Consider the following 243,793-nt stretch of genomic DNA (forward strand, 5'->3'; position numbering starts at 1 on the left):
CTAGGGTTGATTCCATGATTGGAGTTTCAGTGGTTTAGTGATATGTTCAAAGACCCAGGTTCTTTCCATCTCATGCCTCTGCCTTCCAGAGCGCTTTCGCTTTGCCTTCAAGTAACTCCCTCTATGACCACAAGATGGCTACTACAGTCCCAGGCCTCATGTCCAAACCCAACAATCTTCAGAAGAAGAAACAGATCATCTCTTCCTCTGTCTGTTTCTTAGGAGTGAAGAAATCTTTCCCAGAAGCCCTTCCCCACCAACATCTTTCCCTTTCATCTCCCATTGGTCAGAATTTGATCATATGCCAACTCTTAAACTAATCATTGGCAAGGGGTTTGGAATTTTCAAGATTAGTTGAAACTAATCAGGAATCGCCTCCTGATCTGGGCTATGTAGAGAATGTAGAGAACAATGCAAAGGATGTATGAATACCTGAATGAAGTCAGGGTTTTAGGAAGGAAGTATGCGGGCCAGGAATGGATATTGGATAAGAAACCACAAATGATATTATTAGGTGATATTCTTTTCCATGTTTTACACATGAGAAAATAAAATTCAGAGACAGGAAAGTGACTTGCCCAAGGTCATACAGCTAACAAGTGAAAGAGACTGGACTCAGACCCAGGTCTGCAACTACAGTGCCCAAGACCTTAACCACCACACTGAAGTGCTATGATAGAGCTGAAGTTGTTAGGGAAGAGCAGGATAGCTCCAAATCAAGTAAAACTGAGCCAGTTAGCAAACTTGTGATGTGACTAGACCTCACTAGCAGGGTGTACCATTTAGCTTTTGCTATGTAACAAACAACCTCATAATTCAGTGTGTAAAACCACAATAATTTATTTAGCTCACAATTATATGGGTCAGCAATTTGGGCTGGGCTTCTGGTCTTAGATGGACTTACTCATGCATCTTTGGTCAGCTGCCAGTTAGCTAGCAGATCAACTGGGGACCGGCTGACTGGTCTAAGATGGCCTCAGGTGGTATGGCTTGCCTTTACACTATGTGGTCTCTCATCCTCCAGCAGGCTAGCTTGGGCTTGTTCACATGGAGGCTCGGCAGAGTGCCAAGAGGGAGAGTGGAAGTATGTAAGGCCTCTTGAGTCCTAGCTCAGCTCTAGGAAGAGTTACTTTTTGATTAGGGACTGAGCTGAAAAAGGATTTTCTTTTCTCATTCCACAGAAAGATTAATGCTATAACACTTTCATGTAACAACATTATGCCTCATTTCCATGTTTGTAGCTCAGGAAGTGTTTAACAGGTTGGCCTATCTCATGGCCAACATCATCTAGGCTCCCAGAGGACAAGGACTGTTAACCAGAGCTGGCAGATGATGCCCAGAGGTGGGACATAGATTTAGTACAGAGAGTTGGAAAAGCAGCACCATAGTCAATGGATTGAGGCTGGGATAAGGGAACATGAGGAGAGCATCTGAAAACCAATATTTAAACCCAGAGACAAAATTACACCCAGTCAATTTGTGTCCCCCCCCAAAATATTTTCCATATGGCAATCAAGAGACCAGAGCCATATTTTTTGCTATCCTGGTAAAGTAAACATAAGCTATACATTCATTCAACAAATATTTATTGTGTCAAACTTGAAATGAATGGAATTCTTAATTTTCAAGTTGCTGTCTTAAAGATGTTGTCTAAATATTCTTCAGAATGACTTGTGTTATCTTTATAGGAGTCAAGCGGGATTCCCCTCAATATCAGAATTTCTTTTTTTGCCAAATTATTAAAACATGAGGTCTAATCCATCTGAAAATATTGGTAAGTCTTTTTTCTGGATTCATTCACTGCTATCATTAACAGTTTAAATCTATGACTGAATGTAGGCATTTAAACATTCTGGAATTAATTTCTAAGGAAAGGCAGTGAGCACAAGCAGGCTGTAGTTCATCTTATGAACCCATTCAGAAATTTACAGTCTTTAGGTATGAACTTACACAGCATGAAGTTTGGCCCACAGCATTTCTGCAAGTGGAATTTGGCTCATGTGAATTCTCGTAACAAAAGAAGGATTGCCAAAACAAGCAACTTTCTCTAAATACAGGTGAAATAATATTCTTACAGAGTAAATCCTCACAATATGAAAACATATAGAGTAATTTCACTAAACATTCTCTAAAATACTTTTCCATAGAATCAAAGCTATGGAAAGAGATTCAGCCGGTCAAGACCGTGGAGGGAATTCCTCTCCTGCATCGTTGTGGGGGAGACACGAGAGAACTCTGAGTGAGCCAAGATGAAGTCTGCCTACCCCGTGATGGAGGAGCCCAAAATGAGAGGTTCTGTTGGTTTGAGTTATCTCAGCTTTTACAGGCTTGAGAAGAGGCATGGATATAGAAAAAATCAGAAAATCTTCATGAATATGAATATAGAAAACATATAGAATATATAAATATAGGAAATAAAAACAAGAGCTGTCTGCTGTATTGTTTAATGTTTATTGTGAATTTTCTTGTTGAAAATAGCAATTTCTAACGTGCCATTGGTGATTATGTTATAATAAGCAATCTATGATATATTCAAATAATAGAATGGCATGTGAGCCATTAAAAACACGGAGTAGATAAACTATGTCAATACATTGAAATGTACATTTGTAATAAAGTTAAGTTTAAAAAATGTTTAAGAACATTGAGGTAGGCATCATCAAGTAGCACATATTAACAAAGAGGTTAAGAACACATGACCTAGTGGAGTGATTCTGTTTAAATAAAAAGTTTGTACTCCAGCAATAAATTTTAAACTATCTTAATATCTAACCATAGAGGATCAGTTAAATAAATTATGGTATACATACTATGGAATACATGCAGCCATTAAAATAATGTTGTAGAAATATATTTATTAAATATAAGACACATAGCATATATATAATATACAAATATTGTTAATATGTATATTTTTTGACATGGGAAAATGCTTCCAACATATTGTCAAATGAAAAAGAGACTTTGTAATAATAATATTACTGTATAAATTCATTTCTTAACAAAAAATTATAATATATATGCAGATTTAAACATCTTAAAAGAAACGTCAAAATGTAAGCAGAATTTATTCCTAGATAATGGGGATTTCTATTTCTTCTTCTTTTGCATATTTGTATTTTCCACTTTTTCTATAATGAACATATTGTTTTTGTGTGTGCATGAGGAAGATCAGCCCTGAGCTAACATCCATGCCAATCCTCCTCTTTTTTTGCTGAGGAAGATAGGCCCTGAGCTGACATCTATTGCCAATCCTCCTCCTTTTTTTTTTCCCTTTTTCTCCCCAAAGCCCCAGTAGATAGTTGTATTTCATAGTTGCACATCCTTCTAGTTGCTGTACGTGGGACGTGGCCTCAGCATGGCCAGAGAAGCGGTGTGTCTGTGTGAGCCTGGGATCCGAACCCAGGCCCCCAGTAGCGGAGTGCACACACTTAACCGCTAAGCCCTGTAATGAACGTCTATTACTCATGCAATAAAACAGTTAAAGTACTGGGTTTTAGCAAGATAAAAATATGCAAATAAAAAAGAATGAAAAATGCACCAAATGTCAACATGCTTGCCCCTAGATGATGGCATCATATGGGATTTTCATTTTCCTCTTTAACTTTGATGTTTTCTGAATTTTCCACAAAGAGCATATGTTAAAATTATATTGCATATATTAGTAATATTACATATTACCAGCACATATTATTTCACCCCGTGTTGGATGAATGGGCAGGGGAAAGGAAATTGTTACGCGGTTAGAACAAAGATCACTTCAATAAACTAAAAATAAAACTTTTGCATTATCAACCACATAGATTCTTCAGAAATGTCTGATTGTCAATAGCAAGATTTCTAAATGAAGCCAATAAAGGTGTAATTCGCAAATGCCAGTGACATCTTTATATTGGTCCAAATGGGGGTGGGATTCCCTGACTCAACACCGCCCCTTCCTGTGGTCATAGCATCTTTCTCTGAGAAAAGGACAGCCCTATGCCAAATTCAGAGAGAAAACTGGAGTTTAACAGGGGTCCCTTGGGTTACTTGGGTTCAAAGAGTCCATCGCCTAAGTAGAAGTTGAGAGAGGTGTGAATCAACAACAGTTTCTGTGGAAACAACTTCAGGCTCTTAGCTGACAATGGACTCAGCATGAGTCATTCCAGTGACATGGCCTCTTAGCTGAATTCATAGCAGGATTCTATTAGGGATGAGGGTCATGATGGTCCCCCTCTACTTGCAGCCCATCAGCCTACACTACAAGTGATACTTTCAGTTCTGTGCTATATTGTAAAAGGGAGAAACAAGAAAGGAATCAAGATGCTGAGGGGCTTCAAGTCATATTCGACGCAGAATGTTTGGAAAAGCTGAGAAAGAAAGCTCAGAGGAAGACACCAGCTGCCTTAAAATAACTGATGAGCTATCACGCTCAGGTAAATTAAACTCGTTCTACGTCGTTTTGCAGGAAGGAGTTATGATCAGTGAGGTGGAGCTGGGATTGGAATTCTATTGAGATAGACCCTGAGACAGGAGGAAGGCTTTTTGAGTAGTTTGAATTGGCAGAAGATACACTGGCCTTGAATCTGCTCCTCCAAGTATGGTCCACAGACCCATAGCCTAGACTTCAGGGGAAACCCATTAGAAAAGTGTTGGGTCTCAGGGCCAGCCCAGACCTACTGAATCAGAACCTGCAGTTCAAAAAGATGCCCAGGTGACTCAAATGCACCTTCAAGCTGGAGGGGTACTGGCCTAGACTGCCCACCTGGTGGGGAATACGTGCCCTATTGCTCTGCAGAGAAATCCAATGCTGGACTACCCTCGTTCAAGAGACTGCAGAGAACTCGAAAACTGGAGGACTGGGCCGGCCCCGTGGCTTAGCGGTTAAGTGCGCGCACTCCACTACCGGCGGCCTGGGTTCGGATCCCGGGCGCACACCAACGCACCGCTTGCCCGGCCACGCTGAGGCCGTGTCCCACATACAGCAACTAGAAGGATGTGCAGCTGTGATATACAACTATCTACTGGGGCTTTGGGGGGAAAATAAATAAATAAAATTATTAAAAAAAAAAAAGACTGGAGGACTATCTGAGAAAGATTTATGAGTAAGAGTGTTCACTGAAGCAGTTTGAATTAGAAAAAGAAAAAGAAAATCTAAATCTGGTAAAAAGTATATTAAGAAAATATTATGCAGCCACTAAAAGTGATATTTTAGATGAATGTTTAAGGACATTAAAATGTTCATAATACATTAAGGAAAAATGAATTACAAAATGATATGCACAATGTGATATTTGTCATATATACTTAACATTCACTTAAAAATAATTATGAGGGCCGGCCCTGTGGCTTGGTGGTTAAGTGCGCGCGCTGCGATGCTGGTGGCCCGGGTTCGGATCCCGGGTGCGCATCGAGGCACCACTTCTCCGTTCATCCTGAGGCCGAGTCCCACATACAGCAACTAGAAGGATGTGCAGCTACGACACACAACTATCCAATGGGGCTTTGGGGGGAAAAAAATAAATAAATAAAATCTTTAAAAAAAATAATAATAATTATGAAAAACTTGAAAATATAATTAAAATGTTATCTAGCTTATGGAAACTCTTTTTCAAATGTTTATTATAAAAGTAATAATTGCTCATTATAAAATTTGGAAAATGGTAAACATTATAAAGGAGAAACTAAAAATAATTTATTATCTGCCACTCAAAGATAACTATTGTTATCATTTTGGTATATTTCCTTTTATTCTTTATTCTATGCAAATTTATGTATTTTAAATAATATTTTTTCTGATTATAAAAGTAATACATAGTGAATGTAGAAAATTTGGAAAATCAGAAAAGTACAAAGGAGAAAATTTTAAATATTCAGATATAATCACTATTGAGATTTCTATCCAGCTTGTGTCTTTATGCATAAATGTAAAATATATATATTTTTTTTGGTAAGGAAGATTAGCCCTGAGCTAACATCTGTTGCCAATCCTCTTCTTTTTGCTGAGGAAGACTGGCCTTGGGCTAACATCCATGCTCAGCTTCCTCTCCTTTATACGTGGGACACCTGCCACAGCATGGCTTGATAAGCAGTGTGTAGGTCCATACCCGGGATCCGAACCTGCGAACCCTGGGCCACCAAAGCAGAGTGCAAGAACTTAACCACTACGCCACCGGGCCGACCCCTAAAAAATATTTTTAAACAAATATTGTAAAATCAATTTTATATCCAGATTTTTCACTTATCCTGAGACTATTTCTATATCATTAAATATTATTTGAACACACATTAGGTGGCTGTCCAGTATTTTATCCTGTAAATATACTTGATTTATTGCCCATTCCCACATTGATAAATATTTAGGTTGTTTCCAATTTTTCACTAGTTTAGATTTATGATGAATACTCTTGCTCATAAGTCTCTGGTCGTTTTATTAGAATGAGTCTAGAATTGAGATTACTTTGAGGTCACACGTCATGAACTCTTTCTAGGTATAACCTTTTTTCAGAAAATTGAGACTCTACCTTACTGCACGCCCACCGGCGTTTCTTTTCCTGAAAGCTGACAGTATAGACTGGCAAATTCTCTGGACTCAGAGATTTTCTTGGAATTGATTGTTTCTTTAATGACATACATTTTCAGTTTCTTCCACATCTGTTTACTTATTCTGATACACTACTTTTTCATGGATCAATTTTGATAATTTATACGTCCCCAGAAAAATTTTCCACTTCATCAGGAATCGCAGACTTACTAGAATTGAGTTGAACTTAATGTTTTAATTTCTAAGGGATTTCTTCCCATCTGATTTTATGTTCTCTTTCTCATTTCTCATTCTAGTTATTGTGGGAGTTCCCCCCCTTTTTTGCTTAATTAGATCACCAGATTATTTTAGTATTTCGAAGAATCAGCCTTTCAATTTATTTGTCAATTCAACCTTATTTCTGACTCATATTTATTTTTCTTTATTTTTCCTTCAGACAATTACTTCCCAAGCCTAGAAACAATAAAATCAATTACAAAAGAAAAAACTATAGATTTAACTCTATAAAATTTTTTTAACTTATGCATACCCAAGAAAAATTAACACAAAAGTAACAAGAAACAGACTGCACTCTAGTCCCAGAAGTGATTATGAAAGTTTTAATATTTTTATCATGTAGGTAACTTAAATTTGCAAGAAAAAAACCCAATAACCTAAAAGATTAATGGGCAAAGTACCTGTACCTACAGTTCATTAAAGAAAAATTTTTAAATATTCCAAAAAATAAAAAAATCATTTAAATATTAAAATATTTCTTGGGGCCGGCCCTGTGGCCTAGTGGTTAAGTTTGGCGTGTTCTGCTTCAGCAGCCTGGGGTTTGAATCCCAGGCACTGATGTACATCACTAATTGGTGACCATGCTGTGGCAGCAACCTACATACAAAACAGAGGAAGATTGGCACAGATGTTGGCTCAGGGCAAATCTTCCTCAAGCAAAAAGAGAAAGATTGGCAACAGAGGTTAGCTCAGGATGAATCTTCTTCAGCAAAAAAACTCCAAATTTCTCATTAATTGAATCAGAAAAATAGAGCAATAAAGAAATAACCTCATATTAGTCAGGATTTCATAGAACTCATTGCCCTTTTTTCATAATAGTTTCATTGAGGTATAATTCACATATCATACAATTCGTCCTCTTAAAATGTACAATTAAGTGGTTTTTAGTATATTCACAGAGTTGTATAACCATATCACTAATTTTAGAATATTTTCATTACCCCAGAAAGAAACAATGTACCCATTAGCAGTCACTCCCCACCCCTCTCTCTCCCAGCCATATACAACCACTAATCTACTTTCTACCTCTGTAGATTTTGTGGACATTTCAAATAAACGGACATACAATATGTGGTGGTCTTTTGTGACTGGTTTTTTTCACTTAGAATAACGTTTTCAAGGTTCATCCATGTTGTAGCATGTACCAGTATTTCAATCCTTTTCATTGTCAAATAATATTCCATTGTATGGATATACCACATTTTTGTCTATCCATTCATCATTTGATGCGCATTTGAGATGTTTCCACTCTTTGGCGATTATGAATATTCATGTATAGGTTTTCATGTGGAAGAACTCACTGTCTTTTACATGGCTGAAAATATACAAACTGGATGTAACCCTTTGACAAAGTCATATATAAAATGTTCATACCTTTTAACTCCATAATTCTGTTTCTCAGAATCTGATTCAAATAAACAAGTAATATACAATGTGGGAAGCACTAAGTAGAAAGTTGCTAATCATGACATTATTTAAGCATAACCAATTTGTCCTGCTTCTCCAGCATAAGGTACAAAAATAAGGACAAATTGCCATCTTTCTCTTATCACAAGACGCTTTTCCAAAGAGAAAATCGGTCAGTCTCCAAAGGGGCCCATCTCTGCCATAGTTGCTGGGATGGCTCTCCCGCAGGGTCACTGTTGGAAGGAAACTGTTGGGCACTTAGGCACAGGCTGGCCACCCCTGCTCATTTCTCCAGGAGGGCAGAGTCTGAGTTCCAGCCCCAGCCCCTCCCGCGCCCCCCTAGTGAGTTCCTCCTCTAGTCTCCCATATCCTCCAGATGACCTCCATGAGGATCAGCTCAGTCCCTCAGAGAGACTCTAATACCATTAAGCCTCATTAAGATCAGATTTTCCCACCTTTCTCCAACAAGTTTTGAGCTCTGCCCTCCAAGGAGTTTGGGTGGAGTGGCCTCACACTCCACACTCTGGAAGCCTCCAGATTATGGAGCGCTCTTTGCCTTACATCTACTTACCCACAAGGAGCTACTTAAGAGGGTCTTTCTAAAGATCAGCCCCACTGCTGGCAGCTTCTATTTTTTGTTGTTGTTGTTGTTGCTGAGGAAGGTTTGCCCCGAGCTAACATCTGTTGCCAATCTTCCTCTTTTTTCTTGAGGAAGATTGTCCCTGAGCTAATATCTGTGCCAATCTTCCTCTATTTTTTGTATGTGGGATGCCACCACAGCATGGCTCGATGAGCAGTGTGTAGATCTGCTCCTAGGATCTGAACCCACGAATCCCAGGGGGCTGAGGAAGAGTATGAGAACTTAACCATTATGCCACCGGGCTGGCCCCTATTTTTAATTTATAAAATGTAAATGTTATTTATTTTTCTGTGACTAGGCAATAAATTTTACTCGAAAATCAAAAAATACAAAGGGGTACACAATGAAAAGGCATCCTCCAATCCTGTCCCAGCCCCGTTTATGGGCAGAATTAGAGACTAGCCAATATTACAGTACGGAAAATGATAATACATAATCTTTTTTCACACCATGTTTTCTCTCATTATCATTCCACATCAGTGCACAATTTGGAGATATCGTAATTTATTTCACCAATCCCTTAGTAGGTTGTTTCTAACCTTTTTCGGTAATCAATCAGCAGTACAACAAATACCTTCATAAGGGTAAAAGGGTTCTGCACCCAGATTTCAATGTGTAGAGGGGGGTTTTCCCCCACACCACCAAGCAGTGCTCAGACACCAGCTGGGTATCCTACAATTCAGTTTGATTCTGACACTATCTACCTGGAGATAGTGTCAGATTCCACAGGTTAAGGGCTCAGTCCTAGAAGACTACCCCACCTTCAGAAGCCAGTTACAAGTCCAGGCGATCACCTGGACCTCTGCCTGACTGGCTATAGATCAGAGGTTCCAACCACTCCCTCCTTAGGTTCGGTTAATTTGCTAGAGCGGCTCACAGAACTCAGAGAAACATTTTACTTACTAGACTACAGGTTTATTATAAAAGGATATAACTCAGGAACAGCCAGATGGAAGAGATGCATGGGGCAAGGCACAGGGAAAGGACACAGAGCTTCCGTGCCCTCTCTAGGCATGCCGCTCTCCCCGTTTTCAACAACCTGGAAGCTCTCGGAACCCGGTAATTTTGGGTTTTTATGGAGGCTTCATTACACAGGCACAATAGATTAAATCATTGGCCATTGGTAATTGAACTCAATCTCCAGCCCTTCCCACCTCCCCAGAGGGCAGGGGGGTGGGGTGGGGGGGTGGGACTGAAAGTTCCAACCCTCCAATCACATGGTTGAGTCTCTCTATCCTTAGGTGGGTCCAAAAGTCACTGTATTAACATAACAAAAGAGACCTTTACCACTCTCACCACTTAGAGAATTCCTAGGGTTTTAGGGGGTCTGTGTCAGAAATAGGACCAGGACCAAATGTATATTTCTTATTATAAACCACAATATCACAAAGGGACATCATTGCTCATGATAAATTAATAGATTAAATGGTAAACATGTTTTAAATTTGAGTAGATATCACTAGTTCACTCTCCATGTAAACTTAGTAACTCACCTAACTCATAGGTAGTAGAGTGGGAATTCAGACCCAGGTCCTCTAGGCCAAGGGTCGGGCTCTTAACCTCTAAGCTAATCTACATTTTTGGTTTCTTCCACTCTGAAAAATAAAAACTGTTACTGTCTGGGTAGCTTTACTTTGAATTGCTCTACTATGAAAGAAAGTGAACATTTTTTCATATATTGAAGAATGATTTGTGTTTCCTTTTCTATTAACTGTCTGTGCATAGTCTTTGCCCATTTTTCCACTAGGTTATTGGCTTATTTCCTTACCAATTTGTAGGAACTCTTTATGTATTAGGGAAATTAGTCCTTTCTGTATTCAGAATTGAAAATGTGTTCTCAGTTTATCATTTGTCTTTTGACTGCACGTCTAGTGGTTTCTGCCATGAAGAAATTAGATTTTTATACCATATTTGCCTATTTTCTATTTTATGGATTCTGGACTTTGTTTCATACTTGGACAAAATTTCCATTTATGAAACAATAAAAAATTCTCCAATGGATTTTTCCAGTACTTTTATAGTTTCTTCCTTTCTTTTTTTTTTTTGACATCTAAATATCTGGTGAATTTGGAATTTATCCAGTTAAAGATATGGATCCAAGATCCCCCCCGCCCAGGTGGCTACTATTTTTTAAAATTATTTATATTTTCCTATTAATTTATACACCCTTATAATATATTAAATTTCATTGGCAACATTCAAATGATAGCTTCTTCTAGTTAAAAAAACTACATTTATGAATCAATTAGGGGAACATCTTAAATATTTGGTAACAACAATAGGATTCTGGTTAAAGTATATTTGTGTAAATCTCCCTGATGGAATATTGTACAATCTTTAAAGCAATGATTATAAAGATTATATCAAAACATGGGGGAAACGCTTCTGATGCAAATGTCAAGTAAAAAAGGAAGGATATAAACTTTATACAAACCAAGAATATGACCACATTCTGAAAACATGCGTAGCAAAGAATCACATGAGCAATACGCCAGAAGGATAATAGTAGTTTTGTTGGAATGAGAGAGAAGAGATCCCCCCCGCCACCTTTTTTTTCCCTGAATTTTCTGTAAAGTGGTGATATCAGTATAATTTTCAAATTGACTTTTTAATAATGGCACATTGCCCATATGAGTTTTTCTCCTCTGGAGACATCACTAAAATGATAGTAAAGAAATAAAAAGATTACAAACCTACAAAGCCAAAAAAAAGGAAGAGAAAGATCTCATGGTTGAAAAATTCCAACACGTTTTTGGGAGAGGGCAAGCTGATGGAGGAGTGGTAACAGACACCACAGAGCCATGAAGGGAGCGACCAGAAGGCGCTGGGTGGGGTGGTGATTAAAGTAAAACATGTCACTTGTGGACAGGACTCCAGACTCCCCTCCTGGGAGACATTGCTGACTCACTGTGTGTGCCCTCGAGCCAAGACACAGAAGTGTTCTTGCCTCTTTTCTCCCAGCTGAACAAGGAACACTGTGTTTAACATCTCTAGCCTCCACTTGGGGCTGCAGGGAGGTTAATTACTGTTTGAGAAGGTATGTGAGGTGGTGGCATAAAAAATCCAACAGGTAGGAGGATTATTACCAGTCATATAACCCTTTAAATCCTGGGATCCTGTCACGCACCTAGGAGCCCAGCACTCTGGGTTGGTAGCTGGGCAGCTGCAGGTGCAGCCTAACGCAGGCTTTGGCCAGATGCTACTATAAGAACAGGGCAAGGATGGCCAACTGTGAAGATATGAATGGGTGTGAGGCTTCCAGCCGAGACATCAGCCCAGGCAAATCCTTGGGCAGCTACTTCCTATAGAGCTAGTGACATGTTCCCCTTGGTTCCCCTCCCCCGCCCCCCAATACCCCTGTTCCTCCCCAGATCTGGAGCCCTGTCTTAAACTCTCATCTAGAGCCTCTCACTGCCCTGTCTTGCTCCTACTTATCAAGACACATCCAGTCTCTGCGTAATGGGGGCTCCAAAGCCCTAGAGTTGCTGCTCAGAATGCGATGGTCTTGTGAATATGTAAAAATGTGGTACAATTTGGTGATCTCCAACAAACTGATGATGTTGGCAGTTACATCTACTCATGAGGGACACACCCACACCTGATTTCAAAAACTTGCTGGTGGTCCCAGATCCAGTCTTTTTTCTATGGCTTGGAAACCAGATGGAGCTAAAAATAGTCATTCATTCATTCGATTGTCTTCATTCTTTCTTTGAGAGAATGAATTTCTAAGCCCAGAAATGTAGCTTTGAAGACCACAATAATCATTTATTGAAAATCTGCTCTATAGGTCATCCCTCTCAACCCAAGGAAAATACAAAGAACTACAGCTCCTACCTCAGAGCTAGCTAGACTGTTTGTACTCCTTTTAAAGATCTAAGCATTCTTTTCTCCAGGAGAGCAGGGACCGTGTCTGTCTTATTTGCTGCGGTTACTGCATTCATCATCCAGTAAATATTTACAGAGGACCTACTATGTGCCAGGCCCCAACTCAGGCACTGGATATACAGCAGTGAACGAAAACAAAGTATCTATTCTCGGGGAGCTAAGACCCTAGTAAGAGAGACAGACAATAAATAAATGAATAAATAAACCCATAATAAACCCGTAATAGCAGTGATAAATGCTTAGGAAAAATAAAGAAGGATAAGCGGACAAGAGTGGTGGAGGATGTTATTGAGGTTTGTCAGGAGAGATCTCTCTGACAAGAAGAGTTCAAGCAGAGGCCTGAATTAGGTGAGGGAGCGGGCAGTGTGCATATCGGGGAGCAGACGGAGCTGCAAGTACAGAATCCTCAGGGGAGGAACAACCAATACGTTGAACAGTAATGAGAAAAACGTCGTAAGAGCGGAATGAGCAAAGTTGGGGTGCAGCCAGAAATGGGGGTTGGGGAGAGGGAGTGGCATTATTATGCAAGACCTTTTACGGGACTTTGTGTAAGCTTTTTATGGAAATATAACACACGTAGAGAAAAGTACACAAATCATAAATGTACAACTCAATGAATTTTCACCAACTGGACCCGCCCATTTTAACCACCATCCTGACTGAGCTATAGAGCATTGCCAGCAGCCCCGAAGCCTCTCTCACGCCTCCTCTGTCAAATGCCCCCAAGGACAACCACTATTTCAACTTCTATTACTATAGATTAATTTTGCTTGTTTTTGAACTTCATGCAAATGGACTCTACCAGTATTACTCTTTGGTATCTGGCTTTACTCACTCAATGTCATATTTGTGTGGTTTGTTCACGTTTTTGTGTATAGTCATGGTTCATTTTTTTATTACTGTGTAGTACTGCACTGTACAAATATACCACAATTTATCTCTCCATTCTACCGTTGATCAACATTTGGATTGTTTCCAGTTTGGGGGCTATTGCGAATAACACTGCTGTGAGCATTCTCGTTTGTGTCTTTTGGAACACCTGAGTATGCATTTCAGTTGAGTAGATACTCAGGCCTGGGGCTACTGGCCATAGGTTTTGCTTCAGTAGACACTACCAAACTGTCTTCAGACTTCACTTTTTAACCTGAGTGAAAAGGGAAATTGTTTGAAGGTTTAAAGTAGAGAAACCACACAATCTGACCTACATCTTTAACGGATCACATACTAGACATTTTTAAAGATTATATTTTGAAAGTGTTCACCATATGAAACAAAACTCCAGATGACAAGTGCCAGCACTAAAAGCATGACTCCAGATTTATATCTCTAGCCACGACCTCTACTCTGAACCACAGACCCACGTCTCCAAAGCCTACATGACAGCTCCACGTGGATGTCTAACGGGCATCGCAAACTTTCTACGGCCAAAACCAAGCTCCTGATATTCTGCCCTGGGCCGAGTACAGGGTTCCTCATCTTAATTAATAGCAGTTCCATTCTTCTATTTACTTGGGCTGAAAATGTTGGTGTTATTTTTGTCTCCTTGTATTTTTTTCACACCCCCTATCCTGTCTATCAGTAGATCCTATGAGCTCTGTCTTCAGAATATTCTGGAACACTGGTCCCCACATTCCCTGCCACTACCTGTCTAGGCCACCATTTTCTCTCTTCTTAACTATTGCGGTCCCCTCCTAAGTGGTCTCCTGGCTTCCACGTCCTGTCCTCATCCTCTTCAGGTTACTATTCATGCAGCTTCCCAAGACATCCTGGTTGAAACATAAATTAGATCCTGTCACTTCTTTATTAAAACTCTCCTGTGGTTTCCCATATCACAGGGTGACAATCAAAGTCCATACTACCATTCACAAGTTGCAGTGTGGTATGGCTCCTTTTAACCTCATTGACTTTAACTCCTATGCCTCTCCCCTCCTCATTCTACTCCAGCCACACTGGCCTTTCTCCTGTTCACCAAACAGTCCAAGCACACTCCCACCTCAGGGCCTTTGCACTTGCTGTTCCCTCTGCCTAGAATGCTTTTGCCCCCACTGCTCGCTCCCTTAGCCTCCTTCAAGTCTTTACTTAAAATTCCCTTTCCCAGCAAGAACTTCTCTAGCCACCTTGTTTAACATTTCACGCTTCCCTCCATACCCAACATTTCATATTTGCTTTCCCAGCTTTGTTTTCTCCGCTTAGCATTTATCACTATCTTACATGCCATAATTTTTTATATTTTTTATCTTGTTTATCAGCTGTCCCTCCCAATGGAACATAATTGCTACAAGGACATTGACTTTTATGTTTTATTTACCTCCGTAGCCCAGCATCTAGAATAGGGCTTGCCACATAGTAGGTACTCAATAAATACTTATTGAATGAATGGATGGGTGGATGGATCCTTTCCCGATTACCTGTGCCTGAGAAGCTGATGACAAATCAGCGGTGGTTTCTAAGCACCTCCAGTAAGTTGGAGTTGCCAATAGAAACATGTTCCTTCTATCCTCTCCCTTCCTGGCGTGCAGGGACCTGGGAAAAGCGGAGATGCTGATCAATATCTCTGGCTGGGAAGGAAGATGGGATTAGGTACTAGAAATCAGAGGAAGGATGTCTCCGCCCGTCTGCTCCCAGCAGCAGAGGCTGCGATCTGCCTGGCAAGTCGCCTGCTCCCAGAAACAGGATGTGTCCAGAGAGGAAGTGACTGCAGACATGGTTCAGGGGGAAAATGCCCTGTGCCTGAGACAGAACACTTGAGCCTAGTCATTCTGGAGCCTTCCAAGGGTCCATTCTTAGGGGATGAGTAAATTCCGCTCCATGGTCCCACAGTGACTCACTCTATATCTTGGGGAATTTGCAGCCCGTCCCTAAGACAGAGCGAACAGGTGTTTCCTCCTTTGGGGTTCCCAGGCTTGGGTGACTGAATGCTGAAGGGGAAAGGATGCCCATGCCAAGCCCACAGCCAGCTCGAGTGGGCTGTGAGATTAACCTGCTTCTGTACCATAGTCTTCTTGGGGACGATGTGGGTGAGGAAGTGAGCACTTGGCAAGGCCAGTGGGTCTTGGCGCTGTGTCTGCCACCGCAGGGAGGAATAACTCAGTGCCAGAGAGAGAAAAGAGCACCCGTGTTTAAGGCTCTGCAGGAACTGTCAAAGGGAGCAGCTTTCTAGAAAGTCCTTTTACCACTCTTGTCTTCCTTGATTTGAGGTCAGAGCTTAGATGATCCAGAAGGCCATTGCCTGGGGTCTATAGGAAACCTGCTTCTACACCTTCCCCTGGACTGGACAATGAAGCAAGCTTGGCCTGACCGAGCCCTGGGACCTCTGCTCAGGCGTCCTGGCAGAGGGACCTCCCAGCTTTATTGAGTTGGTCCAAGCTCAAGACCACAGAGACTGTGGCCCGAAGTCTTATTTTGCATCCAGAAGAAAGAGAAACGGTTCCTACAGACTCTTCACAGTAGCTCTGCCTTGGTGGACTACTAAAATTTGGACTCTGCTTTTTGGCCAAAGGGCGTTAATGTCATAAAACCCACACCAGGAAACTTTTGATGAAAAACAACTTGGCTGTTTAAGAACCACAAACACAGTGCTCAGCACAGAAATGGGCAGATGCATCAATTCAAGTTCCCAGAAGAACAGAAAAAGCAAGAAAATTCTCCCAACACTCTGAGTGACCACAGCAAATCTCCAGACAAGTTCTGGGCCTTGTGTTTATGGTGAAAGGCAGTGAGCAGCTCAAAGCTTGAAATCTTATTATGAGCATTACGATTATTGTAATAAATGCTGCAGTATTTTTTTCCCTCTCTGAAAATCAAAATAAGCATCTTTAAGCTTGTCTTTGATAAGAAGTTAAAGATAGCAGGAGGTGTCATCCTGGCAGGCTGCTTCTAACTTATTTATTTACAGAAAAGATCTCATATGGTGCAAAGCATTCTGCAACTTGCTTTTTTTTTGCTTAAGGAATTGATCATGAGCATCTTTTCATGTCAATATGTATCCATCTACATCCTTCGACGTGCTTCCTGTAAACTAAGAAACTAGGGGGTCTTTCTCGATGGAAGAGATGGAGTAATCTTGGGAACGGCCTGGAAGTGGGCTCCAAAGCAAGCATCCATTCTGCTAAATGCTCTGTTAAACCTTCCCACACAAGGAGCTCACCACTTCTGCCCTTTGTCGTGTTAAGCAGAAACTGGTCCATCTTTTGTCGGAGCTCCCTCTTCTGTGTGACAGTCAGAAAGGTGAGGAGGTGCCACCTCTTCGTTGTCTTCAGCTCCCCTCTCCTGCAATTTCCCCACACCTTGCTCCAACCTCACTTCTTCCTTTCTAGAAGCTGGAGATGGAAGGCAAAACAACCAGTCTCCCTGGTAGAGTGAATAATCCTGATCTGCCTGAGAGTGAGGGTTTTCCTGCCACATGGGACTTTGAGTTTTAAAACCAAGACAATCCCAGGAAAACCAGAAGGGTTGGTCACCCTATTCACAGAATCATGGGGGGTGGAGGGACACAGTCAATCCTGACAGAGTTGCTGGAGATCTCCTTTTCACAGTTCCACCAAGGTCAGGTCAGAAGTTTCTGGAAGGCACACTTACAGAGATTCTGATTGGCTGAGCCTGCTTAGGTCCCATGCCCATCCTGGAAACAATCGCCAGGACAAGAGATGGACGCCTGGGAGGCAGAGGAGAACTATCCACCGGGAAAAGGGCCAGCTAAGGATGCTGACCGCTTCCCAGTCTGCAAAGCCTTCACACGTCTGAAGCCAGCCACGACCTCGCCCCAGATTCTCCAATATGTCATCAAATGAAGTGGCTCCCAGTCCCTTTTCCATCCCAGTCTGTGGGATCAGGAAGAGGATCAGCCTGGGAGGAGGCCTGAGGCTTCTACTCCCACCTGAGTGTTAGTATCCTCAAAGAAGTGGAGATGGGAATAAGATGGACCCCCAAAAGAAGGAGCTGCTCACAGGCAGGATGAACTCGACTCCATGACTGTGAGAGACCCACTCAGGGCCAGCAAAGTCAGGAGGCCAGGATAAATTCATGTTTAAGCAATATGTCAGGAACATTTTGAAATAACATGCTCCGTATGTTTCAATTCAGTCTCCCAACACCTTTCCAGGTGAAATGCCTCTACGTTTAAATCAATGGGTCTAATTACTAATCTGGAAAATACACAATACGTGCTTGACTTTCCTGTGTTTCCAGACCTTCTGGACATTCCAAGGTGCATTCGTTGTACTTTTTTTCAGCTTAACAATCGGACTCAATAATTTCAATTTAAAGGTACTTCCCCTGAAAACATAGTAAGCTTATTAATTGAACACATAAGTAGCATATACTTTAAAAAATAAATGATTGAATAAATAAATGAATGGAGGAGAAAAGATAAATCTCCCAAGTAGAAGAATGCCAAATAATTTATGTAGATACCCCGCCCTCAAGGAGGGAGAACAGAACTCCCTGGTCCTTAAGCCTGGGCTGTGCATAGTCACTTCCTTCCAAAGAGCACAGTCTGGAAAGAGGGAAAAAAGAGGAACTTCACAGTGGAGAAAGCTGACAAACACCACCTCAGCCAGGTGGTTTTAAAAGAAAAGAGTTTGCCCTATGTTTCTCGACTTTGCCAACACCCTGTAGAACTATGGGGAGACAGTCTGGCTCTGGAGTCAACCAGCTCTGAGTTCCAATCCTACCTCTGTGCGCCTTTGGGGCAGTCACTTAACCTCACTGAGACTCAGTTTCCTCAGCTCTAAGTAGGAAGAGGATTAGAATGTGGTGACGTCTGTCTGGCCCTTAGCAATCTCTAGTGCTGGAGAAATCTCTGATTAAAGGCAGCAAGGTCAAGGGCCTTTCAGACCCTCTTGGTCAGTTTGGTTAGGGGGTGGTTTGCATGAAGCTTCGCTTGTCAACTTTAGGGGAAGCAGAAGTCACACTTTATAGAACACAATGTTCGTGCCAGCGTCTCAGACGACAAACCCCAAGAGTCTGAATGTGGAGACACTCAGGAAGTCTAAAGGGTCCTCTCATCTTCAAAGCCCCAGCCCAGCTCACAGGAATGGCATGCATCAAAGGGCAGGAAGTCCCTACAGTCTGTCCCATCAAGCCACCAGACTCTGGTTACCTTTATGTGGCTGTGCAAGAGGTCAACTTCTCAGGGAGGGTGAGGTAATCTGGGACCTTCGGAGCCAGGGTGGAACCCGTGCCTGAGAAGCGAGGCCACCACAGGAAGCGGAGCTCCCCTCTGCCAAAGGAGGGACTCAGAGTCAGGGCCTCAGCTCCCTCAAGGGATTAGTGGCATTTTGGTTTCTGTTTCCTTCCCTCTCTGTTTTTCTTTTTTCCCCAAACATTCTCCAAGGAAGTATTAAACATGTACTGCAAACCCCAGGAACAAGTCCCCAGAGAAACACAGAGACGAGTGGGTGGCCTTCCTTCACGATCTGACGTATGACAGGCCCGGGACAGTCCTGGCCCATCGCTGTCCCCCTCCTGGCCGTGCATCACCACCGGCTTGGTGGCCCAGGGTGCCAGCTCCCTGTCCTGGTCTTCCCCAAGGGAAAGAGAGAAGGTAGAGGAAGAGAAAGGGATGGCTACATGGAAGTGATGGCCTGGCAGGTCCCTAAGTCAGGCTTAGTCACAATTGCCTGTGGGGATTTCTCTGCAGCTGATGGCCCCACGATAAGTAAAGGAAAGAGAAAGAATCTCTTAGTGGGCTGAAGAAGCTTCTTTGTAGAAGGAGGGAGAATAAATAAGGGGTTGGCCAGGGAGACCTGCTGGCCTCCTGAAGGCAGCTCTAGGTAAAACATGCTGGTGTCACAGGAGTCCTGCTTAGGGCAGAAGCAACCAGAAAGTGAAAGTAAAGAAAGAACAGGAGAGCGAGAACAGGAGGGGAGCAAAGAGACAGAGATCAAGCAAAAGGCAACCCCAGGGACAGAGGGCAGTGACACGCAGCTCCTGTTGGTTAAAGCCCTGTTCTGGGCCACTGGACACTGTTAGAAGGTTTAGTCACCCCAGCTCCTTGCATCCTCGCAGCATTTTACAGATAAGAAAACCGAGAGCCATGAGGTGAAATTCTTCACCGTAGGACCACAGGCAGGGATTAGCTGAATCAGATTTAAACCTAAGACCGTCTGACTCCAATGTCCAGGCTTTAAATACAACTCTATCAGTAATGCCTCAGAGCTGCAGGCTGCCTGCTTCGGGACCATATCTGACCCATGGCTGCTTTTCATGGCTTGTAATTTTAAAAATAATCATCATTATGATTATTTTTAGAGCTTCTGAAATAATCAACTTGATATATACTGACATGGTGTATTAAATAGGAAATGGATTTGGCTGCTTTGACAGAATTAAAACAACAATGGCTTAAACAAGCTAAGTCTCTCTCTCTCTGTGAGCAGTCCTTAGTTGTCGGGGACCCGGGTTCTTTCTATCTTGTTGCCCCTCCACCCCAAGGGTATGGTTCAAGCTGGCTCCAACTCGCCATATTCACATTCCAGCAGCAGAAAGGGCCTAAGGGGGAGGAGAAGGCACACCTTTCCTTTAAGGGCACAGCCTGGAAGTTGAACACATTATTTCTCCTCACATTTTACAGACTAGCATAGTCATAACAGCCACATCCAGGGGCAAATGGCTCACAGGTGAGCCTGTGAGAGTGACCCCTCAGCCCTTTGGGCAGCCAGGGGAGGCCTGGCATGGTGGGCATCTCCTGCCACAAACAGCCTGGTTCATTACCCGGGCATATCATGCAAAAGTATGACTTTCTATGTGTATCATGATGTGCAAATTTGGGTTCTGCTGACTTATAAGAACATAACTAGGTGGCATAGAGGTCTGGAAAAAGAATAGGAAGACATTCTCATGGTATTGTATGGGGAAGAAAATGGATATTAAAGGCAAGAACATTAGCACAAACTCCATCAACTCTCACAAAAAGAAGAATCATCAGTACAAGGCCAAAATGAACTGCAATGGCGGAAACCTTTCCTTTAGTTGGTTAGAAAATAACAACGGAGATTTAAAAATCTAAAAGATTTTTAAATTTAAAACATTTAAATAATATATTTGCCAGATGAATTTATTGGGAATAAAAAATAAATTAAGATGATCAAGTAAGATTTATCTCCAGAATTCAAAGATAGTTAAACAATAAAATTATAATGATAATAATAACAATAGCCTCGCTGGACATTTGTCCCTCCAAAGCCACTCTTCCCCATCCTGCTCTATGTCCCTGGAGATCAACATGTAAGGAGCACATCAATGGGCCTCCTTGCCCTGGCTTCCGATAGGCTCAGCCAATGGGGGTGCCAAGAGAAGACAGGAGGTAGGGAGAAGGTATGGTTGGGGTGCTGATTCCTCTAGCTGCCTGTCTGAGAACTTGCCACTGGGCTGCTGCATCCCTTGACTGAAGGTCACAGCTCCTGTCAGGCAGCCCTCTCCATCTCTGGATTTCAGTAACCACTTCCACCCTTGCCCTTTTGGGCCCAGGCATGGCAAAGTATTCCACTCTTACTAACCATGCTATTCCTTGCTGTTTTCCTCACCTTCCTTTCATTAAACTGTCCTCAAATTACCCAGTTTGAGTGTGTCACCTGTTTCCTGATAGTCCTTGGTACTAGGGATGGCGCAGTACCAAGGGTAGCCCCTCAAAATAGAATCCTTTGATTAGATTGCTCACATATTTAAGGAGAGCAGGAATGGGCATGGAATGGGTCATGTGTAATCAATGACATTTAGTGGCATTATAATCACTCAACTTATTGGGGGTGGCATGGGATGAAGGGCAGTTGGAGGATAAGGCACTAGGATTTGGACTGCCTTGGGCACTTAGATACTATGGCAATAATGGTTGTTATAAAGATTGTAGAGTCTCTTGGCTTCTATTGTCATCATTGGAGAAGATATACAGGAAAAAGGAAAATTTGACAGCTATGAATGTCGACTGAGAATACAGAGGACAGTGAGACAGGCTTGGTGGCAATTTTGAAAGAGCCCTCACCCCCTGTCCTTGCAGAGTGTATATGGCTGAAGACTGAGCCCGGGGCCTCGCTGTACATGTAGCAGAAATGCAGAGGGGAAGTAGTAGGACCCTGAGACTCAGAATGGGAGCACCTGGATAGTAGCAGACAAGGCTGAGAATTTTGAACTCTCAAATCCCTCTGAACCTCCCTTGTCATCCCAGGTAGTCCCTCCCCTTATCCCTGCCTAGGAGCCCTTCAGTGACCACACCTAGGACAGTTGCTTCACAAAAGGGATGCCAAATCTCCTCATTCCTCCAGGCCCAAGAGGACTGTTGGATCCCAACAGAGCCCAGTTGGCCTGCTCTAGAAGAAGATGGCCTGTATATGGAAAGAGGTGCAGGACCTTGCAATTCAAATGAAGAGTCTTGGGAGCATGTATGGGAATGGATTCTAAGCACGATAGCCCAAAGAGGGTAGATAAAGCCTTGATTGGGCTAAATTCACTGACATGAATATACCCAGGTTTGGGAATTGGAGGTTGGCAAGAATAATCTCCTACAACAGCTAATTCAGACTAAATTTAACAGTGACCTAAAGTTAATGAGGTTGAGATGACAAAAAATCCCTGGCATGCTGAGTGTAGAGGAAGGAGTCTGAAAGCTCCAAGAAATAGGAATGTTTAAATGAATCAATTATATGTGACCTCTCAGCCACCCCCAATCATATTTCCCTTCCTCCATCCCACGGCCTGGAGGATATTCCCTTTACCAAGACTTTAAGAAATGCATTGTGATGAGGGAACAAATATCCTTCAGGAGCTCTGTGGTGACTGCCGCTGTAGGCTGGAGTTGAGGTCGGGGGTGCTGTACAATTTCTTTGTAAAGAAATTGAAGTCCTTGATCTCAATGAGACTAGCCAAATTCAAGAAGGGTAGAGGCCAGGTGGGTGTTTGTCAGATACCACATGGTGTAATTACTTAATAAACAACAGAGAGGAATGGTAAGCAGACTGTACTGACTTGTGGGGATCTGTAGCAATGGTCAATTGATCACAGGGTTCCTGGAAATTAAGTAGATGAGCAACCTGGTAAGATGCTACTTGACATATAAGGAGGAAAAATTCCAGGTCTGGTGGGTAGAAATCTAACTCAAGTTGCCATAATAGAGATTCATAGCCTCCCATGCAGTTCCCAGACCTAGCAGTTCATAGACCCAGGTCCCGTTGCCTGAAGGAGAGCCCAAGACCTTTTGAGGAGAGATCTGCAATGCAGTCACAAGAATATACTGTGACTCTTTCCCAAAACTCTCCATAGAAGGTCTCAGGGCTATTTATCAGGTGTGCACTGGGGAAAAAGAAATACCCTGACTTTCTAGGGGTTCTTAGATATTGGCTCTGAATTGATGTCTCTGGAGACACAAAACACCACTGTAGACTACTGGTCAGAATAAGACCAAATGGAGCAAATGGAGTTCTGACCCAAATCCAGTGTCCTGTGGTTAGTTCCCTAGTCCCTGAATGAAAACAAGGAAGACATGTACTTAGTGTGGTAGGCACAATAACGGTCCCCCTAAAGATGTCTACATCCTAATTTCCAGAACCTGTGAATATGTTACTTTACACAGCAAAGAAAAATTAAGGTAGCAGATGGAATTAAGTTTGCTAATCATATTACCTTAAAAAAGGGAGATTATCCTAGATAATGTGGTCCAATGTAATCACAGGAGTCCTTAAATGTGGAAGAGCGAGGCAGAAGAGTCAGTGTCAGAGTGACACGATGTGAGAAAGACTCGACAAGACATTGCTGGCATTAAAGATGAAGAGGCCACAAGCCAAGGAATGTACACAGCCTCTAGGAGCTGGAAAAAGCAAGAAAATGGCTTCTCCCTTAGATCCTCCAGAAAGTAAGGCAGCCCTGTTGACATCTTGATTTTAGCTCAGTGGAGACCCATTTCAGACTTCTGACCTCCAAAATCAGAAAATAATAGGGGCTGGCCTGGTGGCGCATGCGGTTAAGCACGTGCGTGCTCCGTTGTGGCAGCCCAGGGTTCACCGGTTCGGATCCCGGGCGCCACCAACGCACCGCTTGTCAAGCCATGCTGTGGCGGCGTCCCATATAAAGTGGAGGAAGACGGGCATGGATGTTAGCCCAGGATCAGTCTCCTTCAGCAAAAAGAGGAGGATTGGCAGATGTTAGCTCAGGGCTGATGTTCCTTACCAAAAAAAAAAAAAAAAAAAAGAAAATAATAAATATGTGTTGTTTTAAGCCACAAAGTTTGTAGCAATTTATTTTAGCAGCCATAGAATATTAATATTAATACACTTAGTAAAGGGCAGAATTTCCACACTGGTGCGCTAACCCAGGCAGTGAGGATACTACGGTCCAAATGGCCAAGCAGAAGCTGTGGAACATCCCCCATCGCCAAGGCCCCACCAAGATAGCAAACCGAAAACAGCACCAAACCCCTAGGGAAACTGCAGTAATTAGTGCCACCATCAAAGACCTGAAAGATGCAGGGACAGCCGTTCCCACCTCATGCCCATATAATACAAATTTTGAATGTGTAAGCCCCAAGTGGTTATGGAGCATGTCAGGAGATTTATCCAGACTTAACCAAGTGCCAGCTGTGCCAATTGTAGCTGCAATTCTGGGCACCTAATACACAGCCACTCACCAGAAAAACACTTTTTTCCCTATGCCCCTCAGTAAAGAAGATCAGAAGCAGGGGCCAATACAGATGATCTTCACGGTTTTGCCTTAGGGCTCCGTTAGCTCTCCTTTCTCCCTCATATTCTAGTCCAGAAGGCTTGGATCACCCTGATAACCCACCGAACATCACCCTGGTACATTACATTGATGAGCTATAAGTAGTAATCACATTAGATATCTTAGTAAGCCACATGAATCCTAGAGGGTGGGAGATAAACCCCACAGACTTCCAAAGCCTGCCATATTGTGAAGTTTTTACAGTCCAGCAGTCTGGGGCATGTGAGAACATCCCTTCTAAAGTAAGAGACAAGTTGTTGCACTTTGCATTGCCCATCATGAAGAAAAAGGTGCTGGTGGACCTCTGAGATGGAGATGGCATACATCACATTTGAGCCTGCTACTCTGGGTACTTGAAGGCTGCCAGTGTTGATTGGTCCCGGAGTAAGACAGGGCTCTGTAGCAGTCGGCTACAGTGCATGATGGCCCGTCTTTGGGCCTTATGACTCAGCACACCTAATGGAACTAGAAGTGTCTCTGGCCAACAGAGATACCCTATGGAGCACTGACAAGTCCCACCAGGAGAGTGACAGATTGGAAAAACGTCATGCCCTCTTCTACCAATAACTGTTGTCCATTTGAAAAGCAGCTCTTGGTTTGCTACTGAGCCCAGACAGAGTGCAAACACGTGATCAGAGGACACCAAGTGACATGCACAGTAGCATTCTAGTATTCTATTGTCAAATGCAGTTGGTATATCTGGATCTAAGCCTGAAAGGATCCAGAAGGCACAAGTAAACTGTATGGGCAGATGACAAGGAGCTCCTGCTGCTTTGCCATCTCTCCCTCAACCCATACCTATAGACTCATGGCAATTTCCTTATGACAAGTTAACAGAGGAGGAGGAAGAACCAGTAGACCTGGTTTCTGGCTGAGTCAGTACTGTATGCTGGTATCAGCTGAAATAGGTGAATACTGCACTACAGCCCACTCAGGCACGGCCCTGAACAACAGAGGAGAAGGAAAATCTTCCCAGTGGGCAGAACTTCAGACCAAACATCTGGTCATCCACTTTGTGTGAAATGAAAGATGGCCTGTGGTATGGATTCACACTGATTCATTGGCAGTGGCTAATGCGTTGGCTGACTGGTCAGGGGCTTGGAAAGAACAAGACTGGAAAATTGGTGACAAGGAGATTCTGGGAGAGATATACATGGATGGACCCTTTGGAATGGGCCCAGGATGTGAAGACATTCATGTCCCACATATATGCCTAATGATGGCCACATATATGCCCATAAATGAGGTGGACAGGATGAGTCATCCTGTGGATGTCACTTGGGCTCTTTCTCCAGGCACCCCAGTGCTTCCTCAATAGCCCATAGCCAAAGTGGCTGATCTGTCAACTGAGGCTCATCTGGCTACTGTTACTACTAAGGGCCTTTCTGCAAACAGAGGTCAACACTGATCTCTCAATATGGCATCATTCCCAGGGTGGGGAGACCAGCCAGCCACCTAGTAACATGTTAATCACATGGGACTCCTTCCATCATGACAGGGCTGTACTTTGTCCTCACAGGAACAGATGCATATTCCAGGTTCAGATTATCTTCCCTGCTTGCAGTGCTTCTGCCAATACTGTCATTTGTGGATTCACAGAATAGCTTATCCATCACTGTGTATTCCACACAATGTCATCTCCAACCAAAGAACACTTTTAATGCAAAAGAAGTACAGCAATGTTCTCACAATCTCAGAAGTCATGGTTTTAACACATATCCCACCACCCAGAAGCAGCTGGCTTGGAGGAGGGTGGAACAGCCTACTGAAGACTCAGTTACCGGGTCAGCTAGGAGACCACATCCTGTGGGGTTGGCATGTGGGCCTACAGGATGCAATTTGTGTCTTTAAAAAGTTGCTAGTATTAGGAGTTGTCGCCTTCAAAACTAGAAAGCACAGGTCTAGGAAACAGAGCGTGGAGGTAGGAGTAGCCACTCTCACTCATCTACCTAATAACTCACTTGAAGAATTCTTGCTTTCCATCCTTTGACCTTGGATTTGGGGGTTCGAAAGTTCTAATGCCTAAGGTGGGGATCCACCAAAGAATTATTCTACCATAGTCATAGTTCTGATGAATTGGAAGCTGAGACTTCCCTCTGGCCTTTTGGGGATCCTCATGACGCTAAGCCAGCAGACAGAGGAGATCCCTGTACTGGCTGGGGTGATCAACTCTGATTTCAAGGGAAAATTGGGTTTCTGCTACATAATGGAGGAAAAGTAGGACCATGTCTGGAACCCAGGAGATTCACTAAGGCGGATCCTAGTTCTTCTTTTCTCAGGGGTACTGATCAATGAAAACATGTGGTACCCAATAAAGACAGAACTACCAAGGACTCTGATCTCATCAAGTAAAGACCCTGTCCAGCTGAGCTGGTAGACGGTAAGGAGAACATGAAATGAGTGGTGGAAGAAGGCAGCTCTGATAGCAACTTGGGCCTCACAACCTGTTACAGAGACTGGGGCTGTCACATCTTTTTCTCTCCTTTAACTTATATGAAGAAACTAGTGATGGCTAACAGCTTAGGTTTCAGGTAAGAGTGGTAACACGACCAAATTCACATCACTATGCAATGACACAATATTAATGAGACTCAGTGTGCCCCTTTTACTGAAGCCACTCATTCTTCGATGAAGGAAGAGTGTCTGCTGAAAGGCAGAAGTCTGTTTGCCCCTCCTCTGGATTCACTTTCCACCCTTCTCTATTCCCTGCTCTGTGCCATAGGAGGCTGCTTAGTGTGAACTACAGCAATGAGGCCCCTCATTTCTGGTGTCCAGTTGTATTTGGCCAAAGAGAGTCCTTCTAAGAGATAGGAGAGTGAGTTTAGAAGACCAATTCCCTTTCCTCCCTCCTTGCAGGGTCACCATAGATTGGCTGTATTTCTTAACGAAATGCCCTGTCAAATGCTCTGTCAAGGGGCCCAATCCACACAGACTTCTCTACATCTAAATTCCAGTAACTGCCTCTCTTCTTACCCTTTAGTGTCTACAGATGGTAAAGCCTACCCATTGTTACTAACCTTGGGGCACTCTACAACTGACTCACACCATGATGGTTAATTTTATGTGTCAATTTGACTGGGCTTAGGGATGCCCAGAGAGCTGGTAAAACATTATTTCTGGGTATATCTGTGAGGGTGTTTCTGGAAGAGATTAGCATTTGACTCAGTAGACTGAGTAAAGATGATTAGCCTTCACCAGTGTGGGTGGGCATCATTCAATCCATTGAGGGCCTGAATAAAACAAAAGGCAGAGGAAAGGTGAATTTGCTCTCTCTGTTGAGCTGGGACATCCATCTTCTCCCGTCCACAGCTATCAGTGCTCCTGGTTCTCGGGCCTTTGGACTCGGACTGGGACTTACACCATTGGCTCCCCTGGTTCTCAGGCTTTGGGTTTGGACTGGAACTACACCACCAGCTTTTCTGGGCTTCCAGCTCGCAGATGGCAGATCATGTGACTTCTCAGTCTCCATAACTACAGGAGCCGATCCCTTATAATAAATCTCTTTCTATATATCTACACATATCCTATTGGTTCTGTTTCTCTGGAGAACCCTAATACACACACTTTTGTAAATAATCTCTTTATTAAACTCTCCTCAAATTCCCCAGCTTGAGTATGCTATCTGTATCCAGGTGGGACCCTAACCAATACAAGAGGTAGCACTTATATAGCACATTTTATATGCTGGGCATTGGTATAAGAACTGTGCACATAACTCATTTAATCCTCCCAAGAACCGCATGAGGTAGCTACTCATACCCATAATTTACAGATGGGGACTTGGGCCAGCCCTGTGGCTTAGCAGTTAAGTGCACATGCTCCAATGCTGGCGGCCTGGGTTCGGATCCTGGGCGCACACCGACTCGCTGCTTCTCCGGCCATGCTGAGGCTGCGTCCCACATACAGCAACTAGAAAGTTGTGCAGCTATGACATACAACTATCTACTGGGGCTTTGGGGGGAAAAATAAATAAATAAAATTATACAGATGGGGACTGAAATACAGAAAAGTTAATTAACTGACTCAAGATCACACAGCTACTGACCTATGAAAGCTGGTCCCAGAATCTATGCTCGTAACCACTGCACCAAACTGCCTCCCTTAATGATCAAGCTAGCTAGTGGGTACGTGAGTGTTTATGATTGTAGTGGACATTTCTCACTCTTTTTGGCCTCCCAACATCTGAACCCTCTTCCTACGTATCTAGGGTACAAGCATATGACCTGGGCTCAGTCACTCAAAAACATTCAACCCAGAATTGCGTGGGTCATGAGTCACTCCATCTCTAGTGGCACAGGATAGAGTTCCCGGGAGAGCTGTGGCAGTGCTGCTGATGGAGTCACCAGCATTTAGTGCTCGAAGTGTCAGAAATGCCAGCTGCAGCCTCTAGAGCTCAAAGGACCAGTCCTCCTGCAGTTCTGAGAGACGCCACTCTCCTCCTCATGAATTGTTTTTCTACCTAAATCAGATAGAGTTGATTCCTGTGTCCTGCAACCAGGAACGCTGACTGGTACTATTGTTTGTTCCCTATTTCTCTATGTTTGAAGTATTTCATAATAAAGAAAATGAAGGTAATCCACTACATGAATGAATTAAGGAAGAAGGACATATGATCATCTCAAGAAAGCAGAAAAAGAATTCAACAACATTCAACATTTGTAAATAACAGTAATATTAAACTCACAGGAAACTAGACTAGCTGCCAACTTCCTTAACCTGGTGAAAATTTTCTTTCAATACACTTAGGAAAAATAATGAAAATGCAGACTCTTTGAGACCAGAACATGAAAGCCCATTGTCACTACTTCTTTTCAACATTGTATTGGAGGGCTCAGGCAATGTCATAAAGATAGGAAAAAGAAATTAAGATGCATAAGAATTAAGAAGAAAGATACAAACAGCATTGATTTGCAGAAGATATAATATCTACACAGAAAACTCCAAATGATCTTTGGACAAAATAGTAGATTTAAAAGAGTTAAGAATGGTGTCTGGATATAATATCAGAATACAAAAACCTGATAACATTCCTAAACAATAGAATAATCAATTAGAAAAAACAAATCCGTTCTACAATACCAACATACGCTATAAGATGCTTAAGAATAAATCTAACAAAATATGTCCAAAACCTCTATGGAGAAAATCACCAACCATTATTGAAGGACATAAGAAGAAGACCTATATCCAGAAACAGAGAAATACAACAAGAGAAATACAATGTTTGGAGATGGGAAGGCTCAATACTGTAAAGATGTCATTTTCCCCCTATATTAACCTATAATTTATAATCTATAATGCAAGTTCAATAAAAATCCAAACAGTTTTTCTTATCGAACTTGATAAGTAAGAACAAAGGCTAAGAAATATCTGAAGAAGAACAACACAGTGAGATTTGCTCTTCCAAGGGCCTTAATAATATTATAGTTAAGGCAGCGTGGAATTTGTGCAGGGAGAAACAAAGAGACCAATGGAACAGGAGAGGCCAGAAACTGACCCACGCAATATGAAAACAATATATGGCAGAGGGGACATTACAAATCAGTGAAGAGGGGATGGCTAGACGATTTAAAAGTGGTGCTGGAAGAATTAGTTATCCAAATAGGGAAAAATAGATCCTTACGTTATAGCCTACACAAAAATAAATTCTAGGTAGATTGAAGACCTAAATGTGGAAGCAAAACTTTAAAACTTTTAGGGAAAAAATATAGAGGATTATCTTAGTAGCATTGGGTAGAAAAAGAGTTCTCAAATAAGAAACAAATAGGATAAATTATTTAAAAAAAAAATTTTAAAAACTCCTTCTGTACCAAAAGAAAGAAAGTAGAAAGAAAGGAAAATAAAAGACCATAATCACAGTGAAAATAAAGCCACAGACTTTAGGGTTAGTGTTCAGAAGATATAGAGAACTCTTATAAAAGCAAGAAGAAAATGACAAACAACCCGAATGGAAAAATGGACAAAGGACTTTAACAGAAAACTCAGAGAATGCTCAAGAGCATGTGGAAAGAATCCCTGAACTCATTAACACGGAAATGCAAATTAAAACAACCCTGAGAGAGGTTTTACACTGGCAAGAATTTAAAAGACTGACAATGTCAAGTGTTGGCAAAGACGTGCACAAATAGGAACTCACACACACTGCTGGCAAGAGTGTAAATTGCTATAACCACTTTGAATAACAAGTTGGCCATAGCTAGTAAAATCAATGGTGAACAAATCTTCCAATCTAGCAATTCCACTTCCGGGTATACACCATAAGCAAGCTGTCACTTGCTTGCCCAAAGAGGGATAAAGAAGAATGCCCAAAAAACTGCCAACGACTCAAATATCCATCAATAGAGGATTAGATAAATAAATTGCAGTAGACTTATACAATGGAATACCACATGAGACTTAAAAAAAATGAACTAGAGCTACATATACCACCATGGATACATTTCAAAAACATAAATTTGAAAGCATGTTGAAGTTTAGTATATACATGATGTAATTTAAATAGAGTTAATAAATAGCCCAGACAACAATTCCATATCTTATTTGTGGATGCTATATACGTTGTAAAATTATGAAGGCATCATAGAAATTCAGGAGAGTGGTTACCTCTGGAGAAGGGAGGAAAGGGAACAAGATTGGTGAGCATTACACAGCAGGAGCAATGGTAGTGAACTCTATCTATAATGCTTCATTTTCTTAAAAATAAGCAAAAAATCAGAAGCAAATATGGCAAAATGTCAAAAGTTACACAAATAGATGGTAGGTGCAGAGGATACTATAATAAACTCTGAGCTTTTGCTTGAAATATTTTACAATGTAAAAAAATAGAAGCCTTTTTGCGGAAATTGACAAGCTGACCCTAAGATTCATATAGAAGTGGAAAGGACACAGAATAGCCACAATAATCTCTTTAAAAAAAGGACAAAGTTGGAGGACTCACACTTCCCAATGTCAAAACTTACTGCAAAGCTACAGTAATCAAGGCAGGGTACGACTGCCATAAGGATAGACATATAGATCAAAAGGAATAGAACTGACAGTTCAGAAACAAGCTCTTACATTTATGGTCAATTGACTTTCGATAAGGGTGCCAAGACAATTCAATGAGGAAAGATTAATCTATTCAATAAATGATGTTGGGACAACTGGATATCCACATGCAAAAGAATGAAGTTGGACCCCCTACCTCAATACAATACAAAAATTAACTCAAAATGGATCAAAAATCTAAAACTATAAAACTCTTAAGAGAAAATATAGACATAAATCTTTGTGACTTTGGCTTAGACAATGATTTCTGAGATATGACACCAAAAGAACAAATGATAAAAAATAGATAAATTGGAGCCAGCCCTGACAGTCAAGTGGTTAAAGTTGAGCACTGTCACCAATTTGGCGGCCTGAGTTTGTTTCCTGGTCACGGAACCACGCCACCTGTCTGTCAGTTGGCATGCTGTGGCGATGGCTCACATAGAAGAACTAGAAGGACTTACAACTAGGATATACAATCATGCACTGGGGCTTTGGGGAGGGAAAAAAAAAACAGGAAGATTGGCAACAGATGTTAGCTCAGGGAGAATCTTTCCCTGCAAAAAAAAAAAGATAACTTGGACTTCATCATAATTTAAAACTTTTGCACTTCAAAGGATACTATCAAGAAAGTAAAAAGACAACCCACAGAATGGGAGAAAATATTTGCAAATCATATATCTGATAAGGGCCTAGTATCCAGAATATATAAAGAACTCTTAAAATTCAACAATAAAATGACAATCCAATTAGAAAATAGGCAAAGGATCTGAATAGACATTTCTCCAAAGAAGATATACCAGTGGCCAATAAGCACATGAAAATACATTCAACATCCACAGTCATTAGGGAAATGCAAATCAAAACCACACTGAGGTACCACTTCACACTCTCTAGATGGCTACAGTCAAATAGATGGATAATAAGAAGTGTTGGTGAGGATACGGAAAAATTGCAGCCCTCATATGTTGCTCCTAGGAATGCAAAGTAGTGCAGCCATTTTGGAAAACATTTGACAGTTTCCCAAAATCGTAAACAGAGAGTTGCCCTATGACTCAGCAATTCTACTTCCAGCTATATACCCAAGAGAATTGAAAACATATGTCCACATAAGAACTTGTACACAAATGTTCATAGCAGCATTATTCATAATAGCCAAAAAGTGGAAACAACCCAAATGTCCATCAACTGATGAATGGATAAAGAAAATGTGATATATCCATATAACAGAAGATTATTTGGCAATAAAAATGAATGAAGAACTGATACATGCCACAACATGGATGAACCTAGAAAGCATGCTAAGTGAAAGAAGCTAGACACAAATCCACATATTGTATGATTCCCGTTTTATGAAATATGCGGAATAGGCAAATCCATAGAAACAGCAGATGAGCAGTTGCCCGTGGCTGGGGACGGGGAGAAAAGGGTAGCGACTGCTAATGGGTACGGAGTTTCTTTTTGGAGTGAGGAAACGTTCTGAAATTAGGTAGTGGTGATGGTTGCATAACTCTGTGAATATACTAAAAGTATGGAATCATACACTTTAAAAGGGTCAATTTTATGGTACTTTAAAAAAACTTATACTTCAATTAAAAAAACACATAGAAGACCCTACGTTGGAGGTGGTGGCCTGCTCCATCCCTCCCCGTTCTCTCCCTGGAGGAGATTGAGGACAGTATGGGGGAGGGACTCAGAGGGTGCTCAGATGCTTGTCCTCCCACAAAGACCATGAGGGAATGAAGCTGGAGCTCTGTGTCAGAGAGCCGGTTTTACAGGCTGCACTGTGGCATCAGGAGTGTTCGCCACTTTATTCTATAGCCAAGCAAAACACGTTTGCTTGCAGGAAACAAACGAGCTCTGGAGTGAATGTAATGGTTTAAAGAGTTACTCCACATTTTAGACCAGCATAATCACTTTGAATTGACTTCTAAGACTGCTCTAGTCATGTCACAATGATCAGCGGTAGTCTCTCAACGCGCATTTTCTTTTGTTTTGCAAGCAGATATGAATACAGTTGTATTTCAAATATCTAAAATATTTGTAAGTAAAAATATGTGTATTTTATACATGTGTGTATTCATTTGTTTATCTATCCATCTGACAAATAGATGCACTTAACAAATAAGCACCTACTTACTTGCCAGGCACTGTTCTAGGCACTGGGGAGACAAAATGAACAAAATAGAAAAAGCCCTCACTCTAATGGAAATTACACTCTCTTCAGGGAGACCAAAAAGCACATATATCATGAGAGGCAGGTGATGATAAATACTATATTGACAAAGAGAGCAGGTTGAGGGGATCAAGCATCTGGATAGCAGGTACGACATTCTACCTGCTACCAGGTAGAATCCTGCTGGCTTCTCTGAGAGGATGACACTGAGCAGAGATCTGAATGAGAGGAGTGGGAGCTATCACAAGCTTTGCATACACCAAACAAGCACAAACATCCAGAGGTGGGAACAAGCTTGGGGGGTTTGAACCACAGCAAGGAGTTTAGTGTGGCTGGAATGGAGTGAATGAGGGAGGAGGGGTAGAAGGTGCAGCTGGGGAGGATGCTAGGTGCCAGCCATGCCTAGATGTCACTGTCTGGACTTGGTATAAGTACAAGGTGAGACGGGAGGTCCACGGAGAAGTCCAAGAAGGGAAGCCATACATTCTGCTTTGTCTTAAGACGCCCACCGTGCCTCTGTGCAGAGGATGGAGTGTAAGGGGGCAAGAATGGAGGTAGGGAGACACAGCCTTCTAAGTACAAGCACAGATATAGGTCAGCTGGATACGTAGCCAACTCGCAGTGCAGTTACCTCCAAGTAACATTTAACTTTCTATTCTTCCGTACAGTTGGGATTTGTTATAACGGATATGCATTAATTTGGAACTTAGAATAAAGATGTTTTAAAAGATAATCACTCATTTGGAGCCCTTGTGCGTTGCTGGTAGGAATATAAAATGATGCAGCCACTGTGGAAAACAGTACGGTAATTCCTCGAAAGGTTAAGCATAGAATTACCACATGATCCAGTAATTCCGCTGCTAGTTATATACCCCAAAGAATTGAAAGCAGGGACTCTAACAGCTATTTGTACACCAATGTTCACAGGAGCACTATTCACAACAGCTCCAAGGGGAAAACTACCCAAATGTCCATCAACAGATGAATGAGAAACAAAATGTGGTGTATATATCCAATGGAATATTACTCAGCCTTAAAAAGGAATGAAATTCTGATACATGCTACAATATGGATAAAACTAGAAAGCATTATGCTAAGTGAAATAAGCCAGATAACAAAAGGACAAATATTATATGATTTCACTTTTATGAGGTACCTAGAATAGGCAAATTCATAGAGACAAAAAAATATAATAGAAATTAATAGGGGCTTGAGGCGGGGGAATAAGGAGTTATTATCTAATGGGTACAGACTTTCTGTTTGGGAAGATGAAAAAGTTCTGGAAATAGATAGTGGTGATGGTTGCATAATGTTGTGAATGCACTTAATGCCAATAAATTGTACACTTAAAAAAGGTTAAAATGGGGGGACAAGCCTGGTGGCGTAGTGGTTAAGTTCACATCCTCTGCTTCAGCCACCCAGAGTTCACAGGTTCGAATCCCGGGCACGGACCAATGCACTGCTCATCAAACCATGCTGTGGCAGCATCCTACATATAAAATAGAGGAAGATGGGCATGGATGTTAGCTCAGGGCCAATACTCCTCAGTGAAAGGAGGAAGATTGGCAATAGATGTTAGCTCAGGGTTAGTCTTCCTCACCAAAAAAAAAAAAAAAAGGTTAAAATTGTAAATTGTATGCTGTTTATATTTTACTACAATAAAAAAAATCCCCCCTCCCAAAAAAGAAGAAGATAACCACTCAGGAACAGTCAAGAAACAAACCCCTTTCCCTGTATTTATCAGAGAAGGTGACATTTAAAGAACGGTGGGGAGGGGCCAGCCCCGTGGCTTAGCGGTTGGGAGCGCGCGCTCCGCTGCTGGCGGCCCGGGTTCAGATCCCGGGCGCGCACCAACACACCGCTTCTTCTGCCATGCTGAGGCCGCGTCCCACATACAGCAACTAGAAGGATGTGCAGCTATGACATACGACTATCTACTGGGACTTTGGGGGGGAAAAAAATCTTTAAAGAACGGCGAGGAGAAACCTGCATAAATGCTATTCAGAAAGCAGACACTTGGGATGAATATGCTTTTACACGATAATGACATCATATGTCTAAGACTCTTCTCCATTAAAAAAAAAATGCCTGTGATGTGGTCTAGAGCAGCACCGTCCAGTAGAAATGCAATGTGGGACACGTGTGTAATTTTACATTTCTATAGTCACATTAAAAAAAAAACAGATGGGATTCATTTTTACAAAATATTTTTTAAACCAACATACCTAAAACACCACCTCAGCTTGTCAACAATGTAAAAACATCAGTGATGAGATATTCTACATTCGTTACTTTTTTTCATACTAAGACTTCAAAAGCCGACGTGTATTTTGCGCTTACGGCACATCCCAGTTTGGACTGGCCACGTTTCAAGGCTCGGGAGCCGCTGGCGGCTCATGGTTTCTGTCCTGGACAGCTCCGGGCTAGAGTGAGGGGCAAGGCCCTGAACCGCACTCGGTCCCCTGGCTTCCAGCCCCAGCACCATCACTTATAGCTATGGGACCCAACGAAACTGCATCAATAGTTGTGAACCTTGGTCCTAGGCCTGGGAAATTCCTAATAAAATGGGGTTAACAGTTCACCTGCCTATACCATAGGGAGACTCTGGTGAGATAACATTAAACTATAAAGTTGCATACAGTTATGATGTCTGATTGAATCTATTTATCAATCCCAACATGCAATATGCTAAAATTATAGTGTTAGGTAATAATAACCATAGGCGAGATAAATGCTTCTGCACATGTGAACTCAGGGAGAGTGATGCAGGGAGGGTGGAAGGGAGAAGGTCGAGGTATTAAGCATCAGTAAACAACTCCATAGTAGTCTTCTCCAGGAAAAGAAGCCCCAAAGCCACGGTCACTGACTTATGGGTGTGTGGAGCCCGAGGACACGTGATCATAATTGCTCTGCAAGTAGATTTTCTTCCAGGCTATAAGATGCTGTTTCCCAAAGGAAGGATCTCAGAGCTTCCCTGTTTATGAATTTATTTTTCAGGGCGGGGTGATTTAAAGAGCCCGGGGCCGTTTCCTGACGGTGCACACGAAGGCGGCCTGGAAGCCTCAGGCCCCAGCCAGGTTGACCACGAGCCAGGCCCAGAGTAAGCTTCATCCCACGCTTCCCGTCGGGTCCGGCAGCCTGAGTTTCCTGATGACCCTTCCCTGCACCCAGCTGATTCGAAGGCCTGGCACGACCTGGTGCCAGCCAAGAAAATCTGCGGCAGCCAGGTTTGTTATTTCAAATCTCTAACCCTGCAGATCTCTGTGCTTGGCTAATAAATATGAAAGTTAAAACAAGGATGCATATGACAGCCACGATTATAACACAAGTGGGCAAAAATCCCTGCGTGACTAGCCTTCAAAATGTCAGCCCATTTCAAAGTTAACTAATTTAACTAGCACAGTAAAATCATAAAAAAGATGAGCAGTGGGAATGTAAAATGGTGCAGCCATTCTACAAAACAGCTTGGCAGTTTCTTACAAAGTTAAATATACACTTACTTTAAGACCCAGCAATTGCACTCCTGGGCATTTATCCCAGAGAAAGGAAAACTTGTGTTCACACAAAATCCTGAACACAAATGTTTATAGCAGCTTTATTTGTAACAGTCACGTATATATATGCAAAGAGATTGATCATAAAGAATTGGCTAACGTGATTATGGAGGCTGACAAGTCCCAAGATCTGCAGTCAGCAAGCTGCAGACAAAAGAGAGCCAGTGGGGGAGTTCCAGTCTGAGTTCAAAAGCCTGACACCCAGAAAGAGCTGATGTTTCAGTTTGAGGCTGAAGGCAGGAAAAAAATGACGTCCCAGCTCAAGGCAGTCAGGTAGGAGGAACTCCCTCTTATTTGGGGGAAACGTCAGTCTTTTTGTTCTATTCAGGCCTTCAACTAATTGGATGAGGCCCACCCACATTAGGGACGGCAATCTGCTTTACTCAGTCTATTGATTTAAATGTTAAACTCGGGGCTGGCCCCACGGCTTGGCGGTTAAGTGTGCGTGCTCTGCTACTGGCAGCCTGGGTTCAGATCCTGGCGCGCACCAACACACCGTGCGTCGGGCCATGCTGAGGCTGCGTCCCACATACAGCAACTAGAAGGATGTGCAACTATGACATATAAGTATCTACTAGGGCTTTGGGGAGGAAAAGGGGGGGAAAAAAAGGAGGAGGATTGGCAATAGATGTTAGTTCAGGGCCAGTCTTCCTCAGCAAAAAAAAAAAGAGGAGGATTGGCATGGATGTTAGCTCAGGGCTGATCTTACTCACACACACGAAAATAACAAATGTTAAACTCATCCAAAAATACTCTCACAGAAAACCCAGACCAGTGTTTGACCAAGTGTCTGGGCTCCTCAGGGCCCAGCCGAGTTGACACATAAAATTAACTGACTAAAGTCAAAACTGGAAACAAATCAAATGTCCTTCAACAGATGAACGGATAAACAAATTGTGGTACTTCCATACAATGGAATACTACTCAGCAATAAAAAGGAATGAGCTACTGGTACTTGGAACAACTTGGGTGGATCTCAGGGGTTTACGTTGAGTGAAAAAAGCCAATCTCAAAAGATTGTATACTGGAGGGGATAGATATGTTAATTAGTTTGATTAGGGTAATCATTTTGCAATGTATACATATATCAAATCATCATATTGTACACCTTAAATATATATTATTTTTATTTGTCAATCATACTTCAATAAAGCTGGGGGGAGAAAAAAAGACTAAACCCTACCCTTGAGGCTGTTTTTGCTCCTTTTTGCCTGGTATAGATACACATTTTAAAAATAGCTTCTTTTTTTTTTTGAGATCATAAAAGTAATATATGGTCACTGCAAAATACAGTTCCATACTGTGATTCTTGAAGTGACAAAATTACAGAGATGGAGAATAGATCGGTGGTTACCAGGGTGAGGTTGGGGGAGAGTCTGACTACGAAGCAGTGACATGCAGGAGTTTCTCAGTGGCGATGGAATAGTTCTGTATCCAGATTGTGGTGACAATAACTTGAATCTGCACATGTGATAAAAGTTCATAGAACTATATACCACACATAAAAAATGAGTGCATGTTTTTTTAAAAAAATGATGGTATGTGTCTATTCAGCGAGTACCATGTTCCCAACACTGCCCGTGGAACTTCACATACGTTACACATAATATTGACAGTAACCTCGTGAATAAACGCTATTGTCCACATTTTAAAGAGGAGGAAACAGACGCTCGGAGAGTGTAAGTAACCACACACACTCACACAGCAGGAAAGTGGCAAAACCAGGACTTAAACCAAATCTGTCTGACTCCAAGCCTTTTGCCCTTTCCCCTGCCTCACGTCGCCTCCTGTTAAATAAACTCCAAAGAACGGAGCCTCCATCACTCACACGATAGATCATTCCAGCCCTGATGTCATCTCACACGACAGCTGAGCATCCTGCACTTGTCCTTCTCACTCTCCCCAGAACCTCTCACAGCTGCGGCGGGGTCTTGAGATAACACAGAAAGTCCTGTTCCGTGAAGAGGCCGTAAGAAGTAGCAGAGAGAGGAGAGAGAGTGGCCACTGAAGAGCAAACTAGAGGACGAGTCTAGACAGGCAGATGGCTCAGCCTGGGTTCAGGGGTCCCAGAGTAGAGGGAGCAGCTTTCCCCTATAAATCTCACTTGAATGTAGATGGTGACCGACTTTTCAAGAGTGTGTGTCTCCTGCGGGATGCCTCCCCCAACTCCCTCCAGGCTGAGCTAGGGGCCCCCCTTCAGTGCTCCCACGTCAACAGAGTTTATCTTTATCAGAGATTTACCATACAGTTCTAGAGTCACCGGTGTACATGCTGTTGATCTTGGAGCCTAGCAGAGAATTTGACCTGCATAGGGGCTCAGTAAGTGTTTGGTGAGTGAATGAATGAACCGCAAGAATCTAACACAGGGTCTGTGGACTCAAATGCCTTCAGAGGCCAGGCAGACAATACAAATGATTAAGGTTGGGGGTGGTCACTAGTAGGGAAAGATGAGGACTAGAGTGAAATGGAGTACTTGTGCCACATCTAATGGGGCAGCCGCTACTGGGCTCTAGCCATTTGCTGCCACGAGGGAATGTGGACCATCTATTGCCACATCTGATTTGTCAGGAGAAGCCAAAAATTCAGACTTTTATGATGAGCTCCTGATTTTTTCATGTTGTGAACTAATTTTAAACTTTCTTAATTAAGTGAGGGCCAAACAAAACACATATGCTGGTTGACCACTGCCCAGAAGACATGTTTGGAACTTCTGCTCTGAGACTTCAGGATGTTCTGGAGTTTCTGATGCAGTGACAGTGATTTTGCTGATAACTGCTAGGCAGAGAGGTCAACAGCAGGCACAGGAAAGCCAGTATCACCAGCATCCACAAGCAAGTCCATTTGGATGGCCTCTTCTGAAGGCATCTCCTTGGCAGAGGCCCAAAGAGCAGGCAGGAGCTCAGAAGGCTGGGGTGGGGGTGGGGGGAACAGATGGCCTTATAGCTGGTTTGGTTGTAGGATTCTTGTATAACTTGAACCCTCATGAAAAATGCATCTTTTTTCAATTAGATTATTTTCATCCCTGTGCTAGAGGCACAAAGACCAGACAATCTCATCTAACGGACAAAAGATGGTCTTGGCAGATCTGTTTAAAGAGGAACCCTCATTGCCGTTTGCACCAGACAGGGAATTTAAGACAAGACTGGACAGGGCGTTGGGGAAGAGGCCACAGGTGGTGAATCAGCCCTGGCTAAAGGACCTAATATGGATGTAAAGTCTCCCCACTTCCCATCTTTCACTGCAAGACCAGGTGCCTTTTGTCATCTCCTTCACTGTTGGTTCTTCCTCTCAAACTCAGCAAATGGGCACAAAGCTCAGAACGGCCCAGTTTCAAATCCTCCCCCTACCATCTGCTGGTTGTGTGACTTTTAGGCAAGTGACAGCTTTGGAATCCCAGTTTCTCCATCTTTATTTATTTATTTTGTTGTGAGGAAGATCAGCCCTGAGCTAACATCCGTGCTAATCCTCCTCTTTTTGCTGAGGAAGACCGGCTCTGAGCTAACATCTATTGCCAGTCCTCCTCCTTCCCCCACCGCCCAAAGCCCCAGCAGATAGTTGTATGTCATAGTTGCACACCCTTCTAGTTGCTGTATGTGGGACGCGGCCTGAGCATGGCCAGAGAAGAGGTGCATTGGTGCGTGCCTGGGATCCGAACTGGGGCCGCCAGCAGTGGAGCACGCGCACTTAACTGCCAAGCCACGGGGCCAGCCTCCAGGTTCTCTGTCTTTAAAATGTAACTAACACACGTTGATATCACACATTCCTTGATATGATATAACGAGAAGGGCACTTCACCTCTTTGGTATTCTTCCCCAAAATCTACATCCTCAGTCTAATCGTGAGAAAATATCAGATGAGCTCAAATTGAGGAATATTATACAAAATATCTGAGTCTACTCGTTAAAAGTGTCAAGATAAGGGAAAACAAGGATAGACTGAGAAACTGTCACAAATTGGATGCGACTAAGGAGACATGACAACTCAACGCAACATGGTATCCTGGATTAGATCCTGGAATGGAAAAAAGCCATAAGAAGAAGAACTGGTGAGATCTGAATAGAGTCTGTGTAGTTTAGTCTAAAAATCCTGGGACTAACAGCTCTTCTTCACATCCCTTTCGCCTTCCTCTTTCTTTCCTGAGCAATCCAGTCCTAAAACTTAGGTGGGACAGAGCAAGGTAGACATCCACAGTGGAAGGAGGCGGGGAGCCGTGGTGGCCCAGAGTGGGTGCCCACACAGGGGGAAGCGTGACATAAGTAGTCAGAGCCCTAGCAGGGGGGAAGAGTGTCCACACAGGATGTGGCCTGAAATGCAGAGTTGGAGCCCGTGCAGGGAGGGGAAAGCCTCGCCGTGGGAGAAGCGAGTTACAAGTTCTGGCAGGGAGAAGGCTGGAATGAACCCTGTGGTGTGGGACAGGAATTGGATGTATCAGCGTGAAGTCACGGTTTTCAGAATAGATAGGTAGGTATAAAAATAATTATAGAGATGAGTGTTTAATAGGTAGAGTTTCAGTTTTACAACACGAGAAGAGTTCTGTGGATGGATGGTGGAGACGGTTGTACAACGTACAGCATCACAATGGGACAACTATGTTGTGTATATTTTACAACAATTTTTAAAAATAATAAGTAAACAAATGTAAATGATTGTGTTGTGTGTATGTGTCACGTTGTGCGTGTGTTGTGTTGTGTGTGCGTGTATGTACACACATACATTCCCTAGCTCTGTCCACCAAGAGGGCCTGGGAGGCCTTGCCCTAGTAGCAATGAGCACACCCAGCATCCAGATCTTGACTTCTAAATACCATTTTCATGAACGTGAACCAAGATCCTTGGAGAAATGACTGATTCCAGGGCTGGCACAGGAAAAGTACAAGACGAGCCTAGAACACCTTGTGCTAGAAAGCTCAAAGAATGACAGGCCACGGCAAAAGGACACAGCAATTAGCTTGAATGGGTTCCAGGAAAATTGGGAATAATTATCAAAATAAGTAATGAGAGTAATGGGTGATGACCTGCTGAATCCACAAGTCTGTGTGGACATAAATAAATTACTTGCCCAAGATCACGAGGAGGTAAGGTAGCACCAGGGAAGCAGGACGCTCACTCTCATTTTCCTTTTTCCTATTTTTAAAAAAAATGCTGTGAGTGGAAAGGACGTGACACACAGAGCAAACTAGTCGCCCAGAAAATTCCTAGAGAGACTGTCCAGGACATATGGACTTTTGAGATCTGTCCAGTATCACTTCCTGTTGGTGGGGAGGGAAGATGCAGGGGTGCCAGTGAGGAAAGGGATGTGGGGGTGAGGGGAGCAGGAGAGAGGGAAGGGGGCTGGGCCCTCAGCTGCTGCTTCTCATGAACCCCCTGCCCAGGCACCGAGGGGCTGGGGGTAGGGGGCGAGGGGCCTCCTGGAGTGGCCTCTGCCCTGCAGAGTGAGGTGCCCCACATCTGGTTCACATCGCAGGGTAAAAGCAAACGAGTTTCTGAGCTGGAAGGAGCCCAGTGGACTTGGCCAGGCCGTGCTGCTTGGACACCGGGGCACAGCATAACCTTCTCCGCGGGTCACCGGGCCTGGCCAGCCCCCAAAGGCCTGCAGAGGGGACGTGGTTGGAACGAGGCCATCTTCTCTGCTTAGAACCACATTATCTGGGCCCAGCTCTGCCGAATGCACAAAACAGCCTCATCATGTGTCCAGAGGGGCTGGTTCTGGGACTGGCGGATGACTCACTTCAGGCCCGAATGAGGCTGGAGCTGCACATACACCAAATGGAACCATCTCCACCCACTGGGCTTCTTTGTGCTTCTCCTGGCACCTCCCTTGACTGGGAAGGGACAACTGCTTGCAGTGGCATCTTGAGCAACTCTTTAAGCTTCTCTGAGCCCCGGTTTCTCCATCTGTAAAATGGGAACAACAATTCCTTCTTCCATGGTTAGCCTATTAGAGTTACTGAACACAACCACAGTCACAGCTCCGGAAAGCTCTCGAACAATGTCCGCCATTCCTATCGGTCATTTGGATAGCAGTCCTCTCTCTTCTATTGGATAGTAAAAATCTTAGGGAAAAAAAGGACTTTTTCTTCCAGACTTTGTACCCCAGCAGTTAGTACCATCCCTGACAGTGGGAGGCAGGGGACAGACAGATGACAGCTCACTTTCTGGTTTTTCTATTTGGTGGCTGTGTGACTCTAAGAAGCTTCCTTAACCTCTCTGAACCTCAGTTTCCTTCCCTGTAGAGGTGGAGTCCTTGCCCCTGCATCCCAGATGTTTTCGAGAACTCAGAGGTAACGCATGTCAGAGTATGGTTTGTGGTAAATACTATTTTCCTTCCCTGACTGATATTAAAGGCTCAAAGAACATTTGATGGGTTGAAGGGACACATGTCAGGGAAGTGTCTCTTAAAACCATCCAGCTTTGTCCTTTCTCTGCCCAGCGTTAGTTCCTTCCTCTTCAAAAATCAGCGGCAGCTGGGGGCCAGCCCGGTGGCGTAGCGGTTAAGTGCACGCGAAGTGGCCCGGGGTTTGCAGGTTCAGATCCTTGGTGTGCACCGATGCTACTCCTTGTCAGGCCATGCTGTGGTGGCGTCTCATATAAAGTGGAGGAAGATGGGCACAGATATTAGCCCAGGGCCAATCTTCCTCAGCATAAAAGAGGATGATTGGCATCAGATGTTAGCTCAGGGCTAGTCTTCCTCACCAAAAAAAAAAAAAAAAAATCAGCAGCAGCCGGAAGATTGCTGATTCATTCTGAGGAGGGCTCTGAGGCCCAGCGTCCCAGGCAGTGCCCCTTGGAGGCCTCAGCTTCCCACCCTGGGCTCGCCTGTTGTTGTCCTCAAACTTACAGAAAGGACATTGCCTTTTTGCCAGATGCAACCAGCTTAGTCTTCTCCAGTGCCCTCCTAGATGTTCACGGGAGCCACGCAGCCTCCGTGGGCACGCTTGTCCATTGCAAGGAGCCCTGGCCAGGAGCCAGGTATGCAGAGCAAGAGTCTGGGTTCTGGGACACCACGTCCCCCAGTCCTTTGGAGAGCAAGGTGAAACCAGAGAAGCTGGCTCCACATTGGCAAATCATTTGGCCTCATTATGCCTCAGTTTCCTCATCTGTAAAAAGGGCTCATAGACACTACCCACCTTATAGAGTGGGAAGAGGCTTTCTTGAGAGGTCCGAACATGTAAGGGGTGTACTTAGTGCAGTACCTGGTACACAGTAAGTGCTCTGTAATTGTTCACTGTAGGAATATTAGGTCTCATCTGGAATCTCTCCAACCCTAAATAATTCCTGCTCAGTAGCTCAGAAGTTGCCAGAGTTGAAGCTCAACTCTGATTTATCAGTGCGACTGGTGGGGGGGGGGAGAAAGAACTCTCACTTGGTTTCTCTCCTTCTTTCCACAAGTGAGGAATCTGATACCCCACCACCATCTAATCCCCAACTCTAACCAGCCCGACCATCTACAGATGGAGCCATAATCTGATCAGGTGATCCAATCCAAATTCCTCTCATTTGACCACCCGGATCCCAGCACATCAATTAACCCCTCTCCTCCTCCAAAAGTGTTGTCAGTCTCCAAACAATCACCCATTTAACTACCAGCCATGATCTAACCTCCCTCCCCCCAAACCTGGACACTGCTCGGTGTCATCAACACAAAATTGAAAGCTTTCACTTTAAGCTCTTTCTCTGCAAGCTTGAACAAGATAAAGAGCAGAAAAAAGCAGCCTTCCCTGCCTCTGTGAAACCCTAAATAAAAAACTCAAAATAGAAAACTAAAGATGAATATTATACATAATTATAACATACTATACTACATAATATAATGATATTACATATAACAAAATAATTATATAACATATATCATTTCCGTGTGTGTGTGTGTGTGTGTGCGCGCGTACACTCAACCAAAGGCTAAGAGAAAGCTTGTCACACTCAAGAATGAAATGGAACAAATTACATATCCCTTGCATGACAAGAAAGAGCTAGAAGAATAACATTGTGGAGAGTCGCGGTTTCTCTGAAGCAGCTGTTGAAATCTGCTTCGTGACCAGAATGGGATGTGGCTGTAGGTGAGGATTAGGGACGGGCTTTCTTTTTTTTTTTAATTAATTTTTACCCCAAAGCCCCAGTAGATAGTTGTATGTCATAGCTGCACGTCCTTCTAGTTGCTGTATGTGGGACGCGGCCTCAGCATGGCCGGAGAAGCGGTGCATCGGTGCGCGCCCGGGATCCGAACCCAGGCCGCCAGTAGCAGAGCACACACACTTAACCGCTAAGCCACCGGGCCAGCCCAGGGACGGGCGTTCTGAGTAACTGTTTAGAGATTTTGGGGTTAAACCATTTTTCACAGCCTTAAAAATATCATGCTCTCAAAAAAATCTATCCATCTATTTATTTCAATTTGTTGCCTCCTCCCTTAAACTCCTGCTTTTTAAACTAACACTAATTGAGAGCTTACTTGTTGAGCTGTTTATCTCATTCACCCTTAACACATCCCTAGGAGTTAGATATTAGTTTTATCCCCATTTTGCTGAGTTGGAAAGTGAGGCACAGAACAGTTAAGTAACTTTCTGCAAGTCACACAGCTATTAGGGGCCAAAGTCAGAATTCAAACTCAAATCTGTCTGATTTCGGAGCCCATGCTATTAACCACTAAGCTCTACTGCCTCCCTGTGGCGGTTTTTCCAGTTGGGAGGAAGCCACCGACTATTATTTCATAAATAACCTCCCTGCCCCACAACAGGCAGAACTCAGTATCCCTCATGTTGCTTTTTATAGCAAACCCCACACCCTGTGTTCACATTTTCAACATACATAAAATATTAACGCACTGTGAGAAAAAAAATACATTTTTTTAAACCAATAACTTTTACTTTCTCTGATTCTAGACCATTATAAGGAAAGCATTTTTTTCTCACTTTCCTGTGTAAAACCAAAAGAATTCACTCACTGTCAACTCACGGTGCCTTTTGGAAGCTGGTTAAAGGTGCTGGGGGTTGAGCCTGGTGAGGGATCTGACGATGCACAGCCCAGTTTGGGGGAATTCGTTTTGACACCTAGATCTAGAATGCTGGGGCAGGTAACACCTCTGAAGTTCCAGAAACATCTTTGTTCTTCATACCGGTGTTTCAGATACCTCAGGGGGCAGGGAAGCAGGTTTATTTTTTCCTTTAAAACTTTCAAAGTTCTAAGCTAACATTTTTGGCCTCGGAGGCTGGTTCCGTTGAGTGGTGGGTGAGGCATGGGGTGGCGGGGCCGAGGGTCCTGGTGGGTGGGGTAGGTTTGAGCTATCCGGTGGGATTAGGAGCAAATGTGGCCCCTTTAATTAGAAGATCTGAACAGAGCTGCTGGGGTCTGGGTGGGATGGATTGAATTAAGGTTCTGTTGGGTGTTTGGTTCCTTACTATTTACCGAGTAATGTGGAGGGCGACAAAAACAGCCCAAGAAGAGGGCGAAGGAGAGAGTGCGGGAAATGGTGGGGTTCTGAGGCCAGGATAAGTGTTAGGACAAGAGGGAAGGGAACTTGCAAACAAGTAAAATAAAATAATTAAAAGGGTAGAGATACTGTGTTTCCTTTATCTTTTCCAAACGCCTCTCCGAATCAGAGCTTTCCGTGTGAAATTCGCTGAGAACCTACAGCAGTCCAGGAAGGCAAAGACCACCGGGCCCCACACTCTTCTCGTCTTTTTACTGGCATTCAGCCATTCGACCCTCGTAAGAACCCCATGAGGTGGGGACTATTTTCCATGTTAACAGACGAGGAAACTGAGTTACAAAGAGGTTAAGTAACTTTCTCAAGTTCACAGCAAGTAACTGGCCGGCTGGGGCCCCAAGCTGACACTCCCAGCCCCCACACCAGACGCCAGTGTTGGCAATTTCTCCCTCAAGGACAAAGAAAGCAGACTAAAACCAGGGTCCAGCCCCAGTTGTGGCTCCTGTTAGCTGTGCAACCTTGGACACCTCACTCCCCGTCTCTGTGCCTCAGTTTCCCCATTTGAGAAGGAAGATGTGGAATTAGATGGTCTCTTCTGCCCCTTGAAGATCTGATTCCATGACTAATATGTGCCTTCTTTTCATTACTCTCAAAATTTTGACAAATATGGCTGTCCCAGGGTTTTGAGTTTTTGTTGGTACCATCATGAAAGCCATTTGTGCCCATCTATTGGGGCAGTGAGTATGTGTGTGTGTGTGTGTGTATGTGTTCAGCACACAAGAATGATTATTTTGTGCATATCATGTGCTTGGCACTGTTCTGGGTACTGTGGTGAGTACAAAGAGACAAGGTAAAACCCTATAAAGGCAGACATCTGTATTCTCCTCCTCTCCCTGGACACACCACTAAACTACATTTCCCAATCTCCTGGGAAGTTAGATGGGACCATGCAATTGAGTTCTGGCCAGTGAGATGTGGGCAGAAGTGATGTATGTGACTTCCAGGCCTGGCCCATAAGAACATACCTGTGGTTGTTCAGGCTCTCTCTTTCTTCCCTGTGTGCTTGATCAGATGCAGAAACCGCTAGAAAATGATGGAGCCAATGGATGGAAGAAGGTTGAGTCCCTGAACGAGCATGTGGAGCAGAGCCCCCCAACACACACACACACACACACACACCTGCATCAGAATATGATGTGAGCAAGAACTAATCTTTGTTGTGCTAAGCCACTGAGATTTTAAAGTTGTTTGGCCTATAAAGACTTTTTCCAAACAGAGAAGGAGTAAAAGCATTGCAAAATGAAACAAAGCAAAGGGATAGAGAGTGATTAGGGAAAGGGATAATGTCAAGGAACGCCTTCAGAGGAGGTAACATTTGAGGCAAGATGTGAATCATGAGAAGGAATGAGTCACATGAAGATATGTGAGGAACTCCTGCAGGAATCTGGAACAGCACAAGCAAAGGCCCTGTGGCAGCAACAAGGTTGGAGAGCTTGAGGAACAGAGGGAAGACTAGTATAGCTGGAGCACGGGGAACTTCGGAAAGCGTGAGAGGAGATGAGGTCAGAGAGGTGGGCGCCAGACAGGAGCCAGTTCATGGAAGACCTTGCAGGCTACAGTGAGTTTTATTCTATGTGTGATGTGAAGCCATTGGAAAGTATTAAACAGAGGAGTGACAGGATGCGGCTTTTGCTTTAAAAAGATCCCTCTGTGGTTGAAGTCAGATTAGTGGTTACCTCTGGCAGTACGGGGGTGGGGAGTGAGTGATATGGTTGTGGAGGGGAGGGATGGGGGGTAGATTAGTAGGTAATTGACTGGAGAGGGGCCTGAAGGAATCTTCTGGGGTCCGGGGAATGTTCCATGTCTTGATCTGGATGGTGGTCACCTGGGTCGGTACGTAGGTAAAAATGAGCTGCACGCTTAAGATTAGAGCACTTTACACACACGAGTGTATGTGTATTTACCGCAGTAAAGACAAATGACAGGGAGGAGTCGAGGAGAAGTTGTTGTAAGGATGAGCAAGATTGACCCAGGACCAAGCTCCGGTGGCTGCCGTGTGGATTGGAGAGGACAGGAGAGGAAGCAGTAAGACCAGAGCTGGGGGCCACTGCTGCGCCAGCCCTTTTGTTCTCCATTAGGCAGAGAGGGAGAGGACAGGGAGGCCTGCTCTTTCCGTTGTCCCCAGCTTTACTTTTCCACTTGTTTTTTGTTTTTGTTTTTGTTTTTTGGTGAGGAAGATTAGCCCTGAGCTAACATCTGTGCCAATTTTCCTCTATTCGTATATGGGAGGCTGCCTTATTGGTGCATATATCCGCCTCCTGCGATCCGAACTCAGAAGCCCGGGTCGTGGAAGCGGAGCGTGGGAACTTAACCACTACGCCACTGGGCCAGCCCTACTTTTCCCTTTTAAAGGTAAGTTGGTTTCACAGTCTACTTTCTCTCAGATCCATCTAGAGAGACAGAGTCACTGCCTTACTTTCAGAATCCTGGTCCATCTCTGCACCCCCTGCCACCTGCTGCCCCGCCTCTATGCCATGTCCTGGACTGTAGCGTCATTGATCCAGGAGGCCAGGCCAGGAGAGGTGACCGGAGTGACCTGGGCTCGACCTCAGTCCTGTGCCCCTGACGGGAGTGTGCCAGGACGGCTGAGCCCCAGAAGCTGCTCTGCAGGTTAGGGGGTGGGGGAGGGGAGGCGAGGGAACCACACGGGCCCTTACAGCTTCCGGCGGCTTTCTCATAGGAGGAGAAACCATGTGTGACGCTTGGGTCACCCCAATCCTACGACAAAGAAATGCTCCTGAATTGACTGGTGTGTCCACCCACTGAGAGTGCCTCCTGTCGACTTCCTGGACAGTTGGCTCAGATTACAGAATGAATGAAACTGCCAGGGACTACCCTAGGAGAACCATCACCACTTGAAGGGTCACCCAAGGAATTAAGGGCACTCAGCCACTCTCCCCACTGCCCGTATGAAGAGGCCTGCCCCAAGTCGCGCTGTGCAGGTCACTGTCACCTGGAGGTAGGCAGAGGGGTGTCACCCTGACCCAGTGGATGCTTATTAGGCCACAGCATAGGAAGTTGGTCCTACTGATCAGGAGCCCAGGACCCCAGGCAACCATCCTCCTCATGGATCTGCTGGGTGCACACCCCTCCACCTCCCAGCAAGGGGTCTGCCTGTGTGGCAGGCGCTCCATCAATGCCTTACAAGGAAACAGTAAAACCAGAGGGCCAAGAAGTCTTCATTTTCAGAAGCAAAAATACAAGCTTCCTGGTTGAGAATTGATGATGTTCTCTTCCTAAAATTCTACCTGCAAAGAGCTGGGAATAAATTGGAGAGAAGAAAGGACCCATCTCCCATAAAAATGTCAAGTATACGATTATTGTTGCTTTTTTTTTTAATTTTTATTCTTTTTTTTTTTTTTTTTTGAGGAAGATCAGCCCTGAGCTAACATCCATGCTAATCCTCCTCTTTTTGCTGAGGAAGACCGGCTCTGAGCTAACATCTATTGCCAGTCATCCTCCTTTTTCTCCCCAAAGCCCCGGTAGATAGTTGTATGTCATAGCTGCACATCCTTCTAGTTGCTGTATGTGGGACGCGGCCTCAGCATGGCCGGAGAAGCGGTGCGTCGGTGCGCGCCCGGGATCCGAACCCCGGGCTGCCAGCAGCGGAGCACACACACTTAACCACTAAGCCACGGGGCCAGCCCTAATTTTTAATCTTGAATTAATTTTAAACTTAAAAGAATAATACAAAGAATATTTTGCCATTGATGCTCCCCTTGTATATATATTTAAAATTTTTCTTTTTTTTTTTCTGAGGAAGATTAGCCCTGAGCTAACATTCATTGCCAATCCTCCTTCTTTTTGCTGAAGAAGACTGGCCCTGGGCTAACATCCATGCCCATCTTTCTCCACTTTATATGGGACGCCACCACAGCATGGCTTGACAAGTGGTGTGTCAGTCCGAGCCCGGGATCTGAACGCGTGAACCCCAGGCCGCCGAAGCAGAGGGTGCAAACTGAACCGCTATGCCACCGGGCTGGCCCCTAAAGTTTTTCTTGAATTATTTGTGTATAACGTCCATACCCTTTTATGCCTAAACGCTTCCATGTTATCTTCTAAGGGCAAGGAGATTTTTCTATATATATAGAACCTATATAACCACAGTACAATTTTCTATATATCCACAGTACAATTTCCAAACAAGAACTTTAACATTGATATAATAATATTATCTAATATAGAGTCCATATTCAAATTTTGCAAATTGCCTCAATAATCTCTTTAATGTAATTTTTTTTCCCAGTCAAGGATCCAATCCCAGATCATGGATTGCATTTAATTGTTGTTATGGGTTGAATTCTTCCCCCCTAAAAAAGATATGCTGAAGTCATAACCCCTAGTACCTCAGAATGTGACTTTATTTGGAAAAAAGGTCTTTCCAGAGGTAATCAAGTTAAAATAAGGTCATTAGAATGGGCACTAATCCAATATGAATGGTGTCCTTATAAAAAGGGAAATTTAGACACAGAGAGAGACGCGCACTGGGGGAGATGATGTGAAGAGGCGCCAGGAGAAGACTGCTGTCTACAAGCCAAGGCAAAGAGCCCGGAGCAGACCCTCCTCACAGACTTCAGAAGGAACCAATCCTGCCCACACCTTGGTCTCAGACTCGCAGCCTCCAGAACTGTGAGACATAAATTTCTGTTGTTTAAGACGCTCAGTTTGTGTACTTTGTTATGGCAGCTCCAGGAAACTAACCCAGGTGTCAGAGCCCCTCTGACTTGATGAACAAATAGTAGATGACCCACCATTGGCGCTGAAGCAGCAGGACCGTCACCCAGGGAAAGAGCCCCTTCTCCCAGAACCACAGGCTGCCTGGCATGTGGAGCAAGTTTTCAGGCATCCACAGCACCGATTAGGTGAGATCTGGGTGGACTTTCTCCCTTTAAATGTTCACCGGAGCCAGTGCCCAGTGCCAGGCCCTGGGGGAACCCAGAGGGCACCAAGACTTGGACGTGCCCTCAGGCGGCCCATGGTCAGCAGGGTGGAGGGGACACCCTCCTCCCAAGGAATGAAGTGGACACAGCTTGGTGAGGGTGGCAGAAGGAGGAGGCCAAGGGGGTGGCAGAGAGGAGGGAAGGACTGCATGGGGGTGTCCGGGGGGCTCCCTGGTGAGGTGAGGTTTCCCAGGTTTTCTCTAGAAAGGACAGTTTTCCAGTTTGCAAAAGGAAAGGTTGAAATTAAATTCCCTGGTATCTTTCTATTGGCTGAACATCCCTGTGGCTGCTTCTTGCTGAAGGCCGGAGAAGCAGCGATAGCCTGGGGTCTCCCTGGCGTTTGGGCCTTGAGGAGGGAGGAAATAGCTGCTCGCTGAATAGGCCCTGTCAGAGACATGGAATGCCTCACTCTAGTCTCTGCAGGAAAAACAGGATGTCAGAGCTCTGGGGCCCAACCGGAAACTACGCAAGAAGTGGCTCCTTTTCCAGAAAGATCACTCACAAGATGCACAATGCATCTGATTCCCAGAGAACACATGGTGCAGTGAGAGGCATGTCTTCTACGCCCATGGCTTAGAAGATTGGCATCACCCGCAGATGCATCTACAGCAGGCCTGAGCCCAGAAACCCTGGGTGCTCCCAGGAGCTGAGATCCTAGATCTGAATGGCCTAAGAGGTCACCAATATAAGATTTGGGGCTAAGAGAGAGGACACCAGCCAACACTCACTCACTTTGAACCTTTAGACCAGGGTTTTTCAATCTCAGCACTATTGACATTTTGGACCAGAGAATTCTTCATTGTGGGGGGCTGCTCTGTGCATTATAGAATGTTAGCAGCATTCCTGACCTCTATCCACTTAGATGCCAGTAGCATCCCTCTCCCCAAGATGTGACAACCAAAAATGTCTCCAGACTGTCAAATGTCCCCTTGGGGGGCAAAATCTCCCTCAATCGAGAACCACTCCTTTAGATAAAAATTAATCTTGGACTTGTCAATTTTTTTTTGAAAAAACCTGAAATCTTGCTCACAAGTCTAAATGATCCAATTTAAACACCAGTATCTGAACCCCCCTGAATGCAGCAAAAAGCAAATCAAGGAGGCCATTAATTATACAGTGCTTAACTTGCTGCTTCTTTGCAGTTTCAATTGCATTAGCAGTCAGCTTCCCTTCCTCTCCACTGTTTGAATTGTTGCCGTGCAGGGCAAAAACAGCGGCTGGTCCACCTCAGAGCTGGCTGCCTTTCAATAATGGCTGGGAGGACTCTCATGGGGCTTTCCAAGCTTAATTAGTTCATATTTGTAAAGTTCCTTAGGAAGCTCAGGCCAGGATGCTATGGGAAGTCCAAGTTACTAGGATTCTCGCCATACTCTTAAAAAGAACATTCTCACATGAAAAGGCTGGGAGAGCCAGAAAAGAGCTCATAGGAGCATGTGTGTGAATAGGGAAGGAGTCCTTGTGAAGTGCATTTGAGACCGTAAAGAAAGAGAGTAATACTTTCCAACTTTCTGGCCCTCCTCCTATTCTCTAGAGCAGGAAATTATTTAAAGTATTTCCTGAACAGCTGAAGTATGTTAGAAACCTGCTAGCATTCTCTACATTATCTCCAGGAAATAGACGCTGAAGAATTTCTTTGCAACAAGAAACTATTTGAGCTCTGCTGCCCATTTCCACCTGAACGGGATGGATACTCTGACTCTGGCAACTGGAGACTACAATCTTCTTAGATCATTTTGATGTCACACTCAATGTCCTAAAGAAACATACCCTGGAAGAGAACTCTTTTAGCATTTGTATGTGTGCGTGTGTGTGTGTGTGTGTGTGTGTGTGTGTGTATATATATATATGCGTATACGTAAAGAGATAGAGGTAGATAAACAGAGAAAGAATGAAGAACTTTGCCAGGTAGTTAGCAATGTCAATCATAGCTGGTTAGTTATCTAGTTATCTTAATCTTCGGGTGGGGTAAGAATGAGGTCAACCTCTTCTGTTTTAGGCAGAACTTTAGAACGTGTCACAAAAGGTAACTGACCAGCCCCATCCCATCTCTAGAGGTTTGCTCTCTCCAAGGTCTGAGCCCATAAATCTCCAAGGGTGGGGGCCACAGGCACCCTGCCCCAGCAAGGCAGGTTTAAACCTCCCAAGCAAATCAATGTTGGGATACTGGTGGGGTCACAGGAGGGAGAGCCATCTGGGAGCCAGCTGTGACTTTGGCTAGCAAATTCCCCTGGTCTCCTACGAGAAGGGCAAGCATGATTACCACGGCAGAAATACCAGAGGAAAATGGCAGTTGTTACCTCCAAAGCAAAGAACAAGGCCTAGAAAGAAAGCCAATTCCTGAAGAGAATGACAGATCTGATTATGCTGGTGAAGGCCAGGCGAGTTCCCGGCTTCCTAATAACACTCAGGGATCGTTCCCCTGCGCTGGAGGGCTGAGGATCCAACACTTGAGAAGTGTGTGATTTGCCTCTCGGAGACTGACTGTCAGTGGAGGGTGAAGAGCCAAACAACGGACTTCGTTACCGCCCACCCCCTGGGGCCTGAGGGGAAGCCGAACTGGAGGCCAAAGAGAGGAAAACAACCCCCTGCCATCTTCTCTCTCCGGGGACAAAGGCACCACATCCTTGGGGTGCTTCATCACGCTTTTGGAATGAATGTCAACCAAATGCCGTCTTCAACTCGAGTTCTTGAGTCAAATTACAGCTGAATTCGTTGGTCCTAGGTCTTCAACTACCGCATGAAGCAAGCTCAGGTGGTGACATTAAAAAAGAAGCCCACTGCAAATGTGTACAAAGTACATTGGAAAGATCTGTACCTGAAGTTTGTGTGATATTTTGAAGATGGCTACACCTTTGAGAAGCTCATTTTCATTAGGCTATGAGCCCTTCTCAGAAAAGCTCACATGCACGTATTTAAAAGTAAACTTTGCATACAATTTCAGGGGCTCATGGGTCCCTTTAAGGCCCATCCTGGATCTCAAGCTACTCAGATTAATAATCCCTATCTATGAAAAAATGTACAATCCAATGGTGGGATTTTAGGTTATTATTTTAATCCTGGTGGTATTCTGTGTTTTTTAAATTTTCTAAAATTAATATTACTTTTGTAACTAGAAAAAGGTTACCAGAAAGAAAGAAAAGGAATAAGCTCCGTGTTCACTAAGTTAATGTTTCCTCCGAGTGATGGAGACTTTGGTTGAGAGGATTGTGCAGAGACAATCATCGGTCACCTAAAACCTTGCTCTAAGCCAAAGTTTTAAAAAGTCTTCTCATTTTTAAGTTTCCCCACATTTCTCCTGTATTCTAACAATTTTACTAAAACACGATATGTATTTTTTGTAGCTACAATCAGGAACTGGCTTCTGTATATCATACCTTGACTCTTCATTCATTTTAAATTAACTCAGTTTTCTGATTCATGCCATCCTTCCTCAAATTCCCTTCTTTTTATGGATAAGCTTCCAATATTTCTGCCTGAATCTGTTCAAGTTCTAAACATTGAACGCTTTTCAGAGTAGAAAATACAGCTTTGTTTGCTTGTTCGAGGAGCTTTGCATCACGAGTAAGTAAAGACCAACCTGCTGTTTGCAGACAAGCTTCTAAGCAAACTCTCACTGAGTTGGACTTGCGTGGCTCAGGTGGCATTCTCATGGCCAGTGAGAAGTGAGATGAGGAGGTGCTCCAAATAATCTATTGAATAGAATTAAGAGAAAAGGAAACAGTGGGCACAGGAAGAGAGCCCAGAGTTTCACTGGGATAAGCTGCAAAGGCTAGAAGCTGGTGGGCCTCGGGCCAGTTCTGCTGTTCAGAAAGCTATGGCAAGCCTTTAAAAGGCCTAAAGGCTGACAAAACATCCAACTTTTGGATACAGTCCTATCATTGAGTATAGAAACAATCCTTGTGGTGTCTCATGTTGATGTATATCTGTGATTGACAAGAAAAAAAAGGAAACATAATAATGAGCTTAGCCTAGGAGGTAAAATATATCAAAATAGGGGTCTGTGAAGAACTAAAAGAAATCTTTGCTGTTAAAAGTTTGGGAATAGCTGTCTATGGCTATAACACTTACCTAGGATATTAATATTATACAGTAATTAATATCTGTAGAGTACTTATTTGTACCAGGGATTCAGCCCAAAGGTCACTCACTAAAATACAGTAGAGGCAGGATTTGAACTCAGGCAGATCTGGCTCCTAACTACTAGTCCGTTCCACTGCACCACCTCGCAGAAGTATGACAGGGAAAGACATTTATGATTGTGAAAAGCCTGGGAGGAATGCATGAACTGATCAATTTAAGAGGGTTTGGTGCATACAACTCCCACACAGTGTTATGAAACTGTCCCAAATATTTAGGAGGAACTGGACGTTTTTAGACACCAGAATTATGCTTTCAAACTGTGCCAACAAAATGCCACTTACCATACAAATGCTCACAATTACATTGCTCTTATGCCCTCAAAAAACCCTACTTCATAGCCTGAGGGTTTATCATCTTTATTAGCTGGGGTTATGAAACTTAAATCGGTGATGTTGCTAAAACACTTTTCACTAATCCTTTCCCTTGGGGGAGGGGAGCATTGCACGATTTGGCCAGGTTTTGTTCTTCGCAAATGAGGTCAACAGCCCAATCTCAGAATAAAGCACCATTAATGACATATTTCAAGGGCTTTCCAAAATCAGCCAGCTGGGTTTTGGCAAGCCTCAGCAAGGGTGGAGGGAGGAAAAGAGTAGCCAGCTACACTTCCCTTGATGGCCATCTGCACTCGGGGTCCTGTATCTCACAACGTTTCCAACTGCTCATACAAACAAAACTGAAGAGTTTGCTCTTACCACTATTTAAGGATGGAAAGGAACAAAGGAACATACCACTTTGGTGAACATAATTTTGGTTTTAATTGACCTGGTTCTGGGAAGCTCAAAAAAAAAACCAATTTAAGAGGCCAAATGCTGAAGCACAAATCCTGTTTAACAATGACTTACTAAAACACGAAATTACCCTGAGTTTTTATCCTTTCAGTGATGATGCAGCCACAGAAAGGTTAAGGATGAGGGGAAAACCAAACAGCCTTAAGAAATGGAATGTTGGGGCCAGCCCGGTGGCATAGCAGTTAAGGTCACGCGCTGCGCTTCGGCGGCAGACCTACGCACTGCTCGTCAACCCATGCTGAGGCGGCGTCCCACGCAGAGCAACTAGGAGAATGTACAACTATGACATACAACTGTCTACTGGGGCTTTGGGGAGAAAAAAGAAAAAAAGGAGGAAGATTGGCAACAGATGTTAGTTCAGGGCCAATCTTCCTCAAAAAAAAAAAGAAAGAAAGAAAAAGAAAAGAAATGGAATGTTTATTTCCTACTTTGTTCCCAAAATAGTCAAGTAGTTTGATAAGATTTAAAGCTAAGATACAATGTAGCAATTTAAAGAATCAATACTTTGTGAAATATTTAACACTGATGTTCAATCTTTTGATGTTAGTGTTACTTTTTAAAGATCTTTGCAACAAGCAAAATCAGTGTTAGCAGTTTTTACTTTGATATTTGCCCCATGAAAATTTGTGTTACCTTCCCACTCTTACTTATCTACTACAACTTATACAAAAATGAAAGTTATGGGCAAAAATATATAATTTATTAAAGTCTTAAATGGGATTTACAACCACTAGGAGCTAAAATATTTAGTGCATTAATAAAAGCAATTTAGGCATTAACATTTCATGAAAGAGGGAAAAGGTGGTGGCTATAGGGTGTTTTACCATGACTTTTTAAAATCAAACTGAATATGCAAACATTCTGAAAGATATAAAATTTTATCCAGTTAAGTTCAATAAAAACACGCAGTTGCCTGTGGATTTTAACAACTCCAAGGAAACTAGCATGTTAAGAATTTTATCTAAAATATGAAAATGTATTTTTGGAAATCAGCTGTCTCCGGACCATTACTTCACTATTGAGTCATGCTTCTACTCTAATAAATCCAGACCTTATACTTTTTATCCAAGTGTATATTACACTAGTCCCTCTAAAGCCATTAAGCTCCATTTATCTTAAAGCAAAAACCTAGGGTGTCCAGGTTTACTCCCACATTATCTTTTCTCAAAGCCTTTTGGATTCAGCATCCAAGAGACTTATGTTGGGAAAAGGATAAGAAAAGAGAGCAGTGGATTGAGAAGCAGGTGGGAAAGGGAAGGCAGCCTGCAGAGCCACGATTTTCTTACTTCTCTTCCCCCCACCCCATCCTTCTATGGAAGCCTTTGTACAGAGAAAGCTGAGAAAATGACCAGGGCTCCTAATAAGATGACCTAAGCTTAGGGGGGACCACACCTAACATGGTTTAGCGTTCCAAGTTAGGAACTAGACTGCAGGAGGTGCTTTAAATAAGCATTAGCCAAAGGGTTCTTTATTTCTGCACCCAAACAAGATAAGCACTAATAGACATTCTATTTCATGGAGGGAACTTTAAAACTCTGTTATCTGCAAAAGGCAAAATGTACTTATGTGTATGTAGATAAACCAGGGGAAGAATATCCTCACGTTGGTACCCATTGAGAGAAGGTAAATGGAAACGTGTTGCATTACACAGCTGACCTGAGACACTAGCTTATTTTACTGAATACAGTATCCTCTAAAGGTCATGAATCACTTTTAACTTCAGTCTTTCACCAAATGCTCACCTCCACCACCATACCTTTTTATCTTCAATGGGAAAAAAGGCAGGCAAATCTGTCAGATTTCAGCAGTGGAGGCTTGGCTCATCACTTTTCCACTACCGAAAAAAGCAAAAATCGTATTTTTAAGATGCCATTTCATTTTTCCTAAGACTTATGGGGTACTGTAGTTAACACTCCCCCCACACTCTGTGCAGAAGTCATTTTCTATTCTGCTAACAGCACAGCCATTCTTGAGAGTATGGCTTCCACAACCCAGACTGCACAGAAAGAGCACCTGGGGATTAAATTTAAGAAAGATACAATTCTTGGACCCCACCCCTTACCAATTAAACAGAACTTCTGGGTAAACTTTCCCAGGTGATGCCAAGGAGCAGCTTTGAAACCACTTTTAGCCTTGAAGTTTGGGAAAAATGAATGCATGATTAAATTTAAGATTTTTATCCCATCTCCCTGGCCAGTGAGTTTTAGGAGACACTGGCTGAGGATTTCTGGGAAATTTTATTCATTCTTCTGTGAAAACTCCTGAAAATTTTTTTTCTGGCTGGTGTGGAGTGGATGTGAAGTCTGGAAGTGCCAACAGCCATTATTACCAAGAGGGGAAGCAGCCTAGAGCAAAGCCAGAACTTAGAAGCAGGCAGGATAAAAATTATCACCCTGTATCCTTGATGACATCACAAACCTTACATCAAATGACATATGCAACCAAACTACACTTCTGGTTAGTCACATGGGTTTGGTTTGGTTATCCTTCATTTGCGACCTTTAAGAGCTCCAAATTAGGGAGCAACACGTAGGCATGATGAAGTAAAGAAAAGGGTGGAATTTAATCTTTATTTACAGGACACTGCAAGATATGAAATTCCACATAGAAATAAGAAACCCATTGAGAGGAGAAGCTTCATACAGTATGTACACAGTTTGGAACTGTTCAAGTATAGTTTCATTGTAAAAAGTGCTACAATAACAAACCACATTTAAAAAGAGTTCTTAGTAGAGAAACAGTTAAGACAAACTTACACCAAACATAGCACACAACAAACAACTTTATGCGTCAGCTGTACAATCTAAAAGTTAAAGGTCCCAGGAGTGCCATCCTGAACTTGGAATGTATAGCCTTCAGAGGTAGTTTCTGGCACAACATTTTGATCTTCCTCTTCCTGGAAGTGTTAAAAAAAAAAAACAATATAATCCCATAAATATGGCACATTTCTAAGCAGTAGCCTGCCTAGAAGTCTGTATTTACTTTTTTCCCTCAATTTATTTAAGCTAAACAAACAAATTTAAGTTAAAGAACAGTTCTCTCATTTCTCCCACCCCTGGCAACCACCAATCTGTTCTCTGTATCTATGAGCTTGTTTTTTTTTTTAGATTCCACATATAAGAGAGATTTATCTTTCTCTGACTTATTTCATTAGCATAATGCCCATAATGTATTTACTCTTAAGGTCTTCATCTGCATATTGCAACTTTAACCCTGTATCATATTTCAGTATTTGAAATAGTGGAGGGAGGGCTACTGAAACTTGCGAATTCATGAGTGCTTGAGAGGGAAGGTTCTGAATGGGTTAAGGAATGCTACTACAATAACAGACAAATAGTGATTTTCTTCTCCATCTGTCACTTTTCAGTAGGAAAGGGGGAAACTGCTTATTAGGCCCAGTGTATGGTTGTGGGGATGGCCCACTTTATTAACTCCTACACACACTTACTCTTAAGAAACTCTGAGATTCCTAAGGCTATTAAGCTACTCATTTGAAAATAAATTGGTGATTTTTAAAAATCTCAAATTAACAAGACTCTATTATCATCAAGCCAAACATTAGAGGAGCAAATATGTACATTATATCCTATTCACACTGATATTTTGTTATATTTAACAAGAGTACAGGACTCATTAAAAAAGTATGAGGGGAAAAAAAAATCTTATGGGCTTGACCTTAAATGTGTATCTTCCAAGTTCTTGCTAACATTACCATGTTACTCACCTCTACAGAAAAATACTTCTCAATCAAGTTTAATGAAGCTTTGTACACAGACTCATTTTCATGGTTTTGTAGAGCTTCAATTTTGTCCAAACCTCCACATTCTTCAATCATTATACTAAGTTTCTCAGTTTCACCCAGTTTCTCAGCAGCCTAAGAAAAATTACAAGTTTACTGGTCTATACTCTGCATGTTCTTTAATGAAGAAAATAATGTCTATGTTTGAGTATCAATTTCAGACAGAAATAAACAGCTGACAGTTCCTTCAAAAACCCTACAAGAGAGTTTTATCTCCATTTTACATTTTTTAAAAATTCAAGGTGATCAGATCTATATGTGCTCTTAGCAATTACTTCTGTAGCTTTTGGCCACAGAGATCTTAGAACAGTTCTCAACCTTTTCTGTGCATCAAAATCACCTGGGCAACTTTAATGACACTATATCTAGGTTCAACTTGTCTGTGATGGGAACAGGAAATTACTGTTTTGTAAAAGCACCCCAGAAAATCTAAAGGTCTACATAGTCAAGGTGGAGAACCACTGTCTAAGGGCAAAGATGGCCTATGGTGTGTAAAAACAAATTCCCCTGACTGGAGTATTTGTTGATATCAAGAATTTATTAGATTTAAGAATGAATTGTGGTCAGATTTTTTAAATTCCTTAACTTTTAGGAGATACATAAATATTTTTAGGAGATAGATAAATATTAACAAATAACTTACATGCTTCAAAAAAAAGATTTTAGGTAAGGTGGATGGAATAGGAAAACAGGCCAAATGTTGACAAGTTATTTATGCTGGGTGATGGATACACCAGGGATTATTATTCTAGACTCAGCTTTTGTATTAAAAATTTCCATAATTAGAGGTTTAAAACTTGAGTAGGACCTACCTACCAACGATCACTGTGACAAAGTGCCATACACTAGCATGCTTGGATCAATTAGGAATGGAACCAAAAGAAAAAAAATTAGATAACTTAAGTCATTCAAATTTAATTTCACTAAAATCCAGCATGAAATTGGGGAATTAAAGATTCTTGACAAAATAAATAGGTATGAATAGTGTCCACATACAGACTTGACTTCAATTCAGGTCACATCCTGCACTTGTCATCTTTATCTCTCTTAAAAATCCCTCATCACGTCTTTTATCAAGAATGTGGTCCAAGGGCTGGCCAGTGGCTTAGCGGTTAAGTGCGTGCACTCCGCTACTGGCGGCCCAGGTTCGGATCCCGGGCGCGCACTGATGCACCACTTCTCCGGCCATGCTGAGGCCGCGTCCCACATACAGCAACTAGAAGGATGTGCAGCTATGACATACAACTATCCACTGGGGCTTTGGCAAAGAAAAGGAGAATTGGCAATAGATGTTAGCTCAGAGCCAGTCTTCCTCAGCAAAAAGAGGAGGATTGGCATGGATGTTAGCTCAGGGCTGATCTTCCTCACCAAAAAAAAAAAAAAAAAAAAAAAAAGCACGTGGTCCACATAAACAGGCTTTCTGATTCTGTGGCCTACTGAGTAAACTTAGCTACCCTCCCCCTAGTCTAAATAGTAAACCAATTGTCATCAAGCCCAAATCCAAACAAATGCCACCTTGTTAAGCCTTACCTGAAAGATATTTGAAATGGCATCCAGAATAACCAGAATAATTTTGGTATCTTTCGCAGTTAAGAGGTTCATCAATGGTTCTATTATGCCACAATGAACAAGATATACAATCTGTTCAACTGTTCCACCACTTGTATAGTTGGTTACAGCCCATACAGCTTCCTTTTGTGTCTTAAAGTCTGCCTAATAAGCATAAGGAAATGAGTTTATTGCAGAATGGTCATAAAAATAAGATTCCAAAACTACTGTTTTAGAAAAACAGTGACTAAAACTACCAACTGGTTTCATCGAACTTAAGTGAAAGAGGTTACTGGCTATTATTTAGCAAAGGACTGTAGGTAGAAACCAACACTGGCACCTTAAGAATCTTATCAAGCACATCTCTACCAAATGCCTGTCCATAAACACTAACAATCCTCTGATTAAGTCCTAAGATTTCATTACCTTAGAGAGAACGCCAACAAGGAATGGGACTAATCCATGATTCACAACTTGCTGTATCTGGTCCTGGCGGCCAGCTGTGATGTTGGACATTGTCCACGTAGCTTCCTTCTGAATATTAGTTTTGGGATTCGTTAGCAGGCTGGGAAAGATGGCCAGTGCTCCCGCATCTATTACAACCTGAGTCTGTTCATCTGTCCCAGTGACAATATTTCCTATGGCTCTTAGTGCAGGAGTCTGAAAAGGAAAAATAATGTTGATGCTGGTGGTTATCCTTTATTTTTTCCAGCATTGCTCAGAAACTCTGTACCCTAAGAGTTTTGACAAGTAAGAGGCTCATTATGGCTTAAAACAGAAAATATGTCAATATTAGTACCAATTGATGATGCTCTTTATACTTTATATTCTCATCTGAAAGTTAACAACTTACCACAATTGGCAATTCAGTAGCTCCTAGAAGCTTCACAAGTTGGGGTACAACTCCTGTTTTCACGACCATTTCAATCCGTTCATTTGGACCATCAGTAAGGTAGGAAATGGCCCAGCAGGTATCTGCTAATACTTCTGGATCATCATGATGCAGGAGACGAACTAAAGTAGGAAGAATTTGCTCAACAGCATCTAACGGGGGTGCAGGATTCTTGTTCCGACAAAGGTTTGACAGTGTCCAAGTAAGATTACGTAAGTAACCACACTGCGGGAAAAGAAAAAGGCAATGAGAAGTCTTGTTTTTTTGAGGGGGTGGGAAAAATTAGAAGCAACAAGTGAGTAACTTATGTCAGTAACTTACTGCTAAAGATGACATATCAGGAACTGCAAGAAGAGCCAACAGTGGCTCAACTGCACCATACTTGATCACCAAGTCTCGGAAAACTGAACCATCACCTGAAAAAAGGCAAGGTTACCTAATCACGTCTACATGTCTAGCACCGTCAATGTTGTGACTGAGTGCACTGGTGTCTCACTGCAAAGACAACAAACACTCTTGGAAATTCCCTAACTTACTTAGATGCCACTTTTGCCCCTAATAAGCACTGGAAGCAAGTAAGTTCAAAACTTAATACAAAGGTCACTATTACTTACAACAAAGCACTCCTCCCAACCTCAGTATGATGAGAGACATTTGGTCAAAAGAATTTTAAATCCAAGTACCTGCAATGTTTCCTAGAGCCCATACAGCTTGTTCACTGATGTGAGCATGGGGAGATGCCAACAGAGAAATGAATGCTGGGATAGCACCTCCATCTACCACAGCCTTGGTCTGTTCGGATGTCCCGGAAGCAATGTTAGTGAGGGCCCAAGCAGATTCAAACTGAATGGGACTACAGTCAGTTCTGCCCAAGAAGGACACAAATTTTGGAATCAAACCAGCCCGGATTATGTTGTCTATTGGGGGCTGTTTTTCCCTAGAAAGCAGTTTCCTAAGGGTGAGCAAAAAGAGAAACAAAAGTTGAAGATGGTTAACAAAAGAAGTTTGTGAAAAAAACAATTTAAAATGCAATTCAAGAATTTAGAACTGCAGAGAACCTGTTATAGAAAAGCACTAAATGGTGAGATAGCCTGGAATTTAAGAGGAGCTGAACAAACTGGTTGCACAGTGCTACCCTAAGTGGTGCCTATAATTACCTTTTTTCCAAAATCGAAATATTACCAGTAATGTAGAACCGTCCTCTCCGCTTCTTTGCAGAAATCTACTTTAGATCTTGTCACTTTTTTAAAACTGACAATCTGACAGAGTGTAACTCTGTGTTAATTTAATTTGCATTTCTCTGACCACTAATGAGGTTAAACAGCTTTTCCATGATCATTTGCCATTTGCTTTTGTTTTTCCAAACACTGTCAAGCTATAGAAATTATTAATCTTTTCTGTTATGGATGTCACAAATATTTGTGTATAGTAGGACATAAGAGTCTAAATATACTTATTTTCTAAACGAATGTACCAATTCTAAATGGATATGCCAATCCCACTTACTAAATAATTCCTCCTTGCCCTGACATTGACTTGAAATGCCACTGACAAAAACTTTGTAATTTTCTTAATACACCAAAAGGTTAAAAATGATTATCACCGGGGGTAGGTGGGACTTTAGGCGATTATAAAAACTTTTAGTTTCACCAAAGGGAAGAGTCTAATGAAAACGGGCCTATGGATGGCTTAACCTTTACTTTACCCACACCATCTGCCTGTCTCTTTCCCACCAAAAAATCTAAAAAGGCTGATTTCTTAGGTTACCCATGCTATAGCAGACAAGACTTACCTAGCTGCTTGAGTAGCTTGCAGCTGGCTTTCCAAATTGTTGCTATTTATGCCTTTGACAATGTCATCAACAGACCAATTTACAGTGCCCTACAAGAACAAAGGAATTGCACAAATTATCATTTTTAAGATTAAATACAATCAATAAAATTCCTACTTGCCATTGTGAAGACATTTTTAAGTTTATAATCAGTTACTGAAAGTTTAGCCCTATATTTAATTTTGCCTGTTAATAAATACTCATTATTTTATATATAGAACAGTTCTCAAACGTGGTATCATGACTCACTGGAGTCTCAAGTCATGGCGTACTCCAGAATTTTGTCACTAAAAAAGGTGGCTGTGAACAATTTAAAAAAGTGAATTAGGAGGAAAAAACAAAAAAGTGAATTAGAGCAGTTTGAAGGTTATTTCTACATTAGTCTCAATCACTTGCATAAGCTTTTAGGGGAAAAAGGGATGGAGTTATAGGCAATGTGCTGGGGATTTTCACATCTAACCTTATAATCTATGCATTTCCATGGTATAGTGCTGCAAATATAAATGTTATATGTTGTAATCCCAGTAGAAAAGTTTGAGAACCAATACTATAACTCAAGTAGACAACTCAAAAAGACAGTGTCCCTTTTTCCCTAGAAGTTTACAACTTAACAAGGAAAATGTGACATCAACAACCGTACAACAAATAGTGTATATATATATATGTATGTGTATATATATGTTATATAAGCATTTACTCTCCATTGTTGGTGCAGAACCAGAGTGCTAGAGGAATTCTGAGAGGGGGCATTTTTCCTGCTAAGCTGACCAGGGAGTGCTATAAGGAAAAGATGGATTTGAGAATAATACCCTAGAAATAGCACGTAGGTAGTATTCGGGGGGGGGGGGGGGGCGACAGAGATAAAAGGTAGGAAAGTGCCCAATATCTTTTAAAAACGAGAGATATTTAAAAATCTACGATGGGTCTAATTTAAAAAAACCTTCAAATAATATGGATTTAAAACCATCAAAGTTTTAAGCAAAGAAAGAACATGTCTAAAGCAGAATTTTAGGAAAATTTTTAAGTAAATAGTATGTGGCATAGAATGAAGGGAAAGATAAATTAGGAGACTACTGAAAATATTTCAGAAAGAAAAAGCCCTGAACAAAGCTAGTGACAAGTACAAAAAATAGAGAATATCAAAAAAGGTAGAAATAAGCCAGAAAGTGGTTGGTTCTGGATACACTAATTTCAGTTAGCACTGGAATGGCCAGGTTAAGGTACCGAGCTGGCAGCTGGAAATGCTGGAAAACTCGAAGGGAGGAGATTGGAACTCAGGACAACCTTGGAATCAGCTTCAAAAGATTATGGAGGGTGAGCAGGAAAGAAGACAACCCATCAGAATTACTGATTGGGAGCAGAAAAAATGATCTTCAGATTTGAGAGTTAAAACCATAAAGCCAGGAATGTTAAATTTCTAAGAAAAGCCCCATATTGATTTTCTGGGTTTACCATAATTCAGAAGCTAAAATATATTTACCTGGTTGTTGCGGTTTTCCTGTAGTGGAGATGTAGCATCATCGGGAAATGAGCTTACATTTCTCCTTTTCAGCATCTGGTCATCCTTCTTAGCTTTCCTCAGCTCCACATTAACTTCTATTCGGCGCCGCCTCATTTCCTTGCAAAAAGATAACACATCATTTCACCTATTAGATTAGTTTTTCTTGCCAAGTGAGGGCATTTTTTCAAATTCCCTCAAAGTTCTGACCTCTTCTCAAATATCTTCCCATTTAAAAAATACCATAGGAAATCAACAGAAAGTACTCACTGTACTGTCTTTACCCTTGTTCTTGAATCTGTTAAGGCGGGCAGCTGGTGAATTAGCATTCTCATTCGTGGACATGGTTATGAGACAAAGGGAGAAAGCTCTAAGATGGGGGAGAGAAAAAATTTCCCTTTTATCATTTTGCTTTGTCAATAAGAAGAGCATCAACACAATTACCAAGCATATATTGAATCTACACTTCTCTGTTAGAGGACAAACTTCCTTTCTGAGCACTATGAAATAGTCTTGGCCAAATGATATCTGTCCCCTCCCCTCTGAAGGGGCTGAGACTTCCCGGAGCAGTGCTGTCCATCAGAAATATGTTGCAAGCGTGCATAAATTTAAATTTCCTAGTAGCCACATTTTTTAAAAAGCAAAAAGAATTACGTGAAATTAATTTTAATAATATATTTTATTTAACCCAACACTTCCAATATATTCTCATTTCACCACGTTACAACATTAAAAAATTGAGATATTTTATTTTTTTCATACTAGTTCTTCAAAATCTTGCCTGCACTTGAAGCTTACAGCATATCTCACTTCGGATGAGCCACATACATTTAGTGACTATCACACTGGACAGTGCGGCTCTAGACTCTATACGGAGTCCATAAAGAGCCAACTGAAGACAAAGCAGGGGAACTGACCTTACTGTTAAAATCTATGTCCTAGGGGCAATAAATTCAGATTCTCTGGAGGCTCTCTATTGTCTTTAAATGGCCAAAATAGCTACATTCTCCCTGAAATTTCTCACTTGAAAACTAAAGAAAAATTTGGTTCATCATTACATTATGGAGTCTTCCATCACATTTCCTGTCAACACTGAAAACTTGCGACGCAGTTCTGCATCCCCAGCATCCCGCACCCATTTTCATTTCTAGGAATCGCGAGTGAATGCACTTAATCGGGCTGATATTAATGGTGCTTCATTCAGACTCAGATACCTTAAAAGCAATCTCTGAAAGGTGACGAAAGTAAAAGTCCTCCCTACGATCTGTTATCTTTAATTCCACTATGTTCTTTTACGAAATTGTGCCACAGCCAACCCAGCGCCTACGTGTTAAGGAGCGAGTCCTTCCAACTGCCGCCTCCACCTCCGGTCCCGTCCCCTGCCCCTCACCCCGGGGAGACGCGGCGGGGAACCGGCGGAGGAGGGGCCGGAGGCGCCGGGCCCACTCCCGGACTTTGGCCCTCGGGCCTAACGGAGATTCTCCGGGCCGCAAGGGCTCCCGCTGCGGTCCGCAGAGCCTCGGCGCCCTACAACCCACGCACTCGCATCGCGGAACAGCCGCCTAGTCAACCAACGGCGCCCCCGAGGCCTCGCCAACGAGGGAGGCCGAAGGCAGGCCGGGCGTGTACCCGGGCCTCCCCTCTCGCCACCCGAAAGCCAAGCGCGGCCTGGGGCCAGCCGTTACCGCTCGGGCCAGGCTGCGGCCTGAGTTCGTACCTTCACAGCCGGGTCAGGCTTCCACAGCAATCGGCGCGGGACGCACAGGCTGCAGATCGGATGCCCTCAAAACGTCCACCACGGCTCAACCCGAAGACGGTGTGGCTCGTGCAGCCTGCCGGCGCGATTTAAATTTCCCGGTGGCTCCGCATTCCGATTGGCTGGTTCGAGCAGACGCTGTGCGTCCATTGGTGGATTTGAAAAACACGTTGGGGAGGGGTGGTGATCATAGGGCCCAGAGGAAGGGAGGATAACATCGCGAGATGGGGGAGCGGCCGGGCGATCCCAGAGCGCCTTGCAGTTCTTAGTGGAAAGACTTCAGATCCCGGCATGCAACGCGAAGGGCCGGTTCCCAGCCCCGCCTTGGCTGGATGGTCCGGTCGCTGCTGAGGGTTTATGCGAGTAAGGTCGCTGGTCGTTTTCCTGGGTGGCCTTAACCACGTACCACAGATGATTCCCAAAATCTTTCTTTTTAAAAATCTTCATATAGAAAAATATTGATATACATTTTTTCCCTGATAGGACACAGAAGGAACGTGGCAGGGGTTTCTGGCCACTATGGAGGGGAGGAGTAAGGCAGATTTGTCTTGCATTTTTTAGTTTCTCTCTTTTTTTTTTAAAACTTGTGTCATAAAAGACTGCAAAGAAGCCACAAATATGGTAACAAAAGGTTTATTATGCCTGTTTTTCCAGACACTTATTTTTAAATAATTTCAGTACAGAAGAATTGCAAATCTTTACCCAGATTTGCCAAACGTTAACATTTGCCACATTTATTTCTCTGTCTCTCTCCATGTAAATACATATACACACATACATATATATATATGGCTTTTACATATTACTTTTTGAACGATTTAAGAGTAAGTTTCAAAAATCATGTCTCCTTACCTCTAAATATATCAGCGTGTATCTTCTAAAAATAAGGGCATTCTTTTATATAACCACACCACCATCATCAAATTCAGGACAACTGAACTTTGATGCTATTATTAATTATATAGTTCATGTTCAAGGTTTGCCAATTGTTCTAGTAATGATCTATGCTGTATTTTATACATTTCTGAATAAAATGTTTACATTTTCTTGCCATGTACTTTTCTTTAAGCATCAATGAGGGTTATCAGAGCATCAGGATTGTGGGCCATTTTGTTTTCTTTCTGCTGTTTCTCTGTATTCTGAAAAAGGATTTTTTAAAAAGTTGTGTTGATTTATTTTTTGCTATAAATGAATTGAAACAGTGAACTTAGTCGTCTTGCAGGCATTTATGCCAGTCTCACTCATTGTGTAGCAGCATGTGGTTCATAGGAGGTTGATTCTATTCCCACCTACCCAATCAGCAGAATCCTATCCACTCTAAGTGCAAAAACATGGAAGGAATTCACCCCTAAGCCAGTCATTGCAGGGCATTCTCTTGGCTACTGTGAATGGTTCAGGGGCAGGCATGTGACCTAAATTCATCCAGTTGGGAAGCCTATGCCTTTTGTTTAGTGATTGCAGGTAGGAAAGCAGGCTCTGTTCTTCTGAACTGAGGGATGTTACTCCTGGAAGTATGAATAGGACAGTGGTGGAGAAACCATGAAAGCTCTGATTGACAGCATGCCCTACCTCTGAAGGTTGCAATTATACAACTTTGTGATTATGTCATCTGATACACTTTCTTTGTTGTTTAAGCTAGTTAAATTGGGTTTTCTTTTGCTTGAAAATATTGAGTACTATGTGCCCAGAAGTGTTCTGTTTTACATATATTAATACATTTAATCTTCACAACTGTGCGAGGTAGTATTATTATCTGTTCCATTTCACAGAAGAGAAGACTGAATCATGAGTGGTTAAGTAACTCGTCCAGGTTTACACAATGAATAAGTGGCAGAGACAGGATTCAGACCCAGGCTGTCTAGTCCAGGATCCATGCTCTCAATCACTATTCTGTACTTGTACCTGAAAACAACCTGAAACGGAAGTATAATGTCAAAAGTGAAAGTTGCCTTTGAAAGACACAATGTTGCCCAGGGGGAACCATACATCCTCTACTCTTAGCTATTGTAGTCTGGACAGAGATTCAGGAGAGGGCCTGTCTGGCCTAGGCCAATCAGTACATTCTATGGCAGAGACACAGCCATATTGGTTTGGTGATGAAGATGTTAACACAGTACAGTAAAAAGTTTACTGAGGCCCTTGAGAGTGAGATAGCCTCTCTCTTCCACAGGACTGTGTGCTGTGATGATGGGCGCCTGAGACTGTAGCTGCTCTGGAGAACCAAACCCAAGTGTGTCCAAATCTGAATAATCATAGTTTGTCTGTCAGTCATTCTTTCAAGTAAAAACGATGTTCCACTGAAAAAGCAGCTAGTTTAGCCTGCAACTCAAACATCACACAAATGTTTTTCTCAGGAGACAACCACTGTATTTTGGTATGTGGTAGAAGTGATTTATGCACACTTCCCATTTTGTTACACAAAATATTAAAAAGATATGTACTCGAGTCAAGACTGAATACAATTAATAATTCTTATATGATTATCAAGGACATTCTTAAGTGAAGCTGGCTCCCCCCCCCCACAGCCAGTGCGCAAAGGTGAAGAAGACACCATTACTAGTTTGATGCCACTGCCTTGATTCACTAAGGTGTCAGTTTTACCCACCATCACTTCCGCACCATCAGTGCTGAATGATTAGTGAATTATTATTCACTAGTAATGTCCTAGCTTTCATGAAAACCATTTCCTGGATGAGTCAGGGTCCACAGGTAATAAAACAGTGACATATGACACAATGACACTTAAGATTTGAAAAACACACATCAAAATGTTGGTAGTGGTTAACTCCGAATGGTAGAATTATGGTCAATTTCAATGTTCTTCGTTTGGCTTTCCCATACTTTATACAATTTTACAATGAACAGGTATTGTATGTCTAACAAGAAAACTAAATTGCATATTTTTAAAAGCCACAAATGCAGCATCTTTACATGCAACAAGCACAGAGATATTGTGTATGGAACCAGAAAGTCTAAATCTTTATCCAAAACCCAGCTTTAGGATAAACACAAACAAACAAAAATCCGTATTATTTTGTACTCAGGGACCTTGTTATATTCATTTTCCCTTTAACCTGGAGGGGAAGAGGAGAGGGGGAGGAAAGTGGATGTAGACGAATGGGGGAGAAGGGCAAATTTGAAGAAAAGCCTGTTCACCCTGGAATCCCGCAACAGTCCCCAGCACATAATTATCAAATTAATGTACGTTGAATAAATGCAAGAAAGAAAGGGAAGGAAGGCCCTGTAAGGGACGGGAGGGTTGGGTGTAGGGGGCAGGTGCCGGAGGCCCTCACGCCCCGCGAGTGGTTCCTAACGCCGGCGGCAGAGAAAGGTCCTGGGGAACTTGTAAAATACAGACGCCCGGGCCCAGCCAGATAAACAGAAATAGAACGTTGGGAGGACAGGCATTGGAATTTTGTGGTAAGTTCCCAAGTGGGCCTAATGTGCAGTCCGCGCAGCGAACAGAACCCACCCGGAAGGAGGCCGCCCAGAACCGTCCGCGTGCCGGCCACGCAAGCCCAGGGCAGCGGGGCGGACAGGGCCCCGCGCAGGCGCGCGGGGGCTCGCCCTGCAGTCCGAGCCGAGGGCGCAAGCGCGCGCCGTCGCCGCTAGGGGCGGCTCCCAAATCACACACCGCCCGACGCGAGGCCGCGGAGCTCAGGGCAGGGCGGGGCGCGATGATGGCATCACGTAAGAAGACGGTGTGAGAACCCGGATCTCGTGGTGACCCAGTGGCCTAATGGATAAGGCATCAGCCTCCGGAGCTGGGGATTGTGGGTTCGAGTCCCATCTGGGTCGCACAGAGATCAGTTTTGGTGCAGGGACAGACGATAATCACTGACGACAGCGAGGTAGATTTTAAAATGTGGTTATTTCACTTCGCTACAGCGACCTTGAGGAGATTGTGTTACAGATTAGGAAATGCATCTCCGCTTGTTAAAAACACCGCAGTTGACAATTTGGCGTGAAAGCTGAGATAGGATCCAAAACAGGGGCATTTATTCTTGCTTAATTTACAGTGACTTTTGAAAGAAAAAAGCCTTAGGAAACATGAACTGCCGACTGGACGGATGGCATTACCTCTTTTTCTGCCTACCTTTTCAAGCAGAGCTTCACCACGGGCAGCCATACATGCAAAACTTTCTCCCCATCCTAATCCCTAGGAGTTTGGGAGCAGATCCAACTCTGCTAGCTCCAAACATTTATTTTCAGTACTAAGGAGAGTTTATAGCAAAACAACTGTGCTGTTACAACATACAAATATAATAAACATAATTTGTGGTTTCTGTCCCTAAACTATTACGAACAACAAATTGTATTTAGAACTTACGGGTTTTGGGGTGTGTGTGTTTGATTTGCAAATTAGTGTAATAAAAGAAATGCAATCAGAGTTTAAACTTTTCAGGGTTCAGTTGACTAACTTGAAGAGTTTAAACACTTCTTGCAAAACTTGTACAAGAGGAATATTACTGAGTTAATTCCTACTCTTCAAAAACAACTAAACACTAAATGCAATGTGGTATCCTGGATTTGAGCCTGAAACAGCAAAAGGACTTTAGTGGAAAAACTAGTGGAAGCAGAATACAGTCTGGAGTTTAGTTATCAGTAAGGTACCAATGTTGATTTCTTAGTTGTGACAAATGTACACGTAAGATGTTACCCTAAGGGGAAGCTGGGTGAAGGGTGTATGGGAGCCCTCTGTTCTATCTTTGCAACTTTTATGTAAATCTGTAATTATTCCAAAATTAAAAGTTTATTAAAAAAAAAAAACTAAACAACCAGTGGAGAAATATAACTGACACTTTTGCGCCCCCGCCGCCCCCAGCTTTAAGATTAGGAATGTAGTGCTGAATTTTTTAAACCAGAAGACATTAACAAATAAAGACCAGGGGACAATTTCCAGCTTCATTCCTGGTATCTCAGAGTTGGTGGCCACATTAGGTCCTTGCATGTAGCAGGTACTCAAAAAATCTGAACTGCATTGTCTCCTGCCTCCCACCTGCAGGCAGCATCTGGGGACAACAGACAGTGACAATGTCTTGCTGGTCCCCAAAGGCAAGATTGCTCTCCTAATGGAATGCCCAGCACTGAGAACTGGGCAGGACAAACTCCTCACCAGTTCTCTGCCCTTTGGGCTTCTGACTGGCCAGCTCAGTCCTCCAGGGTGCTCACCCGAGTCTTCCACCTCATTTCTCTCCTTCAGCCTCCTTCTCAGCCCATCTCCTTCTCTCTGGCAGATGTTTTGTGGCTCACTCACCATAGTGCATTCAGCTGAAGTCAGCAAACATTGATTGAGTGCCTGTGGAATACCCCAGATTCAGCTCACTCAATGCAAGTTCCACATTTTCATCTTTCTTCACCTCCATCATCTCCCCCATTTCTTTCCTCTCTGGCTCATAGGAAGAGATGTCTCTCCTCCAGTCCCAGGCCAGTTCCTCTCTCTGACTTTGCTCTGAACCCATCCCCTTTCTCCTCAGGAAACTTGTCTGGCACTTAGTAAACACTCAAAAGTTGTCAGTCCATTAATTTCCCCTCTTGTCTATGTCTTCAGCTTGCCCCTCTACTGGCTCTTTCCTCTGAGCCCAAAAACGTTCTACAGTTTCTCCGTTCCTTGAAAGCTCACCCGTGGTCCTGGGAGCTTCGCATGAGTCCTGGGTGCACGCTCTCCACACAGCCAGGCTGCTCCCAGGGCAGTCTCCGGTGTCCAGTGTCTCTTTTTCTCTCCCTGCCATGCTCTTCTCACTCTCCTGCCGCCCGGCACACTCCTCCCTGACAGTGACCTCTTAATTGGCAAATTTAAGAAACACCTTTCTGTTCGCATCTTGCCTGACCTCGCCCTGAGGTTTGAAATTCTTGACCCGTCCTTCCTTCTTGAAACACAGTCCATTCCCAGGCTTCCAGGAAACCTCCTGTTCTTGCTTCTCAAACAACTCCTTCTCAGTCTCCTTTGCTAGTTCCCTCTGGTTGCCAACCACGGAAACCGACCAGCCCAACTGAAGCAAAGCAAATAATAATTCACTGGAAAGACATGGGGTGGGGATGGCGCTCACTAAAGAGCGGGGCAAAGCTGGAGGACCAGGCTCGGGAACCAGCAAGAATCAAGGACACACCAATGGCCCCCCAAAAGCAAGAAGCTGGAAGCACAGTGACTCTCAGAGCCAGAGACGCCTGATCAGGATGCCACCACTGCTGCCATCGTTGCCACTTGTCATGCAGCTAGAGCTGCAATAAGTGCCTCTGACAGTTTGCTTCATCCTAGGGCCACTCGCTCCAGAATCCAGGTTCCAGAGAAAAGCTTACAATTGGCCCAGCTGGGGTCACAGACCGTTCTCCTGTTGATTCATGGGGCCGGAGAGGAGTTACCCTCCGATCCAATTCTTCCCATAAAGGGGAAGAGGTAATTCCTTAAAAGGAAAGAGAGGCATGAATGCTGGCTAGCCATGCAGAACACCAGCACCTCTCCTCAGCAGAAATTTTGTACATTTTATTTTTAGTTGTTCTATCTCCACTGTTGATCTTAGGTGATATAGACTGGGATTTTTTTTCTCATTAAACGTTGTTTTCATGGGTCTCAAAATTCTCTGACAGATTTTTGGTCAAGTTATTTCCATTAAAAAGTACCAATTTTAAAAATTAATAACTTAAAACTGCCACACACACCAAAAAACGAATGGTCCACAAAACATTCTCCTTTCCCTCTGACGGTTTTACGATGCATTGTTATCATTAACCAGTCTTTTAATATTAAGCTTAAATGGCCAATTGAGACAAACAGTTCTGAGACCCTTCTTCCACCACTGGGACTAACGCTGGGGTGGCAGGTGTTGGGATAATATTCATTCAGCATTCTGAGCTTTCTGGGCAGACCTGGTGACCTTGCCAGCTCCATCAGCCTTCTTGTTCACTGCTTTGATGACACCCACAGCAACCATCTGTCTCTTGCCCCAAAGAGCAAAACAGCCTGGAGGAGGATAGTCAGAGAAGTCTCAACACACATGAGCTTGCCAGGAACCGTATCAACGATGGCAACATCACCAGATTCAACATTCGCGGCTATCTTCCAGCTTTTGCCCAGAACGACAATCAATCTTCTCTTTCAGCTCGGCAGACTTGCAAGCAATGTGAGCTGTGCGACAATCCAGCGCTGACTTGGCCTGGGTGGTTTACAATAATCACCTGAGCTGTGAAGCCAGCTGCGTCCATTGGTGGGTCATTTTTGTTGTCAACAGCCGCATTGCCAGGATGAGCATCTTTGACAGACACGTTCTTGACAGTGAAGCCCACGTTGTCCCCAGGAAGGGCTTCACTCAAGGCTTCATGGTGTATTTCAACAGACTTTGCTTCAGTTGTAGCACTGACTGGTGTAGCACTGACTGGTGTAGCACTGACTGGTGTAGCACTGACTGACTGGTGTAGCACTGACTGACTAGTGTAGCACTGACTGGTGTAGCACTGACCACCATGCTGGGTTTGAGAACACCAGTCTCCACAGGGACAGTACCAGTACCACCAATTTTGTAGACGTCCCAGAGGGGCAAACATAAGGGCTGGTTAGTTGGACAAGTTGGTGGCAGAATGCAATCCAGAGCTTCAAGCAGCGTGGTTCCAGTGGCATTGCCATCTTTCTGAGTGACTTCCCATCGCTTGAACCGAAGTATGTTAACACTTGGTGCCAGCGTGTTGTCACTATTTCAACCAGAAATTGGCACAAATACCACTGTTTCGGGGTTGTAGCCAATTTTCCTAATGTAGGTGCTGACTTGCATAACAATTTCCTTGTATCTCTTCTGGTTGTAGAGATCCATTTTGTTAACACCAACAATTAGTTGTTTCACACCCAGTGTGTAAGCCAGAAGGGCACGCTCATGGGTCTGCCCATTCTTGGAGATACCTGCTTCAAATTCACCAACACCAGCAGCAACATCAGGACAGCACAGTCAGCCTGAAATGTGTCTGTAATCGGGTTGTTGATAAAGTCTCTGTGTCCTGGGGCATCAATGTTGATCACATAATACTTGCTGGTCTTGAATTTCCACAGGGAGATAATAATGGTGATACCATGCTCCCATTCAACTTTCAGTTTATCCAAGATCCAGGCATACTTGGAGGAGCCCTTTCCCATCTCAGCAGCCTCCTTCTCGAATTTTTGACGGTTCTTTTGTCTATCCGACAAATCTGTAGATGAGGTGGCCAGTAAGTAGCAGCAGTCTTGCCTGAATCTATGTGTCCAATGACAACGATGTTGATATGAGTCTTTTCTTTTCCCATTTTGGCTTAGATTTAGCAGTGGTTTTCATGACACCTGTGTTCTGGTGGCAAACCCATTGCAAAAAAACTAGACTGTGAATTTTTAAGGATTCAGACTCTCATTATATGTCAGTATATAAAGTGTACATCCTTGACATCATTAATGAACAAAGGCATCAAATCTTGGAATAAAGTTAACAGCTTTTAACTAATCATAACTGCATCAGATTTATTATTTCAAAGCTGAGAAGAAAGATAAAATTACTAATATATATTATATAACATTTTTGAAATTTGGTTTAAAATCAACCTGAAGATTTAAATATGCTCTCCTATATCAAGTCACCACAAGGTACACTTAATATGGTTGATGGGTACTCTTGGCCATATCTGAAGACATCTTTAATTGTCACAACTGGGGGAGTGCTAGTGGCATCTAGTGGGTAGAGGCCAGGGATGCTGCTCAACATCCTACAATGCACAGGAAGTCCCCATAACTAAGAATGATCTGATCCAAAATGTCAACATTGCCCAGGTCTAGGAACTGCCTTAGAGGCTTCACAAACAGGGATGGTATGACTATATTATTGACGGGCCTCATGAAAAATATTTTAGGGCCTCACCCATTGTTCCTGTTTTTATCATTTTTCCTTTGTCCCTAAGCAGACTCAAGGGCAAAGTGCTTCCGAACAGATGTCTGGGGATGCTCCGGATAAGCTGGGTATAAAACTGCCCTCAATGAGGCCCTTGCTGTTCTAGGGCCTGATTCTGGAACCCTAGCATCACCAAGGGAGGCAGACTGGCATGTGCGGAAACTAATAACGTCAGAACCCCAAAATGTTGGAATTCGTTGTATAGTATATAGGCTAGGGTGTTTGTCCCCACTATCATTGTATGACTAAGGACCCAATTATTTGGAGAAACCCATTTTCCCCACAGGAAAGTTATATTATACCTAATATCAAAGATAGAATCCTTAATAAATGGAAGAATATGGTAAAACTCAGATATTTAAAGATTTTGCCTAAAATTCTCCTTTGCATTTTAATTGAGCCAGATAAATATCAGTTGTTTACTAGGATCATAACTTATTTTGAATTATAGGCTGTTCTTCTTTTAGGTTAAAAAATAATTTTTATTAACATGTAACATACATATAGAAAAGTCACATATCATAAGTGTGCAGTTCAATTATGTTCACAAACTGAAGACACTTGTATAACCAGCACCCAAATCAAGAACGAGACATTGCTCACTGCAGAAGCCCCCCTTGTGCCCCCTACAATCACTACCTCCTTCCAGGGTGACCAGTAGCCTTATTTCTAACGTTAATTAATTTTGCCTGCTTTTGTACCAGATCACTTTGGAATTTTAATTTTTAAAGTCTTAGATGAATACAAATATTTATTAGTATTGTATTAGTCCAAATTTTCAAAATTCATTTAAGAATGTCAGAAAATATACCAGAATTAATATTAAAATACAATCCAATAACATCAACATCCAGAATTATCACACTTAAAATTTACCAGATTCCAGTATTAAAACTACAGTAAAGCTGCCATTTTTCTCCACTCCTCTCGGAAATCTCGCAAAAGCAACGAGGGGGATGAGAAGCAGAACCACAAACACCGTCGATGAAACTCCTCTAACAAAAGGAGAAAAGGTTACCCAAAGCAGCGAGGAACCAACAAAGGTAAAAGGATTAGAAGAGGATGCTCACGGCCCCAGATTTTAGGAAAGGCCAACAGAGGGCGCTTCTCCAAGGGAGGGTCGCACCCTGAGAGGCAAAACAATAATCCCTTGTTTGCAACGACAAGACTGGGGTGTGTGGACAGCGCCTCCTCCTCACAGGACAGACCCGTGTCCTGGGGATGGATTTGCCTTCCTTGCCTGCGGGGCTTCTGCCGGCACCACCATTCCTGGATTTAGACATTGCCGGAACACACGGGCCCAGGAACCAAGGAGAGGAGTGGAGTGGCCCCTCACACTATGACCCGTAATAACTCACTGGAAGAATTTTTTGCTTTCCTTGCCAGTGATCTGGGAGTCAGTGGGTCCAGAGGTCCTAGTGTCCAAGGGAGAAATGTTCAGACCAGGAAACACTATCATGTGTCCTTTCAATTGGAAGCTGAGGCTGCCCGTCGGCCGTTTGGGACTCCTCATGCTGCTGAGTCAATAGGCAGAGACTGGAGGTGGGGGCGGGGGGAACGGCGCTGTTATGGGCTGAATGTTTATGTCACCCTGGTATCCATATGTTGAAGCTCTACCCCACAATGTGACGGTATTAGGAGGTGGGCCTTTGGGAAATGATTAGGTTTAAACGACGTCATGAGGGCGGAGTTCCCATGATGAACTTAGTGTCCTTATAAGAAAGGGAAGAGTCCGGAAGGAGGCTGTCTGTGAGCCAGGAAGAGAGCTCTTCTCACCAGAACCCAACCATACTGGCACCCTGATCTCAGAGTTCCAGCCCCAGAACTCTGAGAAATAAATGTCTGTAAGCCACGCAGTTTGTGGTACTTTGTTATAGCAGCCCCAGCAAAGACGGTCACTGAACTAAGCCCGCGTGATCCCTGTGATTACCAACAGGAAAATGGCTCTGCTGTTCAGTGGAGGAAGAAGGAAATATCTAGAACCCAGGGGTTCACTGGGGGCACATCTTAGTGTACCCTTGTCCCAAAGACCTGGTTAATGGGAAAGTATAGCAATCCAATAAAGCCAGTAATATTAATTAATATTATAAAATATTGATTTACTATTAATTAATATTATCAATTAATATTAATTACACCAAGAAGGCAGGTCCTCCAGGAATAAAGTTTTGAGTCTCCCTCCCAGGCACAGAGCCGTGCCCCGCTGAGGGTAAGAGGGATATGGAACAAGTGACGGAAGAGGGCAGCTGTGACGATCAGCTTAGACCTCACGGCCATTTGTAGAGGAGCCTCTAACAGCTATGTTTTATGTTAATTGGCTCTTTTCCCTTCTTTTTTCTTTCTATGTTATATGAAGACCTCTGGTAGTACCTAATGGTTTTGGTAACACTTGACTATAGCTGTATAACCTTGGGCAAGTTACTTAATCTTTTTGTGCCTCAGTTACTCATCTATAAAACTGGGATAATAGAAGTATAACCTCGTATTTCTTGTAAAGATTTAATACTTGGAACAGTGCTCAATAGGTGCCAGCTATTATTACAATCGTTATTATTAACAATAGATTTTGGGGGCCGGCCGGCCCCGTGGCATAGCAGTTAGGTGCACGCGCTCTGTTGCTGGAGGCCCAGGGTTCGGATCCCGGGCGCGGACCTATGCACTGCTTGTCAGGCCATGCTGTGGCGGCATCCCATATAAAGTGGAGGAAGATGGGAGCGGATGTTAGCCCAGGGCCAGTCTTCCTCAGCAAAAAAAAAAAAGAGGAGGATTGGCATGGATGTTAGCTCAGGGCTGACCTTCCTCACTGAAAAAAAAAAAATAGATTTTTTTTCATTTCATTGCAATGTTAGACAAGCAAGTCCCCAGATTAAGAAAGGAAAATTTGTTATCATTAATTTAAAAGATCATTTATTGAACTACAAGTACATATTCATATTGAATGTTCCAAAATTTGGAATTAGAATTTCTTTTAAAAAACCCTCAAAATTAATTTATAAGTTTTTTTTTATGGTAGTAGTTGGCATAGTTATAATGGAAAAAAACATCCAAGAGAATGGTAGAAACCCCAAGTTCAGCATGATGATTTCCTCTGGGAAGGAAAGGAAATGGATTGGCGGGTGACGGGGGGCATAAGGGGCTTCAATTGTGTATTAGTTATCTATTGCTGCAAAATAAATTACCCCAAAATTTAGCAGCTTAAAACAATAAACATTTATTAATCACACTTTCTGTGGCCCAGGACTCTGGGAGTGGTTTAGCTGGGTGGGTCTGCTCAGGTCTCTCAAGAGGCTTCAGTCAAGCTGTGGGCTGGGGCTGCAGTCTTATCTAAAAGCTCAATTGGGAGAGGATCTGCTTTCAAGCCTACTTGCTGGTTGTTGGCAGGCCTCAGTTTCTTACTGCCTATTGGCTGAAGACTTCAGTTCCTTGCCACACGGGCCGGTCATAGACTGCTTGAGTGTCCTCTGAACATGGCAGCTGGCTTTCCCCAGAGCAGATGATCTACAAGGAAGAGAGAATGCACACCCAAGAGGAGAGTTAAGTCTTTTTGTAACCTAATCTTGGAAGTGCATATTATCACTTCTTCCATACACTATTGGCAACTCAAACCAGTTCCGCTACAATGTGGGAGGGGACTACACAGGGTGTGAGTAACAGGAACTGGGGATCATTGGGGGCCAACCATCTTGGAGACTGGCTACCACCAACTGTATTTGTGATTTTTTAACACTAAAAAATATGAAGCAGGGGCTGGCCTGGTGGCATAGTGGTTGGGTTCACGCATTCCGCTTTGGTGGCCCGGGTTTGGCAGGTTTGGACGTGGACCTACGCGCCGCTTATCAAGCCATACTGTGGCGGCATCCCACATGTAAAGTAGAGGAAGATGGGCACAGATGTTAGCCCAGGGCCAGTCTTCCTCAGCAAAAAGAGGGGGATTGGCAACAGATGTTAGCTCAGGGCTAATCTTCCTCACCAAAAGAAAAAGAAAAAGAAAAAAAAAAAAAGCAAATATGGCAAAAATGTTAAGATTTGAAAAAACTGGGTCAGGCTTACGCAAGTATTCATTATATTATTCTCAATAGTTTTCTGAATGCTTGTAATATTTTATAATAAAATATCTTCCCCTTAAAAATGCTCAGAAGAAAAGCACACCTCAAATGATGATGACAAAGAATCTTGAGGACATCTTCAAGAAACAGTTAGGCATTCTCACAAAAGTACAAGAAGAAATGGTCCTTGTGAATCAGGAAATTATTAGAAGGGAGTAGACTAAGATGAAAAAACAACAGGATGAACCAAAACAGGAGCTAATAAAAAATACTCCCTTAACATTAAAATCTCTATTGGAAGAAGCCAAAGGCAGAGTTGATACTACTGAAAATGAAATTAGTGACATGATGTGCAAATTCAAGAAGGTCTCCTAGAATGAAAAGTAAAAAGATAAAGAGACAAAAATGATGAGAGAGAAGATAAAATATATTGAAGACACAATCAGAAGATCAATAATAAGAAAGTAACAAAAGAATAGCAGTATTTGTCAGATTCCTAAGGTGAAAATGGTGCGGGTGTACAGATAAACATAGCTTAATACACTTGAAGCAAAATCATGTCTTTAGTCACTTGAAAATGAAACATTTAAGGTGTTCTGCATAAATGAGGAATACTAATGAAACAAAGATGATGACTATAATTGATATTATTCAAGAAACTTTGGAAAATTCTCATCAATGCAATAAAACAGTTAAATATTTAAGAGGAAGAGGCAAAATATCATTATTTATAGATTATATGGTTTTCTACTGGGAAAACCCAAGAGAATCAACTGAAAATAGTTTGGAATATTTTTGGATATACACAGATGGGGATATAAACCATAAATATGGATATTCACACAAATCAGTAGCTTTTTTATACACCTACCAAAGCCAGTTAGAAAATCTAAAGGAAAAAAGATCCTTTCCATTAAAAGATAATATATTTTTATATAATATTAAAAATATAAAATACCCGGGAAATAAATTTAACAAGAAATGTTTAGAGCTTAGATGAAGAAAATGATAATATTCTGACAGAGGGGAAAGAAGACTCAAAGAAATGTAGAGAAATTGCATTTTCATGGACAGAAAGATAATACAGGAATGTTGTCAATTCCTTTACAAATTAATCTATGCATTTAATGCAAATTCAAAAAAATCCAACAGGATTTTTAAGATTTAGCAGAATAATTCTAAATTTCACTTGGAAAAAGACCATTATAATAGCCAAAGAAATTATTGAAAAGAAAGATGTAACCCCACAGTAATTATAACAATGCCCCGATGTGGGCATATGGGCATGGGAATAAACAGATGCAGCAACAGAGCAGAGTAGAAAGTCTAGAAATAGACCTAGATTTATTAGAAGGTAATACTCTCTATGTTAAAGGTGACATCTCAAATTTGGGAAAGGATGGATTTATTTGCTAATTGGATTAGACAACTTTTTCCCAGCCACACACCGCTTGTCAGGCCATGCTTTGGCAGTGTCCCATATAAAGTAGAGGAAGATGGGCACAGATGTTAGCCCAGGGCCAGTCTTCCTCAGCAAAAAGAGGAGGATTGGCATGGATGTTAGCTCAGGGCTGATCTTCCTCACACACACACACACACAAACACACACACACACACACATACACAAAACGGATTAGATACCTTTCTAGTTATTTGAGAAAAAAATAAAATTAGATTCTTACCTCATACCACACACCAAAATAAATTCCAGATGGAATCAGGATTTAACTACAAGCACTAGAAAAATATAGAATAATATATATAATTTTGAGTTGGAGAAAGTCTTTCTAAGCATGACCCAAAAGACTCAAGGGACATTGTTAAACAAAAGCTTGATGGATTTTACTATACAAAATTTAAAAGTTCTATGGCCAAAAAATTGCTAAAAAGTTAAAAATCAAACAAAATTCTGTGAGGAAATATTTGCAATATGTAGAATGGACAAAAGGTTGAAATTCTTCAGCTATAAATAGCTCTTAATATCATAAAGGAAAATATTAACATCCTAATAAATGGACAAGGAATATGAATAAGCAATTAACAAAAGAAATCCAAACGGCCAATAAATCTATGAAAAAATGTACAATATCACCAGCAATCAAAGAAACGTGAATTAAGGCAAAGAGGAACCTTTTTCAAAAAAACTCTGCAGAAGAGGAAGGATATCAAATAATGATGAGTTGATATCCCAGTGTGGAGAAATAGTCATTATTATATGTCTACATTGATTGCTGGTCAGTGTAGGCTGATACAATGTATCTGGGGGACAATTCAGCAATATGTAGCAAAAATATTGAAATTATCATATCCTTTTTTTTTCCCGTTTTCTCCCCAAAGCCCCAGTAGATAGTTGTATGTCATAGCTGCACATCCTGCTAGTTGCTGTATGTGGGATGCCGCCTCAGCATGGCCGGACAAGCGGTGCGTCGGTGTGAGACCGGGATCCGAACCCTTGCCGCCAGTAGTGGAGCGTGCGCACTTAACCGCTAAGCCACGGGCCGGTCCTGAAATTATCATATCATTTGACTCAGCAATTCAATGTCTAGGAATTGAGTCATTAAAAATGATCATGGAATCCTATATTTATTGAAATGGAAAGATGTTGACACATCATTAAAAATTTAAAAACCGTGTCATAAAATATGCGTATACCATAATCCCACTTTTACATAAAGAAATTATGTAACATATTAACATGTACATATGTGTAGAAAAAGTCTGGAAATTGATACTCCAAAATATTTATAGTAGTTATTTCTAGACAATAAGATTATAGTTGATTTTTTTCTTTTTTCTTATCTGTAATATCTAATTATTCTTTAATGAATATGTACAACTTGTATAAATTTCAAAGGATTTGTAAAGGGATGGAAGATATCACCAAAAAAACCAACAGATTTGACTACATAAAGTAATAACATTTCTTATTTAAAATATCAAAAATTAATCGATCAAGCCATAGAACACTTCCACACCACAGAACCCTCTTCAGTAATCTATCCAGTCACTACCTACTACTAAGGATAACCATTATCCTGACTTTGAACTCCATAGATTAGTTTTGCCAAATTGTGAACCTTTTAGAAATGAAATTATGTAGTATATAGTCTTTTGTGTCACACTTCTTTTACTTGATATCATGTTTGTGAGATTCATCTATACTTTGCTTTTGTAACTGAAGCTCGTTTATTTTCATTGCTGTATAGCCATGAATATGGCTCCATGATTTTGCCCCCAGGAGACATCTGGCAATGTCTGAGACAGTTTAGGTTGTCACCACTGAGTTGGGAGGAACTACTGATATCCAGTGGGTAAGGCCAGGGATACTGGTCAACATTCTACAGAGCACAACCAAGAATTATCTCACCCAAAATGTCAATGGTACCGAGGTTGAGAACCCTGTTCTGTAGTGTTCCACCACGTCACAAGATATCCATTCCTCTGTTGATGGGGACACAGAGAGTTTTACAACAGCAAAAATTGAAAGTAGCCTAAAATGTTCACAAATTATGGTTTGTCGAAATGAGAACATATTATGCAGTTATGAGATTTCACATTTACAAAGATTGTAATAATATTTTAATTGAATAAAAGCTGGATACAAAATTGTATACACAAAACATAAAACGGTGAAGCGCTTCTGTCATGGTGTATGAGAACAACACAGGATCCAAAATAGTGTAGACACTCTGACTGCACCTGTGTAAAATGCTATCTAGGAAAGAGCCCAGAAGGAAAAACGTGGGAATGTGGCAGTGATTGTTGGGGGGGGGGGGGTGAGACAAGGCCTACGTTTTGTAGTTTTTGTGTCTACTCTTATTTTGTTTTCCAGATTTTCCATTACAATAACATAGAGTGATAGGAAAATAAAATAAAGAGTTAAAAATTAGCTACTCGCTGCCTCTCCTGGGCTCACCACTGTCTGTGGGAGACTCCGTCTCCAGGGCATCGAGGCTCTCCAGCACCTTCTCCCACTGGGGATCCTTCCCTCCTGCGCCACCATGCTTCCTGGGCCTGGATGGACTCCACGCTCTCCCATACCTCCGTGCCTTTGCACGTGCTGTCGTCTCAGCCCGCAGTGCCTGCCCGTCTCGATCTAGCTGGTGAGCCCCAGTCATTCTTCAAACCGGAGTTTACAGGACAGCTCCAGAAGCTTTTATTGGCCTCAGCCTCCTGTTGACCGCTCCTGTCTCTCTAACAGGTACAGCTTTTTCCTATTGCACTTAACACCATGACTGAAGGTTATTTCCCACAGTAATCTGAGAGCCTCTCCAGGGGAGGATTTTTTTTTTTTTAAGATTTTATTTATTTATTCCCCCCCCCAAAGCCCCAGTAGATAGTTGTATGTCATAGCTGCACATTCTTCTAGTTGCTGTATGTGGGACACAGCCTCAGCATGGCCGGAGAAGCAGTGCGTCGGTGCGCGCCCAGGATCCGAACCCGGGCCACCAGCAGCGGAGCGTGCGCACTTAACCGCTAAGCCATGGGGCCGGCCCTCCAGGGGAGGATTTATATCTTAATGTCCCAGGACCTAGCCCAATACCTTCGGGAGTAAACCTAAGGGCTGTTTGTGAAAGTCCAAAGAATTTGGGTTGACCCTGGTCCCGATCAAGATGGTCCTGCAATAGAAGAACTAGAACATGACCGCAATTTGCCTAATGGAAACCAAAGCGACTGTATTATACTCTCTTGAAGAATGATTATGGCTGGTATTTATGGCTTCTCCAACAGTGCCTGGCACATAGTATGTTGATACCAACTGGTGAACTGCATTTCAGTTCTGGCACTAACCACTCAGAGTCAGTGCAGACCCCATGAGTGAAAGGGCATGGTCCACCAAGACTGCCCGCACTTCAGACCAACTGGCGACAAGCCCGGGGGTTTCTCACGAGCCCCCTCAGGTGTGATAATTCTCTACAACGACTCACAGAATTCAGGAAAGTGCTATACTTACAATCACAGTTTTATTATAAAGGATACAGATCAGGACAAGACAAATGAAGAGACACATGGGGCGATATCTGGGAGGGTCCCAAATGCATAGCTTCAGTGTTCTCCCTCCGTGGATCAGGGCGCACCACCCTCCTAGCACATGAATGTGGTCGCCAACCAGGAAGCTCCGCTGAGTTGTCATTGGCATTTCACTAAGTAGGCATGATGGATTAAATCATTGGCCATCTCATTGAACCCAATCTCCGGCCTCTCTCCCCTCCCTGGAGGTCAGGCTGGCTCCAAGTCCCGCCCCTCCAATGGCATGGGTGGTCTTTCTGGTGACCAGCTCCCATCCTGAAGCTATCAAGGGGCCCTCCAAGAGTCACTCATTAGCATAAACTCAGGTGTGATCCAAGAATCTCATGAATACATAAGACATTTCTATCACTTGGGAAATTCCAAAGGTTTTAGAAGCTCCATGCCAGGAGCCGGGCACAAATTCTTTATCATACAACACATAGTAGATGCTCAACGAATATTTGCTAAGCAGAAAGATACACTCAAAACACAAGAAGCTGGCAGGGGAGAGGAAGGCAGTGAGGCTCTTAGAGTCTTCCACCTGACAAGTGTGTACACCTGTTGTGGAGAGGGACACATTAGGCTATGAGAAACCAATGCCGTTAAACATTCCAATCCTATGACGAACTCCTTGTGCTCTGGGTCACATTACTAAGCATCCTCATGATAATGTGACTTGTTTATAGCAAGAGAATGCAAGCCAGGCTGACATGAGCATGTCCTTCTGCCTGAGTCAATTTCTTGTTGTAAATTAATAAAATGGCATTCTGGCTTACATAGATCAGTCTCTTTGAGCTCTTTGTGCCTTCCACCATTAGTGTGGTTTCTGAGCCTGCAAGCTAGATGCTGCCCAAGACACAGCCCTGGACCCTGGCAAGTTCTTCCAGGCTGTGCCACCCCGGGAGCCTCTAGGAGCCTGTGGAAGCCATCCAGCCAGCTTTCTGCCTCTACATTTCAGGGTGTGGGCTGCAGGGCATTCACAACATTCCTGCAACAGAACAGCTTTGGGAACACCCCAACTGGATCTGGGTGACTTGAATATAATCTCAAGCAGGTATGTCTGAGATGTGGTTGTAACTGAGAAAGCTTAAGCCTAATTAATTTTATCCCCTTTGACTTAAAGAAAGAGCACATGAAAGAAGGGGCTCTGAGGACACCTATAAACTGGGCCCCAAGAGCACAAATTTCACAGTGTTTATCTGGTCCTGGCCAGAGGCTGGAGACACTGACTCTGGTGTATACAATCCTTGCAGTGACTGGAGAGATTTACTCTTTTGGAGGAAACAGAGAATTCACTCCTCTAAAACCTGAATGAGGAAGACTAGCTTGCCTTCAGCTGCAATTCAATTTAGTGCTCAACAGGCAAGCTTCTGCTTAATAATTAGACCTCTGAATCACCTTTCCTATATCCTCTCCATTGCAAATTAATAAATGACATTCTGGTTTATACATCTGCTTTTATGAGTTTGGTTAATACAAGTTGGTCCCACAAATCTCAGCTCTTTGTGCACAAATCTGATCCATTGACATAATTGAGTTTTAAGGTGAGGAAAGTTGAGGACCAGACTATAGAACACAGTGACCCCCTCCAACATATTGTCAGCCCGTGAGTAGACAGCCAGCTCCTTTCTAGATGAACATATTTACCTCACTGTATCCTTCAGTCCACAACACACCTAACTCAGGAACCTGTTTTACGGTATCTCTGAACGATGTTCTCTTTGGATGCCCCCAGTGGTCAGGAGCTCATCGTCAGAACCCTTCAAAGCAGTCTGCTTTCTTGGAGATCTTGGTTGGTAGAATATTCTTTCTTTCTTTTCTTTCTTTTTTTTTTTTGTGAGGAAGATCGGCCCTGAGCTAACATCTGCCAATCCTCCTCTTTTTCCTGAGGAAGACTGGCCCAGGGCTAACATCCGTGCCCATCTTCCTCTACTTTATATGGGACGCTGCCACAGCATGGCTTGACAAGCGGTGCGTTGGTGCACGCCCGGGATCCGAACCGGCGAATCCTGGGCCGCCGCAGTGGAGCACGCACACTTAAACCACTTGCGCCACCAGGCCGGCCCTAGAATATTCTTTCTTAAATTGAAATTAAATCCGTCACTTCATAACTTCCACCTTCTGGTTCTTTCACAAAATGTAACACAAGTTTTTGTGTGCCTCAGGTGCCTATCCTCAGTTCCTCCAAAAGAACTTGAACATGACTGAGTCCAGCCCTCTCTCACCCTATTATTCTCCTCCTAGCTTTCTAGTGTCTTTCTTGAAAACATGATCCCCTCAGAATCTGGTCAGTCCACTAGCACTATTATTTTTGAGACATAAGATATAAGCGCAGCGTAAGTTTGCTGTTTCTTTTAGCAGCTGCATCTCACTGTTGGCGCCTATGCTTCCGATAAAACGCCTTCATCTCAATGCATTTCCCCTTCCTTTTGGATGTGAAGCTGTTGAAATGAGATCCACACCGGTAAGGTTGTGGGTTTATGAGGGTGAGCTTATTTCCCCCTCTGGTGAATGCTGTTTCTGTTTAATCTGAGGCAGAGGGTCCTTAGCTCAGGACCAATAAACAGAGCTGTTTCAAGAATTCAGACCTAAGCAGTGAATGAGTTTATTTTTCTTAGGAAAAAAAAAAGATCCACCTTTCTTGAGGAGATGAGCCGTTACTAGAGATCTGGGAGGGTGTTTGACTCATCTTTGTCCCAGAGCACCCGGCAGGTAGAAGGCCCGGGGTATGGGCTTGATGAATCTAGCCAACTAGATACTTATTTCAGTTGGGGGCGGGGGGGGGGGGTGGATAAAAGGGAGAAGAAAAGCTATTTTGCTGTTTTTCCTTCTGGTTCTAGAATATAAATATTGTGTATATGGTAAACAGTTTGACCAAACCTAGGATGTAGAGGTTTGGTTTCTCTCAGAATCCCTGACACATTCCGGGATGAGTTATCTGTCAGCTGGAATTCTCTCCCTTACACAAGCCCAAGCTGCCTTAGGCACTAATTTGCCTATTTGCTGTTGACTTAACCTAGGAAAAACTCCCTATGGCTCATTCTCCTCCACCCTGTCCCTCAGCTCCTCGACACCCTTATTCCGTCCACTTGCCACCCCTCCTTCTCCTCCCCCAACCCCAGCCCGCAAACGCACCCGGGGTTGGAGTTTAGGATTTGATCTCTCATTGCCCACAGATCGCAGGACAGACGTTCGCAGGGACAACTTTGAGAGGCCATGTGCTCGTCCCCCTCGGGAGTGGGAGAAATCCCTGCAGCTCGGTTTTGTTCCAATGGTCTGTTCAGTGAGTGAGTCCCGTTTCCCCAAAGGCTGCCCCTCATTAGCATGAACGGGGGTGGGGGTGTGGAGAAGGGTGGTGGGGAGAGAAGGAGCAAAAGCCCAGGCTCAGTTTTAGAGCCTGGGAACCGTGTCTACAAAGATGACAGCTAGAGCTTTCTGGCTCCTCTGTTTGATCGTTGGATCATCTCCCGAAGCCCCGGTGGCGGAGAGAAAAGGTAAGATCGATGAAATGCTGAGCCCTGGGAGAGGGGCTGGGATCCGGGGGGTACTGGGGAGAGGGCGCGATGAAGGGCGGGACGAGAAAGGGGTCAGAGTGTGCGAGGCAGGCGACTCCAGGTCCGTGTTCGTGTTCGGAAGGAGCAAAATGTGTCCCCAAGATTTTGGGTGTCTTGGCAGCCTTTTCGGAAAGAAGCCAGTTCAGCTACTGAAATGATCTCGAGCGAGCAGGGCAGGCTGGAGAAAACTTTGCATGCTAAGTAGTTGCTCCATCAGCGAGGAGGCAAAGTGTCAGAAGGGGTCGCGGCGCGCCTTTCGGGAGCCGTGCGGGCTCGCAGGACGCGGCGGGCGCCCCGGGAGCGCGGGGTCCGCCCTGCGCCCCGTCCCGGTCCCCGTCCCGCGGGCGAGCAGGGGCGCTGGGTGCGCCCGCCGGGCTGAGGGCGAGGGGAGCTGCAATCGGACACTGCTCCCCTCTCCCTGAGCCCCAACGAACCGCCTCGGGACACCTGAGTCTTGAAATTTTTCACGCATGAAATGAAAAGGTTACTGACGGAAGGGAGCAATAAGGGACTCTCTACGGGGACGTGTTTTTGTTTTGCTTTATTTGGATGTCCTGTTCGATTCACTATCTCTGGGAAAAATAGCTTCCGCACCTCACAGGGCAATTTACTTTGGGTTATTTTTCCACATGGAAATTGAATGACTTCAGTGGCATTTAACCCAAATATCAGACAATCTTTCCCATGACAACAGATGGTGATATCAATGGGGAAGCAGTTCTGAGGTCAACAGTTGACAGTCAGGAATTGGATATCCACCAGAACTTTATTCAGCTGGGTATGGGACAACGTTGACCATGATGAGTCAGAATCAACCTCTTTGCAAAAACATGAACTATAACCAGCTATTATTGCTGGGTGAAAGCTGGTTTTAAAGGAGACTGTCAATTTGGCAAGTAGCAAATGAAGTGTTGCAAGAGCTGCAAACGGGCGGCCGGAGCTCTTCACTGCAAGAGGAGAGAAATGCTGACAACCAGCCGTTAAAACAACAAAAAAAGAAAAAGACTAGCTCTTGTGCCTGTTGGGAGGGCACTGGGACCCAGGCAAACAGGGAGGCGATATTGTGTAACTGGGCATGGAAAGTTGCCCAGCCTCCAAGCTGGCTGAAGTTTGCTCACCAACCTGTCTGCAGAGCTGGGGAAAATCATTACTAATTTAAAAAATTTTTCATGCCATACCATTTGGGAGATTGTTCTCCACCATGGAAGGGGGCAGGGGGATGTAAGCGGTGTGTGTGCTTTTAGACTTCACCAGGGGCCTCTGCCTCCCAACCACGCTTTAAAAATCTTTCTTAGCTGTGGTTTACTAGTAAGTGGTGTCCAAGAAGCCAGATAAAAATCCACTCACAAATGCTCGATTCTGCAGAGACCAAGATGACAGTGTAAACACGGATGGGAAAACCAAATAGTTCTGTTGTCAGGGGCGCTGAAACAATTAAGAGAACCTGTAATATGAGACCTTTCTCCCTGGGGTTTGCTCTTGGTACTTTCTCAACAAACTGTACATAGCAAACAGGCGGATGTTTATATATATATATTAAAGCAAGGACAAAAAGAGTTTGTTATTGAACCAAAGTTGTCAGATATGTTTAGTCCTAGAACAAATTGGTGGTTGTAGTTTTAGAAGCTATGGATTTGAAAAGGTTCCTCAGCAAAATGAAATGTTCCCATCAGGCCTCCGATTCCTCACGTGGTGAGAAAAATTTTCCTAGTTGGCCTCATTCTTAGAGGGCAAGACCCTCATCGCTGTCCTCCTTTGGGGCCTAGGAAACCTGTGCTCCACGCGGACCAGAAGCGGAGGCTTCCCTCCCCTCACCGTGGGGGCGCCTTCCTCTTCCCTCCTTCTTCCACTCCAGGTCTCCTGACCTCCCTCTCTCTCCTCTCGCAGGTGCTAGCGGAATGTACATTGTCCCCCATCGCCTCTCTCCTCCCACAGCCCTTTCTTCTCTCCCCCCGTCGGCCTCCCCGGCCTCCTCTCCCCTCCCCCGTCGGCCTCTCCTCCCCTGACAGCCTCCCCGGCCTCTCCCCTTCTCTCCCTGCAGCCTCGCCGCCCCACAACAGGAAGCCCGGCCCCGGCGGCGGCCAGAGTGCGGAGGAGACGCCCGGGCCCCGGGCGCAGCCGCTCCCCGAGGCCCCGCGGCGGCCGCGCGCAGCCGAGGCCGCTCCCCGCCCCTGGTCGGACCCGCGGCGCCGGAAGCCCCCGCCGCCCGCCGAGAACCGGGCCGGCTTCCGGGAGACCGCGCGCGCGCCCGCGGGCCCGCCGAGCCCGCGCCTCGCGCAGGCCGAGAACCGCGCGTCGCCGCGCCGCGCGCCCGCGCTGGAGGAGTCCCCGCGGCGCGCGCGCGCCCCGGCACTGCGCTTCCCGGCCGCGCGGCCGCCTGAGCGCGCCGCCGAGGCTCCCGCCGGCTCCGCCCACCCCAACCGGCCGCGCGCCGCCGCGCCGCCCCCGGAGCCCGCGCCCGCGCCGCTGCCGCACCTCAGCCTGCCGCACCTCAGCCTGCCGCCCAGGGACGCGGAGCCCGGCGCCGAGCCCTGCGCGCGCGCCTGCAGGGGGGACCTGGACGAGCGTGAGTCCTACTGCGCGAGCGAATTCGGTGAGCCCCGCCCCGCAGCTCCTCCCGGGCCCGGCCCGCAGAGCCCAGGCCGCAAGGCGAGCCTCTCCGAGCCGAGAGCGCCGGGTCGTGCGCGCGGACACCCTAAGCCAAACCCTACAAAAACCCACCCGCTCGATCCCGCGGGCCCCAGACCCGTGTGGACTCGGTCGTGATTTGTTCAAAACGCACTAGGGAAGGAAAGAGGAAATGAGCGTTATGCATTTCTCCAAACTCTTTGTTTTTTGAAAGCAGCAGTGAACGGAATCGTGCATGATGTGGACGTGCTCGGCACGGGGATCCGGCTGGTGACTCTGCTGGTGGACCGGGACGGGATGTACAAGATGAACCGCCTGTACATCACTCCGGACGGGTTTTTCTTCCGAGTCCACATATTAGCCCTAGACTCCTCAAGTTGCAATAAGCCATGTCCAGAATTTAAACCTGGTATTGAAACTGACCTGACCACTTCATATTTGTACTTGATGCTATCATTTGTAACTTGGATGCCACAGCTCGGTCTTTGTTGGTCACCCCAATACCTTTTTTTGGCGGGAGGGGCATTCTAAAATGAAAAGAATTTAGACGACAGGTAATATTTCGGCCACTCTGTGATTTAAGCTTCATCAACCTCCCCCCTGCCACACCTCCAGTTAAAGGTGGGAACAGCGTGGATTGGCACAAAGAGGGCACCCAATAAATATTTGCTGACAAGTTGAGTGAATGACGAAACACCGTTGCCAGAAGGGATGTATAAGGGGCTCTAAATTTAAACTGAGTTTAGAAGTCTTTTTTTGGGGCGAGGAGAATACCCACTCCAACGTCTTTCTAGAGATATGCTCTGGAAAATCCTGCTGGTGCATTGTGATTAGGATGTTTGTTCTGTAATGACAGGCTGATTATCTGCTTATCTTATAAAGGTCACTAGACTGCTTCAGACCTGTTGTCTGAGGGTTGCATGTCTGAGATTCAACACATCCAGCAAGATAATAGATTCAAGCTTAGGCATTTCTTAAAGGTCTTACGTTTTCTTATTGTTTCATGGCATTTAAAAGACACTATGAATTGAAATTTTGGTTATGTTTTTTCAGGCAGCAGGTATATTGTGATGGGCCACATCTACCATAAGAGACGGCAGCTCCCTACAGCTCTGCTCCAGGTCCTGAGAGGGCGCCTCCGACCAGGAGATGGACTGCTCAGGAGCAGCAGCTATGTGAAAAGATTTAACAGAAAAAGGGATGGGCAAGTTCAAGGTGCAGTTCACACCCAGTGTACTTGAAACGTACCATCTTGCCATTTCTGGATAAGAGACTTGGAATTCGCAACAAGACAGGAAAGGTCTTCACGTAATGGGGTCTTCCTTTAGAATAGGACACAGCTCCTTTATGAACTAGTTGCATAGTTCCAACTCTAATCTTGAAGTTGTCACTTTCTTATTTACAAAATGCTTCTTAAATGGTATGCTTCTGAGCTCTGCAGCAAAGTTATCCAACTCTTGTGCCAGTTATTCACACAGCTCAGATGACTGACCTGTCTAGTTAACAGATCACTGCTTCATATCATTTATTTTTAATTATTTTAATTTAAATACATTCTTCAGTAGAAATAGTTCACAAAACACATTTCCTTAATTTTAAATATACAACTTTGAGTAGTTTATATCATGTATCAAACCAAATTTTATACTCAAACCATCACGTTAAAATCCGTACATAGCAGTAAGTGCACTAGTCAGAGACATGTAAGAAATGTCATTTAGGTCAAACCCTAGGTCAGAGCCCAAGACAAATATTAAAGTTTTACACCTAAAGAGTGCTCAAGGGCTTAATTCAAGCAAAATATTACTGAGACAAGTGTTCCTCATGTACCAAAATATAAAGTATAGTTTATTTTCATGCCTGTCTGCTCCTAAAAACATATGTTTTGTGCTGAACTGGCAGCTATGCCAATGCTCAACATATTCTGGGTGTATCTGATGTCATTTTTCTGTTAAGACCAAGTATCATGTTTGTGTTTGTAAAGCAGTAAATCTTGCCTTGAAATCAGATCTTGGATGCACCTGGTTTTTTTAGCCTCACTGAACCCCAAAGTTTGAGGGAAAAGCCTTCCTCAAACTTACTCCAAAACCCTGGACAATATTCAACGACAGCTTGCAAGCGTGTGAATTTTAAACATTTTCCAGTTGGTTTGAAAAAGGTTTAATCACTAGTTAAATTTAGTATTCATTATACTTGAGTCCACAGAGACATTAATTTTTTTCAGAAGAGCAAGCTGTACTTCAGTTAACTTGAAACACTGTGAATAGAGAGACTGATAATCCATGGTTGAAGATGACTGCCTAAAGAAAGATAAAAAGGAACTGCACTGGAGAGAGAGAAAAACAGCCCCTTTGGTCTCAGAGGAGATGCACTCAGGGAGGTCAAGCTGTGTCTTTAGTCTGTAATGGCCGCACAGAAGCACTGTGTCCCTGAAGGACACCGGGACAGGACACGTGGGGAAGCAAGCAGCAACAGCACGAGACATGACATCTGATCGTGATGGGAGATGCTGTTACCTTACTTATCCCAAATGAGACAAAGAGGTGAAATACAAGTTGAGAGGTTCTGACTATTCTGTCATAAAGCATTAACTGAGGGATTTTTAGAGAATTTTCCCAAAATAAGTCTTGCCCAAACGTACTAAAAATCGTACTATAATTACTTCTTGGGTATATTACAACGGCATTATTATACAAACTATTCGCAGTAGAGTATGCAGTGAATGAAGAGCTTCTGGGTTAGTTTTCTTTAAGATAAAAGTTAACTCAGACGTACCATAGCACCAGTCACAAAAATCAAAGCCAAATTTTTAAATGTCAAAAGGCTAAGTGGTGATCTTGAGTAACGTGGTGGGGAAAATAACAAGATGGCCCACCAGAAAAATTACTGTTTGGACGGTCAAATGTTAGAGCATAAAGAGAAGAGTTATAGGGGCCGGCCTGGTGGCGCAGCGGTTAAGTGCGTGCGCTCTGCTCCAGCGGCCTAGGGTTCGCAGGCCCGGATCCCAGGAGCGCACTGGCGCACTGCTTTGTCAAGCCATGCTGTGGCAGCGTCCCATATAAAGTAGAGGAAGATGGACACAATGTTAGCCCAGGGCCAATCTTCCTCAGCAAAAAGAGGAGGATTGGCATCGGATGTTACCTCAGGGCTGGTCTTCCTCATAAAAAAATTAAAAAAAAAAAAAGAGGAGTTATAAATAGCTCTGGTTTAAAAGAAAAAAAAATCACTTTTACATAAGCCTGAGGGTTAGGGTTCGATTAGACCAATTTGACAATACTCAGTTTCTAAGAAGTTTTGGAAACACAAAAAGGACCAGAACTGTGTGGTCTCTGTGGTATTTGGAGGTCAGACAGCGTATACACCCTGGCAAACACAGGCAGGCCAGCTTTTTAGGAACTGCCTCGTTAAAATTAAGGCCATCGTTCAAGACTAGGTTTGCAATGAAAGAGGAGTGAGGCTCAAAGGAGGCAGAAGAGTGGTGGGCCGGGGTGTGCACAGGAGGCAGTGAACAGACCGGTAATTCCAGGTTAGGCGAAAAAGGTTAAGAATCATCTTTCAATATTCAGTCAGTACCTTGGATACAATATTTAATTTTATGGAAAATTTTAATTAGCAAATTCATTGTAGTTCCTCATCCTTCTGTCCGATAGAATTTTCTTAGCACAAGGGTTTGTGCTCCAGAGACTAAAGGACTATGTGCACAGTGCACATGTAATAGTCCTTCATCCAGTAAAATACTATGTTGCCTTCCAGAGTAACTCAACAGCATCCCTCCTTCAAATTGTTAGAATTCAAGGGAACAAAAAGTACTTGTTTTCCTTTTTGGTAGGGAAGGGTCTATAAAACACACTTTTTTTTTTTCCTAGCTTTTTATATCTTTCAAAGATATCATTTGGCGCTGTTTATATTTCTCTTAAAATCATTTGTAAGGTTGATCAAACACACATATATGCAAACAGCTAAAAACTGGCCTGCTGCTTACAACGCATAACCTCAACTTCAGGTACAGGACTTTACCATTTTAAAATGCAGCTTATTTCTTTAGTTCAATTTGGTCCAAATTGGATCAAGTGGGGTGTGAGCTTCTAAGAAATGTCTTTTTCAGTATCTTAGGTATCTAGAAGTAGCTCGGGAGATTTCAAGTTATTAAAAGTAATTCTCAGCTGGCTCTTTCCCCCCCAAGTACTTATAAGACATTACTTTCCCATGGGGTACCACCATTCTCATTTTAAGGACTGGAAATCAGAGACTTATAGGCAATGGCCTCCTCAATCATGGCGAGCCCTGTCGGGCTCAGACTGTGAAGTGTGCAGATGTCAAGGATCAGCAGGCTGGCTCTTTAATATCCGAAACACACAAAGATGCAGGGAGTCTGCCTGACCGAAGTGAACAGAGACAGGGAAAGAACGTTTGTTTGTGGAGTCTAGGAAGGTGGATTACAAACAACAGCAAATCTCAGTGTCTCTAAATAACACTCCAGGCCATTTGAAATATAAAAAGGTAATTGTTTTGCTTTAGAAAATATCTCTGAAAGTTCACGGTTTTTTTTTAACCTACTGCAGGATATTAACTAAAACACAAATCCTGCAGAATTTGGACAGGAGAAAAAAGCCTTACCAATATTATGAAAGTGCTTTTTATGAAATGGTTTCAAGGATTGTGAACTTGGCAGGCGAGGCATAACAAGCATTGAAAATGTTTTTAGGGGCCGGCCCCGTGGCTTAGCGGTTAAGTGCGCGCGCTCCGTTGCTGGCGGCCCAGGTTCGGATCCCGGGCGCGCACCGACGCACCGCTTCTCCGGCCATGCTGAGGCCGCGTCCCACATACAGCACCTAGAAGGATGTGCAGCTATGACATACAACTATCTACTGGGGCTTTGGGGGAAAAAATAAATAAAATTATAAAAAAAAAGAAAATGCTTTTAGCCAAGGAAATCTATTGATGCAAATTAAATATGTTTGCAAGCCCAAAGACTGGGTAGAAAAATCCTAACTATCCCAAATGTGCACTCTAGTACTTGGATTATTCAAAGCAAAAGAGCTGTAATGTGTATATCTTATTGAATAGCAGAAGCTTGTCAAAGAATACTCATAGAAAAGCAGCTTTTGAAACTCATTTTGTTATAAGAATGTATGTTTTTCAAAAATTACTTTTAAAAGACTAAAGCTCTGTAGTTGATAAAACTATGTGTTTATGTATTTATAAGGTGATAGAAATTGCAAATACTATCAAATACACATGAAATTAACATCTTTTTGGTCTGAGGATTCCCATAAAATTTACCTTTTTTGTACAATTTGGCAATGCCAACAGCTACAGAAAATATATCAACCAACCATTGTTTCATTAGAAACTGCACCAAATCCAATGTCAAAAACATTACTTTATTTTTCTAGGATGAAATGTCCTATTACTTACAAAAAGAATTGCTGTTTAGAATTTGCCACAATCTGTTAAAAACATAGCAATCTATTACCTACAGGTAGGAAATTTCCTGCTGCAACAAGTTTTAAATGATTAAGCCCATATATATCTATATCTATATATATGAATAAATAGTACAGAAATACTGTGACGTGATGAGATGCAGAATAATTTTATAATTCATTGAAATGTAGGATTCTTGCATCAGCACAGTGCATACAATATGTAACATTTTTTAAAAAAGGACCAATTTTTTTAAAGGACAAAATAACCTATATTTGACTACTTCCATGTTAATATTTTAAGCAAAAGCTTTGTTTCCATGTTTTCATATTGAGCAATTAGTCTCTTTAGTCTGTAAGCATAGGTTTAAGTGACAGTTTTATGTACAAAAAGGAATGGGCTTCATTAGATAAAATCAACCCAGAATAACCTGTACACCTGAGCCTATAATAAGAAAGAATTGGGAACTGTAGCAACGTCTTTCTTTTAAGAAACTAAGGTCTGGGAAAGGTTTTGCATAGCAGGGTGATATTAAACAGAAGGAAATTTTTTAAAAACAATAATTAGATAAATTCCAGAACTTGGTAGAACAAAGCTAACATGAATTAGTGTAAAATTTTTGCAAAGCTGCATAAACCAACTATGGCAGATCTTATAGAAGCTATGATTACAACGCAGTAATACAATGTGTAAGGTTAGAACACTGAAAGGAAAAACATGCAAAATACACCTGCCTCCATTGTTTCCATTTTTTTCCTACTGATTACACTACTTTTCCTTATGTGGGAAAAAACCCAAAACAACTCAACCAACAAACAAAAAATACAAAAAGATGAAGTCATCTAAAAAATGCCCTTCATAAAATACAAGTAGCTGTCTGTAACTGACAATTTGCCTGGTATCATGTAATGTACAGATGAAGGCAATGTGTATTTTGTCACATTACCTTTTCTATTAGTACGATCAATTGCTGCAACAGGATTAGCACCCCTGAAGATTCTTCTTTGATGTGACGACAACGGGCTGGGAATTATGAAATGAAGGGCTACTACTATCCTGGAGAAACCCAGGCACCATTCAATTCTTCTGCCTTTTAGTTACCTTACAGCCCTCCCTTTCCCCTCAAGGCTTACAGATAACCATCAGCGCACATTCAAAGACACCATCTGTGGGAGAAAAATTATCTCCATTTATTTTGTTTCATATACATCCATAGTTGAATTTTAATACAAAAAGAAAAAAATTAGAATCTGACAAATGTTTACAAACAAGATACCTTCAAATAGATTTTACTCATTTTAGCCTGGTGCAGAGTAAATGACAAATTGTACTGTTATAGTCAAGGCAACAGAGTCTGTAGTCCAGGACCACTTAGCCCAACCTTTATGCAAGCTTAATTTTTATCTACCATGAACAATAAACTCATTGTTGATTCCCAGTTGTGTGTGTGTGTGTGTGCACATGTGTACATAGCAGCTCCTTTCATAGAAAGAAAAGACATCTAGAGGTCGTCTTGTACTTTTACCTACAGGAATCATGATAAGATACAGAATGGATTACAAGTAACCGGGGCTGGATTTTATAAGAAAAAATAATTAGCTGACAAATGAGGGCAGCAATAAAAAAGCGTCTTTTTTGCAACAATAAATAAATACAGTCAAAAGTTTTCTGTGAGACTCTAAACCAGCTTCTTCACTGAAGAGCAGACGTGGCATTTCCATGGAGTTACACTTGACCCCATATTATCTTTTTTTCTTGCTTTCTTTTTTCTTTTTTTTTCAATAAACAAAGTTTTCCTGCTTCTGCCACAATAGTAAAACCATTTGATCTTGACAAGATAATGGTGTCGTTGACTTTGCTTTTCTCTTGTCCGTTGGACAAAATTGGCCAAGAATATAATTGGACTGTTATGACCAATAAAAACGAAGTTTAGGTCAAGTCTTGTCAGGATAACCTGACTAAAAACATCTGGCTCCTTAATTTAAAATAGTTCAGACAACCAGATTCTTGCTGTGTTTTATGTTAGGTTAACACGCTGAACTTTAAGAAGCTGTAGACTGCAGTTTGTTGTTATGAGACCTACAGAATACAGAAAAAAGGGAACAATTAAGCACCCTTCATTTTTGAAAACAATGATGCTTTATGTGGATGCCAAGGTCAATCTGTCTGGGGGAAGCAGCCATGTTCTTTCATTTACTCTTGGCAAGCAAATATATGAGAACAAGTAAGCAATTTTTAACCTATAAAAATTTTCACTGTACACTAAACATGATAGTTCACAGGAAAAAGCCAATATTAAAAAAATATATATATTTGTCTAGTAAAGATTACAAAATTCTTAGCCAAAGGGACAAATAGAGACATTTACAGAAGCATTACCATTGCGGTAAAAGATGTGTGAGTGTGTGTGCACATGTGCTTATTTACATTGATTGGGGCGTGTGAAGAAAAAAAATTATGTTAGAAAAAAGAAATAGCAGTATTAAAATTACATTTTTCTATTAAAGTCCAGAAAGTCTCCTTTCTAGTTTCACAGTTTTATTCACAACTTTCGTTAGTAAACCAAATTACTGTACAGTTACCAGGACTAAGTCAAAGTATGTTCTATTGCAATAGTGTATATAAATACAGTATTCCAGGAGTTTACAATTCTTAAATACATTGTTCAAGATGGCTGCTAGAATAAACTATTTACTACTATACATCTTTAACATTAAAAAATTATATTAACTAATCTGAACTTTTGGGGGCAATTTTGAATTAGGTAATCACGTGGTACAATAAAAAGAGTGACCCCAACATCCAGTTCTGATTCCAGTTAAAAATTCAGACTAAAGATATCACAATCTGAAAGAAAAGAAAGAACATGGATGGTATAAATGATGAATTATAACAAAATACAGTAATGAAAACAATGTGCAAACAATGTTGGAGATCAAAAAAAGGGGGAAATATGCCAAAGGAAATACATGTTTCATTCTGCCTTAAATCTAGAAATCAAAAATTCCCTCACATCTCTTCACGTTTCATTTTATCTAAGCAGAATTGAAACTTCTCAACTGGCTCCCATGTTCTTTAATGAAAATTACGTAAACCTGAATATAATAAAAAGCTACATGAGATAACCAGGTGGCAAGCTCTTCTAAGTGGCCCCCTTACAGTGCAGACCCAGCCTCTAGGCCTCCTCTCCTCCCTGCAACTCCTGTGTTTTGCCACAGGCCCACAGGCGCTTGCCTCTCCTTCAGCAGCAGCTGTTACCACTCCCACTCTGGGCTCTGCCTGCAAGCCTGGAGCAGGGTGGGATCCAATCCCCTAGCTTCCACCTCACAGTTACAACCAAAGGCTAGAGCCCTTCCAATTTAAAAAAGCAATTTTAGAAATTTAATCAGAGGAATAAATGCACGAGGTACAAATCAAAAAGCACAGAGAGGCTGGGGCCAGTCCCGTGGCGTGAGTGGTTAAGTGCGCGCGCTCTGCTGCGGGGGCCGGGGGTTCACGGGTTCGGATCCCGGGTGCGCACCAATGTACCGCTTGTTAAGCCATGCTGTGGCAGCGTCCCATATAAAGTAGAGGAAGATGGGCATGGATGTTAGCCCAGGGCCAGTCTTCCTCAGCAAAAAAGAGGAGGATTGGCATTGGATGTTAGCTCAGGGCTGGTCCTCCTCACAAAAAACAAACAAACAAACAAAAAAGCACAGAGAGGCTTTGATAAGTTGTGGTCCTCTCTCCTATCTTTACTCAACCTGAAGTCCAGGCTCCCTAGGATCAATTACGGTGAAGTTTCAGTTCTTTGGTAGTTAGATTTCTTATACTGCTATTTCTTGTTTCATCAACTTTATATTGTTTAAATCTTGTTATGGCAAATGAGAACTGAGCTCATGTAACCTTTTTCCCACCTCCCTTCTTGAGTCCAAGTTTTATTTCCCTGTAATTTTAAATTGAATCTTTCTATGCTTTGTCTATGGGCTGATTCTAAAAGTTGAAAATCAATGTAGTGTTTACTTATTATGATTATATAAATATTTTCCTCTGTAGCAGCTACTCCATTGCTAAAAGGGCATTCTTAGCATTCCTATACAACTTTTTGTTTTTCATGGAGTTTCTAATTGCCTTTCATTTTCCCCCCTTACATTCTTAAACAAATTATCTAATGTATGAATCATTTTTTCCCCCAGACACCTCCCTCTTGGGAGTGCTCCATTCTCCTGTGCTAATTTGGACTCCTTGCTATATAGGCCTGCTGTACAAATGTCACCCCCAGTCAGAGTAATTCTCATTGCTTTCTTAAACCTCTTGTTTCCTGGATCCAAGGTCTTTTGTTTTCTTGATTTACTTCTTTATTTTGCTAGCGCATATCTTAAAAAGGAAGCATGTCTTCGAAGGAGGCCCTTTCTGAATCCTTACATGACTGAAAATGTATTTATTCTACTTCTACATTTGATTTTTTGGCTGGATACAGACTTCTAGCCTCAAAATCATTTTTCCTCAAACTTTTGGATTTCTTCCTCCATAATCTTCTAGCATTCCATGTTGTTAGAGAAAAGTCTGATACCAGTCTAATTCTTGTTACTTTATAGATTGTCTATTTTATCCTCTTTAGAAGCTCTCAGAGAGCTTCTTTCATCCTTGGCATTTGGGAATTCTACAGTGATATATATGCGGGGTGGATCTTTTTCCATTTGTCCAGTTGACTTACTATGTTTATCAACTGTCCTCTTCATTCCACCCCCCAGCCCCTGCCCTGTCTCCCTGCCCCACAAGAATGTAAGCTCCATAGGGATCAGGAGCTTTATTTTATTCACTGCTATATTCAATATCTGACACACAGCAAGGTCTCAATAACCACTTGCTGAATGAATGAACTCATTCTACGTGGATTTGCAGTCTTGTGCCTCTCATCAGCTCAGGAAATTTTTCTTACATTAGTCTTTTGATAATTTCCTTTCCTCTGTCTTCTCTGTTCTCTCCTTCTGGAATTTCCGTTAAGTGAACCCTGGATACTCTATAACATATCTTTTCTCTCATATTTTTCATCTCCTTGTCTTTTTGTTCTTTACACTGAGAGAGTTCCTTGATTTTAACTTTCACTGCTTGCAATAAGTTTAAATTTTTTCTAGTCACTTTCTCTCAGATTGTTCTTTATTTCTAATATCCTGTTCACCATTTTGTAGATGCAATATCTTCTAAACTTTCTCTCAGGACATGACTTAGAGGCTTGTTTTGTTTTTTTAAAGTTCTCTTTTTTCGCCTCTGGAATCTATTTTTCTGCTATACCTCGACCTTTATCTTTTACAGTGCAGGCTTTCCTTACATATCTGGGCATCCCTGGCTGTCTGTTCATACTCAAGAATAAGTTAACGGACTGAATAGGTGCCTGGAGAGCCCTGTGTATGTACGTAGGGCTTACTGACTGGCAGGTTTAGTTTTAGATCAGGGTTTCTCAATTACAATATTATCGACATTTTGGAGCTGGATAATTATTTGTTGTGGGGGGCTGTCCTGTGCACTGCAGGATGTTTAGCAGCAGCTCTGGCCTCTACCTATTAGATGCCAGCGCCACTCCCCACCACTAAGTGTGATAAACAAAAATGTCTCTCAGCATTGCTAAATATTCTTTGGGTGGTGGGGGTAGGCAAATTATCTCTGTTGAGAGTCACAACTTTAGAATGAGGGTGCCAGGGACCTGACCTTTCAGAGGTTAGGGGACTTGATTCCAATTCTCTTCTGTCTACTCTGGTTCTCTGAAGAAAGTTTATTTCGTTTCTTTAAAGAAGAACCCTGTGTTCTTCCAGTTCCTCAGGCTTCCTACACAGGTCTGCTCAAAGGGGTTGGATGGGGTGGGTGACTGGCCCATATATAGATCTTCAGTTAATTCCTCTTTTCCCTCTCTCTTGACTTCTACTGTATTTCAGAATCTCTGTATTGGAGGCTCTCTGGGGTTCTATTGGTCAACTCTGCTGAAGAGCCCTCTAGGAGGAGTATGGGCTGTGGCTTGCCTGGCTTCATCAGTCAATCTTCTTCCACCTGCTTTCTATTTTCCAGAATCTACTGAAATCTCATCAGCTAATTAACTTCTACCATATTCTTTTCACTACTCTGAGTTTATCCCTTTATTATTTTCCTGGAGACTCTGTCATATTCAGTAAGCCCTCTTCCATTTTAAGTTTTACAGCGAATAGGTTAACATATAGGAGATGATAAAAATGGGGAAATTTGAGAGATTTTGGAAAGTTTCTTGGTTCTTGGTCTACAACCTGCCTGCCTACCTACTTGCTTTCCTTCCTTTCCTGCTTATAGTTTTTGATTCCTTTGCTGGGAAGGTAATTGGAAACTTCAGCTGGGCTTGCCCTTCACGTTTAGTTTAATGTAAACTGAATTTAAAATACAGTTCTTGATCTACCTTGCTACAGGAGAAGGAGAGAGACAAAACACCCTAGAGAATTCCCTCAGAGGAAAATTACTAGGTAGAGCGTTGATTCTTACCCTCTGGTATGCAGAGTCCCTTGGAGTTCATTAGACAACATAGATGCCCAGGCCCCAACCCAGCCAAGATCTACCCAATCTGAACATCTAGGGATGACCAAGCTTGCGGGTTGGATGGGGGATGGTGAGTAATGAATCTCAGGGGCTATAGAGTGGTGGCAGCTATCATAGGAAAGGGAAACAGGCCTCTGTGGAAAGGAAGAAAGTCATGGGCTTGAGAAAGGGGGCTGAGGTTCAGAAACAAAGGGCATGAAGGTCATAGTACCTGAATATCACGCAAGGTTGCTCAATGCTTTTATGTCACTAGAGGTTCAAAGAAAAGATCTGTGGACTTAGACTGAAGTCTAGTTTTGCCCACAGAAAAAACATCCAGAAAAATAAAACATTTTATGATTTCAAAAATATGAACAAACATAAATTAAGGAGAAAGTGCGTAAATGCCCCCTTCATGGTCTTCCCCCTTACTCTACCCTATAGAACAGTCATTTTTATACTTCCGTAAACTCAACAAGAGCAAGAGCTCTGTCTTAGTACTATCTTTGTATGTGCCCAGTGGCATTTAAGACAGCATCACACATTCTGTAAGCATCTGATAAACGCTTTTTAGATTTTAAAAAATGACTTTAATTTTAAGTAGATCACAAACTCAGCAATTTCTCATTATTGAGTCTGTCTACTTGTCCTTGGCAGTATATCATAATGCTAGGGTCTCGGTTTCTTTTTTTTTTAAGATTCTTGATTTTAAGGTTCAAATTTACCATAAACTGCATTTGCTGAATCCTTAGACAGTATAGAGAGTTTGAGGAGCTGAATTAATTCAGAACACTGAACACATTTGCTCACCTGCTAGCCTTGAATCCTTTCAATTTCTGTACAAAGAATGATTCAAGAACTTCTGCACACTGGTAAAAAGGGGAGTCACTTGGATTGTAGTAACGACAGTTATCAAAAATTTTGGTCATATCTGCTACAAATTCCGTCAGCTTTTCATAGTATCGTCTTTGTACTCTTTCTTCCATGGTGGCAAGGTCTTAAAAACACAAAATGCAAAACATTTTCAAAGCTTTAAGGTTGTTCCGGTATGAATATTGCCTGCAGTTTTGACTAGCAAGAATATATATTTCCTCTCCAAGAAGTCCTGGAACCAAGCTGGTTCACCACTGGAGACTATTTAGCAATTCATAAAGAAAATAGGAGCAATTTTTCCAATTTTGTTTTTCACTGGGGTTCTAAAATATAAATCTTGGCTAATGTTAAGAAGGTTCTTTTACTTTCAGTTAACTACAGAGAACAGCTCCCTATTCAATTGGTTCGAAATACAGGAAACTGCACCAACATGATCAATACATATCTAAGTATAATACATCTTCACATGCAAACAATTAATTAAGTATATTATATGTACAAAGAGAAATGGGGAGTCCAGAATTAAGAACATCTCTGTGGTTTTCTGATCCTTTAATAACATCATTTTGTTTTCTATCTTTCTTTGTTTTATTTTTTATGTTATTTTCATGAAGCAATTTCAATGGAGATTATTTTTTGGGGGGGAAAGATTTGCCCTGAGCTAACATCTGATGCCAATCTTCCCTTCTCTCTTTTTTTTCCTCCCCAGAGCCCCAGTACATAGTTGTATATTCTAGTCGTAAGTCCTTCTAGTTCTTCTATGTGAGCAGCCTCCACATCATGGCTACTGACAGACGAGTGGTGTGGTTCCATGCCTGGGAACCAAACCTGGGCCGCTGAAGTGGAGCACACTGAAACTTTAACCACTAGGCCATCGGGGCTGGCTCTCTTTATTTGTATTGTTCCCTTCTACTGGTGACAAGTGATACTGACTTAGCACTGATGGTAGTAATGATATAAAGTGTCTACTTAAAATAAGTTTAAGGGAAAAATATTAGCTGATATGAATAAAAATATTAGTATGTAATAGTACAGGTAATATGCAGAAATGACAAAAATCATTAGGGTGGTACACAGGTAACTGCTTTGGAATATACTGAGCTAACTCTACCTGAAATAACATTAGGGCCTAGGAGAAAGTTGTGTTTGAAGAAAAATTCTTTTTTTTTTTTTAATAATTTTATTTATTTTTTTTCCCCCAAAGCCCCAGTAGATAGTTGTATGTCATAGCTGCACGTCCTTCTAGTTGCTGTATGTGGGACGCGGCCATGGCCAGAGAAGCAGTGCGTCAGTGCGTGCCCGGGATCCGAACCTAGGCCGCCAGCAGAGGAGTGTGCACACTTAACCGCTAAGCCATGGGGCCGGCCCTGAAGAAAAATTCTATATACAATTTTTTTTTTTTTGGTGAGGAAGATCAGTCCTGAGCTAACATCTGCCACTCCTCCTCTTTTTGCTGAAGAAGACTGGCTCTGGGCTAACATCCGTGCCAATCTTCCTCCACTTTATGTGGGACGCTGCCACAGCATGGCCGGACAAGCGGTGCATCAGTGAGTGCCTGGGATCCGAGCCTTGGGCTATCGCAGTGGAGCGCGCACACTTAACCGCTACGCCACCAGGCGGCCCCTCTATATACAATGTTACATAAAAATCTGGGAGAGTAAGAGGCTAGTGATCTCGAATCAATCTAGGACTGAAAGATAACACAATTCCAAACTAAATGTCAATGATTACTTCAGAATTTGAGAAAATGATTTTAAAGTTCATCCAAAAAATAAAAGTTCAAGAATATGTAAGAAACACTTGAAAAATAAAGCTAATGGGAAATAATTTAACCTATCAGACATTAAAAAATATTATAAAGCTGTGATAATGAAAAGTGTGGCACTGTGCAGGATCACACAAACATTAATGGAATGGAATTCAAACTAGGAGCAGACCTAACTGTATTCAGCATAAGAATTTCATATATGTTGAGGATGTCATTTCAAATAAGCAGAGAAAGGAAGAATTCATTAATAAATTGGGTTGAAGCAACTGCCTATACACCTGAAGAAAAGCTTCTACCTTACACTATATGCCAAAATAATTAAGGTGCCCTTAATTAAAATTTAAGGGCAAAAATTAAAACCATAGAAAATACTAAAAGATACAACTTTGTGAATGTAATTAATCATTGAATATAAAAATATAAACCTAGTTAAAACGGCAAATTCTATGTTATATATATTTTAACACACACACGCACACACGTCTTTGATAGTTCCACTTTACGCAGGCAAGGGAAAAATGTGTAAATAAGAACAACTGCACAAATGCCTCTCGCCTGATTAAATTCCAAGCGAGACTTGGGCACATCCATTCTGTGTAGGTTACGTAAGCTGTACAGGGAAGGGTGAATGCTTAACACATTACACAAGGATGTTATTGTCTTCATACTTAAGTTCTGGGTACTTACTGCCTGACTAATTTTAATAAAGTATGTGAATAGTGTCTGGACATTTTATGATACCAACTTAATTAGGTATCCCTTTAAAAAAAAAGGCACTAGGAGCGGGCTGGCCTGGTGGCATAGTGGTTAAGTTCTCGCACTCTGCTTCGGCAGCCCAGAGTTCTTGGGTTCAGATCCTGGGCTTGGACCTGCACACCGCTTATCAAGCCATGCTGTGGCAGGCATCCCACATATAAAGTAGAGGAAGATGGGCGCAGATATTAGCCCTGGGCCAAGCTTCCTCAGCAAAAAGAGGAGGATCGGCAACAGATGTTAGCTCAGGGCTGATCTTCCTCACAAAAAAAAAAAAAAGCACTAGGAGAACATATAGGTGAGTAGTTATATATTTGTGGTAGGGAAAAAGACTAAAAGCATGACTCCAAAGGCAGAAGTCTTGAAGATTAACAGATCTGAATCCAAAAAATGTTAAAAACTATCACAGTCCAAAAAAACAAAATCACTATAAAACTTTTAAATGTCATTAGTATATAAACAGCCCTTAAATAACACTAACAATATGAATATCCCAAGAGAAAAATGGGCAAAATACATAAATAGGAAACTCACATAGAAAAAGTTCAAACAGTAAGTACATCACTGGTTATTGAAATTACGTAAAATCAAAGAACCACTTTTTTTGTCCAAACTAGCAGAAATGAAAAATTATAACATCAGCCTATTAACAGAGGTTACCTCTAAGGGAGAGATGAGAGTGGCAGTAAATTTTACATTTTACTCTCTACACATCTGTAACATCTGCATTTGTACACCAAACATATTATTTTGAAATAAATATTTTCAAAGAAAGAAATTTCCCCTCAAAGAAGTGATAATACTCAGTGTTTTCAAGAGTGCAGAGAGAAGGGTACAGATATACACTATTAGTGGAAACTGCTTCCGTTTGCTCAAGTGCAATTAGACAACAGTTATCCAAACTCTAAAAAGTACATATACCCTTTCACCCAGAAATTCTCATTCTAGGAATTTTTCCTAAGAAAACAAACGAGCGCAGGCAGGTGCACAAACAAAGATGTTCACAGAAGTGTTGTTTATAGCGGCAAAAAGTGCACACAACTGGAAAACTCATTAATGAGTGGTGATTAAAAAAATTATCTTAATTTCATACAATTAAAAACGATTCAGGTCTACACCACAGTTGATGTGAAAAAGGGACTGACCAATTTACAGAGTATGTTATAAAGTATGGCAACTACAACACTATTTCTGTTTAAGAAAATAAAAGCTGCTGATCTTGTGGGCTCTCTCATACCCCCCAAAGAGGCTACTATTTTCAATTTAGTCCATATCTTTCCAGATATTTTCTATGCATTTCTAAACACATTTATCTATCCTTAGAAAATATGTAATTGTTCACTGCTTAAAAGTTAGGTATTGTTCTGTAACTTTCATTTTTCTTTCAACAATGTGTCTTGGAGATTTATATTATCTTTATGTACTATCTACAAAAGATGATGTTTATCTTTGCGGTATTAAAAAAATTTAAAAAAGATCTAGCTCTTCAAGAAAAAGAATTTTGGTTAAATAAGTTAAGGTATATTAAATGTACAGACTACATAAAGCAATTAAAATCATGTTATTCAAGATTAATGACACAGGAAGATGTTTGCCAGACAGATCATTATATAATCTCAATTTTAACACAAACACACACACAAACACAACAAAATGTAATGAGATTCAGTGAGGAAAAGATGAAAGGTGCATTTTATCTTTCTTATTTTTTTCCCTCATCTCCTACAATTAACTTGTGTTATTTTTAGAAGCAGAATTATCTACCTATTTAAACATACAGGGGCCGGCCTGGTGGCATAGTGGTTAAGTGTGCACGCTCCGCTGCGGCGGCCCAGGGTTCGCGGGTGTGGATCCCAGGCGCGCACCAACGCACCGCTTGGCAAGCCATGCTGTGGCGGCGTCCCATATAAAGTAGAGGAAGATGAGCATGGATGTTAGCCCAGGGCCAATCTTCCTCAGTAAAAAAGAGGAGGCTTGGTTTTGGATATTAGCTCAGGGCTAATCTTCCTCACCAAAAAAAAAAAAAAAAAAAACCCACTTCCAAGTACTTTCTCAAAGGAGATTATACAAATCTAAAATATGTACAAGGATTAACTTCTTTAGTATCAGAAGAATAGAGATAATGACTACTTATTTATTTATTTTTCAAAGATAGTTTTAACTAAGCCCTCATTTATCTCTTCCTCGTTTCCTCCTCTTTCAAGTTGCCATCAAACACAAACCCTTCCCATTTTTTAAAAAAAATTTTTAATTGAGATATAATTGACATATAACCTTGCATTAGTTTTAGGTGTCCTACGTAAATCATTTGATATATGTATATATTGCAAAATGATCACCACAGTAAGTTTAGTTAACATCCATCACCACACAGTTACAATTTTTTTTCATTGTGAGGAGAACTTTTAAGATCTACTCTCTTAGCAACTTTCAAATATACAATAAAACCTTTTCCACTTAAAAAATGCTTAGCTGGCTTTTGGAATACTTCTTTCATTAGATGGAGATGATCCTTTGGCAATTTTGGAAGCTTTTATCTATGTTTTAATTTTGATAACTTCTTTTGCAGATAAACTATTTTCAACTTAATCATCTATAGCTGTTCATCTTAATACAATCACTTGTAGCTGTTATTTACTACCATTTTTTTTCTGGGAAATGAAGCTCCAGTCTCTTGGATCTCTACCATGGGTCTATCAAATTTGCTCTTCTTCAGGAAAAGATGAGGAAGAGGTGACAGAGAAGGATAAGGGGCTCAGACAGATTCCGACCCATTCATTGATTTCATTCATTCTTTTATATAGCTGTATAATACTCTGCTTATACATAATTTGATTTAGCTATTCCTCTATTGATGGCTATTTATTTCATTTCCAGCATTTTTGCAATTATAAACACTGCTGTGATGAACGACATACTTGTGCACATGTAAATCCTAAGAACTGAAATTACTGGGTCCATGGGTATGCACATTTAAACTAACATACATTCTTAATTTACTGTACAAGTTACCACACCAATTTATACTCCCACCAGCCTTGCTCAACATATCCTCATGATTTATCAATTTTATGGATGAAAAATGAAATATCTGCTGACACTTCTGAAAAAACTCCATATTCAATGCAAGTACTTACCCATAGGTTCCTTAATAACACCGTAATAATCTGGTGCATCATTAGGATCCACTGGTTCAAGAAAAGGCCAGGCCATCTTATGAGCCTATAATGAAAAAACAAAAATGCACCATTATACTCAGGTGGAAATACTAATTCCATTTAAATTTCCCATTTGTGTTACTGCATCAATCAACCCTTAAACTCCTGAAGTCAGTTTTAAACTTGATAGATGAAATTATTTATACATAGGGGCCGGCCCCGTGCCTTAGCGGTTAAGTGCGCGCACTCCACTACTGGAGCCCGGGGATCGGATCCTGGGTGCGCACCGACGCACCGCTTGTCCGGCCATGCTGAAGTGGCATCCTACATACAGTAACTAGAAGGATGTGCAACTATGACATACAACTATCTACTGGGGCTTTGGGGGAAAAAAAAAAGGAGGAAGATTGGCAATAGATATTAGCTCAGAGCCGGTCTTCCTCAGCAAAAAGAGGAGGATTAGCATGGATGTTAGCTCAGGGCTGATCTTCCTCATAAATAAATAAATAAATAAATAAATAAATAAATAAAACACAAATTGTTAAAAAAAAATGAAATTATTTATACATAGATGATTTCTGCTCTATCACAAATTATCTCAGATGACCATACTCTGTAATAATTATTCTCAAAGGGTGGTCTGAGGATCTTGGCATGGGAGTGGGGGCGTGGAGCACTAGCTTAAGAGTCAAGAAATCTGTACTCTGGTCTTACATGGCAACCTGCCAACTGTGTGCTGTTGGCATCGCAATCACATCTATAAAACTGGGGTGGGATGGCTTTAAAGCATGGAATGGTTACCACTGCCAGCTAATAAGGTGGCAGAGATGTGATGTTAAATAACACTCAACCACATATTGAGACTATTCTCTCCACAGTTCTTTCAGTTCTTCTTCTTATGATTACAACAGGAGCAAGCATTAGTCTCTCTCTCTCTCTCATGTTGTGACTACACCTCTAACACTTGCTGATCTTGTAAGCCATCCCCATCTCCTTTTTATTTTTAATAAGGGAGGGAAGGCTTTGATTCAAAGCCTTAGACAAGAATTTGTTATCTCACTAGAATTGAATCAAACTGTTTTTTAATCTACAGTAGTGAGATAAAGTTTTATTTAAAAATAAAATTTAGGTTAAAAAAGTGAGGCATTGGGGTCAGCCCCATGGCTTAGCAGTTAAGTGCGCGCACCCTGCTACTGGCAGCCCGGGTTCGGATCCTGGGCGCACATCGATGCATCGCTTGTCCGGCCATGCTGGGGCGGCTTCCCACATACAGCAACTAGAATGATGCGCAACTATGACATACAACTATCTACTGGGGCTTTGGGGCGGAAAAGGGAAAAAAAGGAGGAGGATTGGCAATGGATGTTAGCTCAGGGCCGGTCTTCCTCAGCAAAAAGAGGAGGATTGGCATGGATGTTAGCTCAGGGCTGATCTTCCTCACAAAAAAAAAAAAAAAAAGTGAGGCATTTTAAATACGAGTGTTAGATAAACAACAGTTGAGCTAGTGTGTGGAGATGGGAAACCTCACGACATTGGCATGTGAAGGACTGAAATCTGTGGAGCACTTCCCTAGACTAGCTGGGAGTCAGTAAATAATCATGTACACTAAGATCAGAAAGTTCAAACCCAAGAAGTGTTTCCAAAGTCACACTGGTTGATTTCATCTTCAAACACTGAGCACAGAGTGGTTTCTCACCTGTAAAGAACGTAGCACCCTCTTCAAACCCTCATAATCTTTCTCCGTTAGTGGCGTGAGCACTGTCATGGCATCCTCTGTTGACTGGCACTGTGGACAGACATACTCGTCAATGAGCTCTGCCTCACTTTGCAAGATGCCAACGCAGCGCCCATGGTACCAATTCTGACACCGATCACAGCCAATATAAAATCTGCAAGATCCGAAATGGAAATGTGAGTTCAAAACAGATGGGATCACATTCCTTATAATTGACTTTTAAAAAGTAATAAAACATGCACCTGAAAATATTATAACCCTGGGATATAAAACAGTTTTAGTATTATAATTATTTTAATACTTTTGAAGATTGACAACAATGTGTTAATTTAGTATTTGTGATGTTAAGATCAAGCATTAAAAGTTTATTAAGAACACAGTGTAATATTGGAGAACCAATATGAAGAAAAATGTAAAACATTTAATTGACTTTAAAGCCCCAAACAAAAAGCCAAAAATCTTTCAACTAGTACTGTATCAAATGGGAAGCTGATATTGGCCACCCAACCAGGAATTCAAAATCCTATAGGCTAATAACAGAGTCTCAGAGCTTGTACCCAAATTAGTGTTTTTCTAACCTTCAATAAAGTGCCATTTCAAACACTGAAGTCCAAACAAGTCAGGCTATTTTAATCTCATTAATTTCTATGTTACATATTGAAGAATCAAGCCTACCATTAAACCATATTTTTCTCAATGCATCTCAAACATTCACTATGAAACAACAAAAATTTTGAAGGAGAGGTAGAGAGAAGAGAAAAAAAATTGGAAAGGAATTTGTAATGTAAGTGTATAATATATGCAGAAAAATATCTTGCTTTTTATTTTATAATAAATAAGTAACCAGTCAGAGCAATTTGGCTTCCTAAATTATTAAATATGATGCTCTTATCAGAACTCACTGTGACTCATCATAAGGTGTTCTGCAGATACAGTACAATTCCTCACTGCTGCCCTCTTGTGCCCGTTTACAATCATTACAGATGTACACATCCATTTTCTTAGCCTCCTTTTCTGTGATGCCAACACATTCTCCATGATACCAGTTAGTACAAAGATCACAGCCAATATAGAACCTAAAAGCATTCACAATGAAAATGACAATGTAATTGTCATTTTGAGCTGCATGGTACTTAAATCTCTCTTCCCTGCTCTGATTCACTTTCTTACAGGATAACTTTCTGCAATGAGTCAGCTAAACATCTTGAATCCAACCATTCTAATCCTGGCAAACTACAGCATCTGACCCTGTATCAAGCGTGGAAACATAAAGTCACTGACATCAATTTCAACAAATACACTGTTTAGTGAAATATGGGTCTTTAAAAACATACTGGAATTTGAAAAAATAAACAACACACTGATGGTAATGTCTCCCTCTTAATGAATGTGTGTAAAACTGTTAACAGGCACAAAAACCAAAGCCAAAGAATCAGACTTACATCTGTCAAACCTATGCCACAGAAGCCATTTCAAAATCAGGGCTATTTCTTAGATAGGTTTGAAAATGTATCTCACAATTTAAATTTGAAAACAAAGCAAAGCGCAAACACCAAGGAGAAGTTACACTACAAGGAACATGCAGATCAGCCAGGTGTAGAAGATAAATAAACGGTCAAAATATGATATGAAGAAGAAAACTAAGAAAGATACATGGAGTGATTCAATTTCTACCATATTTTCTAAATAAACATGGGAATTTAATCTAATTGTAACAGATTATGACATGGGCCAGTTTTTCAGTTAATATAGTACGTGTGACAATGTGCAGGAGAGTGGTCAGCTTAATTAACTGGTGAGGAACTACTTCAATTCAAAACCAGGGATATACGGTGTGGAGAGTGATGTAAGGATAGTTATCCAAAACAGCGAGAGGTTCTACAGTACTGGGCAAGGTGGGGCTGCACAAGTTACGTGTAACTGTGGGTACTCACATACAGCTAACTAACATACAGACTTTTGTAATATAAGATCCCAAATGACAAAATGAAAAGTATCCTTGACAAACACATAGTGTATTTAAAAGTGTTGACAGGTGCTGTGTAGGAATGCCATCTCAAAGTCACAGCAACAATTAGCATGAATCACAGAGAAGCAGCCTGGCCTTGCTGATACCATTGGTTCTACCAAAGTGTTTCTTGGTAGATTCACCTATAGGAATGGAAGCAGTCCTTGAAGGAAGCTTAAACTAACCTGCTTTATGAACACACAGGAATAATACATGGTTGTGTGGTTTATCCTTTTACCACTTTTTCTTTTTTCTTTTGAATTATGACTCTCACATGATTTTCAATGCCACAGGTGGGGGCCTTCAAGCTGTTTCTGTATGTTGCCTTCATCAGATGGTGGGCTGTGTGGTCTGGAAGTAAGCTCAGGACTTGAATTTCAAGTTTTAGTCACTCTCACTAGATTTCCAAACCAGCCTAGTTTGGTACAAGAGATTACAAAATACTCCTAAAAAAAACACTAACTCATCCCAACTAGAACAGGGAGTGAATGAACCTAGTATACTGAAGCATTAATGACAAACTGAAAAATATGAAATATCCACAAAATAATGAGGCCATCTCAATAGAATGAGCACATGTACATGTGTGCCTCATTTTAGGCAACTTAGGTATTACAAAAAAGTTGTGTGTGAAATGGATTTCTGTGATCTGAGTATTTTAAATAGGCCAAAGAAGCCTCATTATTTAAAGAAATTCCATAAGCAGATCTTTGTGTAAGGAAAGTAAATCATATCGTTTTGTTCTATAAATCATTTAGTATATTTTGCTTAAAGGGAGGCACACTTGTATTAGACTAAGGGGAAATCAATTAATAGGGTTCCACTTTTTACATTATATATAATTTCCAATAAAATAAGACAATGAAAAGTGAAGAAGCCTAAACTGATCTGTGTTTAATGCAACACAAGCTAAATGTACCAACAAAAAATTTTGATCTAGCACTTGCAAACAGATTATAATTTAAATAGCACCACCAACACAGCTTCAATGTTGCAACTTAAACATCATTAAAGAGACCACAATTTTATTTTATAAATTGATTAGGCATCGACTTAAGGCAGACACTAAGCATTCCTAATTCTAAATGATCATATTTTTTAGCACAATCAAAATAAACATTTTGGTACTGCAAAAATACTTCGGTTAAATTTTTTTTAATTGTAATTAATTTTGGCTTTAAAAAGCTGGACTACATTTAAACGCTCAAAATGGAAGCTAAATACTTAGTTGAATGAAAATAATGCTAAAAAAATGAAACTACATTTATGGATTAGGGTCTCTAAAATCTTGTATTTTCACCAAATACAAGTCACAACTGTCAAAAACAGCTTCTAGCTGCCATGCTTATCAAATTTTTGAAGTCATACTTGAGGAATGGGTGAAAGGAACACTTTTTGTATTTTTCTGACCTTTGTCCCCAGTAAGAGTGGGAACTTTGACAAAAATAATATGAAGTTACAATATTCCAATACAAAAAACATAGAATTGCTTAAAATTAAACAACAAAATGCCAAAACCACTCAAACTCAAAACCTCTTGCACCATTCATATTCAGAGTGTCTAGGATTGAATGTGATCATAGGTTGTGAACAGATTCCAGAAAGGATACTCTCAACTTTGGGCAGTGATAATAACACACTTCCTTCTCCAGATAGCATTACTGATGGATTTGGAGTTAATCCAGAGAGAAGAGGAGAAAGCAAAGGAGCAACAGAAAGCTTGCTTTTGACAGAAAAGAATATGATGAAGGACAAACACAAATCATGAACACATGAAATAACAAATTTTTACTTTTCTAGTGTCCAGGTTAAGATATCAGATGCAAGACCATAGATGAAACATTATTATCTTAAACTATTTTCATTTACATTGCTACCAATATACTCATTTTCTTCAAAACTAGAAATTTAACAGCTAAACTTTGAAGAAAATAAACTAGAGCTCAAAAAGGTCTACTCACTTAGATTCATCGTAAGGCGTTTTACAGATACAGTAAAGCTTTGTGTCTTTCTTAGTTTCCTTTGAGGTAGTAGAGATCATTTTCTTCTTCTTGGACTTGGAGCTTGAGTCTCTTTCCTCTTCCCGCTTCCTCTTCTGGGAAGCAGCAGGCAGCGTGGCTGTGGCCGTGGCCGTGGCCAGCGGGCCCGAGTGCTGCGGGGGAGGTGGAGGCGGAGGCGAAGGCGGGGGGGCTGGAGGCGCAGGTGGCGCTGCAGGGGGGGTGGCAGCCACTGCTGTGGCCTGCACCATGTCTTTTTCTTTCTTAATTTTCAGGTCTCTCTTGAGCTCTTCCTGTTGTCAATTAAAGACAATACGAGACTGTCATTTGACTTATGTAAACGCATGATCTGGCCAGAGGACATTACAATACCTCCCCCTGTCCAAGTGGCTCCATGGTTCAGCCGAATGTGAGAGAGTTTTCCTAATTCCAAACAAGAGTGTTGTTATTATACCTTAAACCCAATTAAAACAACTAGAAATAGAAAATGAAGATTACAAAACAACTAGAAAGCTGCTACTTATCTTCAAAGGAGATCTGACGGAAAGATGAGCAAATGTCTAAAAAGAATATCCCCTCCCAGCTTGCCCTTGTCGTGCTTATTTCAGTTGTCGCTTAGGATGTGATTTTAAGGGTCCTCACCCACTGGCTGCTTTCTTCTGGCTGCTCTCCTTCTGTGTCCTTAGAGTGAGACTGAACATGATACTCAAAATGTGGTCTAACCAGCCCCAAGCAGAATGAGAGACAGATTTGCCTTCTTGCATACTAATGCTCCTATGTCTAGAATTTAAGACTGCAGGGAGAGCTATTTTCTTAATACAGATTTTGCCATAAATTAAAATACTTTTTTTCACGTGAAATATTTTATAGACACACCTCTGCTACCTAGTGCTACAACTTATTCTTAGAAATGATGATTAAAGCAAACTGTATTTCCCTAGAGAAAAACCACTGTGATTGGCATCTACGAACAAACTTAGTGTAAATAAATCATAGCTATGACCAAGCCCTTAAATATCACAAAAATCCTAACAAATAAACCTGAATGGTCCTGGTTTAACGATTCTAGTTTCTCCATCTAGAGTCTAGACAGTCTTGCAAGTGAGAAGATAAGCTCTGTAGACTATTCAATAGCCCTTCTTCACTTAAGAAGTCTGAACTTCTTTCTAGGGAAGAAAGTAAATCTTGAGTTTCACTTTCCTAATTAATATGTGTTTATAACATAATGAGATGATTTTTAGGAAAATCAAGATCATCAAGACTGTATAGTGGGCACAAACTTTGATCCCCCCTTCAAGAAGATACTAATGACAGTAAAATATACAAAAGAGAAATGACATGGCCATGCTTGAATAAGATATAAATGTCTCTAAGGAGCAGAAACACAAAACTGTGAACGGGGTAGGCTCCAGACATAGAGCTGGAAAGTGATGGCCCAACAGGAACAGTTTCTGCAGGAGGAGACTCAACACTCTTCGTGCGAGCTGGGTAACAAGAGCAGGCTCCCTGCAGGATGTGAAGGTTGGATGGGGTACGGTGGGCGTCAAGACAGGAAACGAAAACAAAACTCCTCTCACTTAGAACACCAAATGCAAAACCAAATGCAAAACATGTAATGTGAAAGAAGCAACCAACAAAATCAATAACTGAATCTGAATTCGCTCCAAATGAAATTAATTATATATAGAACACTTTGACAAAAACTTTATTGCATGTTATGTTTGAGATATTCAAAGAGCTAAATGAAGGTCTAAGTTCTATTAAAAAATGAGTAAGAAATTATTTTTCAAAAAGACAAGAAGGGGATGGAGGAAGGATGAAAAGGTGGAATACAGGGCATTTTTAGGCCAGTGAAACTATTCTGTATGATGCTGTAATGATTATTCTGTATTGCATAGGACACTATGGATCTGTCAAACACATAGAACTGTATAACAGAGAGAGCAAAACTTAATGTAAACTATGGACTTTAGTTAATAACAATGTATCAACATTGGCTTATCAATTGTAACAAATGTGCCACAGTAATGCAAGAAGTTAATAATAGGAGAAACTGGAGGTGGGGGGGGCGGGGAGTATAAGAGAACTCTCTACTTTGTGCATATTTTTCTGTAAATGTAAAACTGCTCTAAAAAAATAAAGGCTGTTTAAAAAAAAGACAGGCAGAAATGACTTAAGAACAGGTAGATATAAAGGACTAATCACATATCTTGAAAATAAAAATAAAATCATTAGAATTAAAAAATATGCTAGTATATATACATTTGAATGTTGTCCTTTAAAGCAAATTATCTTAGCAATAAATTCTGAATTAAAATAATGCTGAACATTTTCTTTCTTAAAGTTTAATTTTTCTTCCTCATTAGATAATACACCATAATAGTACAACAGAATATTGATAGTAGTAATAACATTTTTAACTGGCTGCATAGTGTATTGAATGCAGAAAAATGTTTAGTAAATGTAGTCTCCAGTGTGATTCTGTTTTTGTATAAAATGTGTTTATATATGAATACATGTATTAAAAATAATGTAGATAGATTATTTTTAGTTGTTGGCCAAGGCAATTGCTTTGAAAGACATCTGAATGTACATGTCCAGTTTATTTATTTATATATAAAGGATATAGACTACAAATATCTCTCCACTCCGCAGACTATGGAGTGGGAAGAGTGTGTGACACACCTTAAATGTTAAACAAATACTTGCTAAGTGAATTGAATGGATATATCACATTATATATACTATTCTGCAACCTGCATTTTTCATTCAAGAATTTATCATTGAGAATTTTCCCCTAAAATTAAAAACAAAAAAGCACCAATCCTACCCTAGCCATTTTGTTAAAATGGCAGTCCATTGTGTGGACACTCCAAAACGTATTTAATCCAGTGGTTCTCAGCTGAGGGTGGTACTGGTAGTGTTTGAAAATGTATGTGGATGGGACAAGGTCATTTTTTTGGTGGTTACAATGAAGGGGATGCTACTAGTATTTGGTACCTGATGCTTAACTTCCTACAGTGTGTAAAAAACCGGCCTGTTGAAAGGGCCCAAAGTGCTCCTGTTGAGAAGCACTGATGACCAATCTCTTCTTTGTGGACTTTAGGCCAATTTCAAATTTTTGTCATTATTAACATTTATTCTATCTTTGCTCATATATCATACCTAATTGTTTCTTAGATGAATTTCTAGAAGTGAAATTATGGATCAAAGAGTATCCACATCTTAGAGTCTTTTGATACATACTGATGAAATGTTCTCTAGAAAGATAGCATTTTCTTTTCTTTCATTAATAGTTAGGTTGAATATCTTTTTATATGTTTATTGGTATTTGGCCTTTTTTTTTGCTGGGGAAGACTCGCCCTGAGCTAACATCTGTTGCTAATCTTCCTCTCTCTTTTTTACCCCCCTCCCCAAAGCCCTGGTATATAGTTGTATATTTTAGTTGTAAGTTCTTCTACTTCTTCTATGTGAGCTGCCGTCACAGCATGGATACTGACAGACAAGTGGTGTGGTTCTGTGCCCAGGAACTGAACTCAGGCCACCAAAGTAGAACATGCCAAACTTTTTTTTTTTTTATTTTCCCCCAAAGCCCCAGTAGATAGTTGTATGTCATAGTTGCACATCCTTCTAGTTGCTGTATGTGGGACACGGCCTCAGCATGGCCGGAGAAGCGGTGCGTCGGTGCGCGCCCGGGATCCGAACCCGGGCCGCCAGCAGCGGAGCACGCGCACTTAAGCGCTAAGCCACGGGGCCAGCCCTAGAACATGCCAAACTTTAAACACTAGGCCATCAAGCCTGGCTCAGTATTTGGCATTTTTAAATTTGAAAACTGCTTTTGTGTTTTACACATTCTTCTACTAGAGTGTTCTTTTTTATTATTTATTTTATACCTTTATTGAGGTATAATTGACAAGTAAAATGCTAACATATTTAAAGCATACATTGTAGTGATTTGATATATGTATATACTGTGAAAGGCTTCTCCTCATCTAATTAATCAATGTTCGTCTTTTTCTTATTAAGAGCTCTTTAAATTTTAGAAATACTAATTCTGCCATAAATGTTACTAACATTTTTTTCTGTTATCTGTTTTTCAATGTTGTTTATAGTATCTGTTTTCCTACACAATTTTTTTTCTTCTTATGTCATCAAATCTCTCTTTTCCCTTTGTGGTATTTGGAATTTGTAATGCTTAGGAGCGGTTTTCTCTACTCCAAGATTATAAAAATGACAATCATGTTTTATTATTTTTGTGGTTATTATATTAAAATTTTTGATATGAAATGTATCTTAATTTGAGGTGGGAGATGGTATTTTAGATATTCTGTTGCTTCTGTGAATTGGCTCTTTTGTTTATTACACCTTGACAATGGTTATAGTCTCGATATTTATCTAGTTAAGTGACTACCTTACTGAATTCTCTCATAAATGAAAAAAAATTTTTCTTATGGGGTTTTGATATAATAATCATATCATATGCAATAACAATTTTATCTTCTTTTTTCTTTTCTTGGCTTAACACATTAGCTAGAATTTCCAGAGATGTTAAATAATAATGATTTTTGGCACTGTTGGCTGGTTTCTGACTTTAGTGGGAAGATCTCTAACGTCTCAGACTTATGCGTAATGGTTATTGGGCTCATCAATATTTTCTTAATGTTTCTCACCTTCTTAAAATATAAGCCACTTTTAGGGATGCTTTAGACAGCCTACTTCTCTTTTAAAAAGCTGTCTAAATATGTATGACTAGATGTCTTCTTCCACTTTTCAAAAAATTCCCTAAGCAAGCATAGGATTAGCAACGCCTGCAGGATCGGTTACAGATCAAGGAAGAAATTTGGTCTTATTTAATGGGCACACTTTGTTTTTCATTCTTTCAACATTATTTCAGTTTCTCTGTAAGAAACTTGACTCCTGCTAAGTTTTTGAAAGACTGTGGCATAGACAATAAAAGCTATTCCCAAGAGAGTTCTCAAATATTTTAATCAATAGACTAATCCCTTAGAGATTACAATATACATTTAAAAATATAAAATCTCTGTCGTTTCAAAAGACATGTGTCCCACTGCTTTTTACTCTATGTACAAAGATGCAAATGTCAGAAAACAAGCTGAAATTTTAAGCTTAACCAAAATTTCAAGGGAAAAAAGAATAAAATTAGATGCTAAACATTGGACACAGGAAGAAAGGAAATACCTTCTTACCTGCACCTCGATTTGTAGATCTTTGTCCAGGAGGGCTCTCTTTCTCAGTATCTCAGCTTTGAGTTGCTCTTTGTGTTTGAAGAGCAGTGCAGAGAGCTTGGTAGCATTCTGCTTGCTACGTTTCTGTTCCACGCTCTCTTCGCGCTTCCGTTTTTTGGCTGCCTGTTTTTCTTCTTTATCTATCTTATCCAAAATATACTTCATCACCTGGTTACAGACAATCATTCTAGAGAGAAATATACAACCTATGTAATGCTGGGCATTTCACTCTGAAAGGCTTAAGACATGATTTTTCTACGTCTCTACAGTTGATATACAAACTTTCTGACTGGAAAGCTTCCAAGAGTCATTCACACCAGTTATAAGCACCTATTAGTACCATGTGTTCTCATTTAATGAACTTCAAAATCAAGATAAAAAACCATAAACTCAGAACTCCTGTGTGTGTGCACATGCTAAAGAGAAGAGACCTACATCCAGTGAGACCCTGCGTTCCCAGGTTAGAAACAGTTCTCCCTACCTTTGATTCTCTTCTCTTTCAGCTGGAGTCATGGTCTTTTTCTGTTTTAAATGTTCTATTACAGCATTATGCTTCATCACCACCTTCAGGACAGAACAAAATCCAAAAACGTATATTTTATAATGACTACAAATTGGTACACAGATAAAAGTAGAAATCTGAGCAAATGTATATGTTTCCCAAAGAAATTCTAAGAATTTTATATCATAATACAAATAAAATTAGAGCTACCATACGGCCTGGGTGCTTAGCATGTACCGGGTACCGTGCTAAGGTAAACATTTGACGTTACCTCATTTATTCCTCATACTAACACTGGAAATCAGGGATGATTTTATAAATGAGATAAATTAACCAACTTGTTTGAGATTAAATAAGTCATACAGCTGTAATTTTAACCCAGATACCATTCTCCAAAGGGCAGGTTTTTAACATTATGCTCTCTTCCCAGGCATTAATTTTAAAGATTCTCCACCTTCATCCTGCCTTGTATAGAGATTAGGGTAAAGACATACACTGTAATAATTCCCAATTTATAGACTATATAGTAGTAAAAGCTGGGTAAAAATGAATTTTAACAAATTATGTATGATGTCAATTTTAAAAGAATATTACCATACATGTTTAAAGTCCTTTTGCTGTTTAAAAAGTGCTTCTAAAACAATATTGTATTATAATCATCAAACTTGCTAAGAGACTAGATCTTAAGTATTCCAATCACTAAAAAGAAATGACAATTACCTGACATGACAGAGATGCTAATTATCGCAACAATAACAATCATATTACAATTTATAAATGTATCAAATCAACATGTTGTACACCTTAAATTTACATAACGTTATATGTCAAATATATTTTAATAAAAAATAAAATAGAAGTGCTTCTTCATATATGACCTCCTTTAATCATTATAATAATCTTGTGTGGCTGGAAAGAGGGAGACTTAATGAGGATGTAGCTCAGGGGAGGTGAGTGAGTTTCATGGACTGTGAATGGGAGACCCAGGAACTGACCACAGGTCTCATGATTTGGGAACACTTGAAATCCACACTCATAATCCTGACAAGTGCTGAGTGGTGCACGCTGTAGATGCAAAGAACGTTCTCTCCAGTAATGCTACAGGATGTTAAACTTGTGACTTCATTTTAGGTAGAATAATTCTAACTCAACTAAATTGCCTTCACTAAGATGCTACTGTATGATGCCACTTTGTATTTAAGCTATGGAATAATAGTATTTAAATCTTTTTTATAAAGGAGAGGCTAGAAATGCAAATGAGTTTAATTTGTCTATAATTTGCTTAGCCTACATGCAAACAAAGGAATGACAACTGCAAATAATAACTTCAAACAAACTGCTATGATGCTTGAAGTGACTTTAAAACTTAAACTTTCAAGTTTTGTATTAATGATACTTAAACTCCTAACTCCATTCTTCCGATCTTCGTTCTCTCCAAATACAGGTGGTTTTTCTACTGTTTATATCCCACAAAGAGTTCCAAACTGTACTAAGTCATTCGGTACTTTTGGGTCAATCCAGTGCTGCTTCTACATGGAAACACCAGTGACTTCTGTCTCATTTAGGAAATCTAAGACAACCAGACACTACGTCTAATGCACAGCACAATAATTCAAGCTACTGAACATGCTGCTTTTACTTAATAACTTTACCTGTTTCTGAATGATTTCACTTTGATTAGAAGCTTGGAGGGTGTGTTCCCGCTTAATTTCTATCTGTTGCTGTTTCTTCTTTTGCTGCTGATCCCTGAGTTGCTGAACCCTTTGCAACTGCTCTTGCACACTGGCTGCCTGCACTGTAACCACATTCTGAATCTGGTGAGTCTGCACAGGACTGCTTTGCTGAATTTGAATAGGTAACTGGAGTTTGATTTGCTGGGGCACACCACCTTGCTGAGCCTGTATCTGAGCCACAACCTGCGACTGGATCTGAGAGAGAACCTGGACTTGTTGCAGCTGAGGCACAGCAATGACTTGGGGCTGTGGCTGCTGTATTTGTAGCTGAGGACGGGATGGGGATGAAACAGTAACTTGACTTAACGTTTGTCCTGATGAAAGAGTTTGAGTTGAAGACTGTACCTGGGGTTGTGATTGTGGCTGGCCCTGGGAAGGTATCTGAAGAGATGTATGTGGTTGAATTGGAATCGGTTGTGAGGTTGTAGTCTGGACCTGGGATTGCTGTCCAGGAGACACCTGGGATGGAGTTGATGGACGTATTCGAGTCTGTGGTGGACTGTGGACGCGAGCAGGAGACTGTCCTTGGGCATTACTCTGAGGCTGACACTGTACTGCAACCTGGGGTTTGGATGACTGAGCTTGGGTGGGTTGTGCTTCAGAAGGGACATGGGATGCAACAGTTGTTTGGGACTGAACTTCAGGCTGAGTCTGAACTTCAGGCTGAGCTGGGGACTGGGGCTGGGTTTGGGGCTGGGGCTGGAGCTGAGCTGAAGGCTGAGCAGTCTGTGGCTGGGCTTCCGGAGGACTCACACTTGATGACTGAGCTGGTGGCAAGGTTTTGGCTTGTTGCACCTGTGTTGGGGGTGATAATTTACTCTGCTTTTGTTCACTTGTACCTGTGAAAAAGAAAGACCAAATATTTCTATTACTCGAGAACATAAGACCATGGTTAAAGGAGAATTTGAAGGAGATTTTCTAAAGGTGAAAAATCTGCATTTCAGTATAGAAGATCGATGCCTTAGAAACACTCCATTTAGACACACTTGGGTTAGGACTCTCCTAAACTGGGGAGTGTGGGTCCTGGTTCCTGGCCACCCTCTTGCACACTCTGCTAACTCTCCAGAGGGCTGGCTTCCAAAGCAAGGCACAGTCTCTGGAAATCGGCCAGGTCTTCTGGCCCAGGCTAACGGCAACCCTCATTTTACTCCTATGGAGTGGTGGCAGTTAGCCACGGGAGCTTGCAGTAAGAGGCTAACAAAGTGGTTCTGGACCTGCAGCTCTCAACTGTAGGTTATGAGCTGGATATATCCAACCTCTGTGAGATCACCTCTATGACTCAATCAGTGCCTATACGGCTTGGAAAAGACGAAGTGTGGGCATCGTTACCAAAAAAATATCCACATTTTTTTGCTGTCTTCCCCAACCCTTCAACGTTCTTTATGGGGGGATGGCGGTAACAGCGAATCTGTAAGAACAAGAGATCTTGTCGAGATCTTGTGAGGCTGACCAATCAGCTGTAAAGCTCACTGGCTTGAGGCATATCCTCCCAAAGATAAGCCCTGGTCCTCCTGTCCCCCCTGTTAGCCCAGTAACTTGCAGGAATAACATGCAGCCTTTATGATAGACCCCAAGTTCTACCTGCTGCTGTAGTGGAAACAGTGGTGGTGGTGGTGCTGGCTGCTGTGGCTGTTGTGGCCAATGGGGTAAAGAGGAATCGCTGAACAGTGCCATTTGGCATCGCAGCTTGCATCAGCTGCTGTCCTGGACCAGGAAGTACAGACACCCCTTGAGGTATCAGCTGCAACTGTCCAGTAGTTTGACCTTGTCCTTGAATTACTACTGTCAAACCTTGATTGCCACCCTATGGAAAAAACACACAACACACAGTGTTCACAGTATCAATCTGTAAGTATACTATTTTTTTTAATATTTTTTTATTGATGTTTTAATTGTAAGTATATCATTTTTATGTTGAAAAGATCCTTTAATACAACGAAAATACACATTTGAATGTCTAGGGAACGGCACCAGGAGGAATTCAGATAAGGTAAAATAAGAATATTTATTTAAAAAGACTGATGTTGTTTAGTGGAAAAAACAGCAACAATGCAGAATGCCAGTCTAAGCTCTCCAAATGGACAGCCAGGTCTCTGTCTACAAGTAACATCACTCCTCCATATCTAAATTTCCCAATCTATAAAATAAGGGCATTATAGTGAATGACTAAGGTCTCCACAAAATTCTGATTTCCAGTTATATTATTTTACAATTTTCAAAGCATCTTTATTCATACTGCCTCATTTGATTTTCAGAATGGACTTGTGACTCTGTAGAATAGGGAGAGAAAATATTACTATAATCTTATTTCCAATTAAGAAACTCAGGTTAGAAAGTTCAGGTCCCCTGCCCAAAGTTAGAGACCAAGTTAAAGGTGAGATAAAAGGAGGAACCCAGGTCTCCTAGTTTTGCTTTTTTCAGTATGTACCAAATTTCCTATGGTGTGTGTTTGTGTGCGCTCAAGTATAAAAAGCTTAGGGTTTTAGACACGGAATGCAAATACCAAGTCAAGAGGGCCACTAATGTCTGAGGAGTTATCAAAATGGAGACTAGCAACTAAAAACTCCGTATGTACTGCTTCTTCTTACTTAATGTCCAGGACTTAAACCTTAACTACCAGGAGAATTAGAAAGCAAAAGTAAAAACAACCCACTCCAAATTCCCAAAAGCCAAAACTGATGCTACAAAGTTCATGTACTATTACTAAGCTCCATTTTACTCATGAGTCCCTTACATACTCTTGCTTTTCTAAAACATGTTTTGTGTACATTCAAAAATACATAAAACACTAAGTTTAAAGAAGAATTATAAAGTGAACATCTATAAAGCCAGCACTCAGGTCATCACTGCCAGTATCAGAGAAGCCCCCGATGTGACCTGCTCTGATCTTAATTCCCTTCCTTTCCCCTAGAAGTAACCACTATTCTCACTGTTATGATAACATCACATTTCTTCACAGTGCTATTAATTAGGTATAGATTTATAGGGCCACAGGCTCACAACTTCAGGTGCACCATCCACAAAAAATATGATAGGAATGGTGCCCTCTCCAAGGTAAACAACGTAGCAGCCTTGTATCTCTCCACAACACAGCTAGTTTTGCCTGTTTCTGAATGTGATACAAATGAAAGCCTAATGTAAGTTTGTTACATAGCTCAACAGTGTAGTTCTGTGTGGCTGTAGTTTATCTTCATTGCTGCAGGAATGTACCACCAATTTACTTACCTAATTGATTGTAGATAGACATTTGGGTTGTTCCCAGTTTTTGACTCTTACGAACAATGTTGCTATGAATATTCACGTCCATTATCCTGGTGCTCACATGAACAAGAACTACTCTAGGAAACAGACCTAGAAGGAGAACTACTGGGACCTGGGGCATGCAATCTTCAACTTTGCTAGATAATGTCTAGGAGTTTTCCAGAATGGCTAAGCCAATTTATACTACTACCAGTTGTGCATGAGAGTTCATTCTGCTTCACGTCTTTGCTAACTCTTGATTTTGTCCAACATTTTAATTTATAACAATCTCTTAGGTATATGGTTTTAATATGCATTTCCCTTTTTACTAATAAAGTTCAGCAGTTTTTTTGATTTTTGGATATTTCGAATTCTTTTGCCCTTCAGTTTGTTTGCCCTTTTTTTTTCTTGAGCTATTGGATTTTTTGCTTCTTGACTTATAGTAATTCTTCATGTACGGTGGATAACAATCCTTGGTTGGTTGTATTTATATCTTCTCTTATTCTTCTCATGCTCTCTTATAATGTTTGATGAACTGAAGTTCTTATTTTTAATGCAGTTGAATTTATAACTCTTTTCGTTTTAGTGTTTTTTGTGTGTTTAAGAAAGCTTTTCCTACCCTGAGGTTATGAAGATTTTCTTCTATCTTAGCTTCTGAAAGTATCATAGTTTTGCCTTTCACAGTTAGGACTTTTATCCTCCTGGGATTGAGTTTATGAGTGAGATAGTGGTCCAATCTCATGTTTTCCCATATACACTCAATTGTCCCAGCACCCATTTACTCAAAAGTCTGTCCTTTCCTCAATAATCTGCAATGCCACCTCTATCATATAACAAATGTCCACATATGCATGAGTCACTTTCTGGACTCTTTACTGTTCCGTTGGTCTATCTAACCTTGTGTCTGTACCTTACTGTATTAATTAGTGAAGCATTATATTAAGTTTTGATATCAGGTTATCACATAGGGCAAATCCTAGTCTTTAAAAGTGTTATAGCTATTGATCCTTTGCAGTTCCATATAATTTTTAAAATTCAGTTTGCCAAGTTCCACAAAAACATCTCTTGGGATTTTGATGGGAACTGCATTCCATCAATTGATTAGTATTGGAAGAACTGATAACAATATTGAGTCTTGCAAGAAAGCTAAAGCTTAACGTACTCAAATTTTATTTTTCCCGTGGAAATTGGGCAACTAATAAAATTTTGGTAGTTAAAAGGGTTATCCACGTCACTGTCATAGCTCACCATCTAAGGAGTCTAGACAGTTGAGGTTTACTATATCTTGCCTTTAAGAAGTATTTTTGTTTGACTCGAGGAAGCAGCCATTTCTTAAAATAAGTACATTTTTAAACTTTTTTTTTTTTTTGGCTGAGGCAGATTCGCCCTGAGCTAACATCTGTTGCCAATTTTCCTCTTTTTGCTTCAGGAGGATTTGCCCTGAGCTAACATCTGTGCTAATCTTCCTCTATTTTATATGAGGGTTGCCACCACAACATGGCCACTGACAAGTGGTGTAGGTCCATGCCCGGGAACCAAACCCAGGCTGAAGCGGAGTGCACTGTACTTAACCACTAGGCCATGGGGCCAGCCCTTAAACCCCTGAAAATAAGTACATTTTTAAACTTATAGGAAGAATAAATAAGATCACCTCTAAAGTTAAAATGAAGTCATGGTACTTACGTGGCCCTGTGTTAACTGAGTGAGTTGAGCCATGGTAAGCTTCACCTGTCCTTGTTGGGGGCGAGGGGGTTGTGAGGCTGAAGACTGTAGATTTGCAGTGGATGTTCCTGAAGTTAATCCTTTCTGCCCAGGTGCTGAGGAAACTGCATTAGGGGCAGAGATTGCGGTGGAAACAGGCTGCCCTCTTATGATCTGAGTTACCACTTGTTGAGGAGCACCTGCATAAACAGCAAAACATTACGAATGCTTATATGCCCTTAGCAGAATTTTGAGTTGAAATATTGTTCAATACTTCAGATGAATGTACTCTTTTCAATTTTCAAAAAGACTTATGGGAGGCCGACAACCCAAGCATGGATTCAGTCATATACCCACACCCAAAGGACCCACTGGGTTGTCAGTGAGCCTGTTTTCACTCAGCTCACTGACAACCATTCTCCAGTTCCTGCTTTCTGTAGTAGAGTGAGAAAACAATTAATATTCTCCTTATGAGTCTAAAAGCCAAGATGTCAATAGGGAAGACAGAAGAAAATATGTAAAATATACCATTTATAAGGCTGCCTTTCCTTAGGAATGTAATATCAAAAATAAGATGATAATCTAATACACAGTTAATTCATGTGAATTTTAAACAAAACATACAGAAACTGGAATATTCTGGGCCAACTACATTTATAAATGAGCACTTCTTATTGCTGTTTGCCAGAAGTTTGGGAGAACCAGGAGGGCAAGGACCACTACATCCTGAAAGCTGGGCAAAGTGCTCACAGAATGCCTCCATTGTTACTGTTCAATAAACATCTACTGAATAAGTGAAGTTTAATTGGAATGGCTCTATAGTCTTTTAGAAATTTCCATTTTTCATTAAACTTACTCAAACGGGAACAGGTGGAATTTTTTCCCCTGTGGAACAGTTGCTAAGAGTAATTATTTGGTAACTAATTTTAATTTACAATGTCCTATTTCATTATTACTCAGTGAATAACATCCCATTTCTGAAGTTTTGTATTCACTTCCTGTTTTTCCTTCTGTGAATATATCTATATTTCTGTGTATATTTCTTTTAGTGACTGTTTTTTTTGCGGGGGGAAGATCTGCCCTGAACTAACATCTGTTGCCAATCTTCCTCGCTCTCTTCCCCCCACCCCCAAAGCCCCAGTAGATAGTTGCTTATTCTAGTTGTAGGTCCTTCTAGCTCTTCTATGTGAGCTGCCGCCACAGCATGGCTACTGACAGATGAGTGGTGTGGTTCCATACCCAGGAACCAAACCCAGGCCGCCAAAGCAGAGCACACCAAACTTGAAGCACTAGGTCATCAAGGCTGGCTCTAATAACTGGTATTTAATATTACTGCATATGTATAAAACTGAATCTATTTTGAAATTTAGAATAGTTTCCTTTTCTCTTTTTTAAAATAAATGCCTTGGTGAAATCCTTGCTTATAAATTTTTATGTGCCTCTATTTATTTCCTTAGAATAAACACCCCCACCACCACCCCTAAAAAATTACTGGGTTTATAGTAGGAACACAGTACTCAATTGAATTTTAGAAAAGTTATACCAATTCACACTCCTACCACTGAGTGCCCATTTCACTGAACCCTTGCTAACCCCAGGTATCATCACTAAAGTAAAATATTCCAGCCATCAGAAATAGTATAATAGGACCACCGTGTCTGAATTTCTTCAGTTACTATAGAGGTCAGCATTTGGGAACTCTCTCCATGCTCTGTCTATTCCACTACTTTTCTTACTTATTTATAGTTGCTTTTTATAGACTAAAGATATAAATTACAAATATGTATTTTTCCTACTTTGCTGCCTGCTTTTAAATTTTATTTATTTTTAAGCCTATAAAAGGTTTTTTAAATGTGGTGGGGGGTTTTTTTGGCTTTAATTATTGCTTTTAAAATTTTTCTGCATTCTCTAATCAGACATGTCTTCCCAAGTATGTCCTCAGTCATGGTGTATGTTGGCAGAGGTCTATTTTCCCCCCAAAGCATAAACTGATTATTCCAGTATCATAAATGGATAAATCTAGTCTTTCTTTCCTGACTCAAAATGACACCTTTGTCATAACTGCAAATTCTCACATATAATGCCTCTTTAATTGCTTCTACTGGTCTAGTTTCCTTTGGGGTCACTCTCCTAATTCTGGTGGCTTATAAAAGGCTTCAATAACTGGCAGTGCAAGTTTTCCCTCATTACTCTTTCTTCTTAACTTTTCTTGGTTATTCTCATTCACTTATTCTTCAAGATAAATTGAAAAAGTACCGCATGCATAGTCAAGTGCTTTAATTTGAGAACTTCTGGACCCCAACACTATGTCCTTGTACTGCGGTTCAAGGGACAATGCATGAAAAGTTTTTTAGTTGATTATCTGGTACTGATACTGTGTCATCATAAACACAGATGGATAAAAGGGTTGGTATCAATTGATTATACGATGGTCATTCAGACGATCCCCGATATGTATGTGTCAATTTATTTTTAGATTATCACCAAAACGCAAATTAAAAATTTTCAGATTATATCCTGGGAGTCTGAGAATTCCACTTTGGGAAAGGCTAGCGTGGTGGTAGGAAAAGGGATAAGTTGATCTGTGCAAACCCACCTGCCCTCCACACCTCTCTGACCACAATTCCTATATGACTCTTCTTGTCTTCACTGGGCCCCCACCAGTCCCATCGGCCACCCTGCTTTTCCTTCGACACACCAGACTTCACACTTTTCCTTCACACTCATATGTGAAGCTACAGAATCACATATGCAAATCAAACACATAACTGCAGCTACATAAAGCATTAGGGAACAAAGGCTCTATACATCTAGAGTACTATCTTGCAATTTGCCAAATTTTTCAGTTTTCTAAGTGTATGACCATTTATCATCTATAAATTTTTTTTATCCTTTACATTAGTCTTATCTTTTCTTTTAGTTACCTGCCTAATTGACAGCTATTTTTAAACAGGAATATTGAATTTTATCAATTGTCCCTGTAGCATTAACTGATATAATAAACCATACTTTGTTTTCTGGGGTAAATCCTGCTGAGGCATTAGAAGACTGCCTTTAAAAACAAAACAAAACAAAAAAAAACTATGCCATGTTTCACCTTAGAATTGTGCTAAATTTGTAAAATGAATGGGAAAGATTTAATCTTTTCTTCCCCCTATGCCCTGGAACTACTTTTTTTTGTGTGTGTGTGAGGAAGATCAGCCCTGAGCTAACATCTGATGCCAATCCTCCTCTTTTTTTGCTGAGGAAGATTGGCTGGGCTAACACCCGTGCCCATCTTCCTCTACTTTATATGGGACGTCGCCAAAGCATGGCTTGACTAGTGGTGTGTCAGTGCGTGCCCAGGATCCGAACCTCCGAACCCAGGCCTCCACAGCGGAGCACGCACACTTAACTGCTGGCGCCACCAGGCCAGCCCCTGGAGCTATTTTTTTATAAGAAGGAAATTATTTGTTTCCTAACCATTTCAAAGAATTTTACTTGTCAAACCATGAGCATGAGGTCTGGAATTTCTTTTTGTAGGTAATACTATGGCAACTTTCCAAATTTCTTTCCTTGATATGATTCATTGAGACTTGAAATTTATAAGCATAGAATATAATTATGCTTCATCATTCAAATAGATTTAGTTCCTGAGTTTGGATAGTGAGGATTCTTGAAGTCTTACCACAAGGTTACCTGTTCATAATTCTCTTTCAATTTAAAAAAGTTCATTCTATTTTTATAGTACTTTCTCATTCCTAATTCTGTAAACTAGCATTTTGTTCCCTTTTCTCAAGATTAGACTTGCAAAAGAATGGTTTAATAATATTTGCCTTTTCTGTTTTCTAATGGTTAATACTTGTATTTTTATTTTACTTCCTCTCTCCTTTTTTCATTTGACTTGTTTTATATATTTTTCTAATGTCTGATTAAGATTTAAGAATACGGATTTTTGGTCTATTTTGTTCACCAATGTATTTCAACTGCCTAAAACAGATGCTCAAATATTTGTTGAATGAATGAATTTGCCTCTGAGTTCAGATTTGGCAGCATGGCTTAACTGCTATTTGGTAATCTGTTTGTAATTACACATATGATGTTTCTTTAACCTAAAAGTTTCTTATGAGAACATACATTTTTAAATTTCCAAGCAAGTAAAGGTTATTAATATAATACCTTAATATAAATTTCTAGCTTTACTTACTAAAAGAATGTGGCCTATACATGTTCTACTTTTTGGAATTCATCAAGGTTTTACCTATGACTTATTATATAACCAATTCCCTACAAATATTTAAAATTTGCCCATAAATATTTAAAACCAATATGTATTCCTGAAAGTACAAAAACTGATACACAGTCTGTTTCTGGTCTACTAGGCTTTTGTTAATCCTTCCTTGATTTCAAATAGTTTTTGCTTTATACCCCTCAATGGCATCTTACTTAGTTCATAAAAATCCCAGATTGCATCTTCATTGCAAGCTTTATGTTTAAGCAATATAAAATGACCCTCTTTGTCCTATTTAATGCTTTTGTAACACTGAATTCTACTCCATCCAATATTAGTAGAGTTATCCATGTGTTCCTCCTTCGCTCCTTTCTTCCCTCCCTCCTTTCCTCCTTTCTTTCTTTTGCCTTTATTTCACATATCTTTGCCCATCTTTTTATTTTTTACCTTTCGTGGTAATTTGATTTTAGGTATGTTTCTCATAAATGTATAATTGGATTTTTTTCTTTTCACTCAATCTTTACAGTCTTCAGCTTTTAATATGGGAGCTTTAACCTATTCACATTAATGAAGGGCTGGCATTGCCTCTGTATTCTTGTTTTATGCTTTCTGTTTAAATGCTTCTTAGCTGTTTTCCTGATTTTTATCTCAGTTTTTTGCCACAGAGACTATTTTCTTTGCTCATTCTCTTTACTCCAATGATTTGAATGTATATATCCCATTTATCAGAGGTTTTTAAAACATTTTTAATAAGCATACTTGGATCTATTTTTCTCTAACTGGCAATGCCAGAAATTAAATAATATCTATGGATGCATCCCATGATGGATTAGAAATTTAGTGTGTTTTGAAGTCTTAATTCAAACTGGTATTTTCTAATATGTGGAGTGCCAAATACAGAGTATTATAGATTTCCTAGACTGGTTGTTTAGTTGTAAAACGATAATACTGGATGGATGAATACCTGGCTGTACCATCACAGGTGTTCGAATAATTGCCTTTCCTAGTGTTGACTGTTGGAGTGGTGTTCTAATCACCGTCATACCAGGGCGGATCTGAGGCCCTGTGATTACCTATAAATGACACAAAGGACAATGAATTAAAATGTTTTTAAAAAACGAAAGCATGATGGACTTAGAACACAGATCTTTAAACATCCTATATTGATAAACATGTCTACAGAAATGACAGAGGCTCTTGGACATTACATTGTAAATTATATTAAGCATCAGAATAAAGATGAAATTTTGAGGGGAGAAAATTTAATTCAAATGATATCATATGCAATTCCTTGTCACTGATACCAACAACAGCTTACAGACTAAAGGGAAGGAACAAGACCCAGTGAAGCTCTGCTCTATAACCACCACAGTTGCTCACAGGAAAACGCTGAGTACTATTTTTCCTGAGCTCCAACCCATATCTGTAACCCAGAGAATATAAGAGCAAGATCAGAAACCAAATATTCTTTCATAGTTTTTAAGGAGAGACTACAGAGCATGTTATTTTCAGTTTTATAGTTAGGTTCAGAACATTTTCAAGTCTGCGCAACTTCAAACCTTTTCCATAATACTAGTGCCAAAGAAATGATGTATCTAATATGCGTGCATATCAGCTGATAACAAACTAGTCCTAGTGCTGTGGACTGTAATTTTCATTCTATTTCTTAGCTGCATAGCAAGTTTCCTTGGGTGGTCAAGCACTGTCTATTATTTTACATAAAGGAATTTTCAAAATAAAATCCTAGAAAGTAATTCTTATGATTCACAAACTATACTAATGTGCTATTAACTAAACGTTACAAATTAACAGTTCACGTATCATTTTTACTTAGAAATATAGCAGCAAACAGATTTTTAAAAAATCAGTACTTTGTCATCGACTAAGTAAAGGCAAAGGAAAATTAGAAGCTGGATTAATCCTGGAAGAGGCCATTCTAAAAATTTCAACCTGGTGTGATTAACACTTCAAAACAAAATAAGCCTGTAAAGAATTCTTACTTGTGAAGTGCTTGTCGTTCCTCCGGAGCCTGAGGTATTGGGCCTAATTGTGACTGTTGCTGTCCTGGGCTGAAATGAAGTAAAGGTCTGCTGACTTGTACCTGTACTTGATGGAATGATACCCAGGACTTTCTGCTGTACCTGAACAACACCTTAAAAAAAGATGAAGAAGTAATTAGCAACTACCTCTTTAATAAAAAGCATCAGGTTTGCTTGGTTTCTGAGGATAAACTACGTGTGGCAGGGTTGTATAGTGGACTACATAGAATGTGAGATCCGAGGACTGAAATCAGTGAAAAGGAAATGAAAAATAATGGCAACAATATGATCTGGCAAATGTGAATTAAAACTCTTCACATTTCCCTTACCTCCTTGTGTTGCTGGCACATTTACAGCGACAATCTTGCTGTTTGCAGGAAGTGGCAGTTTGGTAATTACTTTTCCTGCCATAGTGACTGGATTGCCTGTAATTTGGAACGTCTGACCTGTGCTGGCAATGGTTGTAGCAGATGTGGCAGCTGTGCTGGTGGCTAATGGGGTATAAGACATTTAATAAGCTTTAGATTTATAATAACCAGCAACGTAGTGACTTCTAGGAAGGGCACCAATGCATGAAATGTGGCTCATTTTGTATTTTTAAGAAAAACATTCCTCTTCACTCAAAGTAAGTGAATTATGTAAATGTTGAAAGTGAAATAATGTAAAAGAGGAGCTTCACTAATGTAATATTATGAACAGTATCTGCAACAAACCAACTGGTACAGCTTGTATGCTCAAGCAGCTGCAGAAGAAAAACAATTCTCTAAAGAAATGTTTCATTTCAGTAGGTAAAAGATTGAAATTTCTTTTTCTTGAATGAAAGCAATCTTCTATTTAATCACAGTTGTGTACCTGAATTCGACTGGCCTTGCTTAACCCACGTAGCAAAGGTCTGATGGAAGTTCTTGTTCTGCTGGAATGTTACTGTTGCTGGAGACCCAACTTTAGTAGTTAGTACCATTTTAGTTCCAGTTGTAACTGAGCCACTTATGGGGGCCACCATAACTTTCTGTGCTGGAGAGATGGTGCTAGTTGTACTGTTTGTTGGGGAAGTAGTGGAAGCCGCAATTACTGTAGGCTTCTGCTGTTCCAATCGTTTCTAGAAAAGTCAGGGAGAGAAAACACGAACCAAAATAAAGTTCTAAATAAAAACAATATCATTCTGCAATAAGTGCAGCCATAATTTCTCCCAGTCTAAGAAACTGGACCAAATATCTAAAATATTTTACTTCTGAAAATATGCTCGTATAAATTTACCCTTGAATTTAATTTCTTTTTTAATTATTTATTTATTTATTTATTTTTCTCCCAAAGCCCCAGTAGATAGATGTATGTCATAGCTGCACATCCTTCTAGTTGCTGTGTGTGGGACGTGGCCTCAGCATGGCCGGAGAAGCAGTGCGTCGGTGCGCGCCCGGGATCCGAACCCGGGCCGCCAGCAGCAGAGCACGCACACTTAACCACTAAGCCACGGGGCCGGCCCATAAATTTAATTTCTCGATGAAGGCAATATTATATTTGTGACTCTAAATTGAATATACTTTATTAAAAGTAATAAGTTTTTCATAACAAAAAATTAGAAACAATCAAGTTTTTCCAGCCTGTACAAATGTCCCAGCTTTCAAGAGTGAAAATAAGAGTTATGAGTAATCTTATTGGAGACAGGAAGGAACACCCTGCTGCTCAGCGGTGGGATTTAGAGCACACAGCAAACAACGGGAATTTAAAAGGTTTCCAGTTTACTGTAATATTAATTTATCCAATGTCAATATTTAAATATCACGACTTAAGCCGGCAAACCTGCAATCAAGCAAGCTGAAAATTCTAAAACAATTTTTCTAGACTTCTTATATTAGTCAGTTCAAACATTTTCACAGAAAAACGACTTTAAACTATTTTATACAGAGAGGTATAATCTGATCAGACTATAGGGTTATTAAAGACAATCTGTATATCTTTTATCATAGACTGCTGATATTTTCTGTCAGCTTACCAACACGACAGTAGAAGCTCACACATGTAAAAACAATAGGTGGCACCAACTGCAAACCTGGTGGCAGATGCTTTACCCTCATTATCATATTTGATGTTCAAACCAATCCAATAAAGTTGCTGGTATTTTGACTTTAAAGATGAGGAAAACGAGGCCCAGAAAGGTTGTGTAACTGGCCCAAGCCACAGAGAGAGTTAATGGTGGAGACGAGATGTGTACTAAGATCAAATTCCAATGCTGAAGTATCCCCAGGCCATTGGAAACTGCTCACCAATGACATCACAGCCAATCTTTTTAGGATTACTTTTGTACACATCCTATATGCCTGAAAATAATGTGAGGTATTTCACATGATTTCTCATTCCTCAGAAGACTGAATCAGTTAAAAAAAGAAAGCAAAGAAACTGAACACATATTCAGTAGTTATTTCCTGAGGGTATGCCTTCAAAGTGGGAAATATTGACTATCTTTGTAAATAAACATTTTAAAGAAATTTTTAAAAGTAAAACATTAGGGTGCCAGCCCCATGGCGTAGCGGTTAAGTGCACGTGCTCCGCTGCTGGCAGCCTGGGTTCGGATCTCAGGCACGTACCGAGGCACCACTTGTCAGGCCATGCTGTGGTGGCGTCCCATATAAAGCGGAGGAAGATGGGCACAGATGTTAGCCCCAGGCCAATCTTCCTCAGCTGAAAGAGGAGGACTGACATGGATGTTAGCTCAGGGATTGGCATGGATGTTAGCTCAGGGCTGATCTTCCTCACCAAAAAAAAAGTAAAACATTAGGTTACACTGTAGAGATGACAAAACACACCCATAAAATGAAAAACAAAACAACTTGCAAGTTTTTCTATGAATGGACAGATAGATATGACAGAATCCAAAAGTGTTGTTATCTCAAACTTGGATGTAACAGTCAACCGATGTAAAAGATACATAAGGGGGGCCAGCCCTGTGGCTTAGCGGTTAAGTGCGTGCGCTCCGCTGCTGGCGGCCCAGGTTCGGATCCTGGGCGCACACCAACGCACCACTTGTCCGGCCATGCTGAGGCGGCTTCCCAAATACAGTAACTAAGAAGGATGTGCAACTATGACATACAACTATCTACTGGGGCTTTGGGGAGAAAAGGGAAAAAAAGGAGGAGGACTGGCAATAGATGTTAGCCCAGGGCTGGTCTTCTTCGGCAAAAAAAAAAAAAAAGATACACAAGAATTTGAAAAAGTGTTTTCTAAAATGTGAGAAAAAAAAAGTAGTTTGTAATTTTTAAATAGTTATATGTAACTTAAGTTAATGTGGTGGTCTAGTGGTTACTGTTCAGCGCTCTCATTGCCACAGCCTAGGTTCACTTCCTGGTCAGGGAACCACACCACCCCTGCCTGTCGGCTGTCACACAGTGGTGGCAGTGTGTTGCTGTGATGCTCAAAGTTATGCCACCAATATTTCAAATACCAGCATGGTCACCCGTGGTGGACAAGTTTCAGTGGAGCTTCCAGACTAGACAGACTATGAAGACGGACCCGGCCACCCACTTCTGAAAAAATTGGCCATGAAAACCCTGTGAACAGCAGCAGAGCACTGTCTCATACAGCGCCAGAAGGTGAGAGGATGGCGCAAAAGGACTCGGCAGGGTTCCACTCGGCTGTACACAGGGTGGCAGGGAGTCGGAATCAACTCAGTGGCACTAACAATAACTAAGTTAATGATATTTTAAATAGATATTTATTTACTTCATCTGTATCCTGAAAGTTTATATATTCAAGTTGGCTAAAAACTTTTATAGTATCTTCTCAATAGAAAAAAGGGGTACTCATCTTTCATATTCAGGCACATATGGTACATCATTTACAGTGTGGAAATACTAAGAAACGATTAGTAGCCTTATGAACATCAATTACAATAAACCCTTACAGAGTTTTAGGACAGTTTGCTTTTTCATAGACTACAGAGATTTTACAGATTGAAATTTTGCAGGAAAACATTATCTTTAGAAACTAACCATTGAATTTTTAAGAGAGAAATGTTATTACAAATATTGTTCTCCAGATCTGTACACTTTTTACAAAACCACACCTTGGTGCATCCACAGAGCTATTTTCAAGTAATGAAATTAAGATTTATGTGAGATATACTTAAAAATAAAACCACATGAATATATAATCACTGTGCTTTTGGTGTGCATGAATTTGGCTAAAAATGTCAATTCGTTGCCAGGTGGGACAAGTACCAACTCCCCCACCTGCTGGGCAGCCAACCGCTGCTGTTTGAGGTGAGCCTCCATTTGGGCCTTGAAGTCCTCTGCCTTCTTCTGTTCACTAACCTTAGCCTGTTGCTCAACTGCCTGCGCTTTTTCTTTTTCCACCCTGCAGCAAAAAAGAGGAGGAACTTATCAGAAACTACCTTATTAGGCACCTGGCATCTAATATTAAATGAAATCTGGTTGACTTTCACATTGTACAAAGGTATGAAATTATTTCAATTCAAATATAAAACATTTAAATTAAAATAACTAGAAACTGACAAATGGATAATAACAAATTCAAATTAGAAACAGGACCTTAATAAACGATACACAGCTAGCACTTAAAATCAAAAAGTAGAGTAAAATTAACTAGGACATACTGAATAAACTATTAAAGGGGTAATTCTTTAATTCTGAAGTGATAAAATCTTCAAATATCTGATCACGTGTTAACATTTCCTTACCTCTCAGCAAACGCCCTGATCTCCCATAATTCCAACTCTTCCTCTGCTACCCAAGTTTCAATAATAACAGGGCCAGTTTGCTTGGGCGTTTCTGGTCTTTTTGGCCGCAACGCACTTGATCGAAGGCCTTTTCTCTGAGGTGTAGGTGTTTCTTTGGAAAAGAAGTCAGAGTATTTTAAGCAATATAGCTTCTAAAATTACAGTACTTCTGGCATTTATTTCCTTTTACATCAAGAAAAGCAGGAGCTGGCAAACTTTCTTAAACGGCCAGATGGTAAATACTTTAGACTATGCAGGCCAGATGGTCTCTGTTACAACTACTCAACTCTGCCTTGTATCATGAAAGGAGCCAAAGACAATACATAAGGTAGTAAGTGTGACTATATTCCAATCAAACTTTATTAACAAAAGCAGGCAGTGGGCCAAACTACTCATAGGCCATGGTTTGCTGCCTCTGATATAAAAGGCCTATGAGCCTTTACACAGCCTGTTCCCTCTGGAACACTATTCCTACCCTCCCTCCCCTTCATTTGACTAATGCCTATACATCCTTGAGACCCCAACACGGATACAACTTCCTTCAAGAAGCCTAGGTCGTTCCTCCCACCTTTGGGCTCAGTGTCCCTGCCATGTACAACTCTGGCAATGTGTACTTCCCCACCACAGCACTAAGAAGGCGGATTTGAGAGTTCCCAATGTAAAGAAGGGATCTGAAACTATTAATAGATAAAATCTCCTAATGATAAAGATTTTAAAAATGACAAGTAGGGAAAGACAAGAATTGGACTTTCTTGTACGTTCAGGGAACAGGGAAGCAGCAGAAAGAAACTGAAACAGCATCAGGACTTGCACTGTACAAAGTGATACAAGCCAAAGAAAAGTGATTCAAGGAGGCTGCAGTGGTTTGCACTGAAGGCTGCGGGGTCAAAACTGAAGACTAGTCAGGAACGCCTTCTTCCATCTGTGTCTCTATCTATCAACTGAGCTGCCTATTTCTCTTCCAGGACAACACTGTTTTAATTATGCTAATATTTCACCATCTACTAGGACAGGTACTCTCTCTTATTGATGTTCTTTTCAAAAAGGCCATTCTCAGTCATTTATTCTCCAAGATGAACTTCTGAGTTAATTCAATCAAATTTCAAAATTTAAATTTATACATCTTGGGACAATTAACTTCTATAAAATAGTATGCTACTATCTAAGGATTTTCTTTTTACACATTTCCTAATAGTTTTTTTTCCTAAATATTTTTACTGCACATATAAAATAAAATTATTGATGTTTTGTCTTTTTATATCTTGAATCTGGACAGCTTACTGAACTTTTCAGTGTTAACAGTTTTGATTCTCATGTATGGTATTACAATACTACAACCTTTTTTTTGCTTCCTTGAGAACAGGGGCTGGATCTCATTCTTTTATGTATTTGCTGCCTCGTGCCTATCATGTAGATGGTCTATAAATGTTTCCTGAGAAACTCTTTATGTCTCTTAGATTATTCCTACCCTGAGCGCTGAAGTATTTCACAATAGCTTTAACCCTTGAGTCAACAAATCTTCACTGACCACCTGTGTCAGATTCTGCCGCAGGTGCCAGGACTACAACAAACCAGATTGACTAGGTGGCTGCCTTCATGGAGCTGATGGTCTGATGTCAATCACTGCTCCACCCCTTAATTATAACAGGTATTATTATAGCCCTTTGTACCCTCCCTGTGCTTGGCACAAAGCCTGTAGGCATCAATGTGTCCCTGGCGGAATCTTGCTATGTTTATTACATAAATACCATTTTTTAAATATATTAGTTTGTAATGAAAAGATATCTTTTTCAAAAGTTGAATAAAGAGTTAAGGAAACAATTATAATCAAATTTTAATTCATAAAAGATGTGGCTAACAGGTCAATAAGGAAAGAACAGAATTCTTTCTATTCCTTACCTTTTGGGGCTTCTGGAACTCCAATGGGGCAAATGATTTTCCTGATACAATATTCAGATCGAATGCCATAAGGACCAACATCTCGCCTCTTAATTATTTCTGTTGTTGTGATTTCAGTTTCAGATGTTTCTATGGTGATTTAATTCACACAGTATTAATAACCACCTAAGATATTCAGAGACTAAAAAGGTACAACATCTGGTGCTTTAAAAAAGAGACACACACGGAAGAAACTTTTGGAAACGTTTGATTAATTAACGACTACAGGATCACTGCTAGACTGCAATAATACTGAGTTTCTTCCGCACTGAAAACTTCTAAACTGACCAAAATGCTGTTTGGGGGCAGCTTAGTTCCTGGTGGCAAAACTCAGTCAAAACAATAAAAATCCTAGGAGAGAAGCAGCAAGCACAGGGTTCCAGATGTCCCAGTTTAAATGATTTATACACTACCATAATAAATATCTTTAAAAAATTCAGACTGGTTCACATGTAAGCAACTCACCTTATAATTTGAACCACCCTTCCCGGCCCCCAGGATTATATAGCATGTGTTGCCAAACTTTACCAAAGCTGTATTTTTAAAACACAAGCATTATATTTTAATAAAAAACAGATATGCTTAAAATTAAGTGAACTATCAAGTGATTTTCTCTTTTAAACTTAAACTAGAAAATAAAAAACCCTTACCTGTCCGTGTAGTCCCTCCTCCTGGAGGAGCCTTGGCTGCCATGTCATCCCATCTCAGACTTGCCCACAGTAACCGTAACATAAGGCTCACTCCCGCTAAGGACTTTACGGTCTGAAGTCTATACCTGAAAGAAAAACCACATATGTATATATACACACACACACACACACGTTCTATTAAACTGAAGGACTGCTTCTTGCCCTCATTATGACATCAATATGTATCATACAGTTTTGTAAGCACTTTGGCTACTATATACCCCTTAATAAAAGAACTTTTTCTTCCTAGGTATAACATGCAACTAACAACTTAAAAAGGGTCTGTAGTCACTTCAAATGCAATATAAATTTGTAAACTGAGCATGTTTCATTGCAAGATTGATAAGGCAACAATTTATAAAGATTTTATAAACTTAGCCTAATTCCAAAACGTGTTAGAAAAATTATGAAGAGTAAACATAGAGAAATAAATAGTTGTGTTACGTGTTAAAAGAGTTTTGAAGAATAAAATCTTAACTGATTGATTTTTGCTGAAACAAACTAAAAATGTTGAAATTTTGTCAAAAAGCAAAACAAAACCAAAAAGACCTTGCATAGCCAATAAGACCTTTTCAAATGGACAGAAAATTTTGTATCCAAATGGTGGTTCTGCAAAACATGAACTACTGGATGATGAATATGCTAATAGTAATAACACTTTAAAAACAGTATAGTTTTGAAATCCTACAATACAACGAATAATAAAATGGACAATACTGTATTAGTTACTAATCAGGAGGCAAAGGAATCTGTGTTCAGGTTTTTTCAAAGCATTGTCTGTGAAGTTATTGAACATTTTAGATACTCTTTTAAAAATAATATTAAAAACACATTTCAAAACGAATTTATAACTGCAATGACTATCACGTCCTAAGATGGAATTAAGCGTAAAACATTTTAAAGCAGCCCTAGGCTGTCAATTCTCTATTAGTGGTCTTTGTGTAATTAAATACTTTGTTGACATTTCCACATACATAAATGAATACACTGGTTGATTTCGGTGTAGAGAAAACCTATAAAACTAAAATAATTTCCTCCTCTAACAGAGGTAGAAGGTAAATCTTAGACAATTTGTATTTGAAAGGCAATGCTTTCTATCCTTAACATTAAGTTGGAGAAATGCACAATGTGAGAAAGGGAAAGCTCTAGCCAAAAGGTTGCTGCAACTTCTTAACTTCCCATCTCCACCTGTGACACCATGATTTTCTTTGTTGTGCTGTCACCCTGTGAATCCTCTGACCTGGACAGAATAATTCTTAAATTAGAGGGCAAATATTAACTAGTGCAGGGATGTCCCCAGAGGGGGAAAGTGTCTGTCACTTTCAGACCACACCCTAAAAAATGCCTAAGGAACTTTAAACTCACGGGAGAAAGCAAATTAATATTTACTCGGAAAGAGAAGTTTTTTCTCATTCTCTCTCTCCTTCCTCCAAGCATGCTCTACTGTCAAACAACAACTTTAAAGCATCTCTATTTTACAATGGAAACAACACCAGGTGGGGAACAGAACTCATGCGTTATCAGCTTGTTCATTTCTTTCCTCATTCAAAAAATATTTGAGTGCCTTCTATGTGTAAGACTACGTGAAAGGAGCAGGAACACAGACATGAATTATAATCTGTTATTGCATCCTCAGAAGCTGTATCAGACGAAAGCACAAGGGAGGGGCATGATCTGGCTCAAGGATGGGGATTAGAGCTTTGAGCCTCAAAGGACAAAGATGTGGGGGTGGCTGACTGAAGGCAATGGACACACATATGCTTAGAAGGAAAGTACAGAAAAACACTCACTTCTTCCCAGAAACCACATCTGGTGTGCTATGGATGGAGGGAAGGGGTGTGGAGGTGTAGCAAGACATGAGGCTGGCACAAGAGAGGAAGCAGAGCCAGAATGTGTTGCACCAAATGGAAGGATTAAAGAAGAGCATTAAAGATGATCTATATTAAAACCTCTGAAATTTAGCCAGTGTTGGATGGGTTGTAAAGGGAAGTACTTCTCACAGATGTGGTGTACAGGTGACAAACACTTTCCCTCTCCCAGCCCGGCAGTAATTAACTCATCCCCTTTAAATGCTTGCTCAGCTCAGTCAGAATTCACAAGATAGATCTGCATTTTAGGAGGATCCTTCTGGCTGCACTGTGGAGACAACTACTGTTTCAAAGTGATAATGAAACACAGAATCAGGGCCTGGGGAGAAGGGAGTAAGGGAATGGACAGCGTGGAGGGAAAAAGAGGCCCTAATGAGTCGATGAGACAAGTTTCACTTTTTCAATACTGCTCAGCTTTAACATTAAATTAATAAAATCAAACACATGCCTTTGGCATTCTTAGCTCCTACACTAAGTATCAGACATATTTTATTCAAATGTGAGTATAAAAATGCATTTCACATGCATGGCTTTTATAGTGATACGTTTTTCAAAAATGCATTCTTAAAGTCAAGAATAATTTACACATTCACCCATGCCTCCGTTAGAAGAGATTATGTTTCTCCCAACTTCAGCAAATTCAGACATTAGCATATACTGGAAGGCAATATCTGTTTAAAATGTACAGGAAGGTATTTCCTTCCATTAAAAAATGAGAAATTAACTAAACAGATACAAATTGTGCCCACAGCGCATATTAAAACATAACAATACAAGGCTCCTGAAACCCAGCCGTGCAGAAAAGGGCCCTGGGCAACACTTGATCAAAACTGGTTCAGAGAAAAGTGCTTCCCAGTTGAGCCTACCTTCCATTTCAGAATAGAAAAGAGCAGAAAGGTCGGCCTCCACAACTGCCAGGTCATTTTAATGAAAGTATTTGTACACAGTAACTTTTCCAGTGGGAAAGAAGTTACCTGCAGGACAGTCAAGGATACATTTTGGGACCGCTCTCAATGAAGAAAGCAGAAAAGTGCAGAGTAATCCTACAAATCCATGAACTGTAATGAAGAGTTCCTTGATTCCCTGCAGGATTCTGCAAATCCTTCATTGCAGGCCCTGCAGAGAAATTGTACTTTTCAGCTGTCTCTATTGAATGTGTAATGGAGTGATGATATTTTAATTCAAATCAAAAGATGCGTATAAAAAACTTGGTCAAACCAACTATGACTAGTCATATTAATAAGTTAATCCCTTTATAGTGAGTACTCATTTACACTGTTTTTTTTGGTCTTTTGTAATACTAGCTAATTGTCATATCAAGGAAACAAAAAAGCATGATTTTAACTTAAAGAAACTGGAACCATATTAACGACACACAGAAACGCAGCCTACAGTGGAATGGAGTCTGCACAGCCACTTGCTGAAGTGATCCATTTCAGGATCCCAGCAAGGTCTAACTGCAGCTGCGACTGTTCCTGACTTCTGGGCGTGTCCCACAGGACTCTTATGTTCTCAATGTCTATGTTCCATCCTTTTCAATTGTAAGGGTGCAAAGATAAAAAGACGAAGACATGAAGAAGGACAAAGCAAGGACAAATATGTGAAATGTGATACAGCAGATAAAGTACTGGATGGGGTTTAGGAAAACCGGGCACTATTCCTAACTGTCCCTCTGTGGCCAGAGGCAAATTGTTATATATCTAGGAAAGAGAGGAATTTCTAAGATCCTTTCCCAATATAAAATGACATGATCTTACAACTGCCAACACTACTTACTTATGACTCATTCCCAAAGCTTAATGCCCAGAAAATTTTAAATGAAAACTATTTCTGGGTTTTAAAAAAATCCCTAAGGAATCTCAGAGACTACCTTTTCTCACATAAATAACGGAGAACTCTAAAACAAATGTTTATCATGTAAATAAGTTACATTACGAAGCTTTCCACATTATGATGAACCTTGTGTGATTTACAGGCAGGATTCCTGTCTTACGTTTTTATGAATTACCTAGCAGAAATAAAATACAAACACTCCAGAAAATTGGTGATTATCCAATTCTGCAATTATCTCATTCCCAGAGCAAATACATGGCAATAACTTGGAAGTTTAGACTACAAAAACAATCATGTTTGACATATTTCTTTTGTTTTGTGAGAAGTAAAACTGAATTTCATTTTAAATGATTCCTTTATATTTTCAGTTGTTAAACATTTTTCCCTAAGTAAACTTTAGTACCTACCAGCTGGCCAAGTTCAAAACTTTCTGTATCTTATTTCCATTATGAACTTTGGCCATTAAATATATGCTTCCCTGTTTTATCTCTATTATCCCATTTTAAAAAAATGAGATAGTCTTATTAGATAATTCCTTTAAAACTTTATCCTTTTCCCAAATACATTTTAAAGTACATACCTCCATGTGATACCAAAGGTTGGTCTGGGAGATGGATATGGCCATATATCCAAGGCAGGTTTTGCATTGTAATTAAAATAGGGGACTTCTCGGATTCCTCCTTTTCTGGCCAACTTTTTTAAGTCATCATTAGGCAAAACAAATATGCTCTTCTTGCTGCTCTTGGTGATAAACTTTCTATAGGATGGCAGAGCTGTACCTGAGCGAGTCTTTTTGGGTCTTGAAAATTTCATGAGTTTCACTTTGTCCCTTGTGGAATATTCTTTGCTCACAGTCATAGATGTTACCAGAGTGCCTCCTGCGGTAGTCAGTGAGTCTGTCACGGTTGTGGTGACCACGGTTTTGCTCTGTTCCTTCACAGAGATGATGTCCACACTGCTCCCTGTGGAGGGCGTGGAAAGTTTCGTTACTGTTGTTGTGGTGGTTGTGACAGTGGATTTGGCACAATTTTCTGTAGCAGAGACCACAGTTTGCTTATCACCTTTTGCTACCTTGATTACGGTTTTTGATTCTGTGGCCACTGTGGATGTCATGGTGGTGACTTCTGTGATGACTGTTTTTCTTTTAGATTCTCCACTGACATTTTCATCTTTGTTGGTGGGCAGACCATTTTCATCAATGAAATCATTACTAAGGTTAGATTCCTCTCCAGAAGTAATAGGTGATGGAGTAACTTTCTTAACTTCTGAGGTTTCAATTTCCATATCTTCTACCTGATTTGTTGAACTGCTTTCTGGACGAGGTGGTGGAGATGTGGTAGCTTGTGCACTCTCAGACTCTTCGGTCGCTAGCAGGGTCTCTAGGCCATCTTGGTAGTCACCTTCAGCATCTGAAGATCTCAGTAAAGATGATTTTGTTTCCAAGTCGTTTTTTTCATTAAAATCTTCCATGATGACATCACCATTCATGAATGGCTTTATAGCAGATTCTTTAACAGTCAAAGACTTAATATCATTTTCAGGAATTATTTTATTTATATTATTAACCTTTGGTTCAATGTCACCACTTACTACTTTACTCTCAGAGATTTCTTTCAAGCATTCACCTTTCAAATATACTTTAGGCTTACTATCTTTTCCATTTATTTGAAAGGCACTTGCTTTCTGTCCTTTCTTTTCAGACTCTCGATTTTCATTATTCTTTTTGTCAGTGATATTTTTTAGATTTATTTGAGCAACACATTTATTAACCAGTCTCTCCTCTAATTTCTGTTCTTGACTTAGTTTTTTACCATTTGCTTCAGTTACCTTACCCTGCAGCCTGTCATCACAGTTTCCAGTGGACTTCTCTGAAACAAACTCATGTTTCAATGGTTCCATGTCTTCAACACTTTGTTCTTGAGTTATGAACTGTTCAGAAATACTTTCATTGCTATTCTGAACAATCATATCTTCTTCACTGCTGTCTTGAATAGACATAGTATCAGAACTATTTTCCAAAGTGCTATTATATTCAGAATCACATCCCAGTTTTCCTTCAAAGTCCACTGCTTTTGACAGAGATGGGATATCTCTATCACTGCTACTTTTCGGTACTGATGGAAGTAAAGGGCTCTGGGAAGGAGAAACAATGGTGTCATTATCCTCCTGTATAAGTGGTTTTTTGTTCTTATAGACCAAAGTACCAATTTCATCTGCACTGGCTAGTTTAGAGTCATCAAGGAGAAAATCACTTCCTTTTGTTTTAATCTTACTGGGTTCCTGGCCTTTACTGGCAGGTTCAGAGAGACTCTCATCTATGTCATTTCCAATGGAATTTTGTTTCTGACAGTTTGTCTCTGGGCTCTGAACGGAGATGTCATCTAACACTTGATCTTTTGGATAAAGTTTGTTTGCTGTATGATCAGGATCACTGATTCCAAGAATTGAGGAATCACTTGGTGAACATCCCCGAATCAAGTCTTCAGATGTATAGTTACTTGCATTAAGGCTTTGTTCTTGTCTAAGCAAGTCACTTTGACACCCTGCTTTTGCTTTTGTTATTATTGATGACTCAGACAGACTTTTCAACGAACTTGTAGAGGTCTTTCCTATACCCTTAATTCCACCTTCCAACTTCATTTTTTCGAGGCGCTGTTTTTCTTCCAGTGTAAACTGTTTAATTCTCCTTTCAAGAAGTCCATCTAGTTTGGATGATTTACTTTTCTTTTTATAACTAGTCCTTAGATGAAAACCCTCACTGACATTCACCACATCTACTTGAGGACTTTCCTGACAATTTATATGTGACTCTGTTTTCTCATCATCGTCTACTTCCATTGGTTCTTCCTTAAAGGATTTATTATTTTCAGAATCTAAAACTTCTTTTACATCTGTGAAACAAAGACATTTACATAAGTGTAATTTTTAGTCTTAAATGTGGAATTCATGATAATATTTTTAAAAACTACCAATTTTTCTTATTTTCACTCAAGAGCTTAGATATAAATATCTATATATTTCAAAGTTTCTGATATGATTAAAATAGGTCAATGGACAGGGTTAAACTTTATAAAAGATTAAAAAATACATATATGCCAAATATTTAAATATTCTGATTCTTAGTATCTAAAAATGGAATGCCATAATAAAAAATAATTTAGTTACAGCTATTGCATACACCAGTAGAGTATCTTCATGTAAGATTTTGTATAAGTATTTTATAGTTATAAAATATCTTATGGCTCATGAATTATCTAGCTTATCTAGTTTTTAAAAATCGACTTTTCATAAAAGACAATGTAAGTTCCTCAAAAGGTTGAATGAACAGTTATCTCACAACCCAATAACTCCACTCCCAGGTATTTACTCAAGAGAAATGAAAACATACATCCACATAAGAACTTGTACACGAATGTTTTTATCAGCATTATTTGTAATAGCCAAAAAAGTAGAAACAACCCAAATGTCCGCCAACTGATGAACGGATAAACAAAATGTGGCACATCCATACAATGGAATATTATCCGAAAATAAAAAAGGATGAAGGAATACCAATATATGCTACAATATGGATGAACTTTGAAAACAGTACGCTAAGTGAAAGAAGCCAGTCACAAAGGATCACATGTTACATGATTCCACTTATATAGAATGTCCAAAATAGGCAAAGCCATAGTCTTGGTGGGCTGGGGGGATTTAGGGAGGACTGGGAACTGACTGCTAATGGGTATGAGGTTTCTTTTTGGGGTGATGAAAATGTTCTAAAATTGATTGTGGTGATGGTTAAACAACTCTGTGAAATACTAAAAACCACTGAATTGTATACTTTAAATAGGTGAATCATATGGCATGTGAATTATGTTTCAATAAAGCTGTTACCAGAAAAAGATAATGCAGTACCTTTCCTGCTGTGTGAACTAGATCCTGTGCATTCTCATCACCCCCAGGCTGCCCTCCACACTTGACTCTCCTTACCTTGGTCGTTCTTCTCAGTAATCTTTGAAATGTCCATTTCACTTTGGTCTGCTCCTTTTGCAGCATCTGAATCTTTTACCTCGTCTTTTTCAGAATCAGGTTCTGTTTTTATTTTTTTTGGACTTTGTGGACTTTTTCTTCTATCTGATTCATCCATATTTTCATCCATATTATTTTTGGCTGAAAAGAACCGAGTATACAGTAACTACAGGTATTTCAAATATTAGCAACTTACTTTAATATATCTAGTTTAGTGGAAATTATCAAGTATTTTCCAGCAATTTATACTCCATTATTTCTTATTTAAAAAGTTGAAGATACTACATACTTTCTTATATGCTCAGCTGACCTAAAGCATAAAAAGAAGGACTGCATTTTAGATGTGCTTCAGAAGCCTTCACATGAGACTATTTCAACCCGTTCAATGACTTCAGAAAGTCTGTATCGGTGGCTTCTAACATACCTTGTGTTCAAGAACCATATTAGAACTGGATAAATGCTATGATCCCCTACCAAGAGAAAAGGTACATACACAAATTTTTATAATCAATTTCAATGGATTCTTGGACAACCTTGAAGTTCATCCATGGACTCCAGGTGAAGAATACTTAAGTCTGTATCATAGAATGAAAAAGACTTAAGAGAAATAACTAAATGCAGTGTGTTGCTTTGTTTGGACCTGATTTACTGCCAACAGTAAAACAGCATCTCTGAGATAACTGGGGCAATCAGAATATGAGCTGAGAATCAGAGGATTAATATGTTAAATATTATTAATTTGTTGAATGTGATAATGGCATGATGGTTATGGAAAAAAAAGTCCAGTTCAGTTAGAGATATATACTGAACTACTTTTGATAAATAACATGATTTCTGGGATTTGCTTTAAATACAAGGAAAAAATTCCAGGAAAAAAAGTGGGCAGTGAATTAAAAGAAGAGTGATAGAATTTGATAACTGTTGAAGATGAATGATGGTTACCTGGGAGTTCATTATTCTCTTCCATTTTTGTGTAGTTTCAAATTTTCCATAACAAAAAAAAAAAAATCAAACCCACAAAACAGAACTATTGCCTAGATAAACATTCTTGGGCCTTAGAGGGATTTTCTACCTTTTTCTTCTTCACTTGAACCCAAATATCCCAAGGACTTAGCAAGGCGTACCTATTTTTTACTTAAATGACTCCTTCCAGAAAAGTTTGGCTGAGGGAAGGGAAAAGTGTGCAAAAAATACACTCAGTACCTGTCAAGACAATAGGATACTGGTGAGGGAAGAGAAGAATCATAAAAAAGGGTGATGGGATATGTCTGGATCTCACAGGTAACAAAAGGACAAAAAACTAAACTGATACTCTCCTTATTCAATGCTTCTTTAGTTATTTCAGAACAACGAGGCAATATTTTTTCAATGGTTTCAAGTTGCTAAAAAAGAGCTTTATATGACAGTGGTAGCCCCATTTACAAGCTATAAGAAGCTTGATATTTAAATTCGACAACTAAAAAATGTTTGGGTTTTTTTTGTCCTATTAAAAGTCTTCTTGACATAAAGAATATTAATATATATCCTTTATTAAAGCTTATTAATTAATGTGCAAAACAAATGCATATGTCTGAGTTAGAAGAGGTTAGAGATAAGGGACACAGTCAGCAGCCAAACAAGCTGAACACTCTGGTCTTCTGAGGCTATGTCAAGTGTTCCCTAACTGCATTTCTCTCTGTTTTTCAACACATCTGTGCCTCTATCATATGATCAGATTAGATTAGCCGTGATTATAGGGACCAATAGTTCTGAGATTTTAAACAGCATAATTTACATTGATACACACCAACAGTATATAAATACACTGTTGCCTTCACTGTAATCCCCACTCTGGAGATAAGCTAAGCTAGCAATGTACACTGCTGCTTTCTTCCCTGCTACCACCGGGGAGGAAAGGTTCAAAAGATGCTAGAAGATCAACTCAGTACCTGACTGGATAAAGGTCCAGATTTGGACAGTGGGAAACACTATGCTAAGGAAAGTAGATACAAAATAAATTTGCAAAAGCCTAAATATTTTGCATATTGATAATGTGGATTTTATTACACAGGTGAAACCAGGTCAGACACAATTAAACAAAAGCGCTCTATAATTCTAAGTGCTACATGGGCAACTGGAGCAATAAAATGGTAATAAAAAATTGTAACAATCTTTTGGAATTTATTATAATGGACATTTAGCTTGAATATAATCAGATAATAAGAGAATTGAATATTTCTATTTAGCAAAGAGAAACATTTATTGAGCATCTACTATGTGCTAGACACTCCTGGTTCCTATAAATAAATTCCAGTGAGCCTTATAAAATACATATTTTTTCTGTTAAAACGTAATCCAATGATAACTTTCCCAAATTAAGAGTTTCAAAAATCTACCAGTCCGGGTTTCACCAGAACCATTCACAAGGAAGCCAAATCTGTTAGCTAGGTATGTAAATAATACTTATTTGGCACTATAGCATACGCTTCTTGGGAAAGGACACAGCACAATATAAATTAGCAAACTATATTGCATAGTGCACAAAACTGCTTTTGAAAATCGCTTAGATAACAAAGGAGGGACCGCACAGTAGAGTGCAAAAGGGCAATCGAAGCCAGGAGACATGGTTCCAGCCAGGATTCTATCACTCCATCTGTGTGAACTTCAGTATGTGCTTAATATCTTCTTGAAATAATTTGCTCACGTAACATTAGTTTCAAAATACATGGTCTCTTAAAAAGGCAGTTCACCGCTAGAGTTCTGTGATTCTAAATACCAAAACTATTAGCCAGTAGCATAAATTGGGTTAATACCTCATTTATGTGATAGTGTTACGGAAGCCTCTATCACTTCCTTTCTGGTTTTTGGTATGTGCTACAATGCTGGGTTACCAGATATGTGAGTCCTCAAGAAGCCAAGCAGTACTGAATTTAAGATTATAGAAAAATAATTAGGTGGCTGAGGGCTTTTTTTTTTTAAACAAATTCTATTCTATCATCTTTCTTTAATTGAAATCCTGGATATCAAAATCCTTTGAATAAAGGTAATTTAAAATTTTTTAGAGTTTATATAACTAATAAACTACATTAGTAATTTTGCACATTCTATTACAAATTTCAGAAAAACACTTTTATGCGAAATATGGTCAATATACTACAAATTTATAAGAAATAATACAAATCAGAAACAATTATGCAGGAAAAATAACTTCAATTACTTACTTCCTTCTAATGACTTTCTGTAATTCACATTGGTATTGCCTGGCAATTTAGGAACAAACCTATAAACATGAGTTTTACTAATCCAGCTCCAACCACCATATCCTGTTACTCTGTATTCCTCTCCTTTTTGTTTCCAAACCTGGTATAAATGAAAACATTCTGATTAAATAAGAATGAGAATGCTTATAAAGCACATGTGGTTTTAGACATTTTTACCAAAAAAGATCAACAGTCAGGCAAATTAATTAAATTTATCAATCAATTTTACTTTCAATGGGAATCAAAGATTTATGAAAAAACTTGATGTATGAAAAAAGTAATACAGTTTTACAACAATTTCAACAAACTGGTCAAATAACCCACTTATATTCTACTAAGATAAACCTATGCTTATAAAATTGCCATAAAGATTTACTTCAGTCCCACTATACTTATTAAAAGATTGTGTCAAGGGGCCAGCCCGGTGGCACAAGCGATTAAGTGCATGTGCTCCGCTGTGGCGGCCTGGGGTTTGCTGGTTCAGATCCTGGGCGCGCACCGACGCGCTGTTTGTGAAGTCATGCTGTGGCGGCGTCCCGTATAAAGTAGAGGAAGATGGGCACAGATGTTAGCCCAGGGCCAGTCTTCCTCAGCAAAAAGAGGAGGATTGGCAGATGTTAGCTCAGGGCTGATCTTCCTCACCAAAAAAAAAAAAAAAAAAAAGATTGTGTCAAAAGTCAAAAGTAAAAGAAAATGATTAAGTATTCAAAGTTGCAGAATAGAAGTCTCAGAAATGGCTAACACTATTTTAAATGATTATAATAAAAATTACCTGATGTTTAACTGGAAATGTATATTTTACCCATGTAGCTTGTTGCATCGTTTCTTCCTCTTCCTGTTTTTTCTCTTTTTTTTTGACTTTCTCTTTTTCTTCTCTTTCAATTGATGTCATCCTGTGTAACCTAAGAATATATGAATAGAAAGATGGAATTCCATTTAACTTTGAAAAGTAAAAAAGATAAAAGTACAGCACTGAAAATTAGGAAGACAAAAACAAAGAATGGTTAGCATTTATAATCCCACAACCCAAACAACCCCAACTCATAAAAATAAGTACATGTACAATTCTATAATAGGAAAAATCAAATAGTACAAAAAGATAAAAACCAAAACATGCTATCCTTTCCATATGCCTCTCCATAAGAAATATACTCACGACTTATTCCTGAAACATTTCATGCATACACCAACATTATATTTATACAAAAGGGATATTATATTGCAAACACAACGACAGTTTTTAATCAATGAATAATTGCACTAGGAGATCTCTCCATACCAGAAGATACAGATCTTTTTAAAGAATTAAATAATATACCACTGCATGAACATGACTACAAGTATTTGAACCAGTTCCCTATTAAATGGAATATTTCCTTCCCCAAAAAAGGCCAAAAAATCCAAAAACTTTTATCAATAAACATTTCTGATTCTTTCTATCTAGCACTGGGGATTTTAAAGTCTTCACAGGGTCCACTAACATAGAATTCAGACTTCCTACACCCACAGACAAAGGGGACCACATGTTTCCTGCTTTTGGGTGAGGGGAAAGGCTGGGAAGGAAGGACCACAGTGGTTAGGCATCAATCATCAGGCATAAGGTACAGGCCACACTCTTTTTCCAGGCAGGAGAACAGTTATGACTGCACTCAGCAGTAAGGAGATGGGCAGGCCTGTGGTGAGGCTCTATGTTAAGGTGATTAGACTAGATTTTCGTGATGGGAATATTTCCCATAAACAGGGAAATTAACGAAAACCTACGAAGAGAGAAGCTCCTGTCTCTAAGAGTTCTAGCAGTAGAAGAATTGCTTTTTATCACATCTTCCCCAGATGTAGCCAATTTCGCAAGCATGGCTATGTGGAAAGAATAAAGAGATCTTTTGTCAACTTGGAGTAGGAGGAAGTGCTAGAAAGATGTGAGAGGGGATTTAATTCTTTTTATCTCCATCCCTCTACCAAAAACTCCCTTACCTATCTACCTATCTCCACTTTCAAGAAAGCTTTGTGTCCCTTTCACTATAGGACCCTAGAATCTAGCCTTCCCCAGGCCAAGAGTTCATGCTTATTAACTGCACGCAACCAGTATAGCAAACATTTTTCATTCTCTCACAACCTGATGGGAGGAGAGCAAAGGGAGTGGATCCTCACTGGGGACTAACTTACTGACTCAAATACCATCCATTTGCCATTCTTCTTGGAACCAGGGAGTGGGGCAAGCTCTGTAGGCACAGCATGGTGGGTAACCTGACAACCTCAGCCCACCAGAGTTAAGGAGGGAGTGACTGAGCCAGGACCAAGTAGTATTTCTCAACAGAGATTTTGTGGGCTCAGCTTTAAACGTCTCTAAAAGACCAGGACCAGCACAGCAGCTATCTTCTCTGACCGTGGCCAGGGACAAAGCACCGTGTGTGGAGAACACCAGTGCAGCGACACCCTGGGAGCTCACAGCTGGGCACTCAGCTTGTGCTCTTGGTGTTCACATGCGAACAGGTCCGTTTTCATCACCAAATACAAAGGCTTCACTTTGCTGAGGATGCCAGGCCAGTGAGGGTGTATTGTAGCTAATCTGTGATGTTAGCTATCTCAGAGTCAATTCTACTGTTCTCACTGCCACCATGACAATCCTTATGGGAAAAGACAACAACAAGAGTGAGCTCCAAAGGAGTTCAATTCCATTTAGTTGGGCAGAAATCTTGGCTACTCCTGGCAGCCTAGAGGCCCCAGGAAGGAAGCTCCACCAGGCTGGTATTGCGCAGCCTCCAGCAGCCACTCCATACTGGTGGGCGCACTGGGTGGCAGCTGTTCCTTCCACATCTCCACAGTTCAACTGAGAGCTGGACCAGGAGTATGGACTAAGCTTTAGCTCCACTCCCGATGTCCACATGGTGCCCAGGGTTTTGATGTGTTTGTTTTACTATTACAAACAAAGCTGTGATAAACAATGTTTTACGTCTTTCTTGGTAAACTTGGGGAGTATATTCCTATGTTCCCCAGCGGAACAATGGCTGAGTCCAAAGGTTTTTGCATTTAAAATGCTGACAGTGCCAAATTGCTCTTCAGAATTGTACACTTCACACTACCAATTATAAATCCATCAATTACAAAGCCACCCTGCTTTCCAACACCTTCACTCAAGTTAGTACCAAATTTCTAAATCATTAGCCCAATTGAGAGATAAAAAATACTACCCCATAGTTTTGATTTACATTGCCTTAATTATGAGAGAAGTAACCATTTTTTTAATTGTCTACCTGGCCTTTCATATTTATTTTTCTGCAAAATGCCTGTTCAAATCCTTTGTCTTGTCTGTACTGGACTATTAGTCCTTTTCATTTATAAAAGGTCTTTGTCAATTACGGAAATTTTCCATTTGTGGTGTAAATATTTTTCCTCAGTTTGTCATCTGTCTTTTGATTTTGATTATAATATTATTTTTCCACTCAGAATTTTAAATACATACATCCACTTTTTTCCTCTATGGCATCTGGGTTTTATATCTGTTTAAAAAGAAAGTATCACAACAAAAACAAATTAATCCATGCTTTCTTAAGTTTTTTTGTTACTTTAAGAGTATGGTTTTTTAAAAAAAATCTTCATTTATCTGAAAGTTTTTGCTGAAGCAGGGATCTAGGTGATATTTTCCCCAAACATGCCTTCTTTCCTTCTCTGACATGCAATGCTATCATAGCTAGATTCCCACATGTGTTTAGGCCTATTCTGGATTATCAGTTATATTCCACTGCTCTACTTCTGCAGTACAAATTATTTCGATTATTGTAGCTTCAAAAGATGTTCTAATACCTACTTCCTTTTTTTCTAATACCTACTTCCCTTTTCTTGCACATTAATTTTTCTAGATGAAATATTATTACCATTTTGGCAAAGCCTCCCTGCCCCCCAAGGAGGAAAATCCCACTCACAATGCAAATGAATGTTAATTTTGATAGATTAAATATAATTAATTAATATAACGCATGGCATCTTTAGAAAATGTAATATACATTATCTATGCATATGATATACCTTTTCATTTACTCAAAGTATCACTTATATCTTTAGTAAAGTTTTAATGATTTCTTTACATGATCCTGAATATTTCCTGTTAAATTTATTCCTAGTTGTTTGAAGTATTTTTTTTTGCCGAGGATTCGCCCTGAGCTAACATCCGCTGCCAATCTTCCTCTTTTTGGATGTGAGCCATTGCCACAGCATGGCCACTGACAGACAAGTGGTGTAGGTCTGTGCCCGGGAACTGAGCCTCGGCAGCTGAAGCAGAGAATGCCGAACTTAACCACTAGGCCACTCAAGGGCTGGCCCTTGAGGTTTTTTTAGTTGTTGCTGGGATCTTTTCTTTCACTATAATTTTTAAAAATATATAAAATGTAACCAAGTTAAGAAATAGAACTTTATCAATAACACACCTGAAGCCAGTGTGTCCCACTCCCAGGCAGTTGTTTTCCCGACTTTTGTGTTATCATTCCCTTGTTTTTCTTTATAGTTTTACCAGCTATGTGTGTATCTTTAACAGTATAAAGTTTGGCTTTTTAAAACTCAGTAGCAAGAATAACACTACAGTCATGAGTCACTTAATGATGGGGATAACGTTCTGAGAAACGCATTGTTAGGTGATTTCATTGTTGTGCAAATATCATGGAGTGTACTTACACAAACCTAGATGGTATAGCTTACTACACACCTAGGCTGTCTGGTACTAATCTTACAGGATCACTGTCATATATGCCGTCCGTCATTGACTGAAACGTCACTATACAGCAGATGACTGTCGCTGCATGAGCAAAAGAGCAATATTGTCACTATTAAAGGAAGGTTCCCAAGAAAAAATAAACTTGTCTCTCTCTGGGTCACAGAGGGCAAGGTCATGAGCAAGGCTTAGAAGACAGTGGGCTCACCACACTCAGGGTATCTGGCAGGACTGCGTGTAAACAGGTACGGTGCAGAGATAGGATCCGAAGTGGACTGCTCTGTACTTCCCGCTTTCGTGCCTTTTGAGGATTCTATGGTGTAAGTGGTGAAAATGCTCAGTTCTCCCCAATGACGTGGGTAGGTTATCATTTGTTCATCTGCATTATTGCTTCCACAGTTTTACTGGTGCTGTATTCTCCGCTGCTCCTCATGTCCCTGTGGGTTTATGCTTTTAAAAAATATCCCTTTGGGCCAGCCCATGGCTTAGCGGTTTGGTGCTTGCGTTCTGCTACTGGTGGCCCAGGTTTGGATCCCGGGTGTGCACCGATGCACCGCTTCTCCGGCCATGCTGAGGCCGCGTCCCACATACAGCAGCTAGAAGGATGTGCAACTATGACATACAACTATCTACTGGGGCTTCGGGGACAAAAAAGGAAGAGGATTGGCAATAGATGTTAGCTCAGAGCCGGTCTTCCTCAGCAAAAAGAGGAGGATTGGCATGGATGTTAGCTCAAGGCTGATCTTCCTCACACAAAAAAAATATATATATTCCTTTGCCATAGGTTTAGTGGAGTTCAGCAGGGAGCAAAATTATATACGTTTATTCAACCTGTTATTTTAATTCAGAATTCCCATTGTATTTTCTAGATGGTTACTATTCATATACATAAAACCTATTGTTCAGTATGGCAGCCACCTTATCTAATTTTCATATTGTTTCTGATAGTTTTTCAGTCAATTTTCTTGAGTTTTTTAAGTATATAATTAGATCAAATAATTGTTCCTATATCTGCCAATATATGTACGTTTTATTTCTCTTGGCAAACTGCATTGGCTAATACTTTTAAGAAAAGTTAAAAGACAGCAGTGATAGCAGGCATCTTTGTTCTGTTCCACCTGAACGTTAATGGGAATGCTTCACGAGTTTCACTAAAAAGTAAAGCATGATGGTTTGGTTTGAAATACATCTTTACAAAAAATATAAATAAAAGACTATTCATCTATTCCTACTTAAGTTTTTTTTTTAACCAAGAATTAATAATGAACTTATACCTTCTTAATAAACAAATACTTTCTTGGCATCTAATGAGATGATCAAAGTTTTCTTTCTTTGACTTCTTAAAATAGCATGGTATTAATAATGTCCTAAGAAAGGACAAATCTTCCATGCCTACAGGAAGTCAATTTAGCCTTGGTTTATTGCTCTTTTAATTTACTCTTGAATATACTGGCTAATAGTTTAAGATTTCTTGAATACACATCTATTTGCTATTGATTATTAATCAATGGTAAATACTAATAGAGGAGACAGGGCTATAATTTTCTACTTGTCTATTTATTTCTATTTATCTAATTTTATAACAGTTTTATACTGACAGAAATAATAGTCTGCAAGATTTCTTTCTTTTTCTATTTTATGGAAAACTTCAAATAGAATGATGTTTCCTGAAATTTGAAGAATTTCCTTATGAAATCATCTGGTCCTACCCATCTCCTTGCTGATAGGTGCAGTGATATCCTTTATTTATTTATTTATTTATTGTGAGGAAGATCAGCCCTGAGCTAACATCTGCCAATCCTCCTCTTTTTTTGCTGAGGAAGACGCCCTGGGCTAACATCCATGCCCATCTTCCTCTACTTTATATGGGACACAGCCACACCACGGCTTGACAAGCAGTGCGTCAGTTTGCGCCCGGGATCCAAACTGGCAAACCCCAGGCCACGACAGTGGAGCGTGCGCACTTAACTGCTTGCACCACCAGGCCATCCCCAGTGATATCATTTAAACTGAACAGAAATCCTTTTCCTGCCTGAGGAAAAAGCATAGCCTATGCCCTACCGTCCAATGACTGAGATCAGTGGGGCTCCTCCCCCGCAACCCTTCTCCCACCCAAAATGAGGAACCCAATGGGACCCTTTCTCTGTGGATGGAGGAAGTCTGAATACTATGTTAGCGGATTCTGTGAAGGTTTAAAATCCCCAGTACCAGTGAGAGAGAATCAGAAATATTACTTGGTATGACCCCTTTTTTACTCTTGATCATGGTTATTTGTGCTTTCTCCTTTTATAACCTCATCAGAGGTTTATAAGTTATAATAGTATCTAAGGTATGTTTGTTTTCTATTTCAGAAAATATTTAATATTTGATATTTCTCAATATTTCCTTTCTTTGGGTTGAGTCCTTGAGATGTATGCCTAGCTAATTAACTTGCAGTTTTTCTTTTCTAATGTAACCATTGAAAGCTACCAATTTCCCCTGGGTACTGTTTAGTTGCATCTCACAATTTCAACATATGTAGTAATCTCATGAACATTCAATTCAAAATGTTTTCTAGTTTCCATTATGATTTTTCTTTGTCCATTTTTTATTTATTTAGAAGTATATTTCTTAAGTTTCAAGCATATAGCCCTTGTATATCTTTAAACTTTTACCACAAATGTCTATATCTCTCAACAATATTGTAATATTATATTAGCATACATGCTTTTAAATTTTACATAAATGGAATCATATTATATGTATTTTTTAGAAAAACAATTATTTCCATTCTGTTGTACATTTATGAGACTCAATCTTATTGACACTTGTTGCTCTACTTTTTTTCACTGCTGTATAGTAGTCCATTAAAGAACCACACCACAATTTAAACATGCCTGATTATGGGCATTTAGGGATTGTTACCAAATTTCACCATTACAAAATATTATAAAGAACATCTTTCTATGCATCTCCTCACGTACAGATGTAAGATTCTGCTAAGGTATTTAATTAGGAGTAGAATTGCATTTTCAACTTTGTTTTACCAAATTGTTCTCTAAAATGGGTGCAGCAAGCATTATACTAGTTGCTCTTTTATCAGCAATGTTTCAGAATTCGCTTCCTATTATGTCACATATTTACTAATACTCTTTAAATTTTTGACAATCTGATGTATGTGAAATAATAGCCCCTAGTTTTAATGTGCATTTTCCTACCTTACCAGGGAGGTTAAGTATCTGTTCATGTCTCTTGGCTATTCGTGTTTCCTCTTCTGTGAATTATCTTTGTATCTTTGGCCTTTTTTTCTAAATGGTTTGATTTTTTTCTTATTGAATTGTATAAGTTCTTGAATATATTGTGTATACTAACTCTTTTTTGATTACAGTATAACAAAACAATAAAAATACCTTTAACCAGTCTGTGATTCAGTCTATCAGGACGATACATTATTACAAAACTCAAACAACAGAAAACGATCCACTGTTTACTGATATATATGTATGTGATAAAACTACATTGTAAAAATAAGAGTATAACAAAACACAAACTTAAACATTATGGTTATCTCTCAGGAGAGGCAAGGTAATGTGAATGGAAAGTAGATGCAATAATGATAATATCCTTATTTTTAAATTGGGTGGTGAATTCACAGGTGTTCATTTTATTATTACCCCTTACAGCTTATATATTACATACAATCTTATGTATATACCACTTATTAAACATAAAATAGGAAAGTCACTTGTAGTATGTGCAGACACACATATGCACGCACATTCATTCTCATCTAATAAATGACATGCTTATAAATGGAAGACATAATGCCCGCCTTAGGTATGTTTTGGGAGATACTGAATGAATCAGGAAGGAAAGAAAACAATCAAGAGAAAGAGAAAAGGAAGAAAGTATGAAAGGGAAGGAGAAAGAAGGAAAGAGTATAAGGAAAGAGAGACCGGAAGAAAGGAAAAAGAGATGAAAGGGAAAAGAGAAGAAAGTGGAGGAGAGAGGGAGAGAACTTCCTTTACTCCAGGGCCATAAAGATAATCTCTCTATTTTTTCTTGGAGTTGTAAAGCTTTGCTTTTCACATTTAGGATTTACTCTACCTGGAATTGACTATTGTGTATGATATGTAGAACAGAATTCAATTTTCCACCGTATGGATAACTAATTGCCTCATCACCTTTTGGTGAATCGTTCATCCTTTCTAATGCCACCTCTATCATATATTATATTTCCATATATGGGTTGGTTTCTTTCTGGACTGTTTGTTCTGTACCACTGGTCTATTTGTCTATCTTTGCATCTATACCACAGTATTATTCTAGTTACCAACTTAAGTTTTGTTACCTGGTAGGGCAAGTCATTCCACCTTGTCCTTCAAATTTACCTTTACTGCCTCTTTCTATATAAATTTTTTAATCATCTTGTCAAATTCTACAGAAAGCTCAACTATAATTATTGTTATTAAAATTAATTTATATATTAACAGGAGGAAAATTGACATTGACAAGACACTGAGTCTTCCTATACACAAACATGAGATATATTTCTATTTAGGTATTCTTTAATGTTTTTCAAGAAAGACTTTATAATTTTCTCAAAAAAAGATTCTACTCTCAAAGCTTTACTATTGAATATCACAATAAACATTTTATGAATAAAATATTTGGTTGCATTTTTAGATATTTCCCTAGGACTGAGTCTTAGAAGTTTGTGACCTAGAAGTCTGTGACTACAGTACTGCCAGAAGTGAAGTCTTATTATTAATTTCTAATTTCCTGAATCATGGTCTCTAATTTTTTAAAAATTCAATGTGTTCTATTTTATCTTACCTCATCATATTAAAAAAGAGTTCTTTTGTATATATTACCAGAAGTATCATACTAATACAATTCATGATATAATTTTATAACTCTAAGTAACATGTTTAGAAGACTAGTCATAATGATGAACCAGGATGAAAAAAAAAAAAAAAACCTTGATTTTTTTTTAAAAATTGAATTCCATTAGAATGTTTACTATTTAGAAACAAATTTACAAAAGATAGGATTTAGTCATTTTAAGTTACGTTTGAGTATTGGAGTTTTATTTAGCAACATCTAGCTTAGCTCTAGGTCTTGAAGTATTGATCTCTGCCACCAGAGACATGGCTGCTTGGTCCACCAACTAAGTTCCAGGATAATCACTGAATAGGCGAATGTTGGGACAGAATGGTTTTGAGCAAGTCTGGAGGTAAACGCAAGAAGGAAAAATAGAAATACGGAATATTGCCTCACAATTAACTCCGACTCTCTCCTTGCTCTACCCTGATAAAAGAGAGCAATAAGAAGCAGAATAAGGGCGTGCCACCCATTTAGCTCTCCTCTCCTGGGAGGCACCATCTGTAGTACCTTCACTTAACCCTGTTTTTTATCCTAGGAAGAATTAAGCCCATTCCATTTGTGGAAGCCTCTACTGGTAGCAGCAATTACATTCAAAACAGAAGGGAGAAAAGAGAAAAAAAAGTATCCAAAAGATTTATGTGGGGAAAACACCAAAGAAAACTGAGAGAAACCCTTAGCAGATGAAAAATGTTTAGTAGGCATAAATTTACTTTTCTTAAAAAACTTTTCATTATAAGATAAAACACAGATATGGAAAGAAACAAAAAATATATTTATATTAAAAAAAATGACAGCATTGTATCTTTGGAGTGGGCCTTGTAGAGGGGCAGGGAAGGTAGAATGATTCTTGTCACAATGAACAATAATTTTTTACCATAGGCTTATATTAGTTTTGCATAACTTTTAAAAAACTAACTAAAGTTAAAAAACAAATCCGATACGGCTAAAAAGTAGATTCAAGTCACAAAATTTATCTATTCTTTTTAACCATCTGCTAGGTCTACTCACGAGCTGCACAATCTTTGACCAGACACTCAACTCTAAATAAAGCAGATACTGGCACAGTATCTGGAACATTCTAGAATAGATATTCAAAAAATATGAGTGTTCTTTATACCCAATAAAAATGCTTTTTACTTTAGAAAATATTTTTAATTTTCATATACCTGATGTCTTTTGATCATTACAATCCTATATCACAAATAAGAACTAATGTTCATGTTTACATCCTACAGAGGAGGAAAACGAGGCCAAGAAGAGTTAAGTATTTAATATGGTCTTTTAAATACAATAACTTGCATTATTAATAGACTAATATTCCAAAAGGCAGTCTAACACACCATTCACAAAGCTCAGAATTCACTTACCTGGTATGTCCTAAAGATTCCCGCCATATTGGTAGCATCACAACTGGTTTAACTGCACACTCCAAAATAGCCAAAGCCAACGCAAATTCTCTAGGTTTGCTACACATCTGAACTGCCTTGATCCAATTTGCCCTATATTTCAGAAGAAAAAAAATTATTTCACTTCATTGATCTTAAATTAAAAGCATAAGAGTTGTAATTTATGATGATTCCATCTTATACGGATATGTTTCTAGGCTAAGTGGGATAACTATACTGCTACTAGAAGTTCCTACCTCACAGAATCATAGACTTTGGACACTGGAAGGAATCCCAGAGGTCATTCCCAATTAGTCCTCCAATTCCTAATACCTTCTACAAAGTTCTAGAACTCTGGCTGGCCTCCATTTGATTCCAGGGATAAAGACTCCGCTTCCCAGAAATCTTCCAAATGCTAGTGTTGGCTCAGTAACTTAGAAATACACTCACATCCCTAATGCCCTTAGTGTGTTGCTAAGTTGACTTCATTCAATTCACTGATGATGACAGCTTAAAGTGTACACTTGTAATAATCATTTTGTAAATATCTAGTATATTCACAGTGATAAATGAACCTTAGTTTCCTTTACCTGTGTGAAGCCCAATTGGGATGAAGAAAGGATGAAGGGATATTGTTTTCCAGTTGGGTGATAGTCAGTCTCAGAGTAGATATGGTAAGAACTTTGGACCCATGGACAGAACCATTCCATTTGAACTCTCCTGCTGGAGTCAGACAGAATTTATGTGCAAGATGCCTTCTCTTATCATGATCTTCTCTGTGCTGGTGCTTATTCAAAGCAAATGAATTGGTGGAATATTGATTGTGGTAGACACGATATTTCCCTTCTTGACCCAACTTAAAATAATTGTTGATATTTCCTTTCATGACCACTTCCTTTTTGGTACTCAACCGTGAAATTTCTCCTTGAGAGTTAACTACCAGTACCTGATCAAGAAAATAAAATTATTTTATTCATATCATTATTCATATCAAAGATGTAAATCTGTCTGATCAACTGTCTTTCAATAATTTGTAATTTATCATTCAAAATAAGATACATCTAAGACTGAACTTTTGAAGTTTAAAAGCTAAGTTAAAAACTAAAGCTAACTGTTCATAATTAAACAACCAAGATACGCCTGCAAAAAGAAAGAAAACTAACCTCTATATTAAGTGCCTATTATATATGAGACATTAAGTACTTTCATGTATCTCAAATATACACATGAAACTGTATGTGTAAATCCTTCATCTATCATTATTTCAAGCCTACAATATACAGGTTAGGGAAAAAAGAGGACATTATATGTACTATTACCCAAAAAATACATTCCTAAAAATACCTTTTCTTCTGCTCCTTTTATCATTCCCGCTTTAGGATAAGAGCCCATGGATACTTTAAAATAGTGTTTTCAAACAGTTGATCCCAATCCTTTACTGGACTGTGAAATCAATAGTGGGCCTTACTTAGCTTTTAAAAAAATGAAGTATAATAAATAGACTCAACTAGAAGAGAAAATACCAGAGCACTTCCCATATAATAAGGTAAAATACTATTTCAGGAAACTTTTCAATGTGTATACTGGGTTGCTATGAAAAATGTCTTGCTGAGGGTCAGAGTGAAAAAGAAGCTTGAAAGCCACTACTTTAAAGCAATTCCTGATGTTAAGAACACTGTATATTCTTGCATATCTACACCGCAAATAATTCTCAAATCTCGGAGACACAGTTGTGGCCATTGTTCTGTCACCATGGCTAGCTAGGGGGGCAGAAATACTGAGTCCTAGCTTCAATTTTTTTGTTCATAATCAGTGCTGGGGTGCTGTGCTGTTCTATGCACTATACTCTCCTATAGAGGGGTGAGTCTCATCCTTTAGCTGCAGGCTCGCCTAAAATGATTATAGCTAGAAACGAGCTAAATCATCTACAACTCTTCACTAAAGCCCACAAACAGCCTACTCATTACCAGACATGAAAAAGAAGCCTCTAGCTCTTGAGAATAATATACAAAAAACTAACCATACAGCAAGAAAGTATACCACCCATTTACAACATTCCCATGCTTCGAGTGAAATTTGGGTACACTACTATACTTGTCATAATATAAAGCTAACTTTTAATCTTGTTACCCACTGCGCTCTTGGAAGCGGAGAAAACACAATTCAAAAGTAGGCCCATAAACTTCTCACAGCTAATTTTAAGGTCTGATAAATAAAATTATTTCACATTCCAGAGATTTTTGTTTTAAACACACCTCTTTGCCCTCCTTAAATAATTTATTTGCTTCATGGGCTGCGGCTGCCACCTGTTGGCTCTTCAGCTGACTGAGCTTGCTGTCTGGATTCCGTAATCTGGTGATAATTCGCGTTGAACCAGACGCTCCTCTTCCACCTCCAGGAGACTCGCTCATTTCCCCATTAGACTTCTCTGATTTGAAATCACCTGTCATCAAATGAAAGCCAAAAATAATTGCTAACAGTAAGTAAATAATAATAACATCTTATTTACCAAAAACTTATACCTGGTACACATCTAAGATCCAGAAAGTAAACAGAAAAAGTCCTTGAATAGCCAAAGCAAATGTATTATTTTACAGAAAATTCAAACATGCCAGGTTATGTTTCAAAGCTCATATATTAGAAAACAGGAAGGGTTAATACACACTTACAAGTAGCAAACACAATAACTCAAAACTCACACTAATAAAATGTTGCCTTATATATTCAACATGGATTTCTATACAAAAATTAAAGAATGTAATTAATTTTAGAAAGATTTCCACTGAAATTCTGTTTAAATACCTAATAGTTTAAAGCTTATAAACATAAATGCCAAGTGAATTTTCTAAGAAATCTAGATAATTATCTGTGTATTCAGATAATTATACATGTGAAAACCAACTGAATTAGTTTCTTTTTTAATATAATAAAGGCATCTCACATTTTTACAGTAACTTAATTTTAAAGAGTGACAGATTTAACTACCAAGGGGCAATTTCTGCTTTCCCATGAATCTCACTTTGGCTAAAAATTTCTATACATTCTAAAACCATCACATTACTATCCAATTTCCATTAGCAAGACAGTTGAACAAGATCTCATTTTTCTTTTTTAATATAAAGATTTTAAAAATTAGGGCAGTATGGCATTGGCAAATGAAAAAACAAACAAAATTTACTGTATTACATATTATAAAGATGGCATTTTAAGTAGAGGAAAAAAATTGGATTGGGAAAACTGGTTATCCATTTTGAAAAATAAAAAGTTATGACAATTCATCAAACATTCATTAATTTTATCTGTTCAACATCCCTTCTTTCCTTTGGGGAGATGCTTTCCCCCTACTTCAATCATACGATTCTGCCAGGGCTGCAAATCAAGTATCTTGCCCGCAGTGATTATCCCAGGACTGGCTATGTGGCCCAAGTCATTCAGCATCCTATCCCAATTTTTAAAATCTGGAGATGGAGAAAGGGTCTTGCTTTTATTATTAGTGAGTAGAAAGGGTATAAATTAGAAGATGGCTACTTTTACGCCACAACATGGAGAAAACTTTCAATAATAAGAGACAAGCCCATCACAGGGGCGGCGGGGAGATATGGGAGGAAGACCCGTGATAACCTCCCTGGTCTGTTAATGCACCTGAGGCTGTCACTACCTCTGGACTTGCCAATTGTATGAGCCAATAAAATTTCCTTTTTGTTTTAAGCAAGTCTAGTGGATTTCTGTCACTTACAACCACTAAATTCTAAACAATCAAGTAGAGTATCTTAAGATTTGAACCCCAAAATATGGCACTAAATCAAGATGGGGTAGGGTAATGGGTATCTTGCCACCCCAGGCTGGAAAGCTAGTAACCTTCAATGTGTGGTAGCAAAGCACTTGGTCAGACTATGAACAATTTTCTCCTTAGTCTCAGACCATGAGCCTACCCATGCTGGAGTTTTATGCCCAGATGTTGAACTATGGTGGCTACTTCTTTGGACCATCTATAAAGTCGTACTATAAATACTTCTTAGACATTGTTTGGTCTAGGCTGGACTTTCTAACAGCAGAAAGGGAATGGCACAGTGCTTTTAAAAAGAAGCCCCTCATTTCAGAGCCAACAATCTAATAATCCTTTGCCACTTGCTGAGTTTAGTGCAAATAAGGTAAAGGAGGCAGAAAATTCATCCCTAGGGGTAAGACTTGAAGGGGCAGAGAAAGGGAACCAGACTGAGAGTGGAGGTCCTTATCTAATACCCCTGCCCAAAGGCCATATTCCTCCTACTATAAGGGAGTGAATCACTGCGACGTAGCCTGGAGGCAGAGGACAGAGCTGCTTTACCCCAGCCTCTGTAGCTCATTGTTTAATGATTTCAGGAGGCAGAAGCCTAGACAGACTGTATACACCTGAGGGCCAGGGCTATTGGTCTGCTAAGCAGACAGACTGGGCAAAGTAAGGGAATTTACCTTCAGGGACCCAGAGCCACGTTTCTGGACATGAGGTCCTAGCTGGGTACCCAGGCAATCTATAGGGGGTGCTATTGCCAGAAAAAACTCCAAACCTGCCAAACTAGGACATATGATTCTTCAACACTACAGCAATCCCCAGCAACCCATCCTTGAAACAGCTAACAGGAACTAGGATGCCAAAACAGAACGGCCTCCAGAAGTGGGATCTTCCCATATACTTCTCACTTCTTATCCACATCCACCCTCCCAGAAAACCAATGGCAGCCAGATTTATCAAAGAACATCCTCCACTATCAGGATAATGAATGTTGCAGGTAGTTAAATTCATAATTTTGCACATGGATTATGAGATGAAGATGAGCCACATCCAGATCTTATCGAAAATAGCACATAACACACAGAAATCCTAGATACAATTACAATTACCAGATGTAATTTCGGGAAAGATGTTTTTGAAAAAATTTTCAGTTGGGCTGAGCTCTTTGCAACATGTTAGAGGCAGGAGTATTTTTGCATTTGCATACACACGTTTGTGTTGAACTACCAAAAGGTGAAATTGTGTATATTTACTGTTTTCTAACTTTGCAGCACCCCTCTTTCTCTGGAAAACCATTCCTACCCCACTTCAATCATATACTTTTGCTGGAGCCATCAATCGAAATACCTTGCCTGCCCTGGCCACACGAGTGGGAACAATCTGTCCAAGACAGGCCACTCAAATTGCTTCCTCAAGGACTTTTGATTTGGAGCAGAAGTAAGGGCCTTGCCTTTGCATCACAGACCTCAGAAAGATATGAATACAAACTGCTGATGCCATCTTCCCTGCCACTTGGAAAAAGCCTGTCTGTATTAGGAGAGAATGAAGTTAACACACAAACATATGCAGATCCAAAATGTGAGAGAGAAAGAGAAGACAGAGTTTTGACACCTGGGGGTCCAGTTATGCCTGATGATAGCCTGGACTTCCCAATCACATGAGCTAATTAAATTCCCTTTTCACTTAAGCTAGTTTAAGCTGGTTTGGTCACTTGCAATTGAAAAGGTCCTAATTAAAACAGATTTCCATCTCATAGCATACACAAAATTATACTCCAGAAGGATTAAAAACAAAGTTATAGAAGTATCATGTGAAATTACTGTAAAACATATGTATATTCTTGGGAGAGTGATGGTCTTCCTTAAGACCACAAAATCCTTCCTTACACAAAATCCAGAGAAACCCTAAAGAAAAAGATTGATCAATTTAACTAGATAAAAATGTAAAAATTTCTGTACAAGATAACAGAAAGAGTTAAAAAACAAGCAATAACTATATAAGTATAGTTGTAAAATCAAAAATTAATAGTCATAATAATACACAAAGCATTCCTAAAACTCATTAAGGAAAAATATCAAAACTCAAGAAAAATATGAGCAAAAGATATGAATAAGCAATTCACAGAAAGTTCAATAAACACATGAAAAGAAACTCAACCACATTAGTAAGGAGGGATATGCAAATTTTTAAATGAAACACTTTTCACCATTGGCAAAAATGTAAGAGATTGATGACGTTGAATCGAGGTAAGAGTATGATGAAAGACAGATGTACGTGAATTATTGCTATAAATCCCCCCCCCTTTTTTTTTGGCGAGGAAGATCGGCCCTGAGCTAACATCTGATGACAATCCTCCTCCTTTTTTGCTGAGGAAGACTGGCCCTGGGCTAACATTCATGCCCATCCTCCTCTACTTTATATGGGATGCCGCCACAGCATGACTTGACAAGCGGTGCTTTGGTGCGCGCCGGGGATCTGAACCTGCGAACCCCGGGCCACCGAAGCGGAGTGCGCACACTTAACCACTGCGCCACTGGTCCAGCCCTATAAATCCCTTTTAATGTACAATTAACCAGTAGCCATCACTATTTTTAAAAGGTACCTACCATTCGACCCAGCAATTCCACTTAACTGTTTCTATTCTGCCACAATTACTTGTGTAACGCTGAGGATGTTAAAAAGCACTATTTGAAATAATGAAAAAACCGTTAACAGCCTAAATGTTCATCAATAGAGAAACAGTAAATGAATTGTGGTTCATCCATACTGTAGAGTATCATGCAGCAGTTAAAAAAAGAATGAATCCAATTTATAACATGAAGATTCTCTATATGTTGTTAGTGAGTAAAAAAGTAAGATGCAGAACAATACATGCAGAATGATCCCGTTTATACAAAAAGAAAAAAAAACCTTTTTGTAAACATACAGACATTAAGGTAACTGCACGGAGAAAGATATTTCTTATACACCAAACTGCTGATGGTGGTCACCTTTGGGGAGGGGGTGTGAAAAAGAAATATTTTTTCCTGTGTGCTTTTGTATTTTTTTAAACAAAAAGAATGAGTGCAAGTGCTACTTATGTTGAAAAAAAAAGAATAAAAGGAAAAGAAAATCTAAATCTTCCCCACCCCCATCAAACTTTTATTTAAAAAATTAAAAATTAAAAAAATTAAAAAGCTTGCTTTAATGTATGAAGTGTATTCTTACCTATCTCTTCTTGAATAGAGACAGGTGTATGAGATTCTCTTTCTCCATTTTCAGGATCATCAGCTGCCTTAGCAGAGTCACTCTGGGAGGAATTTAGTTCACTGCTGCTGTTACTGTTTTCCAGATTAGGCTGGATGGAGGTAGTGGTAGCACTAGTGTTACTGCTGTCACATGTCTTGTTAGGTTCTTCTAGAAAAATAGAATAGCTGATTTTTAAATTGGAAATCACATCAAAATAACTAATTGTCATAAAAGACATTTAAATGTTTCAGGATTGCATTACAAAGCTAGATTTTAAAAAGAAAAGCTGCTCATGTATGAATAATGCAATGTATGAAAAGAAACTTGTAAGCAACACCCTATGAGTTATTTTTTAAGTCTCCCAGTCTATTAACTCAGACTCTTATCATCTTAGTCTATAGCACAAGGTAGATAATCTTTCAGATATCCCAGAGCTAAAGAATAATAAAGTGATATAATTATGTCACAAAACCTATTGCAGAAGTGGTTTTGGTGAGATAATCTCTCAAAATCTGAAATTCACATTCTTAACTTTTCAAACAGTATTAGAAACAATTAAACGGGATTATTTATCTCTAAGGTTTCTGACTGAATTCTATGCCCCCAAATTAACTATAAGGTAATGCCTAAGAGCTAGTTAATTCTAAGAACAATTTAATAGTATCACTAAGAGTATATACACCAAAAGTATGTCAAAATGAACACTGCCATGAACTGAAAGCCTAGGTCTTTCCATGGCAGTTCAGAAATTAAGGGCCTCCTCCTGCATTTCATTTTGCCACTAATAAGATAATCTTTAAATCAATCACTAAACTAATAAGAGGTTGAGAGTATATCATAAAGACTACCTCTAATGTATAACGAGCTCCTAAGGTTTTTTTGAGGGAAAAAACCCAACAACCTGAGAGAAAAATGGGAAAATATATGAACAGTCACAAAAGAAATGAAAATGGCCTTTAAACATATGGAAATATGCTCACTTAATTCAAACTAAGAGAAACGCAAAGTAAAACTACATGGAGAAACTACTTCTCAGCTAATCAGACTGGCAAAAATCCAAGTCTCACAACACACTCAGGTGGAGAGGCAGTGGGTTAACAGGCACTCCCGCACATTGGTGTGGGAGCGCAAAATGGTGAAAGTGAATAAAAGAACTGACAATACCTAGAAAAATTACATGTGCATTTATTCTTAACCTAGCAATCCCATGTCCAGAAATCTATCCCAAAATACACTGGCAAAAGTACTAAACTACTTATCTACAGAGCTATTCGTTGCAGCATTATTTATGACAAAAGACCAGAAACAAACAAAATGTCCATCAATAGGGCACCGGGTGAATAAAAGACGGTACACACAATGAAATATCATGCACCATAACAAGGACTGAGGAAATCACTATATCCACATATGAAATGATCCCAAGATTAAACGTAGAAAGAGAGGTGCAGAACAGTACTTACAGTATGCTAACTTTTGTGTAAAAAGGGGAGAGAAATATGAATTTATGGACATATTTTGCTTTTATTTACCAAAAATAACTCCTGGAAGAATAACCAAAAATTAACAAAAGTGGCTACCTATAAGGGAAGGGATGGAAATGGTTACCTAGAGAGAGAAGGGATGGAAGAGAAAATTCTCTGAATATATACAGTTACACAGTTTGATTTTGGAATCATGTAAATATTTTACATTTTTAAAAATTAAAGTTAGAAATACAATCCCTAAAAAGTGAAAACAAACCTAACTGTATATCAAGTTGTTGACATAACCACACAGAGAAAAACATTATTTCAAGTGACTTTGGAACACAGTATCTTGACTGTATGACTTTACTGGAAATATGATATAAGGATGAATAAAGAGCTGCAAAAAAATCCTAAATGCCATTCATTAGTCTTACTGTCATTAGTAATAGTGGTATTATGAAAATACATGATACATAAAATAATTTTTATTATTAAAACACATTGGATGTTACTAACAACATTATTAATAGACATCTATATCAGAGATAAAGCAAATATGTAATTAAGTTACTGTTGTTAGGAAGTAAGGCTTTCAGTGCAAGAGAAAAGAGATACAAGTGTAAAAACAAAGAAACTACACAATCCTCAATCTGAATTTGAAATGTCAATATGAATTGATGGTCTTTTTCTTTTCAAAAATACGTATTTCCTAACACTACCCACCAAAAAAGCCTAGAGATAGGCTACCTATCTCTACCCCTACCACAGTAGGGGCCCAGAGCAGTAAGTACTCCTGGGCCCCTACTGTGGCCTCCAAATATTTCCCCACCAAAAGGAACCAGGGCTTCTTGGATGAATGATTGATCCCAGGTCTGGGGTAGGAAATGTATAAGATAAGCCTCGGATATTTTATTCTGCCAAAAAGCAAGGAAGCTATCTAAGACTACTGGAGTCATGGCAAAAGGACTCAAAAGCCCACATGAAGGGGCTCCTGCTGGTCAATATAAGAAAATGAATGATTACTACAACTGACTGAATCAAAATGAATCCATAAAGACCCATGAGTTCAAATTGATATTTAAAATGAGAAAGCCACACGCCTCACCCAAAAGTCCATAACTCATGAATCGCCACTGAAGGTAAATGGACACCAACTCCTGACCCTGAAAATTTGAATTTAAAAGAAATAATTAAGTATTTATTCCTGCTCTTACTATATTTCAAGGTATTCAAATAGCCATAGCTAATGAGGGAAAATTCTTTACAGAAGAATTCCAGTTAAAAAAATATGGAAAAAACGATAAAATTAGAAATCACCATATTATAACCTCCAAATAGATAAGTGTTTCTGGAAAGATCATCAATGAATGAGAAGTGGACAGGAAACTTTATTCAGCATCACCACCTGAACTCTGATCAACCTCAGCATTTGTAAAGGTGGAACAGACACTATGAGCCTTCTGAGGCGATATGATATGAAGTACCCAGCACATAGCTTATGAAGTATTCTCACCAAAAATAGTTGAAAATGAATTTAACCAAGCTTTTAGAACAAATTAAACAACACTAAGAGAAAGGAAACAGACAAATCTTGGATGTGGAATAGTCCATAGGAGGATACACTAGGATTCTTCAACAAGTCAACAGCATATGAAATGAAAAAGTGAGGGAAGGAGAGAGTGCTCCACATTAAGAGACTCAAGAGATATAAAACCAAACGTCATGTCATATAGGAACCTTATTTGCAGTTATTTCAAACACAGCAAAAGCAAAAAAAAAAAAAAAAAAAAATTTTAAGTGAGCAAATTTAAACTGACTGGATAGTAGATGATATTAGGGAATTGTTGTCAATTTTACTAAAATGATATTGGCGCTGTAATTATGTAAGAAAATGTCCACATCCTTTAGAGATGTATGTAAGATTGATATAATATGATGTCTGGGATTTGCTTAAAATACTGCAGTAGGAAACAACCCAAATTCACATCAACAGGAAAGAAGATAGATAAACTGTGGTGTAGTGACACAGAGGAATATTATAATGCAGTTCATATGAAAGAACCCCAGCAACATACAATATTATATTAGTAATATAATGTAAAGTGCAAAAATTAAGTTCAAAAAAGTTACACTTAACACAATACACCTAATAAGATATACTTAACACAATACACTTGCTATAAAGCTTAAAACAACTAAAACAGAAACATATAGTTTTTAGCAAATCATGTAGATCATCTCAATGAAAGCAATAATATGTGGGTTATACATTACTTGGACCTCCAGTATCAACAGTCTTAATTCTACTGAGTCTCCCTCATAAAAAGGAAAGAAGGTAATAGTGAACACAGGATTCAAAGTGATAATCACTTCAGGTAGGGGAGAGAGAGGCAGGGGATGGGATCAGAGATATGGTTAGACGCAGGTTAGTGTCAAAGCAGGACTTAGCTTTTTGTTTTGGACTACACATTCCTAGGTGTTTGTTTCATTATTAAACATAATTTAAAACCTGAATGAATAAATGAAGGAAGACTATGCAATGACCAACGATGAGTACAATTAACTAACAATTATGATTTATCTAATACCATACACCTGGGCTCAAAGAGGGAAAATTTTTTAAATTTGAGCCAAAAAAAGAAAAAAAAAGGAGTTTAAAAAAAAAAAAACCATGGCTGAAACAAGTATGACAAAATCTTGCTAATTTTTTAATCTAAGCGTTAAACATATGGGGGGATCATTATACTATTCTCTTTTGTGTATGTTTGAAAATTTTCGTAATAAAAAAATTTTATATGAAAGCTAGAAATGGCAAATTTAAAATCTGACAGCTATAAACCAGTAATACAATCAACTTACTCATGTTGGAAAAATGCATATATTTGAAAGAAAAGAAGTCAGTCACCCAAATAACATCAAATTCCTCACTAATCATTTCTTTTACAGCTGTGGATCTAGATTTGTGAAGTGTAGTATTCCTAATTTATAACTGTCTAAAAATCATCTTCTCAAATAATGAAATAGTATATAAAGATAACCCCTCATTTATGAACTCAGAATTCAGAGTGCATTTTCTCATAGAAATATAAGAAAAAGTGATTAGGTTATAGACCAGCCCGCAAAACTTTTTTAGCACATAATATACCCCAAGTATGGTTTTAACTAAGAAAAAATTCTGGGATAGGAACTTATGAGATTCTGACTCTACATATCTTAAAATACTTTATAGAAAGTGCTCTATGCTATTAGGGAGATCACGGTACTTCACGAAGACAAGACAATCAATCCCCTACCCAGGTATTCTGATCTAAAAAAGCCATTAACCCACTGAAGGCAACCTGAGTTCAGATTCTATCCATTTAAACTTTCAAGGTATTAGTGAGCTGAAGAATACCACAAACTTGTAATACATAGCTTTTTTGTTAATTTGACCCAGGTTAAAGGACAAACTTAAGTGGGAAACAGTGTTTTCCTCCATTTCAGTTTACAATACTGATTTTGTTTCTTTAAAATAATTCTTCTAGAACTCATCACCTCTTTACCTCACTAGGCTATAGAATTAAGGAAATCTCAAGCATTTGCTTCAAAACACCAGAAAGAAGGTAACACCTTCCAACACGTACATTTTAATCCACACAGTCCTAACGTTCCAGCCCTACAGCAAATATTATAGGTTTTGGTATTTACAATACTATTTTCCCTGAACATGACAAACGCTGTAAATGAATAACAACCGGAAAATTCTTGTAGTTATTTCTCACACCAAAATTATATATAGACCTTGAACTTTAACTTCTGAACATTAACATCAAAGTTTAAAAAACAAAAAATTCTAAGCAAAAAACTACAAAGAAAAAAAAGTAACTTTTCTACTTGAAGGTAAAAGGGGACTTTTTTAAAAGGAAAAAAATGAGGTAAAATACATAACCAGAATGCAGATGACTGGAAAACAAAAACAAACACATTAAAAAGACTAATAGGGGCCGGCCCTGTGGCTTAGCGGTTAAGTGCGCGCGCTCTGCTGCTGGTGGCCCGGGTTCGGATCCCGGGCGAGCACCGACACACCGCTTCTCCGGCCATGCTGAGGCCGCGTCCCACATACAGCAACTAGAATGGATGTGCAACTACGACATACAACTATCTACCGGGGCTTTGGGGGAAAAATAAATAAATAAAATCTTAAAAAAATAAAAAATAAAAATAAAAAGACTAAGAAACAAGAGTATTTAACTGCAGAACCTCCTAAAGCCATTACAAATCAACTTAACGAGGTATAAAAGTGTGCGGGGAATGCATCAGTTCAGCATCCAGTATCAACAGCCTCTTATCCACTGAATTTCCCTTGTAATAAAATTCAAAACTAAAGCAAAGTGGGGCCGGCCCCACGGCTTAGCGGTTAAGTGCGCGCACTCCAATGCTGGCGGCCCGGGGTTCGGATCCCGGGCGCGCACCGACGCACCGCTTCTCAGGCCATGCTGAGGCCACGTCCCACATACAGCAACGTGCAGCTATGCCATACAACTATCTACTGGGGCTTTGGGGGAAAAATAAATAAATAAATAAAATTGAAAAAAAAAAAAAAAACTAAAGCAAACTACTATCTTCTAAGATGTCATTAACCCAAAAAGTTAAGAAATAGGGTAAATCAATACATTCTTATAGTTCAACTTTATAAATATTCGAGTTTCAATATGTCCATGGAAACATTTTCAAAGTAACTATACATAGTTATGGAAATAAAGCCAGTTTTATCTATTACTGATATTTTCCTAATCTCAGGCATTAAATCTAGAAGCATAACTTCAATGAAACAAATGCTGTCTGCATTATATGTTTGAATACAAATTCTCAATAGTGGATTTGAGTTTAAGATGCTAGAAAGACACGTGCCCCTTATAAATTTAAAACTCAACATTGTGGTAAAAAAAAGTTCTAATCTAAAATCCAGAACAAAAGTATAATCCTGAAATTGAGCCTTTTGTCAACTACAAAAAAGTTACACTGAACACTAAACAGCATACTTGCTATTTGGGGCGCTTTTGGCAACATAACCATTTTCATGAACTAAAGTGAAACGTCTGGAATGCAGATGCACAGGGGGAAAACCTCTGAGGAATCGGTATTAAGAGATTAACTTCTTAAAGTGATGTCTACCAACCTTTCCCTAAATATGGCTCAACTTTTCAGTTTAATCCTCAATCTTAGCCACATAAAACCTTTCTGATCACTGATCATACCCAATATGAAATCTGCCCAATTTTCCTTATGTTCTCAGTCCTATAAATTTTTAGACCATAAATTTGTAATTTTTACTTTGCATAATGTCATCTATCATTTTATATGAAAATGATAGTGCTCTCTGACAAGACTTTATTATAAGATACAGCTTGAAATAATGTATGTATTTCTAAAGAAATTCTAAAATACATGTACTTCTAAAGAGATTCTAAAGATGTATTTCTAAAAAGATTTTAAATTCTCAGATTATTTTTTAAAATCTTTCTATTCCACAAAAAGAATATACAATGCAAACACTAACCAAAAGAAAGCTGTTGTAGTTTAGAAATATTAAAGATAAAAGACACTTCACAATGATAAAGTTAATTCTACAAGAAAATATAAAAATTATGTGCACCTAATAACACAGCTTTAAACTATATAATACAAAACTGAAAAAATTTAAGAGAAAAAGGCAACCCCACAGTAAACAGAAACAATTTTAAAATATCTTGCACAGAGGAAAACAAAACGTAGCAAGGATATAGATTTGAACAACACATTTGAACACTTTGACCTGGGCAGCTAATTTTTGGCAAAGCAGCCAAGAACATACAATGGAGAAAGGACAGTCTCTTCAATAAATGGTGTTGGGAAAACTGGACAGCCACATGCAAAAGAATGAAAGCAGACCATTATCTTACACCATAAGCAAAAATTAACTCAAAATGGACTAAAGACTTGAATGTAAGACCTGAAACCATAAAACTAGAAGAAAAGAGGCAGTATGCTCTTTGATATCAATAGTATCTTTTTTAATATGTCTCCTCAGCTGAGAGAAACAAAAGAAAAAAGAAACAAATGAGACTACATCAAACTAAAAAGTTTCCACACAGCAAAACAAACAAATGACAAAATGAAAAGACAACATACTGATTGGGAGAAGATATTTGCAAGTCATATATCTGATAAGGGATTAATATCCAAAATATATAAAGAACTCATACAACTCAACGACAAACAACCCAATCAGAAAATGGGCAGAAGAGGTGAACAGACATTTTCAAAGAAGATATACAGATGGCCAACAGGCAGATGAAAAGACGTTCAACATCACTAATTATTAGGGAAATGCAAATCAAAACTACAATGAGATATCACTCCATTCCCGTCAGAATGGCTATTATTAAAAAGACAGGAAATAACAAGTGTTGGAGAGGATGTGGAAAAAAGGAAACCCTCGTACGCTGCGGGGTGGGAATGCAAACTGGTGCAGCCACTCTGGAAAACTAGTATGGAGATTCCTCACAAAAATTAAAAATAGAAATACAATATGATCTAGTTATTCCACTTCTGGGTATTTATCCAAAGAACACCAAAACACTAATTTGAAAAGATATATGCATCCTCATGTTCACTGCAGCATTATTTACAATAGCCAAGACTTGGAGGGGCCGGCCCAGTGGCGCAAGGGGTTAAGTGTGTGCACTCCGCTGCAGCAGCCTGGGGTTCACAGGTTCAGATCCCGGGCACGCACCAACACACCGCTGGTTGAGCCATGCTGTGGAGGCATCCCATATAAAGCGGAGGAAGATGGGCACAGATGTTAGCCCAGGGCCGGTCTTCCTCAGTAAAAAGAGGGGGATTGGCAGATGTTAGCTCAGGGCTGGTCTTCCTCACAAAAAAAAAAAAAAAAGAAAAAGACTTGGAAGCAACCTACGTGCTCATCAATGGATAGCTCATCAATGGATGAATGGATAGAGAAGACACGATATATATACATACAATGGAATACTACTCAGCCATAAAACAAAAGATGAAATCTTGTCACTTGCAACAACATGGATGGACCTTGAGGGTATCACGCTAAGCAAAAGAAGTCAGACAGAGAAAGACCATTACTATATGATTTCACTCATATGTGAAAGACAAACGCACACAGAGTTACAGAGAACAGACTGGTGGTTACCAGAGGGGAAGCGGGTGGAGGGAGGATGAAAGGGGTAAAGGGGCACATGTGTACAGTGATGGATGGAAACTAGACTTGTGGTGGTGAACACGATACAGTCTATACAGAAGTCGAAATATAATGATGTACACCTGAAATTTATATAATGTTATAAGCCAATGTTACCTCAATAAGAAATAAAAAAATAAAAACCGTGACCTAATTGTCCTATACTGCACCAACAACTAAAAATACATATCCTCTTCAAGTGTACATGGGACATTTACCAACATTAACCAAATGCTGGATCATAAAACAAGCCTCAACAAATCTTACAGGACATAAATCACGTATAGAATACTGTCTGACTACAGGAGGTTAAACTGGAAATCAATAACAAAAGATAACTAGAAAATCTCCAAATGTTTGGGTATTAAGCAATATATTTCTAAACAAGCAATGGGTTTAAAAAAAAAAACCAAAAACCACATCATAATGGAAATTAGAAAATATTTCAAATTGAATGATAAAGACAATATAACATATATAAAGTTTGTGGGATGTAGCTACAGCAGTACATAGAGGGAAACTTATAGCCTTGACAGCAGACATAGAAAAAATAAACAAAAACTGAAAATCATCAAAGCATTCATCTTAAGAAGCTAAGAGAAAAGATAACAAAGAGGGTGTAAGAAACTTTTGGAGGTGACAGATATGTTTACGCCATAGATTGTGGTGATGGTTTCAAGGGTGTGTATTTATTTTCAAACTCATCAAGTTGTATACATTAAACACGTACAGCTTTTTGTATGTCAATTATACCTCAATAAAATGATTTTTTTAAAAAAAAAGCAGGGGGGAAAAATCCACAAAAATGCAAAGAAAATAAAAGGAAGGAAATAATAAAGATCAGAAATAAACTAAAAAAAGAAAAAAATACAATACAGAGGATCAAGAAAGCCAGAAGTTATTTTTTTAATAAGACTAACAACAGTCATTAAAAGTCTTGTGAGATGGTTAAGAAAGAAGAGAGAAGCAATTTCGGGATTGAAAAAAAGAGAACACCAGGGGCCGGCCCGGTGGCACAAGCTGCTAAGCGTGTGCACTCCGCTGCAGCAGCCCGGGGTTCGCCGGTTCGGATCCCAGGGGTGCACCAACACACTGCTTGGCAAGCCATGCTGTGGCGGCGTCCCATATAAAGTGGAGAAGATGGGCACAGATGTTAGCCCAGGGCTAGTCTTCCTAGGTAAAAAAAGAGGAGGACTGGCAGATGTTAGCACAGGGCTCATCTCCTCACCAAAAAAAATAGAAAAAAAGAACACCACTATAGATCCTATAGACATTAAAAAGATAGAATATCATTATGCCAATAAAACTTAAAAGTTAGATGAAATGGGTAGATTCCCAGAAAAATGCAGCTAAAACCGACATCAGGAAATATGAATAGCCCTCTATCTACCAAAGAAATGAAATCTACAATTGATCGCTTTCCCTCAGCGAAAACTCCAGGACCAGATGACTTCAGCAAACATTTAAGGAATAAATACCAACCCACAGAAACTCTTGCAGACAATAAGAAAAGTGGGAACTTGTCTCAACTCATTTTATGAGGTGAGCATAATCTTGACACCGAAGCCTGACATGGACATTATGAGAGACAGGAAACTGTAAGCCAATCTCACTCATGAAAGTAGATACAAAAATCCTAAACAAAATATTAATAAACTGGATGCAACAATACATAAGAACAAAAACACATTACAACCAATTTGTATTTATTCCAGGAATACAAGATTGGGTTAACACTTAAAAAATCAATGTAGGAACTTCTGCTGCCAGTCAAGATGCAGTAGAGGGAGTGGATTTACCCTTCCTCATGAAACAACCACAAACAAAAAAACAGACCACTTAACAGAAAATGAACAAAGCAATGGACAGGCACTTCACAAAAGATATCCAAATGACCTATATGTATGTGTGTGTGTGTGTGTGTATATACATACATACACACACACACGAAAAAGCGCTCAATATCCTTAGTCACCAGGGAACTGCAAGTTCAAACTGTTAAGATATTCCTACATTCCTATCAGAATGGCTAAAATTAAAAATTTTAAAAAAAGGAAAGAATGACACTGGTGATGTCAAGTGTTGCCAAGGATGTAAAGCAGTTACAACTCTCATACACTGTTGGTGACGTGTAAACTTGCACAACCGCTTTGGAAAACTGTTTAGTAGTATCTATTAAAGATGAGCATGGGGCCGGCCTCGTGGCTTAGCGGTTAAGTGTGCGCACTCCGCTACTGGCGGCCTGGGTTCGGATCCCAGGTGCGCACCAACACACCGCTTCTCCGGCTATGCTGAGGCTGCGTCCCACATACAGCAACTAGAAGGATGTGCAACTATGACATACAACTATCTACTGGGGCTTTGGGGAAAAAAAGGAGGAGGATTGGCAATAGATGTTAGCTCAGAGCCGGTCTTCCTCAGCAAAAAGAGGAAGATTAGCATGGATGTTAGCTCAGGGCTGATCTCCCTCCCCCCCCAAAAAAAAAAAGATGAGCATGCACAAATTGAATGACCCAGGAAAGCCACAACTAGGTTTATACCTCTAGAAATGTACATAAAATCACAAAAAACATGTAAAAGAAAATTCATAGTAGTATTATTCATAATGGTCCCAAACTGAAGTTTAGTCCCAAACATGAATGGCCATTCAAATGTCCATTAACATAGAAAATGGATAATAAAATAATTGTTATATATCTATAGAATGGAATATCATACTGTAATAAAAAAGAATGAACTGCTACAAGTAACATCTGGATGGCGCTCATTGATATATAGCCGAGGTAAAAAAAAAAAAAAACAAAAAAACCCAGACATCAAAAAGTATATACTGTATGATTCCATTTATTTATTTTTTTTAAGGCAATACTAATTGGTGGTGATAGGAGTCAAGATAGTTAATACCTTTGTGGGAGTGAGAGTAGTGGTGGCTAGGAGGGGCATGACATGGTTCACTTTGTAGCTATCCATTAAGCTGTTTACTTAATAACTGGGCACTTTATCATATGTTACACTTTAAACAGAAAAGTTTACCAAAAAATATCTTTCCATACCACTTTCCAATCGGATGGTATCTTTTATTGATAAGCTTTAATCATTAAATTAGGTGCCGAAATACATTCTGAAGGGTTAGAAAAGAAACTTGAGTGAGGTGTCTTCTATCACGGCTACTGTTTTTCACCTACCTAGAATAATTCCCCCTCCCCAATTCTTCGAACACCACGTCTCATCTACTGACCATGGAGGGGTCAACAGTGGTAACAGAGATTGGTCCAGGGATACTACAAAGGACCTGGCACACTGCCTGGCACACTGCAGGTGCTCAATAAATATCTGTTGAATAAATGAGTGCAGAGAGAGAGAAACAGAAGGAAGCGGAGTGACATGTTTTAGTCTTCTGAGGGTCAGAACTCTATGGTTGGCCAGTCTACTGCCCACTAGAATATAAAGTCCTCAAGGGCCTTGACTTTGTCTATTTTGGTCACTGACACATCCCCACTAGTATATTCCGGTGTCCTAAGTTCTTAAGTCAGGGATCTATAAAATGTGTATCCACTTTATGAAGAGTACCAAATTCCTCTTAAAAACTGGTGTGATATGTTTAACATGTGTCTTTAAAAACGCTTTTCACAAAGTTTTGGAAACAAGAATGAGAATATCAGGTTTCTAAATTTTGTTTTGTTTTTTTTTTAATTTTTATTTATTTGTTTTTTCCCCCAAATCCCCAGTAGATAGTTGTATGTCATAGCTGCACATCCTAGTTGCTGTATGTGGGACGTGGCCTCAGCATGGCCTGAGAAGCGGTGCGTCGGTGTGCGCCCAGGATCCGAACCCAGGCTGCCAGCAGCGGAGCGCGCGCACTTAACCGCTAAGCCACGGGGCTGGCCCTTTGTTTTGATTTTTAGTCTACTCATGAAGAGAACTATGATTTAGTAAATGGTCAGGTTTTGAATTTATTGCAGGGACAGCATCTTCAGCTATACAGCCTTCTCATCCTGATAACAACCCCAAATCACTCTGATGACAGCTATTAACAATTGTTATTTGCTCCCATTCTAGCTTCCTTAAAATTTCTTGTTTAGGTTCTCATGTAAATAAATTTTTCATCATGACATATACATGAAAAAACCATCTGAAGTGCAAAGTTTAAATGCAAGGGATCTCATTTACAAGAATTAAGTTGATTAACTACTACTGAATCAGTAAATGTATAATTCAACTCACCTACTTTATTACTCTCTTCTTGCTAGGCTTTCTCACTCTTTCAAAGAACTGATTATATACAGCAGTAATAAGAACATCCTTATCAAGCAGTCAGTATGCGTCAGGTACTACCCTAAGTGCTTTATACATGTTTTGTTAAGCACTCTAAAAATGTAAGTCAGATACTAGGATAAGAGTTTCTCCCTTAAACCATTCTAATAACAACAGAACAAATATCTCAGAGAAATTAATAAATTGGTAATAAATAGCTTAAAAAGCTAAAATCTAAGCATAGTTGTTAACTGTGTTTGGTTTAAAAATCAAACAACTAGTATATAAATCCACTGGTAGGATGGAAGTTTACATTAAGTAGCAATCAATCTAAAAGGACAAAGAATATTTTAAGAAGGATTTACTAAGAATGTAATCATAATTCCAATAAAAATGAAAACTTTTCACATTATATTGGGGCTAGTACTCTACTTTCACACTTTCAATCATGAATATGTGGAAATCAGAATAATGCAATATTTCAGAACTGGACAAGACCAAGAGATCTAACCGCAGAATTATAGAATTAAATTATAGATCTCTGAGTTTCTCCAGTGCCTTCAACAGAGGACTTTCACCGAAATCAGCTTTGATAGGTATTTAGTGAACGCATCTAGTGAAAGGGAATTTATTACTTCTGTTTTCTGAACTGCTCTAATTTGAAGGAAGTTGTTTATATTTAGTCAAAATATTCTTCACTATTATTTCTACCTGACTTATTACCCTACATTTCAAAGAACAAGTCTAATCTCTCCAGCCCCAACATCTCAGCCCCTCAAGTATTTCAGGACAATTACATTATTTCTACCTACAGATTCCTTTTGATGCCAAGCCTATTCTTCTCTAGGCTAAAAAATTTGTTTCTTCATTCATTTCACCAAATAGCACAGTTTCCAGACTTTTCTTCATCTTAGTGAGCAGTCTCTCATCAGTATAAAATATGGTGGACTAATTGTTGTGATTCTTTTGGATCCTACACATACATCTCTGCACACAGCCTAATGTTACAGTGGTGTTTTCAGCAAGAGCTCACTGTTTACAAGCAACCAGTTGAAAGCAGTCCCCACAAGAACTGTTGATTACCAAAATTCTTCATGTTACAAAACAGGAACATTGAGGCCTTGAAAGATTAAACGACATTAACTTAATGGCTGAAGTAGATCTAGAATCAAGTCTTCTAACTACTAGTGATGTCTTCTTCCCAACACATTACAATCACATCTTAGTATAAAATGTAGCAATGACAGTACTGAAAGGTTGAAAATATGTGATATTCTTATAATACATAGAAAAAATCTTCAAGGACTTCCATCAAGGTATTAACTACAATTCTTGATTTTTGGTGGGATTATTCAGTGTTAATTTCCTTATTTTGCTCACCTTAATTTTGTAATTTGTTTTTTGAAAACATATAGCTCCTATAATAAAAATTCTTTTATTTAAAAAAAAAAGGCAAAAGGAAAGGCATAATGACATTCCTGGTGTGATATAACTTACTTCGAGTATTATTTTAATTTTAAAAAGCTTAAAAGATGAATTACCAGTTAACTTACATTTTTATGTCAAAATATATCTTGCAAAAAAATATTTTGTGACAATGGTTTTCTATCATAACATTATGGTTTGAAACGTTAAAAAAAACTACATGAGCACATGCAAACAAAATTAATTTGTTAGTACATACAGAACTGAAATGGTCAAATCATTCAACACTGAGCCATTAGTATGTAAGTACTTAAAACCAAAATACCTGCCACTATGGTCTGGTGATAAAATATACAAATAAGTCTATTAGACAAAACAGCTAAATGAACTTTAAAAAGCATGAAGATTATGATGAGTTTCAAGCACTAACTGCAAGAACATTTGTCAAACTTCAAATGTTAGGTGAAATTTAGCAATCAGGGATGGCACTTAATGTAAGCAAGCAGCATGAATGAACATATACTTTCAAGTTTAGGTGACATTCAGCTTTTACTACAAAAGGGAAGGATTCCCCCCATTACAGAGGCATTGATACACTGCCCTCTGACCTGGCACATCCTGGGGGAGCTCAGATGCCACCTTCTTCTCTGCCATGTTGCTGCTATCATGGGTTTCTGAGAGACACCCCACAGGACTCCTCCCTTCAGAGGGACTAGTCTCTTCTGAAGAAGCATTTGTTGTGTTGTCGCCAAGATTTGCGGACACAGAGTTACCTTTATCCCCAACTTCTGTTGGCTCTACAGTAAAATGCACAACAAAACTTTAAAGATATCCTTTAAAATTGCTTTAGGACAAATGGCCACATTCAATCAACTACTAAAAATGAATGATTATCAAAAAAACCTGCTTTTATTTGATGGCCATTTTGAAGCAATTAAATTCTGGGATATTTTTGCAGTAGGTAATCCAAAGAGTATTGAAGAATATTTAATATATTAAGAATGTTTAAATAATATAAAAATGAACATATTTTATCAAATATAAAAGTGTATACTCTGGTATAAAAAGTGATTTTTCACCAATAAATCTCATAGGGAAATGGCATCTTATTAGGAAATATAAATACAGATATGGTATAACATTGTAGCAGATCCACCAATACATAAAACTCATTACAGTGATTATGTGTGTTACAAGGGGGAAGGGTATCTTAATCTCTTTAGGAATGTAAAATTAAATAGTTGTTTGTAATAAAAAAGATTCATCTTCATTTTGCAAGTAAAATTGGAGATTTCATAAAGTTGTTTGTAATAAAAAAGATTCATCTTCATTTTGCAAGTAAAATTGGAGATTTCATAAATAACACTGACGAAATATTTCTTTTTAACCAAGTAGTTTTTTTACCCTCAGATTTTCCTTGCTCAGGATCATCATCTGGTGTTTTGTCGTCATTGTCTTTTTCAAGGGACTGGTCTTCAAACTCCTCTCTGCTTTTCTCAGCATCTTTGGAGTTATTATTCTCACTCTCATTCTTGTCCTTTTCCATTTCTTCCGGGCTTTTAATAATATCAATGTCTCCCTTTTTGGCTCTTATGGATTCCAAAATTTCTTCTATAATAAAAACAAAAAATTTTGTTTCCTTATATACCAAATATAAAAGTACTACAAATGCCACTTAAGAGTTTCAATAAAGTTATTGAAGTTAAATATGTTAAAAGCATTAGAACTATGAAATAAGGATCAAGATTACCAATAAAATTTTGATGTAAGGAGAACTCAACCAATTTGGTTATCTTCACTTCTAGAAAATACATGCTAGTTATAGGCTCTACTTTCTTTTTTAAAAAAAGAAAAATTAGTCTATCTTTTGAAATTGAGACTTGATATAAATTACTGTCATATCCTCTACCATATGAAAAAAACTATAAGCTGACACAGACCCACAGTCTGGGCAGTGTGATCAAAACCTAGAGACCCATGACCTAGTGTAGATCTGACTCAAATTAGCTGTGTGACCCTGGGCAAGCTACTTAACCTTCAGGCCTCCACTGTAAAATGAGAAAACAGAAGCCCATTTGGAAACATTGCTCTCTGAAGTCCCATAACTGTTCTGAAAGTCATTAGATCCCTAACTCTAATCTTCTTTCAACTTGGGCAGAGTGATACTACAGCACGATGCAGACCAAAAGGCATTCAGCATGGACTCTTGGATATTAATGATATTCTTTGGATTATGATCCAATACTGTCATTCTTTATTTTACTGCTCAAATTGTTCCAACTTTGGCCATTGGGAGCTTCTTCAGGTGAGTCCTGTGTCCTTTAAACACACCTCATTCATTCATTTATCCCCTCCTTACTTTCCAACACTACAAGATGCTCCAGGCTCACCTTGTATTTTCCATGCCCAAGTCCTAGAATCCATCATCTCTCTAAGGAGTCTTGGTTCTTTTTTTATTGGAAAATGATATTTAGAAGTCATGATCTGGGCACCAGGTATACTTTTTACTACTGGGTGTCACCGCTTCTACACTCTCTCAGCCAACAGAGCTAGGAATGTATGTATGTATACTTAGCTAGATAGACAGACAGATAGATCAATCGATCTCTATTATTTCTGTATCTATCTGTGTGTGTGGGGGGGTGTGGTTCATTCAAGCACTGCCCTGTTGCTTATCTGTAATTTCCTTCTCTGAGAAGAGAAACCTGGTTTTCATTATCTACAATATATCTATTTATTTGTTCAATCCTAGAACACATGGTGAAATAGTTTCAGAATTGCTAAACTGTAGCCCACAAGAAATAGACTTACCAACTAGAGTACAAGGTCAGTGAACAAGAAGAAACATTTTTAATGCCATGTACCCATGGTACCTCTTTTTGGATTTTTGAATTTCCTTGCTCACATTTCCCTTGTTTAAATGTTCTCTAACCTTATTTTTGTCAATATTTCTTAAATTGTAGGTATCTAGAATGTTTCCTAGGATTAGAAAAACCTTTTAAAGTCATCACTGGAAAATACTGACCTTTCTGGTAAAGTGATTATGTTTGAGCTGGCTGGAGTTAATTCCTCACACACTCTCTGACCTTCTCTACTCCTAATTCCTATAAGAATTCAGAGCCAATGATTATATGAACATCTAAGACAGCTACAGGAAAACAATTTCAAATGGAAGGAATTCCAACTGGCATATTTTCTGTCCTCTTCATCATCCAAGTCATCCCAGGATCCTTTTTTACATTATTTCCTCACATCCCTTACCTATCTATACATAGTGTTTCCAGTTCCAATTTACCCTAGCTGCATTTACTCTTGCTTTAGTACACTAAACTTAGCAATGGAAGTATCTCACTTTTTTAAAGAAATTTTTATTTAGAAAAAATAATTACCTGTTTTTCTTAGAGCCATATTATTTCTCACGTTCAAACAAAGCTCCACCCTGATCTCCAACTGCCAGCTTTTCTTAACCAAACTGTCATACATCCCTCCCAACTTCCCTAGTGCCAGTTAATGAGAATCCAACACTAAAAAAAAACACTACTAAGTTTAGACCATCTAAATTAGATGAAAAGCACCGGTGGGATGACCACAGGTCTCTGATTTTCTCTAATTGTTCTAATTTCAAATGTTCTATCTTGTTACGCACTCTATCAAGTATACATATATTTATCAGTCTATATGTGATTATTTTACGTTCAGAAAACGATGGTACCCATAGCCCTAAGAAAAACAGACTAAAAAAGTTTGGAGGAGAGAAAAACATTAAAGGATGAAAGAAAAAATAATCAGTTTAGATTGTATCTGATATATAATAAATATGCATATACTATAAACATCATATTCTATACTTTGCAGGAATATTTCAAAACTAAAAAGAAAGAATTAACCTATCAGATTAAAAAAAAATCTCTTAGAAAAATTTATTTTAAAAATAACTTCCTTCAAACAAGCAAAATAAAGCATTATAAAACACAATTACCATAAAGGTATATGACAAAACAAATACAGTAAACTATTTACAGTTACAAATATATAGTAAACTACAGAATTTAGATGATAGGCATATGGATGTATAATTCCTTTGACCTTTCTATATATTTGAAAACTTTCATAAAACATTAGGAAAAAACTGAAAAGAATAATTCAACTACCAAAAATAAACTTAAATTCTCCTAAAGTGGACATATATGTATATAAAAACCAGAGGGCTATATATTTGAAAGGATTTATGCTATTTGGGAGGTTAAAAATGTCAAGTCATTAGGACAGGCTGTGATTCTGAAATTACTGTTATGATACTGTAAATTATTCTTGGCTATTTCAGAACCCCAGTAGTTTCTGTTGTTTTCATCTCATAAAATCCCAATTTAAAGTACACTACTAGATATTATTTTGAGTATTTACCTGGGCTGGATGCTCCTAAACTGACTATCATAGCCAAGATTTTGGTTCCCAGAGAGTGCAAATAAAGGTAACGGTGGCAGGCCGGTGTTTAATGGGGAATTCTTCTATCTGAATGCTTAATTCATTCCCAATACACTCCTTACAAAGTTGCTGAGAGGATTAAAGGCTTGTAAAACATCTAGTTGAACACCTGGCCCACAGTAGGTACTCAAAAATGTTAGTTTCCCCTTCTCTTCCCCATCAATTTTCAATTCTTGTGAATCCCTCCTCCTCTAGTACCAGGTTGGTTGCACCTTAGCAAAAAAAGAAAAAAGAAAAAGAAAAAAGAAAAGAAAAAAATATACAGGTCACTTGTCTGATCTCACCATTAAATCCAAGGTGCAATTTACCTTATTTAATGAACTTCACGTTGAAAAGAGTAACTGCAGGCTGCAAGGCAGTCTCAGAGCACTCACGTTGTGGCCACCTAACTTTCTAATAATACAGTGTGGCCTAAGGCTCAAAGCACTCTCTGCTCTTCTTGATTTCTACAAAAGGTTTAACTAATTTTTAAAAGTACATTACATGCTAAATTACACTGAAATATAACATGCTCATTGTAGGAAACTTGAAAAATATAAAAGGAAACCAACCATAATCTTACTATGTTAATTGATTATTTTTTAATGATAAAAGCTGGTCTAGTCACCCAGTTGGTTATTTAGAGGAAGAGAATATAAGTACCTCAATGACCCAGGTACTGTTTTTGCATGGTACCTTTAGTAATTCTCCAACGTACTGTGTTCTATCACATGATAATCTACAATGGAATTAATTAATTCCTCTACATTAGACATTTTTTGTTTTTTACAGTCCCCTCAAATCAGATCACTAAACATTTTGATTATCCATTCCAATTTGGTTTTGTTCTTTATTTAATTAAGAGGATACTACGCACACAATTTTGTACACAGACAAGCTCACTCTAGAAAATATTTCTAATTCAATAAACTTGATAAAACACACTTCACATTGCTTTTTAGGGGACTGGACATGATTCTTCATTATTGTACTATAAGCTGAGAATGCAAGAGAGTAAAAAGGGATTTGTCAATTTGTCAAAAGGGAATGCCACGATTCATGGAAGGAAATTAAGAGGGGAAGTAACCTGACTGAAATTAATTTTACACTTCTTATTATTTGATCTATAGTGTGGAGGGAAGTGAGTGAGAAGGTGATTGTATTACTGCAATTATTGACCTCCCCAAAGAATTCTAATGACTGAAATTTATCTGCTGAAAAAATTACATATTTTTCTAAACAGATCTAATATAAAAATACTTCCAAATACCAGATATGAATAAATATAATCCTTGGTAACTGAGTCTGCTTCTGAAGACAAAGTATATCTGTGTGCAACAGCACTTACATATGACAGTATGATTATCATTCTTTAAAAATATGCATGAATTCAAGAGAATATTGATGTAGAGTGTGTAAGAACAAGCTTGGATATAGCTGAACTAAATATACTTATTAATTATAAACATTCTATTTTTAAGCAAATGGAGAATGGGGAAATTTTTCAGTAAATGGAGAATGGGGAAAATTAATAGGCTTATATGTATAGCAGATAATGTATGCAGAAGAACAGAAGGTGGCCAAGTGCACTTTCAGAATCTTACCTAATCATTTTATCTAAGTTAAGATTAAAAGGTACCATTAGAAAACACAGGTGATACTTATTAAATATGCACAGACTATATCTGGTAGGATTTTAAAAAATGGCAATACTGGTTGTCTCTGGAAAAAGGAAAGTAAAACTGGGGATTATGAAGGAGAGAGATTCACTTTTTACTGCATATGCCATTGTACTACCTAAGTTTTTAAAAAATATCATATGTATTTATTATATTTTTAAAGGCAAGAATCTTTAAAAAGCAAAAAGTTGAGCAATAAAATAAATAAGGTAGTACTGAATTATAACCCAAAATATAAAATAAATATCCATGAGTCTATACTGATATAAACAAATGACTGAATAAATAAACAGAGAATAGACAAATCTCCTGTGCAGGAAAATCCCAAATAATTTATGTAAATAACTGCTCCCTCAAGGCGGTGGAGCATAACTCCCCACCCACTAAGTGTGGGCTGTGCATAGTGACTTTCCTCCCATATGGTATGGGTGGGAGAAGTAATTTTACACTGAAGAAACCTGACAAACACTACCCTCCACCAGGCAATCAAGGTCAACATCATCAGTGATAAATCATGTTGACAGCATGTACTCTTCGTATGATGGTGAGAACAGCACTTCACCTCTGTGGTCTTCCTCCCGCAAATCCATAACCCCCGGCTAACTATGCGAAGAACATAAGACAAATCCAAATTGAGGGCATTCTACTAAATACCTGACCAGAACTGCTCAAAACTGTTAAGGTCATCAAAAATAAGGAAAGTCTGAGAAACTCTGACAGTCTAGAGGAACCTAAAGAGACGTGATGACTAAATAACGCGGCATTTCTGGATGGGATCATGAGATAGAAAAAGGACATTAAATAAAAACCAAGGAAATCTGAATTAAGTACAGACTTAAGTTAATTACAATGCATCAATATTGGTTCATTAGTTATGCCAAATGCAGTACCATAATGTAAGATATTAATAATAGGGGAAATCCAGTACAGGGTATATTGAATCCTCTGTACTGTCTTGACAACTTTTCTGTAACTCTAAAACTATTCTAAAATTAAAAGTTTTATTAAAAAAAAAGCAAAGAGTAAATTTAAGGAGAATATTAGTTCTCAAAATTAAAAACAGGACTCCCAAAAAGGTTTAATAAGATACTTGATTTAAAGAAACAAACAATTTGGGGACTAATAGTAATGACCAGGGAAAGATACAAAACACTAAATTGCATAGCATCCCTACGGTATGTTGGGATGAACAAGGTTCCCTTGGGAAAATGAAATATAAAGAATTAAAGCAAAATGTACATACTTGAAAATTTTAACATATTTTCAAATTCTGTAGTGATTTCATACCAAGAGTTTATCTCAAATCTAACAAAAAGTAAAATGAGAAAATGTCCCTCTCACCATTAGCTGCCGCCAGAAAGGATTTGTTACTGCCCCGAGCTTTATTGGTCAGGTCTTCAGTTATGTCCATGTGCCGGTGGATTTCTTCACGCATTTCTTCCAGAATTTTGCAGAGTTCTGCCTCCCAGTAATCTTTGTCTAGACAGTCAATTAATTCTGCAAGCTGAACCTTTGTGCTGTAGTACCAAATCTTCTTTTCATTTTCATTTTCTGTATCTTCTTCTCTGTTTAAAAAAAGTACAAAAACACTTTCTATGTTGGCACTTATCTGACAATTTCATCTACGCAGCGAAAGTTAAAATATGTAACACAAAGTTTGTGCACTAAAGCTCAATAAATTTGCTCACAAGAGATCTCCTGAGGTCTCACTCAAACTCAAGTTACTCTTATTTTATTTGAGCAACCTCTAACTATTTTGATTTCCTAGGCCACAATAGTTTAGGATAAAATAATGTGCAAATAGCAGTGGGGAGAGAGGAATTAGTGTAACAGCAAAGAAGGATATCTAAAAGCATGACACACAGAAACAGGACCTCAAAATTCAGAAAGTGTGAGTACTTGGTGGAGGACAGTCTTGGTTACACCTCACTTGACTTACTTACTTATTTATTTATTGTGAGGAAGATCAGCCCTGAGCTAACATCCATGCCAATCCTCCTCTTTTTTTTGCTGAGGAAGACTGGCCCTGGGCTAACATCTGTGCCTATCTTCCTCCACTTTATATGGGACGCTGCTACGGCATGGCCTGACAAGTGGTGCCTCAGTGCGCACCCGAGATCCGAACCCGGGCCGCCAGCAGCGGAGCGCCCGCACTTAACCACTATGCTATGGGGCCGGCCCCCTCAGTTGACTTTAAAACCATCATTGTAACAATCTGATGAGGGAGAATTTTAACCAGAAGTATTTAAACTATGTTCAGTACATGGCAGGTCCAGAACAGGCTCACATTACAATATAGTTTAGAAACATTTTCATTAAAATGGTGTAAATGCTCTGCTAAATTCTGATCCTTGAAGGAGTCATCTCAATCCAGTGATGATGTCTCATCTCTTTTCTTACGGACAATCAAAGCTCAAACTGGAGAGAAGACAAGCAGCTTCCTTTCCTGCTTAAATCTCTCCGAAGGTTCCATTCACTTGAAACAGAGATAGAGGCTTCAATAGGGATGGTCACTAACTAAAAACACAAGGCAAATTAATGTCTAGGACCAGACTTAGAGAAACACATGTAATAGTATTTCTTCTCTCATTCAAAAGGAATTCAGGTACCTGATGAGACAGAGTCTTAAATTTCCTGTCTATTCAAAGGCAAATTCATGGAGTTGAAAGAATTGGGCTTCAAGAAAGATCTGGCTTTTAATGGGCTGTCTCTTATGAGATATGTGAGCACGGACAAACACAACCTCTCTGAACCATTTTATTTACCTAACTGGTAAAATGGGGATAACAGTACCTGTCTTCAGGGCCACTGTAAGAATTGAAGGTATTAAAATAAGGCATCATAGTGCCTGGGCACATCATTAGTGACCAATAAATATAAAATATTATTATTACTACTAAGGTAGTAAATAAATAAAAATCTAGCAGAATTCCAGGAATGAGTCATTCAGTAATTCTGAAGAAAGAAGGGATACATTAAATTGTAGATAAATAAAAGGACATCAAAATTATCAAAAATTTTAAAGAAACAAAGATTAATAAAGCGTCCCTGTTATCTAGTTTTGCTCTTCCAAACCAGCATCTGCTGACATATGCAATTAGTATATTTCTCTGTTAGAAACTTGTTAGAAAATTTGTTAGAAAATTTTAGAAACTTGTTAGAAAATTTCTGAAAATCATTTTTTTTAACCTGCTCTAGATTTCACCCTATAATGGGTATTTCCACTGACTTCTTTTGACTGAGTGAGGACAATGGTCTTAATTCCAATTTTAAAAAATGTTAAAGATGTCAGAGTCCTCTAACCAAAAAAATTAATGAAAAGCTTATTAGTTGTGATAAATTACTTAACCTCTCTATGCCCCAACTTCTCCATCTGAAAAATGGGGTGACAGTACTTATATCAAAATGCTGTTGTGAGGATTAAATGAGTTAAAATACATAAGTGCATCCAGTGGGTGCAAGAGGCAGAGTTGTTGTTACTTCCCTCATCATATGAAGTATGTGATATCTACCTTAAAACAAATAATTTCAAGTGAGATGGATGTCAAAAAAAAAAAAAAAGAGAGAGAGTAGAAGTGTTTCAGGGGGCGAGAGGGAGAGAAGTTCAGGGAAAGGCATAAATAGGCTGAGACTCAAAGGATAAGTTAGTCAAAAAGTTTTTAGGTATTTTAGTTTGCTTTATATTTATTCTGTTTTGGGTGCTGGGCAGCAAGAGAATTAAATGTACAAAGTTGGGGACCTGTGTTAAAGAATTTGAACTTTGTGTAAGAACAAATGGAAGTAACTGAAAGGTTTTTCAACTTGGGGGGAAAGGAGAACTGATCAGAATTGATGTTTTAAAAATCATCCAGCTAGGGAACACAGAATAGAATTGGAGAATGGGGAGTTATATACAGACCAGTTTGAGGCTACTACACTAGTCTAAACAAGATGATGTTGGCTTGTATCATGGTAGAGAGAGTCAGCATGGAAAGAAACTGATTCAATATTTAAGAGGTAATTAAAAGGTATAACAAACAATACAGGACCCAAGACTATTCCCAGGTTTCTAGCTTGAGCAGCTGGTAGGATGATGATTCATTTACTAAGATGGGAACACTGCAAGAGGGTGGATAACGGGGGAAGTAATGAGTTCAGCTTTAGACATTTTGTGTTTGAGGTGCCTACTATGTGGACATGTCCAGGAGGCTGCTGGATATACAGAACTGGACATGGGCAGAAGGGTTACAGACATGGGTCTGATGGCAACTAAGCCAGCAAGTAAATAGGTGGTTTACAGCTAGAACGGGGAAGTGGGGGTGGAACGCTGTATAGGTTAAAAAGTATAATTTAGTTCATTTAAAAAATGAAAAAATACAGAGTTTTAAAATGTGCTCAAGGTTATTTTATTCAGAATGGAAAATGACAGGAAAAGGTACTAATCTAATCTGGCAATTCCTGTTATACTAAAGGTCTCAATTTCAGAGCAAAGGACGGATAGAAAAGCAATATTTAAGAAAGATTGGCCTTCTTATATATTGAATTAAAACTGATCTCTAAAATTGCTGAATATATATCATGGCTCCTCAGGCAGACTATAAACTCACGTGTAAGAACGTTTCTTTTATTATATGCTTCACTAACCTGTACAAATAACATTTTTAAACGCATATTAAACAAATAACACAATAATGGCAAAACTTAATTTCTATAAACTACTGGCATTATAATTAAAAATTGTTCACTGCCCCAGACTTTGGGTCCAGATTCACCATTTTAAGCTTACGGGCTTCCAGGGAGAAAATATACCAAATCTCCACATACTGTCAACTGAGCAATTTGCATGGCTTCAAAACTTTCACCAAGAGTCCACATATAATCTACCACAAGAGGGCACTTAAAGTGAAATTGTTTTAATCTAACTTTAATAAAAGATGTAAAATCTTTCAGATTTACTCAAATTACTGACAAGGAACACTTAATTATCACTAAGAATGCTATTTAAAGTTTCGTATTTGACTCCACACAGAAAACAGTCAAAATATCACAGCATGAAAAAAAGATACCATCCTGATTCGTCTGAAATCTTCATTAAATTTTGTGTACTCTATTATGCATTAAGAAAGGCAATTTGAGGAACTATGATTAAAGATTTTAAAGCAAATAAATTTATATCAATAGTTTCATTACCAAACATATAGCAAAGAATTTTACTGTTCAACTTAGAAAAGTAGATTTCACTTTAACAATAATGTAGCACAAATCCATCCACAGGTGCTTCAAAGGTAATAACTTTTTTTTTTTTTTTGGCTGGGAAAGATTTGCCCTGAGCTAACATCTGTTGCCAATCTTCCTCTCTCTCTCTTTTTTTTTCTTTTTTCCTCCCCAAAGCCACAGCACATAGTTGTACATTCTAGTTGTAAGTCCTTCTAGTTCTTCTATGTGAGCCATCACCACAGCATGGCTACTGACAGACAAGTGGCGTGGTTCTGGAGCGTGCTGAACTTTAACCCCCAGGCCATCAGGGCTGGCTTCAAAGGTAACTTCTTAAGTCCTTTGACTCATGCAATTTCAAAGGTTTGTACTTATTTACATTCAAAGGGTGTTGAATGTAACTATGCTAATACTGATTTATCAGGAAGCAGAACTTTTTGGGAATGCCACCTAATTTATTTTATATTTTCTAAAAAATGCCTTTACCTTAAATTTTAAAAGATCCCAGAAATACCCAGTACAGGTATAACAAAAACCATTACCCTATCTTTTCCCCCCAGTTATAAGCACTGATTTTTAACAGCTAAACCAATGCAAACTGCAGACTTCTCAAGATAATGGCTTAGAAACTAGACTGCCATATAAAATCAGTTATTGAAAACATTCTTATTAACAGGTTCTGAAAAATAATTCCAGGTCCCACTTCCTAACAGTCATAGTCTTAGGCAAGTCCTAGGGCAAGTTATTTAACCTCTCTGAGCTTTAGTCTCTTCATCTATAAAATGCAGACAACAATAATACCCACATTATTGGGCTGTTGTGAGGATCAATGAAAAAAACATATATAAAATGCTTAGAACACTCTGAGGCACATATTAAACGCTCAATAAATGTTGCTGTTGGCCATTGTTATTACCAGCTCATCACCAACTATTTCCACCTACAGGTCCCTAAAACCAAGGCCTAGACCACTGATTATTGTGTAATAAGCCTTACAGATGTCAAAGCCTATCTACATGTGGACAAAACACCTTTGGCATCTCTCTGGCCCAAAAGGGGAGCACAGGGAAGGAAGTGAGACGCAGTGAGAATGAACATCCAAAAGGCTGAGGAAAGGCAGGATACGGAAGGGATGCATAGGAATGGGAGAACAGGAGCACGAATAAATTTCATTTACTTCCTAATTTGGTCACAGCAAACCTGATGACTCTGAGCCCTCTCAGGAGGGCATCTGAGACTGAGTGAACGGGGCCTGTTCACTGCTGAATGTCTAAAGAGAGCACAGGCACCAGGTTTCCTGACAGGCAGGATCACTGACTTCTCACTTAAAATGAAACTTCAAACCAAAATGCGGCTACAGTTATTTCACCATTTGTAGTAACCTTGCCAACGGCAGTTTCCATGCCACCACCTCCATTGCAAGATATCAAAAAGATAGCACAAGAAAACATCTTGACCAGATATTTGCAAGATATGTGGGCAAGAAAAAAATTACACAGATTTTTAAAATAACTGATCCAAACCAAAAGGCACAAAATATACATTTTAAAACTTTATATACTGTTTCTCATATCAGTTCCTGGATTAAGGTGATAGACTGAACCCACACATCTCATTTTACTCCTTCCTGAAACCTTCTTAAAATTATGCTAAAGAAATATTTTTAAAGATATAAACTCACAAGGATAAGAAAAATAGGAGAGACAACAAAAAAATTCTGGAAGGAGGAAAGCAAACGGACAAGTGACAACTTCCTTAGCAGAGCCAAGAAAGCCCAATCCCAACCCAAAAAGATGAAGTTGAGAACCAACAATTGCACTCCTCAAAAGGCATTGCAAGTGAGGAGGGGAGTGTCGCCGCAGAGGACTGCCTGCAAGTTGTTCAAGGAACAGATCCCTAGACCACCTAACCTCTCCAAGCCACTAAAGGTTTAGTCTCTAAAGGAGGTAAAACTGAGAGTCTCCGGACCAGGGGACACCAGGCTCAGGTGTGAACAAACATACTGTACAGAAAGCCAAGGCACTGAGAGACCACACGTACAGTAAATGCTGTGTGCATACTAAGGGCAGCCACTTCCACCACTCAGCCAGCCAGACCTTATGCTACAAGCAGGACACCACAAAAGGCCTCTGTGGGCCATCTGCTCAGCTCAAGAGGAAGGACTAAAGATAGTGACATCAGGGATTCCCAATAAAACAGATTAAGAAAATCACCCAACGGTTAAGCTTCAAATTGATAAAGCCTACCCACTTGCTCAGAGCTTCCAATCAGCTATATAATCCCACGATGTTAAGCAGGAGCAGAAAACTAAGAATTAATAGACATCTGAGGATGGAAGAGACAGACCAAAACAATCAGGAGGAAGTCAACTTAGAACAGAGACTATGTATGCACAGAGGGAAAAAAACACAAATACTATCATTAACATCCTCAGAAAAGTAAGAGAAAATATTATATCCACGAAACAAAAACAGAATATTATTGTTTTTTTAAAAAAGGAGGACGATTCTAAGAACAAAAGAGCTCTTAGAAAATAATGACAGCAGAAAAGAAAAACTAAATAGTAGGGCTGGAAGACTAAGATAAGGAAATCTACAAAAATTGAGCAACACACACGTACACATACATACACACGTGCACACACACCCCGAAGAGGAGAAAAGGCGAAGAGGAAAACTGGAGAGAAAAGATAAGAAAATCAGAAGACCAAAATAGGAAGTCCAACGTTCAGTAAAATAGCTCAAGATAAATACAACAGTGAAAAGGAGAGGAGGAAGTCCTCAAGAGAAGTTCTCAGAACCGAAGGACTCAGCTGCCAGATTGAAACTGCCCACCAAATAGCGAACAGATGGAAATAGACCCACAGGAGGCCATATCACTCTAAAACTGCAGAACACTGGAGGCAAAGAGAAGATTCTGTAAGCTTCCAGATTAAGTTCAAACCAGTCATGTAGAAAGAATCAATGAATGGATTCAGATTTCTCAACAGCAACACTACAAGAAGACAACTGTACAAAATTCTCAAGATCTCTGCTTCCTCTGTACCATCTTTATAAACTAAGGGTGAGTCTGGCTAAGATTCTTATCTCTAGGTGGCTTGGCTTGACCATGTACTAATGAAGTTCCTGCCCTCTTCTCCACGCCCTGCTCTGACATTCATTTCAGCCCACCACAGATTTTCTGATTTGACCTAATACTGAGAGCTGGGAGAAGGCTTTAAAGACTTTAGAAGCTGAAAAAATAAAACAGCCCACTCCCTCTGACCATATTTTTACAGGATGTCCAAAACCAATTCTACACTACAACGCTGCCCGACACCCTGACTGAGGTAAACCCTCTGCCTTCCCAGACTGCCTCCTGACCTTCCCACTGACTGGCCTGGAAGAGCCTCTTGAAAACTCTTAGGAAAGCAGAAGCCAGACTATGACCACGAGTCTGTTGGGCTTCTCTTCTCCTGGGAGACTGCGACCAACAATGGCAGAACTGATCTTTCCTCAGACAGTCGGTTTGTTCTTGCTGCTCCACTTTACATACAGATATAGTAAAACTAAAAAGAGAAGCAAGAAAATCCTAACACCAAAGTTAAGGCGGAGATTACCTCAGGGTTGGCTGTAGGGAATATAACCACAGAAGGACTCCCCAGTGGCATGTGGCATTCTGCCCAGTGATGTTCTATTTCCTACCCTAGGCATTGAATACAATGGTGTGTATTTTGATCTTTTTCAAACACTCTTTTTTCTCTACAATTTTAAAAACTGTTTTAATGTACATATTCCTTCAAGTTAGAAATTACTTAACTATATAACTCATTATCAAATCACAAAGGTTTGTATCACAGCAGCATAGCTTTGCTACATCAATCGTGAAAGAAACTGGCTTAATTTTAAACACATACAAAAATTAAGACCAGATTTACTTACATTATGAGTCTTCGGTTTAAGAACCAGTATTTCCTTCTACTTCTGTCATATCCAATAGGTTCATGTCGAATATATGGTTTGTTTTTTTGGATTTCAGCAACACAGTCAGTCACACCAGGCACCTTATGTGCTACACAGACTTCACACTGCCATTCATCCTCTGGAACCTCCTCAAGAGGTGGTTTCACACATTCCAAATGGTATACTGCTGAACATGTCTCACAGCAAAGCAAATCCCCAAGTTTGTGGCAAACTCTACAATGGTCGTCATACTGGATCACCCCTTCAGACATCAATTCCTCACGAGCGATATTTGTGGTAAGAAACTGATCAACTAAGAATTGCAGAACTTTGATTTTGTTCTCTACTGGTCCATAAGGATAGTCCTCTGCTTCTTGGTAAGGAAGAACGTGATGGTACTCCTTATCACTCTCACAGTACACCCGCAGCACCTCCGGCCACGTCATCCCATCTATGAAATACAGCGTGGAATTAACGCTATCTTTCAGATCAGCAGGTCCAAAGGTAGTATTGGAAGTGTCTTCTTCACGCAAAACTGCTTTCAAAAGCACAACGTGCATCTCCGCCATAAGTGTGCACTGCTCTTGACTCACCAGAGCTGCACAAAAGTCCTCAAAGCGAAAAGGAGATAACCTTAAAACAGTGCCAAAGTTCCGCAGTACCTCATAAATGGCAATAACATTCATTATATGCTCATTAGGCACCATCAAATCCTCAGAGGACTTGGGAAATTCAAGGGGTGGGATGTCTTTTTCTTCCAATATTGGAGAACGAGGCCGATGTACTCTTGGTTTTCGCCTACCTGTAAATAAAGAAAACGGTATTATTACAAATCAATACATCATTTCTACAAACTAAGAGTCCGGTTTTTTCTATTTGACCATATACCTCAAAAACAGATAAGCATACTTTTATTTTTCTAATTACTGTCAAGTTAAAATAATAGAAAGAAGCAATGATTTAAGTCTAATTTTTAAGTCTATAGAAAATCTAAATTCAGTTTTCCCATTATATTCCAAACTAGAAGTAAAATATTTTAAATTATAATCAGCTCTCAGTTACCTAGAGGGGTTAACTGGTTTACAGGCAATCATAAAAAATAACAGTGCATCTGTGAAAGATCTGACAAGAACATGTGAAAGATCTGACAAGAACATAAGTGAGAAAAAACATCTCCACGTAAGATAACAGGCGCATGCCATGTCAGCAGCAATACAGAAATGCCTCTCCACAACCAGACAGGAAGCTCTCTGGTGTAGCACCCCTTTTCCTCTGCCAGAAGTACTTCCTGAGAGCCAAGTAACGAGGAGTTCCACAGTGAAGCACAAGGGTAGGGCTGAGACAGAAAGGAAGGAGGAGGAAGGAAGAGAGAGGAGAAGTAGGGTTTCAATACTGAGAGAGAAAATGGGGGGGGCTCACCTATGAAACAGACAACACACTATACTTTTTAGCAGTTAAGCAACTTTTGGCTCTTGTTCCCCAATTTATGAGATGTGATGTCCAGGAATATATATGTATGTATATAAATGTATCAACATATAGCACTTGAGAGCTTACTTTGTAACAAGCATACAGATCTCATTTAATCCTCTGAACAAGTCTAGGAGGTATTATGATCTGCCCTGCTGTATAAATAAGAAAACCTGTTGAAAGCAACAAGTTTTTCCTAAACTGCTGTGCCTATATTATTATTATTACACTTTCCAGTGATGTTTACAGAATAGGAAATGTATTTTTAAAGATCAGAAATAATTTTAACCAGATCAATTAGCATTCAATTCATTTTTGTACAATTAAGTTTTATTAACCATTATTTTGAGTTGCTGATAACCTCTTAACTGCCTCCTCCCTCCCTCAGTCCTGCAACCTCCTCACCTCCAGCTTACTCTCATTATCTACAAACTAAAAGGGTACTTGATACCAAGAGAAAAAAGTATGCTAAGGAATATAAAAGGTCAAGATCTTTTACTTTATACAATACGTCCCCAATATTCATTCACTGGAAAGTAGATTTTCCAAATAAGAATATACCCATGACTTTCTGTAGAAAAAAGTTCAAAGGATCACTCTGGGCCAGACAATGCTGGTGAGCCTATACAGTGAGAAAGATGCCTCCCCATCTCAGCAAACTGTGCAAAAGTGACACCATCTACACAGATGCAGTTTCGATAAATTCAATTAAATCACAGAATCACCATATTAGTAAGCATCATGATGGGTAATCCAGTCCATCTCACGTCTTCCGGAAATTATTTGGGACTCATCCTCATGAGTATAAATGAGAGAAATTAGAAACGGAATAAAAGTGAAGACTGAATCTAGAGGAACACCCTCAAATAAGAGTAGAAGAAACACAAGTCAGCAAAGGAGACAAAACTGCTTATAGAAACAGTCCCTGTGTTCCTCTCAGCTGTTTATGCAAAACACTGTCAAAAAGAGTCCAAGTAAAGCATCACAGGAGGAAAGGTCAGAAGAGCAGTTCTAGGACCAGGATGCAGAGGTCCTTAAATGTTAGGTTTAGGAGTTTGTACAGTACTTTATTCTGGCAGTAATAAGGGGTTATTACAGGTTTCCTGAGCAGGGCAGGGATATGCGTAGAATGTTTCAGAAAGACTTCTCTGGCTTCAGTGTACAGAATGAATAGACAGGAGGAACAGACCAGAGGCAGGGCATCTTCTGCAATTACCCAGAAGATAAAGACCTGGATTCAGAGTCCAGCTATGAGAACAAAAAAAAGATGGATAAAAGTGACCTCAACTGTTGTGGAATATACCAACACCACCTTGAGATTTAATGCTGGCACCATTTCCTCCAAAAAGGTTAACTCCCCCAGGCTCTTCTGAATTCTTGTTGCTTTCTTTGAACGATACGTTACCTTATATTATAATTTACCTTTTCATGTTATCTACTCCATCTCCCCGGCTGAACAACCAACTCTTATGCCAAAGAAAAATTTGGCATATTTCTTTTATTGTAAGCATGTGCCCAGCATCATTCCCTTTAGAGAATTTCCCTTCCCTCATGCCATGTGATTCTGATGGGGCCACCCAATCATCTCCTGATCACTGGCATGGAGACACGATGCAGGGCAGGCCAGCTAGAGTCTTCACCTGGGATCTTATATTCACATGCTGAGTGAGAAGTGCTCTGAAGCTCTTTCTTTCCAGGAAGGTGGCCAGAAGCTGTCTGTGGATCCTTACCTCCTTCATGAAAGAAGGGAACAGCATGACAGACAGAAGCAGAAGCAAGAAATAAGTATTGATAACTCTTGAGTTCTGGTAGAACTTGTCCTTTGAATTTCCCAGTCACATAAACCAGAACCATTCCTCTTTTACTTCAGTGAACATGTTGATTTTCTGTCACTTGCAAATAAAAGAGTACTGATTAAAACAGTATCTGACACTGTAGACAGTAGGCTTTTTATAATGAGAAACACAGTAAATTGCTATTTAAAGCATTTATTAACAAGACCAGTTAATCTTAAAAAAAAAAAAAAACCTGCTGACGGGCTGGCCCGGTGGCATAGTAGTTAAGTTTGTGCGCTCTGCTTTGGCGGCCTGGGGCTCTTGGGTTCGGATCCACAGCATCAAGCCATGCTGTGGTGGTGTCCCCTATACAAAATGGAGGAAGATGAGCACAGATGTTAGCTCAGGGCCAATCTTCCTCAGCAAAAAGAGGAAGATTGGCAACGGATGTTAGCTCATGGCCAATCTCCCTCACAAAAACAAAATCTGCTGATAGTACTCTTTTGTAAGGCAGTAACAGAAATATTGTCTAATTTAATTTAATATCTCATTTTAAAGTATCAGCTTTCATACATTCTGAAAGATTCTGGATAACCACTGTATTATTCTGATTTGTAACAGTTCATTTAGTTTTATATTAAGCTAAAATCTGTTAGTTTTCGAGGTAAAAGGAAGAAAGGCAAAAAACATCCATAAATTCTACATTCTATATTATCTAGCTGGAAACCACTAAAAAGCTTCTATCCAAATTATGACTATATACATACTGAACAATGTGAGCAGTTTTCTGTGTGTGTGTGTGTGTGTGTGTGTGTGTGTGTGTGTGTGTAAGGAAGATTGGCCCTGAGCTAACATCTGTGCCAATCTTTCTCTATTTTGTATGTGAGACATCGCCACAGCATGGCTTGATGAGTGGTGTGTAGGTCCGCGCCCAGGATCTGAACCCACAAACCCTGGGCTGCTGAAGCAGAGTGCGCAAACTTATCCACTAAGCCACCGGGACGGCCGCAATGTGAGCACTTCTGAAAGTTAACATTAAATACTGGTCAGTTCACTGAAGCATTACTGGTTCAATTTTTTAGAAGGCAATTTGGCAAAAATCTATCTGAATGCATATCCCTTTGATGCAGCAATTCTATCTCCTGGAATTCATCCTACAGATATACACACACATGCATTTAAGTAATTACAAAAATACTTAATGCAACAATTACAAAAGCTGAAGTTTTGTGGGTTTTTTCCCCTTTTAACCTAAATATACATCAATACATAAATGAATTATGAATTATGATACATCTACACAATGGAATGCAGTCTAGCAGTTGAAAAGAACAAAGTAAAATTCATATGTGCTGAAATGAAAAATCTTTAAGATACATTATTAAGTGGAGGACAAAGCCAGCTACAGAACAATGAACAGAATGTCATCTGAGAAAAGAAATTAGGGGGAAAGAAAAAGAAAGAAAAGGGGGCAATGATAAAATATATACGTTTAAGAGGTCAGAGAAGAATCTTTTTAAAGCAGTTGCATCTGGGGAGGAGAACTGGGGGAGAGGAAATGAAAGACTAACTTTTTTACCTTTTTATATTTTTTAATATCACATGCATGTATTTTTATTATTTTAAAAGAAAATATTGGGCAGCTATCTACGCAAACATAAAAATATTAATACTCAAATCAATAAAACGATGCTGCTACTAATGGCTACTGTTGGTCTTGCATGAATACAAATATAAGGTCATTATGCCAAATTCAAAGATTCAGATTTACAGAACTGAGTACAGATTACCGTGTACAAAGAGAAAATTCATAAAAGTAAACCACTTAAGCCCCTCAACTGTCAATCACTAGTATTAGCAAGTCAAGTCATTTCAACTATTCACTGAAATGTATTTATAATAGGCCACTGAGGATTATGCTCACTACCATTTTCAACACTAATCTAATATCTAGCAGATAAATTATATTAACTTTATTGTATTTTTAAAAAAGGATTAACGTCAACCTCACTAGTTATCAAGAAAAGGCAAAGTAAAATCACAATGAGATACTGTTTCATACTCATCAATGAACAAAAATTTCAAAGTCTAACCAAACTTTTGGGAAGAATGGAGAACAGAAACACCAGTATACCAGTGGGACTGTAAACTAGTACCACCCCTATGGAAAGCAATTCAGTAATAGGTTAACGTTGAGCATTTAACCTTGAGAGCGCAATCTGCAAACTTTTTGCCCATGACCCAAAGTAAGAAATACACTTTACGTCTCAATCCAGTACACACATACCCTAAAAGAAAAGCTGTACAAAACATTACTCTTTCTACATGCCTTATACTAATATCTTCTCTTCTATCCTAATCTAATACCTTTTGTTCTCCTGCTTAAAACATGCTGGTTGCAGCCCAGTTTGAAAAACACCTTTCTAGAGACACTTTCCTTATGCATATGCAGAACATTCAATATTGTTTATAAATGCAAACAATCAGTCAATCAAACTGGAAATAACCAAAATGTGCATCAACAGGAGAATGGTTAAATTGTGGAACCTTCATTTGACAGAATTCTATAGAGCAGTCTTGATAATTTAGGGATACATATATCAGCATGGATTAATCTTAAAAATAAAAACACCACGAAACAACAGAAACAAAAAAAAATCGCTATAAAACGATACACAATTTTAAATCATGCAAAACAGTTTTATCTATGAAAAAGTGCAAAGTTTTATCTATTGCTTACGGATGGATATATATGGATATATGAACTAGTGGTTAACATCAGAATGTAATCTCCTTAAGGGCAGGGAGTTTTGTCTATGTTGTTTGTTGCTGTGAATAGTGGCTAGCACATAGTAAGGTACTTAATAAATATTTATTGAAAGAACTAGTAGTGTTGAAGTGCTAGCCCACACAATTACACAAGAAAATAATGTCTTCACATTATCTGCAGATGTTAGAAATGTGTTTTTACTCCTCACTATGTAAGTAAATAGAGGACTAGAGTGAGAAGTCATAGAACAGTGGTCCTTGAACTTTGTGCATCAGAATCACGTGGAGAGCTGATTCTGATTAAAACAGTTTCTGATTCGATAGATGTAGGACAGTCTCAGAATCTGCATTTCTATCAACTCCCAGGTGATGCCACTTGTGTGGGTGTGAGGCCCACACTTTGAGAGCCGCTGTCCTAGAACTTAGAAAAGTTCTCTGAGATCCAGATGAGTAAAAATTAATACACATCAGATGAAATTCACTAATTCCAGAAGTCACCTTCAAACCTTGCTACTCAAAATGTGATTTGGCATTATCTATGATGCTTCAGAGAAATTCAGAATCTCAGGCTTTACCCCAGGCCTACTAAATTAAGATTTGCAGTTTCTCAAAAATCTTTGGGTGATTTGTATGCTCATTCAAGTTTGATAAGCTGCCTTGAAACAGTCCGTCCTGAAACAGGAGGTGCAGCAAAATTACATGGTAAGCTGTTAAAAGCAGAGTGTCAAAAGGCAACCCAGGGCCGGCCCCGTGGCTTAGCAGTTAAGTGCGTGCGCTCCGCCACTGGCAGCCCGGGGTTCAGATCCTGGGCGCGCACCGACGCACTGCTTGTCAGGCCATGTTGAGGCCGCGTCCCACATACAGCAACTAGAAGGATGTGCAACTACGACATACAACTATCTACTGGGGCTTGGGGGGGGGCGGGAAAAAAAAAAGGAGGAGGATTGGCAATAAAAAAAAAAAAAAGCAACCCAAATGTACAGAACCCCAGGTGAAGCTCAGTAATCTGTATTTTTATCTTTCTCCCCAGATAATGCTGATGTGCAGCCAAGTTTGAAAACTACTGCTTTACAAAATTGGATATTCCCCCTACCAAGGAGAAAGTAGGGCTTTTGTGGAAACTCAAGGAAGAGAACTAAGAAATTGCCTCAGGAGGCATGACTAGAATAGGACTGATGTGAAAGGAAGCCGAAGCCTAATCAAAGATATTAAATAAGCCTTCAAAAAGAAAACGCTAAGGACGCAAGTGGTCTGCATGAATTCTGGGGGGAAAAGAAAGAGAACCAAAGAGCAAGAATTTGTCAATGAATTTCCAGCATAGGCTAGGTTAAGAGAGAATTTCTTGATAGAGTAACAAGGATTCTGGCCCATCTGACAGGTTATTACCTTAACAGAAGAATTATGTTACTATGTGTACTTTATTTAAATGACCTGGCAGTTGCTGAGGCAAAACTTTCCGCTCTTTTGTATTCCATAACAGAAATCTACTTAATAGGGTCTACAGGGATGCTCTCTTCTCTGAACTCTTTGGAAGAACTGGTCAACAGTATTCACCAAGTGTTAACTATTGCTTGGGGTCCTTTTCTGCATGCCTGGGTTTTTAAAATACGCACTGTGGGCATGATTTGTATTTGTTTAGTTAATTTCTCATTTTTTTAATTAAAAAAAAACTTCTCTATACATTTTAAACAGATACTGCTTTAATTTGCTGAAGTTGCAAGAAATCCTAGACCTTTTCTCAAGCCCTGATCAAATGTCACCTCTTTTGTCCTCTCTTGTGCTTCCTGGCACTGTGCTTCTCTGACACTTTGTACAGCTCTCCATTTATATTACAGGTAATTACTCACGTGCCCCTAGACCATTTGTTAACTTCTTTAGAGCAAAGACCATATCCTTAGATATTTTAATAACTAAAAAATATTTGTTCAACCAATGACACCCAGAAGCAAAACTACCTGCAGAGAGTGAAAGTACAGGGGTGAAGTCATGCCAAGATTAAAACCCAGATGTCACTACAGATTTTTCGGTTTGGCCTATAAATTTTTAATGTATTAATTCTAAGAAGAATATTTACAGATGTTTTCAGACTTCTAGATCCCACAACTCTATATATAACGTGTGTTTCCAGAGGGAAAAATATAATATTGTCCCCTATTTCTCATTGGTTATCTGAGAGAAAGATGGACACTCAGTATTGGTATGGGAGTGAGGGAAGATCATTTCCAACAGAAGCTAATACTCTACATCTAACAAAATCTAATTCTTGGGGCTGGCCCCATGGCCTAGTGGTTAAGTTCAGGGTGCTCCGCTTTGGCAGCCCGGGTTCGGTTCCTGGGCGCAGACCTACACCACTCTTTGGTGGCCATGCTATGACGGCAACCCACATACAAAATAGAGGAAGAGTGGCACAGATGTTAGCTCAGGGTGAATCTTCCTTAAGCAAAAAATAAAATAAAATAAAATAATCCTTTAGTGTTACAAAAAAATCTAATTCTTTAGTCTATTGTTTCACATACATACATCACGAATGGCATAACAAAATAAATCATCTGTGATAACATTTACTAATCGTCTTTTAAAAATTACAAAACTGATTTGTCAAAACTAACAAGGATTCCCCCTTTGATCTGGAATAGTGTCCCAACCTGGTTTTAAGGTTATTACTCACAAAGTTGTGCTCTTCCAGGGGGTACATTCCATTTGTCTCCATTCCCTATCCTTTCATGCCAGTAATGATAAAAAAAAACAGCAGGCAGCTTTCAGAGGGATTCTCATATGCCAGGAATTGTACTAAGCACATTTAAACGCACTATCTCATTTTATCTTTAGATCAACTCCACGAAGTACTATTATGTCCTTCTTTTTGTATGTGTGTGAGGAAGGTCAGCCCTGAGCTAACATCCGCGCCAATCCTCCTCTTTTTGCTGAGGAAGGCTGGCCCTGGGTTAACATCCGTGCCCATCTTCCTAAACTTTATATGAGACACCGCCACAGCTCGGCCTGACAAACGGTGCGTTGGGTGCGCCCAGGATCCGAACCTGCGAACCCCCGGCCGTGGAAGTGGAGCGTGCACACAACCGCTACGCCACGAGGCTGGTCCCCTATTATCTCCTTTTAAAGATGCATATAGAAAGAATAAATGACCTATCCACAACCAGTACCACTAAGAGTTACAACTAAAGCACAAGTCCACCTGTCTCCTAAGCTTGTGCTCTTCACTACATTAGACTTCCTTCCCTATGGTTAAAAACCAAGTCAACCCTTCAGTGAAACAGCATTTGAGAAATAACAAATGCCCTTTGTGCAGGTGTGAGAAATAGCAGACAAAGAAGATCAATGATAGGGTCAGAAAGTGTGAGCCCTGAAGGTAAAAATTTTAACAAGAACCAGCATTTTAAGTGCTTTAATAGCCACATGTGGCTAGTGGCTACCATATTGGACAGTACAGATATGTAACCTTTCCATCATCAGAAAAAGTTCTATTGGACAGCCCTGGTCTAGAAACGCATCTAGGCACTACTGCACAACAACTGGATTTCAAATAACAACCTCACTGGGTTAACAACACAAGGCTAAAATATATTCAATACTCTCTCTAAAACAACTGCAAAATACTAAATACATTCTCAACAAAGACTTCCAATAAAATAAGAATTCCATCAAAAATGAAATAAAGACATAAGCATCAAATTAAAAAATCTATCCACATATATATTTATACACATAGATGTATGAATTGATAGAGCACATGGTATGTGCTCTAAAGAAGACCCCCCCCAAAAAATTGGCAATAACCTAAATGTTCCTCAGTAGGAAATGGATAAATACAATGGAATACCATACAGTATTTAAAAACAAATGAACTAGGTCTATCTACATGGATAAATAGTAATTTTTAAAAGGTGAAAAAAGTAAGTTAAACAAACACCAAAAGACTGTCTATGTAAATTTTTAAAACATAAAATACTTGCATACAAACATTTATAGTTCAAGTACAAAAACATGGATGGGAATGATACACACCAACTTCAGGAGAATGGAGACCTCTGGAGTGGCAAGGAGGGAAAAAGGAAAAGGGATGTTAACTAATTCTGTAACATTATCTTAAAAAAGAGAAACAGCTGGAACAAATATGGAAAAATCTCAATATTTACTAAATCTGATTAGTGGGTAAAGACTGTTATATATTTTTAAAACTTTTCTGAATGTTTGAAACATTTTCTAATTATTTTAAGAGGAAAGTTTCTTATATTTGAAAAGTTTACTTACATAGAATTACCACCAAATTCAACGGTTCATCAACCATTACTGAATACGTTACTTTCCATATATTCAAGAAAAATTTTCACTACAATAGAAAAACAGGGAAAAAGGAGAATGCTGACTTCAATAAAAGTTTAAGAATTCATTTAATTTCTTTTAGCCTTTGAAAAATAAAAATCCCTTTCATATACCTCTTCAGTGTCTTCTCCAAATCAAGTATGCCTCTACAATAGTTCAGTAAACATTTTAAGTAGCATTAGCAAAGAATCTTAATTTCTAAACATTCGGCACAAGAACTATTATGACATAAAAATTCCTTGTTTTACACAATGAATAAAAAAAGAATCCATCTGTCTACAGTAATACTCAAAAGGAAGGGAGGAAGGGGGAGGTCTTCAAATGCTAACTAACAAGTGAAGGAATAAAAAATTAGAAAAATCACCATTTTGCAATCACCAATGTAATCACTGATTCAGGCAAGGCCCATCAATGGACGCTAAAACCACTTGGTGAAAGACTGTTGGGCAGCAGGATATTCTCACAGTATCACCTCACAAATTACATATCACTTTCAAAGGGGAAAGGTACGCTTAAAGGGAGAAATCTGGCAGACATCACCCTTACCAAGTGATCAAACTTATGATCAATAATAGGACAAATTGATGGCATGCCTCCTGATGACATGTGCTAAGGAAAACACAACATCACTTAAGAGTATTCCTACCAAATGTATCTAAACTCAATCTATGGAAAACAATCAGATAAATCCAAATAGTGAGACATTCTAAAGACAACTGGTCTGGATGATTGAAAAATGTCATTGTCACAAAAGACCCCTCCCATGTCCAAAAGTGACAGAAGTGCTCTAGATTATAGGAACAAGAGATGTCAACTAGGGCTGGCCCCGTGGCTTAGCAGTTAAGTGCGCGCGCGCGCTCCACTGCTGGCAGCCTGGGTTCGGATCCGCTTCTCCGGCCATGCTGAGGCCGCGTCCCACATACAGCAACTAGAAGGATGTGCAACTGTGACATGCAACTATCTACTGGGGCTTTGGGGGAAAAATAAATAAATAAAATTATAAAAAAAAAAAAAGAGAGATGTCAACTAAACATAATATATGATCTTTGACTGAATCTTAGATGGGGGAAAAAACAGCAATAAACAGCAACTGGGGAAGTTTGAAATGCAATATTATATACATGTTAAATTAAATGTCTTGACTAGGCTGAAGTATTTATATGTCTGCAACTTATTATCAAATGGTTCAGCAAAAAGAAAATTTTTGAGAGAGAAAGCAAATATGGCAAAAATGTTAAAAACTGGTGAATCCAAGAGAAGGGTATATCAGGTGTTCATTGTACTCTTCTTTTAGCTTTTCTGTATATTTGAAATTACGTAAAGTAAAAGTAAAAAGTTCAGAAAATTTGTTCTAAAGTTCTTTATTTTTAATTATTTCAATTACTTGTTTTAATTTTTTCAGTATGTATAGCTAATAGGAAGTATCATGTTACAGCCTGAATAGAGAAGAAGATTAAATGAAGAATACTCTATCAACCACAAAAACTGACAAAATTTGAAAACATCAACTGATACTTGGGATGGAAATTGTTGTAACATATCACCTGCATCGCCTGGCCTCTCTTTGAAAACATCTAACATCTCTGGCCACAACATCCTTCTTAAACTTCCTACTGCCACCCAGGACTCAATTTCCTTGACCAGTTGTTCCTCTGCCATACAGCTTACCTGTGGGCATTCCCCAAAGTTTAGTCCTCAGCAGATTCTCTCACTTGCCCTCAATTATCAGTGGACTCAATTACCACCAAAATATCAAGGACTTCTATGCATTTCTCTACCCAGACCTCTCTTCTAAATCCCAAATACATTATTTCCAACTGCCTATGAGCTATTTTCAACAAGATGTCCCAGGTAAACTTCAGATTGTAGGAAATGAAAATAAAAAGGAGTTATAAAAGTTTAATTCAAAGCAAACTTTTAAAACCCCTAAATGGAACAAAGATTTTGTAATGATAAAGGGTGTAGTCCACAATGAGGATATAAAAGTTATGAACCTCTTTATAAAACACAAATGTAACTGTGCCAGTCCCCAACTTTAAGCCTTTCAATGACTTCCCATCATACTTGGATTAAAATCCAAACTCCTTCCGGAGACCTACAAGGCTTTACATGATGTGGGCCCTGCCTAGCACTCCAACCTCAGCCTCCCCTCTCCTTTTGCTTCAGCTGCACTGGCCTCCTCGACCATGCACAGCTCTTTGCCTCCCACAGCTTCACTGCAAGCCCAGAGCTGTTCTCTCTGTCTAGAACACTCTCTCCCACTCTTTCAAGCACCAGCTCCTCATTCATTCAGATCTTCTTCCCTCATAGAATTTTCTCACCTTTATAATACTTCTACTTTCACTCTATTAACATAATGCCTCCACTAGACTGCAACTTCCACAATGGCCAGGACAATTTTCATTTTGCTCATCAGAGCCTAGTGTTTATTACAGTGCCTGGCACGTGGTAGATTCCTGAATAAATAGCTGCTGCATGAATTAATAAACCAAACAAACTGGCATCAAATTATATAAAGCAAAATGGTAAGAAATTCAAGGAGAAATGACAGAAACAGAATAGTAGCACGAGACTTTAAGACACTTCTTTTTCTCCTTAACAGATCTAGCAGACTGACTAAACCTGGAACGTAGATCACAAATTCAAATGTCTACCAAGAGGAACTAGGAGAAGAACGAGTAAAGAGGATGGAGGCAATCTACAGGGTCCATTTAAACTAGAGCTAACCTAACCAAGAAAAGTGGGGCAGAGCACAATAAATAAAATTGGCAATGACAAAGGGAAACTTGCCATTCGTACAGAAGTTATTGAAAGAATGCTAATAAAGTCTAAATCCTGGGTGAAAGAATTTTTTTTAGATAACTAATCACCAAAACTAAATCAAAAAATAGAAAACAAACCAATAATGATGAGAGAAACCGAGGAAGGTGTCAGAGAGCTCTTACCCCTAAAACAGCACCCAGCTCAGATGGTTTTCAAAACATTCCAGAGGAGAGAGAAAGAAGAAAAGCTTAAAAAGTCCTTTTACAAAACCTAGGATAACAATGACACAAAAACCTAACAAAGACATACACCCTTCCCTCCATGAAAGAAATGACAGGCCAATCAGTAATTAAAATAAAATAAAAAATATATTTAAAACTAGCAAATAAAACCCAGAAGCATATTATGTGTAAACATCTATGAGAAATTAAAGGATACGTACCTTTTAATTAGCAACTCCCTTTCTAAGAATTTACCACATAACATACTCATGTATACATTCATTTTGGCACTGTTTGCAACAGCTAAAAACTAAAAACAACCTAAATGTTTACCACTAAGGAACTGGCTAAAATAATAAACTATAATATTGTACTTCCACACAAAGGAATACTATGCAGCTCATAAAAAGAATGTGGTCCAAGGCCAGCCAAGTTAGAGTAAGCTCACTAGAGCCTATGGTTCCCACTAAACTACAACTAAAAACTCTGGACAAAATACAAAAAGCAACCACCAGAGGATTCTGAAAAAAAAAAAGAAAAAGAAAAAGCACATGGACTGGAGAGGGGAGTCAAAACTCGCAGAAGCAACTCATGCAAAGGTTTGTTTCCCCATTTTTTTCTGCTGGAATAGAACAAGCTCACAGTGGATCTATGTGAGAAGCCTGGGCAGAAAAGACTCTGAGAGAAACCCTGTATTTCAGGCAGAGGACTAGGAAAAGGGTCTCCTGAGAGCTGGAGAGTGTGAGGGGAACTGTCTTATTATCATACTTATATTCCCCTCTTCTGGCCCCTGCCTCGAGGTGGCCCCAACTACAAAACTATAAAAAAAAAAAAAAAAAATCACATCTTTCTGGCAAGTGGATCAAGAAAAGAGGGTCCCTGCAAGCCAGAAGGTATGGAAGGAATTCCAGAACATATAGTTGAAGAAAAATCTAGAGAACAGCAACAGAAAAACAACACATTAAATATAAGAGAACAATAATTTAAATAACTGCAGAACAATGGAACATCTTTAAAGTGCTTAGAGAAACGTCAACCCAGAATTCTATATCCATCAAAAATACCCTTCGACAATTAAGGCAAAATAAAGACATCTCAGATAAAGAAAAACTGAAAGAATTTATTGCCAGAAATTCTGCTCTAAATCAAATGGCAAAAGAAGGTCTTTAGGCTGAAGGGAAATGATACTAGAGGGAAAATTGGAACTTTAGGAATGAAGGAAGAGCAACAAAAATGGTGTGTATATGAGTAAATTAAAAAAAAAAAAAAAGGCTGTTTCAACTCTTAAGCGCTTTAAAATAAGTATAAGGGTTGAAAGCAAAAAATGTAACACTTTAGTGTGGCTTTCAACGTATGTAGATATGTATGACAATTCTACCATTGAGGAGGGGCTCAGACAAAGGAATCTATACGGTTGTGACACTTTTACATTTTATTTAAAGGGGTAAAACGCTAACTGTAAGTAGGTAAGTTGGATATGTATTTTCTAATTCCTAAAGAACCAATAAAAAAATAGCACAGATATAACCAAAAAGCCAATAAGTTAAAACAGGACAATAAAAAATACTCAGTTAATCCAAAAGTAGGCAGGAAAAGGAAACAGAGAAACAAAAAAGAAAGAAAGAAAAAGAATAAAGAGGAGATAAACAAAAAACAAATAATAAAATAGTAAATCTAAATTCAACCATATCAATTACATTAAATGTAAACAGTTCGAACACACTAAAAGAGGCTGTCAGAAGACTGGACATTAAAAATAAAAACAAAAACAAAGAACCTCTTTAAAATATGATATAGATAGATTAAAAGTAAAAGAGTGGAAAAAGATATACCATGCTAACATTATCCAAAAAAAAAAAAGCTGAATTGGCTATATTAATATCAAACACTGGATTTTAAAGCAAAGAATATTACCAAGTGTAAAGAAGGTCATTTCATAATGATAAAGGGGTCAAATAATCAAGAAGACAAAACAACCATAAATGTTTATGCACCTAATATCAGAGCCACAAAATACGTGAAGCATAAACATATAGAACTGCAAGGAAATAGAGAACAAATCTCTAACAATAGCTGTAGATTTCAACACTCCTCTCTTAGCACTCAACAGAACAAGCAGACAGAAAATCAGCAAGGATGTAGAAGACCTCAATAACACTATCAACAAACTTTGACCCAATGGACATTTACGGAACACTCCACCCAACAGCAGAAGAATATACCTTCCTTCCAAGTACGCGTGGAACATTCACCTAAACAGACAATATTTTGGGCCATAAAACAAATCTCAAATGACTTAATTTTTTAAAAAATAAGTCACATCCAGGGGCTGGTCCAGTGGCATAGCGGTTAAGTGTGCACGCTCCACTTTGGCGGCCCAGGGTTCGCAGGTTCGGATCCTGGGCATGCACTGATGCACTGCTCGTCAAGCCATGCTCTGGTGGTGTCCCATATAAAGTAGAGGAAGATGGGCACAGATGTTAGCCCAGGGCGAATCTTCCTCAACAAAAATAGGATGATTGGTATCGGACGTTAGCTCAGGGCTAATCTTCCTCACACACACACACACAAAAATAAGTCACATCTGGTATGTTTTCTGACCATAATGGAATAAAATTAGAAACCAGTAACAAAAAAATATCTGGGAAATCCCCAAACGTTTGAAAATTAAACAATACACTTCAAAACAATCCATGAGTCAAAGAGTAAGTCACGACAGAAATCAGAAAATATTGTGAATTGTAAGAAAATGAAAATACAACAAATCAAAAATTGTGGGATACGGCTTATAAAGTGCACAGAGGGACATTTATAGAAATAAATGCCTAGATTAGAAAAGGAAGGTCTGGGCCAGGCCTGGTGGCCTAGTGGTTAAGTTCAGCACACTCCACTTTGGCAGCCCGGTTCAGTTCCCGGGAGTGGACCTACACCACTCGTCTGTCAGTGGCCATGCAGTGGTGGCGGCTCACATACAAAAAGAGGAAGATTGGCAGCAGATGTTAGTTCAGTGCAAATCTTCCTTGGCAAAAAAAGAAAAAAAAAAAGAAGAGGAAGATCTCAAGTCAATGACTGTAAGGTAAGCTTCTACTTTCAGAAACCAAAATAAAAGAGCAAATTAGGGGCAAGCCCAGTGACGTACTGATTGAGTTTGGCGCACTCCGCTTCAGCAGCCCAGGTTCGTGGCTTCGGATCCCTGGTGCAGACCTATAGCACTCATCAACCCATGCTGTGGAGGCAACCCACGCTGTGGAGGCAACCCACATACAAAACGGAAGAAAGACTGGCACAAATGTTAGCTCAGGACCAATCTTCCTCGCCAAAAAAAAAAAAAGAGCAAATTAAACCTAAAGCAAGCAGAAGAGAAACAATAAATAGTAAAACAACATCAATGAAATAGAAAAGAGAAAAACTATAGACAAAAATCAATGAACCCCAAACTGCTTCTTTTAACAGATCAACTAAATTGATAACCTCTGGATGGACTGACCAAGGAAAAAGAGAGAAGAAAAATTTCAGTATCAGGAATGAGAGAGATGGCATTACTATAGACGTCACAGATATTAAAAGAAAAAGGGAATATTATGAACAATTTTATATTCATAAATTGGACTCACATGAAAGGAATCAATTCCCTGAAAGACAGTAATAGTCAAAGCCCACTCAAAAAGAATTTATATCCGGAATAGTCTTCTATGTATTAAAGAAATTGAATTCATAGTTAAAAATCTTCCAACAAAGAGAACTCCAAGCCCAGATGATGTCACTGTAACATTCTTCCAAACTTTTAAGGAAGAAATAATTATAATTCTACACAATCCTTGCAGAACATCAAAAAAGGGGCAACACTTTCCAACTCATTTTGAGGTGAGGCCAGCATTACTGATACCAAAATCAGATAAGACATTACAAGAAAACTACAGACCATACTCCCCATGAACAGACATAAAAATCCTCAAAAAACATCATGTATAAGAATTCAGCAATATATAAAAATGATAATACATCACGACCAAGTAGAGTTTAACTCCTGGAATGCAAGCTGGTTCAGCATTCAAAAACCACTCAATATAATTCACCACATCAAAAGACTAAGGAAGAAAAACCATATGAACATCTCAACAGCTGCAGAAAAGGCATCCGACAAAACTGAACATTCATTCCTGATAAAAACCTCTCAGTAAAGCAGAAATAGAAGGGAACTTCTTCAATCTGAAAACCTACAGATAACATCATACTTAATGGTAAAAGACTGAATGTTTTAACCCTAAGATGAGGAACAAAACAAATATGTCCACTCTCACCTGTCTTATTCAATATTGTACTATTAGACATCCTAGCCGTGCAATAGGAAAAAAAAAAATTTGGCTTGGAAATGAAGACATAAAACCATCTCTAGGGCCGGCCCCGTGGCTTAATGGTTAAGTGCATGCGCTCCGCTGCTGGCGGCCCGGGTTCGGATCCCGGGCGTGCACTGACGCACCACTTATCCGGCCATGCTGAGGCCGCGTCCCACAAACAGCAACTAGAAGGATGCGCAGCTATGACATACAACTATCTACTGGGGCTTTGGGGAAAAAAGTAAATAAACAAATAAAGTTAAAAAAAAAAAAAAAAACCATCTCTATTTGCCAGGCAACATGATTACCTATGTAGAAAATTCCAAGAAATCTACAAAAAAAAAAAAAGCTACTCAAATAACAGGTGAGTTTAGCAGGTCACAAAGATCACAAAATCAATTGTGTTTCTACTATAACAATAAATAACTGGCAGTTTAAATTCAAATTTTAAAAAGAAGTACCAATTATAAAAGCACCAAAAATCATGAAGTACTTAAGTATGCTGCAAACAACAAAACACTGATGAAAAGAGATCCAAGAACTAAATTAATGGAGAGACAAAATGTACTTAAGGATTGGAAGATTCAATATGGTAAGATGTCAATTCTCCCCAAATTGAATAGAGATTCAACACAATCCCAATCAAAAATCCAGTAGGATATCTTGTAAATATTGATAAGCTAATTCAAAAATATAAATGGAAAGGCACAGAAACTAAAATAGCCAAAATAATTCTGCAAAAGAAGAATAAAATTAGACAATTCATATTACCTTATTTCAAGAGTTAACCAAAAATCTACAGTAATCAAGATAGTAATCGAGTAATCATTACTTGCAGTAAAACAATAGACACAGAGATCACTGGAACAGAAGAGAGAGTACAGAAATTGACTCATAAATATGGTTGATTGTATTTTGACAAAGATGCAAAAGAAACGCAATGCAGAACGAGTTTCAGTTCAACAAATGGTACTGGAACAACTGGACATCCATACGTGGAAAAAAAAAACAACCTCAACTCCTATATCACACCTTATACAAAAATTAACTCAAAATGAATTGTAGACCTAAATATAAAACCTAAAACTGTAACATTTCTAGAATAAATCAAGGAAAATCTTTGTGACCTTGGGTTAGTTAGGCCAGGGATTGGCAAACTATGACTCATGAAAGATAAATGGCTAGAAAAAATAATCAAAATAATAATAATATTTGGTGATGTGAAATTCAAATAGCATGTCCATAAAGTTTTATTGGAATATGGCCCTTCTCAATCACTTATATATTGTCTCTAGCTGCTTTCTTGCTACAGTGGCAAAGCTACACCAGGTTCAACCAAAATTAAAAACTTCTCGAGTCGGCCCAGTGGCGCAGTGGTTGGATTTGCACACTCCACTTTGGTGGCCTGGGGTTCATGGGTTCAGATCCCGCACGTGAACCTACACAACGCTCATCAAGCCATGCTGTGGCAGCGACCCACATACAAAGCAGAGGAAGACTGGCACAGATGTTAGCTCAGGGACAATCTTCCTCAAGCAAAAAGAGGAAGACTGGCAACAGATGTTAGCTCAGAGCCAATCTTCCTCACCAAAAAATAAATAAATAAATAAATAAAAACTTCTGCTCTGGGAAAGACACGGTTAAGAGAATGAAACACAAGCCACAAACTAGGAGAAAATATATGCACCTTACATAGGCAACAATGCACTTATATCCAAAATATATAAAGAACTCTTACTAGTCAATAATAAGCAAGCAAGCAGCCCAATTAAAACATCCTCAATAAAGATTTCATTATCTTCCCATCAAAAGTGATATACAAATGGGAAATAAAAAGATGCACGTGAAAAAATGCTCAGCACGAGGCTGGCCCAGTGCCATGGTGGTTAAGTGCACGTGCTCTGCTTCAGCGGCCCCAAGTTCGCAGATTCAGATCCCGGGTGTGCACTGACGCACCACTTGTCAGGCCATGCTGTGGCAGGGTCCCATATAAAGTAGAGGTAGATGGGCACAGATGTTAGTCCAGGGCCAGTCTTCCTCAGCAAAAAGAGAAGGATTGGCATCAGATGTTAGCTCAGGGCTAATCTTCCTCACCAAAAAAAAAACTATGCTCAACACCATTAATCATTAGGCATAAGGAAATTAAAACCACAACGAAATACTTCTATACGTCTATTAGGGTAGCTAAAATTTTTTAAAAAAAAAGAAAGAAACTGACAATATCAAGTGCTAAAGAGGATGTGGAGCAACTGGAACTCTCATATATTTGCTGGTGAGAATGCAAAATAGTGTTGCCACTTTAGAAAACAGTTTGGCAGTTTCTTATAAACACACAACCCAGAAATCCCATTCTTAGGTATTTACCTAAGAGAAACGAAAACTTGTATTCATACAAAAACCATTTTGCAAATATTTACGACAGCTTTCTTTATAATTGTCAACAAGAAACAACCAAAATGCCCTTCAACCGTTGAGTAGAAAAATGAACTGTAGAATATCCATATATTGAACTGCTACTCAGCAATAAAAAGAAATAAACTACTGATACACAGAACAACATAGATGAATCTTGAATACATTATGCACTGTGCAAGTATAAACTATTAAAAAACAAAAATACCTTTTTAAAAATCAAGCAGTACATGAAAAAATTAACATGATCAAGAGAGGTTCATTTCAAGAATGTAAAGATGAGGCAACATTATGAAATTTACTAATATAATTCCATTAATTTAATACGTAGCACATAGGAGAAAAACTATACAATCATCTCAAAAGAAGCCACGAAGACATTTGACAAAATACAATAGCAACATCTGATTAAAAAAAAAACTCAGAAAGAAAGCAAAGAGAAATGAGTGAATATACTCAACACAATTAAAGGTCTCAAACCAACAGCCAGCATAACAATTAACAGTGAAATATTAGCATTGGTCCCATTAAATTTGGAAAGCACACTAAGATGCCTATCATTACAACTAATATTTAACATTGTTTTGGAGGTGGCAGGCAATACAATTTGGGGAAAAAAAAAAAGGAGATATAAATATAAGAAAAGCAGATGTGTGCATATGATTCACCTTTGCAGATGATACTATTTTATTCCTAGAAAATCCAACCCAATCAACAAATAAGGCATTAGAAACAATTAGAAAAAAGAATAGCTAGCTAAATACAAAATTAACTTTTGAAATCCATGAGCTCTCCACTACAAGCTCCACAAGAGCAGATATTTTTGTGGACAAATTATTCGAAGATACAGTAAAATTTCATGGTATAAGTGAAAAGATTTACAAAACCAATTACACATTATCCAACTAAAAAAAAAAATGTATGTTTCTACACATGTGAGTACTAACTCATATGTATTCACATAAAGATGGTTACTAAAGAAGAGCAACCAAAATACTAATTTTCTTTTTTTTCTTTAAAGATTTTATTTATTTTATTTTTTCCCCCCAAAGCCACAGTAGTTAGTTGTATGTCATAGCTGCACATTCTTCTAGTTGCTGTACGTGGGATGCGGCCTCAGCATGGCCGGAGAAGTGGTGCGTCGGTGCGCGCTCGGGATCCGAACCCGGGCCGCCAGCAGCAGAGCGCAAGCACTTAACCACCAAACCATGGGGCCGGCCCATGAGTTTTCTAAATTTAGCTCTTTTCCTAACCTAATTATCCAAATCACAGATTAATGAATGTCAAGAGCTCAAAAGCGAGTTACTATGGCCAGCCACAGCCTGTTTTTGTAAATAAAGGTTTATTTGAACACAGCCATGCTCATTTGTTTACTTATTGTCCAAGGCTGCTTTCATGCTACAATGGCAGAGTTGAGCGGTTGTAGCAGAGACAGCCTGGCCTGCAAAGCCTAAAATACTTACTATCTGGCACTTTAAGAGAAAGTTCAACAATCTCTTGCCCATTGGATCATTTAGTCCAGCCTATACTTTACAGGTGAGTAAACTGAGGCCCAAAGAGAAATGACTTCTCTCTAAGGTCAAATTCAAGCTAAGAAGCATTAAAGAATTCCATTCTCACCTAGCCAGAAAATTCTCAAAACAGACATCTGTCTCCCAGTTTGGGAAATAATCCTCTGGCTCTCATATCACAAGTGAATATATTTACCAATAAATTGATGAGGAAAGGACTTCAGGCCTAATCCATATCCAAGAACACCTGCTACAGGTCTGAGAAAACTTCCACAGATTCTAGAAAAAGTTAATTTAAAAGCCACATAAACATAGATTAGGGAAGGTTTAAAAACAAATAAGTGATGGGTGTATGATCTGGTTCAGCCTATTATACGTAACCCAACAATCCCACTCCTAGGAATCTACCCTATAAAAAACACCAGTCTGGGTGACTAAAGATATATTTCTAGCACATTTAGAACAGCATTGTCTGTAAAAAGCAAAAAGGGACTAAAATTTCAATAGGGCTAGTTTTTCAAGGCAAATAAATATTAACAGCAAAGGCAGTTTTGTATTAATAAAGAAAAAAAAAGGCCACTTCATGTCTTTATTACATACTTGAACCCTATAGGCATTTGAGTTTGTGACCTCTGCCATAAACAATCTCCATTGTTAAGGTTTCTTCCAAGACACAGGGAAGATTCATAACTCAACCTATTTAGGCAATTAAGGATAATACATCTGGATGAAGGCAATCTTTCAAGTTTAGAGAGGATCAGAAATCTGAGGCATTTCACCCAGATAACTCAGACCGAAAAGTCCAAATATATATCTGAAATTACAGTAAAACCACTTTTTAATTTTTTTATTATTTGCATAACACTGAAAGCAGAGTATGGTCATAAGTTGGAGAAAAGGGTAAATTTATTAAGTAAGACTTCAAGGCGTGTGAAATAATTTTGATGTCTAGAAGAACAGAGAAAACTGCACTAAGAGGAGGAGCTAAAATTTTATGAGCTATTTTAAATGTTGGAAATTTTTAAATGTTGGATTATTTCCTCAGACCAGTCTCGATATAGCTATGCAAGCATTAGAAGGAAAAAGGACAAGAAGAGAAATTCCACACAGATTAATATGTGCATTTCTGAAATACTTTTTTAAGTTCCATAAATAGAATATACTATAAACAGACAGACCTCAAAGGAGGCAATGTTAACATACTGAAATCAAGCAGGAAGCCATGACAGTAAAATAAAGAAATTGCACCTACTGAACACTGCCATTCAGTACGAATCACTTGGCCGTGTAGTCTCCCCAGTGTGTGAATTCTACAACAGATCCATGAGCAAAGAGGAGTCAAAGCATCAACTTTCCTAGCAACTCTCTGGAGGTTCCTCAGTTGCAATTTAACATCACTTAAATAACAAAAGACCTCCACCCCAAAAAAGTGATGTCTTTTCTTCGAAAGCTATTAGTTAAATAATTTGGCCAGAGACTCCTGAGAAAGACGTTTTATATAGGAGAACCCAGACACACTGGGACACACAAGTATGTCACAATTCAGTTCATGTACCAACTTTTAAACTTTTACAACATAGGAATTCTCTGAGTTTTCAAATTAAATTTCTCAACCAAAAGTCTCTGAATTTTAATCCATCTTTCCCTTCTGTCCTACATCTATGACTCTTACCTTATATATCAGGAGTGTGGCAGATTTTCTAAAACTAAGTGTTAACTGACTGCCTCTTCCCCTACCACCAAGAACAAATGACGTAATCATCTCAAAGATGATTCCAAGTCTCACTGCAGAGATTCAACCCATTATATGCACAAATAACACTGGGGCGACAGTTTCGACAAAGGAGGACCACAGACAAACTGCTGGGGCTACCCAGGCCGCGCAGGACTCAGAGCAAATAGAAGGCTAGAGGAAAAGAGATGCTAGGTAAACTCTCACAGTCTAGTAGAAGCAGACTGACTACAACAGCACAGTCAGTCCAAGAGAACTTTCTGTGATGTTATAAAATGACCCAAATCTTCTAAATCTGAGTGGTGTAATCCACGAGCCACTAGCCACATGTAGCTACTGGGCACCTGAAATGTAGCTAGTGCCACTGAAGAACTAAAGTTTGAATTTTACTTAATTTAAATTTAAATAGCCACACGTGGCTAGTGGCTGCCATAGTGGACAGCGTGGAACTAAGGGTGAAAAGAATCCAGAGACTTCCTTTGACCTGTATACTCACTTCAACAATCACCTGTGCCGGGGCCGGCCCGGTGGCGCAAGCGGTTAAGTGCGCGTGCTCCACTGCCGCGGCCCGGGGTTCGCTGGTTCGGATCCTGGACGCGCACCGATGCACTGCTTGGCAAGCCATGCTGTGGCAGTGTCCCATATAAAGTGGAGGAAGATGGGCACAGATGTTAGCCCAGGGCCCGTCTTCCTCAGCAAAAAAAGAGGAGGATTGGCAGATGTTAGCACAGGGCTGATCTTCTCACAAAAAAGAAAAAAAAAAAACAATCACCTGTCCTTCCTACTGCACACTAGAGATTGAACCAGGCACCAAGGAGAGAGAGATGAATGAGACCCTCCCTGCCCTAAAGTAGGTTCTAATGAAGGAGACAGCCAGATAATTAACAGTCCATTTCAGTACAATTTCTTAAATAAAGATATAATAATAAAGGGGTTGAATAATCCTTCCTAAATGTTTATGCACTTAATATCAGAGCCTCAAAATACATGAAGACTCACAGAACTCCAAAGAGAAACAGGCAAATCCATAACAATAATAGTAGACTTCAACACTCCTCTCTTAGTAGTCAAAACAAGTAGATGGAAAATCAGCAAGGATATAGAAGACCTTAACATTGCAACCAACTCAACCTCACACTTGTGGAGCCCTCCACCCAAGAGCAGAATATACCTTCTTTCCAAGTACGCTTAGAACATTCACCTTGACAGACAATATTTTGGGGCACAAAAGAAACCTCTAAAAATGTTTTTACAAAATTCAAGTCATACAAAGTATGTTCTCTGAACATAATGAAATTAAATTAGAAATCAGTAACAGAAAGATACCTAAAAAATCCACAAATATTTGGAAACTAAACAACATATAAATGCACACGGTCCTGCGGGGGTAGGGGAGAGGCAAAGGAACTTAGCCCCACCCGGAGAAAAGGGAATGGTAATCAGGGAAGGCAAGCTGGAAAAGACGATAGATGGGTGACTAGGAATTAAGCATCACAGCAGTGAATAACTATAAGGCGTGTGAGGGGAACTACAAAGAATTCAGTATTACCTGACCATCGAATTCAAGGTGAAGAGAAATAAGCTGTGAACCAGGAAAGCAGAAATAAAGGAGATTTAGAAGTCAATTCATCCTTGACCTCTTTCTCCCCTTCACCACACTCTGCCTAACCAATCAATCACCAAGATGCATCATTCTAAGTCCTAAACTATTTTTTGAATTACTTCTCTCCATTCCCACCAATACTAACCTAGTATAAGATCTGTTACCTAGTCTACTTCAACAGCCTAATTCCCTTCAATTCTTATCCCATTCCAATTCACTCTCCATTCTATAGCCAGAGGGACATTTAAAAAAAAAAAAAAACACAAATCTGATCACATCACTCCCTACTTAAAATCCATCACGGTTTTCCCTCCAGTCCATTGCATGCGATGATCCTAGAGCCTAGAATCCTCTTTCCCCTCCCTTCACCTGGCTACTTTAATTTTGAGCTTAATTGTCACCTCTTTGGGAAGCCTTCTCTGAACCACCCCACCCCGCCAACTAGATCACATTTACTTGCCCCCTTTCAAAATACTTCTCTCACTGATAACACTGGCTCCCTTCCCTGCTACATCAGGGCAGGGGCCATATCTGATTTGTGGCTACATCCCAGAGAGTGGCTGGAACACAGCAGGTGCTCCATAGGTATTTTTTGAATAAATGAAGAAGTCAGTGAAGCAACATAAGAGGAGGCTGGTAGGGGAAGCAAAAGCCAAGTCACAGACTATCCACATACCCTAAAGCTCACAATCATTTTTCCAGAGATTTTTTTTTAAAAGGGCATAACATGGTCAGATTTGTCTTAGAGCAGAACAGTGTGTACGTGGAGGATCGACGTGAGAGGAGTTGATGAATGGACAAAAGGAGGCCAGGAAGGCAGGCTGGTTCCTTCAAGAGGCCAAGCAAGGGATGAAGAGGGCCTGATCTAAGGAACCATTAGCATGAATGAACAAGAGAGCTGAAAGACATTTAAGAGATATATAAGATATAAACAGGACCTGGGGACAAGCCCACACATGGAGAGTGAGGCATGGGGAGGAGTTTGTTACTTTCTCACTTCTGACTTGGGCAATTCACTATTCACTGAGCAAGGAAATGGGAGGTTGGGAGCAGTCACTAAAGCATGAATTCCATTTGGAACATGTTGAATTTGATGCGTTTATAGGACATCTAAATGGAGAGGTTCTAGAAGTATTCATCCACTGAAGAGTTAAAACACAGGAAAGAAATCATGACTACAAACATAGATTTGGGTATCAGAGGCCATGAAAAGTATGAAATTTTATTAGCAAAGAAATGCAAATTCAAACAAGAGTTTTTAACCCATTGAATGCAAAGATGGTTTATAAATAACCAGTGTTGGCAAAATGGGCACTTTCATACACTGGTGATGGAAATATATTTATTATATTTATAATATAATATGTATATTATTACATATTACATAATATGTATGTTATATAGCATTTATATTAGTAATATGTAGTGAAAGCCTTAAAAAATAAATCAGGGATATGAACCAAGATTTATCTAAAAGGATAGTCACTAAAGGCATCATAGCAAACAGAGTACAGCTTAACTATTTGTTAAAGCCTTAGGATGGAATCTTATGTAGCTATTAAAGGTCATACTATATCAGCACCTTCCTATTCCAATAAATCCTATACACCAAGGCCATCCTAACAGATTATTTTTCAAAAAGCTGCTTTACCATGACATATTCCAGTTTAAAAACATTCAATGACTCCCTACTGCCTACTAAGTACAAATTCCTCAGACTGGCATTTATTCAAATTGGACCAAAATATAATCTCCACTTCTCTACAGTCTTATCTCCTTGACACTCAAACCGCAAACATGTAGTCCCTAAACATGCATCTTCCTGTTATCTGTTACACTTCGTATCCTCTTTTCTCTTCCTGTTCATCCTCCACCTGGAGAAATCTTACCCAACTTTCAAGACATATCTAAAATTGTTCTTGACACCGTTTCTGATCTTCCAATAGACTATGACCTCTGTCCCTAATTTAATTCTCTTTGTTTTTCTTACAGCACTTACCATAGTCTGCCCTATGTTACAGTTATATATTTATCACTGTGTTATTATTCCGTCTTCTAAAGAATAAAGACCTGAGAGCAGGGACCATTTCTCACCCATCTCTGCAACTCTTTGAGGCTTTTAACACAGAACCTTGTACACTGAATGAATATTAGATAAATTATGTTTTAAATGTTTTAACCACATTGTAAAGAAATACTTAATGAAACTTCTGTTTACATATGACAAATTGGTAACAGGAGTTAATATCCTTTTCCTCTCAACGGGGAAATTTAGTGAAGGGAGCATACCGTAAGGTGCGAGTCCTAGCCACCTTCCCTCATCCAGTTTCCCAGGATACTGGGCATACACACCCCCTCAGACCCCTACTCTCAGCCCCAGGCAAGAGACTTAAGAAATCATCCCTTAAGAAACCAAACAGACTCACAGGAGAAAAATAAAATAAAACAGTGAAAGAGAAAACAAACAAAAATACACAAAACCAAAAACTGATTATCTGAGGTTCTACCAAAGAAAAGGTTTGGCTCACTGCCCTATTACTTTACAGCGAAACACACCAGCTGACAAACCAGAGCCACCGACAAGGTGCTATCCAGCACCTCACTCCTAAATATGAACAGCTCATGATAACCAGGCATTTGAAAAAAGCCTCGAATATGAAAGAGAAAACTAAAACCGAAGAATGGAACCTGAGGAGACAAAAGAAACAGAAGGAAACTTAAAAAAAAACTATAATAAATGTCCTGAGAGATAAGAGAGGATGTTGCATCCAAGAAGAGGATGCTCTGAAAAAGGAACAGAGAAAAGAGCTTTGGGAAATTACATATCATAAATATTATGTTAGCTGAACTTTCTAAATTCAATAATAAGAAAACAACCCAATTAAAAAACTGGGCAAAATATTTCAACAGACAGTCCACCAAAGATTTGCTTCACAGACAGCAAACAAGCACATGAAAAGATGCTCAGCACCATTAATCATTAGGGAAATGCAAATTAAAACCATAATGAAACATACCACTATATACCTATTAGAATGGCTGGAACCCTCACCCATTGCTGGCAGGAATGCAAAATGGTAAAACCACTTTGGAAAACAGTTTGGCAGTTTCTTAGAGAGTTAAAATACACTTAGCATACAACCCAGCGACTCTACTCCTAGGTATTTACCCAAGAGAAATGAAAACTTATGTTGGCACAAAAACCTGTAAGTGAATGTTTACAGCAGCTTTATTTATAATCTCCAGAACCTGGAAACAACTCATAATGTTCTTGAACTGGTGAATGAATAAACCAACTGGTGGTACATCCATATACTAATGGACTACCTATTCAGCAATAAAAAGGAATGAATTATTGATACATGCAATATCTTAGATGAATCTCAAATATAATATGCTAGGTAAAAGAAGCCAGACTCAAAGGCTACATACGGTATAATTCCACTTACATGATATACAGGAAAAGGCAAAACTATAGGGACAGAAAACAGATCAGTGGTGGCCTGGAGGGTGGGGAGGAGTTGACTAAAGGAGCACAAGGGAATTTTAGGAAGGTGATGGAACTGTTCTATATTTCATGATGGTGGTGGTCACGTGACTGTATTTGCCAAAACTCAGAGTCAAAATTGTACACTAAAAAGGGTCAATTTTACTGTATATGTAAGTGGTATGTCAATTATTATTTTTTTAAATTATCATTAATGAGACACACAAGATGATACTGTATCAATGAACAGGATGCTATGAAAAAGGAAAAGAGAAAACAGCTTTTGGAAATTAAATATCTGGTAGCTGAAATAAAAACTGATTTTTTTTTTTTGGTGAGGAAGATCAGCTCTGATAACATCCATGCCAATCCTCCTCTTTTTGCTGAGGAAGACCGGCCCTGGGCTAACATCTGTGCCCATCTTTCTCCACTTTATACGGGACGCTGCCACGGCATGGCCTGACAAGCAGTGCGTCGGTGCGCGCCCGGGATCCGAACCCAGGTCGCCAGCAGCAAAGCGCCCGCACTTAACCGCTACACCACGGGGCCGGCCCCATAAAAACCGATTTAATAGAAGAAGGCTTGGAAGAGAAAGAGAAAGAAATCTCCCAGAAAGCAGACCAAAAGGACAAACAGATAAAAAGAATAAAAAACGATAAGAAACTTAATGTGATTAGTCTAGAAGATCCAACACCTAATCAGGAGTTCAAGAAGAGAACCAAGCAAATTTGGGGGAAAATCAGCAAATAACAGAAGACATTTTCCCAGAACTAAAGAACATGAGTCTCCAGATTAAAAGGGCCCACCAAGTATCCACTACAATGAATGAAAAAGAGCCCCATCAAGGGATATGACAGCCCCGTAAAACCTCAGAATACTGGAGACCATGAAAAGAGGCTAGGAAAAAAACAGGTCAGATATGAAGGAAGTAATCAGAATGGCCCTAGACTTCTCAACAGCAACACTAGATGATGGAACACAATGAAGGAAATCTTTAAGCGAAATTGATTTTTTAATTTAGGATCCTATACCCCGCCAAACTATTAATCAAGTATTACGGTTGAAAAGGACATTTTCATCCATGTAATGATAAAAAAAAATTTTATTTCTCATGCACCCATTCTTAGGAAGCAACTAGAGGTAGTAAGGGAGGTAAACCAAAAAAGATGTAGGACCCAAGAAACAGAATCAACGTGGGAAAGCAGAAAAAGAAGTTTCTGGGTGAGGTTCAATACACCTATAGAGCAATCAGTTCGGATGAGAGCAGAAATGCTGAGGCTGCAGAAAGGAGATCAACAAGGAGAAAAATGGAACTGTTACATTTGAGAGTTTGGAAAATAATAAGTGATAAGATATTTTACAGACTTGATAGTGCACTGGGCTAGGTACATAGAACACCAGGCAAGTGAAAAAATATGGCAATAATTCCAGGAAAATAATTACAAAAAAAGTCATAGCACATTATTTTATTTAATTGTGAATAATATTTACATAGCTATAATAATGTAATCAATCCCTCATGATTTATCCAAAAATCATGCTGTAACTATAATAAAGGGATAAGGAGAAAGTAATGGTAATTATAATAGGACTAAATCCTCACCTACCACAACAAAGTCAAGAGAGAAATTTCTAATATTGATAAATCAAACATAAGCATGTTATTTTAAAATGTGGTAAACACCAGAAAAAAAAGCTACAAGAATTAAAAGCCACTGCCTCCGGACAGGTCTTGCGGTAGGAAGAGGTACAGCAGGGAAGTGCTTTTGCTCACCATGAGCCTTTAATTTATTTGACTTATGTTCATGACCTACTTTGATACAAACACAATGATATGGGAAAAATTTGCTATATATCAAGTAAAAACAATCAGTTTGTTTAATATGATCCTAGTCATATCTTTTTAAAAATATGTAGATTAAAATATGTTATAGAAAATGGAATGAAAAAATATATAAAAACATTTCCAGTGGTTATCTTTGGTTGGTGGGATTACAGATGATTTTCATTTTCATCTTTGTATTATGTATATTTTCCCAAAAGAGTATATCTGCACTATTTTTATAATTTTTCACTGCAACTTTAAAAAACAACTTGAGAAAAGATGAGATCTCAGGGGAAGGAGGGAGACAGTGAGAGGGCCATGGGCTGGTTTGAAAACCTGGAAAGCTGGTGTTCAAGGAACAGGCAGAGAAAGACAGCATGGAGTAACCACCAAAGAGCTAGAAGTATCAAGAGTGCTTTCTGGGGCCGGCCCTGTGGCTTAGCGGTTAAGTGCATGCGCTCCGCTGCTGGGGGCCCAGGTTCGGATCCCGGGTGCGCACAGTTGCACTACTTGTCAGGCCATGCTGTGGCAGCGTCCCATTAAAAAAAAAAAAAAAATAGTGCTTTCTCTACTTAACCGACCACTGCAAATAACTGAAGTAAATGCATTACTTACTACAGTTCTGGAGTAAGTCAGATGTAAACTAAGTCTTTTTTTTTTTGTGAGGAAGATCAGCTCTGAGCTAACATCCATGCCAATCCTCCTCTTTTTGCTGAGGAAGATTGGCCCTGGGCTAACATCCGTGCCCAACTTCCTCCACTTTATATGGGACGCCACCTCAGCATGGCCTGACAAGCAGTGCGTCGGTGCGCGCCCGGGATCCGAACCCAGGCCGCCAGCAGCAGAGAGTGCACACTTAACCGCTACGCCACGGGGCCGGCCCCAAACTAAATTTTTTTAATGGGTAAGTTAAATATTTAATATTTCTTTTAAAGGGAGAAAAATAAAGCTCTGTTCTAATGTACATTTTTATTTCAATGTGGTCCTCAAAATATTTTTATTCCTTGTGAGTCAGCTGACAGCTTTCCATAGATTAAATACTGCCTCACTACACTGTAAGGTCTCTATATCTTCACAGAATCTCCATCTTCAGTTTGGGAACAAATCAACAGATAATAATGGCTAATATTTATTGAATCTTTACCACGTGCCAGGCACTGTTCTAGGCATTTCACAGGTACTAACCCATGTAACCCTCCCAACAACTTGAATTAAGTACTATGATATCTCCATCCATGGGCAAGCTGCCCATCATGACAGAGCCCAGATTCAAACCCAGGAAGTCTGGTTCTGGATTCTTCACTCTAAATCTCTATGCTACCTCCCTAGATCCCTGAAATTCATAAGACATTTATCTAGATTCCTCAGATTCTCACACATCATGAAAGCCTAAAATTCTGTGGCGGGCTTACAATTTTATTTATTTATTTATTTTTTTCCCCCAAAGCCCCAGTAGATAGTTGTATGTCACAGCTGCAGGTCCTTCTAGTTGCTGTATGTGGGACGCGGCCTCAGCATGGCCGGAGAAGCGGTGCGTCGGTGCGCGCCTGGATCCAAACCCGGGCCGCCAGCAGCGAAGCGCGTGCACTTAACCGCTAAGCCACGGTGCCGGCCCCAGTGGCGGGCTTACATATGTAGGTGCCTCTGATGCCTGCCACAAGTCCTCTCAGTGACAGTGTGGAAATCAATGGTATGACTCCACTCACACTGGTCCTTCTCTGACAAATCCTTCTGGAATAAATTCTCCAAGCTGACCTAAGGCAATCCAAAAATCATAGATATCATGGAATACTTACAACCCAGCTCTCATTCATCCTAACATCCTACTGTTTTAAAACTACTGTAACAAACAAAATAAGTCTAGTTAAATATGGTTCTATTAAAATTGTATTTGTAATGATCCAGCAATTCCACTCCTAGGATATACCCATGAGAAATGAAAAGCTATTCCACTGCTGGGTATTTATCCAAAGAACATGAAAACATAAATGTCTAAAGATATATGCACCCCTATGTTCACTGCAGCATTGTTCACAACAGCCAAGACTTAGAAATAACCTAAGTGCCCATCAAGGGGTGAACGGACAAAGAAGATATGGTATATATACACAACGGACCACTACTCAGACATAAAAAAAGATGAAATCTTGCCATTTGTGACAACATGGATGGACCTTGAAGGTATTATGCTAAGTGAAATAAGTCAGAGGGAGAAAGTCAAATACCGTATGATCTCACTCATAAATAGAAGATAAAAGAACAATAATAACAACAAACACACACATAGATAAAGGGATTAGGTTGATGGTTACCAGAGGGGAAGGGGGGAGGGAGCAGGGTGAAAGGGGAAACCAGGCACATGTGTATGGCGATGGATAGTAATTAGTCTTCGGGTGGTGAATATGATGTAATCTACACAGAAATCAAAATATAATTATGTACATCTGAAATTTATATAATGTTATAAACCAATGTTACCTCAAAAAAGAATCAGATAACATTAAAAAAAAAAACAAACCTATACCAGAATGTTCACAGCAGCATTACTCATAACAGCCAAAAAGTGGAAATGATTCAAATATCCATGAACTGATGAATGGATAAGCAAAATGTGGTATATCCATAATGGAATATTATTCAAATATTGTACTGATACATGCTACAACACGCACAAACCTTGACAACACCATCCTATGTGAAAGAAGCCACATATTGTATGATCCCATTTATATGAAATGTCCAGAAGAGACAAATCAACAGAGAATGAAAGCAGTGGTTGCCAGGTGATAGAGCGGGGAGGGAGAGAACAGGGAGTGACTGCTATGGGTATGGGTTCCTTTTAGGAGTGATAAAAATGTTCTAGAATTAGGTTGTGGTGATGGTTGCACAACTCTGTGAATATACTAAAAACCACTGAATTACACACTTTAAAAAAAAGGTGACTTTTATGGTATGTATCTCAATAAAACTGCTATTTTAAAAATGGAAGTTTTATTAAACATTGCTTGAAAATTATTCAGCAATTTAGATGTCCAATGTTAGCTATTACTGTTACTATTTTTAAAAATCATTCAGGAATCAAAAAATAATATTTGAGTAATATAACTTAATACTAGGAAAATATATAAGATAATTTGATATGTACCAGTAGACAAAACAATTAAAACATAATTATATTTAGTTGTATACATTTTCACTCTTTCTGTATGGTTTTACTTTCGATCTTTTAAAGTGCATTTTCAAGTATAAATTGTGTTTTTTTTAAAGAAATATTATGCCTCCTGAGGCTTATCATTTTAAAGAACTGAAAGCATGAAAAAAATTAGAATGATGATCAGTGCTTAGTGCTAAATTACGAAGTTGAGGCTCTAACTGCTACACACAGGCACTCAAAGAAGACCAAGGTGAGCGACAGTACTCCGCAAAGACTTCTGGGAAGATGTCTCCTGGGAAGTGGGATTCCAGCCTGGCTAAGCAGCAGGCAGGGAGGAATCCACTCAACGCAAAGACGGCATCTGCTAGGATTTGCTCCTGTCTGTGTCACCCAGATTACCATTTGCCCACCATTACCACCACCTCTCACCCCTGCATCCCCCCTCCAAGGATCTGCAGTCACAGGGAGGACACAGGGTCTTGAGGAGTGAGAAAAGGAGGGCCTAACAGAAGAGACCAGAACTCCTGGCATTAACATCCCCAATCCTGCTGTGTGCACACATTTCAATACACAGCTCCATTTCCAAATATACACCAGAAGCGCAGAGGAGCAAGAACTGGACACAAGACCACTTATTACTGCAGACCTCGGACACATCTCTTTACTACTCACAGATCATGTTGCCCAACTTTGTAAAAACCCTTTGGGGCCCTCATTTCCTTTCTTTTAACTCTCATGTTTAACCTCTTCAGGCACCTGAAAACAGATCTCATTAATCTCCCTTACAATCTTAAATTCCCATTGCTACTGAAAGCACTACCATTCTTACAGAGGCATATGATGCATTCCTCTCTGTCTATACTTCTGATGTTGTCAGGCCTGGAGAACTCTGAAGTACCTCCTGAACTGATCTTCCATCCAGGGCTACATAACCCATCCAGATCCCCACCAGCTGTCTCATCCTCTTCCAATCCATCCTGCAGAACAGAAGCTATGCTAAACTTCCTAACGTCCCACTGAAATCATATATCTCACTTGTTTCCAGATCTTCTGATTGATCCCTAATAGCCACAAATGAAACAGATTTGAAAGAGATTGGGGAGGGGGCTTCAGAAACCACTACCCCCAGTAATTCTCTCCATTTGCGGGGAAGAGCAGGCTGCACCAGTGGTTTAACAATATCTCCATGATTTGATTTGGTTTTGTTTCAGCCTCCTACATGGTGCTGATGGAAATACAGCATATCCCTTGGGTGTTCCAGGAGTGAAAAATGACTGAGGATCATGGATCTAGCCCACTCCTTACCCTACAGATGAGGGAAGGAAAGTACAAATGCTGTAGTCTGGTTTTCCAGGTACTGCCCAACAACAGAGCTTTACAGTTTATTTCTTGTTCACATACTCAGGCTGTGGTTAAACCAGGTTACTTAAGAATGCCCCCACTTTAAAATCAGTGCCTTAGTTCATGCTGCTCCCTCCCTCTGTCTATCCTCAATGGCCACACGCCCATCCAGGAAGCACACACCAACACCAACTCCCCCAAATGGGGTATGATCTTGCTCTCCTTCAACTCTCCACTGCACTTTGTAGCTCACTTGTAGCAATCAGAAATTACAAGTATACTGAAAAGATATTTCTCGACACTGGTGGGAATAAATATTAACAATCCAGTAACAAATTCTGCTTCAGTTCATTCATGGCATCTATGCCATTGATCTCCACTGTCATAATCCTTAGAAGCCATAAATCACTAACTCTCCCAGGACAACACCAGGGCTTTTGCTTTCTGAAGTCATCAGAGGTTCTGAATTTCAAAATTCCAGCTAAGTATTCTCAGAAGTCCCACACAAGTTAAATGCAAGGACTATTCCGTTTCAAGTATGATTTAATTTTTTTAAATTAGCAAATGCTTGATTTCAAGGTGCTGTCAGAACTTTACCAAATGCCTATTCAAAACAGATTTTCTATAAAACCCTTCTCAATGTATTGGCAAAGTATGTCATAAAACCTATAGGCTAAATAACTCTAAATTTTAACAATAAAAATAAATAAAAGCCTTATTCAACCGAATGCCTCTAGCTTAAGCAAAACTAGATGATTTCAATTTTGGATTAACAAGTTGTTATCCCTACAGTAATATCTGTTATGTGAGTACCTTATGTACCCATTTAAATTTTTTCTCCATAAAAGGAAAACATTTATTCTCCAGTGAATAAACTTTTTTAAATCTATGATTTTAGCAAATTAAGCTAGTAATATCAACCAATGTCTTTGCATCATCAAGTTACATGATCTATAAAGTACTCAACAGATGAATGAGTTACTTCTTATACTAGGAATTTAATACGTTAGTAATTAATATGTCAGTCTAGTCTACAAAAATTAATCAAATTGTCTAAATAAAGTAGACAATTGTCAATAAAGTATATTTCCTTCCAAAGCATACACACACACACACTTTTATCTGACAGCCTTCTTCCCAGCCTTTACTGACTGGAAGTACAGACAATAAAACTAATGTGCTTAGCCTAAACAACTCACTCTTATGCATTGTTACTAACTCTAGGCAAGTGAACGTTTAGAACACAAAATATATCATTCCTTTTACCACAATCTTGAGAAATAATGTGTTTCAAAAAGTAAAACATCCAACAAGTTAACACCACATCCAATAAAGAAAGGAAAATGCCTGGCAAGTATGAAGTAGCAGCTCAAAACATAGTAATTCTGCTACTAAATCTAATTAGACCAATTTTTAGATTCCCAAATGCAAAGGATTTTAGGAGTTATGGCAGCACCCACTGTAGCATTATCAAAACTTCGTCTGTTAAAAGTTCTCACCCACTAACAACCACCTATCCAACCAATCTTTGATGAGCACCTGCTGAGCAAGACACTCTGCTAGAAACTGCAGAGGACATAAGATTAACATAAGGATATATAATCCTTAATTTCCAATAAAGATAGGATAAGTATAAGGTAGGCTGCAAGTGTCATTAAGAAAAACAAAATGTCATGGAAGTACATAAACATACAAGCATTTTTTTAAAAAAGGAAAGGTAACCATACATTGTAATTTAACTCAGCATACACATGGCTATCAATCCTAAACTATTTGCTAGGCCTTCAAAGAGGAGTTAAAGTTAGCTGAACTGCCCTGCCAAAATGCCTTAGCTCTAACTTGAAAAAAACTTCCTCCGATAATGTAATTCAGTCTCCATGGGTCTTTCAATTCCGGACTCTTGGTAGAAAGGACCACATGTGATTTCTTAAAGTAAAATCCATTACGATAAAAGACGTATTAAACTTAAGTTGGCAAGAAAGGAAAAGTGCCATGTAGTTCCTTCTACATACAAGACATAAATACTTGACACTTGATTCATTCCCTTCATTCTCCTGCCAGCCTCCCCCCACGAAAGACAGGCAGATAGTCTCACTGTCAGGCAAAAGACATTACCTCTTTCATTTGCTGTTAGGACAATCTAAATGGGTTTACATCTGGCTTAATACTCATTCTCCTCCAATAAGTATTCAAGCATTTATGAAAAAAGGAAACATTTAAATTTAACCACTTCTACTACTCTAGTCTCTTTTAAAAACAAGTGACACATCTTAATTACTTTTTTAAGATCCTATTTCCTCATAAACTTTACTTTGTAACTGCTCTTAAAACTGGATTCTAATTTAGTTAATTCAGATTAACAAAAACATAAAGGAAAAATCTTGTAGGTTATTCCTACAAGCAATTTTTTTTTCACAATCTAGTAAGCCACAACTACGTATTTAATACAAAGCAGCAATTGTGTTTTGTTTTGTTTTGTTTTTTTAACAAAATGCATCTCAGCACCAACCTAGAGAAACTTTCTGTGAGAAAACTGGAGAAGAGTCACCATGGAGAAATTCATTACAGATCCAGGGAGGACTTTTATCCTTAGAAATAGAAGGTAAAGAAAAAGTAATTTCATAATAAATCCCCCTACACTTCTGCTGTTATGACTTAGATGTTGGTCCAAAAGCTTATCTTCAGTAGTTAACGTCTGCATGATCAACTATACATCTTCTGCAACAGGTGACACGAAACGGTATTTCTCAAGCAAAGCAAAGGGATCAAATTAGTTAAGACGCATGCTCCTGCGGTTTTTTACTTTATCTCGGATTTTACGAAAATGATTTGAATCCGATGAATTAGTGAATTTGTTTTGGTTTTGTTTGGTCTTCTGCTTTGCTTTTTACTCAGCCATTTACTAGCAACTGTTGCACGAGCCCATTAGCACTCAAGAATAAAAACAAACGCACAGGACCAGATAAGTCTCCCCTACTAACCCAACTGATCCATTTCCTTAACACAATTTTAAAACCACACAGCTAAGGGTGTGAAGAGAAGCATGTTGTGTGTGTGTGTGTGCGCGCGCGCGCCACAATCTGTCTAAATCCTCAATTTCCTTTTAAGGAACAGATATATAATAAAAATCTAAAAGAAACCACATTAGAAATGCAAAGAGGTTTGCAAAACAAGAGGCTTCTTTCATTCCAAAAAATCACACCAAAACAAGAGAGAAAAATGAATGCAATGGATACGTGTGTGCCAAAGTTTCAATCCTGCCCGGTGAAGACACTGCACTGGCACAAATTTTCAAGAGGAAAAAGAGGGGGTTGGGGGTAGAGAAAGGGAGAGAGCGAGTGTGTGGCCTGCAAACTGCAACAATGCAATCTCCATTTTGAACAATGCGCCTCTTTCCTCTTGTAAATCTAGTTTTTTGCCACTTGATGTGCCGTCGCATTTCCCCTCCGTTTGTGGGGGAGGTGGGGGTGGGGGGAGACCCGAGAGGGAGTGAGCCGGGGGGAGGGCAGAGGAGGTGGGGAAGGAGTCTGCAGCAACTGGGCTGGGTGGGTACCTGGAGTGCTGCTGTAGGTGCTATGGCTCCTGAAGCTGCTTTCCGTGCAATAACTGGCGTCGTCGTCGTCGTCTTCCATCTCCTCCGGATAATCGGAGTCATCGTCGTCCTCCTCCATCTCATCTTCCTCGTCGTCCTCGGAATCCTGGGTCTCCTCGGCGTCGCCGTCCTCCTCCTCCTCCTCCTCCTCCTCCGAGACCATGTCCTCCTCCTCCTCCTCCTCCTCGCTCTCGTGGTCATCGTACACCACTTTGTTGACGGCCCTCCGGGCTGGGGTGGTCCGGGCCAGGTGGCCGCCGCCGCCCCCGCCCCCCGTCCTGCCGCCCCCGCCTCCTCGCCCCCCCCGGCCCGGGGCGCTGGTGCTGGGGGGGGGCCGGCGGCGGCGGCGGCGGCGGCGGCGGCTTCCTCCGGCTACTGCTGCCCCCCCTGGGCGAGCTCAGCCGCGTCTTGGGCGCCACCTCAGCCTGGGCGGCGGCCCACCTGCCCCGGCTGCTGCCGCGGTGCCGCGAGCGCAGCCCCCCGATGGGTCCGGACGTGGACGGCGGCGGCGGCGGCGGGGCCGGGGCGCAGCGCTCCGCAGCGGGAGCCGCGGGCTGCTTGGGCGGCCTGCCCCGCCGGCCCCTCATGTCGGAGCCGCGGCGGGGGGAGAAGGGAAAGCGGAGGGGGGAGGGGCGGGCGGAGGGGGGGCGGTGGGGGGCGCCGGGGCCGGGTGGGGAGGCCCGCGGGGCCGGGCGGGAGGGGCCCGGCCGGCGGAAGCGGGTGGAGGGAGAAGGCTCAAGCCGAATTGCTGGGGCCCCACTCCGGATCGCCTTCAGCCGCCATCTTGTTTCTTCCCTCTCGCTCGGTGACTGGGGGAACCGACAGCGGCCGCAGGCCCGGAGTGCGGTCACGTGAGCTGCGCCGCCGACGAGCCTGGGACGGAGCGAGGCCGCGCGGCGGCCGCTAGGGGGAGCGCGGGAGCGCCGGGTCGGGGGCGAGGAGGCCGGGGCGCCTCCGCCCGGCGCGGCTGGACGGCCGAGGCCGGCGGCGCGGCGAGGGGCGCTCCCCTCGCGAAGCGGCCCCCGCCGAAGGCCTCGGGAGACGACGGCAGCGGCGGAGCCCCCGCTGGAGCCCGAACTCAGCAAGGCCTCCTTCACACGTCTCCTTTTCCCCGGCTCGGAGAGGAAGGCAGGGGAGCCCCCAAATTCTTCCCCTTCGCTCCCCCTTAGGGAAACTGATGCTGAAAGAGCCAGAGAGGGTATCGCGGAGGGGGGCGACTCGAGCGACCGAGAACAGGGCAGCGCCAGCGGCGGGGAGAAATTAACTAGGGGGCGGGGAGACGAGCCCCCAGAAATGTGAAACTCCCAGGGCTTGGTTCTAGAGAGTCCTGAAACTGATCCTATGACAACTGCTGGGGGCTGTGCCAGGAACCACGCCCTGGGCTGCCAGACCCGGAGGGAGAGTCACTGAAACTCACTGGGTGAAATCTCCACCCAAAAAGCCTCGGATAAACTCCAGAACGCAACTACATTCCCGTCTCCTTCCACCTTTTCCAGTGTCCCAGCTAGAAACTCGGCCGCCTCAGCGAGAACTTTTCAATTTCTCGTTTGCAGTAGAAAGGGTGACTTCCCGCCTAAAATCTACTTCAAAATGTTGTATGTGTGTGTTATGGGGAAACAATTTTAATTTCTTTACCTGACAAGTCACCAGGTCTCAGCTTAGCCTAGGGAACGAATCGTGATGATGAAATTTCAGGCACCCCCTCAGACCAAATCAAGGGTACCCAACTCGTGGTGGTCAGGGTCAGCCCTGGGGATAAGAGAAAGGTTTTATAAACATAAATTAGTATTTTTTGAAATATGTGACAACCAAAAAGTGATTTAAAGAAAAATAGTGGGCTGCCCCGTGGTTTAGTGGTTAAGGGCTCGCGTTCTGCTGCTGGCGACTCCGGTTTGGATCCTGGGCGCACACCGACGCACCACTTCTCCAGCCATGCTGAGGCGGAGTCCCACATGCAGCAACTAGAAGGATGTGCAGCTATGATATACAACTATCTACTGAGGCTTTGCGGGGAAAATAAATAGATAAATAAAATCTTTTTAAAAAAATAAAGAAAAATAGTTAATGGAGCCAGCCCATGGCATAGTGGTTTAAGTTCGGTGCCCTCCACTTTGGTGGCCCCAGGTTCATGGGTTGGGATCCCCGGCGTGGACCTACACCACTTGTCAGCCATGCTGTGGCAGTGTCCCACATACAAAACACAGGAAGATTGGCAACAGGTGTTAGCTCAGGGCGAGTCTTCCTCAAGCAAAAAGAAAAAGAAAAATAGTTAACAGGATTCTGTTCACCAAGTGGCTTATTACAATCTAGTTAGAAGACCCATGTGAAATGAAAATGAAAATACAAGTAATGGCCAAATTAATTTATTCAATATAATTCAGCTGAGCACCAAGGGTGGCAAAGTTATATGCCTTCAGGGACCAGGTCAGTGATGAATAAAGAGGACAAGGTGAGGACTTGGGCAAATGCAGGTGCCTGTGTTTTGTTTCAAGAGGGCAATTGTGGGAATGTGGACCTAAAATAGCCAGATCTTCAAATTTTTCAGGAGAAGATGGAACTGTGCATTTCATATGAAATCTCTTGATTTTTAAATGCTGGCAACTAAGTCAGTTGTTTAAAAACACTTCAGACTGATCAAAATAAATGCAGTTCAGATATAGCCTAGAGTCTACAAGTTTGCAACCTGTATCCTGCAGTATGTAAAATACAGTGCTGTGTACTATAGGGAGTACAAAGATATTAGAAATAATGAGAGCCTTCAGAGTTTAAAAGCTACTGGTGGAGGAAGTCTGTTTACCAAAAACATTACAATGGGTGGCATAAAAAGGTGTTTTTTAATTACTTTGGAAATTTTAGTTGCAAGCAAGAGAAACGGACGTTGGCTCGTTTAAACAGAAAAGGAACTTGTGAGAAGGATATGGACACCTCCAGAATTGCTAGTTATGAGTATAAATGGAATCCAAGCTCTCTAGCTATCGTCTTCCAGCTGCCTCAGTAGCTGTGTATACCATGGGCCATTCCGCTATTCTGTAAAGCCAGCCGCTTCTAGTTATTGGGGTCCACAGTAGAATTAGTGAATTTAATAGGACAGCCAGTTTCTTTATTTTCTTTCACTGTAAAGTTAGTGCCCTGCTCAGATGTTGTTATGGACTGAATGTTTGTATCCCCACCAAATTCATTTGTTGAAACCTACCCCCGCCCCCACTAGTGTGATGGTATTAGGAGATGGGGCCTTTGGGAGGTAATTAGGATTAGATGAGATCATGAGGGTGGAACCCTCATGAAAGAGATTGGTGCCCTTATAGGATCATGCAAGAGCTCGCTTCCCCTCTGCTCTCTGTCTTGTGAGGATATGATGAGAAATCAGCAGTCTACAACCCAGAAAGAGGGCTCTCACAAGAACCCGACTGTGCTGGCACCCTGATCTCAGACTTCCAGCCTCCAGAACTGTGAGAAATAAATTTCTGTTGTTTAAAAGCCACCCAGGCTATGGTAATTTGTTATAGCGGCCCCAAATAAGACAAATGCCGTGAAGTATAAGATACCATGATGGCAAATAAGGTATTCAGTAAACCCACATAGGATGATGACATTAAAGCATGGCTGGTGGGAAAAGCGAATCCATATTCAGTATAAACCTCTTCCCAATGAGGTTGACTCACTGTACTACCATGATAGAAAGAATCCATTATAATGATTCCTTCTGAGATGGGCACTCAGCAGTGGCTATAGCCAGGTCAGCCTCGCCAAGCAGAAGCTCATGATGACCCCAAGAAGCAGGCACTGGCTTGACTAGGGAAGGAGCTTGGCCTGTATCCACAGAGTGAGTCTTCTTGTCCACTAACTTAAAGCTTCTTTAGCAGTGGGGACATTTTGATAAATATTCATGTTGGACACAAATACTCTCACTTTCTAGGTCTATTCTGAGAAGTTCCTCTGCATCCTCTCTCCCAAACCTCCTTGTCACCAATCTAAGTCCCTGACCACCTGGCCCGTGAATTGGCATACAGTCTCGAGGCAAAGAAAACCACAAGGGTACAACCCAAAGTTCTGCCCACTGGGAAGACTTCCTTTTGCCATTGTCCTTTCAAGGCCACTTGCAAGTACAGCTATGTCACCTTAGCAGTCCACTTCCAGCTGATACCCTCTGTAAACCAAGCTGAAATGTTGTCCTTCTTAGTCACCTGATGGGAGTTTTCCATAAGGCCGTGGTTGTGAATTGAGGGAGAGGTGGCAGGAATATGGGAATTGCACGCCTGTGCCCTCTCCAGGCCCTGCTCAGGCCTGCTCTTATATATTCCATGTCCTCCTGGGGAACAAGCGCTACTGGGCACTCTATGGCTAAGTGGGACAGATACTCAGTTCATGATAAGCTGCAAAGGCTACGTAGTGACCTGTACTCCGGGGTCAGGCCCTCAATCTTTGCCAGGGCCCAGGAGCAGTTTAAACACAGTTTCTAAAAAGAAGAATAGTTATTAGCCAAAGAGAGCAAAGCTTTGCTCCAAAACCCTAAGCACAACCATAGTGATGCTCTTTTGGGCTTGCTCCGAGCTCTGTACAGCATCCCAGCGTGTGGCTGCACACAGAGCACCATTGGATCCCCTGGTCCAATGAGGACCAATTAGC

At 39.8% G+C, this 243,793-nt stretch overlaps 3 protein-coding genes, 1 non-coding gene and 1 pseudogene across 4 annotated transcripts; 2 read left to right on the plus strand and 3 right to left on the minus strand.

Moving 5' to 3' along the window:
- Positions 1 to 59,097: 59,097 nt before the first annotated feature.
- Positions 59,098 to 67,933, minus strand: KPNA2 (karyopherin subunit alpha 2). The gene is made up of 11 exons (XM_058561389.1): positions 67,827 to 67,933; positions 66,380 to 66,479; positions 66,092 to 66,229; positions 64,573 to 64,661; positions 63,464 to 63,732; positions 63,102 to 63,196; positions 62,742 to 63,005; positions 62,315 to 62,548; positions 61,871 to 62,053; positions 60,266 to 60,415; positions 59,098 to 59,437 (listed from the first exon to the last, which is right to left on the minus strand). The coding sequence occupies exons 2-11, from the start codon at positions 66,452 to 66,454 to the stop codon at positions 59,345 to 59,347; spliced, it is 1,590 nt and encodes a 529-aa protein (XP_058417372.1). The 5' UTR covers positions 66,455 to 66,479; positions 67,827 to 67,933; the 3' UTR covers positions 59,098 to 59,344.
- A 3,657-nt stretch (positions 67,934 to 71,590) lies between these two features.
- Positions 71,591 to 71,663, plus strand: TRNAR-CCG (transfer RNA arginine (anticodon CCG)). The gene has a single exon. It is a non-coding gene; the product is annotated as a tRNA-Arg (tRNA).
- A 3,035-nt stretch (positions 71,664 to 74,698) lies between these two features.
- Positions 74,699 to 76,194, minus strand: LOC131417666 (elongation factor 1-alpha 1-like; annotated as a pseudogene).
- A 12,969-nt stretch (positions 76,195 to 89,163) lies between these two features.
- Positions 89,164 to 94,012, plus strand: C18H17orf58 (chromosome 18 C17orf58 homolog). Its single transcript, XM_058561396.1, has 4 exons — positions 89,164 to 89,315; positions 91,417 to 91,968; positions 92,221 to 92,412; positions 93,057 to 94,012. Exons 1-4 carry the CDS (start codon positions 89,240 to 89,242, stop codon positions 93,242 to 93,244), a joined length of 1,008 nt encoding a protein of 335 aa, XP_058417379.1. The 5' UTR covers positions 89,164 to 89,239; the 3' UTR covers positions 93,245 to 94,012.
- A 4,585-nt stretch (positions 94,013 to 98,597) lies between these two features.
- Positions 98,598 to 239,957, minus strand: BPTF (bromodomain PHD finger transcription factor). The gene is given in 31 exon segments (XM_058561375.1): positions 98,598 to 99,509; positions 104,757 to 104,943; positions 110,478 to 110,562; positions 112,195 to 112,387; positions 116,203 to 116,531; positions 121,446 to 121,671; positions 121,966 to 122,048; positions 123,639 to 124,558; positions 125,301 to 125,523; positions 128,643 to 128,860; positions 133,835 to 133,943; positions 134,871 to 135,022; positions 135,762 to 136,008; positions 139,217 to 139,259; positions 139,603 to 139,753; positions 141,541 to 141,669; positions 142,230 to 142,354; positions 146,550 to 148,860; positions 149,945 to 150,124; positions 153,184 to 153,322; positions 153,995 to 154,124; positions 164,158 to 164,289; positions 164,766 to 165,121; positions 166,431 to 166,618; positions 171,155 to 171,343; positions 186,166 to 186,354; positions 186,962 to 187,168; positions 193,042 to 193,265; positions 200,814 to 201,636; positions 239,129 to 239,501; positions 239,503 to 239,957. Coding segments are annotated over 31 exon segments (9,150 nt in total). The 5' UTR covers positions 239,755 to 239,957; the 3' UTR covers positions 98,598 to 99,472.
- Between the last annotated feature and the right edge of the window lie 3,836 nt (positions 239,958 to 243,793).

The sequence above is a fragment of the Diceros bicornis genome, chromosome 18 (assembly GCF_020826845.1).
Source record: "Diceros bicornis minor isolate mBicDic1 chromosome 18, mDicBic1.mat.cur, whole genome shotgun sequence".
NCBI classification, from domain to species: Eukaryota; Metazoa; Chordata; class Mammalia; order Perissodactyla; family Rhinocerotidae; genus Diceros; species Diceros bicornis.

What these genes read in the sequence shown, in the direction of transcription:
- KPNA2 (XM_058561389.1), bottom strand. Translation starts at nt 66,454, where the DNA reads ATGTCCACGAATGAGAATGCTAATTCACCAGCTGCCCGCCTTAACAGA. An exon ending in CTACTGAATTGCCAATTGTG is followed by an intron (nt 62,549 to 62,741) that starts GTAAGTTGTTAA and finishes TTTCCTTTTCAG; the next exon opens with ACTCCTGCACTAAGAGCCAT. An exon ending in AGAAGTATTTTTCTGTAGAG is followed by an intron (nt 59,438 to 60,265) that starts GTGAGTAACATG and finishes TAACACTTCCAG; the next exon opens with GAAGAGGAAGATCAAAATGT.
- C18H17orf58 (XM_058561396.1), top strand. Translation starts at nt 89,240, where the DNA reads ATGACAGCTAGAGCTTTCTGGCTCCTCTGTTTGATCGTTGGATCATCT. An exon ending in CTACTGCGCGAGCGAATTCG is followed by an intron (nt 91,969 to 92,220) that starts GTGAGCCCCGCC and finishes TTTTGAAAGCAG; the next exon opens with CAGTGAACGGAATCGTGCAT. An exon ending in ATGTCCAGAATTTAAACCTG is followed by an intron (nt 92,413 to 93,056) that starts GTATTGAAACTG and finishes ATGTTTTTTCAG; the next exon opens with GCAGCAGGTATATTGTGATG.